A 288,358-nucleotide genomic window follows, 5' to 3' on the forward strand; every position below is an offset into this window, starting at 1 on the left:
TCCTTTTTCCTCTAGCTTACATTTCACTCTTAATTTTGCCTTTGATATATGAAATACATCTATTGCTGGCTTTCCTTGCTTGCAAGCAAATAGTGTGCTAACAATGTAGTGTCTTTGAGTTCCTCTCTAATGCATACAATGTTTCTGTGTTCAGTCTCCTAGCTAAGTCAGTGTGCTGCTCATCTGGACCATCTTCCATCGACAAATTGGGCCCTAACTTCCGGTGGGGGCTGTGTTGCCATCTTGGCTTATCTGACTTCAGCACATGCCGTGGGGGAGAGCAGCTTTCAGCATCTCCTGTTATAAAAACGCACCGAAATAATGGCATACCTACACAGGAATCGATATAGGATGATCAATGGACAGCTAAGTTCTGGAAAAACTTCACAAGGAACCTGAAAATAATTTTGACCCTTCAAGTCTTTACCCTCCTCCATGCACAAACACAGACTGGCAATTCACAAGTAAATGCAAGATTTTCAACATCCAACGGTTTGGAGTAATGAAAAAAAAAAGTCAGAAGTACAGCAGTCTATACAGTGCCTTTCCTTGTCCTTTCTTAAAACTCAAAAGAGGCTCAAGTTGAAACCAACAGGGCTGAGGCGGCCTGGGGACAGTGCTCCTTTCACGAATGTGAGTGAAGACTGGGTTTATTCATAGAACTTGCTGAGCAGTCAGACCACACCCTTTCTGGGCTGCGGCTTCAAGAACCGGAGGCTTAGGCTGGGCCTCCGCGGATCGCTGACCTCCAGAGGGCAATATGGGGTCTGCTTCCAAAGCAGCCTTCCTTAGCATTACAGAAGCACCTTGAGGTGAATGCTTTTATGTCAGGTATGATCTGTCACTCTTGATGGTCAGGCTTTCAACCTGCATTTCCTGAGCTGTTGCCTTGAGCCAGGCCTGGGAACAGGGCACCAATCCCATGAGGAGACAGACAGGTACACCCAGAATCAAGACCTTTTTTGGGCTGCTGGCTCATATAACAAACACCTACCGGCCAGCTAGTTGTGCCAGCTCCACAATTTCAACAGAAGGGCTTAGGGGAGCCTATTTGGTTGGAAGAGGGTAAGGCAGGGAACTGATAGAACAGTTCTTAGATTGTACACGGCACACTGGTAAATAAAGCAACGTTTTCCAAAGATGCTCTTATTCATGTACATATGACTGAGAAAACATCAGTTTTCTATATTACATATTTTGTCAGTTAAAATAATATTCTTATTATACGGGGAGGTACGGGGGGCACTGGTGGAGAATGTAGGAGGCAGCTAAAGCCCTCCCCACCCCAACACACACACACACACACATACACACACACACACACACACACACACACAACCAGGCCTGAGTTAGGCACAAAGCTCGGTATCCCACACTCCCCCACTGCAGAGCAGGTTACTGTGTCACGGGGAATCACTACGCAAATAAAATATGCACGATATTAGCCTCCCTTTATCCATGGTTTCAGTTACCCATGCATGGTCAACCATGGTCCGAAAGTATTACATGGAAAATTCCAGAAATAAACAATTCGTAAGTTTTAAGTTGTGCGCTGTTTTGAGTAGCATGATGAAATCTTGCCCCTCTCCATCCCACCCAGGACACGAATCCTCCTTTTGTCCAGCGTAACTACACGGTATTTGCTGCCTACCTCTTAGTCACTTAGTAGCTGTTCCGGTTATGAGAGAGAGAGAGGAAGAGTATATTGTCATAACTGTCTTATTTTGTTATTAGTTATTGTTGTTAATCTCTCACTGTGCCTAATTTGTGAATTAAACTTTATCATAGGTATGTATGTAAGGAAACAACATAATAGCTATAGGGCTAGGTACTCTCTGTGGTTTCAGGCATCCACTGGGGGGTCTTGGAATGTACCCCCTCGGATGGGGGGTGACTATACAAGGTAAGGAGTACTGCTCATTAATCCATTTACTGGATCAGTTTTTCCTGGTTTATCGAGCACCGACTGTGAGCTAGCCACACTGTTGGGCCCTGAGGGTACCCGAATCCTCTTTCCCTGAATTCACAGGGCAGGGAGACCCCAGGAGTGGGGCTGCCTGATAAAATACAGGATCACCAGTTCAACTGGAATTTCAGGTGAACAAAGCATAAGTTTTTAGTGTAAGTATGTCCCATGCGATATTTTGATTTGCTACGTCTGGCAGCCCTTCCCAGCAGAGACCATAAAGAATGCAAAGAGCTCAGGAAGGCGAGGGAGAAGGACTTCCCTACGGCCCCTGCTTAAGCGGCATCTCCTTGGCAAGGCCTCCACGGCCATCCCTGCGCCCTCGCCCCTAGGAGAATGTGAACTCCGCCCGGGCAGGGTCCCTCCCCAGTCTATTCACAGCCCTAATTCCCAGCAAATAGGTGTGTAGTCACTACTTGTTGAGACGATGAATGTTCCTGGGGAGACAGGAGGAGGGCAGGGATCAGGGGAGGTGTCACGGAGGAGGTGGCACTGGAGTAGGGTCTTAAAGCAGTATATGCACTGAGGGGTGACAGTATATGACCTGGTGGGGGGTGGGGGGCTTTCTGCACAATCAAGGCTAACTGACTGTGAAGGTCCTATCCCATAATTCTCACAGCTCATGGCCTGGCCCCAGCCACTGGGAGGAGTCCTGGATGTAGCGGGCGACAAGTTTTCCTATGTCCCCCAAAGGGACTCTGCATTGGCCATGACCTTGGAGAACAAATTCTCCCTTAGGTGGGGTGGCTCAGCTGTTTCTGAGTGGTAAGGTCTAAGGATGAAGAAACAGACACACAGGAATGGACAATGAGCAAACGGTGTTTTACAGGATAGTGGTAATTCCAAAGCCATGAGAACAGGAAGGTAGGAAATTAAGCTCCTGAATGCCTTCTCTGAGCTAGGCCTCATCCTAGTCCTTGAAAGCCTCTCCCACAGGCCCTTCCTAGTTGAGCTCAGAGGAGTGTGACCAGGGCCAGGAGGACGGGGCAGAGTGTTGTTCTGGGTTTTGGGGTTTTTTTTTGGCTTTTATTAAAAATACTTCAATTTGCATACAGTAAAAGCCACATTTTTTGGTGTCAGTCTATGCATTTTTATGTATGTATAGATTCGTGTGATCACCACCTCAGACAGGATACAGAACAATTCCTATACCCCACAGATTTCTATAATGCTGCCCCTTTTGTAGTCACACCTTTCTCCCTTCCCTAAACTCTGGCAACTGCTGCTCTGTTGTCTGTTCCTATATTTTCGTCTTTCCCAGAATGTCATATAAATGGAACGTAAATTTTTGAGGTTGGGTTTCCTCTCAATATGATGCATTTGAGATCCTCCCTCCCCCCGACCCCTGTGCTGCTGCGTGTATCAGAAGTCCGTTCTTTTTCATTGCTGAGTAGTATTCCATTGTAGGCTGTAACAGTTTATTCACTATAGAAAAACATTTGGGTTATTTCCAATTTTTGGCCATTGTGAGTATGCTGGTGTAAACATTCATATGCAGGTTTTGGGTGAAATAAGTTTTCATTTCTTTAGGATAAACACCTTAAAGTGAACTGTTGGGTCACGTGGTAGGTGAAGGTTTAACTTGTTAAGAAATTGCCTGTTTTCCAGAACGGCTTTACCATTTTGCATTTGAGAGGGCGGAGTCTTGTTGGTATTTCTTTCATTTGTCCATCCCTTCCTTTTTTCCTTCTTTGGTTTAAATTTGTATTGGACTACTTACATGCCATCTTAAGTGCAACATCTTAAGTGTAAAACCAGATAATCTTTTACACACACACACACACACACACACACACACACACACACACACCTGTAACTACCAGATCAAGACACACACCATTTGCAGCACCTCCTTCCAGTAAATACCCCACAATACCGGAAAGAAATTGCTACTCTGACTTCAATTACCATAGACTAGTGTTGCCTGTTTTAGAACCGCACTGAAGTGGGACCGTGCAGTCTGTAATCTCGTGTGTGCCTTCTCCTCACACAACACTACGTAAAATCCATCCAGGCTGACGTGTGCTGCAGCATGGCAGGCTTCTTTGTGTTGCTGAATGATGCTGCAATGTATGCATATGCCTCAAAATATTTATTCGCTCACTGTCCTGCGACATTGGGTTGGATCCAGCTTTGGACTATTAGGAATAAAGCGGCTCCGAATATTCTCGTCTATGTGTTTCTATGTTTTTGTGGACACAAGCACTCATTTCTGTTGGGTATGCACCCAGGACGAGAATGACTGCGTATGTTTAGCATCCATAGAAACTGCCTATTTTCCAAGAGGTGGACCATTTGACAGCCCCAGCAGCAACACAGAAGGTGGTTTTGCCTTCTGACTTGGCATTGTTAAGCCTTTCATTTCAGCCATCCTGGTGGATGCATGATGGTATCTCACTGTGGTTTTCACTCTTGTTTCCCTGATGACTAATGATGTTGAGCATCTATGATATGTTTATTGGCTGTTTGGATGCCTTTTGGGAAGCACCCATTTGAATCTTTTGTCCATTTTAAAAACTGGGTTATCTGTGTTGATCGGTGTCATTGCAGGAGAATGGAGACTGTATGAAATCTCTAAACTTAGGCAATGATCACCTCAGAGAGCAAGTGGACACCCAGGGACAAAGGGCGCTTTGTGGGGTGTGAGTGGGAAGGAGGAAGACGGGCTGTCCTCTCTGAAACACGGAGTGGCCCTGGGCGGTTTTGTGTAATCGGCCCACCCACTTCAAAGATCCTGAAAGCCCCTTTCCCACTCCTGGCTTCTCTCAAGCCCCTGTGGTCAATACTGGGAGGCTGGGGTCTTGGGAGGGCGCAGCTTTCCCTCCTGGATCACTGTTCCTCACAAGCAGTCAGGCCCTTTATTGAATGAGGACCTTTCTGGTGGGTCCAGTGACACGACTGCTCCTCTAATGCAGTGAGACACCCCTGAGGGAGCTGTAACACCTGGGTCCTCCAGCGTGTGTCCGAGGGGCCCAAAGGCAGCAGTGGACGTGAACAACTTGCCCAGTGTTGGGCGCACAGCAAGGCCATCCCTCACTGTTAGGTACTGGTGTGGTGGTTAGTGTTACAGCGGGTCACGTGGGCCAGGCTTTCCCTGTTTAAAGTTGTGGGACAGTAAGAGGGGTGTCGGAGTAAACTATCCTGGCTTAGGGACTCTCGGTGCGTACTGTTCCAGAAAGTTCTGGGCACGTTCGTTGTTTAGCAATACTATAACATTCCCGTCATTGGAATATACACGCTGCATGAAGTCAGGAATTTTGTTCATCTTGTTTACAGCTGTAGTCCCAATGCCTCTGACAGTGCTTGATACATACTGGGGGCTCAGTACATGTTTGCTGAAAGAATGAACATTGTTTAAAGGGCATCAGCCTGTCGTTGATCATAAGTTTGAAATCCACGGACCAGGATGTGGAGTGGAAAGAACGTGGCTTAGGGCTAGAGAAGCAGTAGCGAAGTCCTGGGAAGAATGGGAGCAAATCTGGACCAGAGACCTCTGGAGGGACCGGAAGAGAGACCAAGTAGCTGGTGAGGCAGACCTCATGCCCGCACTTGACAGATTCCAGACAAGTTAAGTCTCCAAGGTGAGGTTTACAGGGAATGCCCAGTCCTCCTTCTAGCCCCAGGCTCTCCTCTCTCTGCCTTGCTTATTTTGCTAAAGTCTGCTCTGCCCACCTACAATCAGGACCATAACCGGACAAGGTCTCGATGAGACTAAATTTCCCCGTAATGGGAAGATGGTATAGTCTGTTTCTTTAAGGTCTGCATCTGGCGGGCAGAAGGACAAGTACAAAGTCCCATGAGCAATGAAGACTTCCTGGAGACGACCAGATGTGCCTGAGGGTGACTTCCCACAGACAACAATCACGGGAAAATGTCCCTCTCTACCGAGGCTTCCATTTTCCTGAAGTTTGGGAGAACAAGGGGCTTCTTACATGCATATAAACAGTCCCCAAGATAACAATAACCACACAGAAGGTGAGTGAGCTCGTGAGCTCGATGAATCATTCTAGCTTGGGGGCAGAGCAAACATCAACACCGTTCCAAGCTCATTTATTTCGTTTGCTGATTTTTTTTCAAACATTGACTTAGCACCTACTTTGAGTTAAACACTGTGCTAGAGATTGTCATACAGAAATGAATAAGACATTGAGCCTGTCCTTAAAACTGTATGGCTTCGTGGAAGCCAGCTAGCTTCTGAACACGAGATCGTAAGTGTGTGCGTTTCGCCACTCCGGGTCAAAGATGTGCCTTCAGAGAACTCCGTTGACTTTCTTATTGTTTTAAACTTGCCACGATGTTGCCTACTTCCCCTCTGCTCGGCCTCTCCCGACTCTGGGCCCTTCCTGTCTTTTGTGAGTCTGTCTGTAGCTCCAGCCTCTGGTCCTGACTCTTAGGATAATGAGTCCTAGAAGCGTGCTCCCTGTCAGGAGAACTGGGTGAAGCCCTCTTCCCGTCTGCCCAAGCCTCTCTCTGTCACACACAGTAAAGAGGATCCTCTAGTGAACAGTCTCCGTGTGTGACTCACCACGTGTCCCTCACACTTGCTCGTCTTTCCATATTTCTCATGCATCTGAGTGGCATCGCCATGTACCCCTTTGTTCAAGCCAGACAACGGAGGTGACGCTCCTCTTCTGTCTCCCTCTGCTAACGGCCACCGTGAGACCTCAGGGCGCTAAAGCAGCTTTGGGACCAAGCAGGTGGAGTAGGAAAGGGAGTGGAGAATGGTTTATGAGCTGAGCTGATGCCCTGGCTCCTACAAAGATGGGACCTCTATAACCTCCAGCCCTAACTTACTCCTTTAGTGCAACTAGATGGGGCCCAGACATCTCACCATACCTTCCACTGCCCCATTCTCTCCTCTTCCTTTTTAGCACTCCCTCCTACCCCACTGCACACAACAAAAAACATCCCTTCCCTCTCCAAAAACCAAAACAAACAAAGAAACTCACTCTGCCTCTTTCATTTGGCCAACAAACACAAGCTTCTATTACAAACAGACAACAGGCCCAAAATGGAGTTGCTTATGCTGTGCCCCCCACGTCGCCACACCGAGACTTACATTAATTACAGTTTCAGTTCTCCCAGCCAGTCAGGAATCACCTAATGAGAACTAGTATGTGAGGTTCCATGGTGTAATGGTTAGCACTCTGGACTCTGAGTACTAGTGAGGAAGTCGACCTGCCCCTAAAGGAAAGGAATTTTGCAATAACCACCCCGCCTTCTTCGCCTAGTATAAGCCCTTGTCCCAGCTCCCTTCTCCTATTCAAAGCCTTTCAGAGCTGCTTTCTAGCTGCTAGATTGGATGCCGCCTGATTCGTGAATCGAATAAAATCAATAAGATGTTTAAAATGTACTCAGTTGAATTTTGTTTTTTAACACTTCCATTCACATAAGATCATGCAAGGATCAACGGTGATGGCTGCCTAGCAGTACAGATGCAATTAATACTACTGAACTGTGCGCTGAAACAAAAAGGGTGACAATGTTAAGTGAGCACTCACCACATTGGGGACACTAAGGATGAGTGAGAAACAGAACTCTCCTCCCTTCAGCCTGTCAAAGTCCTTTCTGCTTTTTGAGCTCAGGTCCCCCTAACCCTCCGTGGCAACTCCCTCACCCACGCTGAGCTCAGATCGTCCAGAAGCCACAGCCCAATAACAGCACGGAGTGGAGAGTGCTGATGGGGCCAGGTCACCAAAGGAGGACAGTCAGCAGGCCGCGTGGAGACCAGAGCTCCTGTGCTGTGAAAAGGGACAGATGTGGGCTGCTCAGGGAGGACCTGAAGAGGTCATTTAGCTGAGGTCACAGAGCCAGGGTACCACATGGGTGCCCGACACCACCTTTCCTCTCCTGGTGCTGCATCTCCACAAGTGGCCACACGGGGTCAGTGTCCTTTCATGCTTGGGTTAGCGCAGCGGGCCCCCACAGCACTCCGGGCAGTCTGTCCGCAGAGCTCTGGCTAATTGTGAAAAACCTTCCCTAAGGCTGGGAGCAATGGGGCGCATTAGGCCAGAAAGCCCCCCTGGTCCCGGGTGAGATAGAAGAGCAGCAGATTATTTCCACAGTCCCATTGTTTTATGACAGCAGCCACAGGGCCCTGCCCCCATGCCGTGCACCGGCTGGCTCTGCACTGACTAATTTAAAAGCAGTAAGCACTCACATAAACCGACACGGGTGGGCAGGAAGGTCTGCCAGAACGGGGAGGAAATCTGAAGTTTAGGAAGATGGGATGTCATGCCCCTCAGGAACATACGTTCTATTTTGTCAATTCCAACAATGACAAAAAAAAAAAAAAAAGGAGCGCTTATAATTGCATCTGCTGCTTTACTTATATTCCTGACAAGAGAAACTGACAAACTCCTGGCAGAAGAGAACTTGGACACCAGTGAGAACCGAATCCTGCCTTTGACAAATTTACGACTGCAAGAATTTTCCACAAACTAGCTTCTGATCCTGTCCATTTTGCACCTTGTTGCTCTTACACTTCCCACCTACTTCCGGGACCAGGAGACACTCATGTGACAGTTGGTCAGAGCAGAGGACAGTAGGATATTCCTAGAAGCCGGTCCTACACTGGGGAAAGGGCACTGTAAATCAGGCAACTCTCCCAGGGAGTGACAACAAATCGCACATATAAATGCACTCTCAGCTTCATTTCCCTTTAGCCAGACATTAAAACGCCCACAACCCCTGCAAGCACAACCCAACATGAAAGAAAATACGACAGACCAAGGGATATCAGAGAGGGAAAAGACTGCAGTCCTAACTGATTCTAGCTAATATGTCTCACATTTTCAAGGAACTTCTCCAGGAACTTGGAAACGGTCCTTGCAAGTGAGGGGTTCTGAAGCTTAAGTTTCATCCGCTTCATGCTAAACCCACCCCTGCGGGAACCCCTCACTCTTTACTCCCTTCTTCCCTTCCTCTTTCCTCCAGGAATTGGCTTCCTTCTTTGCTCTTCACTGCTCACCGTGTGTTGCTTTTGGTGAATTTCTTCCCCTTCCAGATGGAAGGTAGAGCCGGTCTCAGTCCTCAGACCCTCTGAGGCCTTGCCCTTGCTCCCAGCAGACATACAGCCCTTCTGAGCTTTCCACTGATTTGACAGCTAGAAGCACAGACTAGGGACTAAAACAGGTTCTTCTGACATACCTGTACCTTCTTGCCACTTGGGTGCCCCAGAGAGACAAAATCACGCAGATGGCAACGCTGTGCTTTTACCTGTGACCAGAGGGCTGAAGTGAATAATCTTACTTCTGAGGAAAACAGATTTGGGATCTTTTGGGGCTTTTATTCCTGGAGGTGGGGGTGAAGCTCTGAGTTGACCAAATGGGTAGAGCCTAGGGCAGCTGGTGGCTGAGACTGGGTTCACTGCCACCTCCCCCGTGGCCCGACCAGACCCTACCCTGAGCTGTTTCCTGGATAAGACCAGGTCTCCTGAGGGCAGCGGCTGTGACTTACTTATCTACATGTTCCCTGTACCTAGCATAGTTCTTGGTACCCAGTTGGTACTCAATGAATGCTGATTTTGAACAGCAGAATGGGGTTGGGGGATCCAACTGCTCCCAGGTGGCCCCTGGAGGGAGAATGAAGGCTGCATTTTGCCTGAGTGGCTATGGGTATGTGAGGGACCATAAGAGGTAGCAACCAGGCACCAGCGTGAAACCCACTGCCTTCTCTCCCTTCTCCCACGTTCGCATCTACAATCCTATTTTAACAACATCCTTCCTTCAGAAATCAGGAACAGACCAACTGCAGCCTAGTGTTTCTATGCAGGAATTTCTTATGGACCTTTCTCGGGAAACTAGTATGTTTTTAAACCCTGATTGCTGAGAGAAATCAATCAGGAGAACAGGAAAACAGTATTATTCTCCTGGGAGAATCGAAGCCTAACAATCAGCCTACAGCGTGACTGATTTGAAGAAGCCTACTGACATCAAGTGAAATCAGGAGCAGAAAGTGCTGACAACTCCGAGTTGCAGGTGAAGGTCGACCTTTTTGGGAACAGGGACAGAAACAAATGGGAGAGACGTGGTCACCATATAATCAGTCTGGCTTATAGCTGTTGCAGTATTATGAGTGTGTGTTTGTGGCCCTGTCTGGTGCTGAGTTATTGTTGCAAATAGAGTAAGTACTGATTGGGGTTATACATTTAATCTATCAGGTCAAATCTTATGAATGGTATTCCAAGAAACAGCAAGTTAAAGCAAAAATAAATCCCTACATTGGCAATTTCAACACATGATTCTGTGTAGTGCTGTTCACTTTGCTAAATGCTCTGAATGTAGTGTTATCTGAAGAGTACCCATCAATGTTTGCTGGTGTTTTCCGGTTCTGAGTATTTGCCATGGGCAGTGGTTCTTTGTAAATACCATGAAACTTAGTAGTTCTTACGTAGTCAACAAAAATTTCCAGATATACGTAATAATGAGTAAAGAGGATGAAGAATATTGAAAGTGTTTTAAAAATAACATGATTTGGGGAATTTCCGAGAATTCCCAGGAATTTTGATTTCTTGTTCCTCAATGGTGATGTTCAATATATGTGGAGAACTTGGAAACACTATGCCAGCGTCCGTGAAGATCAAATTTCGAGTTAGGGGACTGAGCAAATCCTGTATCATGGGACTCGGACACTGGGTGAGGGAAATCTAAGCTTTATTTCAGTATCTCCTGATAACCATTCTAGGTGGAAACCTCAGCCGTGGGCACACGTTATTTGTGGGCACACGTTTGGGTCTGTGGGTTGCACTAAATGAAGGAATTCAGAATCAGAAGGGATCTCAGAGGTGGTCCTGTGACCTTGCACTGGTGAGCACCCTTGACAGATGGCCCTATACCCTGTTTCCTTTCCTTTGAGCCCCAGGCTCCCCCGTGTCCCCAGCCCTGCAGAGGGGAGAGCTCACTTTTTCTCCCCGGGAGAAACAGGTTTCCATTCTCCTGCCCAGGCCAGTGCTTTGGAAGGCAGTACAGAGACTCCTTAGCTTATGATGGCGTTACGTCCCAATAAAACCACCATAAGTTGAAAATATCATTAACTTGAAAATGCATTTCACACACCTAACCTACCCATCATCATCGCTTCCTTAGCCTAGCCTACTGGAAAGGTGCTTGGAACAATGCATTAGCCTACAGTTGGGCAAAATCATCTCACATGATGGATACACTGTAGGGTGACGATCCTCACAATCGCCTGGCTGACTGGGAACCTCGGCTGGCTGCCGCTGCCCAGAGTCATGACACAGTATCCCACCGCGAATCACTAGCCGGGGTAAAGGTCAAAGTTCAAAATTGGAAGTACGCTTTTGTACCCTCATAAAGTAAAAAAATTGTAACTCGAGCCCTCCGAAGTTGGGGACGATTTGCACATGATTTTTTAACTTGGCTTCTTGTGTGCCAAGAGCTCTGAGTCTGACTCAAAAACCCAGGTCTGAATGTGGCATGTGTGAGTTACAAGCCTTATCATGCTGGCCTCTAACTTGTCTGATTACAGGAGTATTCCACCAGGCTGTGAGGCCAGGGTGGAGCACTAAAAATATACCAGCGATAGAAATAAACAGATAAGTGAGTAAATCAGTAGCTGGGATGGACTTGGGGAAGAAGCTGGCTCCTGACAGGCATAATCTCTGGTCGTCACAAAAGAAAAACGAGACCTCTTGGTTGAAGAAGATGGATGGCAAACCTATGTATATCTCTCCCTCCCCAAACTCCATTTAAGAAGTTTTATTAAAAAATAAAAGCAGTGTAAATTCACAAGGACAAAGATAAAAGATGTCAACAACTGTTTAGAAAATGGAGCGCAATAAATAGAACCGGCCTGTCCGGGCCCAGGAAGCTGTAGGAGATGCCAGCATCTTCAGGAGGTGGGAGAACAGCTGGGACAGAGAACGTAGGGCCAGTGGGAATCAGCCCTCCTCCCCTCATGCTTGTAGGAAACAGGAAGTCTCTTCTTTGCAGAAACAGACCAGACAGACCAGGAGTCCAGGTCACCAAGCCCACAGGATGTAAGAGAAAGACACACACTGAAATCAAGGCCACAAAGTGCAAGTCCTCCATTTGTGCCCTGAGATCCCAGGGCCCAGCTGTTACCTTCCAGGTGGGAGATTGGAAGATTCTTTTCTGGGAAAACTGAGCAGCCCAAGAGAAAAGACTTACAGCTACTGAACCTTGGGTCCTCTCAACAAAAGGTCACTGTGTCAAGAAGCCCAGCAGGCCCCACGTCCTGTCCCCTTACTCAGCGAGGCCCCACTTGGCCACCCACAAGCAGCCCGGGATCACCAGAATGGGAGAAAATCACTAGTACACAAACTAACTCAGACTGTGACTTGTGCTCACGTTTTGGGGAAAATGCTCAGAAAACACTAAAACAACCACTGCTCTACTGCAGCATAAGAGAATTAGTAGAATTATTCTTATCTGCTAGGAGTTAGTGCTAAGTTTTGAAGACTGTGCTTTTTATGAAAAAAGGCTTACATCAACTTCAAATCATTCATATTTTCACAAAGCTGTAGATTTATGATTAATTAATTTATGATCTAAATAGGGTTTCTCAAATCTGGTAACTAACTCAAGACTAGGGGGTGTTTTCACTATGCATTTCTTTTATTACAAACAAGTTTTAATGCAAATGAAGTTTCTTACTTTTTATTCCTTGAGTATCAAGAGTTTTTAAGAATCAAAAATACAGTGTATAATAAAATGCAATCTGATTTGGGATTTTAAATTTTATACTGATGAGTTTACCTAGCAGAGCATTTTACTGAAACAAAACAAAACAAAACAAAAAACAGCCAAAAAAACGAAAAACAAAAAATCCCCAAAACAAAAAACAAAAACCCAAACCCTGATTTTTTTCTTGAAGAAAGTGGTTTATATATTTTGATTAGATTTTATTTCTAAAGGGAAGCTTATTCAGATTTTGCCTTCGTGGCTGATGTATTTTTTTAATCCATACCAGTTACCCCCAACACTAAAGACGGAGACCAAAATAAGACAACAAAAATGAACAGAAAAAAAGGAATTCAGGAAACAAGGAAATTGTAAAGTGCTGGAGAAAACAAACAATTACAATGGTCAATGGTCATCAGAAAGATCGTGATCCATGAAAAAGAGGATGCTATCTATACACATAGTGAAAAAAAAAACACGAAACACCTAGAGAACAAGAAATAGCTCTTGGAAATTGAACATAGGATCGTCAAAATCAGTAGGGGGGATGGAATAATGAACTCGTGGAAATCCCCCAGAAAACAGAAGAAAAAGATAGAGAGATGGAAAAATCAGAAGTTCAAATATACTAAAGGAGTTTCAGTGGAAGAGACCAGTGAAAACGGAGAAGAGGGCATAATCAGTAAACTAATGCAAGAAACATTTTCAGCACTGAGGCCATAAATCAGCAGTTTGAAAGGACCCACAGAGTACCAGCGAGGAGAAGGACAACAGACCCACACCTGGGTGGTTAACCTTGAATTGTCAGACCGTCAAGAATAAAGAGGTGATCCTATCAGCTTGTGAGGCAGAGGAACAAAGTCACATACAAGGATCAGTAATGAGAGGGGACGACGTTTCTCACCAGTAGCGCGGGGAACTATACCTTCAAAATGATGGGAGAAATGCCTTCCAATCTCGAGTTCTGTTTCCAGCCAAATGCTTAATCTTGGGAGGACAGACCAAAGGCATTTTTGACATGCCTTTTAAACGATTTGAAATCTTTAAACGATTTAAAATCTTTTAAACGATTTATCTCCCAGGGACCTTTTTCTCAGGAAACTACTGGAGCAGGAGCTTCACCAAAATGAGGTGAAAGAGAAAGATGAGTTGTAAGCAACTCAGGAGAAGGAATCTCCAGAAGGTGAAGAAGGGCAGCGCCAGACAACAGCCCTGCTCTCTCAGGCCCGGATGGGAGCGGCAGGATAAGAGCTGGGGACAGATGTCTCAGAGCAAAAACACAAGTGGTCCATTACCTGGCGTCAGATCACATACAGAGAGAGGGCTTTGGGAGAAAAAATAATGATAGGTACCCAGAGAATAAATCAAATACAAAAGGCAGTTCTCAGTATGGGATGGGACAGAGGGGAGAAGCTGAAGAGGAAAGGAAATGGAATTCGGTGCCAGGAGACTCATCTGGGACCAGTATTTACGTAGTCAGAATACAAATACCAAATACTATAGATTTTTACATATTGCCACACAATTTACTGTGAGATGGGAGAGTGGATGTATGTGTGTTTGTGTGTGTGTGTTGGGGGGGTGGGTATAAGTGAGAGAAATCCTTAGCGTTCACAGTGGAAATCAATAAAGAATGTCTAAAATGAGAAAGAAATTAAGAAATAGCCTCTAAAATATGGAGGTAATTTAACAAAAATAGCTAAAGGAAATAGAGGTGGTTCCCTAGGGTTGAGGCTCAGAGGGGGACAGGAGTGAAGGAAGACTCTTGTTTTCTGTTATAAGCCTTGAAGTACTATTTAACTTTGTAAACCACATATCCTGTATTATTATGCTAAAAGCCAAAAATTAATGGCAATTTCCCAAAGCTCTGGCCCCTTGATTTTATACCGCATTCAGGCCCTCTGCACTCCAAAACCAGTCCGTCATGCATCTAAGGAGGGGTTCTCATATCCCCGAAGCCCACCAGAGTTATGGAAGCAGAAACAGCCCCTGTGCTTCTTTGTGAGACAGAGAAACCCCGCCAATAGCACAACAGCAATAGCAGGTCAAGTGCTGTGCTAATTCCCCCACCTTCCTTCTAACTGCTGGGCTCCTGCCAAGACTTGGTTCTTTACTCAAATCAAAGCAGCAAACACTAAATCTCCTGCTGCAACGCCCCCCCCCCCCCAGATCCAGTCAAACTGGAGGGGGGTTTGCAGGAAGGGTTATTAGACTGGAGAAACCAAACCTACAAAGGGGGAATATACGAATACACACACACACACACACACACACACACACACGCATACCACCAGGCATCTTCACCATTGCTATTGTCCTCTGGAGAGAGTAGAATGGATGGGCTGCCCTGGGAGACCTGGCAGATGGGAAAGTAATTACAGATGTGAGCTTCAGAGTCCGAGGGACACTTGGAGACCTGTACATTTCAGGAGTTCAGGGGTATTCATGTGTTGCCTAGAAACCAGAGACCAAATAGGAAACAGGAAGCCCTAGGAGAGAGAGGCTTAAATACTTCAGCATCATTTCCAGAGGTGAAGGCTGCTTGCCAAAGCCTAAGGGCAGCTCTGGCCCTTATTTCTCCTCAGCCTCAGATCATCAGAACTCTTTCCACCTCATCACCCCACCCCATCCTCGCCCCCCCAACCTTGCTTTGCACCTCTTAGAGGTAGAGGTAGGTTTCTTAAAGGGTCCATATTAGAGTCCATGCACGTGCACACACAAGAGATGTAAAGCCATTTTCTGGAAATGTAACAGAAGTGTCATGTCACACCTCCAGGTTTCCTGCAGCTGCAGTGGCTGCCCATGTAGGGCGTTGATTTACTGCTTCCATTTGTGTGACCCTGGGTGAGGCTGGGTCTGTCTGAGTTCGTCCCAGAATTCATAGCTGGAGCTGAGTGCGGCCAAACTTGGAGAGTTCCTGGAACACAAGGGAGCCTAGAGCGCAAAACACAAGTGGCCCCGAGCTGAACACACCATCTGTGTCTTTCTCTGCTGCAGACACAGGCCTGGCCACTGGGGTCCCCTTCAATGTGTTCTCATACTGTGTGTGTCTCTCTGTCACTGCAAACCCATATGGAACCGCCTCCCACCTGAAGACCTCTTTGGGGGTTCTACGTCTTGGAGCTCATTCCTTCCCCACGCCCTGTAGCTCTTCGACTGCAGTTTTCTTTGGCACTAGCATCTGTGCACTTGAACGTTTGGGACACGTGTGTGGTGTGAATTTCACGGTCAGGCAGACCTTGCTTTCCATCACCGACTAAATTTAGGGCAACCTAACCTCTTAGCTTCGGTTTCTTTGTCTATAAAATCATGGACAATCCTTTCCTCTTAGCGGTGTTGTGAGGATTGCGGAATATGAAATATCTGGGTCTTGAATAGACGTGCCTCCAAAAAAGATATACAAAGGGTCAACAAGCACATGAAAAGATGCCCACTATCATTAGTCACTAGGGAAACAAAAATTAAAGCCACAGTGAAATACCACGCCATACCTACCAGAATGGCAATAATAATAATGAAAATGAAAAATGAAAAAATAAGAGTGCTGGTAAGGATATGGAGAAATAGGAACCCTCAGACGTTGCTGGTGGAAATGTAAAGTAGTACAGCTGCTGTGGAGGACAGTTTGGCAGTTCATCAAAAAGTGAAACATAGAATTACCATAATGACCCAGCAATTCCACTCTTAGATATACACCCCAAAGAATCAAAACCAGATACTCAAACTAAAACTTGTACATGAATGTTCATAGCAGCATTACTCACTGTAGCTAAAATGTGGGGACAACCCAAATGCCCCGCAACTGATGAAAGGATCAACCACATGTGGTCTAACCACCATGGAATATTACTCAGCCATAAGAAGGAGTGGAGTTCTGATACATGAACCTACGTGAAGTGCAAGAAGCCAGAAACAAAAGGTCACATATTGGATGGTTCCATTTATACGAAATACCCTGATGAGGTAAATCCACAGAAACAGAAGGCAGAGCAGCGGTGGTCGGGGGGCTGAAGGAGTGACTGCTGAACAGGTACAGGTGTCCTTTGGAAGTGATATCAAGGTTTTCGAGCTAGATAGAGGTGGTGGCTATACAACATAGTGAATGCAGTACATGCCACTGTATTGCACACTTTAAAATGGTTAATTTTGTGTTACGCAAATTTTGCTGTAATTAAAAGAAAAGTATCTCCACTGCAGGCCCACGTTCGATGATGGATGAAGGTCCTGGATGAAGGTCTTTGGTTCTCACACTTGGCTGCTCATATAGGAATCACCAGTCGATACGGAGGCCTGGGTTCCACATGCAGAGATTCTGGTTTAATTGGCATGAGAAGTGACCTGAACAAAAAGATTTGTGCCGGCCTCCCAAGGGACCCCAGTGCCCAGGACCTTCCCCACTTCCATTTCCATCTGAATGAGCCCCCCTTCCTCCCAGCTTTCAGGCTTGCTGCGGGATCCAGGGCAGGTCGATGGACTGTCCTTGCCTGGCCTTGGTTATGCTTCACCATAACGTGTGTCGGTCACGTGTGACCTCGTACTAGAACGTGTGAATGTGGAAGGCAGGGGAAAGAGACACATGTGAAGAAGGCCTCGGGTGTGTGAGGTGGAGTCGGGCACGCTCTTAGTTGTCTGTGAGGGTGGCCAGCCACGGCCTTAGTCTTGAAGGAGGAGTTCCAGGTTTTTCCTACACAGGTCACCTGTGGAGCCAACCCCACACGGTTACATGAAGCCAAGGGAGGAGGGGCGTCTAAGTCGTCTGCAAACAGCGCTGGGGGAATTCTCAACATACTTTCCCCATGTTCTCTTCAGGGGGCAGCTGCTCTAGACTGAATGCTGACCATGCACGAGAAATTGGGAAGGAGGGATGGCAGATCTTCTGAGGAGCTGAGTGTGCTGTGTCAGAGTCCCTGCTGGCCAGCCAGGGAAGCACGAGGCGGTGAACTCCGTGCCCTGGTTGTCCACTGCTGCGCAGCAAACCAACCCAGAACGTAGATGCGTAAGACAGGAGCCACTTACAAACGTGAGGGGATACCTCACACCCAGTGCCTGGGATGCCTACTCTCGAAACAAAAACCCGAAACACAGAAAATAGTCAGTGATGGAGAGGATGTGGAGAAACTGGAACACTTGTCCACTGTTGGTGGGAATGTGAAATGGGGCAGCCACCATGGAAAACAGTATAGCAGCTCCTCAAAAAATTAACAATACAATTACTATATGATCCAGCAATTCCATTTCTGGGTTTATACCCCAAAGAATCGAAAACTTGAAGAGATACTTGCACACCCACGGTCGTGGCAATATCATTCACAACATCCAAAAGGTGGAAACAACCCAAGTGTCCATGAGTGGATGAATGGATACACAAAATGTGGTACATACACGCAATGGGATATTATTCTGCCTTAAAAAGGAAGGAAATCCTGACATGTGCTACAACACTGATGAGCCTGGAGGACATTATGCTGAGTGACATAAGCCAGTCACAAAGGACAAATGGTGGACAAATGGCTTGTTCTACTTATAGGAGGTCCTTACAGTACTCAAATTCACAGAGACGAAAAGTAGAATAGTGGATGCCAGGGGCCGGGGTGAAGAGGGGGATGGAGAAGTACTATTTAATGGTACAGAGCATCAGTTTGGGAAGATGAAAAGAGATCTGTGGATGGATGGCGGTGATGGTAGCACAACAATGTGGCATGGACTTAATCCCACTGAACTGTACACTTAAAAAGGGTTAAGATGGTAAATTTTATGTTGCGTGTATTTTACTACAATGAAAAACCATTTATATACATACCCCGCCCCCCAAACCAAGAGCCAAAGCCTGTTGGTTAAAGAGAGCTTCAGGCCCAGCCTGGATTCAGGGGCAGGGTGCCACGCAGGTTTTGAATCCTGGGACGTCTGTGTCACTGGGGGCCGTGTTTGCAGACCAGCTGTCATAGTCAGCATTTCCAGAGCTGGGGTTAATGGCCTCCTCCATTCCTCTTTACCCACGTGTCTGGCTGCCCAATCTGCCCATCTTCTTGGGTCCCCCACCTTGAGGAGTGGCATGACTGTCTAGTCCCGTAACACTGAACCCAGACTCTTCCCTGATGTCCCCCTCTCTCTTTCCTGTCCCTCCCCCTACCTACCCAGTTACCAAAGTGTCCCGCCTGTTCTGCTGCCTAATAACCTCCACTCTTCCCCATGCCACTGTTACGGTCTGTCTTTAAGCCACCACCATCCCATGCGTGGGCCACAAGCACCTTCTCTAACTGACTGGTCTCTGGACGGGCCCCTGCACCCTCCCCAAGAGGGAGCAAGTGACAAAGTAAGTGGGTCCCCTCCTCCGGGCCTGAAGTGTTCCCCAGCTCCCTGGGAACAGGCCAAACTCCTGCGAGGGGCGCACCAGTCACCTTCCTGGCCACCAATCTAAGCGCCTCCGGGAGCTCGCTGTGACACGGCTTGGCTTTCTTTTCTTCAGAGCACTTCTCCTCACTAGTCTTATTGTTTGTCCCCCTCAATCATGACTCCTCTTCTCCTTGTTTCTGTTTCTTGCTGTGCATTTCTCACACATGTAGTTATTTACAAGTCTTCTCTTGCCTTAGGTTGAACTGTGTGGGGAATTATTACTGATCTTGTCTTTTTTAGATCTTTTTCTAAAACAAGGCCATTTCTTATGGTGCCGGCCATAAGATTATGAGCTACTTGTGAGTGACTTTGTACCTTGGTGTCCTCAGCACCTGGTACAGCATCTTAACTAGTCAGTCACGTGTACCAGGCCTTAGGCAAGGATTCTGCAGGTCCCGAGGAGGCAGGCATGGCCCCAGTGATGTGAAAAAGAAATATGATGCTAGAAAATCCCCAAAGTGTAACCTCAGTGAAGATAACGGGATGGGGTGCTCTCCAAACAGCTCTTCATGTAACAGAACACACGTTATCAGCCCTGGGACGAGGAGCCAGAAATGAGGACAAACTTAAGAGAAAGGCAACAATACTTTCGGAAGAGAGTCAGGAAAGCTAAAGCTGAGCTTTGCAAAAACAAGTGTTTTTGTTTGATTGTTTATTGTTTATTATTATTATTGTTTGCTTGTATATTTGTTTCCCACGACTGTGTAACAAATTGCCACAAATTTAGTGGCTTCAAAGAACACAAAGCCATAACCTTGTGATCGTGGCGATCAGAAGTCTGATGTGGTTCTCACAGACTAAAGGCAAGGGGTTGCAGTACTGCACTCCGTCTGGAGGCACTAGGCGAGAAGCTGTTCCTTGCCCTTTCCACCTTCCTAGAGGCTTCCCACATTGCTTGGTTCGTGCCCTCTCCTTCCATCCTCAAAGCCAGCAATGGCTGGTGGAGTCCTTCTCCTGTCACACCTCTCTGGCCGCTTCTGCCTCCCTCTTTCCAGTTTAAGGACCCTAGTGATTACATTGGCCCATCCAGAAAATCCAGAATAATCTCCCTATTTCATGGGCAGCTGGTTAGCAACCTTAATTCCACCTACATCCTCACTGCCATGTAACGTACATTCACGGGTTCTGGGGATTAGGATGTGAACATCTTTGGGGGGGGGGCATTTTGTCTGTCACTGTTTCTTTTTTTTTTTTTTTAGTTTTGTTTGGATGATAAATAAGAAAGATGAATAAGAAAGGGGTAGATCCCATGCTTGGGGAAAGTGGCAAATGTTAGTGGAAGTCAGAGCTCACTCAGATGCTATCTGCTCCATAAAGGGGAAAACAAATAATTTCAAGAGGAAATTGCAACCTGACCTGGAGTGAGAGAGTAACAGATGAGAATCTTGGTTCCTGAATTCAGGTGGGCAAGAAAGGTCACATTTCTCTATTTTCTTCATTGACTTTAATCTGACTCCAAGGTCCTACCCTGCCAGCTTGGCAGGAAACTCAATTTATTACCAAGGCTCCTCCTTTCCCCAGAATCCAGGGGCTGCACCTCTGAACAACCAATCCTGTCATCATCATCACTATGCGCCAGGCACTGTTCGAAATATTTACATGTATGACCTCATTCAACCCTCATAACAATCCTGAGACGAGTGATGTGAATGCCCCCAATTTACAGATGAAGAAACTGAGACCCAGAGAGATTCAGGAATTTGTCCAAGATCTCACAGCTCTAGATCATTATGGTTGTGGCAGATACCCTCCTGGTTCCCTGAAGGTTCTCTCTGTTTCAATGCCATGTGTGGGGTGTGGAAACCGTTGCTGAGATGGGGCGCCCTGATATCTGTGCCCCCAGCCTCTCCAAGGGTCCTATGCTGCCATCGACCCAGGTCTGACCGCTTCCCCAGCACTGGCTAGTCCTGATCCCTCCCACTCTGACTGATGACTTTTTTTTGGCCTCGGGAGAATTCTGTCCGTTATTCTTCCAGTTGCTGTTACAAATATATATCATAATCTTTTCAACCAATGCCAGAAATAGACAAGCAAGTGGGTACTTCTATTTTTGGCCTCATTGTACAAAACTCCCACATGGGAGGGAAACACGTAAGGACTCAGCTACCGTCATCAATCTTGGGACCAAGACATTTAAAAAGGAGAAAACACCCACGTTAACATTTCGAGAAATTATCCTGTCATACAAGGAAGGGAGTGTCTGGCACCTTTAAACTATTTCAGATACATCGCAGAACATGGAGAGAATCTGCAGACATTCCCAAACTCTGCTTGGTCCTTTGACGAGTCTGGGGGAAGGCAGGAGGTGCCAGGAGACTGAGGAATTTGGAACCAATTTTTTAAATATGGAAAAAGAGGTAGGTTTCAAAACCGACAGACCCGAACCTTGACAAAACCTTTTGAAAGGATTATTAAACACACAATTTGTAAACTTTTAGCAGAGGAAATGGTCTCATTTCCTTTTATTATGGGGTCACCAGACTAGAGGATTAGTGGGATGTTATACTCTGGATTGAAACATGGACCTTAATGAAGACTCTCATTGTATCCTCAAGGTCAAGCTGAAATGTCACCTAGATGATAACCTGGTTAGACGGTGTTGTGGATCAATGTTTGTTTTCCCCCCAAATTCCTATGTGGAAGCCCTAAGTCCCAATATGATATTTGGAGATGGGGCTGTTGGGAGATCATTAGGCTTTGATGATGAGGTCAGGGGGGTAGGGCCCCCAGGATGGGATGAGACCCCAGAACTCTATCATGTGAGGACACAGTGAGAAGGTGGAAGAAGGATCTCACCAGAACCCACTAACCATGCTTGGTCTTCCAGTCTCCATAACAGTGAGAAAACAAAACCTCTTGCTTTAGTGACGCAGTCTTTGGTATTTTGTTATGGCAGCCTGAGCTGACAAATATAGCTGGGCTTGTAGCTGGTTCAACAGAAGTTCTTGAAAAGTGCGTAATCGTATCAAGTGGCGTTGCAGGGACCAGGCCGACCGAAACCCACACATACAGGGTGCCTCTAGCCTGGCCTTAACCTGCTCCAAATTTTAGTTAATGATTTGCATGATACACAAAAGGCAGTTAATGCAAGTGAAGCTGGCCCAGAGCTGGGGATGGGGACAAAGATAGCTTACAGCCCAGCTGGCTGAATCCTAGCACATGCCTGGCTCCCAGGACGAGCACAACACACCCCCTCCCGCCTCTGTCCTACTCTCCTGTCTTTCCTCTGCCGGGAATGGCCCTCTGCCTTTGCCTATTTGAGATGCCTACTCGTTCTTTCAGATTTCATTCATGCGCCATCTTTGTGCCGTCTTCACTGACCTGCAAGCTCCAGGTGGGGTGGAGCGCTCCTGAGTTTGTGCCCTTTCTGTGCTTTGTAGTGATCACCGTCATTTTCACGTGGCATGTGTTGCCACAGGGTCTCTCCTACTACCTACGAGGCTCCACAAGGTCAGGGGCTGCCCTGCTCATTTTTGTATCAGCACCTAGCATAGGGCCTGACGTGTAGTAGGGTGCTGAATAAACATTTGTGGGGGGAAGGAAGGGAGGGAGGGAGGGAAAGATGGATCAAGTTGACTGTTGCTCATCTCTTGCCATTTTGATGACCTATTTGCTACCCCAAACTACTCCAACACTTAATGGCTTAAATAGTAACTCTTTTTATTCGCCCATGATTCTGTGGAGCAGGAATCAAGGCTGGGCTCAGACGGGTGGCTCTGCTCCACGTGTTGGCTAGGGCTTGGCTGGCCTGGAAGGTCTCTCCATGCTTCACCCTGTAGCCTCTCTCCCGCTATGGGGCTTGGATGTCACAGCGGGGAGGTCATAGGTTAACTGGATTTCTTATATGACAGCAGGTTTTCAAGAGTGGCGCTTCCAGATGCTGAAGGCTTAGGCGAAGCTATGGCTCTCTTGAGGCCCAGCCTCAGAAGTTACACAGTGCAACTTCCCCAGGTGCCCCAGCTCAAAACAGTCCCGGGGCTGGCCCAGATTCAAGGGGAGGGCTCAACGGGAGGAGCAGCGCAGGGTACGTGGGGTTAGCGACCTCGGGATGCGACAAAACAATGGTAGGGCTTTGTTTGTTGTCAGGAAGCCGGGCTTCACACCTTGCCTCTCTCACACGTATGTCTTACATCTCTTAGTGTCCCTGGGCTGGGTCCTGTGTGTGCGAAATTGGCGTGGGGAAAAAAATGGCATTCCGTCTTTCACAGGGTTACTGTGAAACCCTTCCTTTCACAGTCAAGGGCGACTGTGTCATGGAAGTGCTCTGTGGAGGCCAGCTGCTACCCGTGGCAGAGCCAGGAGACACCAGGCCCGACGTGAAGCCCACAGCCCTTCCTACCACCCACACGGCCCTCAGGAAGACTCAGTGAATCCACATTCCTGAGGGCCAGGGGACCCAGGCCACCTGTCTGCTTCATGCCCCTTTCTCATCCGAAATAAGATGCAGTCATCACACTGCCATTATGTGACTAAGTCGTTAGGCCTTGTGCTCTGTGGCTGAGGTACAGTTGTCAGGAGAGAGTGGAGAATTTTTGCTTTCTTTTGTTGGGGGGTGGAGGTGGGCCGCCTAATTTAAATCCAGGTGGGACATAAGAGCAAGAAGAAATAGATACTTCTGTTCAAAATGCTTTAAACTAACAATACTCCCTACCCTGCCTCCCCCCACCCCGTGACCAGCACAGAGGAAACCCTGACCCCGCCGCCAGAGCCCAATGCCCGAGTCTGTGGTTACAGAGGCCCAGCTTGGAGAGATCCGCAGGGCTACTCACATGTCAGCCATTTCAGGGGCTGGCAAACAAATGTGCCCAGGAACAGTGGGTCATGTGCATTCTTATCACACAGGGTGGCTGAGCTGCCATTTTGCTCCTAACTGGTCTCCCAGCTTCCCACAGTCCCCTCTCCGTCAAGTCTTAAGTCAGAATTCTCCAGGAGCTCTCCATCCCGTCAGGGTGGATGCCAGAGCCCTCCCCTAGGAAGCCCTGCAGTGCCTGTCCCCACCCCAGGCTCTGCTCCACTCCACCCAGGCCCAGCCGGCCTTCTTGCTCCTCCAGAAACACACAAGGCTCTGGGTTTTGCACAGGCTGCCCCCTCCACCTGGAATATGTGTGTGGCTCACACCCTGACCTCCCTCCGGTCTTTGCTCAAAATGGCACCTTCTCACCAGCAGGCACTCAATAAATATTTGTTGAATAAACAAAAGAATTGCAGTGAATCCTTTTGTTGCCATCATAAAGCCCTGAGTTAAAGGGCTCCACTCCAGGTACTGACATACACAGTGTATATAATAACAACTACAGCTATTAGCTTTTGAGAGCCAAACCCTTGAAAGTTTGCAAGGCACAGATCTAAGCATTTTGCGTAGACTGAACCCCTGTAATTCTCCGTAATTAAATAGGAGATAAGTGTTGTTATCATTCCCATTTGTCAGATGAGGAAACTGCAACACAGAGAGGTACAAAGGCCAGACTCACTGCTCTCCGCTGGACTTTTAGGCAACGTTCGGGAGCTCCCAGTGGATGAGCCCAGGCAAGCAGCCCCTACAGAACACAGCCAAAGGGTGCCAGCTGGCAACGGGAATACCTGCAACCATCATTTCCCAACACAGTCTCTGGGGGTGAGCGAGGCAGGAACGTGTGTTCAGAAACAGGGAAGGGCATACATTTAACAAACCTGCCAAGCTGGGTGACAGGTCGCTCAGATGACTCCATGTCTGGTTAATATCTCAGGATGTTTTAAGCGGTTTGGCTGCCAGTAAAATTCCCCCAAATATACTTTGGGGGAAAAACACCCAATTATCCCAAAACAAAAAGACCCACGCCCACCCTTCCCTTTAATTTTTCAGTCCATGTGTACTCTTTGGGAAAACGCAATCCATATGTTTCTCAGCTTTTTACGCATTGAAATGTTTCCTAGGGAGTATCTGACTTCCCCAAACCTCAGAGCCCCTCCTCCCCCACTTTCTTCTGTCTTCTGCATTACCCCATCTCTCCCAACACTTGAGAAACAGGAATTCATGTTCCAGCAAAAGCCAACCTTGGGGAAAACTCAAAGGCTATACCCAAGAAGCCTGAGTGGCTCTGAGCCCAAGGTGCCTAAGGGGTATCCCCCAGAGCCTGTCACCTCCAAGCCTCACGACGTGCCAAACAGGCTGCCGTCATCCATCCCACATGTGTCCCGTGCCCAGAGCATTGCTTTTGGAGCAGCGGGGGGCAGCCTGTAGGACCTACACACTTGGATCAGGGTTGCCAGACAGTAAAAGACTTCTGTGAAGCCAGAGGGGGACTCGCAGGGAGCCCTGGCCATGAAAGTCTCACAATGGCTCTTCCCACACCTGATGGGGACAGACAAATGGAACGGAGAGTGTGCGGTGCCGCAGGGCTGAAGTGCAGGCTGCTCCGGGGCGTCGAGCCAAGCTCCACGTGGTGGAAGTGATAATATTCATTAATGCTGGACATTGTGTAACACTTCATAGTTTAAGGAATGCTGTCAGCAGCTTGATGGAGCCAGTTTTTCGGAGCCAAGGCAGTTAGACTGGGATTCTTTGTCCTAACTGTGCAACCCTGGGCAAATCACCTACCCTCTCTGAGCTTGACTCACTCATTTGTGAAATGAAGATGGTCCCAACTCCTGCCTCACAGGCTAGTTGTGAAGCTCCCGAGAAAACGGAGGTGAACACAGTTTTAAATCCCAAAGCACTAACAGCTGAAGGTGGCTGTTGTGGAGCTTACCAAGGATGACAAATGAATTTTCAGTTTTCCATGTTTTTTTTTTCTACAAAAGGAAGTAGACGTCACTCTCTAGCCTACCTTCCTGTCTGGGAGGCTCCCTGGTGCCACCTGCACGTGTGGGTCCCAGGATTCTGGAGGTCTGCTGGGGCCCATTTCTAGAAGGGCCCATGAAGCCTCTTGGGAAGGACTCGTCCTAAAGGAAGAAAGGATAAAGGCAGGGCTTAGGGTGGCCTCGGGCACCTCTGGGGAATCCTAGCAGGTAGGCCACCAGACTCAGGGACAGAGTGCTTTCCCTAAGTGCTCCATCAGACCCGGAGGGCAAGCCGCTCGGGCTGAGGCCCACGTGGGGGGGTACCGCTCAGAGACACCATCCACAGGGGCCCAGGGGCCTTTCCTGGGCTCTGGGGAGCACTTGGCAGTGGATACCGCCACAGGAGCTGGGAGAAAGGCCCAGCAGGAGTGGGGCAGGCATGCGGGGCCTACACGGGGACACCCCTGTGGACCCCCAGTATCATGAGGGGTCTCTGGTCCCGCTCCCCACATGAGAACGCAAGATATGGGGAAGCCAAAAAGGAACACCCACGGAGCCATGGTTAGGGGAGTCATACCACTATAGTCTCGCTGGCCGCTGTGTTGGAGACACAGGAAGCAGGAGCCACACTATCCGCAACCTGCTGCCTGCTTCTCTGCCTGACAACCAACCAACCAACCAACCAGCGCAGCCGCGGCAGTTACATCAGTGGCCAATTGGTTAACTGGTTACAGCTGACGGCCAACCAGTCACAGCCAATGGCCATCCACTACCCGAGCCAGCGCCTTTGCACGTGAGGCCGAGAGCCTGGAGACTGCTCTCTGGGACTCTGTCCCCACACCCAGAATTATGGTACCTCGAAGTGGGGTCCCGTGACAGCAGGTGGAGGCAGAGAGCAGCACGGCTCATCCTGTGACTGCAATGCTCATATGTGTGGCAGAGGGTCACCAGGATGAGGCCCAAGCTCCTTAGTGTCGCTCACGAGGGGAGACTGGGCCCTGCCTGCTCCCTCCCTGCACCCCCATCATCCCACCCTTTACAGCCCCGAGCTCCTGCCTGGTCTGCCCCTCTGCCTGAATGCCCCCCTCCTGTGCCCTTTCCACCTGGCCCTACACCAATTCATCTTCTCTTCAGGGCCCAGCAGAGGGCTTGATAAATGGTGGAAAACACGTATGAAGAAAATGAGTCAGTGGAGGGGGAAAGGAACTTATCCGGGATCCCCCAGTGTCCACACCGAGACCCAAACCCCAAGTCTCCAGCATTAGCTGCATTTGCTGCTCTTGCCCTTCTCTCTCCTGCGCGTCTGTGGGTGTTCCCGGAGGCGTAATGGCCAGGGGCGCATGGCCCGTCGCAGCCTGTGTCCAGCAGGCTCTCACCTTTCCTGGGGCCATCTGCCCATCCCAGGGACCTCAGCTTTGAAACTGCCCCGGGCATTGCTGGCCACTCCTGTCCCCGAGCGCACCAGGGCCCTTTCTGAGCAGGAATGAGTCCGACAAAGGCGCAGAAGCAGGGCTGGAGTAATGCAGACCTCCTGTCAGATGCTTCCAGGTGACGTGTGTTTTTGCTGTGCATTCGGATCACCTACAGAGCTCTGAAACCCACCGATGTCCAGACTTCAGCCCACAGCAACTGTTGAACTATGTCCGAGTCGCTGCGTGTGGGACACACGCCATCAGTAGTCTTTAAAATGCCCCAGGTGACTCCAAGGTGCAGCCAACTTGGGAAAAAGGTGATCTAGGGAACTTGAAAGCAATCCCCAGGCCCAAACCTCAAGCCAAACCAACGAACTTAGCCTTTCTGGGTGCCTGGGCCTCTTGTGGTTTGGTTCCGATAGGTCTCCTGGTGGTCCCACTGCGCATGGGTGTGAGAGCCTCTCATCAGGCCCAAAGCCCTCACTCTGCCCCTGAGGAATGTGCAGCTCAGGGGACAAGGTACTTGCCTGAGGACATGAAATACACGGTGGCAGCAGGATATGAATCCAGCTCCAGGGTCCTGAGTCCCAATCCAACACATGGCACGTGTGGAGACACCTCTAGCCGTTTCACAATTCAGGTCTTGGATTGGCACCTTTGTTGGTCAAGACAGGTGGCAATGTATCACTTTGACTTTGATCAGAGAGCTTGCACGGGGACACCACTCCCTTCCCCTGGCTTTTATCAAGCCCCACGGGCAAAGTCCTTCTGAGAGGCATTACCCAACTCTGAGGGGACAGATTCAGGGTTCTTGTGATACCGAGGTTGACACTGGTGATAAGACATGAACTAGTGCGGGGTGAAAATCCAGAGCCACACCCAGAGTGAGTTTTCTGGGCCACACACACCCTGCACTCTCCTGGGAGCTGCTGGGGTTTCTGTGCCTCTTGCCCTGATTCACGTGGTTCAGTGGGACATCATGGGCTTGGAGAGAGACAGCCTTGGGTTCCCCTGCAGCTCCAAAAACAACTGCTGAAAACCAGTATTTACTGAGTGCCAACCATATGCAGGCACCATGTCTTTGGCCTCTCAGCACTCAGGAGGATTCAGTGAGGTTGGGACTATTAATGCCCATTTCACAGATGAGGAAACTAAGGCATGGGGAGATTACTAGCTTGCTGCAGATCACCTGAGTAGTAAGTGATGGAGCTGGGATGTAAACTCAGGGTGCAAAGCCCATGCTTTCTCTCCTGGAGCACTCTGCCTCCCAGCATGGGCCGCACCCAAGTCACTCTGAGCTCTTCTTCCTGTGTCAAAATCTTTACTTCTCGAGACCTCAGTGACTCGCTTCCTGCCCTTGTAACCCATACCATAGACTGGATGGAGCCTGGTCTACCTGTCTCTGCCATGCCACCATCTCTCATTTTCCTCTTGAACTCTGGGTACCCGGCTCATGGGAGGAACCCAGAAGTGTGGTGGTCTCTTATGGCCCCCAGGGCCCCATAATTCTCCAGCCCTGTGAGGGGACATATCAGGTGTTAGGGGAGCAGAGAGCTGGCTCCACACTGCCCTTCTCAACGCCTCACCTCCTGGACTTGCCTCTTTGATTCAAGAGGTCTCCTTCCCAACAGACTTCTTTCAGCTCCAAATAATAACAAGGGGAAGGTAAAAACAAGCTATGATCAGTTTGACATGAACTTATACGGCATTTTAATTTTATATGACATTTTTATTACTAACATAATTTGAAGGGAAAAAAACCACTCCAGTGTGCAATCCTTCCTACTCTTCTTACACAATGATTTTCATTTGTCTGTGACTTTTTCCAATCTTTACTCAGAGAAATACACATTTTTTAACTTAGTTCTAATCAGTGTTTTATAAACAATTTTGTGTTCTGCTTATTTTGCTTAGAACTAGCTTATAAACATGTTTCCATACTCTCACATTGATCCATTCTAATGCCTGTAGTCTCCTATCAGTTTTTTTTTGGTGCCATAGTTAAATTGTTCCCCAATAAGTAAAGATTGAGGGTTCATTTTGTCGACAGTTGTGTGACCATCTTTGTCCATGTACTTCCTTTGCAGGGGCAGAGAAGCAAGGGCTGTTGTGTGTGGTAGTGGGACTCGAAGGGCTGGGTGGGGGGGTCGGAGGGAGGGAGGGAAAGTGGAGGGAGATCGACCAACTTTTGCCTCAGCTGTGTCTGCACCAGCTGAGCTCAAGACGGCCACCATGCTAGAGGCAGGCAGTCACGGGTGTCCCTAGCAATTCCTATACTGTCTCTGGCTCTGAAGACCTTGACCCTCTTCCCAGCTGACGTTTGTGAAACGAAACCATGAGGGACCCTCCTATTTTAGAGCTGATGGCTGCAGAACCTGTACCTTTGCGAGGGATGGAATGTACTAAACCTAGTAACGCTGGCTCGGATCTGCCACATAAGTACCATGTGCTGAATGCTAGCTGCTCCCCGTACATGACCTTATTGCATCCCCTCACAGAATGAGGTAGGTGTTTCGCAGAGGAGGGCCCGAGTCTCAGGAAGGATGTGCAGTCTTTCTGGGTGCTAGTGGGTCAGACTTACAGCGCTCCCCATCTCTCTTAACACAGCAAAAACCGTCCTTTCCAACAACCTCAGGAAGCAGCTGGAAACTTTGGCGCCAACTCTAGCCCATACCCCAACCCAGGCAGGAAGAGGGGGCTGGGGTGGCGGGGTGGAGGTACGGTGACAGTGGGGTAACAGGCAAAAGCTCCCGCGAGAAATAAAGTAAAAGGCTAAGTGTACTTGGGGTTTTCCTCTAAACACCCAGGAGGCTTTCTTACTCCTCCCAAATTGTATTTGTCATTTTTAAGGTACATGTTGTGCCTCCATCTGTGCAAGCTGTTGGGAAGCAGGGTCTGAGTCACACGCTACTTTGGTCTCGAGAGTTGCTGGGGTCCCCATCACTGTGGGCTGCAATGGAGGTCTAGCTCAGCCCCGAAGGATGGGGGAGACCCCAACTGGTATAAAGAAATGGGAAAAAAAGGGTGACACAGGCAGGGAGACGGGAATGGGTGTGTGGGCTGAGAGGGAGGGCTGTGTGAGGAGACAGAACTCGCTAGGCTGCGTTCGTGTTGGGGAAAGGTGAGAGGAGACTGAAAACAGGGCCCTGGACTAGCTGGTGGCCTGTGGAGTGAGCGATCCTTCTCCAGGTCTGACATTCTCTGGCTCAGACTGGAGAACAGTGATGAGGGTGAGGGGGTTGATTACATTTGGCAATTTCTTATAATCAGGAAAGGGGGCGGGAATAATCCAACACTAGATTAGGTAAACAACAGAGATCCAAGTTGCCGTGCCCGCCAGCCTGAGTGAAAACAGGCTGCCGAGCGCCGGTCTCGGTTCGAACACTCCCAGACGCGCGTGCCGTCCTGCAGTCGCGGGAAAGAAGGCGGTGTCCCCTGAGTGTGGGCCCAGCCACTGCTTTGGCCAAGGCCGAGTCCTGGGGGCAGGTTACGCTCAGGCCAGACACGCCCCACTGTAAGCACCACCAGCATGGCTGCTTGGGAGGTGGGAGAGGGTCCTTTCTCTGCAAAGCCCACCTCTATTCCTCCCCTGTGTGATTCCTCTGGAGGCTCCAGAATCTACCAAAAGAACCAGGGGAGGCAGACACCATCTTCTGGAATGGCCAGGGCTTGCTCTAAATCCTTTGTCATCTTGATTCTGGGCCCCCATCACCGTTACCTTGTCACCTAGGGTTCGCAATGGGGAAAAGTGATCAGCCCCTTCTCTGGTTCCCAAACCTCTTGGGCTATTTGCTAATTTTGGTTGGAGTACTGGTGTTAAGTAAAAACATCAGGGATTCCTGGCAAGGACTCAGACAAAATGAGAATTAGAAAAACAGAAGAGTCTCCAAGTCTTCCTGAGCAGTGTAAGCCAACAGCCTGGGCTGCTGACGGCCGCGGAGAACATCCCTTGGCAACAGACAGCCCCAAACCACCTGCCTGGAGCGTGGGAGGCTTTCTCTGCCTGTGGTTCCTGTTAGAAATTCTGACCCATGTGTCCAACTCACTGTTGGATGTTTCCATCTGGAAACACCTCAAACTCAACAGGCCAAAGCCACACTCTCCCCAGGCTACTCACAGGTCTCTATTTCCACTTCGTTTTCTCTCTCGCTTAGCGGCTGGTGCCACCATCCTCGCAGAGACAAGAACCAGACGTGGAATGCACTCCTCTCTCTTCTATCCAGACACTGAATAACCCCAAGTCCCCGTCGCTTCCTTGGTTTAAGGCTCTTGTTCTGAACTGTCCCAACCAACTCTTCAACGATCTTCCTACCTCTATCCTGTCCAGTCTCAAAACCATCCTCGACTAAGTTACCAGTGAACACACCTAGTAAAACACAACGCTGATCACGTCCCCCGCTCCCCTTCTCCTGGAAGTTACAATGGAGAACACAGTTGAAAACCAAATCACTTTGGGCAGCACACCCTTCTAAGGGTCAGGGGGTGGCACGATTCCCATCACTGGGGAAATAAATCTCTGTCGTGCTCCCTTCCTCTTGCAGGAAGGGGTGGGAAGGAAAGGTGAGAGCTGAATTTACGGCTCATTGTTCAGAAAGGCTTAGTGGACACTGAAGACTCATGCTGCGAGAAAACATGACAGAAACTACAAGGCACATTGCATTGAGCTGGAAAGAGGAATATGAACATATTACTTAACGATGTGTGTTTTTTTCTTGGTCTGTTCACCACCAAGGCGGCAGTCAGGTCCCCAATCCCCTCCTCTCCCCATGCTCACCTAGGTTGTCCTTTCCAGTATCATGCTCCACTAACAGGAATGAGGATTCCATGGAGGACAGCTGATTCCGTATCTTGAGGCAGGAAAAAAAACACAGGATGGGTCTGGAACATCTTGTTGTTGCCAGAAAGCAGGAATGCTTTCAAGAATCTCAGGGGCAGTGCTGCAAGGACAAGGGAGCCAAAACACGGGGCTCCCGGGCCAAGCCTTGACAATTTGGGGATTAATTAGGACAGGTTGAGCCAGAGAGAGAATGTGGATTCATTACAATACTCAAAAAACTTTAAAAGTGTACAGAGGAGTGGTTAGTAGATCAAAAGGAGGGTGAATATAATGGGATATGTTAATCTGTATTGACTTTAGTAAGTAGGGCATTTCGTATAAACAGCTCTTTTGTTTCTTCTATTAATTCTATATCTGTTCACGAAGGACAGAGATGTGCTTCTTTCTCTCTGTGAGAGCAGGAAAGAATAAATGCAGGGAACTCGGCGTCAGCCCATCTGGGAAAAAGCAGGCATTGTCCCAGGATAGGGCATCTCAGCCCTGGGGTCACCCAGGACAACTGAGTAGAGCAGGGTCCCGTGTCCCAGTGGTCCCAGGGAGAAGCAGTGACTGCATCCCCTAGGTGACGAAACTTCAAGATGGCCCCTAGAAGTTAGGGTACAACACCAGCAAGGAGATGCACATTTTTAATAATGCTGACAGATCGGGTCAATACATCACGATGACAACAGATTACGCAGGCCAAGCAAGATGTGAATTCATCTCATGTTAGGGGGAGAATTCAATGCTGTAAGACTGAAAACCTTCCCAAAGGACATGGACTGAAAAAGTCTTGTAGAAGTAACACAGAAAGTTTAATTATAAAAAGGAAGCTCCGTATTTGATTTCTTCTCCTTGGACTCTGCAACCCAGGCTCACGCCCTGACCCCGAATCAATTCTTCAGCCACCCGGAATTGGCACCCCCAGGGCTTCGAGGTATTTCCTTTTCTTCTTCTTTCGGTCTGGTAAGATTGTTAAAATCCCTAGTAAGGTAAAAATAGGATTTGGTGAAATCATTGAAATCCTAGGAAGGTGTCAAAATTGGCACCCCAAGAAAGTGTGGAATTCAGGATAAGAAACCAAGTGAAATTCACAGTATTAGCACCTTTATAACAGGTTTTGATGTGAGGCTATTAAAACAGCTTTGGAATCGTGGTATTTCGCATACTTAATATGTGTAGAGTTTTAAGAGAATCTGCTGTATTAAATTTGTGAATTGAGTGGAATGTCTGCAGGGTGTGTAAGTTCGCAATCCATGTCAAATGTTTGTGAAAATCCCAATTTGCTAAATTCATGAATTAAAAAAAATATTTTTTAGAACAGTTTTAGGTTCACAGCAAAACCGAGCGGAAAATAGAGCGTTCCCTTACTCCCCTGACCCCTCACCCCCCCACGCACAGCGTCCCCCACTTGTCACATCCCCACCAGAGGGTACATTTGCTACAATCGATGAACCTCCATCAGCGTCACCCAAAGTCCATAGCTTCCACTGGGGTCCACTCTGGGTGTTGTCCACTCTGTTCTGACAAAGGTGTAATGACACATACCCACTATTACAGTATTATACAGTAGTTTCACTGCCTCGCGAATCCTTTGTGCTCCATGTAATTATTCTTCCCTCTCCACTTAGCACCGAACAGCTATTGATCTTTTTACTGTCTCCATAGTTTTTTGCCTTTTCCAGAATATCAGATAGTTGGAATCATACGGTATCACATGAGCCTTTTCAGATTGGCTTCTTTCACTTAGCGATATGCAGTCAAGTTTCCTCCATGTCTTTTCATGGCTTGATAGCTCATTTCTTTTTTAGTGCTGAATAATATTTTATTGTCTGGATGGACCACAGTTTATTTATCCATCACCCACCGAACGACGTTTTGGTTGCTTCCAAGTTTTGGCAATCATGAATGAAGGTGCTATCAACATCCACGGGCAGGTTTTTGTGAGGACGTAAGTTTTCAGTTCCTTTGGGTAAATATCAAGGAGCATGACTGCTGGATCACACGGTAAAATTATGTTTAGGTTTGTAAGAAACCACCAAACCGTGGTGGAAAGTGGCTGCACCACTTAGCATTCCCACCAGCGATGAAAGAAAGTTCCTGTGCTCCACGTCTGCGCCGGCATCTCGTGCTGTCATTATTCTGAATCTTGGCCATTCTAATAGCTGTGTAGTGGCATGTCACTGTGATCTACAATGGATTTTTTGATTTATTGTCTATGCAGTGTGTGACTATTTAGAGGAAGGCTGATAGTTTAAGGAGTGGTGATTTTTATGAATTCGTAAGATTAATCAGTGGGCGTTAAATAGTAATTAGTATTCTTCTCCATGCCGAGGCCCTTCAGACTTGAAATAGCCATCAGCAACCCTGAATATACACTGACAATATGGGCCTGGGAGAGGGATGGCTAGAAAGGGCCAAACTGCTCTCTGTGATAGATAGAATGATTTAGAAGACAGTATCAAGGACAGAGGGAGTCAGTGAAGGTTGGAGAGGAGACAAAGCAATGTGGCAGGAGACCAAAGCCCAGGGTCGTGGAAATGGCTAAGGAAGAAATTTTTAATGGGGCAATTTAATATCTCATTTGATGCAATTAGAAGTGCTGTGACATAAACCTTCTCCATTTCCATATGTTGGCTATAGTACGGTGTTTCCCCGAAAATAAGACCTAGTCAGACAATCAGCTCTAATGTGTCTTTTGGAGCAAAAATTAATGTAAGACCTGGTCTTATTTTACTATAACATAGACCCGGTATAATATAATGTAATATAATATAATATAATACAATACAATACCAGGTCTTGTATTAATTTTTGCTCCATAAGACACATTAGAGCTGATTGTCCGGCTAGGTCTTATTTTCGGGGAAACACAGTATGTATCTGAGTGGTTTTGGGGGAATTTGAGGAAGTGACTGAACTCCACGCCTGTGTTGATCAAGGGTAGAACAAAGGAACAGCTGCGGGCAGGGAGAGGTGAGACTGACAGCCTTGTGGCAGTGGCCTGAAGTCACTTAATTAATGTGACCCTCCCCCCCAAAAAAACTGCATAGGAATTCTGTGACAGGAAATGGGGGAGGGAAAAGTAGGGGTTTTATATGACACGTGATGCAGTAGTGTGTTGAAGCCAGCCTTTACCAGTTTGCAAGCTGACTGTTAAATTTTCAGGAATTTTTGTTGAGTTCATTATTAAACTATTGGTAGATTAAAATCTGCTGCAGTGGGAGACTTTTGCACCATGGAAACTGGCCCAAACATTATACACGAGCAACTCGCCAGGCCTCCCCACAGCTACTGTTACCCATATGCGCCCACGCCATGCATGTGGGGCCATTTCTGACCCGGCTCCTGCCCTCTCTTCAGACTCAGTGCTTGTCCCTTCATGCTTTTCACACACCAGAAATGCCAAAGGATTCACAATTCTTGTCTCCTGCCCTTCCCATGCTATCCCCTTTCCCCTGGCGCCTTTCCATTTTTCAAAATTCAACTCCAACGTCATCTCCTATGGAGACTCCACTCCAGAGCTGCTGCCAGCATCTACAGCACCATGAATCCATGAGGAAAAGGTGTCTATCCTGTGGGGTCCTCCCCTCCATGCTCCTCTCCTATTCTCTCCCCTACAGCTTGAGGCCCTTGAGATGGGCCTGTGGATTCTCTCACTTCTGAGTCAGGAGAGCCTGGTGCGGGGCTGGGCCCTCTCTAAACTTCTGCAGACTGATCTCCCAGGGTAGGTTTAGTGCTTTAAGAACAGTCCTTGTGGGACCCAGTGGAAGGTGATGGCGTCTTTGAAATTAGAGGGAAAACTCTACAGAGCTTCCTTGCATGGTGAGGTGGGGTGGGGTGGGGTGAGGTGAGGTGAGGTGGGGGGGGGTGAGGTGAGGTGAGGTGGGGGGGTGAGGTGAGGGCAGCAAGGGCAGGGCCTGCTGCTGTCACAGGGAATGGAGAACCCCTCATGAGTGCTGGAGCTTCCTCTACGTGGCAGTAGTTTTGGCCTGCTGCCCCCTCAGTCGGTCAGGGTGGGAGAAACCAATCCCACAGCATGAATGGGTCCCTAGGCCTCTGGGACGGCTCCAAGGTGTCAGCAGCAGGCCCCAGGCTCGGCCGCCTGCTGACTGCTCCCAGCCAGAGCCACTCTGTGACCACACTGAGTTGTCAGCAGGTCTGGAAATGGTGACTTGAATGAGAAATCTAAACTGCGGGGAAAATGTTCAGGCCAGCAGAGAAGAGCTGCTCTCGGGGCTTTTAAAGGGTCCCTTAAGACCCAAAGGTGACACGGTCTCAGGGTGTTTAAAACTCGTTCATGCCTTCAGCGCCATCAATTCTTGTTGGGAAAAGAGGTGGTAGAAGATGAACAGAAAAGTGGGCAGAAGCAAGTGAGTTGGCCTCAGGAATCCGCATAAAAAAGAACCAGCCTCCCGGAGGCCTCTGCTCCCCTCTGGCCAGGGGAGCTGTGGGTCGCCAAGCACAGTGACAAGGGACCGGGCTGGCAGAGTGTCCCCAGCACTGTTTCTCATGCTCTCAAAGCAGCCCCGTCACAAACACTATTTACTTCAGAATACTAAACGTCACATAAAAATTCTTCTTGACAATTATTATAAAATAAAATACACAAGCCAGTCTTCCTGATGGTGGCAGGACATTGTCCTCCTCTCCAGCAGGGGACTGCTGAGAATGAAGTGGAAGGCTGAGAAGCAGGCACCGAGTCACGCCACGCCCCCGACAATCGGAAGTCCTGCCCAGGTGCCTGTTCCTGCCCTGGGCCTTCTGGCTGGCATGTGTGCGTCAGCTGCCTCACCTCTCTGGTTTTAGATTCTTCTCCAAGGGGCCAAGCGTTCCTTTCCTGGAAAGCCGAGCGTGTGTTTTTCCTGAAGCTCTGTGCCCATGCAAGCCTGCCATCGCCGGCATCACACCACTTTCCTGGGAACCACTCCAGGGTGGTTGACTAGGTAGCTTGCAGAAGCCCTTTTGCGCAAAAGAACCCACTACTGAGCCAGGTGTGTCTGCCAGCAGGGACCTGGGCATGTGAGATTTCTTCGCAGGTTTGCTTTGAGAGAAGAAAGCAACTAAATGTTTTTAGAGGATCATGTTGAGCCCTTGTGATTGTCAGTCAGGCTTAGGAAACCCAAGCATCACGTAACTCCTGAGTCTTCTTGCCCCCTCCTACTTGGGACTAACGTCAGTGCTGAAATAGGTCCCAGTCCTGTCACCTCCTCCTAAACAAGCCATGGACCTGAGGCAGAACGAGGGAATTCCCTTCATGACTAGACATGGTGCCCTACCTCAGTGCTTATTCTGCTTTGACATAGGTTACAACCCAGCAAACAGCTGCTGGCCACTTCTCGTGGGCCAGGGACTGTGTTCAGGGACTTGGAGGCACCATCGCATGTGACCGTCCCCACAATCATGTGAGGAAGGGAAATACTATTATCAACATTTTCCAGGTGAGAAAAGTGTGGCTCAGAAAGTGACCAAGCTGGTCACGTGGCTCCTAAGTGGGAGAGGCAGGATTTGAACTCAAATCTTTCAGGCTTGGGGATGCGATACTGCCTTCCTGTAACTGGTAAATTCAGTCTGATTCTAAAGTTCAACTTGGCCTAGTCTCTGGACAATAGACAAACCTTACAGTATCAGCCTCCTTTTGAGAAAATAGAAAAATGCCATCCCTAGAACATTTCTATCAACCCAACAGAATGTATAGATAAATTGATAAATTTGTCAGAAATTTACACTTATTGTAAAATTTACCAGCTACTAACAGATACAGAATTTGTTTTGCCTTAGTTTCTGTCTTCAATATGTGTTTTCCCACCTCTACTTATCTGGGAAGTATTATGTTGAACCCTTTGAAGTGGATGTTGTTGTAGGTGAAACCAGTAAAATATCAGCAATTTCACCATTAAAGCTAATGACAGATACTGCAACTTGAAAAACCTTCACCCTCTTTACTACTCCATCTCCCACCATCCCCAAGCAACAATCCTTCTTTTCCAAATTTTACCCTCACTTCAAGGTTAGACTTAAATAATGCCACTTCCTCCGAAAAGTCTTCACTGAATTTCCATCTGGAAATCATCTTTCCTCAAGTACAACTGCACCTTATTTTCATCTCTTGTCACCATTTTCCAGGCATTGTGGTTATTCGTCTATATGTATACGTGCTTTTTTTCCTGATGAAGAAACCATGTCTAATTTATCCCTCTGGCTGGCTCCCAGAATAACGTCTGCACATTGTAGGTGCCTGTTTATAGAGTTTGTTGAGCTCAGGCATGTGACTTCCTTCTCCTTGCAGGGACAGTGTCCATACTACCGCTTATAGGATAATCTAAGTAGGAAGCGGGGGGAGGGGGTACGGGGGAGGCAGTACTCCCCCCACCTGATTCTCATGACCTCTCCACCCTGCCCCACCTCTGCACTCTTCTGGGGTGTGGGTGTGAAGAGGACCTCTGGCCCTGCTTGAGTGGAGAGGGACCCAGGAGCCCTCTCTGGGTCAGACTGAAGGCAAGGATCACGCGAGGACGACTCTAGCTGTGCCGGAGACAGGCTCCCTTAGTGTCATTCTGCCTCAGAGAAACTTCTCCCAAACCTGGCTTGATTAGTGAAGCCATGAGCCACGATTCTGGTCATTGCCTTGTGTGCAGTCCCAGGACGTGGTCTGCTGGCCAGTGAGTCAGAAGACAGGTGGCTCGGCACTTCCCCCACTGATTACGTTCTGGAAAGGATCCCCTGGCAGCCCTTACCTCCTAAGCTCGTGAAAGTGGAAAGGATTAGTGAATTTGTATTTCCTCCAGAGAGGTGAAGTCCTCGCATACTGAACCTTCCTCTGTAGAAAACACTGAGTGCATACCCTTGAGGCCTCATCTTAAACCCACCAGAGCTGCCGTTTCCACTTCATATTTCTGGTTTCCCCTCCCCCACTGTCTGAAAGCATGACTTGGAAATGCAGGAGGCAGGATTTTAAATGGCTGACAAACTCCATTTCTTTGTGGGCCACTGCTCAGTGCAGACTCTACGGATCCAGGCCAGAAACATGGAGGGAGGAAGAACAGACGCCGAGTCTGGGCTCCGGGGTCTTCCATGGCTTTGTGTGCCAGCTGCGTGGCTTTGGGCAGCCGGGCTCCTCCTGATCACTCCACACCTCACTTTCACCACCAGCAAAGGAGGAGGGCTACACCCCTCCTCTCTCCCAACCTTGCCCAGAGGATGAATTAGAATGCAGATGGCACCAGTGATACTTGTGAAGACAATTTTGGGGCATAAAATACAACCCCAAACACTGACAAAAGTACTGTGAAAAATCATAAAAAGTTGTATAAATGTAAAGGATTATATTACCCATTAGTTCCTTAACTCATTAACTGAATGCCTGGGAAATGTTAGGCAATGTGAGTAGTACTGGGGCTCAAAATTAAGCGTTCCTAACCCTTAAGGAAGTCAGATAGCAGTGACAGGCAGACAAAGACAATAACCAGCGCTAGGCAGACACAGGCATACGGGAGCGTGAAAGAGACTGAGGTGCTGGTGAAGAGAAGACTCCCCCAGCAGAAACGTGACGGGCAGGAATTTACCACGGGACAAGTCAGGATGGGGAAGGAAGGGCTTTCCGAGCCCGGGAGCAGCACAAGCAGAGTCTCTGAGTCAGGAAGACAATGGCACCTTTGGGTCAGGCAGCTGCTGTACCCGGTGGGTGGGAAGGGTGCAGGGTGAAGAGCTATGGACGCAAGGCAGGTCACGAGGAAGCCATGCAAGGGCCCGGGAGGGCGCTGTGGAAATAAGAGGACGTTACTGAAAATTGCAATCAGAAGGGGTATGGGTGGATCCTGTGGCTGCAGTGTGCCCCCTGCCTGGAAGCAGCCTCTAGGGCAGGCAGAGCGGTGAGGGGCCAGCTCCATCAATATGGAAGCAAGGGTAGCAGAGGAGGGGCCTGTGTGGACAGGAAGGAGAGAAACTGAAAGAGGTATTGGGAAGCTGAATGGACAGGCTTGGTAAACAGTTGGATGACTGGATGTTAGGGAAAGTAGGAGGCTGGGATGGCTACGGGCTGAGGGCAGCCAGTGAGGACCCAGGGCCCTTTTCAGAACTGGCGACGTGGGAGGAAATCAGGGTAGCAAAGATGATGAGTTCTGTTTTGGGTATCCCAAGCTTATTTTAAGTAAGAAAGCTACCTTTATATCAGTAAATTGCTTCAGTGCAATTTGCTCTGTTGCAAAAAAAAAAAAAAAAGAAAGTTAGGACATGCAGAAAACTAAGGGAATAAAAATTCTCTTAATTCTCTACGCAGATAGTCAATTAACTTATTGGTTAATGTTCTTCCAAATATGTTTTCTGTGACATACGATTTTTAAAAACATAATTAGGAATAGAGGATAACGCTGCTCTAAAATCTTTCTGTGCTCAGCTGTGCCCCAAAACAATACAATCAGAACTGCTGGGGGCGGGGTGGGGCGGGCATCGTGTCTTTTAAAGCTTCCAGGAGAGTCCTAACTCACAGCCAGCCCAGTGTGGAGAAGGAACGCCCTGGAGACAAGATAGTACAAGACAGGAGAGCGGAGGCAGCCCCTTCTCCCCCCACTGTTGATTCCAGGCTGTTCCTGAAGAAAGAACCCAACATGTACGCAATAACAAGAGTCAGTGACCAGAAGGCATCTGAGATTTCTGCCTAATGCAGACCCAATCATGATTCAAATAGCTGAGGAAAGGACAGCATTTTTAGCTATTCTGCTGGAACCCAACTGCTGCTTCACCCAGGGGAACGATAGATGGTGAGGAGACCCTTGAGTAGTCAGAGCAACACACTAACACCTCGAGCGGGCTCCACACTGCTCCTGAGTACTGAGGAAGCTGGTGGCCACAGGGCAAGGTTAAGTTTAGGTACCAGCAAGAAAGGATTATAAACTCTGGGAACTGGCCTTCACCTCCTTAGAGAAAGGAGGTGAGCAGGGAAAAGGGCGCCTCCGATTCACGCTAGAGTCTGAGTCCAAGAATTGTAAACATGGAGAAGTTGCCAAATCTTACTCTAAATATATCCCAGTGATCTCATGTTTTCATATGCAGTGGAATAAAAAGAGGCATTTTAATTCATCTTGGATGACAGCATCTTGAGCTTTTATGGGCGTCTCATGAAGTATTAGTTCAACCAAGAGCTGCAGTCAATATTTCAACCATTTAAAGTCACCACAAAATGCACATTAAATGCACTGGATGACCATCATTTATCTTCTTGCAAGTTGGACCCTCAAATGTATTCCTGAGTATCAGCAGCAAACCCTGCCCACCAAGCCATGGGGAAAGTTCCAACCAAAGATCCTCTGAGGGGAGCCAGCCAGGCTTTGGAGGGAGCAGCACATATTCTGAGGTGATTAACAGTTTGGTTTTGGCCTCTTCATCTGCATGCGTCTCATCTGTTATTCGTTTCCTCTTTGGCCAAAGGGACCACATGCGATGTCCCAAAGGAGAGGCTGGAAACTTTTCTGAAAGCCCTTTTAGGTGAAGCCCAGTGAAAAGGCAAATGAACTTCACTCCTTTTATGGCCGTATCTCACCATGAGAGAGGGAGAGAGGGAGGGAGAGACAGTGGAGAGAGAGGAGAGAGAAGAGAGAGAGGAGAGAGAGGGGAGAGAGAGGAAAGAGAGAGAGGGAGAGGGGAGAGAAAGGGAGAGAATATCTGTTCTCCTGACATCTGTGGAGCCTGTGTGTTCCTTAGCCCTAGCTAAGAGGAACAAAGAGCTGATCCTAAAACTGGGGACCTTCTTAGTGACCCTTGGGGTGACAGGACCACCCAGTACCCCACCCCCACCCCCAGCTTGCCTTCACCCCCTCTAGAGTCTGTGCTCCTGCCCTGTCTGTGCATAAATCACGCAGCAGGGTAGCTCGGAAACATGACGAATACCTTGGCAGGCTTCTGCTTGAAGAGACAGGGGGAGGAGAGGGAATCTAAAGTAACCAGGCCTTGGCTGGAAGTGCAGCCAGAATTTAGTGTTCCTGGAGCTGGCCCTGCTGCTCAGACAGGAGCTGCCAGGGGTCTTCCCTGGGGGCAACCCCGGGGCTCCGCACTCCAGAGGAGAGAACTTTGGTGTCTGTCAAGAATATTACTCAGAAACTCTTGGACACTTCTGAGCCCCCACGGTGAGCAGGGGACGGGATGTGGGGGAAGTGTGGCCTCAGCTGGGATGGCCCTTGTAACAGCCACAGGTTCGAATGCTGCTGTGTTCACGGGGAGTTCTCCCCGAGGTGCTGTGAGGGGTGCCCGTGTGTGCACAGTGGGGGCTGGTGAAGCAAGACAGCCCACCCACCCCTTCTGAGGACCCAGCTCGCGGGCACCTGCAGACCTCAGGTTTGGAGCCTGCTCAGTTCTGGAGTTGCTAGTGTCTCCCTGTCTCTGTTTCCTAGTTTCTCCAGTCCCCTGGGTTCATTGGCAGCAGGTCGAGGCCCTGCTGCAATGACTGAGGAATGCCTGCTGGGCCCTCCCCACCAGGGACTGCCCCGTAGGCCATGCCAGGGGACCTAGGCCTCACCCTCCTGCCTGTTCCATCTGCTGGACTCTGAAGCCTGTCCCAGCCCCACTGCAGGAAGCTTCTTCCTGAGTGTCCAAGCTCTTCTGTCAGGTGCCACAGTCAGGACTGCACGTGACTCAGCTCAGGCTCTGGGGAGCATCAGTCTAGAGATTCTTTCTGTTTTGTGTTGTTCTTGAGAGTCATGAAGAGATTATTCCAGTAGCCAGATGAGGGACTCTAGGCACTTGCGTGCGGTGGTGGCCCCACAGAGGTGCTTCCTTTGAGAGGAGCTCTGGAAGGGGCCTGGCCTCAGCTGTACAGGCTCTGAGCACAGGCTGAGGGGCTGCCTCCCTAAAACCGTTAGTCATGTCAAAATATTCACTCCTCTCTCCAAAACTTCCTCAACACTTGAAAGCATTTTTTAATTAAAATCTTTTCTTTTAAAGGGAAGAAGCACTGTGAGACCCTCACTGCAAGAAGACAGCTACTGCCACCTACCCCCCACCCCCCAACACCCCCTCGTGACCTCCGTGTCATCCTCTCAGCTTCTGGTGGAGCAATCAGCTTTCCCTGGGACAGGGGCAGGGGCAGATCACCAAGTCAGGCCTCCTCCAGGGGTTTCCTGTCACCAAAGCCACACTAAGGCAAATCCATTTCTCATTAGGAGAAAATAAAACTCGCAAGTGACATCAACTGAAAAATGTTCTCTGCGAGCAAGTTATTTCCATTTAAAGCTAAGCCCATGACAGCTGGTGACTTCTAATGGAAAGTAAAATTTGCTGGGATGAATTACTATCAAACCACTTGAGATTTTGTGTTTTTAATTTTCCTTTTTGGAGAAAGGCAATGCTTTGGAATCCAAAAGAGCAGATGAGGAATGGAAAGGTCTGGTCTTGTCTCTAATTGTGGCCTTAAAAGACCCAGACCATCCTCAGCAAAACCATGCTCCAACATCTGGGTATATTAGTTTCCTTTACCCTTTACTTGAAACTCACTTAATAAGCTGCTTAGAAAACAAACCTTCTGTCCCATCGTTCATTTAGACTCCACAGCAAAACAGCTCACATGTACTGAGCACTTTCCACCATTTCCCACTTAATAGAAAATGTCTCGTAGGAAAGAACTCAGTGGGTATTTGTCCTGGACTAAGTGTGTCCTCCCCAACTTCATATTTTGAAACCCTAACTCCCAGCGTGATGGTACTTGGAGGAACAAACTGTGGGTGATGAATGAGGTTTAGCGAGGTCATGAGAGTGGGCCCATGTGATGAGATTAGTACCCTTTTAAGAAGAGGGAGAGACCAGATATCCCCACCCCCACCATGTGAACACATAGCAAGAAGACAACTGTCACTCTCAGCAATTTTTTTGGATATGTCTCCTTGGGCAAGGGAACCAAGAGAAAAAAAAAATAAACAAATGGGACCACATCAAACTAAAAAGTTTTTGCACAGTGAGGGAAACCATCCACAAAATGAAAAGACAACCCACTGAATGGGAGAAGATATTCACCAATGATACATTAGGTAACAGGTTAATACACATAATATGTAAGGAACTTATACAACTTAACACCCCAAAAACAAACAATCCAACTGAAAAAAACGGGCGGAGGACCTGAACAGACCTTTCTCCAAAGAGGACAGTTAAGAGTCATTGGCAATTCAACTCCAACCTACTTTTCCAACTTTATGTACTGCCATTTCTCAACCTGAACTCTTCCCAGCCTCAACTCCATCCATCCACTTCTTGCTTTCAGTTCCCCTCTGGCCCTAACTCCTGTCCACACATAAATCTCCCCTCTTCCAGCCAGCTTCCCCCGTCCTCTCTAGGCCTCAAGTGTAGTGCTTCTCCCTCTGACATGCAGACCTTTCCTGGCCCAGCAGGTGCATGTGGTGCTAATTGCTCTGGGTTTTGTATTTGGAGTGAGGCTGTAAAACTCCAGGGGCCAGATCCAGCACAGGGCAAGGCCCACAGGGAGGGTCTGGCCTGGCACAGCCACTGGGAAAAAATAATTACATGTGCATGTTGACAGCATGTAAATTTCTTCAGCTAGAAGCCGTCATTAGCAAGAATCATTAAAACAGGAAGCTGCTGGGTTGTTCTTTCTTTGAGTCACATAATAAATCACATCATTTGCCGAGCTTTTGTGCTGCTGGCGCTGGGCACCAAAACTGCACGTTGTAGCTGAAAGCTGGGGCCCCAAGGGTGGGGGCAGACCAGTCAGAGCTTGGATCCTGGCTCCACCCTTTGCTGAATGACTAGGCACATTTCTTAACCACTCTGACTTTTCCTGTTGTAATTTGGGAAGAATTATCCCTACACCTCCTAGGCTTGTTACAGGAATACATGTGATACTCTACACAATGAGTAAGGTTACAACCAAGGCATCGGTGATTATATGATGAATCAAATCGCTAAGTTTTTGTGAAATGCATTGGGAACGTAGAATAATAGTATCTGTGGGGACACAGAGAGGAGACACAGGGCAGGACTAGGAGGGCAGGCAGGAGGTCAGTTGCTTAGTCACCTCTGCCTCGGGTGGGTTTGGGCTCCAGGTGCAGGGACCCCGGTGATGGCAAGGCAGTTGTCCCCAGACAGGGAAATGTGTGTTTTCTTCCCAGCGACCTCCTTTGTCTGACCTCCACTGCTGGATGACACATTGCCTGCCTCGTGCAGGTGGTCACTCACCAGGTGCTTGGTGGTTCCCAGCTTCTTCGTGGCTTCTTCTCATGTTCCCACAAGGCTGTGAGAGCCCTCGGTCAGGACCTGGCACAGAGCAGGGGTTCAGCACACAGTGGTTTTTACGGGATGTCCCCAAGTACACACATTCCTAGACTGACTCGCTACCCATCAAATGGATAACCACGGTGTTGCAAGGAAGTCACTGGCAAAGGTTCAAGGGGCTGCTTTTCTTCAGCTCCGGAGACGTGCTGTGGGTTATATTTTTGACAGCAATTCCACAGCTCGGGGAAGAACAACAAGCACAAAAGAGAACTTGATTTGATTCGAGCAAGACTCTTGGCTTTGTTTGGCAGCTGTTTACTGGATACCATAGTAGCACGTTTCGCCCCAGGGTGGTGTGTGAGATGCCTCTGTGAGCCAGTAAGGGAGAATGGAAATGTCTGAGAGTAAAAGCCTAATTGTTTCAAGACACATCCAAACAAAAGCAAGGAGGAAAACAATCTAGTTGTGACTTCATGAGAATTCAGCATCGCTGAGGAAGCTGGTTCTGTTAACAAAGGGAGAACAGGGACCTGCTGGGGCAAAGGGCCTGCTGTGGACACTGAATGGACCCCAAGAGGTGGCCTGTGAGCCTCCCCAGTGATGCAGAAAGCAGCAGGAGCTGGTGTTCCGTCTACCCAAGTGAAGGAACAGAATTTCCCTTTCAAGCAGAAGTGCTGCTGAAGGGGCTCAGGGGCAGAGGCTGCCCTGGGCATTCTGGCCGTGGGCAAGGGCCCAGCCTGGCCAGGGCTCCATGACCTTGCCAGTGTACCCGTTTCTGGGTTGGGGGATGGTTACATCTTTATGGCTTGTGGATGTCGCGTTTCCTCCCTTTAATAATAATAAAAAAGATCACACCAGGAATCAGTATTTCTCTTGAGTCTGTTACTACCACCTGGTTGTACTTTTAGAAATTAATATATCGGGGGGCACAAGCAGAAATCTTGAAAGAAATTTCTCTATTAAAGTATTTTTTCTAGCTACATTATTCCTCACCAGTTGCACATAAGTCTTAGAGGTGGCCTGCTGGTTTTTCCATTCTTCTTCGTTTTTTCTATCCCTTTGTCTCTCTTCTCTCCCTTTTCTCGATTTTTCTCTTCTCTTCCTGTTTTTCTCTTAAAAAAAAACAAAAAGAGTACGATTAATATATTGAAGAAGTCTCCTAGGGCAGAACAAGGCAGTCATTAAGGACCAGCTCTTTTCATTGTTCCCTGCTGCTCTGCGAGGCACCGTTTGCTTTGGGCCAGTTTCCCTCTTGATCATAAAATGGGAGCCTCAGCTCCGGGCATCACATTTAACACCCAGGTTGGTAAAGAAAACGAGTGGAGCAAATTGGTCACAAGACTATAGGGAGTGGTGAGGACTACGGTGGAGTGAATGGCCCTACCTGTTATTCAAACCATTTTTTCCCTGTTACTTCAAAATATAAATGCATCGCTGCAAGCAGCGGCAACAGTTATTGCTCCCATCTTGCAGAAGTCAGCACTGAGCTGCAGGAAGGCTGGATGATCTGCCCGAGAACAAACGAGGGTGAAGGCTGACCCCGACCCTGACCCTGACCCTGACCCGGACCCCATCCCAGCCTCTGCTGCACCACAGCAGCTGGGGGACCTTGTTGCCTCCCAGGCCCGAGCTTGGCCTCCTCAGCAAGACCCCACTTCCTCAGAGTGGGGGTGATACCTTCTCCTTCCTTGGCCCCCCATCACCCAGCACATAGAATCTGGTTTCTGATGGCACCCGGTCACAGTCACAGGGATGAAGCTGCACACTCACAGCTCACGAGCTCCTCTGATGCTTCTTTCTGGTCCAGTTTCTAACGTCCAGGGGTTCTCAGTGTGGTCCACACACCAGAGCATCCAAATCACCTGGGACCTTATTAGAAATGGACATTTTTAGGCCCCACCTCAGACCCACTGAATCAGACACTCTGGGGGTGCAACCTGGCAAACTTCAGTTTTAACAAACCCTCCAGGGGATTCTGGTGCCCTCACAAGTTTGAAAACCACTGTCCAATAGTCTCTGTAAGTGCTGGTTTGCAATCCTGGCTACACATTCACCTCATCTGGGGAGCTTTAACATTTTTTCATGCCTGGATTCCACCCCGCCCCAATTCTTACATAATTGGCCTGGTGTGCACTCCGGGCATTGGGATTTTTAAGTTCCCAGGATGATTCAAAATTGCAATTAAGACTGAGAATCACTGATCTAAATAAACATGAAGACAATTATACTGCAAATGATTAAGTAGAAATCTAAAACTGAGACACACACACTGACCCCCCCCCCCAAAAAAAAAAGGCTACCATGAGAGCTTAGACAGTAAAAATAGAAGTGTAAGGGAAGAGGTGATTTGGTTTAGACATTATTGGAGATATCCTGCTCCCATGATTTAAATGAGGCTGGCAATTAAGCCTCCTCTGGGAAAAAGTACATATTAATGGTTTCTAAATTGCTGCAGGTTAGCGTTACTTGAAAAGTCCTCTTTACTGTTTCAAAACACACAGCCCACTGTTATGAAACACTCATTTTTCGATATGTTGCCTTCCCGTCCTTTCCCCCTTTCTGTGAGCTCAGAGGTAGTAGGTAAAATAAGCTTGAACTGTACCAGAGCCTCCAGTCATGGTCAGACATGAGGATGGGCATCTAGAAGTCCTTTTAACGCAGGCCTCCTGCCACCAGCTGGCTCAGAGAAAAAATGTGAAAAGAGAATGGAAACCTCTTCTTAAAGAAGAAAACACATGATACCCGAAATCAGTCTTCCTTTTGGAGGGGAACAGTTTTAATTTAGTAAAACTAAGGAAGCACACAGAATTTATGTTACCCAAGTGCCGCAAATTATGATTTGGAATGCAACATAGAACTTTCTTCGCTGTATCACAGAACTGAAAGTCTCAATTCAGGGCACCAGGCCGTACCCTGGACTTCTTCTTAGGTTGTCTATCTCAAAGACGCAGGGAGATAGGACCACACTCCAAAGTATAGTCATTTCTCTTTCAAAATAAAAATTCTAAGCCCATATTTGTATGGTTAAGATCTGTTAGTGTGATTTGGGCTGCATCGGGTCATAAGCATAGCTACTATAGAACTTACTGGTTGTCAGAGGTTCATCGATTGACTGTGTTTATTATTAATTGCTTAAGATGCAAGAAACTCAGTGAATCTTCAGGTTTTTCTTCCACACCTAATGGAAAAGGGTCCTGTTTTTACATTAAAAAAAAAAATCCATTTCTAGCAATAAAAACAGCAGCTTGCTTGTCTTGCTTTCAGAACAGCTTAATATAGATGCTAAATTTCTGAACCTAAACTGGATGAAAACTTGGCTTTGACAAAGAAGCAAGAACAAAGCAAATTCGGCAATTCTAGTTGAGCTTGGGCTTTGGACAAGTCAGCCCAAATCAAACTTAAATTTTAGTGTGTACCAGGCACCATCCTGAAATTCTGATTTAGCTACTCTGGGGTGGTGTTCAGAAGTCATCATTTCAAACCAGCACCCAGCTGGGTGAAATACTGGTCTTAATAATCAACAATAATAAGTGGGGGTTCTTTCATAGGTGGCTTTTCTTCATGTAGTTCTCAGTTCACTATGATTTAACTTTGCAAAGACCCCTTTCTTATTCTACTTAAAATCCCCCCGCCCCCTCTCCCCTCTCCCCATACCGGAGTCCGGGAGCAGAACTGGTAGGCTACAGAGTGTAAGTGACACGAACTCAAACACTGGCAATGCTCGCTGCGTGCTAGCCCTGCCCTTGGGGCCTCAGCTGTACGAGCGAAGTTTAGCCTCACAGCTCTGTGAGGTGGGTTCTGTCAGCGAGTACATTATAGAGATGAGGAACCTGAGAAGGAAGGTTAAGTCACCTGCTCATGGCCGTGCTGCTGGTAAGTGATCCGGTGTGGGAAGTCTTCATTCCTAAGTTCTACAGACACACGAGACGCACACGATTTCCCTAAGACTGCCCAGTCGCTCTCCGTGTGGCTTCCCCTCTTACAGCCTCACCCGCATGCCTGAGGATTCCCATTTCTCCTGGCCTTGCTGTAACCAGTATTATCCGGCTCTCTATTTTCTCACCAGTTTTACAGAAACAATGTGACAGCTCTCTGATGATTTACTTTGCATTTCTCTACTCGCAAAGATGAGTATCTTTTCACAGAGGAGCTGCATACGCTTTCTTCTATAAACTGTCCATTCATATCCTTTAGCACGTTTTTCTACTGAATAAATTTTCTTACTGTTTTGCAAAAATTCCTTGTAAACTCTTGACACGAATCCTACGTTTTATAAACACATATTTCCTCCCAATCTATCGCCTTATTTGCAGCTAATACGACAACAGAATCATACTGAACAGACTTAGAACTAGATAAGAAAGCTCAATAAGGTTGCTGGATATAAGTATTAACACATAAATCAATAGCATTCCTACACACAAGTAATAACCAATTGGGAAATGTAACAGAAATAAGTCATGTTCACAGAAACAAAAACTAGTTTACCTGAAATAAGTTAATAAAAGATGTGTGAAACCAGCAGAAAATTGTAAAACGTTATCGAGGAACATTAAAACCCTAAATAAATGGAGGGATAGTTCATGGCTCACAGATTAGAGGATAAACTTTTCAAAACTGTCAATTCTCAAATTGATCTATAAATCCAAAGCAATTCCAATAAAAATACTAATAGTTTTCACTGAATTTGACACACTGACCACAGGGAACATGGAAGAGCTAAGAACAGCTAAGGCAAACTTGAAGAACAAGGTAATTACCTCACTGGATACTAAGACTTATCCAGCTCCATAGTACTGAGGGCAATGTGGTACTGGTTCAGGGCCGAACGACGCACGAGACAGGAGAGGGGACCCGGAAGCGGAGCATGCACATGTGAAACACTGATGGAAGACTAAGGTGGCACTGTGTGAGGTAAAGAAAGACAGGTTGACCCTTTCAGAGAACTGTCACTCTCTTTTGGTTCCAGTACAGGGACAGTGAACAATTTTAAAGGCCACTCGAGAGGTGAGAAAATTGCTGAAAACGGAGTCATGGTGTGTCCCGACGCGGGGCATTCAGTCCTGTGTGGAGGTCTCCCAAGGTCCTGGAGACAAGTTCACGTGCACTTCTTAGGTAGCGTATAACCACCACCCCAGCCAATGACTTACAGGAGACCCCACACAGGTAGTTTTGTACTTCTTCCAATTTAAAGCTCCACAGGCTGGGAGAGAGATTCTGTTTTCAGAAATGGTCCAATGTGAAAAAAGTCATGTCTGAGAATCTATGGAATTCAGTATTAGCACAGAGAGCCCCTTTGGGGGCTGCTCATATATCATCCTCAGAGTGGGGAGATGTAGTTGGAAATAAACCCTTGACCCCTCTCCCCCATCCTTGTTCTGCGATAGAGAAGAGCAACTGAAGCTGATGCAGACAGAAGCTTCTCCTTCCCACCAGAAACCATGCCAACTACTTTAGAAAGGAAAAAAATCAAGTTAGAGGATTTATTTCCAAGTTCATGATAAAATGCACTTTCAAAGTTAAGGATAAAAATGTAAATATGGTAATAAATTATCCTCGCACAGCCTATATTTTTAAGCAATTTATTTCAGTAGAAATATCTCAGAAAACTGTTCTTAAATTCATTTTAAGTTAGCTTATGCAAACACACCAAAGATCTCACACTCACATTTGCATGTTAAACAGAAACAAAAAGTGAGAGAGGAACCAAGCTGCACATCACTCAGGGAAGTCACAGTGCAATCGAGTGCTTAGTCATTAGAGGACCTCAAGTTAATTGGGATAAACAATAAAAATGGCTTGTGTTTTCCTGTACATTGTCATCACTGGACATTTATTCTATAGTCACTTATCTCCTTTAGATTAATTCATGAACAAGTACCCTACCCCCTCCCCCTCCACACACACATTTCAACAGGATGTAAAACACTGAATTTTGTGTTTTACACAAAATTCAAGTACTCAAGGTGTAGAAACTCATGAGAGTCTAGAGACTTCTTATCAGCTACTCTGTCAGACCTAGGAAGTCAATAATTATTGGACTATATTTGTGAACAGTTCTACCAGGTGAAACCTTCAGGGGAAACTTAACATTTGTTACCTGATATCTAAAACACAGCTAATATTGATTAAATTTTCTGCTTGTCTATTAAAAACAAAGTTTAATCCCAAAGCACTCCAATTATGTGTTCCTTTAATCTCACCACTATTTTGCAGTCTAAATGACTAGAATCAAAATTTAAATTCTGCTAATAACTAACACTCAAGGACCAGTTAACCTGTCATGTGGCTATGTTTACCTGCCTGCTCTGGAACACACAAGCCCCTTCAAAAATTTTGAAACCAGCGTCTTCACTCAGTTGAGTAACAGTAGTTCCAGATCTTGCAACAATCCCCGAAAAGCAAAACGTTCCCAAGCTTTGCTTTTACTGGGAAAGCTAGGACAGTCTCTTACTTTCCCTTTAATTTATATGTTAGAGTTGTTTTCAGTTTCCTGCCATGGTATTTTCAAGTAAACAGTAACTGGTAGGTTAAGTGAGTGCCTGTTTGTTCTGAGTCTTATTTAAATATAAGAATGAACCAAACTAAATCTTATTTCTGGTCAGAGAGACTCTCATTACACGATTTCATCAGCTTTAATAAAACCCAAACATTCTTTTTGGCTGTATCATATTCTTTCAAAGATTTTGTGAAAGGCCTTATAACTAAGTCTATGCTTAAAAAAAATCAACAGCCCAAAATGAACTCAGCAGATGGCTGCTCTTCAGAGTTGTTCTTAGGAGTGCTCATCTACAGGTGGATTTGGGTGGATTTATTTTTAATCTCCTGCCCTGGAAGGAGGGAAAGAGCAGGGAGGGAGCCTGGCTAAAAGACTGAAAACCAAAGAGGACTGCAATGCTACAATTACCTGGAGGGGTCCGCACAGACTTTCCGAGCCCTGCTGTGAGAAGGAGTCAGCTGTGAGAGAGGGACAGCACACACTCCTGAAATACAGGAGCTAAGAGGGCAAATGGTTGTTGTCATACTCCATGCCCTCGAATTGGTCTACAAATTGGTAAGGCACTGACCAAGTTTTCCCCACACTACAACTTGAGATACCGGTGTAATGAAATTGTTTTCAATAAGCTTAAGAGTTTGCACGCACAGATACCTTTCATTAGGATCTTCTGAACAGAAAAAAACACACAGTCACTTTAGACACAAGCCATTTTTAGGGGAGCAAAAGCAAAAAGTACTTCAATCATTTTGAAAAGGATGACTTCCAATGGAGAATAATTATCCTCAATGTGATTAAATGTTTGTACCTCAAAACTTAGAAGAAAACAGAATACCACTCTGGCTGTAAAATCATACATTTACTATGTTTAAAAGGAATAATACAAAAGGAGAGAGAGAAAATAAAAGCAACCCCTAAAAGGTCACTGGGAAGTCAGCCGAACCTCACCACTGGCTTTATGTCGTCTATTCACGCGACAGCGGCATCACTGTCCCACGGAGCCACAGTCCAATTCATCTTTGTTTCCAAAAAGGGATCCAATTATTTCAAAAGCCTTTGAAGCAGAGGATTTCTTTTATTAAAGATTATCTTCTGTTAAGCAACACTGGTACCCCTTGTTTGCAGAAGAAGATAATATGGTGGTTTAAAAGCTGCTTGGCAAGGAATGTGCCTCAAAAAAAAAAAAAAGCAACAACAGGAGGAAACTCAACAGTGGATATATTCTTTTAAAAAGTTAATGGATTAAATCTATTATTATTATTGACTTCCAATTAATAAGATGCCCTATAGTTTTGTTTTCAGTAGTAAAGGCATATAGCTTACAGATAGATCTAAGCTAAAAAAAAAAAAAAAAAAGACTTCTGCTCAAGTCATTTGGCAAGGAAAGTTCTAGTAATCTGAAGAGATCAACAGGCTAGGCTAGGCTGCTCTGAGAGGGCCCCAGTTTCAACTAATACATAGTGTGTGCACACTAGAGACTGTAAACATTCTTCCTTCTAGAATAGCGCTCCTTGGTCTCCTTTACAAATCTCCTAGAAGAGGAATAAAGCCACTTATAAAAACTTTGCCTCTATAAACACCCCAATTCTTGACACACAGAAAGACCAAATGCCGAGACGGTCCCTAGAAGGTAGTGCAGCAGTCATGGGTTTTCCACAGGAAAAACGTGTCATTGAAGCACATGCCTAGGGAGGAAAAAATACTCCAACTCAAACTGTTTGGATCCCTTTTTGTAACGTTTACACAAACAATATTTACATAGTGAAGAAAACAAAATGGGAAGGTGTGTTTGATCAGTTCTCTTTCAATTCTCACAGTTTGGAGGTTACAGTAGAAAAAGAAGACCTCTGAAAAAATAAGCAGTGCCCAAACACAGAGGGGACATGAAACCAAAAACAGTGCTCCGGAAGGTCATTATGCAGTTATTTTTACAGTTATATTTTAAAAACTGGTATGTTACTTCCATATGAAAAATAAGCTTCCATGTTCAAATAAAATGTTAAATGACATGTATCTCAAATTGTATTTTGGCTAATATTATATGCTACTCACCAAGCCGTATAATATGACAGTCATTATGCTTATCATAAACCAGCTAAAATTTAAATTATCATTTCTATGAGTTCTTCTCGGCTAGGAGAGAAACAAATGAACTTAATAATGATGGAAATTTCAAGCTTTTGAGTCACCGATTTACTAATTTATAAAGGGTAGGTCTAATAAAAGGGAAATAAACTCATCAGCCCACTAATAAACTACCTAAATATTTAATATATTTTAGTGACATCTTTTCTTTGCTTGAATTGTTAGGTATCATTTGGTGTGCTGTAGATCAAAAATTCACCTACACTATTTTAATCCACTTCACTTACTGGTTTCCATTTGCTTCAATGCTAAAATAATCGTAAAAAGCAATGACTAATCTTTTGAATGAACAAATTTGAAGACAAAGAAACAATGGTGACTCCAGCACAGCTCAGTCAGAGGCCACAATTCTATATATGGACTATTTACCAAATTTGAACACTATTCTTACTCTGCAAGCTTCCATTAATGTTTAGAACTGAAAATATCAAACACATCTTCCAGTTTAGCTCCCTCTTTGGCAAAACTGTGTAACGTCAGGCTCTGACTTCCAGTTGCATATCTCCACAGATACGGTTAACCTATGACATACCTACTTTAGCTTATTTACGACAAACAAAATAACGATAATAAAAAATCCACAGGGGTCTCATCCACAACATTTTTAAAAAAGCACATACACTGTTAAAAACACTTATTTCTGAAGAGAAATGAACAAATTAAAGAATTTAAAAAATGCATAACAAAAGTAAGATGTGCAAGGTCTACACAGTAATACTGCTGGCTACGCGGATGGTGTCTTTCTATGCACCCAAAGTGGGCTAAGCTCAGGAGGTCATTCATGGGAAAATCATTCAGCACAAGCAACACGCTGCCCTCTTTAGCCCGTGTCATTTTCCACAAAACCAGAAATAATGGTATTTCTAACTGTGCTATATGAGAAAAATATCTGAACTCTTAATATCCTTTGAAACAGAAAACTAAATTTAAAAACTTAGCACTCTGAAAAAGCTCTTTTACTTCCCTTTGGATAGATTACTAGCTAATTATTCTGTGGGCAACACTTCCTATTTAAATTTTAAGGGTGAAATACTTATGAGAAAAAAAGTGTAACATTTTCTAACAACACAAATGTGAGAAATTTTATGTGAAGACCAAAGTAACAGAAGTCTATGAGAAGATATTAGTCACAAAGCAATTCTCACGCTGGGCCACTGCTGAAACTTATGTCTCATGAGTTTATAACATCCAACACATACCCTTTTTCAAATGCCCGTTTTTGTTAAAACTCTAAGGCATCTCACTTTCAAACTTTTTCCTTTTGGTAATTCACCATTTATCTTGGATATTAAATGCATTATTGCATAGAAGCGCTCTTACAAAACTGCTTGGTCAACTACTGACAAAATACGGTTTCAGAGTGGGGACCAGTATCTGTATGTATGCATGTAAGTTTTCAGAAAAATGTCTTGCAATAAAGGAAAGCTGGATAAGGAAAGATTCCCAGAATCTCAACCTTTCACCTTTTTCCCTTTTAAAATTATTTTGTATGCCTTCTAAGAAAATGCATACAAACATATGTGGAATCTTTTTAAAAATGTGATCCTTGGACCTCATATTGAACAAAATAATGAAAATGAATAATTAAAAAAACTGGCATTATGCACATTAAACACTGTAAAAGAAAAATACCCTGATGAGATATCAATAGATCACCTTGATGATAAAAATCACCCGTGGCTGGTAGAAGGGATAATCCAATTAACTTGTAAAATGTAATTACTGCAAAAGTCTCAGAACAGTTTAAGTTGGGCTTCCCGTTCCCTCCGAGGCAGATCTGTGGTACAGGATGAATCACTGTAGCAAGGCTACACGTCAACCTGGTTTAAAAAAACCGTGTTTTCCGGAGCCCACTTGAAAAAAGTGTCTGGCATGTGAACACTCAGCCTTTATACCTCCTGCAGGAAGTAATGTTCCCCATACAGTACTAAATTTCAGAAGTTTAGTGTTTAAAAATATCTTCCCTCATCCAAAACCAAACAAAAACCCTCCCGAAGTCCCAAACAAAGCCCAACAACTCCCATTATAACATTTCTAATTCCTACACTCTTTCTGTAAGAAAGCGAGTGAGGCTGCGGACTCACGGAGGCTGAGCAAACCTTTCAGGTAGGCTGCTGGTAGAATCCTGCTACTTAAGAGTATCTGTACACCTTGGTGCAAAACCAGCTCCTGACCTAACCCACTAGAAATATGTTTTTCCTTTTTACAGTGTATCTAAAAACGGCGATTCCCCCCTCCAAAATTAGTACCAAGTTAAAAGAAATGCAAATTAGCTACGATCTATTCCAAGCACAGCACCGCCAGAAGATTCACACACACTATTTGGTGTTTCATGTTGGTTTTCCTTTCATTCTTTTAAGGCAGTGGTTTCCACAGGTCAGTTCAGAGATAAGAAGCATGGTCCATGGCAGTTTGTTTTGCAACTCCGATTTGTTCTCTGGGAATGTCTCACTTCATTCCCTGACATTAGTGCTTTTTTGGTTCAGAACTCCAAAGGCTGAGACAGAACCTTGGGGCTCTTCCTGGCACAGGATTGGTATTTAGCTGGCGCTCTGTCATCAGGTCCTTGCTCTCACTTTGGAGCAACAGTTCCCCTCTCTTCTTTCTTAGGCCTTTACTCAAAAGTCATCAAGTTTGTAGGAACCTAAAAAAATATAAGCATTACAAACTGAGAGTATTTAAAAAGTTGTTTTTCAAAGTACTATTTCTTATCTTTCTTTAAGTAAGCCCAAATATTAAAATCTCTCTGACCTAAAAATATCTTTTTTAAAAAGGAATGTGATAGAAGGTACTGCAATCATTTATGAGTCATGAATAAAACAGGCTGGGGCATTTTTGGAGGAAAAATCACTGAGATGAGTTAATACTCTCTAATAAACTGAAATTGGAAGGGAGAAAGGGTGAAGACAGCATGTGTTCTGTCGACACAAGGCCTCAGTAGAGAGATACTCATTGAGTGAATAAATGAAGGAGAAAAGAAAAAGTGTGGCTATAGTAGGGTGAAATTCCAGACAAACGTGCTTGGCATCACTTATTTTCTCATTTACATGTATTAGAATGAATCTGTACAGGCAAATTTTCAAATCCAGCACAGATAATTTTATAGCAAATACTACTAAAAATTTCTTTGTGAAATCATGAAAATTAAATATGAAAAAATAAAACTCATTGTTAGACAAGTTCTGGAAAATAAATAGGTAATAGAAAAATTTGCTGCTTATAGACTGGATCAAATTTAATTTGATTTCTTTACAAGTCTGATATTCAACAATAAGTCTTTGAAATAGAATATTTTTATTTTTAAAAAGTAGTTGATGAGTCCTCTAGTCAAGGACTAAAAAAACGTTCTTAACCTTTGCTACCTGTTTTCCAAAGTTGTGCTGATAGAGCTATTCATACATCAGTGGTCATTTCTCTGTCCTTTAAAACAGCTTGACAGTTCTCTTTAGCAATCGTCTTTTGAAAACTTAACATACTAAAAAAAAAAAAACATCTCCTACACATGTCAGTTTCTGAATGAAAAATTATTTTACCTGAATTATAAATCAAATACAATGCAAATGCTCAAGTGCTTACCTTAAAGTATAAATTCTTAGGTCTGGTTATAAGAAACCCATATTTAAATAAAGTAAAAATTTTATTTCCTCTTAAGTTCCCTGCATGTGATTTAAGGTGTATTTGAGTCAATTAATTTTCTACTAGAAAATTTCAAATTTCATAGCTTCTATTTATAAATTTGCTACTACTCTGATTCTTGCAAAATATGGAAACAAATAAAAACCATTTATACACATTTGGTTGACTTCTTTAGCAGGAAGGTCCACTAATACAGTAAAAGAAATTGAGCCTCTCTGCTGGTGTATATGCAGTATCTAGACCAATCTTGAAATTGGCGATTTTTAAAAAATGACACTTAGTACTTTAAGCTACATTTAAAGAAAATATATAGCATGGACTTGAGTCCTAGACAGTGTAGTCTAGGCAAAAGAAGGTCTGTTTCTTTCATTCTGCCCCAGACACTAACTTGACAAGGGCAAGAGAGTAGTTTTTGCTCTATGGCATTTCATGTCCTTCATAGAGGTGCTAAAGGTGGTCCCAAATACTGCTATTAGTCTTTTATATATTTTTGAAATAAAAATAACAAGGCCCATTCCAATGATACTTAAAAAGAATGGAGCTAAAGGATGAAGAAAGTTTGTATCTCAGGTCCAGCACTTTTCACTTGTTTGACCCTGTCTAGGTCACTGGGCATCGCTGAGCCTTTGATGCCTCCTCTGTTATGAAAGGAGGAATACGAAAGGAGGTCTTGATACCACAGGGTGGAAAGTACTTTTATAAGCTTTATAAACTTAGATAGTACTTTATTCAAAATTAGCTAAAGATGTAGAGTTCCAGCTTCAGAGTCTTTGCCCTTTCTGTTCCTTCTACTGGATCTCTGTTGCCCTAATCTTCACATGGCCATTCCTTCTTCTCATCCATGTCAATGTCACCTCCTTGGGGAGATCTTCGCTGCTCGCTCCTACTTATTTAAAGTTGTCTCTACTTCTATCACTCTACATCACATAATTCTATTTTGCTTTCTTTATATAGCTTTCACTATTTGCAATTTTATTTGCTCACTTGTTTATTGCCCGTCTCCTCACTAAAATGTAGGTTTCATGTCTTGTTGACTACTGTCGACAAGAATAAAAACAAAACCACTTGCCTACTTCATTCAGAAAGTCAGTCTAGTTACTTACTTCTCTTTGGGCCTTTTTTAAATGTATGCTCGCGTTATGGACGATATGAGGGTTGAGAGGAATGCTCACCTGTTGTTTGTTACTTTGGCAGGCGGCACTCAGATGCTTAAACCACAGCGTTGCATTCATCCTACTGCCAGCTTGAAACTTGTATGAGTTTCCTAAAATTATCAAAAACAAGGGAAAAATAATTAAAATTTAAGGACTTTGACATACAGTAATTCTGCAGCTACCAAAGAGCAATATAAAACATGACTAGAGCTCCCAGTTTCAGAATTCTATTTCGCTAACACGTGATTTTCCAATACAGAGTTCTCTGTGCTACATTTATGTGACATCATTTATGTGACATTTGTGTGACAACAGAAAGCCACTGTTTTGCTGTTTATGAAGTGGAAGAGAAGTAATTTTGTCTCTTTAAATGTTCTTTAGAGGAAAGTACATCTAAATAAAATTATTTGGCTTCTCTAGATTTTATGTGTGGATGAGAGTGCAGAATATCGGTTATCAATACTACTTAGATGATCTAACTATTAGATGTTAATATGAAGAGTCTACAGGCCAAAATGCTTTAGATGTTTAACACTTAGACATTAGCTATTTAATGTGATTAAATATCAATCAGCCAACCTCAATACCAGCTATGTCTTTAGTTTTTAGTTACATCTGTCAAAATTATTAATTTCCAGGTTTTTTGAGTGCTTTTTGAGAAAATCTGACGAGGCACCTTTTTCTCTTTTAGATAATTAGAAAGTCATCTGTATTGTGTATTTAGTAGACCTTATATTGACCAATAATAAGGATTTTTATAAGTTACATATATATTGACCAATAATAAGGATTTTTATAAGTTATATATATTAAGGTAATAAACTGAGAAAAGGATTCACGTTCTATAGACTGCCCTAAGTTAAGCTTTATTCCCTTTTTTCATTAACCTACGTTCTTTTTTATTTCCCAATTTTTACCAACTTCTACTTTCCTTTATTAACTGCATTCAATGACCCAGAAGCCTGATCTATACCTGGGCATTACACAGCTTTCCTTTGAGATTTTAACAAAGAACTTTTTCACTTTTAGAAGCAATAGTTTTCCTTCCTTCCTTCCTTCCTTCCTTCCCTCCCTCCCTCCCTCCTTCCCTCCCTTTCTCCCTCCCTCCCTCCCTCCCTCCTTTCATTTATTGTGGTGACAATTGTTAATGAAATTACATAATTTCAGGTGTACAATTCTGTATTACATCATCTATAAATCCCATTGTGTGTTCACCACCCAATAGTTTTTCTTTATCAAATGTTTAATTATTCAAATAATACTGTTTTGCTGGCTGAACTCAGATGAAGATCAATCTAAACAGAAGGCATTTCTACAATTAAGCTGGCCACAAGTGATATTGTCTATATCCAACATATTTTGCTTAAGTTTTTACTTACACCATAATTTCCTAAAAGCAGAATATCTGTTGATATAAAATACATTCTGAATAGAGGTCAAAATGTAATTGTACAGTCAATAAAAGATAATATAATATTTCCATTGTGAGTTGCCGGAGTGGAAGATTCTGGGCAGATATGAAGGAATTTCCTTTCTGGCTTCCTCTGTGGTGTTTATCGACAGCTGGCAGTTGTTTTAAGGGAAGAACAGCAGTCACATTAGGCTCTATTCTGACGACCACTTGAGGTCTCCCTACAGGCCTGGGCAGGGGGTATGATGATTCCATACAGCCCACCCTCCAGTTTCTTTAATCCACTTAAAAAACTCCTATGGTCAATAGCCAATAATTTTATTCATAAATATTTTATAAGCAAAGTATTATAATTAAAATTATACTTCTTCGGAAAGTGCTTTGAGTCAAGTAAGCAATTTAATTAAAAGTAATGGAACAAAAATCATTTAAAGGACAACCTCCATCACATTCAGAACTGAAGAATAATAACTTAATTCAGGGTATGAACGAAGGGTACTGCATATATGGCAAATCTCTGAGATTTTAAAGTAACAGCAGCTTCCAGATTCTCAAATTCCCTTCTTCCCTCCTGCCCTTTCTGGTTATTAGTTCTCTAGGGATTACTTGGGCTTTTAATTTCAAGCTTATGCTCCTGCAGCAAAGAAAATAAGCTTGTTAAATAAGCTTATTAAATCAACAATAGATATTAACTGACATTTAAAATACTGGTATCATTACTATACATGATGTGACAGAAGGATTTCCCAAGAGATAAAACTACACAAACCTTCCCCAGGTCGAGTAATTCAGTTCAACTAGGTTTTGGCTTATCAAAAGTTATGTACACACAGCAGCACCTCAACCTCTAGTTACTCTAAAGGTTCACCTTTCTCAGAGTCCGTCAGCAGGAAGAGATCTGGATGATGTGGGTCATCAGCCATCATCACCATCCATCCTACCACAGATACATTCTTATTGGATGTTGATTTGAACTGAGAGATAAAAAGATAATTAATGGTTATCTTTATGGTTCATCTTAAGCAAAATTTAAGTGTCAAAGATCATATTTTCAGTTTCTCCTAGTGAGAGATGAGATTTGTGGCGTGACTCTGGTCAGGTCTACTCTGGGCCTTTTACCATAATTCCATCGAGGCACGCCCTCTTTAGATAGCCTCCTGCTTTCCAGATCTTTCTCAGCTTCAACTCTTCATCAACATCTAACTGTCCTGGTGTTCACTCCCAAAGAGCATGATTTGTTAGTGGATTGATAGATTCATCTATGTTGTTCTGTATTACTGTGCTATCCCTCATCCTTTCTTATAGGAAACACACTTGCACTTTAATAGAAGTATTATTTTTCCTCAGCTTTATCGACATATAACACTGTTTAAGTTTAAGGTGTACAATGTAACAGGAGTTTTATCTTAAACCTGATGGTTTAATAAACCAGCAGTATTATCAAACAAATCTTAATAATATATTCTTACTTGTATTTCTAAAAAAATTCTTAGCATGCTTGTTACTTTTCTGGTTTTTGTAAAGTTACACTTTAGTAATGAAAAAGTGGCTGCTATAAAAGAACAGAAAGTTAGGTTAATCTCATGCATGAACAAAATAAAAAAGATAGACATTAAATAAAATATTGGCAATCTGAGTCTAACAGTATGTAAAAAAGCTAATACATGATGACCAAACTGGATTTATCCTAGGAATGTGAGGCTGGTTTAATGTTAAAAGTCAATTAATGCAGCTAAATTGGGTTTATTTCAAGAAAGCATGGTTAGTTCAACTTCAGAAAAATTATTAAAGTAAATCATCATATTAACAGATTAAGAAAGAAAAATATATGATCAACTCAGGTGATGTAAAATAAAAGCATTTGCTAAAATACAATGCATAATTGTGATAGACTAGGAATAGAAGGGAACATCCTAATTCACTAACAGTACCTACGAAATAAACAAGAAAACTCACAAAAACCAAACCAAAGCAGGAAAGAGAAAAGAAAAACAAAAAAACCCTGCAACACAAATACTTAAGGGTAAAATGCTAAAAACATTTCAAAATCAGTATTAAGATAAGGATGCCCACCATTGCTACCTTCATTCAATTGAACTGGATGACCTAGTCAGTTCAATAAGGTAACAAAAAAGTAAAAAAAAAAGTGAGGAAGAAATAAAACTGCTATTACTCACTCGCAGATGGTATTATCTACCTGAAAATCCACCCAAATCTACCAAACTAATAAGGAACGTTAGCAAGGATGCTTGGAAAAGATCACTATGAAAGTCAACTGGAATTATATGCACTAGACATACAAAAGTCATTTATAAGCAAGGTATCTAGGAACAAATGTAACAAAAGACACACTGGAAATTATAACAGTTAAAAGACATTCAAGAAGACCTAAATCAATGGAGAAATACTATGAGATGAAGAAAAAGATTTGGTGTGGTAAGGATTTCAATTATCCTAAATTGAGCTATATAGATTCCAGTAGGGTTTTATGTGGAACTTGAGAAGCTGATTCTAAAATTTATATGCAAGAGCAAAGGACCAGAACTAGCCAGACTGCCCATCACAAAAACAATACTAATTTAAATTCCTGTGAACAGTGGATGCAGCCTATGTTTTCCTATACCATGGCCAATGCTATGTTACCAGTCTTTAAAATTTTTGCCTAATAGCCAAAAAAGGGCATCCTCTTTAATCTGTATTTTTAAGAACGAGCGAGGTTGATCATCTTTTCATGTTTATTAGCCACTTATATTTCATTTTCTGTATATCTCTCCCCTTTCCATTTCTCTATTGTTCTGTTTTATTCCTTCTGACTTATATATGCTACAGATTTTTCAGGTGCAGTCTTGGTTTTCAAAATTTAACTAATCAAACAATATTTATTCATTCCTTACCATATAGTGATAGGTTCAAACATATCTGTAAAAATTTTTTACAATGAATGCACAATACACTTTCATTAAAAATATTTTAGAATGTTTTCATTTTAAAACGTTCAAAAATACAGACATAACAAAATAATAATCCCTCTTCCCTTTCCCCAGTTCCTCTACCTTCCCAAGCCTACTCTGCTGCTCACAGGCAAAAAATGTATACTTTAGAACAAAAATATAGGTGTGTAGGCTTCCAGATTTCTTCCTTCTGCATTTACATACATATATGAAGTGTATTTTCATTAGTGATTTTTTTCTCCTCCAGTTTTTTATTTTGATGAGGCTGAAACTACACAGAAGCTAGAAAAAAATGCTACAATGATTACCACATATCTACATCTTGCATTTGCTCGATCTCTTTGAACATTTAAATGCAAGTTGCAGACATCACAACATTGAACCCATTCAACATAACATGAATCTCCTAAGAACATATTCCTGTACAACCACAATGTACTATCTTAAGAAATTTAATAGATACAATCATATAAAGTCCATATTAAAATTTCTTCAATTGTCCCAATTATGACTTTTATAGTTTTTTAAAGGAAATGAACTCCAGGATTTAACCAAGGTAACCTAGGTTGCATTTACTTGTCAAGACTCTTTAGTCTCTTTAATCTATAAAAGTCCTCCTCTCCCCAACCTACTCTCAAATTTTGGTCTTCAGAATCCAAGCTAGTTATCTTGTAGAATGTCCCACAATCTGGATTTGATTGCTTCCTCATGATTAGATTCAGGTTAAATTTTTGGAAATAATACTACATAGGTGGTGCTGTGTTTATATAGCAGATTTTAATCCTTTATCTGTTGCTTATGTATAGCCAATATTTTCTTCCAATTTGTATTTCAATTTTGTTTGAAAAGAATTAAAAATTTTTTTTCCTTCATTGCTTTTATTCTGCACCATTATCTCTTCTGACCTAAAATGATACTAAGTGTAAACATGGACCTTTCTCTATATCCTCAAAAAACATGAGGATTACAGTCTGTTTCCTTGGCACTCGATTTGATTTCCTCACGGCCCACTATGTTCTAATTTCTGAACATTTCATGTACATGATTTATCAGAAAACTTATATAATTAAAAAACCCAAACTATCATAGTATGTATGCTATTAGTAAAGTAGCAATGTCAAACACAAAAAGACATTTAACATGTGTAATAGATGACAAATTTAGTTACCTTATCAATTTTCTAATTTGGATTCTTCATAATCAAAGTTAGGGAAAAAAAAACATTTTATTTTGAATAACTACTTCTCTGCAATCATCAAGTAAGTGAAATCCAGCCAAGTATCTCAAAGTGGCTATGTGAACAGTTAACTATATCTGAAGACAAAGGATTTTTAACTGAGCTACAACTTTTTCTTTCCCCTTTGAGTACAGCAATACTAACCAGAGGCAATTACTCTACAAAAAACTTCAGTGAAACTAACGTGTGTAATATTCTTGGGTATGAGGTCAATATAGTCAATTTGACCAGAATTAAAAAACAAAACAGTCCTTTACCTCAATGCGAGGACTCCATTTAAAAAAACTGTAACTGGGCAAAAAGGCCCGTGCTTAAGAATTTATGTGATTCCACTCAGATACTGTTAAAAAATGAGGCAATGTGTCGTTTCAGTAAACATACACGGTAAACTCTAAAGAAAAGCCAGGCAATGATTAACACGAAACTCAGGACAGTGACTGGTTGTGGGTGTGGCTGATAAAGAAAGAGGTGATGGTATCAATGGCAGTTCCCATTCATTTAAACCAAACAATGTACTTACATACCTTTGGTGTGACTAAAGGGTTAAACTGGGAGAATAAAGCATTATGCAGTGTCATTGGGTAATTTAGAAGCATTAAAGGGACTTATTTTTTATTTTTATTTTTTAGTGGCTTATCTTTCCTCAGTATGGTAAACCACTTAATTCCCCCACAAAATACATGATTTAGAAATAAAATTCCTCTCAAAGAGGTTTTATTAATGCAACACAGAAAATTATTCTTTCAAACATATATCACTGGCACATAAAGTCAAAACAGCATGCAAGAAAGATTTATAGAAAGATTCTACATTTGGAGAAACAAGCAGAGAAGCTTAAGTAATATGAAGCCCAAGGAAGTGGACCATAATAACCTCGGTAACTATTATCCCTCTTCACTGCTGGGAAAATCCCTCAATCAGAGGTTGAGGTGGAAAGTTCTTTAGATGATGTTTGCAATTTTTCACATTTTACACATTAGGAACCAAGACTCCAAGGCAACAGTTCTCAACCATTTTCTGAATAAGACAGACAGGTTTGGGAAGGCTTTGATGCCAAGATAGATATTTCTAATGTGCAGTTTTGACATTTGCAATGGAAAAATAGCATTCAAAAAAGAAACTTCAAAATATGGAAGTTATTCCAAGACTTTCCTTGTAATGGTCGTACTAAACAAAAATAATTCCATTACAATGCTCAATAGAATATGGAAAAAAAATCCAAACTGTTACTTCCCATTAGGATTACTTTCTTTAAAGAGGTTGTGAAATTATGCTAACAATTTAGAGGAAGAATACTTACATGTTTTCTTTCTGTAGCCTTTAGAGATTTGGCAGCATAGTAAAAAAGTTGTGTCCCACACAAAGCTGCCCAATATTTTGTCCAGGATGCTACCTGCAGAGGACAAACACATGAGTATACTACTGAAACGCTACTGGCATCTCGGTTTCTTTACTTTCTTAGTGTCAATGATCTCTAGCTTTGCTCCACTCCAGCCATTTTAGCCTAACCTTAGAGGATATCACTTCTGAAATCTTTATCTCAAATACTCCTATCACTTCCACTGAATATACTCTACCAGTACTTTCATTTAGATAATTATGGATCTCATCAAGAATCCTACCACTTTTTAATATTATCTAGTATTGCCACGGCCTCCTGATACCATATCCTCCCCCTCTCCTTTCTTTGTATTTAGCCTATGTTGCATGGTCCGGCACTATACCCACTCTCTTCCAAACACTTTAATGTCACTGCCCTGCTCCCTGATATAACCCCAACCCCAGTTAAACCTAACCATCTTTTCTTCTCCAACTACACTTTCTCCATCGATCATGTATCTCATCCAGGCCCATATTTCAAATACTGTCTTTATGCTACTGACTCCCAAATCTCTATCTCTGGCCAACATCTCTCTGCTGACTTTCTGAACTGTATTTTAAAAAGCCAAACTGATACCTTCCCTTAAATATCTAATAAGCATATCAAACTGAACTTGGCCAAGACTTACCTGCTCCCTTTTCTCTATTTCAATAAATGTCCCCAACATTCACCCAGCTCAGTCCAAAACCCAGAAGTGATCTCCACTTCCACTCTTTCTCTTATACATCACATCTAACACATCATCAAGCAACCCTGGCCTCTGTGACTTCATTTCTCCCACCTCCTCCACTTTCAATGCTTCAACTACACAGGGCTTCTTGTCTCCTGAAGTCGAGTTCCTCCTATGGCCAGCTCACCTTTTTCATTCAGAGCTCGGCTCAGATGCCTTGCTATGGTAACATCTCTCCTCACCCCATCATTCTCCATCCCATTACCTTATTTTAAGAGCTTATTTTCTATTTCTCCTCATTGGAATGTCGTCTCCATGAGGCAGGCACATGTTCACTGCTCTATTTCTGGCATTTGGCACCAACAGGAGTGATAATGTCTCAATTGACATGCTATTCTTAGTTCACTAGCTGGTAATGTAAGCAGCAAAACCAGATCACTTAGATGGAAACGATTTTTACATTTTAGGAAGCCCTCATATCTTCAAAATGTTAAGTGTGGATATAATATCAAAGTTTTTATTCTAAGTTAGATAAATTAGACTATCATTTGAGAAAAGAAAATCTTTGTTTAGCTGTCAAACTACTGTACTGCTGTTGGGGAAAACAAACTTTTGTGTTACATATGAAAAGCTTTGTTCTGCCAAATTTCTTTTTTAATATAATTATGGTATGGAGGACATTTAATATCTGGGTTCTATTTCATGGAGAAAAACAAAACAGCATTACCGAGATAAATAACTTAGAACTGACAAAACAAAATTGGTTGAATTCCATTTTATAGGGTTGTTTCTTTCTGTTTTGCCTAAACTTATTACTCAAATACTTTTTAACAGTATATATTTCAAGGTTCTCTGAGAAATGATTTTGAATAAGAACTATATTAGGGGGCAAAGAGAAGTACCAGAGTACCTTAATTTAAGCACCATAAATATACCATTTAACTGAAATTTACATTTAAAAAATCTGGTGAGGCAAATGTGTATATCTTAAATTATTTTAAATATACTATATATCTAGTTTTATTTCAATTGTCTTCATATTTTTTAGGGCTTATATACACTTGCATATTTTTAGAAGTGTTAAAATATAATATAAAATCTTACTGTAGGCTTTTTGCCTTCTTTTAACAAAGTTTTTCTCCTGAGAACACCTTGGATAGTAACAGCTCCTGGATATAAATGTACTGCCAAATCTTCTGATTCTGCAGAACTATAATAATGAAATGAAGAAAAAACATATAAAAGCTTTAGAGTACAGTAGTTATCAAGTAGATACTTAAATGAAATGTAATTATTTTTGATTTTAAAACTGTTATTTTATTCAGAATGAGAGGACATTGACAATTATAAAGGTTTACTGATCTGAAATTTTTAAGCTGTCACAAAAGTTAATCAGGAAATTATTAAAGTCAGCAGATGATTAAAAAACACACACTTTATCACATATTTGAACAAGTGTAATTTAGAAAAAACAGGGCAATTTACTTTAATAAAGATTAAATGGAAGATTTAAGACTTTTCTTCTTCTTAACATGCCACACTGCATCAGTGCTGTGAACTTTTCCCCCAATAGAAACTTTATGTCCTGGTAGGAAAGACGAGGAGTCTATTTGTTAGAAGTATTTATGCATATAAACCTCAAAATAAAAGTAATACAAGCTCAAAAGAGAAAAAGATGAAAAAGAAAACCCACGCTTCATTAAATTCTAAAATAGGTGAAAGAATAAAAGCAATAACAACATATTATAAAATGGCTTTCTACAATAAATTTTAATGACATTTAAATGCTATCAATGCATGAAGTGTTTGACGATAGCCTAACAGCTCTCCAAGAAAGAATAACTCCAAAAACCAAGATTTCCTTTTCATGTATCTTAAGAAAACCATCACAGAATAACCAAACATTTAAATATCTTTCCCCAACTGATTTAAGGTCCTATATTTAAAACACAACTAATTTCTACATGAGTTAATGAAAACACACACACTAATGAAAATCTGTCCTTCTCTGATGACCTGGCTGAGCTGCAGAATTCCTACAACAGCGAAGAAAACGGAACTTTGCCATTTTATCCTTTTGTGATTGATTATTTAGGTGTCTTCAAAGTGACTTAATAGCCTAGAAACCACTAGAAATTTTAGGCCGGCTAGAGGAGACACCATCAAATGGACATCAAGTTCACATCTAAAGTTGATTATTTTGTTGTATCATGAATTGATTACCCATTACCACTAACCTCCAGCCCCCAAATCAATCCACCATCCTTATTTTCTTCTGCAGCTGATAACAGGGCAAAAAGAGACCATGTTTAACTAGATGAACAATTGAATGAACATGAGTTTAAATACACAAGTATCATGTAATGGAAACAGACTAGTCAGGGCCTGCAGTTTATCTAAAAAAATTCTTTTAAAAGACAAATCTAATGTAAACTTACTAGCAAAGTAAATGTTTTGATTGTAGCCTTTGAACAACAAGGGGATTTTTGTATTGCCCATCCAATAATGAGCAGCATTAGAAAGACCTGTGCAGTTAAAAAGCTACCAACTTGGAATTGTTTTTAAAATGTGACATAAAGATGCAAGTTTCAGCCATTAGCTCTGTGGATCAGAAAGAATAGTTCAAATTTATCTCTAGATTAAATCTTGGAAAGAAAGTTTTCCTGGGCATTTTTTTAAGTTTTTAAACCAATTAGTTGAGAAAGAACAGAAATAATGTGAGACCACACCCATGTAAGCCAATCACCAACACCAGAGGGGAGTTCTGTGACCCCTGAATGCAGGGGAATTGTACCTGCTGGCCTTCATGTGGCTTCGATAGCCATTTCGTGCCACTCGTGTCACCGGGCCGAGAGAATGGTATAATCTGTTCCTGTTGGATTCCATTATAAATTGTATATATTACATATACTTTTATTCACATAATTATCAATACCTAGAACAGTATAATTTCTTTGTGTAATACAGCTTTCCAAATCTTACAAAAGGTTTGTATGTGATTGTTTCTCTTTATTTTTTAAAGCATGCAGCACAAATTTCTAAAATTTTTCTTTTACTATTGATGCTAGAAATCGTTATGTGCTTAGTACATATCATACATTTATGTATACATTCACTGTAACAAATCTGCTAAAATAATTAAAGAGCTGTTTATAACCAGATACTATCAAAACCTGAAAAATACTTCAAAAATCCTTTGTGTCTATTTCAGTTCTTGGATTCTAGTTTAAATACGACACCTGGATTCATACAAGTAATTCATTTTTATTATATGTCCCTATGAAGACACCTAAAAGCAATGTGGCCTATAAACTTAAATTACAATGTGACTGAAACACAGTATTTTCTTCCCTATCCTTTATATTAAGTCCAAGAAAATTAATAAGCGACAAACTGAGTAAATAAAGGCATTATTTTTTTTCCACGTCAACTGAAATAAGTAAATGATAAAGCCAATAAATGGTAAAAATGGTATGGATTAATATTTATCCAAAATGGCATGTAATACTTAACAAAGGAAATAAATACACACACACAAACATTGATATTTCTTTGCCTGGGAAAAGCCAAAAGTAGCATGTTGATAAATGATATTTAAAACAAAAACCATTATTTTAGCAACGTAAGCAGCAACATATTTGATATATCTCTAGGAAATAAGAACAAAAAATGGCATGTTTAACATTCAGAGTACTATTTTCAAGTTCATTATCTATTTTAAATCCTAGTTCTTTCTTCGCTTATTATTATTATTATCATCATCATTATTTCTGAATCTTTCTGGGCAGCATTAATTTGCTCTCAGAATGATCCAAGAGCTACTGATTTAAACTTGGCACAAGTACAGTAGATTGTTTTTAGCTGCAAATGTCTCCAAAGCAAAACATTTGTCATAAAAGAAAACTATTGATTTGAGATGTGAAGGTAGCACTGTTAAGTATATCTTCAAAAGTAACCTGCTGGGATGAGAAGAGATTGTTTAATACACCACCATTCCGGTTACTCAGACCTCAAGCAATCTGAGAAAAAATTTTGTTCATTGAAATATCAAGATTGATATTTTCTACCTAAAGATTACAATACACTCTATAATCAACGTGGCATTCTCTTTTTAGAGGGAAAGAACTAGGATAATTCGTACAGTAGAGACAGCATGCCAGAGGCAACTCTTGTGTTTTTCCCATTTCAGGCAAACCCAAATAAAAGATCGAAAGTAAAAGTTGGAAGAAAAATAATATGCAAAATCAAACTGTTAAGAATCCCCCCCAAACAAAGAGAACAAAATTTGGGAACACTGATAATGTAAAAAGGCTTAAAAGTACTTTGAAGTATGGGGTTTATAAGTAAAATCTGAATTACTTAAAGGGTGAGCATTCTTTATGAAGTGTTATCAGGAATAAGGATATAATTTTCCAATTAAACAACATAAAATTAACCAATTCAAATATAGTTTAATTGTTTTTTTATTAAAAAGTCACCGATAGGGAGGTTAGGTCACTAAATATTTTCAATTCCATCAATTTTAATATGACCTTCAAAATTCAATCTAAATGACACTCTGGTTTAGAAACTTAGGTTGCTTGGTTTATATGCAAAAAAGAGCAATTATTTTGGTCAAGAATCAAGTATCTTATAAGTATAAAAATGGCAGAACTGAAATGGTCAAAGACAATACAAAAATTCTAATGAACATTTAGTAAAGAACAATTAATTGCACTACTCGGCTACCTTTTTAAGGACAGCTGATATTGGGAGACCAATATGGCATGACATGTGCTGCAGACCAATGATGGCTTTTATAGCTTAAAGCAGTAAGGAAAGGAGAAGGAAGTAATTCAGTATAAATCCGTGTGCTCTGTGCAACTTTGAGTTAAATTTAAATTCAAACTTTAAGCTGCTTTACTTACTGTATAATTTAAAATCTATTAAGTCTTTTGTCCTTTGACAAAGCAGCAGAGCATGAAGTTGACCATTCTATTAATGCTTTAAATTACTTAAATAAATCAGAATTCAAGGAAATAATTTTAGTTTTCAACACATAGTAGATAAGTTGACTATGATTATTGTTTTAAAATTACAATTTTAAGTGTACTAAAATTTATATACATATGTCAAGCCACCAAACAAAACATGCATTTGTTAGATAAGACTTAAAGATCAACTCCTAATTTCTGCCATCATCAGGAACCTTAATTAGTCCCTTAGAGACATGTAATAAATATTATCTTTTAAAATTCATATATTAATTCATGTGAATTATATTATTCACATACTTTAAGACAGATAGAAAAACAAAAAAAAAAAAACTAAAAGCAATTCAAATAGACAATTTTTCTTACCTTTCAAAGGCAGGCCATGAGGTCTCCTCACTTAGCTCAGAACCATCACTGCTCCCTAAAATCAAAAGTTAGTCTATTTTTTAAACAACAGAATTACAGTTTGAATTTTTTATTTAAGAAATTTCTCTATTTGTGCTTGTAAAATGATGACGGTGCCATTTGTTGTTGAACATATACATATTAATTCTTCCTTCTAACATTATTGCTGCTAGATTTATTTTGCAATATGTGGGAATATAGTTGACAAGCCTACCTAAAATAACAAATTAGCATAAAACATTTTTTGCATGTCTACTTATAGCTCAAATTCATTATGTTAATAAACAATTTTTGTACCATTAGAGAATGCACATAAGCACAAATTTTTTCCTTATTAGGTTTGCCATAATTTAAGACCATTATAATTATGAATTTCATGGCATACTTCTTTCCCTTTGTATTCCTCTCAATACCTATTACTACCCTAAGAATAAAAAGCTTAATGAAATTCAATTTTTGCCTTTAGATGCAAGGTAGAAGAGGATGGAATACTTAAAAAAAAAAAAAAGAAGCAGTAACAATAGTACCAGAGTATCTCTCTGGCCAGAATATCATTTAAAATAGAAAATTTTAAATTAGTTAAAGAAAAAACTGAGGGGAATCAATTTGGTGAGTCCAAAACAGCTTAGATGGATTTAAAAAGTTATTTTAAAGATAATTCTGGCTCTCAGTAAAAGCGATGATGAATATGTCCCTTATGTAGCAAATTGAATTATCTATCCGACTTTCACAACCAGTGCTCCATGAAACTCAGACTCTAGTGTTGTAAGGTATCCATTACATACGATAAACTAATACCTCTTCTACTATGTATTTAGAATGGCACTAGCTATGCACCACCCTTGAAAGAGTCGAATAAACAGCCACTGAAATAATTTTCTGGTTGCATGGTTCAGAAGAGAAACTGGAGGTAATCTGTTAGTGGTAGATGACCTTTTGATCTGTAGCATTATGTGATAAAGATGGAAAATTTAAGCATAATTAGTATTATTTGTTTGTAGAAAATGCAAACTTTTCAAGAAGTCTGGCGCTCACATTGGACATGCCTCCCACAGCTAAGCAAGACTACGCAGGTTTCAAGGACGTCTACACAACACTAGACAATGTTAGAGGCCATGGTTCTAGTGTTGGTCAATTTCTCCAAAGTACTTTCTCAAGCTTCTATGGTATAGATTAATACAGTATATAAAACTTACAACTAAGGAAAACACCCTTTTGCAATTATGAATTTGTGTGTGTATGTGTATTAACACCCACCATTTGTGGTTATAGACATACTTTCTTTTCAGAATGTTAAAGCTTTGAAACAAAAACCCTAGGAGGTAATGCCTATGTCTCATGTTCTTAATTTACAAATAAGGATGTAACAATCTTCATTGTTTATCTACATAAGAGTCATAAAATAATTAAAAAATAAAGACAAAGGCAAAAATTACTCTTTCTGTCCTAAAAGTCTCCAAACTGAGACACTAACTGTAACTGAATGAAATAACTAGATAACTTATCTTGTAACCAAAAGAACATTTATGAAAGTAAAAGCCACAAATAAATTAGAATGTAATGTATTATCATTACAATACTTACGGGAAAAAGTCAAATATTTTACACACACACACACACACACACACAAACCTGTAATTTTAAAAATTATTAATTTTTGCTTTAAGTGACATGCAGGATTGTGTAAGTGCAACAAGTTTTTAACTGAAAAAGTTCTTCCCTTTTCTTTTTTGTAAATTATTGGTGTATCATTTTTCTGATTGAGATTGTTATTTGCATATAGGCAACTTACAGCATTAAAAAAAAAGTATTTCAGGTGGCCAACTTGTTTCTATTTTGTATATTTTGTCATCATTTAATCATCTGCATTTATGAAAAGGGGAATGCAGGAATAAAAAAACTGCATTGGTGTCTTTTTAAACACCAATAAAAAAACTAAATGGTGTTAGAAAGCTCTAAAGCAATTTCATTTTCAGGGTTTGGAACTCTCAAGGGTTAATGAAGTCACTGCGTTCAAGAAAATGAACTCCTGCATTTCTTTCTATTGATGGTTCGTCAATATTGAGACAATCATTGCAACAAGAGGCTTAGCCCTTGAGCAACCTGGCACTTCATAACAGAGAACATTTTCCTCCTTTGTTGCTTTTTAAAAGTAAAAATAGCATTGCATGGAGATTTTCTAATTATCAAAAGAAATAATGGTCAACTAGAAGATTCATAAGATAAGTAAAAGTTAGGAAGTGAAAACCAGTTCCTCTCTTAATCTCACTTTCCTCTCCAGTCTGGTCCAGATTCCTGCTCCCCTTCACAGGAGTTATGTCTTTCTTCACCTTTCATTCTCCAATCTACTCCAATCAAGCTTTGTCCCCACTATTTTATGAAGCAACTCTAGTCAGGATCACCAGTGACTTTTATCTTGCAAAATCCTAATTAACTAATTCCCAACCTCATCTTCTCTTTTTTGCATTGGATATTGATACATTCAATACTTCCCTCCTCCTGGAGTCACTTCCTCTACTGGGCTTTTGTGATACCATGCTCTGATTTTTTCCCCTATTTCACTGGCCCATCCTTTTGTAAAAAAAAAAAAAAGAAAAAAAAGGAAAAAAAAGAAAAAAATGTAATCAGATCTCTAAACGTTAGAATGTCCTCTCTTATTTATTATTTATCCTCAACCAGTCCCATAGCTTGAAATACTATAAATATGCTAACTCTTATACTTCTATCTACAGACCTGACCTTATCCCACTGAGCTTCAAATTCACACATTCAGTTACCTACCTGACAACTCCACATGGCCCAAACGTGTCCAAAACAGAATTCCTAATTCCCCAAACCTAGTCATCCTTCACAAATACCTCACCATCTACAAATGACTGCTCTTCTGGTCCTCTCTACCATGGTAACAGCACCACCATCTAAACTAGCTACTTGGTCCAAAAAAATTGGGAGTCATACCTGACTCTGCCCTTTCCCTCATTCCCACATCCAAACTGCATGCAGTAACCAATTCACCCAGCCACCTTCTTTTCCCACCATTCCTCAAATGTCTTTCCTTTTGGAGTCAAAAACACCGAACATTTTTTAAACTATCATGAATTATTAACTTCAGTACTACTAGTAAGATGATCTAATTGCTACTTTGCTTTTTATCAAATTTTCTCTATTTGTATTAGTAGAGTTAAGGATGTTTTTCAAGCTGAGTTTTGTTAAAAATCTCATTTTACATAAGTTGGAAACTTCTCCGAGAAATATTTCTTACCTATTGATATTCCACTAGAAAGAGTAGAACTTTCAGCTTGGCCTCGAGATGGTGCGTGGGGCTCCATGACACTGTCATCTAACAGATGTCTTGGCCCTGCATTTGGGAACGTTGCACTCTTAAATTCTGCTGTGTTCATTTTATGAATGAAACTGGAAACAAAGAGAAAATTTTCATATCTTTTATTAGTTTATAACTCAGGATATAAAAGACACAGAAAGGTTCAGTATGTAGATTTATCTTCTATCCTGTACTTACTTCTGAACTCTCCTAGTAATGAACACATAGGCATTACCAAAAAACCCTCAAACTAACAGTTTAGGGAAAACTTTTTAGGAAACCAGGCCATATCTACCTATGTAACAGAGAATACTCTAACTTTATCTTGACTCTCAGGTCCACTAAAAAATTGTTTTCACATTCACTCTTGGAAAATAGCTATTAAATTTTCACAAAAATCACAGCAAAGGTGATCTATGGACCCCATTTTGAGAAAACAATCTTGCAAAATAAGTGACATTAAACAAAAAAATCATTTTCCCATTCTTTATGTTTAGGAATAAAGAGAACAATTTTTATAAAGCTTAATTTCTGGTGACTTATTTTAGTTAAGACAAGACTACCTTGACACAAAAGTTATATATAATTTAATAGTAAAATGGTATATTGTTTTCCTGATTGTATTTATAATGATGCTCTGTGATGTTCATTTATCTCCCCTAAATGTGAAGGTGCTTTTGGGAAAAATTCATTTCCAAATTAAGATAAAGGAAGAACTAAACGCTTTTAGCAAACAAGGTATTTTACTGAGTCAGGAAAAGACCATTGCAAGAAAAAAAAAAATGCAAGGACACTATTTTGTTCAATAAACTAAATAGAAAGTAAATACAGCTAGAAACAATTTAAAAATTTGGAAGATAAAATTAAAAATGCTGACTTATAGCCCAAGCTATGGCACTTCCTATGTCCATGTGGAATCAGGTTCCGAGGGGATGGCGGCGTTTGCGGTAGCATGGCTCCTTCTGCTGCCACACTTTTCCTTCCACTTTGTGGAGATGCTCCTACTTCAGGACCTAAGGGTTCAATTTAAAAAGAGAGCGAGGGAGAAAAATTTTCAAATATTTTCAAAATACTTTTATTTTTAATTTCTTTATGTAAAATATAAAATGTTTTTAAATGGTTTAAATTTTAAGATAGTATTAATATGTTAATTCCATTTAATTGACTGAACATTAGAAATATTTATTTTCGGAGTCTTAAAACACAAAATCCCAAAACATAAAATCCACTGATTTTTATCTATCTGACTTGCACTAATGAGGCAGTATAACTATTCCCCCCATTTACAGAGGAAGCAGCCGAAATTAGAAGAGATGGGCTCGGGGTCTCACACCACAGTTGAAACCTGGACTAAACACTCAGGTCTTCCAAGTCCTAGTTCAGAGCTCAGTTAGTTGTACACGTGGCTTCTTCACTCTTACTTTCAGCTTCCTCTTACATAAAAAATATATAGGGCAGGTCAAGCATTCAAGTTAGAATTCAAGTCTATACTGACACTCTTTAAGCTTATGGGAATTAAAAAAAAAACCCTCAAAAGTACAGATATGCAAAATATCACTATTTTAAAATTATTTTATAATTTTTCAATTACAGTTGACATTCAATATTATATTAGTTTCAGGTGTACATCATGGTGGTTAGACTATCCTCCCTGATAAGTCTAGTACCCACCTGGCACCATACATAGTTATTACAATATTATTGACTAGATATTCCCTGTGCTGTACTTTCCATCCCTGTGATTATTTTTATAACTGCCCATTTGTACTTTTTAATCCCTCACCCTTTTTCACCCAGCCTCCCAACTCCCCTCCCATCTGGTGACCCTCAGTTTGTTTTCTGTATCTGCAAGTCTTTTTCTGTTTTGTTTGTTCGTTTATTTTGCTTTTTAGATTCCACACATAAGTGAAATCTAAGTATGGTATCCGTCTTTCTCTGTCTGACTTAGCAAAGAAAAGCACTTTAAAGAAAAGCACTTTATCACTTTAAAGAAAAGCATTTTTAAGAGATTTAAACTGAAATGTTTTCCTTTGCTTGGAATAGTCTTCCCCTTGGATACTATCATGGCTTATTTCTTCACTTCCTTTATAACTTATATGAGTCTCCAAATATTTTTTAGAATATACAGTAATATGAAGCTTAGTACCAAGATCTGTATTTGAAATTAAAAAAACATACTAATCAACAATTTCTTAAATAATGAGTATATCTCTTCAGTTTTATATTTTTGATTATGTGTGGTATATACATAATATCCCTATTATAATGCAACAGGTAAATTCAGAAACCATGACTACTTTTTAATATTTTCAGTACCTGATGCAGTATTAAGTAAAATTTTAAAAAATTAACTCACTAAAATTGATTTCTGTAATTACTCAAATTGGCAGAATTTCCCACTAAGACCACAGAAATTTCTCATGTAATCAACCTTCATCGCCTAGGACACTGTGTTCTTACCAAAAAAAAAAAAAAAAAAAAAAAAAAAATATATATATATATATGTGTGTGTGTGTGTGTGTATATATATATGTACACATATATACATATATATTTATAAACACTTATCTGTTATTTTCTGTCTATTGTATCTATTTTCCTCCCTTAGTTGGAATACTTGTACATTACGGACAAACTACAAATAACAACTCTTTAATTAAAAATCGAAAAAACCCAAACAAAAAAACTGATACATTTTAGAACTAAAAATAAACTTTTGTATGCAGTATAAAATGCACTAAGTATTTACTTACTTTGGAGTACATCCTTCCTCATTAGGTTATCAGATTTAGTGTTTGATAACGAGAACAAACCATGCACTAACCTACTAAATCTTCCCTGGAAGCAGCAGAACGTGGTGCGCCTGTCCCTGGCTCTATCTTTAATGAAAGCCTAAATTTTAGAAAGAAACAAAACACATACAGTGATTAACAGTTGACAAAATAATATCAAAGCCATATATGTTCTTACAAAAAGCTAAAAACATTTTTATAAAATAATCTCCGCTATGTATATTTCTCCAAGAGCAATCTTCAATAGTTAAGTCTCCTATCTCTTTCATACAAAGCTGATCTTATGGTTATTCTAGAAAACATTAGGGAGGGGAAAAACATTAAAAAGTCATATTTAAAAACAGAAAAACCTCCCCAAATTACCCCAATATTGACTAACAATTCTAACACTTTTAAAGATATTTGATGAATGACTAAAAGGTGATTTAACTTGAACGAAGTTATATTGATAACTAACACTTAAATTGAGAAGCTTTTATATATATTATTAGATACGTCATGCAAATTCTTTTTAGAATCTTCACTGGATGGGCTAAAGCCTTCTGTAGCACTGGAAATTTAAAAAACACCTTATTTAAAACTAACCATCCAAAAAACCAACCAATCCAACTTACCAGAAGAAAGATCTATACAAATAAAAAGGTTGTTTGTAAGATTCCTGGTAAATCTCTGCCCTAAGTCAAAGTTTATTAGTCGGTACTTAAGTTCCATTTAGGATCGTACATTCAGTTTTGAGTTCCACAGCAAAAAGAGATGATGATTCCTATCAGTGGAAACTATTTCAGGAAACAGGATACTAAGGTGATTGTAGAGAATATTTTGGTGTAGTCTACAAAGCCTATTATTACTAAGCATTTGTCTCAAAATTAATAAAAGCATTTTACTTTTTAGCATTCTGCCAACTGGAATTTTTTTATGTGATTGCATAATACAAGTGACATTCATAATGATAAATCTATTATAGGTTCTAAACTTATTTCTTTGGTAACTTAAGAGGAAATTATATACAACCATATTCTAATGATTTGACAGTATAAAATGCATGTATCGAACAGATATATGATAAACTGGGACTCTGCTCTTTTTCTTTTTACAGAGCAGTTTAATTATTTGGGCTACAGACGATACTGAATCCATTCCTTTGATAGTTACTGAACACCTGTCTTGTGTTGGGCTCTGTGCTCTCAGCCCTGGAACACAACAGAGACCACAGCAGACGCGGTGTCCTGGCCCTTCTGAAACACATAGGCTGGTAGGTGGAAGACAAACAAAAAACCCTCATTCCTAACACAGCATCTAAGTAGAAGAAACAGAAAGGACTCTGGGGGTGAATCCCAGTGCATCAGTAGCAGCTGATAATTGACAGCAGTATAAACAGCAGAAGTATCTTAAAAAGCACAACAGTGGAGCCTAGCCAGAGGGTGAGCTACCTGTATCACCATCAAAACACCACATAATAATAGTGATGCTGATTCACTGAGGAGAGATACTATGTTCAGTATTAAAATGACTTCAGAAGAATTTTGTCTTGATAAAATCACATGCATATAATTTGTAATATCTATATTAGCTGCCTCTATAGATGAAGTTGCCAAAAACAGAGGCATTTAGATACATGAAATATCATTTTTATTTAAATCTCTTTCATTATGAAAACCATTTTTTTCTAACTAATCATTTTAATGGCTCCGATCTTAAAATGCTGGTTTTCAACACATTTAATTAGTAGGTTCATGCAATATAACGGCGTTTTAGAAAAACCATCTATCTTCTTCAGGCTCCCATCTGACGATGCCCCAACACCAGCAGCGACTTGTGGTCCCTAACAAACACATGGTTTCCCACCCTATTTCTCCGATCATCCAGCTCCTGGAACACCTTTCCTCACTCTTCATGTGGAGCTAATGCCCATTCCCCTCTAAAATTCAGCCTCAGGTGACCTCCTAAAGCTGTTTATGTTTCTTTTCTCCTCACTTTGCCCACTTAGGCTGAGTCCCCTTATCTCTGTTCCCGCAGCGTCCTGGGTATACCTCTATCACAGTACTGTTTCAATTGCTTTGTAATTATGTTTTGCATTAGACTCAGCTTCTTAAGGGCAAAAACAAGACCTTATTTTTGTAATCCCAGCAACTAGCACAATAATTCATTTATAACAAAAGCTTAATAAATATTTGCTAAATGAATATAATGGGAAGGCTGTTCTGGTTATAGCTACTCATGAAAATAAAAATCAATATAATGGCATAAGCTTTGCTATAAAAAAGGAAACATCTTATATGTCAGTTTATATAGAAAGTTGGAACTATTTAATGGCTTAAATGGCTAACTTTACCCTTTAAGAAAAATAAAGAACAGCTTTAAAATAAACACTTTATTATACTTTCACCGTAGTCAATAAAAATTTACCATCCTCTATAACTGTACAATAATTTTTAGATTTCACTTCTATTGAATAATTAAACTTTAACTTCTTTTAAGTCCAATAAGTTTCTTGAGTCAGATACAGAAATTTTTAATACCTACTTACTCATATTTTGAGTTTTAAGATAAATCTCTGTACCTCACTGGACAAAACATAAGTGTTTTGTGCTATTCAGTAATTAGAGAGATGGAAGAAATAGTGATAAATGTAAGATATAGACCATCTAACTCAAGATTGCAACCTACGGCAACAAGAGACTTGTGAAACAACTCAAGGCTTAAAAAGCTGATCAAATGACAATGTACATTTTCAAAAGAATTACTGTGTAAAATCTTTCCAGTAAAATAAAAATTGAAATAGAAATACAAAGTGGTAATGTGTGGGGAGGAGATGTCAATAGAGATGTTTACAAACATTAGTAAAATTTTAAATACTTTAAGGCATATATCCAGAGCTTCTTAATATATTTCATATTTGAAGAAAAGTCATTTCTAGGTGTTAACCAGAATTTCTAGTCTTTTATTCATATTGTGTTCTAAAGAATTCTTTAAAAAACTGTTGAAACTTAATGAAACAGGAAGTTGATAATCGCTATCACATAGGTTTTATATGCTGCATTAACATTGAAAAATAACCTAGTTTTTCGTTTTGATAAATTTTTAAAGTATGACCTTTGATTAGGAAAAAGTATTTACTGAAGACACAAAGTTAAACTTGAAAGCTTGGGAACAAATGGCATAATAAAACTAAACAACAAAAAATGATCTTTAAATTAACAAATAAAGCTAAAAGAAAAATGAGAAGCCTCAAGAGAAATGAGCTCTTTATCCTCTCTCTCATCTTTGGGGAAAAAACTTGGTAGTTATGATGTATAACGTATCACTGATAAATAAAAAGAGTTAATAATTCAAAATTCCCTCCCACCTTGGCCACTACAGTGGATAGTAACAAGAAGGAAATGAACATCAGCTATTTTAAAAATGATTTTTAAAATCCTTAATACAGGACTTTCTATAATAAATAAAAGGGCAAGTGTGGTCTTATACCAAACAAATTGTCTCTAACCCAAAGGCAGGAAGGTTAATATTCTTTCAAACCACAAAAACAATTCAAAACAAGTTCAAAGATCAAAACCAGTTCAAAGTTGTGTCAAAAATTATCATTAAAAAAGGAGCAATTTTTCTATTTGTAGACAGTTTCATTACTTTTCAGTCTATTAAAAGATAAATTTCCATAAAGATCAATGCTTGACTATAGAGAGAAAGGAAGACATTTAAACTAGAGCTATCAATCCCAGCTCTCAACAACTTGAGAAAGATGAAATACTTTTTAATTAAAGAACAGATGAGGTATTTGTATATTGACTCAATTATGTTATGTGATTAAAAAAAAGATACGTGTAAATACCGTTACCACTGTGAAGATCCCAAGGATGAAGCATTTATTTGCATGATATCATGTAGCATATAGATGTTTTAAACATATGGGGGAGAGAGGGTGGAGGACAGGCAAAGTTATACAAACCACTTTTGAAATTCCAACTTACTTGTAATTATCATCTTCCACAAACTTTTGTAGTTCTTCTATATACTGAACAGAGTTCAGATATTTTTGGACGTGAGGCAACATAGGGATATCTAGGCAAAATGTGATAAATAATTAATGATCTAATAAAGTATATCTTAACCAGAATTTTAAAAATTGAGCTGATAAAAATACATTTAAAGGTAAATTAAAGCCACACTGCACCAAAATTTAGAAGGACATTACTGAGGTAAATATAATTTAAACTGAAGGTAATTTAGAGAATTACAGTTGCATGCTATTTGTATAGACGATAAAAAAATAAACAACCAAAAAACCCAAATGGCTCCATTACAAAGTCCTACATATTTGAGTGAGGAATTTCATAGAAAAACTTCATTGTGATTTATACACACACACACACACACACACACACACATATACATACACACGTGTGTGTATATTTTATTTTATTTTTTTTAAAGAAGACTGGCTCCAATTTGTAAATGTAGTTTTTCCTACGCTACTTAGAAATTTCAAATAAGATTAATTTAACATTACAATTTGGTTTATGTTGAAAAATATTGTGAAAAGGACAAAATAGGAGATTATTTGATTTTAACATTCAGTGATTCCCTACCACCCCTCCCCCACGACTTTTCAGATGTTTTTGCGGTTTTTCTTGAAGTATAAATGCACATAAGTTAGCTTTAAGACCAATTTATTTTAAATAAATCAGATAATGTAAACTCACTATTTTTATTATAAAAATTATATATCAGTAGCCTATCTTTACTCCCTATCAAATTGAAAGCATCCAAACATTAAAAAAAACCCATTTATAATCATTTGGGCTTGGGTAAGCTCTTTATGTGTTTCCATTATGTATTTCCATTATGGACAAAAATTGGTTATTTACTCAATATTAGGCTCACGAAAGCTAGTCAATTGTTTCTAGGATCAAGGGTCTTAGCTCCTTCCCTATCTGAAAAAAATACAAAAACTATTTACATAATAGCTCAAGGAGATCAAATGCGATGAATAGAAAATAATTTTGTAAATTATATTAACAAAGTTGTTACAAAATAGCAGAAAAGCAAAAGATAAAACTTAAAATTTTAAATATGAAACACTTCAATTCCTTAAAAGCAAGATCTTAACAAGGATGCTAAATATTAAACCGTGAAATAAAACCACCGTTACTTTTCTTCCCAATAAGATGACCCCTACGGTGTGAAAAGTGGCCATCAACGGTGTAAGTAATCAGCACTCACAACACGACTGGCTTAGCATCATCTCCCAGAATCTTACCATATTCACAGGATTGCTGTAAATCAGAAATTATTCGAAGGATGTTATTCATCAAATTCGATCTTTGCTCATTTTCTAGAATGCTGCCAGTGGACGGGTATGCTGAATCAATGTATGTTAAATCTGACAAATAGATACCTGAAATGAAATTAGATAAATGAATGTTTTCCTACTTGTAGCTTGGAAGAGTATAATGGCGGGGGGTTGGGGGGGGGAGCTAGCTGATAGCTGTATTTCAATATATGCTACATTTAGAATGTACCATTGTTAATACATTGCAGCCTTGTAAAAACATGACCACCGAGTCCCAGATTTCCGTGGAGCTGGAGTCAGACGTGAATAATATATGCTTTTTGTAAATATCTTATGATAGCATTTTAAAGTAGGGATTGAGGCTTGAGACAGAAACCCTAGCCCCTACGGGACCTAATGGAAAGATGCTGAGCTCTTGAACTGCCTGTCTCTGCCTCTGCCTAGTTGTGTATCATGGAGACAGTTATTTTAATCTCTGAGCCTCAGTTTTTATGTCTATACCACTGGGACCCTATTTTCCAAGCTGTGTATGTATAGCCGGAAGAAGTTATGTAAGCTAGCCTAGGCAGTACCTGGCATGGGGCAGTTATTTAATGTTAGTTCTATCCCCCTTTGTCTGGAGTTGATAACTATCACTTGAGTCTTAATTCAAGACATTTGAAAATTGTCTCATTCTGATAGAAATGTCTTGTTTTAAAGATTAACAGTTGGCTTTCTGAAACAGTTCATGTGACTACAAATTGGTAGTCACAAAGAGTAATTAACTCTTCCGCCTTCCCGCCATTTCCAACAACAATAACATACCCCCCAAAATAATGTGGTTGCACTAGTTCTGGATATCAAGGTCATTTACTTTAAAATATTTCATGTAAAGTATATGAGACAACTATAGTTGGAGAGAAAAATATACTTTGCTACTTTTACCTCATTACTGAATGTTCATGAACTCTCAGGGTAAATGCAACCAAAATGATGGACTCACTGTGTTCCAGATAAGCCCTATGTTTTTTCCTCATACCATTTCTTCCATTGTGAATGTTTCTTAGACTCATCTCTGCCCATCTAAACTATCTCATATCCATGTCACTGGCGACAAGACAGTTCTTTAGTTTTCTCAGATTCCAAGAAAGGAAATTGGGAACTGTCTAGTTCAACCCCCTCTTTTTATAGATGAAGAATCTGAGGCACACAGATACTAAAGGAAGTGTCAAATGCCCTGGGAACCATTAGTGACACAGCTGGATCTCAGAGAATATATGTACTTATACCCCAGATTCTTTTCCTTTTTTATTACACTCTGTTGTAATCTCATGCAGTACATATACCATTCACTTGGTAATTTTTATGACTTTATAATCTTTTTATTTAAACTTTCTCATATTTATATCTTATCTGTTCAAAACTATAAACTCATTTAAGGAGGCTGCTCTCTATTTTGCATTCTAAGAATATGAAAATCCAGCACAATGTTTCGACAATGGGCGCTTAATACAATGTGAAAGGTTGGCATGGCAATCCTTTCACTCATCCTAGTATCATTTCTTTTCCATTTAGTAACTCTTAACAGCATTCTTAAGTCACATATTATAAACACTTTTTTCTTTAGAGACTCTCAACTTCGTTTGTTGTGACTGCAAATCACTCTACAGTGAGCGCCTTTCCTTTTCTTCCAATCTCAGAGGAAGAAGAATCCCCTTCTTTTCTCTAAATCTAAAGTGTGATTTTGAATGTAATTCTCTGCCTACTATAAAAACCCACTGTTGTTTCCACTATCACTCACCCTCCGGGTTCCTTTCTGAGCCCGTGCACACACATAAATTTCCTCTACTTAAGAAAACAAAAATCAAAGCAAGCCTTCCTTCAAATCTGATCCCCTCAAGATAAGATATTTGCCCTCTCCCTCCAACAAACACCTTCAAAGAAAAACACGGACTAGTACACTTACTTATGTAATCCTTCATTCTATTTTTAATGTAATATTTGATATCGGGGAAAAATTGCAACAGACTTTGAAAGAGGCCAAAAAAGTTACTAGGTATCCTGTCTCCAGTGCATCCTTTTGGACCTTTTTGGCTATTTTACAACTCTGTAAATTGTTTAAAACTGGCAATAATACAAATTCTGATCCACAAAAATGCCAGTGAATTATGTCCATCCAGCGGGTGTAACTGATCATTGCCCTGTGGATGCTGAAAAATTTTGCAACTATTTGTACATTCATGTCAGCATTCCTGATCACCTATATGTACATGTGGTACTTTGAATTCTCCTTTGAAATGGTGTCAGATCTTCCCGATTTCCTTATAAACATAATGATTTAAATAAGACCTTGACATGTATTCATTTTACATTTGTGCGAGAATCATTTTATCTGTTACAAATTAGATTTTAACACATTTAGTATCACCAAACAACATAACAAACGTTAGCTATGACCAATAAACTAAGAACTACCTCCCCAAGACCGTTAAATCATCTAGATTGTTCCCTCTCTGTCATCTCCCTGCCTCCTGTCCAGAGGTAACCACTATTCTGAATTTTAAGATTCCCTTGTTTTTTTCAAGACATATGTTTGTATACCTGTACAATACATCACTTTTACTTACTTTTGAGCTTCAATAAATCATAATTTATATGATTAAACAATAATATCAGTAAAGTTAGAACAGGTACACAATAAATTATTTATAAACATTGTTAAATACATTTTTTTAAATATGGTCTTCTGTGACTGCTTTGTCCCACTTACTATTTTGTTCCTAAGGTAAATCTTACCATGTTGGTAAATGCAGCTCTAATTCCTTAAACTGGGAATAAACTAATACATAACTATATCACAATTTACTCATTTTATTTGATAGAATTTTGAATTATTCCCCCCACCCCACTGCCATGTTGCTATAGACATTTTTGGACATGTCTCCTTGTATATATATGTACAAAGATTTCTCTGTGAGATACACATAGGATGGTATATTAACGCTCAACTTTACAAGACAGGGCTATGTTATTTTTTTTTACCACACTTGAGCTTAGCCAAAAGGCCAAGAAGCAATGCCATTGTTTTTTAAAGCCATATAAATTCATATTCCCACTGACAGTAACTCTACTGATCCTTACTTGTGTTAACATTTGATATTATCAGTCTCCTTAATTTTTGCCAATCTTGTGAGTATCAAATGATACCTCACTGTGTTTTAATTTTCATTTCCTTGACTAATAATTTTTTTGCAATTATTAGTCAAAAATGCAAAATGGCGTTAAGCATTTATATTTCTATGAACTGTCTTTTGTCTGTTTTTTCTCCAGTGTTGTCTTTTTCTTATTGATTTCTAAGTTCTTAATATACTGTAGAAACTAATCCCCCTGGCAATTAAATTTTATCCAGTCACTCTTCAACCCACTATATAATCTGAAATCAATATGTATGTCGCTGCTGCAACTGATTCCAGCAGAGGCATAAATGGCCTCCTTGTTGTTCAATTTGTAAGCTTCTCTCGTGGTCTCCTCCTTTGTCTTTCTGCAGTCTTTTCACCATTCCCTTCCTTCTTCGGTTTTTACTGGCTTGAACCTTCCAAGCTTCCTGCAATCTGGGTTTTTGTTTTTCCTTATGTTCCCCAGAAGTTGGTATTCCCTCCCCATGGTCTCTCATTAATCTTCCCACACTACATATACTTTTTCTGGATTATTTTACTTCTGTAGCTTCAACTATCACCAAATTGCTGATGACTTTCCAAATCTCTCTATACAACTGAGCTCCTGACTTTCATTTTCAATTTAACATTCCAAACTAACGATTATTTGTCCCTAAACATCTGCCATTCCAATTTCTTACTGCAGTTAGTAATATTACTAATTGCTGAAGTTTGAAAGCTCAAAATCACTCAAATGAAAAAGCTCAGTAGGATCTTACTATCTCATATTTCCCCCAGATTAAGCTATTAGTGAATACAACATGATCACTGAATGATCAAGTAATGTACTACATACTATAAACCAGAAACCAGAAGCTGGCTAGACAAAAGTCCATTTGTCCCAACGTTTTCAAAATCAGGAAATATCATAGCTAAATTCCTAAAAGACTCTTTTCCTAAAAAAACTGGGAGATCTGGCAACAATGAGGTACAGCTGAAAAAGGTGCAGATCCCATTATACTAACCATTAGGATGTCAGTTTGTCATAACCCTTATTTTCCTGTTACTTTAGTTCTGGTTTACTTCACTTATTACCCATTTTGTTCTTGCTGAGCATTTATCTTTACAGGTCCTTGAAGTTGCAACCCCTGGTGTATCTATGTATCTCATAGGGATTTAAAGAAACAATTAATTCTGTAAAAGAGGCAGAAACTAAGCTAACTTTAAATAAGGCTGTGGGTCAACAGTTGATGGTACAGCATACCAGACAGAGAAAAACAGCATAAACTAAGGCAACAAGGAGGGGAAAACAAGGGTCTGGACAGAAAGTAGAAGCCCAAATGTTTTATCTAGAAGCAGCAACTGGCAATTATATCAGCGAGAGAGAATGCGGCATACTGCTTTGGAGTTAGATGCTAATCCCCAGTTCCATTACTACTGAAGTACTAAGCTAAGTCACTTAAGACACCTAAATGTGTGTTTCCTCAGCTATTGAGTGAGTAATCACATTTCTTGATTTAATAAAGTATAATAGCATAGTTAGTACTCAACAATTAGTAATTCTTTCTCCAGCACCCTAATTTCATAGCAGAAGAACTGGGCCAGAGGTAGGTAAAAGTGACTTGTCTAAGTTCACACCGCCAGTGGGTCGGGGGTCAGAACTCTGCCCCCAGCACCCCACACCCAGGCCAGAGTTGTGTCTGCGTTTAAATCACAATATGTCAGTTGTAAGAAGAACCTTATTCAGATAAGAGGGGTCCTGTTGTAGAATGGGAGGAAGTGACATTATATAACATCAGAGTTTAAGTTTAAAAAGTGTTCAATTTCTGAAAGAATTTTATGCAGATTTCCATATATATGTGTATATATCTATCTATCTTAAGAAACATTATACGGTAAAATGTAACATATTATAACAACATCAATTTTCCTATTAAAACCTTCTGAAATTTAAAGCTGTTTCTAGGCTATATATAGAGCATTGTGTTTGCCTCCTGACAAAGTATAACCCGTTCTTTGGTTCTTTGTAACAAAAACAAACTCATCAGCCTGCAACTACTTCTAAGTGAAGTTGAGTACTATTTTTTCAGTATTCAACTTAAAAGATCTCTGGCCAGCAGACTGAAAGGTTTTATAATTGCCCGTTGAACTATGATAGTTTGTTTCCAGATGGTGCCCTTCCTTCAACCTGCACACAGTCTCTCCTTGTTCAGAGCTATTCAACCTCCTGCTGATCCCGCTCCCCCATCCCTGTTTAAGGCTACAGAGAGGAAATCCTAAGGAGGAGACTCCCCCCACCAGTCTCCAGCAATTTTTTTGGTGACGTAATATGTGGGCTGAACTTGAGTCTACTGAGAAAGAGGGAATCACTATTCAAGAGTACTGTATATACAATCTGGGTCAGCTGCAGCTGGTTACGCATTTCTCCATGTGGCAGACAGAGCAAAGCCACAATGCTTTCTCTGCTGGATTAAAGACAGCCCACAGACCAGAACTTCCACTCCACTACTTAAAATTACATAGGTGGCTTGTCAAATTCAATTGATTAGTGTTGTAAGAAGAAAAAGAAGTTCCTCATTACAGCTTGGATACAACGGTCCAAAACAAAAATGCAGTTGCCATTAAAGTCACAGACGAACAAACTTCTACACTGACTTTTAAAGGCAAGAATAAGAGCGGCAAGTTTCTGGGTTTGCTTAATCAACAGATGCAAAAAGGTATTTTAATACTTTTAATTTTTATTAAAAAATTCTAATGTAAGTCAAAATGCCTAGTTATTGTACGTTAGTAGAAATTTCAAAATCTCTTATACAAAGAATTTTGGAATATACTAAAATTTATTTCATCTGAAAAAAGGTTTTGCTTTGCAACTTTGTGTAAAAACTGGTCACTACATACTTTATAATGATTAATGCATTATTTAAGGTTCCATTTAATGATATTTAGTGTATATGCTTATAGAGTAATGCAAAAATGCTGGGTTTCAGAAAACAACTGTTTTAATGTCATGAGAGAAATTTTTAACTTTAAGTAAGATTCATGTATAAGGCTTATAGCAGTGATTAAAAACTAAGGGACACAAACTTAAATAGTTGTAAACATGATTAATAGTTGTAAACATGATTAGTCTCGCTTCACATAGCTACAATATGTGCTAAAGATTTATATATACTATTAAAGTATAGCTTAAAAAAACACAGCTAATACGCTATAAAATCAACTGAAAAGTGTTGCAACAATACCTCAGCTATAGTATAACCAAATATTAAATAGAAATCCTTGTAAAGAAATACAATTCTATTTATTTCTTGCTAAAACTCAAAATTTTAAATATTTTCCCAGGTTTATATGTTAACAGAAATGAAAACTACTGTTCAAGTGAAATTACTTGAAAAAGTTATTGATAAACAAAAAAACTTAAAACCTTACAGATTAGGATTGAGAAGAAAAAGAAAATGTGATAGAAGTATTATGTAAATCAGCATTAACAATAGAAAATAAAAACTCAGAAGACACAATTAGTTAAGTACCTGATTAAAAGACCAAAAATATATATTTTTTACATAGAAGTAATTTTGGTAACAATACACAAGAAGTTTCTTTCAATATTTTATCTGAAGGCTTTAAATGTATTATGAGAATTATTAAAAATAAAATTACTAGTTACTAATAGTAAGCTTTAATACCAAAGACACTTAAATTTGTTGTGATTTGAGGATCCTCTGTCCTTTTAAATATTAAAGATATTAACTGTAGAAATCTTCAACATACAAATAATAGTAAAGCTCAGATTTCTTCAACTTTAATTTCATGTTCTTTCCTTAAAGATTCTTGACTCTAAATACTGCGAGGATCTCTCTTACACATTTTTACAAGAAATTCTGATAAAATTTCCAAGCAATACCGGATCCTGAAATACTTGTCATGTCTTTTTTGCTGTCGTTTGCTATGAAAAATGCAGGACCTCATTAAACCTCAGTTCTTCCTGAGGCCTTAGGGAAGCATTTAATCTAAAACCCAAATCACATAGATAACCAGTCTCTTCCCAGAACGTAATTCTCAATCTAGAAGTTCTTTATCTAAGTCATCTTCAAGGCTTCATAAATTTAAGTTCATTGCCTCATGCTGTTTTCAGTGCGCGTCACAGCCAGTTCAGTGCCTCTGTGTATTTACCATCTGAAAGGAAGTAAATCCTGACTTATTTCTTCTCTGCTAGCTGGCAACGTAGCAACTATGAAAAGTATCAATAAAATTAACCCAAAGCATGGAAGACTTTTTTTCCCTAAAAACAACCAAGCAAAGACAGATTTAAACTTAAGTATACTGTAACGAATTTATAATATGCTCTTGGGATCTAGGAAAATTGTAACATATACAGAAAGGTTTTATGAGGTAACACAGATTTATGGATCTTTCACTTTTAAAACTGAACATATGTGGGAAAATATTAAATAAGAGAATGTTTTCAGAAAATGTAACAGTAAATGTATTTTTAAAACGAGTTCTTTATTCATGACGTAGCTAGTCTACTACTTAAGAAATGTGGCTCCTCACTCGGCTTTATGTGGACAACAAAGTCATTACTTGTATAAGGATACGGGCGGGAATTGTTATTTGTTCTCAAAAAATAAACTTTCAGTTGCCTCCTTTAAGTATTAATTTAGGTCAAATTCTCTTACGGTAGACAGTGATTTGTGTCATGATTTCATCGCATAGGAACCCACCAAGAGCCAAGGCAGAGGACCCCAAAAGGAAGCTGTTGCTGTTGTAATTTAGATTCATATTTTCACGTTTTTGTTCTTCCATGACAACACTGGTGCAGAGTCACAGTAACAGCCTTGGATTCTAGGCTCTTAGCTGTTTCAGAAAAATCTGTGTCTGAGAGGAATGCAAGCTTTTCAAACAGAATGTTTTCATAAAATTCTGCTTGTTTTGAAGTTTCACAATATTTTCTGAGTTTTCCTTGTTTTGATAGCTTATTTCGTAGTGCATTATTTATTAAAATGTTATGATCTAAGAGTTTCCATTCTATTATGAAAGTGAAATAAATGGATTTGAGCACAAGGTAAGTTAACTGTGTAGAAGAAATGCTGCACGTGAACAGAGGAGACTGATGGTTTCTAGTTTACTGCCCTCAGTTTTTAAATAAAACCATATCTAAATTCCATGAATCTGCAAATATCAGGAGAAATCTTTTGTTTTTTGTTTTTTTGTTTTTTTGGTGCAGTTAACTCTAGGTAGTTAAAGTCCTTCTTTAAATAAAATACATAGATGACTTTTAAGGTCTAAAATTTCTACTGACGTCACAAGGCAAAGCATGAAAACAAAAAACTAAAAGTACTCATCCAAGTGTGCTTCTGGCTATCAGCCATCAACAGAAAGCCTTTAACATAAACATGGAAATTATACTCATCCTTCCTGTCTTGATTATTTAGTAAAAGAACAGTAATTCTCCACACTCAATCCATTCTTTATTTTCATTACCACTCCATTTTGTGAAAAACAAGAAATACAAAGTTAAAGACTCCTGTAGTTATGACATGGCTAGGATAAAAATCACAGGTCTAGAAAAGTTACAAGTAGAAGATCTTAGTCCCCTTTGAGTATTTCAGCTTCTCCAGGACTTTATTCCTTTGCAAAATGGCATACATTTACTTCCCAGTGGTGTTGTTAATGCAAATAGTTAACTAAGCACACGTAAATATAAGGGATTGTTAGTGCTGGTGATAGAAAATGGGAGAGAGTATGTTGCCACATGATGTGGTGGTTAGTGGAAAATATGAACCCTGGAGTTTTCCACCTGGGTTCAAATTCAGGCTCCCTCTCTTAGAAGCTGTGTGACTCTGGACAAGGTACTTAACTTCTGGATGCCAGTTTCTTCGTCTGAAAATGAGGATCACAGTCTACCCCAGAAGGTTATAGTGAGAAGTGAAAGATTTAATACATGGAAAGGGCTTCAAACAATGCCATTTAACAAACATGCAGTCAGAGCTGCGCTTATTGACCATAGGCGTAACAACGGGGGACCTGGCTTCTCAAATGAGAAAACACGTACTCGGGTGGACAAGGGGATAGAAAAGCTCCATCTTAGTATATCCACTGCCATTCTTTAAAAAGAGCAGATAGGAGTCAAATTTATAAGTGTGGGGACAACAGCTTCCTAATGAACCTATGGAGTGACGCATCTTAGCCATTCTACTGCTACTACTCTTTTGGAGTTAACTTGAGAGAAAGGAAGCAGCTTTGGTTCTACTATTTCTGTAGAAATTGTGCTATAGAGGACAAGTATTTCTCATCCGCCACAGCGAAAACGAAGCATGCTAAGCACACATTTCAGCATCTGTGTCACTGCTATACATACTCTCCGAAGAGCCAGGGAACCTGAATTCTAGATCTAGTTCTAATAGTACTTCTTTGTGTGGCCCTGGCCTTCCACATGCACACGGGTTCACAGAGTTCACGAATGACATGGTCTCTAAGGCTTTTCAACAATCGTATTCAATTACAGATAGTTTCTTTCCTTGGTAATGATTATAGAAAATTATTAACATTTTACTAAAACAGTTCAGTAGAACCTATCAGAAGAATGAAACTGCCGAATCACATATAAGCTTAAAGCACATATAATATTATGGTTTAGGAAACACAATTACCCATAATAATGACTACAAGCATTCTATCACTCTTCAACTTGTCACCGATCCCAAAAGGACAGGCTACAAAAACAAAAATATGATGCTAAAACTTTCCCATTTTAGATTTGTCTTAAAGTGTTTAATGTGAGAGATTAAAAAAGGCATTTGAAAGGGCTAATTTAATTGAAAATGCACAACATAAATACAAACCACTGAACAGTAAAGTCACCTAGTAACTTTTAACACTAATCAGGGAATAATGTTTTAATTAATGCCTTACAAACACTGTCTACCATTTTAGAATTTTAAGATAGCAAGTGAGCTTCTTGAAGGTAAGCAGAGTGTCTTCTTAGGGTCTCACAAGCCCCCAGGGCACCTGACAGCGTGCCCTTGCACGGAGAGGCACTCACCCAAGTCTGCTCTCTGAGCCAGGGAACAACGAGCAGTAAGGTGGCAGCCAGAGAACTAGGCTCTGAAACCCACTTCTTAAACAGATGCGAAGGCACCACGTTACTGAGTTTAAGAAATCGGTAACGTTAACCCTGGCCCAACTTACTAACGTCAACAGGTACTGTTTTCCCCTTAGATCCTTTTTTATGTTACTGACTTTGAAAGTAGATTAATATTAATTCGCTTTACTTTTCCCCTTCATTGGTTTGTTTTTAAAAAGACGTCACACAACCTCATTTCACAATGAAGGCTTTTATCTGGACTCTCAGTGTGCTACTCTTCCTGCTGATGGGCACTGGACACTGCAGAGGAGGACAGTTCAAAATAAAAAAAGTAACCCAGAGGAGATACCCACGTGCCACAGACGGTAAAGAGGAAGTGAAGAAATGCGCCTACACATTCCTGGTGCCTGAACAGAAAATAACAGGGCCAATTTGTGTCAACACCAAAGGGCAAGACTCAGGTGCCATCAAAGACATGATCACCAGGATGGACCTGGAAAACCTGAAGGACGTGCTCTCCAAGCAGAAGCGGGAGATAGACGTCCTGCAGCTGGTGGTGGACGTGGATGGGAACATAGTCAATGAGGTGAAGCTGCTGAGGAAAGAGAGCCGGAACATGAACTCTCGCGTCACCCAACTCTACATGCAACTGTTACACGAGATTATCCGCAAGAGGGACAATTCACTGGAACTTTCCCAGCTGGAAAATAAAATCCTCAATGTCACCACAGAAATGCTGAAGATGGCAACGCGGTACCGGGACCTGGAGGTGAAATACGCTTCCTTGACCGATCTTGTCAATAACCAGTCCGTGATGATCACCTTGTTGGAAGAGCAGTGCATGAGACTGTTTTCTCGACAGGACCCCCACGTGTCCCCTCCTCTTGTCCAGGTCGTGCCACACCACATTCCTAACAGTCACCAGTACACCCCTGGTCTGCTGGGGGGCAACGAGATACAGAGGGATCCCAGTTATCCCAGAGATGTAATGCCACCACCTGATCTGGCGACTTCTCCCACTAAGAGCCCTTTCAAGATACCACCAGTAACTTTCATCAATGAAGGTGAGTTACCGTTTACTGTTAAAAATGGAAGGACGAGGTTCGTATGTTTTATGGTTTATGAAACAATGCTCATAACAAATGCTTATTCATTTCAGTGATCTAATTCTACATGAACATTAAAATTACTATTTTTGTTTTCTATTAAACAAGAATTGAACTTAAATACATCTTTCAACTTTAAGACTCTATAAAAACAGTATATTCTGTGAAAAAAAGTAGTCTTCCATCCAAATCCTTACAATCCAAGTTACTAGCGTTGTGACAGGAACGAGTCCATGAGCCACTCCTAACCTCTATCCAACCATCCAATCGGCCTCCAGCTAGGTCCTCACCACTGCTCAACAGTCCTTTATGTACCTCTCACTGCTCTTCCCATCATCCTCCTCAAAAGGAACACCTCAAAATTTGCTTCCACTCTCCTTAAGCCTGTAATTATACCTCCTTATTACCTCCCTCTCAGCAGATTCTCCATCGCCTGCTCTACTGAGATGAAGGCTTCTCAGGGCCCAGGTTCTGTGTTCTTTCTCATCTTGAAAACATCTGCACAAATCCTGTGCCTTCTGGCCCTCAGTCTCAAGACGAAAAGGTATCTCTCATCTTTTTCACGGCTACTCAAACTACAATTTGTTCCTTGTACCCACATAAGCATAAGTAAGTTTTCACTGCCATAAAAAACCCTAGAACTCATCCTAATATCTCTACCTCTATTGCTTAATTTCATTCCTTCCTCTCTTTATCCATTCAATATTGGTCACTGATCTAGGTGCCTAGAATAGATGAATAAAGCTCATCTTTGTTTCAGTCTAGAAAGCTCACTGCTAACTTTCTCAATATTTTACACTTGAATCCATTTTTTCATAAGCTATGAAACTCCTGAATTCTTTACAAGTTGACTTGTTTCCTTAGAGGAAAACACCCAAATGCCCCAAAGCTAAAAAACAAACCAAACAACCACCCCCCAAAAACGGTTTATATATATATATATATATATATATATATATATATATATATATATATATATATATATATATATATATAAAGACTATGACATAATTTTAGATAACAACAAAACGCAGAACAGAGCCTGGAAACACATACATCACAAAGTGGCTGTTTGTCTGCAGCAGTGGACACCACTGACCATGCACATCTCTGCTTTCTTGGGCCTCCACATCATAAGATTCTTACTCTTCCCACTTCTCTAGGTCCTTCATCGGCTTCTTCTTCCTTCTCTTATGTCTTAAAAAGCGTTTCTTCAAAATATTCTGCTTTCGATGTGTCATACAGCTTCAAGGCTACAGGTATCACCCTGCTTGGGTGATACCTCCTGCCTGGAGCTCTCCCTCCTGCTTCCAACCAAAGCAGAATGTTTGCACCTGGATATTCTACCATCACCTCACATGTTGCTGCTGCTCCCTCTACTGAAATGCCTTCTTCTCGCTTACCTGTCAACCTGGAAAATTTTAAGGCTTATCTAAAACAATATCTTAAATGTTACACCTTCACAGATTCAGACAAACATATCTAGAAGACTTTCCCCAAATTGCTGACTACGTCTTCAACATGTTTTCTGTGTCATATTACACTGGGATTATTTGTTTGCAGCCTAGCTTCCTTCTAGACTGAACACTCCTGAAAGAAAGTGAACTTCTTTTCATTCTTTTATGTCAAACATCTAATCAGGATCAGGTTTGGCGTATTGTGCTCAGCATGTTGTAAGCACTGAAATAAATACCTGAGGAGTGAATGAATGAATTAGTACCTAAACTCTAAAAAAATCTTTTCCCCAAAGTGGCATGCTCCTTTTAGAAATAAGTAAATTATTATTATAAAAGCAGTATGTTTACTGAAGAAAACCTAGAAAATACTAATAAACTTATAAATCATTAACATTTTGGTAATAATCTTTTTCTTTTTTCCCCCTCTCATAAACGTGGTAATCAGTATCTTGTAGCTTTAAAAAATAACTTTGTTCTGCCTTTTCTTTCTCTATGATTTTATCTTTGGGATACATTTCTGTAAGTAAAACTGATGGGTCAACTGATCTTGATTTCTGTATTTTGATTTATGTTACCACCCATTTCTGAATTCGCTCAGCTCATCTTTGATAACTCCCTCCTGCCCGCCCCAACAGTCAATCTGAGTTCTATTCATGCTGATTTTCAGTCTTTCGGGGTCGTGTGCGTCATTTCTATTCAGAGCCAGAATTCTAGTTAGATCCAAATTATCTATGACAGCAGCTAGAGAGAGAACTGCTCTGTGCCTCAGCTTCCTCATTTGTAACATGGGGGATAATAATAATGCTTCCCTCATAGAGTTTAACACTCGAGGAGTGCTTAGAACAGTGCCTGGCACTCCAATGTTAATTCTTGCTAAGAATTGTATGATAGCTTGCCAACTGGTCTCCCTCACTTCATTTTCTCTCTCCACCAAAATGTGTTCTACATTGCCAAAAGATCAGTATTCTGATTACATTACGACCACTCTGATTACATCACACTTAAGCTTAGCAATTCCCCCACTGCAAACAGAAAAAGTCCAATTTGCTTCGCCTAAGTAAGAATAGTATCCTCCTGAAAAGAATCAATCCACTTTAGCTTTCCTTCTATTAATTTCCTTCATAAAAACCATCTGCTTCAATAAAATGAATCAACTGTCTTCTAAATATCTTCCGTGGTTTCTGCCTATTCAAATCATCAGACTCAGACTAAAATAAAATAATACTAAAACAATAGCTACTCGTCCTTGAAGCCCTTGTTGATCCCACAGGCCTGAAGGGACTGCTTCTCTCCATGAATGTCTCCATTCTCTGTAACATACTTCTTATGTTCCCGCTTGACTTATGAGTTATCTTTACATGTACACACAGGACTTACGTACACATCTAAGTAAAACGCCTTCCGACTCTAAGTTCCTTCTTGGTAGATGGATATTGTCTCTTATTTGCAGATGCCAAATGGATGTTGATTGACTTGATTATTACATTTTTATACAGCCTCTTAAAGTTGTCATTCCGAAGACCTTCGTGAAAGTATTTTAATACGTTCTATTGTACTGGATTAATTTATTTTATACTGTTCTAACTCTCAGTAACAACAGGCTGGATTACCACTGAATTACGTAAATGATGATCATTGTTACTATCCCCAACACCCTTTTATTTCTAAAGGAAAGATGTGTATAAAATGATCCACTGGGTATAGAAGGAAAAAAATATATATTTATTTTTGATATCTTTTTAAAAATGTATATTTTGTGTAAACTTCTAATGCATATAATAACAGTGTAGTAGTTTATACACATAATTTATAAATAAACAGAACTGAAGTGTGTGGATTTTTTAAATAATTACGTAAATAAGGAGATGACTGTTGTGATTTTCCCTGGGTGCTGATTTTTAAGTGGATGGTGTCACCAATTCTAGAAGAAATTATTCACTTTTTCATGCAATGACCCACTAAAAAAATGCTTATACAAAATGAGATATATCAGTTCTATACAGTGAGCTGTAGTGCAAGAAAAATCTAATATTATAGAATTAAATCCCATGCTGGGGATTCAGTATTTCAAAAATCCCATGAAACAGACTTTTGCTTTAATGAAACAATGGTGTATATATCCCTAATTAACCAATCCCTAATGTAAAAATTAAGGACAGGCATAACTTTTCCTGTTATTCATTATTTGTTTGTTGTTTAATTTAACATTAGCTTTTTATTTATTTTATTCTATAAATGTTAGTCTTTACAATTCAAGGACATAATCAGCTATACCATAAGAATGTTCATTTCATATGAGGGAAGTACACAGAATTCAGAAAACTTGTTTTTTTTGTTATTGGTCTTCAGTAAATCACTTTGCCAGTCTGTCTCTGTTTTGTCATTTGTACAATGAGCATGGGTTGGACTGGATGATTCTAATATCTCTTTCTAGTCCTAATAGTCTGTGATTCTTATCAAATGTAAATTACTACAAGCAACAATAGACTTGCTATTTTCATATATATATGTATGTATATATGTATATATGTATATATAATGTGCTAAAATCTTTGCTCATATTATTGTGTCAGACTGGAAAATATGTCTCAGCTGCTTGGGTGCTTGCACAAAAAGGGCAAAGATGGATAGATATTGTATTTCCACAGGCTTCCGGCACCCAGAAGGGCATATTACTGTACTCTATATGTAGGAACATGACCATTCTAAAGTCTCCAAGTGCATAACTATTATTTAAAAAGTGTTTTAGCCCATCACAAAAAGAAAAATACCGTATGGATTCCACTTATATGAGGTACCTTGAGTAGTCAACTTCATAAAGACAGAAAGTAGAATGGTGGCTGCCAGGGGGTGGGGTGAGGTGGGGAAGGGGTATGCAGTTTCAGTTTTGCAAGATGAAAAAGTTCTGGAGATTGGTTGTACAATACTGAATATGCACTAATACCATTGAACTGCAACACTTAAGTTATGTATATCTTACCATTTTTTTTTAAAGGTGTTTTAATGAAAAGCAATTTTATATATGTTTTTAAAACAGTTATAATAAAAATACACCACAAAAGAATAAACTTGTTATGAACTTACAGCAAATGTGGCATAATTTTGTTAGCTTAAAATAAATAATCCAGAAGCATTACCTTCCCTTTACCTTAAAAACAAAATGTTTGGGAATGTCACTACACACCTGGAAAATTGCCTCAATAAAATTCTTAAGAATAACAAAATTCTTATGTTATTGAGTGGCTATATTTTAGGTTAATCTTTTATAAAAGAAAACATTCCTCTTTTACAAATGGTATATTTATAAAAACAAGTTCATTCCTTGTACACAAATGGAGTTGTGGAAGTTTTATCACAGTGTTTTAGAGCGTAGATCTGAATATCAGGAAACCTCGATTCTGGCAAGGATTTTCAGATGCCTTTTTTGTAAGAGACTGTGGTGATGATTAAATAAGGTGACGCACATGAAAATGTTCTGTGTATGGTATGACCATCACTGATTATTACATTTTTTTTTGTACACTTCTCTATATGTGCCTTGCCTTGCCATGTATGGAGACATAAAAGATTGAAAAATTAAACTTGAAAAGCAGTCATTAGAAATTAAAAATATGCTTTTTAGTGGGTAGTAAGCTAATTTTCAATTATGTAAAATGTTTCCTATTCATAAACTTTGAGATGTAATTGATTTCAGTGGAATACTTATATCAACACTTAAAAGAAGACTGGTTAATAAGCAAAGGAGCTACTGGAATATGATTCTATTAACCAGTTATAAAAATCAATAAATTATTTAATAATTTCAAAAATAAAAGCTTGGGTTGCTGCATTTTAAACTTAGATTAATAGACAAAGTAATTCATATTATTACATGAAAGAATCTATTATCACTTTAAAAGTATTTGCTTCAAATTTCCCATTCCAGAAATGCTGTTGAATATATTTATCTTATACTTAACCCACAATCCAATTAAAAAATTTACCTCTCAAAAGATTTTACTTGCTGACCAACTATTTGAAAGCTCTAACTTGCATATATATTGTACTTGTATAGATTTCTCCTGTTTCTCCTATCACAAAGAGCACAGGATTGGGGGGAAAAGTAAGAAAATAAATGAGGCATGAAACAACAAAAAGATTTTCCTTTTAACTTAATTGAACAATTTATAGAAAAAGGGCATGTATGTTAAAGATGGTTCCCAGTAAATGTGCTATTTGAAGTATGAATTTTTTTTAAACCAGCTGTTTTGTTCAAAATATGGCTTTTTTATGAAAACTACACATTGGGAAATAATGTGGCATGACTGCTCAATATTTTTCTTTCTATGAATCAGATCTACTAATTGGAATTTGTTAGTCCTATACAAACTTTAATCATCAAGTAAACTGAGGACTGGTTCTTCAAATTCAATGCACAGAAGCCCAATTTCCTGCCTTGAGAAGACTCCTACTATGTGTCACGGAAGATGAAGAGCACTGCAAGATTACCATTGCACGATTACTTCAAATAAAAAAGGTTAATAAAATCCCTATTTTAAAAGAAAGGTATTTTCAGTCCATACCCTTTGAACCATTATGAACAAATTCCTAAATCACGTCAATTAGTTTATTTCTGACAATATGCAAACAAACAAGTTAAATTTGATCTCTCAAAAATGAAACTGATACTTTCCTACGAGTCATTTAAGAATCCCTATTAAACAATGTTTTTTATGGTATAGAGAAAGTAGTAAAACATTTAATATAAGAACGATTTATAATCTAGCTCTAAAGCAGAAAGTAAGTAAGATATGCAAGTAATAATAAGAAAATATTTCTGCCAAGATAAACAGCGTATGCTGGGCTAACACAGGTTAATGGTTTATTTATAAAATAAATATCAACAAATACCAAATTCTGGTATTTACTATCTTTACTGAGGAGGAAAAAGGTAGTAATAAGCACCACTTTTATTAATTTTGTCCACATGTACTGGGGAAGGATTGCAATTAAATCTTCCTAAGCCGTTATATCAACTAAATCTAACAGGCATCCAAACTGTCAACATGAAGCCCACTACAAAAAAGTGGGCTGAAAATTAAAGTTGAAGATAACTTTAAATGTGTATAAATCGAAGTCTTACAAATCAAAGCTGGTTTTAGAAAACCCATAAACTCTCCAATTTGCATAATGAGTATCTGAGGGCCTATTATATAGCAGGAAAAGAACAAATGGCATTTTATAAATATTCTGTCAACATTCAAAACCTTGATGTTTCTGAATATTTTATAGCATTTCACATAACCTACTGAAAGTCCAACTCATGAATATATACTTAAATGTAAAATGTAAAGGGTCAAAACTACACTCAAATGAGTGCAGAGTAAATATTTACAAAGAGGACATTCATGGAATAAGCAATGCAAAGCTCACAGTTATAGAGTAAGCAAATTTCTGAAATGAGAGATATATTTATGCGTACTGCAACAAAACCACTCCATGAGTACATTAACTACAATACTAACAGGTTTTAAAATAAGAGCAACGTTCCTCAGATATCCTGACAGAATATTCTAAAAGAGACAACTTAGGAAAATCTGACTAACGTTGGAAATAACCACGATGACTATACTTTTAAACTGAAGGCATCAGCTTCAGCTCTGAGCTCTACGTGCCAGCCTCAGCCACTGACATTTCAGACACACTGAAGTGTAACTCCTGTAAACCAAGCGCTGCCCTGTCTGCCCCTCAGCACACATTACCCATGTGTGGCCTTCATCAGAGCCCCACCCACAAGCCCACCTCCTAATCAATCTTCAAAACTCAGCTCAAATATAGGCAGACTCTGATCTCTTCCCTGCAAACCTGGCTTAGCTATTTCTTAGTAAGTGTCCCAAGTGCAGAAGTTTGATGTCTAACTCCATGGAAGTATCTGTCACGTCGTAGTGACATTATCTCTTTACTCGCCACTTCCCCCTTCCCACTTGACCCTGTGGTTGTTTCCTTATCACTTGAACCTAAAACGGTTTCTAGCCTATAACAGAAGCAGCAAAGATGTTTCTGGAAAAAATAATGCAGAACTGAGGAAACTACTGTGGCTACCAGGAATTATTTGGTTCAACAAATATTTGAGTGCCTAAGTGGTCTTCAACTGTGGACACACAACCACAAGATACAGTTCTTGTCCATAGGTAGTTCTATGAGTAAACAAATGACTATTATTAGCATGCACTACACAAGCCAATCTAAAACTGGACTTGGAAACCATACTTTACTTTTCCTTTCATTTCATTCCCACATGAGATTATTAAAATTCTGTAAATTTCATCCTATCTGAAATACAACCTCTACCCTTCTCTGACTTGATGTAATGTGAAGTAGCTCATGTGTGACTGGCAAAAAAGAGAGAACAGTATCAGTAAAACAGAGAGGTCATATTGGTTCATATGGGATTTTTTCCAAGCATATCAATGTTTTGTGCCATAACTGCAAATGAATACAAAGTATGCTAACAGCTAACATCGGCTGTCGTTTCAGAATATGAGGTTTTTCAGGAATATGTTATTCTCTACAGTAGAAAGGACTGTATATTCATCTTCGATTAGCCACATTGAAATTATTAAACAAGCATATGCTTATTAAATAGGCTACTTAATTATTAAATAAGCCACAACTGAGTGTCAAGGTTAGCAAGGAAGCAGAAAAGAAGGGAACATTCACTGATGATTACTACTTTGTTAAGTATTGTGTTCAAGGCTCTGAATGCTTTATAATTTAAATTCAATAACTAGAAAGTTTTATATTGAAGATAATATAAAAATAATTTACATTGTATTGAAATGAAATGTGATCTAATTTATGGCCTGTCTGATAAGCTCAAAACATTATTTTTATCATAGTCCTCATGAATATAAAAGCGTAAATTCTTAACAAAATTTTAGCCAGTCCAATCCAGCAATACATAAAAACAATAATACACCACAACCAAATTGAGATTAATCCCAGGAAAACAAGCTAGGTTTAACATAAAAAATAAAATCAACAGGATTCCTTACAATAACAAATGAAAAAAGATAAACCATTTCATCACCTCAGTAGATAAATAAAAAATCTTTGACAAAATCCAAAACTCATTCATGATACAAACTCTCAGCAAATTAAGGATAGAAAAGATAAGAATTTTTAAAGTAGTTATTATAGCTTAAAGGAAAATATGTTCATAATGAATGCAGGATTGGTAATCTCCGAAGAGAAATAAAAACTATAAAGAATGAAACTGAAACTCTAGAACCAAAAAATTCAATAAAATAAATAAAACTCAAGAAAGACGGAATTCTTTCCAGTTTCTTAAATTTTTTACTAGTAATCTGTAGTGCTTATGGTCACTGTAGTATCAATTTTAAAAATCTGAAATATATATATCAATGAAACATAACAAAAATCTGGACTACATAAATTGATCATCTCTTGGTTTTTGTGTGTGGTTTTCAATTTCTTTATATTTAAAATGTGAAGGCAAGTTAACTGATTTGTTTACACAACAAAAAAATTACTGACAGGCTGCTACTAATAGTTAAAACACTGATGACATGAAGTCAGAAGAAAAACAAAAACAGTCTCTGTCCTCAAGGAGCAATGTAGAGGAAGAGTTCAGAGACTCTATGAATCCCTTCTAATGATCTAACTATATAATTATTTAATGAGATTAATTCTACCCCAAAAAGGCCCCACAGGGACCTGTATATACTTGTCACAGTATAGATGACACCTCTCAAAATTTCAACAATCCTATTAACTTTATAGTACAGATTTTCTTGTATGAACTTTACTTGACTAAACTCTCTATTTTCACATACTTTCTAAAAATTATGTCAAAATTTAAAAATTTCTAGTGAAATAAAAAGTTTGACAACTGACATTTCTAGCCTTTTTTGTTGTTCTAATAGATCTTAAGGGTAATTCTTATTTCTGAATCACTTAATATTTTTACATGCTTATTAAAAAAAAACAAACAAGGATCAAAACACTGCAAAAGGGTGAAACTAAAGAACGTTCAGTGAAACAGGTTTTCTTTAAGATCCAAAAATGCGTATCACAAGTTCAATAGTCAGAAGACACTCTACATATGATTTTACAAAATGTTTTGTCATTTTAAAAGATAAGAAGTACTTATTAGTGGTTAAAAAATAAGGAGAGAATCCATAAAATTATGAAATAACACAGTGGCAAATGTAACAGCAGGTCAGAGCATGGAGCCAGGATTCGAAAGAAATAGGCTGAAGTCTAGGGTTTATTCCCTTCTAGACACAGGACCTTGGACTGGTTCACTATTATCTAGAGAACATCTGTAAATTATCACAGGGTCACAGTGTAGATTAAATAAGAAAATTACTGTTAGTCACATAAATTGATACAACTCTTCAGAAAGGCAAATTGCCAACATTCCTGAAATGTATTCTCATGGACTGTTGTATGGGGGGAATGTTAGAAGATTCTATAAGTTTGGGAAAGTACGGTTTATTTCAGGGCTTTTGTCTTTAATATGTGAATGTACATTGTGAGTTTCCAAAAGGATTAACATAATATTTAGCAATTCTGAAACTTATTTGACCATGATATGCTGTTTTCAATGAGTATCTCAAAGGACTAATGTATTCCACCGAAATTAAATTTCAAAAACTGTAAATTGGGCATTATGAAGAGCTGTAAAAGTGTCACATTCTTTTGATCCAGTAGATCAACCCTACAGCATTTTTATAAGTATGAAAAAAAATGAAGCCAATAAGAAGATACTTTGTACAGTGTTATTTATAATAGCAAAAATCAGATGAAACCTCAATGTTCAAAGATAGCAGAATAAACAATGAAATGTCAACATCAAAGATTGTATAACTACACCTACTATAAGTGCTAGTCCCATGGAAATGTTTGTTAAAATAAAAAGACAGAATCCAATTTTCTATGTGTGTTAGAACTATAACAATATGAAAATGTATGTGTATGGACAAAGACTTGCAAGAACAGTGGAAAAGGAAACAAGTTAATGTTTTGGATGGTGGGGCTGGGGTAATCTTTTTATTTATTTTTTAACTTTGATAGTTTTGTATATACAACAGATAAAAAGGGGATCTGTAAAAAAATATACAAAGGTAAGACCCTTGAGAACTATTTTAATATGGCTTTTTTCCTATTAAGTTTCCTGGCAACCAATGATATTTTAATTACAGGACCATTCAAAGACTGTCAACATGCAAAAGAAGCTGGACATTCAATCAGTGGGATTTATATGATTAAACCTGAAAACAGCAATGGACCAATGCAGTTATGGTGTGAGAACAGTTTGGATCCTGGGGGTTGGACTGTTATTCAGAAAAGAACAGATGGCTCTGTCAACTTCTTCAGAAATTGGGACAATTATAAGGTAAATCAGTGACACAGACCTCGGGGAGAGGTAGAACAAAGCGTTCTTCTAACAGTAACCATTCTATGCAATAAAAAAGACACACAGTTAAAAAAGAACTATATGTTTTTCTTTATCTACATTTGTCAAACTGATGATTCTCATTTCCAGTTTTAAAGTCAAAATCAAAATGTAAAAAGGAAACTGAAGATGTACTTTAAAATGACCTCTTTTAGTCTGGATGACAGTGTGTGTGTGTGTGTGTGTGTGTGTATTCACATATATATATACATACATACACATATATACATGTATTTCTTAGACTACTCTAATTCCATCTTCTAAGATAACTGCTTTTTTGTTTATGAAGCAATAATATAAAGTACAGGACTTTATATTGATAATCGTGCCACCATATTTTAAGTTGATGACGCCAGACCCTGGGGCTTGTAGGGGAGTAATGCACAGCTAGGTTTTCACGTAAGACTGGTATTGCATGATTCCATGACACCAGTTTTGGAAAGGTGAACAGCTAGTCTTTGTTGATAATTCTGACGTTCATCATGCTAATTTTATGAGTGGTATATATCTTCAGTTTAAGGAAGGCAGATGGGAGAAACTGTATTTTCTAGGTGGTTAATTCTTCAATCAAAATTGTGAAGTAACATGTAATTACTCTTAGGTGCTATTTTACTGGCAGCTAAAAAATGAGACATTAATATATTCATATCAAAGTTGTACAAATTTCGAGACAAGTAACTAGGAAAAAGGAATCCTGCAGCACAACTTCCTCGAAAATACATTTTAGTGTTAAGATCAGGTTTACCAAACTTACATTCTGCTGCATACCTGCAAAGGCAAAGGCTTAGTGAAATAGGGCAGTTAATTGATTTTTTTCAAACATTATATACTAGTTTTCAAAGGGAGAGGATCTCTGAAGATCATTTTATCTTCTTATATTTACTAATTTTACTTGTAATAGAGCTAATGAAGATAATATGTTCTAAAACAGACACTATCATTTTTATTGAATGACCATAATAAGGTTAGGTATCTTTTTTGTTTGACCATGGTAGGGACAGTATCTACACTTTTAGAAAAAAAATGGGCTCTTTGTACGAGAGAGATCAGGAACCCCTTTCAAGGCTCTGAATAGTACACTAGTTAATGTTTTTAGTAGCTATGAATAATTTTCAGTCTCTTCTGCCTTTGTCTTATTTGTAGGGTTTGAAACTGGCTGTGCAAATAAATACTACTGACAAATTAAGAGAAAGCCAAACAAAACAAAGTGACTATGTGGGGCGTATAAAGATCAGACGATCTACTAAGATGGAAGGAAATTCATATTCCCACTTAAATGGCAAATATCTTTCTGCTCTCTAATGTTTAAATGTTGTCTATAAAAAAGTTGACCATATCCATACTGATTTCTGTACTCGTCATATTCTTTGTTCCCTGACAGAAAGGGTTTGGGAACATTGATGGAGAATATTGGCTTGGATTGGACAATATCTACATGCTTAGCAATCAAGATAACTACAAGCTGCTGATTGAGTTAGAAGACTGGAGTGATAAAAAAGTCTACGCAGAATATAGTAGCTTTCGTCTGGAACCTGAGAGTGAGTTCTATCGACTGCGTCTGGGCACTTACCAGGGAAATGCGGGGGACTCCATGATGTGGCATAATGGGAAACAGTTCACCACACTGGACAGAGATAAAGATATGTATGCAGGTGAGTCAAACACTGACGTGTACTCTTTGTAGAACCACCACCTACTAGGCATGAAATAGAACCCTGTGATTAAAGTGTGTACACCAAAAATCTTTCCAGAAAAGTCACTTTGGACTCAGTCAAAGGGAACAGAAGCTGCTAAATGGAATAGCTTTAGGATCTCTTCTAGAATCCCAAAGTGTGAACTCTATAAAGAACAGGGTTCTCTTGTTCCAACTTGGAGGGGTAAGGGTGGAAAGCAAAACAAAAACTCATTCATCTGGAAATAAAACTCTCAAGTGCCTAAAATTCATACCAAATACTAACTGGACATGTGCCATGCGCTACTACTGTAGGTGCTGAGGGCACAGCAGTAAACAAAGTTCCTGCCCTTTGGAGTTTACTGTCTAGGAGACAAAATGTTTGGTCTGGTGGTGACAAGTACTCTAAGAGTAAGGGAACAGAAAAGTGGTGGGCAGCAGGGAGTGGGGTGGGGGCTATTTTATGTGGAGTGGCCAAGAAAGGCTATTGTGCGAAGGTAACAAGGAGAAAGACACTTCTTAGTAAAAGGGAGCAAGGAGACCACTGCGACATGTGGCATAACAATAGCAAAAGAGCTCCATTCAAAGGGGAAATTAATGTTAGAAAGAATCAATCAGGCCAGCCACGTAACATAATTTTAAATTTAATTTTCATATACTTTTGCCTTTTTAATCCAGGTTTCTGGTTCTGATAAAGGGATACACCCCCCCCCCCCCAAAATGATTTATAGTTCTGTTCGGCTGTATTCTTGCAAGCAGCGCATAGGCCTCTATTTTAATCTATTTCACACAAGCAAAGACGAAAAAAGAGAGAGTGATATGACAATAACATATGCCTTATTCATAGAAACCCATTTAATTGCTAGTAGTTCCATTTCATTTTACATTATTTTTTGCTATTTTGAGAATTCAATTTCCCCCAAGCTTTATTCTCTTTAAACTCCCTATCTTTCCTTCCCACTCTGTCCAGTTTCTCCCTCTTTCTCTCTCACACACAAACAGTGCTTGCATTTTATTTACCCTACTACCTAGAAAATTAAATCACTTAAAAAGAAAAAGGAAAAAGAAAAGAAAAAGCAAGTCCTACGCAAGCAAAGGGCAAGATAAAAAGGGCAGTTTATGTTATCGCTCATGTGGTTGACACCACAAAGCAGCAGTAATAGAATAAATGAAGAAAGAAAACTATGAAGATGAAGGTAACGGAACTCAGTAAGAAAAGCTCAAATTAAATTGTTCCAAAGCTAGAGTAAGCTTTTGATGGTTGGCAGAGAACCACACTTAGAGAAGAAACTTACTCTGATATCTCTATTTTTCCCCTCAAAGGAAACTGCGCCCACTTTCATAAAGGAGGATGGTGGTACAATGCCTGTGCCCATTCTAACCTCAATGGAGTATGGTACAGAGGAGGCCATTACAGAAGCAAGTACCAAGATGGAATTTTTTGGGCCGAATACCGAGGCGGGTCATACTCCTTGAGAGCAGTTCAGATGATGATCAAGCCTATTGACTGAAGGGAGACAGTCTACAACCTAAAAGGAACTCCATATTTTCCAGTTCCTAAAAATGTAAATGTTACATGTATATTGTTTTGCACAATTCATTTCTACAGATACAGTTTTTAATGTTTTTTACCATAACTATAAAAGGGGATTTATGAATACAGCTTCATCTTCCTTTAGTATTCTGCAGAAGATCATTATTATCCATAACCTAGTTATTTTAAAAATTATATTTACTAAATACAGGCAAAGTTTGTTTTCTAAAATGTAAATATTTGCCACAATGTAAAACAAATCTTAGCTTTATTTTAAATCAAAATTGAATATGTGTTCAAGATCCTTAACAATTTATTTAAAAACTTTACATGAGATTGCTATTATTTCCAATGAAAAAATAGTTTTGAGATTTCAGCTAAGTAATATGTTTTATTTATAAAAATATAGACAGGAAATTAGAGAAAACTCTAGTTTTGCCAATAAAAAATACATTTTGCATTGAATAAAAGTTATTTTAAATTGAATTTGTACTTTCTACATGAAATGATTAAACATGAATTTTTGACAACTTATTTTATGCTAACTTCCCAAAAGAATTAAAGTGAGCCACAGTATTTCAATACATACTTTTAAAAACAAAAAATAGATGTATATAATATTTAAATAATCAATTTATAAAAAACAGACACATACAAATTAATTTTTAGTATTATCTTCATGATTTGCTGAACACCAAAATCTCCTGAAATGCATTTTATGTTGTTATATCAGCAAAATAGTGATATAAAAATGCAGATTATTTAGTAAACCAATGGTCTAACAGATCTGAATTATAATTCTAAGTTTATTTATAAATACTTCACTACCCCCCCCCACCCCCGCCACTTACTGATCCTTCTTAACTGGAAAAAACCAAGCCTGCTATTCAAGCAGAAAGCTTGGGCAGCTTTATAAGCATTACTGCACACTCATGGATGGGACTAAAACAACTTCAAAAAACTTTTAGATATTTTCCCAATACCGAGATTCAACAGCTTCAGAGCAGAATCCATAAGGGTTTATCCAGTCCAAACTGTTAATTCCATTTTATAGTGCGTGTATCTTGAACCCATTTTTGCAACTAACAACATTATTACCAACCTTCTGAAACCATTTGCTTATTTATAGGTGACCTTTACTTAACCCATTGTAAACTCAAAAATTTTAGAGAAATCTCATGAGAATTGTACTCAAATGAAAAGAAAATCCAATCAGAACTGAAGACATTTGAACAACTCAAATCTACCAACATGACCAATGCTTTTCCTCTGTCACATCTCAAAATAAAACTTCTGCTCAGAGAGGCTAAGAGAACATCTAAACCCTATAGTGGCATTATTCGTTGTTTCACCTAGGGTCATCTTAAAATGGTTTTCCAGTCCATTCCCACCACCCCCAAAACAAAACAAAACAAAACAAAACAAAACAAAACAACAAAAAATCTGCTATAAGATTTCTGGGAGGAATTAGGTACCCAATTGTCATACGAAATCTTAATTGAATAAAACTTTACTAAAGCATTTATTGACAGAACTGTAGCATTTCACTTAAACACCCAAAACTCTATCAAAGATAAGTCTTACAGAATTCTCATAGGAGTATTAGTAAAACTAGAATAATGTGAAAGCCAACATACAAATTAGAAAACTGGGCTGAATGCTAAATTGCCTTGGCCACTGGTCCCATTCCACCCTCCTTTACAGAGCTGACACAGCTCTGCTCTGGAGTTCTTGGACAGCTTAAGAATAACTTAGCCAAAGTGAGTTCCTTTAGAACAGGAAATAAGAAGCAGTACTACATGATGGTTGAGTGTAGGTTCTAAAGTCAGAACTGCTTGGGTTTGTGGCCCAACTCTACCATTTACTAGTTGAGTTACCTTGGGCAATTTATATACTCTCACCTCAGTTTTCTTATCTATAAAACAGGGATAACAACAGTAACTAGTTCACGTGGTTGTGAAAATCAAATGAGGTAATACACGTGGTAAAACACTTAGAATATACCTGACACAAATAAGGATCCAGCAGACTTCAGCTACCAGGTTATCATTCCTCATCGATGTACTTGCTGTAATACCTGTTATGGTGCCTTGACATAGTAGGTGTGATCAATAAATGTGTTAAAAGAAACAATATTCAAGTTTTCAGACATAAATTTACATTGATCCATGATCTTCATTTGCGAACCTAATAGAGCTATGTCAGCTTTTATAGCAGGTAGTTAAGAAACTGGACCATAAAAAAAGAAAAAGGAAAATTAAGACTAGCCATAGTAGGAATGTCAGCCTAATGAGGATCTTGCGAGAGATTTAATAGGTTGCCTGTGTGGTAGGAAAGGTCTGATAGCTAGCTACTTTGAAGGTTTCCTAGGAATAAAAACATGGTTGCCTTACCGTCCATAAGAATGAACTATAACCTTGAAGCTAGTTTACAAAAGGATTCTTTATATTCAGTTACTTTTAATAAATGAAATGAAGCTTATGTTAAAAATGATTTAGACTCTGCTGTACTCAATGGGAGGACATCAATGACAATGAAACTTGGAGTCTCTGAGGCAGACTTTTTAAAACTCGAGATTTTGGATAATGACAATATTAGACACCACCTTGAAATTTAGTATATATCTACAAATAAACTTATCCCCGGGCTCCAAGCCTGGTAGAGTACGAAGACCAAAATTTCAGTCTAATGTTCACTTGACTCCATGAGTCATGGTATGAGATTGCTAATTCTTCTAGCATTCTTCTTCTTAGGATTTCCACTGGTGATAATATAATAAGCCTGTAAAGACTTAGCAACATGAAAATGTTTTAAATTACTTGTAAATCTGTACTACTGTAATATTAGTTTTATATACTTAATAGTAAGTTAAAGATTATTACACCCTAACAAGTTTTACTCTTTTATTTTTAGGGTCTGTGAAAGATAACTAAGTAAGAAAAGACTGATTTCCACTTATAATGCTATGACTCCCTGCCCCCCAAAAGCCGTCTACAAATAAGCTCAGTTTTCAATGTTTTATCAGAGGGGTTAATAGTTATTAAGTAATAATTCTATAGATAAGTATAGGAAAGAATGAAGAATTTAAAATTGCAATCTAAATACAGATTCCCAAAATATTAATGTAAATACATAATGTTTCTGAACTATAAATGAAAGTTACAATGCATATGTTTATAGCAAGTCAGTTTAACCTCCCTCGTCTCAGTTTCTTCACTTATAAAATAAGTAATCACTTACTTAATAAAATTGTTAAGAATTAGATAATTCTTATATAAAGTACACCGTGTTGGGCATATAGTATTAAGTGCTAAATAAATGTTAATTATTGACATTTTTACTATTATTCTGCTGTTAAGGTTTAATAAAATATTACAAATTATTGAAACATCAACAGCTGGAAACACCACTGGCAAAGCTGATGGATCTGGGGGAATCTGATTCTGTTTATGATTAAAATGCAGATCTATATAGCTACTATACATTTTTTAAAGAGATAGGCTCTTAAAGAAAAACTAGGAACATGGGAAAGAAATTAATGCAATCCCATCCCCAGATCTTTTATACCACAAGTCTTAGAGTGATTTAAAATAAACTTCAGAAAATACGTATACCATTAAAGAATGTTAGAGGAATTTAAAATACATAAAAAAGAATGCGGGTAAAAAAAAAAAGATATAAATGAGGTAATGGAAAATGAGGATGTCGTTTTGGCCAAGGAAAAAAAACCTAGGCTAGCTGCCATTTGGTTAGAACTCTTTCTCAGGATTCAAAAGAAAATGACTGAACATGCTTTATTGCTATTTCAGAATATAACATATAATCTAATGAGGAGAATAAGGGAAAATAATCCGTGGTGTATATTATCTACAAATCAAACTAAAGAAAGCAAAATGGAAGAAAACTCTTAAAATATTAAAAGCCAATGACATTTTCTAAACATTAGGGATTTTTGACATCAGTGTCAGACCTTTTTATACATTTAACCATGTACAATTTTACCAAAGGGGAAGGGGAAAAAAATTTCATTAAAACCCATGGAGCTAAAGAAACCTTTGGATTCTTGTTGAAATTATCTGAATAGAAATGTGAATAAAAGGCTATTATTTTTTAAAATATTTGTATATGGGTTAGAAGTTTCTAAAACTAATGTAAAACTAAAGAACTGTATTCTACTAAGAGATCAAGATAGGTAAAAACTACTGGGAAAAAAACGGATCTGATAAAATCTCAAGTTTAGGCATGCTTCCCACATTTCATTAGCTGTGATGAGAACACTACTACAACAAGGTCTTCCATGGCATAGGAGGTGGAAGAAATTATTCACAAGGTAGTAAAATCAACCTGAGCCTTTGGTAGTGAAGAGATATGAAGTTCCATAAAGCAGCGACACAGTCCATTTCACTGCCTCCTATCCACCTAGCACCAAGCACACTGCTATGCAAATACTGGTTAGCCGGCTGACGCACCCGGAGTGGTAGAATTGATGTACACAAAAACACCACACAAATAAATGTGTTTAAAACAAAACTCCTGGAACAATGGGAAGAGCCAGAACGGGATCAGTTAATTAATTAATTCAACCAACAAAGATTACTAAGTGCTTACTTTTGTTCTAGATACTAAGAATAAAGCCTTGAACCAAGACAAGAAAGGGCTTACATACAGCTGAGGGGGAGACAGATGAATGCAAACAACATAATGAAAATAATATGGTGCTTTTCAGATAATGGGGGATTCAGGGAATGGGGGATTCATTATATTACAGAAATTATAAGGACAGCTTTTCTTTTGTCAAAAAAAGGTCTATTATGAAAATCTAACATATTACATTGAAAATTAAGTGTGTGTGGGAGCTCTCCCTACAAGAGTGAGGAGTCCTATCTAGATACATCAAAACAATGTATTCATGCCCTAGAGAAGACAAGCGAGTGCAAGAACTTCTCTGCTTCTAGTTAATAGAAAGCAACATAAAGAACTGCAACAATTCACTTATTTCTATAGTTTTAAAAATATGCGCTCTCCCAGAAAACATCCTAAACTGGTTGAGCTACTGCATAGTCCCAAAATTACATGAGTACTTAGAAATGAGGCTAGAAAATGCACATGAAAGAATATATTTCATGCAACTAAATTATTTTGCACAATGTCCTATTTTTCTTCTCTCCAGCAAAGCAAAATTTCCTATGCCAAAATTCTTCAATAAGCCCCTTAAGATTGTTCTCCAATGACAAGAACAAATGAGTGCTGTTAATGATTTTCAGATTTAAAGCAATAATTCTCATATAAAACTATTTTTTCCTTGATATTTGCCAAACTATTCCTCTCCAGAAAAACTGTATCCTTATTCTAAGAATTGTTCACTATATTGTCTATGTAGGCTGATTAATTTTTACCTTGAATGAGAATCAACAGAAGAGAGAATTTTTCAAGGGATGATGTGTTGAAAGCCAAGAAAACATTTTCTAGTTCTTAAAATTTAATCCACATTGAGTTATAGATAAATCTGGCAGGATCAAAATAAGTTTTGTCAGCCTATAAACACCCATCTTCTTTTTTAAGCTTCACAAAGAACGGGTGCTTTTGATTATAATTTGTAGGGGGTAAAAATAACATTATTTTGGATCAGATCGCTCATGTGAAGAAACAGATGATTAGCCTTTACCATGTCTCTAGGCACTACAGATTCTTCTGGTTGATATATTCTTTCCATAAGAGCCTTTGCAAACATAACGCATTAACGGGTAGCATTCATTATGCAAATTCTCTATGCTTGAAGAGAGATGGTTAAATAGAAGGTGCCAATTTACTAATGAGTATTATTTTTCAAATGTCTTCAGGGCAAATTCTGTCCTATCAAATGTACAGCAGCATCATGTAAATGCTGACATTTTTGGCAACTGCACTAGGCCTAGTTTCTTAGGAGTGGTAAAGAATTCTGAAATTAAGATAAGTTAAATTTAAAAACCACGATACTATTCATTTTAATTAGAACAAAATCTGAACAAAGTAAATATTAACAGGATATAAACTACTGTTATATCTTCATTCTTCAAAAGACTTTAATATTGAAAATCAGGAATAAAAAAACAAACCAGCTATCTATGATGTAAATAAATCAAGTAGTAAAAAAATTGTGTAAGTTGAAAATGCTTCACATTTTCTTAAGAAAAGCATGAATCTTTTGATAGATGAAATACATTTAACCTGAAGGTTTGCTACAAAACAGAACAAAACCGTCACTACAAGCTGAGTCACAATAACTTATATCTGACGAATGTTTCATTTTCCTTTCCCAAGTCTACCAAATGTTTATGCCAAATGTTCTACAATCATATCACAATCTCAGCTGCTTCATAAACTAGTGTGGGAATGAATAATTATACGAAGACTACCAATATGCAAAATTATGTAGATATTAAAGTGTATCTTCTCTAATTCAACTTAAGTTCTTTGTTATTTTCCCCCCTTTGGTTTCTAATTCTTGCATAACCCTCAGAAACATGCATCTCATTTCAACAGAGAATACAAGAAGTTGATGAGAAGAAGAAATCCAGTGAAAACCCCAGGTGACTAGTGTAGACAATACCACACTGTCATCACTGGTACACTGAGCTGGGATGGAGGAGACAAGATGGGGATCAGGTTCTGAGGAAGAGGAAGATGATGAATTTGCTTGTGGACAGGATGAACTAGTTACCTACAGAGATCTCATGCAATTAGTATGTGAGTAAGTGAAATATTACTAGTTCCCAGGAATTACACAGACAGCTGGATACACAGGCCTAGTCCAGATTTGGGAGTCATTAGGTGATATATGGAAAAAGTCTGAATGAGACCAGCCAAATTAAAGACTCCAAAAAAAAGTGGACTGAGACCTTGAGAAGAACAGATTTCAGAGAAAGGCAGAGAAAGAAAAGCCAATAAAACAAAAGTTAGAAATGTAGAAGAGAGACCGGTGGAAAAATTCAAGAAGCAGAAATAAGCAGTATCAAACTCACAATTTAAGATGAGGCTTGGGCAGCACTGGAGAGAATGTGGAGAAAAGGGAGCCCTCCTGCACTGTTGGTGGGATTGCAAACTGGTGCAGCCACTATGGAAAACACTTTGTAGGTTCCTCAAAAGATTAAAAATAGAACTACCTTATGACCCAGCAATTCCACTTGTGGGTATTTACCCGAAGAAATCCAAACACTAATTCGAAAAGATATATGCAGCCTTATGTTCACTGCAGCACTATTTCCAATAGCCAAGATACAGAAGCAACTCAAGTGCCTGTCAATAGATGACTGGATAAAGAAGAGGTGGTACGTATACACAATGAAATCTTACTCAGCCAGGAAAAAGAATGAGATCTTATCATCTGTGACAACATAGACAGACCTAGAGGGTATTATACTAAGTGAAATAAGTCGGACCGAAAAAGGCAAATACCATATTATCTCACGTATATGTAGAATCTAAAGAACAAAATAAACAAACAAAACAGAAACAGACTCATAGATACAAAGAATTGATGGTTGCTGGATGGGATGGGGGGTTGGGGAGCTGGGTGAAAAAGGTGACGGGATTAAGAAGTACAAATTGGGAGTCACAAAATAGTCACGGAGATGTAAAGTACAGCATAAATAATATGGTCAATCAATAATGGTGCAGCAAGTATGTACGGTGCCAGGGGTGGGTCACTGCATATACTATACATGTTTAAATACTATGCTGTACACCTGAAACTCATATAAAATAACACTGAATGTCAACTGTTAACTAAAAAAAAAAATTAAAATTAAAAAAAAATAAGATGAGGCTTGAGAAATATTGATAAATGTTTTAATTAGGAAGTAAGTGGTGACCTTATTGGGAAAATTTTTACAAGTGAAGAGGGAGATAACAGTCAGCTGAGTAAAAGAAAACAGCAAAACAAAGGAGAAAGGAGGAACTGGGTCCTTTTTTATTAGCTTAGGTATAAAATGAACTAGACTACATGGTGATAACGAGAAGAAAGATTCTGGGTCATGAGATATACAAAAGAAAACTGGAAAAAGAAGGAATCAATGGAGACCACACTAAAGATACACGGTTTTAGTACTTTCTTCAAATTCATTTCTGTACCTCAATATCTGTGTTGTTTGCTTTAACCCACAGAAATAATTATGGTGTTTGTTTCAGGTACCAGGACTGGGAGAAAACAGGTATGTTCTTTAATAGAAAATGTTTGCAGGTTCCACGAAAGTCCACCCACGCTCGTGCTTTCCTCTGCTTCTCTCTGTGTGCATGTAAGAGGGCACATATGTGCACAACACACACACAACTTCAAACCCTGAAGTCTCCACTAGACATCACAGCACAAGGATTTATATTATTTTGCCATTTTCTTATTTTCAACAGAAAATAATCTTCACTTCCTTTTTTAAAAGATATAAATTATGGAATTTGAGAAAAACATTTCAATGAGAAAAAAGACAATCATAGGATCAGTAAATTTTAGAATGAGAGCTCAGCAGGGTAACTGAGCAGGGGGAAAAATGCTAGATCAAGACTTCAGACTGAGAATGTGTCAGGAATGAGAAAATCTTAGGACCCTGGGCCAGGTGTCCCACTTTCTGGACCTCGGATTTCTCAATTGTAAACTAAGTGAATTAGAGAAGATCACTGTGGCCCCTCCAGCCTTAAGAAGAACATGATTCTGATCCTGTGTGCGCCATTTCTAGGTAAAGAGAACAAGGATCAAAGAAGACAATTCCATGATTTGAAAAGTTAGTATGGTGGAGCCATTTGGAATTGAGGGTTGCCAATTTTCAATCTAATGTTTTTTATGCTATAAAAAGTTTATGTTCTTATGAAGCATGAAGATATCAAAGATATTCTTTAAATCTTCTATTCCTCCTTTCCCCCAAACTACATTTTCAAAAATGGGCACAGCCAAGGGTACCATAAAGTGGGGTACATGCAGAATGTCTGTCCTCACTCAGCTTAGAGCCCCTTGAGGCAGTCATGCCTACTATGGCCCTGAACTGTTTACCAAAGCAACAGGACACAACATTCTGACACGTGGCGGCCATTATCTACACTGCCTTCAACATGGGGTGTGCATGCCCTGTGCCCACTGGAACCCTAGGTTTCCACAATGTTCTCATGAGCTCCACTCATCCCTGACAAACTAAGGCCGATGCTCTAGAGCAGCCGAGTGACAATGTGCTAACTGCCCAGTCCCTACTTTGTCTTCTAAGTCACTGGTACTGTAAAGACTTCTAAGATGACACCTTGCATCTCCTAAACAAATGGCAGGGTTTTCAATTACTTTCTAAAGTAGCTGTCGTAAAATCCATTACGGGTAGATATATAAAAGACAGAGTAGAGATGGGAGAAAAAGGAATACTAGAAAAAAATAACTATCATTTGATTATTTTCTACACAGGATCAAACCAATTTATTTTAATTTATGCTGCGTATCTATCATATAGAGTATTTTCTATATTTAAATTTACATACACATTTTAAAAGGGACAGTTTGAGACTTGTTTTCTTTCAAACACCTAACGAAACATTATATTTTGTTGAAAATAATCTTACAATGCTAGCTTAAACAATTCTTGGAATTGATAAACACTGTAAAGTATACAGTAAAGAGATAAATCCTTAGTCAAATGATACATGAAATACAAATTTGTTTCAGCACTAAGCTAAATTTCCAGTTAAATAACTCATTTCATCCAAGAAGACAACACCACCAATATTCATTGAGACTACTTATCATAATTCACCCTAAAATATCTGCCAACTATGAATTCATGATGTTAAAAATAAATTCAATAAATCTCTTGATCAATTTCTTTAGTTAATGTTAAATAATTTTACAGCATTAAACTTCATTGCAAACTCCAGTTTCAGTCTTTAAAAACCTTACTAAAATAGCTCCAGTGTATACTTTTATCATATGGTCCATCTCTAAAAAAAAAAAATGATAGTCTATGAAAAAACCTTAAGGGCAAAGGCTAATTTAATAAAAAAATACATTCCAGGTAATAAGGTAACATAGTCCTTTAGTCAATATTTTCAGCTTCACAATCGCAGTAACTTCTTTGAAGGACACATACACTTATAAAATATCCAGAATTCTGCATAGGTTACTGATGAAGGCGGAGAAACAATGAGCATAATGAACAGTGACATCACTCACCTAAGTAAGGAATGCAAGGGGTCATCTTTAAGCTACTGATATAGTCTCGGAGCCTTTTGTAGTTATCTTCTTTACTCATTACGTATTCTAATTTTTCAAAGGTTGTTTTGTCTTTTCGACTTAATAACTAAAAAACAAATAGAAAAGTCTAAGTTATTTCCAAATCCGATTTTATTACAGCGAAGACTTGAAGTTGTATTTACTGTAAATATGAATTTAGTTTTGAAGTTATACCTTCTTTAATTATATTTTGGTAATATATAAATTACCAAATCAGACATGTCTATTACGATAATAAACCCAAATCTATTAATTATAACATATAATATTGTTTATGTGTACATAAAATCATTAAGTTACTTAGTAAATTATAATCCATTATTTCTCATTTACTATTTTAAACAGTTAAGCAATTCTTGTTGACAAATTTTTCTTGACAAATCTAACCATGGCTACAATATTTGTAAACTGTGATTTACATTTTTGGATTTTTGACATTTTAATTTTGATTCCTTTGACCAGTGCTGTATCACACACATCTGAAGAATCAACTGATGTTTTAAAGTAGCTTGAGGGTAGATTTGTTGTGAGTGCTCTTTGAAAAACATGAAGATAATCAAAGGGAATAAAAAGAAAGCAAGGTCAGTCACCCAAATATTAACTAAACGTTTCAGAAAATATTCTGTTAAGTATTCCAAAGAATGTGAAAAATTTTTTTTCTTTAAACATATGAAGTTATTACTTCATTATGATGTACTAATTATTTATGTCATAAAAGATTAGTGTTATTTTATAGCACGCAAAACATTCCCACCTATAAAATTCTCATCTATTCTTCTATGAGGTTAACAGAAAAGTCTGAGGGTTACTTTAGAGATGAGGAGACTGAGATTCAAAGGTGATCACAGGGTTAGTATGTTCTGTTAGAAACAGAACATACTAACAGTCTCATTCTCCCACTTAAAAAGATGTAGGTAAAGCGTATTCACACACCTAATCCACTCCTCTTTTTAGTGTTACAAGTAGTAGAATTGGGATTGATGTTGGAATCTATTTTTCATAGGCTCCAACAACACAGAATATCTTCAGATAATCACTACCCAAAAACTGTCTGACTAGTATCCCTCCCTCTTTAAAACGCAAGATTTCAAAGAGTCTTTTGCTTTAATGTTTTAGATAGACATTCCATGATCTCAAACAGTGGTTTCACAATCTTTTCCCTGGCCCAGTTTCAACACACTCGATTAGCATTTTCAAGATCAGGTGCAACTCCCTGATGCTACCTGTGCATCCAACCATCCTTTTCTCTCTCCCACAATACAGTGTCTGGATATGTAAAACATAGTGATATGACACAGAAGGGATAACAGTAACCAAGTCTTGTTTTCCTAAGTCAATCATCCTGATACAATATCAGGAGAAACAAATTACTTGGAACTCATGACCCATCTTGCCACAGCTGAAACGCAAAACTGTGGTAAAGAGCTACATGGTCTAAAACATATAAAAATAACGTATTTTGGAATTTTCATAATAAACTAATAACCAGATCAAAAAATTCAATCTGGGGTAGGGTAGCAGAGGCTTGTTTCCAGAAGACTATTTAGAGGAAGAATATGGATAAAAGAATTAAGTAGATGTTAAATTAAAATAGGAATTTCCTAGTGATAGCTCAGAAACTCATCCACAGCTCATGTGCCAAAGCCATAACTAAGAAATTTTCATTTTCTTTTCCTCCTTTTCAAATCTTTTTCTGATGTTCCTAATGACCCTATAATGCCACTTCACTATATTCCTCCCTCCAAAAAAGGAGAAAAACAATAATTCACAAGGTTCTAACTCCACGTTTCGGGCGCCATGCTTTCCTCTGGTCAAGAGCACAACACATGGGGGCAAAGCTCTTCACGATTTCATTGGTGTGTGAATGTGGGAACTCCAAACATTCCTGGCCAGATCACCCCACTACCTTGCCGTGACAATCTGCTTTTGGAAAATTTGGATGAATCCCTGTCCAGGTGAGTCAATGTAAGAAATACAAGATTCCCAGATCACTCATCACTTTGACTGGCATCCCCATATGATATGTATAAATATGTGCATTTGCACAAATAAATTATTCATTCATCTTGGACCCTGGATGTAGACTAATTATAACTCTTTGTTCATGACACTCAATTATCATTAGTGCCTGATGTGACCTTCTTGCTAAATTGATATTTTTATTTTAATTTTTTAAAATTAATTTTTGTTGGGGAATATTGGGAAACAGTGTATTTTTTCCAGGGCCCATCAGCTCCAAGTCATCCTTCAATCTAGTTGTGGAGGGCGCAGCTCAGCTCCAAGTCCAGTCACTACTTTCAATCTTAGTTGCAGGGGGTGCAGCCCATCATCCCATGTGGGAACTGAACCGGCAACCTTGTTGTTAAGAGCTCGTGCTCTAACCAACTGAGCCATCCAGCTGCCCCTAAACTGATTTATTTTTAAATTTTATAACGAATACACACACATCTACCTTACCTAAGAACTATAGTACACACCAACAACACACATTTACCTATGTGCTCCTTCCACATGAATATTGTTTCAAATCCAATTACTATACTACCTTTTCACTGTGCATCACCTGTCTCATTTTACGTGGGTTAGATTCCTTATCTATCCTAAAACAACGTTTACATTCATGCACTTTATCTCTTGTGCTATACTTGACCCCTCTGTGGTACAAGCAATCCTAAAAAAATTCCAACTCTGGTTAAATGCAATTCTCAGCACTACTCCAGGTTAAGACCCAGCACCTGAACCTGGATGGAGGACACGTAACTTTGTTGCTCGGTTTCACTTTAAATTCATGACCAAAAATCTCAAGTGGATCCTTCATGAGGCCTACCAAACCTACTACGCTTCTCCAGTTAATTCACTCTCACACTTTCCTAGACGACTTTCACGCTTTCTTTCCTCTTTGTTCAAACCTCCTACCCTCGCCCCAACACTCAACTAATGAGCTTGTTTCTTATGTCTTAAGAGACAAAGCACCAGAACTTCTAATGAATACCACCACCAAGTCTACCAACTTAGCTGCGCCTGGAACCAAATGCACCCTCTTTTCTCCTGTTAAAATGCTCAACTGTTCCTGCTCCACTGGGTCGAATTCCTTCTTGCCTAACTGAGGATATCACAGGAGTAACCCCTTGTTCTCTTACATTTTTTCCATCTAATTAGATCACTGCCACCAGCATACACACACTGTCATGGAGCTCATCTCCAAAAACAAAACAAAATGCCACAAATCTTTGGTCTCACATTCCTCTCTAGCTACAGTCAGATTTCTCTGCAGCACCTCACCCTAACCCTTTATAGTGAAATTCCGCAAAAATATTCTCCGTATTTGCTGTCCCATTTTATCTCCACCATTTTCTCAATTCCAACCAGGATTTCACCCCACCACTGCACTGAAATCACCCTTGCCAAGGTCACCAAACCTCTCCAACCTCCAGATCCAACGGTCGTTTTAAAGTTCTCACCTTATTCAACTTAGCATTGGACACAGGGGATCACTCTTTCTTGAAGTACTTTCTTTCCCCAACTGTGGAAAACTTCTCCCACCCATGCTATTTCCTTTGTTGATTCCTCATTTTTTCCAGTATCTAAATCTTGGACGGTTCTCGGGTTTTTCATCTGTACCATGCCTTAGGTGATCCCATTCATCCTCATGTTTTAAGGTGATGATCACAAAATATACCTCTGTAGCCCCATTTGCTTTCTTAAATTTGTATACCTAACGCTAATCTTATAGGTCCACATGAATATCTATCAGCCAACTCAAACTTGAGATGTATAAAACAGAACTCCCCCCACATTCCTTTCTCTGTATCTCCCTGAATATCACTAACTAGCATCTCCATTATCTGACTGGATGCCACCTCTTTGGACTCATCTCCTACTATCAACCACTCCCGAGCTTGTTCAACTGTCAACACTGACCAGCCTGCAAGCTTTGAACGTTATTAGGGCCTTTGTACTGGCTTTTACCTCTGCTTGGAATTCTCTCAGATATCCACACGAATGGTTCTCTCAATTCCTCTAGCTTTCTACCCAACTGTCACTTATCAGAGATGCTCTTACCACATACTGTATGAAATAGTTCCCTTCTATCCCATTTACCCTGCTTTATTTTTCTTCAGGGCATTCATCACTATTTATGATATAGCATTTATTTATTTACAGTTTATCTTTTCCCAGTAGAATGTTAGCTCTATAAGAACGAGACTTTGTCTGTATCATGCACTGTTGTTTGTCAAGCAATTAGTGCCTGGCACAGTCTGGAATATTTTAAAATTTAATATAAACACCAAAAATTTTATTCAGATTAATGGAGCCGTTACTAAATAAAAAAAGTATTTTCCATGTAAATACATGAGGGAGAAAATAAAAATATTTTCAAGGAAAATAAAAATTAACTTGAGGGAAGTGTATCTCATTTTTAAACCACAATATAAATCAGAGTATACTTCTTTTCCCTAAAACTTCAAAGATGGAATTCGTAACTATGTATTTATAATCATTTCCATTTCCTCATGAAATTCAAATTTTAAGAGAAGAGAATAAGGCCATCATTATGAAAAATAAATTTTAAGGCAGGGAAATCCTTTACCCAGGTGTTTCTAAAATACAAATAAGATATAAAGAGGACTTAAGTTCTTCCAATATAGCAAGTTTTTCCAATATAGAAATCTACCCTGGTTTTCATGAGAAACATCTGTCTCTTCAAATACTCGGAAAAGTGAAAACACTAGGATAATTAAAAACAGTTATATTTTAGTAATAAAAAAAGAAGCTTTTTACAGTTCGCCATGTCTTTATCACAGGACCCTAAAAAACACACTAATCCTTTGCACAAAATGTGATAAAGAAAATCCTTCTTCAACATTAAAGAACAGTATTAAATATGAAGAAATTTAAATATAAAATTTTACTTATGAAAAATACCCTTGCCAGTATCACGTCACTCAAATATGAAAATACACAAATTTGCAGAAGTCAAGAATTCACACCCTGACCTTATTAAATAGAACCAAATACAATTCAAATAATATCAGACTGTGCAGCAACACTGCGTAACTCCATGTTAAACTATTAGCCTTTCCATTATTCCTAAGGAAAAACTCCAAGAGTTCACTGACTAAAAAAGAACGGAAATCTAAATCAGTATATATACACATTTTATTTTTGTTTTACAAATTTACAGTTTAAATTTAGATCATCCTCAAACTTTCCCAAAGCATAATCTTTACATGATTAAATGTAATTTTTCTGCATTTACATTTTCTCATCAGTAAACATGAAATGCTATATGAGTATTGTTAAAGATGCTTAAGGAGATTCTATAAAAATGATTTCCTAAAAAGCAGAAACTAATTACCAAGCTGTAACTTACCCCAAAATTACCTGACAAGCCTAATGAAACACTTGAGAGAAAAAAATGTAGGTTTCAAAGAACAGAGTACAAAGTGTCTTAAAAAAATCTTATCAATTATCATACTTTTAACTTTACTAAGAACTACAAAAGAAACGAATGCATCTTTACTTCCAACCGGAAGGCTAACCTTTCATTAACTAAGAAAGATTACTTACCGCCCATGTTTTAGTCAACCTGAAAATTGGGGCACTCTGTAAGCCAGAAACCACTGCCATAAGTGCATGAAGGTTATTCAGCTCGTACAGTTTCTGAAGATTTAAGGAAAGGGGGGATAAGAGGTAAAACTACATAGCACGAATACAAAAAAAAACTTTATATTAACAAGAACTGAAATCTAGGCAACTGGTAGTGTTCCAATACTTCACTGTTGAGATTTGTCATTAGCGTACCCACTATGTTTACAGCAAGTTGATTTTGGCACACAATAGAAATTCCACGTTATAACTTGGCACTGACCCTAAGCTCTGGGAACCAATCTACCTCTAGTTGGGTAATATATTAAGAAAACCAAAGTTATGGCTCAGTATCAAGTTTACCTGGTATGATCATGCACCCTGGTTTCCAGCAAGCAGTCCCCTTCCTTATACTGAAATATTACTAAGCCTCTGTCTTATGATCCAAGTTTTAAGAAAGGGTCTATGCCCAGGACCCTGATCTGCTTTCCTATTCAATAGACCCGTTATTCCAGGGCTAGGGTTCAAACCTACTTTCTACACTCCTCAATTTCCTACTTCCTCCTCCCTGAATCCCAGACCCTTTGTTCCTCCCTTGTTCATGCTGGGACATCCATCACTGGATTCCCAGTATCAGACCTTGCTTTTGTTTTCTTGCAGGAAACTTGTACCTAATAATAGGTTTTATCAGTTTGTCAAGAGATGTATTTGACATTTGTTGCTAATTTCCCAGATTTCTTCATACTATATATAAGATGCTTACATCCCAATGGCCCTATCTAGAAATCACTCCTTTAGAACTGTCCTCACCCACTATCAAGACACTTCAAGGCAAGAATGCCTGTTTTGAACATTAGAACTAAGAAAAGGGGAGGGGTTCTGTTTCTTTGAAGAACTCAGACTAGTATACCACCTTAACTCAGGTCTCAATGAATTCCCATAAAGTTTCAAGAAATGAACTCAAGTTAAAAAAAAAAAGAAAGAAAGAAAAGGAAAAATGAAAAAAACATAAGGAAACAGAAAATCCCAAATGGAGAACAACATCAGGTATTGGCCTCAAATAAAATGAAGTTAAATATGAAAACATCCAGAACGCAACATAAAAGCGAAAGAGTTTCTGTTTTAATGTGAAATAAGAGACATGAAAGGTATAGCAAAAAAGGCCAACGTTTATCTAATTTAAGTTGTAGAAGGAGATAATAAAAATGGGGTATAAACAATATTTGAGAGATAATGCCAGATTATTTCCCCAAATTACTGAAAGACACTAATTCTTTGGATCAGGAACTCAAGGAATCTTAAACAGAGAAAAAGAATAAAAAGCAACAAAAAACGCTCCCAAAACTGTAAGAGTGAGATAGCATTTTTCAAGAACAAGATAAAATAAAGAAAGCTTTAAAAAAGGATTTTAAAATATGCTGACAGAAGAATTATTCATGGAAAATTATGAACTGGAATCCGTAATCATACATGTTATATATAAAATTTATTCCAGATAGATTAAATACTCAAGTACCAAAATCAAAGCTATAAAACTTTTAACTGATAATGCTAAGAGAACATCTTTGATATTCTCAGAGATTGCAGTAAGCTTTCTTAAATGAGATATTCTTAAATAAGACAATAAAAATTAAAGATTAGTAAGTTTGACTACTCAGCTAAGAACATCTATATCAAAAGATAACATGGAGAGTGACAATAAAACAAGCCACAAATAGGAAAATGCATGTAAAGCATATTAACAGAGAACTAAAACTAGAGTTACATTAAAAAAAACTTCTACAAAAATCATTAAAAGACTAATACCATTAACAGAAAATTGTTCAAAGATCTTGACCAGACATTTTAGCAAAGAAAACTTAAATGGCCAAAATAGAAAAAATATTTGTTCTCATCTGATTCAATGAAAGCTATTGGTTTAACTGTCATTTCTTTGAAGGTATTTTTGTCTTTTCTCTCTTTACTTTTAGGGCTTCAACCCTCACATGAGCACCAAGAGAGTCACACAAGAATGCTTTATAGAAGCAATGTTTGTAACAGCAAAAACCTGGAAACTATCCAAGCTGGAATATACTGAATAATCTGTGGTATATACAAACAACAGAAAACAACAGAGATACACCCCAAACCAGTATAAAAGTATTATGGGATAAATCAACTTAAACAAAACTCAAAACATAAAAAACAGTATATTATTCAGGGATACATATATATATAATATGTATATTATATATATGTTAAAAATATAAAAGAAAAGCAAACAAAATTTAGGGTAGTAATTCCTTTTGTAAATGGGAAGATAAAGGATTACATATGAAGAGGCACATGGGAATTGAAAGCGGGCAGTGGGTACACGGGTATCCACTGTCATTCTTTTGATACCTTAAATATATTTTATAAATAATCTTTTGTGTCTGTGTGATAATTGGTTTCATGTGTTAGCTTGGCTAGGCTACAGTACCCAGTTATTTAATCAAACAGTAATCTAAGTGTTGCTCTGAAAATATTTTGTAGAGGTGGTTAACATCTACAATCAGCTTATTTTAATTAAAAAATTATACTTGATAATAAAGTGGGCTGCATCTAATCAGTTGCAATGTCTTAAGAGTAAAATCGAAGGTTTCCCAGAGAAGAAATTCTGCCTCAAGACTATAGCCTCAAATCCTGCCTAAGTTTCTAGGCCGTCCATCTGCCCTACAGATTTCAGATGTCCCAGCGCTCCTCCCCATCACATGAGCCAATTCCTTGAATCAATTTATACGTTATATATATATACATTTTTTTCGGTGTCCCCAGAGAACCCTAAGTGATAGAATCTACTAAAAGAAGAGTAAAGACCCGCCAGTTTCATAACAAACTGAATATAGAAGGCAGAGAGTCAGAATAGACGGATTTAATCAAAAAAGATAAGAAAAAGAAAAACTATGAATTTAAAGCTTGGGATAAAAGCAAGCATTGTCAAAAATAATTCAAAGTCTAAAAGTCTGAACTGGAATTAAATGACTATTTGATGATGAGGATAATGGCAGGTTTGATAGGCAAAATTTGGTGGTTTTGAGTAGGGACATACAAGTACATAAAAAATTAAAATACCAGAAAACAATAATGCAAATTCATAGTCTACTGAGGAAAGTTATGAATTTCTATTAGCTACAACCCAATATTTATTTAACATACCACAAAGAATGTTTGTAAAAATTTTATGATCCTTCTGCAGAACATCAAGTTTTGAGAAGGCCAGCTCTGCCACCTAGCGCCAGAGGAGGTTAAAATGCAAGCGTGCCACATGGTTGGCAGAGTGATCTATGTCAGAAGCAAAGAACTGACATGTATTCTCCGACTTAATCCTACAAGGCTTTCTCCATCACCTGCAGAACAGTCCAATATTTAACTATTATATTTCATCACCATAATCTGACTTGTGTCTACTTATCCAGTCAAATAAATCATATAATTCAGCTACTCTGAGTGAGGGAGGTAAGATATAAAACAAAGGGGAGGAAGATAGAAAAATAAAGGAAAAGGCAGAGAAAACAGGCATCCAATTTAAAAACCTGACTTATATTAATCAATAGGCCTTTGTTTCCCAGCATGAATAAAAAGTAAATAAAGTATCACAAGTAAATATTCACAAACATTGCTGAATAGTTGAACTCAAAAAAGGAAAACACAAGTTTTTCTTACCTTAGCAGTTTTGATATAGTGGCTCAAAACTTCTGCTCTAATTTTTAATGTTTGAGCATGAAGAATCTCTCTAACAACCCAAAAGCTTACCTGCAAACAAAAATTAAATAGAGTTGAACAGCAAGATTCTTTACTCCCTAGGATCAAAATAACGACCAGAATTACTTGAAGAACTACCAACAGCTGTTTAAAAACAATACGTTCTCTTTCCTTGGACTTGCCACCAGGACACACCCATACACTGCATATAGATATACAGACAGGCAGATATAGATATGCACATACGTATGTGTGTACACACACGTAAAAACATCACTACGGCTTTTAATTTGTAAAAACTAATATAAATTCTGAAGGAAAAGAGCTAAGAGGATGCAATAAAACCAGAGTGATGCCAACATGAGCACTATACCAGTGTTTTTCCCCGTATTTTGAGACACTTGGGCAGAACTGGACAAGCTCTAAGATCAGACATTGTAAAATATGCTACGTATAGCATGTTTTTCCACGGCTGTGTGATCTCACATTGCTATTTATTTACACTGAGCAGAATCATAAGTGTGAAGAATTCCAAGTATGGTTTTCTTACTATGAATAAAATGAAATAAAATACCATAAAGAAAAATACATAAAAGTTGTTGTAAGATTAAATTAAGATTTTATTTTTAAAATTATGCAGTGTTTTGTAGTTTAATGAAATCATTTTCGTGGTTTCTTTAAAAAGCATTGGAAATCATTCATCAGAAGGCGGACTAGATCTATAACATTACAAAATGTTCTGTGGTGGTGAAACGGTTTGCTTATCATATGATATAATACAATACGTACATAACAATTTATACAAATCTAAAAACAGGATATGGTTAGAAATCTTAGTGCAAAAGATGATGCCACTACCTCATATTTCTTCACCTATTTTTAGTAAAAAATACTTCAGATTTTACTTGCAACTTTCATCAATAAACTGTCAAAATGTATACTGAGGGTGCCAAAAAAATGTATACACATTGTGGCACCCTCTGTATATTTTACAAGTGTGTATGTAAATGTAAAATGTATATATTTTACAAAGCCACCAAACTGCAGGATCATTGAGTTAATTCAATTTAATGTCAGACAAGTTTTAAAATTAATACTAGGTGATTTTAAAACATGACCACAAATTCTTTGTCATCCCTCTCATTGAAAGCTGAGGTGTTATGTTGCCTCAGACTCATGAGTGCTTTGATGAAAAGAGGATTAAAGAAATTAATGCTGACTTCCAGGACAAGGTCACTCTGGAACATTCTCTCTGGATCCCTAAACTATCATCTAAGAAGTCATACTACATTGAGACCAGCCTGCTGGAAAGGCGAAGTGTAGGTGCTCCTTAGTCAACAGACCCAGCTAGAGCCAACCCCACCTGAGAAGACTGACCCAGAATGACCAACACCAAGATACAGTTCAATAAAAATACTGGACTTAAAAGAAAAACATCTTCTGGCCATTGGGACAAAAAGAGAAAGTGATCTTTCGGGAAGAGAAAACTTAATTATCGTCAGACTTTTTAACAACAACACATTCTGTCAGAAAAATGGAGTAATGTATCAAGTGTAATCAAAAAGAAAGTTTTATACAGAAGACATGCAAACTTGTCAATATGTAAGAACTGAGAAATTATTGTTCCAGGGAGTCTTTCCTGAGTAATCTACTAAAGAATGAGCTTCAGACAACCAAAAATGACTTGAGGAACTTCAACATAAAGATGGCAGTATTAAATATACACTTATTCATAGAACAAAGACTAAATAAGGGTTAAAAGAGAGTGCATTCATTAGACAATGCCTTTGTGCTCAGACAATATATAGTACTATTATAAAAAACAGCAAGAACATCTGCAAAACATGTATTTATTTACAGTAATGCTATTGACACTAGTATTATTCAGACTGTTACGCAGGATAAAACGAGTGAATTATAGGATACTGAACTACTTTTGCATCTTTTCAAAGTCTAAACTTAAAGGCAGTGATTATCACACTGAATTAAAAAAAGGACTCAACTATATACTGTCTGCAAAAGACTCATTTTACAAATAAACATGCAGATAGGTTCCCTCTAAAAGGCTCCTTCTCACTTCTTTCTAATTTGCTACTTCAGATCGCTGTGACCCTTCTGGATTAAACAGAGTAATGGAGTAACTAAGTAATGGCGCTCACTATAGGATCAATTGTGATCCAGAATAAGGATAAAAGCTTCTGATACATTGTGACATATTTGACTCTGACAATGTCTTGGCTTACTTAAGAATAACATGAGTGCTTAATGTAAAATCAAATTTGTAAGTATTATAGCATAATGTATTTGTAGGGCAAAGAAAAAACTTTTATTGTGATGATAAATTCTAACCATGTCAGAAAAATTTTAACAATTGCTATATATATAGCTCAGACGTGGAATTTAGTACATGTTTGCCCTATTCCCCTATTAATGGTTAAATCTAATTTTTAAAAACTTTAACTCACTTTCATTGTGGGGGATATAGTGAACCAAACAACCTAGGAAAAGATTTGGTGTAAATCCCTAGACATGGGGGTTAAAGATAAACTGTTTATTAAAACAATGCACAGCTAACTTGAAAGGAAAATAGGATTTCCCTACAGGCCAAAAACAAAGAAGGAAATAAAGGCAAAGTGGTTTAAAAGAAAAAAAAGGGAGGATTTCATCTCAGTGACACAGTTTAGGATGTAATATTCCTTCAAAGACATAATATAAGGCCTCACACCTCTACTTTCCCCGCTCTATTTGTATCTAAGGGATTCCCAAAGGCTCCAATCTTGATGAAAACGTGGACTAAAACAATTCACATATCAGAAGAGGGAGACAATACAGAAGAAGGAGAAAAATATGTCTTTCATAAGAATTTGTAACCTGCCCTTAGTTGGATTCTGAGTTTAAATTTTCACTACAGAGAAATAGGGATGTTCCCTAACCTACACATTTAACATAAAGAAATAAAAATAGTCCCAGGTCTGTGATAGCCCTTCGTACAGGCAAAAGCAAATAAGAAGCCCCTCAGAAGGGATATTACTCTCAATCTAGGGAGCAGCAAGATTCCCATAGATAAAGCTTAAATGGACATGTGAGCTCTGAATCCCAAATTACAAAATGCGTAAGGAAACAAACTATTGTGAATAAGATCAAAAGAAATAACAGAGATTCAGTACCCCAAGGACTTTAGATAATAATGCAGAAATTATAAAACGTTGAAAATGATTTAAGAAATTTTAAAAATAAGGAAAATATGACATTAGTGTAAAGGCACACAGATTTGAAACAGATATGGTACTTCTGAAGAGAATTAGTGAACTAAAATATTGATTTGAGAAAATCACACAGAATGAGCACAAAGCAATAGATATAAAATATAAAAGGTTGAGACAAGTAGAAAAGAATGCCAAATTCCAATAAATTTCCAATAGGAATCACAGAAGGAAAAAAACAGATATCAGACAGACAGACAATATTTGAGGAGATATTGGCTGAAAATGTTCCAGAATTGATGTAAAAAGTCAAACTATTTCTTAATGAAAAATTATATACTGAGGAAGTGAATTTCAGAAATTATCAAAATTTTATAAGCAACTCACATGGTTAAATCTTCTTGTGAAGGCAACTGCATTTGGTGCAGAACTGTATTTTTCTTTTTTATTCCATCCACAACTTGAAAGCTCCTGGAAAATTAAATATAAATTCAAGAAATAGTCCAGTTTTCTTGTTCTATTAAGGGTTTCAAAACATGTTGTGTCCCTTCCTAGAACTGTCTTATTCAACAGGAACATAGCTAATATTAATAACCATTCAGTTCAGTCACAAAAGCAAATTTTATTAACAGAACTTAAGAGGGCCAAATTACTTGTCTATGAGAATACTGGTAACTAGATTGCTAGGCCACAGGCAGACTCGTGGATTCCTCTCTGAAGAGATTTGAGTCACAAGAGGAAAGATCCATCGATAATGAAAACTGAGCATCCCACGACACGGAGTGAAGCCAACTAGTTGTCAATCACTCAGAGCTTCCAATCAGCTTTCCAGTGCCTCACTCTTTGAGTAAGGACCCCAGATATTTGAAGAAACCTCTTAATAAAGGGGTTCTTAATCTTCCACAGGGTCTGTCAATAGAATTTGAAGTGCTCAAGAAAATGGATATAAAAAAATTAAACTTGTATTTTACACTAACCTGTAACTTAAATGACATTCCATTTAATTATAAATATAGACTATAGACTACAGAAGAATTAGCAATACATGTAACTTTGTCACTAATAAAAACCCTGTATTTTCCTATCACATTACATTTGGTAGATATCTCAAAAATATTTACACTCGTCAGTACTTTAAAATTATCTCACCACCTCTAGATTTTAATATGTTAATAAAAGCACATATACTGCTATATAACAGTTTAAAATATTTTGATAAGTGTATTTTTAAAAATTGAATTCCTTTGATTTTAAAAAATGGTTCAGTTCCATAGGCTACAGTCTGCCAAAAGGGTCCAAGTTTCAAAATAAGAACCTTGCTGTAATACACCAACCACCAGAAAGAGACTGAATCTATAGGAAAAAAGAAAAAGAACTCAGGAAACTGAATTATATATGGCAGGGAACAAAAGAAAACAGAAAAACAGTAATTATTACCCTCAGATAGATGAGAATACATATTGCTCTCATTAGGCAAAAACAGGATATATAAAAAAGAAATATTCAGAGAAAAAATGAAAAATATCTTTTGGAAATGAAAAAATATAAGATACATTTTAAAATATACAGAATTGTGAGATAAAGGCGATAAAATCTTTTAAACAGTAAACTAAAAGTAGGAGCAAAAATATTATGTTAATTAGAAGACTCCGTAAGCATCAACCTCTGAATAATAAAAAGAATTGTAAGAGAGAACAGAGAAAAGGGAGAAAAGTAATTCATGAAAAAAAAATTCAAGAAAATGCACAGAACTTAAAGGACAAGAAAAGACCTGTCTAGTGCTTATTACAATATATTTAAAAAAAAGAAAAAAGATTCAAACCAAGGCCTAGCATCAAAAAATTGGAGCACTCTGGAGACAAACATCATAAAATCTGTCCAATTCAAAAAGAAAACAAAAATAGATCTCATGCAGAAAAATGGCTATCACACAGTATCATGTATCTCAATAGCAACAATGGAAATTAAAAGACAACTGAAACAATGCCTTCAAAATCCTAGAATTCTAAATCTAACAAAAATATCAGTTAAGGAGGACAGTATACTACAAATGTTTTCAAACATGAAAGTCTCAAGAGAACGTGCTTTCTACGCATCTATTCCCAGAGCTACAGTGTTTCCCTGAAAATAAGACCTAGCTGGACCATCAGCTCTAATGCATCTTTCGGAGCAAAAATTAATATAAGACTTATTTACTATAAAACCAGGTCTCATATAAGACCGATTATAATATAATATAATACAATATAATGTAATACCATCTCTTTATAATATATAATATGATATGATATAATATAATACCGGGTCTTATATTAATTTTTGCTCCAAAAGACACATTAAAGCTGATAGTCTGGCTAGGTCTTATTTTCGGGGAAACACGGTAGTAGGATGGGTTCCATCAAAACAAATTAGCAAATCAAGAAAAAGAAAGACATGGAATCCAGGAAACTGAGGAACCAACATAGAAATAAAGTGTTTGGAATTCCCAGATTAACAGTAAAGGGAGATCCTGGGACAAAGAACGCTATACGCAGACAGACCTTAAGAACAACAGTCTAGATCCTAAGTGCCAAGAGGCCAAAGATTCTAAGAGATGTCTCTGAAAGATGGAACAGAGTATCTGAAGTGTTTGAACACATGGAGAAGACAGACTCACTACATTCACTTCTGGCACAAAAATTAATGGCAAGTAAAGAGAAAGCTAAAGTAGGTTATTAGCTTAAGGAAAACAAAATTTAAGTAAGTAATCATGGCTCAATTGTAAAGAATAGTTGAGCCATGATTATTTATTCTTTAAGTTGAGCCATGATTAGTTATTCATGTCAAAACTGTGACATAACTACATGGAAAAAAGAGGAAGTGAATTGTGTGAATGTGATAGGGAAATAAAAGAGTGAAATCATCTTCTGTAGTAGTCAATAAATCCTATCCAAAATTGAAAAATCATAAACAACAGGCATTTAGAAACTAACAAAAAGTACTGGACGGAGTCAGGGGAAGACTGAGGAAATGGTTATGATGACACTACAATACTCCAAGAAAAAGGTAATGTTCCCTCAACTAGAGTGGTGTCAGTAGATATTGAAAACATGGTAGATTCAAGATATTTTGGAGGCAGGCAGGACTTAGTAAAAAATTGGATTTACACAGTGTAAGCTAAGAACGAGGTATCCAGAAGTACTAAGATTCCGGTTTCTGGCTTTAGCAACTGACATGAGGAAAGAGAAAACAATTATCACTTCAACATAGTAGGTAAGTAGTAAATGCTCAGAAGATATGAATTATTCACTTTTTTAAACATAAAATTAGATTACAACTTCCAAATTCAAAATTACTGAAGAAAAAATAAAACGATAGAAGCAACTCTACAGTAAAAAAAAAACAAACCACAAAAAACAAAAAACTGCCTTGTACTCAGCCTAGATATATGCTCATTTCACATTATCTACCTATATAGCCAGAAAATATTTAGTGGCAGATATTATATTAACATAAAACATTAAAAATATCAGACTGCTAGAAAACATTTTCATTCTTTCTGAAAAATCACAGTATGCTTATACAATTTAATGCTTTTGTGATTCCTCAAAAAAGAAATGTTAAGAGGTTTTAAAAAAATCCATTCAATTCTTGGAACATTTCAACATCATTAACTTAATGGAAAAATGCTTTGCTCCTTTAAGAAAATTCTGTTGGAAGTGGGGTGGGGGGAAATGAATGAATCTGTAGTCACATCACTTGGGAGCAAATGGATTGAAATTCCACTGGAGCCCTCCATTCAAGAGAAATTTTTAATTAGAAAATGTGAAGAAAAAAGCCCCTTAAGATGGTAATAGTTTCTGCTTCAGAAAATATTTCCCCTTTGAGACAATGTTACATCACTGGCCCATCTAATAAACAACCAGAACTAGAAAGATGGGGAACAGACTGGTGTTTGCCAGTAGGAAAGATGGTGGGAGTAGGGCCAGGAATGGGATGGAGGCGACTATAAAGGTATGGGGAACACGTGGGAGAGATCGTTCTGATGATGGAAGGATTCTGTATTGACTGAGGTGGTAGTTAGACAAATCCACATACATGATAAAATGTACAAATGCCCATTTCCTGGTTTTGATACTGAACTCTATTTCTGTAAGATGTAATGCCAGGGAAAACTGGGTGAACGGTAAATGGGACCTCTCTACATCATTTTTTCAACTGCCTATGAATTACCTCAAAATAAAAAGTAAAATAAAAGGAACCAAAAAAAATAAAATAAAAAAAAATGAAAAAAATAAATTAAATAAATAAATAAATAAATAAATAATACATAAAATAAAAATAACCAAAAAACCCCATTTTATGGATTATGAATCTGAAATTGCAGTGGTCTCCAGGAACTCATCCACCACTTTCTTCTTACATCCTGATATGCATTCATGGTTAGCTGGCCGTCAAGGAATTCTGCCCCATCCCACGTTTAACTCTCAAAAGCCATTAAATCTCTCTGTGAGAAAATAACTGCTTTTCCCTTTGTCTCTGTCTCTTTTCGTTTCAGACTCTAGGATCTTCCATCAAGTGACACTAGAATACAATCTAAGAAATAAATTCTTCTACCAACGTCATCTTGCATTTGACACTTATTGGCCAGGTCAAAAGTTATTCAATACTAAAACATCTCCCATGAACACCAAAAAGTTGAAGTAAACTTTGTAACTCCAAGAATTGTTTTTTAGTGTCTAACTTAAGAACAGGACTGATTTAAGTTGCGTACACTATGTAAATAAGGCTCCATTTTAGCAATGACTCAGTGAAATACAGTGGGCTTGATGCCTCTTAAAATTTGTTCAAATAGATTTAAGTTGTAGTTTTTAAATCAGACAGTGAAGGGAAATCCTCTAATAATAACTCAGGCAATTTTTTAATGAACATCAAAAGTGCATTTGAAACTATATTCATGGGCTCATTTTGAGCCATGAAACTCTGAAGCCGTTTTCCACTGAGTTTGATTTTAGAAGCATGTGGAAAGGCAAACACCACAGCTGAGGACCATCTACCCTATGAAAGAATTACTGAATTTCACAGGAGCCACAGTTTCTCTTATGTCTTGTAGGTTTGTTCTGTAAAGTCAAATTCTCTATCTAACTTTCATCGTGTAGATCACAACACTCTTAAAGGGACTGCTCTAAGGGTGACGTAAGGGTACCTGCAGACAGAAGGAAAGGCCAGTATAGACCAGCACGTAAACAGAGGCTGAGGGAAGAAACAAAAAGACTGTGGGGCTGGGGTCAGGGCAGAAGGATCGTCACAAGGAGAAGACGACTATTGCTGAGATATTCTTATGCTCAAAAGTGGGAAGCTTTAAGGATTACAGTATATCCACTAGCATTCAGCCTGTATGGCTATTTAGACACTTGATCTTAGCCAAAAGGCCGAGAAGCGATCTGTATGGCTATTTAGAAAGAAGTCTCAGCCACAGATGAAGTCCTCACCATGATTCCTGCATTTTTAATCAACAGAATAAGCTCTGAAACTATGTAACTCTAATGTAAACCTGTTTAAATAAAAAATATCGCTTCTTTTCTAAGGCTGTCACTCCCATTCTCTCCCCGTCCTCCCAGTATGTTAAAGCTGCCTCCCTAATGAGACCAGAGATAAGAGCAGGAGCTATCATCTGCTACCACGGAGGCCGTGCTACACCTATTCTCCTAATCGACTTTCCTCTTCACCTTCTCTAGTTCTGATCTGTGCCTGACCTTACTGTATACTAAGGAAGTTCACGGTGACGAACAGCAAAACCGTGAACTGATGAAACAGCAGCCTCTTGCTCTGACAGAACAGTTCATTCCTGTCCGCAAGAACAATGTCAAGTCTACACACCTTCTCTGCTTTCTTCAAACTTCTCACTATATTCGTGGTTGTTTACATTTTAACTCTAATGCAAATGATAATTTTCATTGGACAAGACATTCTTGAGGTTGGAGCTTGGATGTCACCAGGATCACAGTCTCTGCAAACACAAGCAAGTTTGCAGAGAGAAAGCTATACACACGGTCAGAAGTATCTCAGTTGCAAGTTTTTCAGAAAAGGTTTAGTAAGATTCAGAATTACCTATTATGTACTTCCCCGCTTTTAACCAGCATTCTTCCTCAATCTCTAATGTACCCCAGTTATCCAACTATTCATCTTCCTTTGTATCTAATGTCCGTTACTGATGTAATCTAGATGACTCATTGTACTGACCTGCTAGAACAAACAAGTGCGTGGACTTCCTTCTTCGAGTGTAATATGGAGGGCTTCTAGTCACACCTGCCACTTTGTGAGCACTTGAGAACCTCCCAGCAGAGGCCAGCATTAGCCAATGTAATGACTGCTGGACAGGGCCCCCCTTACTTAAGTCTTATGAAGACACCACAGAATTGCTCATGGAGAGGAAGCGTGTTCGCAGCAGCTTTCTGTCATAACCCATCCTGTGCTGAATAGCACGGTGCTCATTCTGGAGGAAGCCCGGTGTTGTAATCACGCATGTGGTGGCGATGCTTTCAGAAGAAACACAGGCTTTACAAAGCGAGAGAATTCGTAACAGACAAAGGAACTAAAAAACCCCCAAAACCTATGAATGTAATAAGCATGCAGAATAATTCTGAAGGGTAAGCCTTCGGAACACAGTCATTGCTGCCTCTACATGAAAGGACTCACACCTGAACGAAGCTCTAAAAATGAGTAAGCGCTTTCTAAAAGAAAACAAACTTTCATAGCAAAAGGGAAATCATACTGGGAAAGCCTATCCATGTAAGATGTGTGGGAGAACTTTAACAAGAGCTGAGCTTCGACTAAACACCAGAAAATTCACACCATAAATTAAGGACTATACAGAATCCTTAAGTTAAACTTCTGCCCTTACTTACTAAGCACTGCAGAATTCACACTAGGGAAGAAACCTCAAAATGTTCTGAATTGTGGGCAGGGGAAAAAAAACAACCCTTTTTCCACAGGAGGAATGTTATTTTATGAAAGTCACATTCTTGGACTGGGTTAACAGATTTTTGCAGAAATGACTCCCAACGTGATAAACAATGGGAGATGATATGCCTGTAGGCTATACAGTAGAAAGCTTTGAAATGGTCACTTATCAAACTCAAATATCGAAGAGCTATTACCAGTCCAGGCACCCGAGATCCATCAGGGGACAGGGCAGATAAAACTTCCGCTCTTGTTGAGCTTACATTCTAGTAAAAGGGTAACAGATCTCCAATCTGCAAGAGCTTGACTCATGGCCACCCACTAACCCCATCACCTCTTTAAGATTCCTGTAGTTTTGATCAAAACACTATTAAAAAAAAATTTACTACTGATCGAGAACTACCCTTAACTGCAGCTCTTACTTTGAAGTTACCACTAAAAATTACCCTACTTCCAGAAATTTCTGAAAAACATATTAGTACTCTAAAAATCAAGTAGTCCAAACTGCCTTATTTCACAGATTTAATAATAAAAGGCCAAAGATATGATATAGTTTGTAGTGGTGGTACAATCTATAAATGACAAAGCTGGAACAAGAATGCAAGTCACCCAGCTTCCTGCTTTTATGTTTTGCCACTAAAAATAATCTTTTGAAATTCAAAACGCTTTAAAATAAATTTTAAAATAAGTGAAATTAAGTAATTAAGACTTTTTGAGCACCCATTCAGAGATCTGTGAATGCTAGACATTGATTAAAAAAGAAAAAATGGGCAACAAAATATATGACATTTGCCCTCCCCAAACTGGTTTAAGTTAAAGGAGGGGAAAAAGAGTGAGCAATTCCGTGGAAGAAGAGTTGTGACGACGTATTAAGAGTGGTTGATTGTAGATGATGGAACTACTAACTTTCTTCCTTCTTTGCAATCACTGTAATTATAGTTTGGCAACCATATTATTGAATTTCCTCCCCATCACTGAGAGATGCTTACTTATTGGGAGGAGAGAAGAATAGTAAAAAGACAGTTTTGTGTGAGAGGGACGACTGTCCACAGAAGCTTCCAAATTTGGCCATGCTCCTTGGCCAGTGGGTGAGTAAAGATTCCTAGGATTTCTGCAGCAACAGCTATGGAAACAGCAGGGCAGAGCATTCAGAAGAAGAGGGGTCCATCGGTACACAGATGAATCACTGAGCTGTCTCAGGCTCAACAACATGCAGACACTGAGGGGTGCTCATATTTCTGGAGACAATGAGTTTCACTCTTGTAAAAACACTGAACTCTTAATAAGTACCCGTCAGAGTAAATGAGGAAGGGAAAGGGGGAAAAAGTTATTTAGGAGGTAAAATCACTGGAGATCAGGCAAAGAGGACAGAGGGAAAGAATGAATCCTAGATTTATGACTGGTATGAAAAATGAATAGATGGTACAATCACTCAAGGAACCTTAAACAATAAAACTGGAGCAATCGTTTTTTCCCTATGTAATTTCTACTAAACACTTTTTAAAATAACTGATGAACTTTCCCTTAACATAAAATTATTTTCATTGTTAAACATATTTTCCTATTCTTCTCTACCATAAAACAAAAAACTAAGAAGCCAAGTATCAAATATCTGTTCTTTTGTCTTCCTTTCAATCTGAGGTAATTTCAAGTGTGACACAGGGTTGGAGAGAAACCAGACTTAGTATTGTTTGATTCAGATCTACTTTTGAAGACATGATTTTGTTTGGCCAATATTCTATTGATAAGTACAGTCTCTAGATAATAAAAAAATAACTTTGACACCTCAAAGGTAAGGGAGATAGTTTCTTCTGTAAAGTAAAAGGTTAGGAATTTTTCATTTTTTTCCCTGAGTAATTTTGAAGTACAGAGTATAACAGACATTGTAGATGAGCAACTTTATTCTGAGAAAAGAACTGAACTTCTTATAGTTGCCTTTCTTCCCACAAGTCAAGAACAAATTTATGGAGAACAAGTTTAGCTAAATTCTACTTGACACGAAAGTCTTGGGACTATAGAATTCCACACACTGGTAGGAACTAGAGAGTCCTGTTCAGGGAACTGAATTAGCAATAGGAGATACATATTTTAACAAGTTCCAGATACTCAAAAATTGCCTCTAGTATAGAAAACTGAGTGAAACTTGCAGTTTCAATCACCAGTTTGCCAGTAAAATCACTAAACCATTTAGGTGGATTCAGAATCTATATTCTTCGAAGTTCAAATTTAGCACACATTTTATTTCAGAAAATGTGAATAAATCATCACCTGAAATAAAGTTACATATGGATATATACACATAATAATGAGCTTTGACTTAAAGATTTTTGGTGTAACTTAACTAAAGATCTTACAGTTTCATAAAATTTATAACTTTTTAAAAGTTATATATATATGTATACATAGAGAGAGAGAAAGAGAGAGAGAGCGAGAGAGACAGAGATTTGAACACTGGTATAATGGACAAAACATGAAGATAAATTTACTAAATTCAGTGATAACCACTATATTTTCATAGTATCTGAGGTTAAATTTTGATTTAACAAAAATATTTTTTTTTAAAGAATGCTCTCATTCTTTAGTGAATTTAATAGTCGCACTACATAATGAATTAGACACCACTTTATGCTAATAAGTCTAATCTAGTAGACTGGCTGCCATCATGGCTTAAACAATCTTGTTAAATTCATCAACAGAAAGATTCTGACCTAATAAAAATCAACATCCATTGAAAGTTTTGGAAACCAGCCTATAGATGTTCACGCTCTACGACTCAGTGACTAATGAACTAGACGCACACACACCAACATGAAGCTAGTCGATGATGCGGAACATCAGCATGATGCCAAAGAAGACGAACAAACAGGGGGCTCCCTGTACTCCCTGTACAATACACAGAACGTAAAACCTGCAATAGCACATATTGCTGTGGGATACATACACTCGTAGAAAAAATACACGAAGTACACAGGAATGACACAGACCAATACTGGCAGTGGTTGCCATGGTGGAGGAGGGAAGAAAGGAGGTGAATGTGGGAGGACGCAGAGCAGAGCTGGTTAGGCAGGTACAGAGGGGCTCATCGTACTGGCCTTTAAGCCTCGTAGGTCTTAAATATTTCATGATAAATTAGAAAACACTTTTCTGCCAGAGGACAAAGTCCTGTTTACGCTGTCAGATGTAAAGTAATCTTGATGACTACATGAGTAATGGCTTCCGGGGCCCCATCCCATCCAGCCCTCGCTCACCTCTCACCTCTGCTATACGCCCTCTGTAAACTCACTGGAGCTCACCGGCCTTTGCCCTGGGTTTCACAGCTCACTCCAGTGACCTCTTCCCTTATGCAAGCATAATAAATGGCTTTCGGTGGGTAGGTGCATAACAAATGTTAGTCTTTTTCTTTAAAACATAAAAACAAAAACGTCTTCCTGGATTTTCTCTCTGCTCTCCAAAATGTCAACATGTCATAATACTATAAAGTCATAAAATAAAGGTATAAGAGAAAAGTACTCAGGGCCATTGTAGACTTGTATGTACAAGATACAGACTATATTGTATTCCCAGAAGAACTAAAAAAGTATCTTATGGCACCGAGTATCAGTACTGTTCTCTGCCTGGAACACTCTTCCCCAAACACCCCTACGGCTGCTCTCTCACCTGCTCGGGGCTTTGTCAGATGCCACCTGCTCAGTGAAGGCTCCTTACCTTCCTATCTAATAACATCATGGTCCCCACTGTCCTCACTCCCTGTCCTTTCTGGCTGGCTGCAAGGTTTTCACCGCACATTATGTAGCTCACCTCACTCACATGTAAGATCTACACGGGCAGGGATTTTCGTCTGTCTTCGCTGTTGTATCTCCAGCAACTAAACCAGTGCCTGGTGTATAATAACTTAGTAAATGCTTGTTGAATCATAATGCATAAAATTGCAACTGCCGAGTCCAGTGAAGAAGAAGAGAGTGCTAGGAGAGCCTCTAGGAAAACAAGAAAGCTTACCTGAGAAAGTCAAATTTGAGGTGAGAACTTAAGGATGAGTACGAGTTAACTGTGATGGGCACAGGCTCGTGGTGAGAGGAACTGAAAGGCCAGTGTAGCTAGAACAGAAGAAGGTGGAAAAGGGGTATCCACAGTAGGTAGGAAGAGGCAAAACTGGGAAGAGCTCTGTATACCTACCTACTGTATTAGGACAGACTGTCTTCATCCTCAGAGCAACAGGAAGACACTCTGTTTTAAGCAGAGGGACCACATGAGCAGATTTACACGTGAAAAGATTATCATGGCTATTGGGTAAAGAAAAGTTTAGAAAGGTCACAGTGGATGTGGGTAGATCAGGTAAGAAGGTAATGATGCAGCTGAGTTAAGATGCAGCTTTGGATTGAGGTGTTGGGAGTCGAGGGAGAGAATGGACAGATATTTCGCAGGTTTTTTTAAAAAAAAAATCAATGGAATTGGTGTTAAATTAGATCAGGGAATTTTAAGGCTCACTTCTAAATCTCACAAAGTACTGTCAGATGTCTCAGCAAAATAAAAAATTCCCATTGACCTGAAGTCTATGACCAAGTACTAGTCATTTTCTACATCTTCAATGTCCAAGCCCTTAGCTACATGTGGCTACTGAGCACTTGAAATGTGGCTACTCCAAGTAAAGGTGTGCTGGAATTGTACAATACACACTGAATTTCCAAGCCTTACACAGGGAAAAAAAGGTAACAATTATGTCAAGAATTGTTATACTAATTACAAGTTGATGCGATTATATTTTGGATATAGTAGGTTAAATAAAATTAATTCCACCTATTTCTTTTAATTCGTAATGCGGCTACTAGAAAATGTAAAGTTATATATATGGCTCACGTTATATTTCTATTGGATAGCACTAATCTCATATAAAACAGCAATATAGTCACTGCAGTTTATTCAAAAGAAATATATGTGAGAAAATGGCTGAATTTCAGGGCAAAAATATATGACTTTTGTAAAGATTTAGTTTTTTTTCATTCAGGGATGTGAGGAAATGAATATTTCAGTTTTTGTCATTTAAATACAAAGGCCCTTTTCTGTTTATGCCTTATTTATGGAACAGATTGTTCCTCTTCCTCTGTTGCTAATAGAAAGGTTCTCTGCGAGAGCCCTCTGTGGAAATCACAGGGCCTCAGAGATCAGTTAGGCCCACCACTTCCTTTTGTAAGTGACAAACTTGAGACACTAAGACTAAGTAATTTACCTGAAAACCAAAGGACTAAAACTCTCTATACCATGTTGAGATACAGATATTTTCTCTAACTCGTTATAGTCATTACAGTAGACTTGTATATACTATAACAAATATACCATATTTTTTTCCAGAAAGAATTAAAAAAGTATCTTATGGCACCAAGTATCAGGATTATCAATGACTCAGTTTGGGAGTACAAGAGTCTGAAACCCAGTTCCAACAGTTAGCTGTGTATCAAGGACTACTGTCATTGGGTTGTCTCACCAGTAAAATACACACCACCATACTCAGGTTGTGATAACGATAGGAACGCTTCACACACACACACAGACACACACGCACACGCATGCACGCACGCACTGCGTGATCAATGCTTACAGTGGGTAGATGCATAATAAATGTTAGTTTCCTTTTTAATTAAAAAAATGCCTTCCTTCTTTCATTCTCTTCTCTTCAAATTGTCAACACACGGTCATATTGTAAAGTCATAAAAGAGAAAAGATTACTGGAGTAAATTGTGAAACCCAGTATATCTTATTCCCATTAAAACGCTTCAAAGCCTTGAATGAATCCTTCACCCTCTCTAAGTCTATTCCCCCCTCAGTAAGATGACGCAGCCAAATCAACCAAAATGATTCAAAAAGTCCTGTCTATATGACTCAGTGATGCATAACTATGAATCCCACGAGTTTTTGAGGCCTGAATAAGAGCTTTAAACATTTAAAATTTAAGAAGTATTATTTGACAATTCTAAAATTTAATTTGGGATACTATAATTGTCTATTTTTGTATATTTAAAAGGAAAGTTCTTAAAACTACTCACATCCGGTTGAATGGCTTTAAATACTGGAACATCCATTAGTGTTATCTGACCCTGAAATAAAAAGTAAAAAAATGAGAAATACTTCTTTGGAATTACATAATATGACATATATTTTAAATTAAAATTATATTAAGTAAATTAAAATATGTTAAGTAATCAAATCTTTACCAAAAAAGTCTCAATTTTATAAGGGTTTAAGAAAATGAAAATTTAGCCCTTGTACCATTAAATAATTATTTCTAATTATCTCATACCTATTTGTATTTTCTTGTGAGATGAACGAGGTCAAGTTACAACAAAAATAATTTTGAAAATGTGGACACACTCATACGTTAAACCAAAAATAAAAACCAGATCTACTGGTTCATGGAGCAGTATTATTGTGACTCTTAAATCATATCTCCTCAAATGGTAAAATATGATCTGATATTAAAAGTTTTCTTTCTAATTTATAAAAACTAGTGAGACTACACTAGTGCCAACTCACATCGAAGGACTTCACGCGGCAATGGACCTATCTCACTGTGGCTATAGAGATAAGACAAAATCCAACAATGTACCAAAGAATAAGATGCTGTGACCAAACACAATTTATTCTTGCATTGCAAAAGTAGTTGTGTCAGGAAATCAATATACTCTGTTAACAAGTTAAAGGAGAAAGATAACATAAACAAACATTAATGTCAGTTAAGAAATAAAAGTTTTTCTGAGTAACTTTCATGATATTGCAATAATGCCTTCCACTTTCATTCTTTAATTTTTTAATTTATAAAAACATAAAAAAACTTCCAACATGTCAATGAGAGTTGGCCTAGGGAGGTGGATTCGGTAGGTACTACGAAAGCATTTACCATAAAGGCAAGTATTTATTCTTACCAAGCTGAAAGTGTAATTTATGACGCTGCTTGCTCTACAAATACCTACATACAGCTCTTCTCACCTTCCCCGTTTTATCCCTCTCCGTGCTCCATCACTGTGCTCCTATCTCTATTAATTCAATTCCCACATTCAACTTTCTTTTCTAGTTTTTGTTTTAACCATCTCCTGTGCTGGACCTACAAATTCTAACTCAACAGTTATGTAATTACAGGCAACCAAAAATTAATCAACTCAACCAACATGTAATTACGGGCAAAAGCTGGGGGAAGGTGAGGAGGGGGCTTACCGCATACTCTTCTGGCGTAACCTTAAGAACATCAAACACCACGGCATCAAAGCTTTTCTTCAATTCAGAACCCTTGTCACTTAATGATTCAGAACTGCTACTTTTCTGTTAAATAGAAAGAAAATGTAGGCATTTTAATACTGTTTCACAGTCAGTGTCATAGAAACTAGATTGGCATTAAAAACTGAGGAAACTTCAGAACAGTGGATTAACAAATGCTGTAGAAAAGTTAGGCAGAACATGTTGCTTAGTTGGAAGAGCACTAAATATAAAGAGTCAGGAATTTAAAATTTAACCTTGACTTTAGATTTTTAGGTTCTTGTTTAAATAATTTTCCTGTCAGTTTCTTCATCCTGACATCCTATCACTTCCTATAGAAATAAAAGACTTTAACAAGTTCAGTGATTCTCAAATGGGGTAAAGGGAAGTTAGGAGAGAAGGACGCATCTATTTACAAATTTTTACACTATTAGTAACTTTTACTAGAAAAAAGATGATTTATTTTCATAATATAAGCCATGAGAAAACATTCAGAACTCCACTAATTATCCAGTCTTATTTGTTAAGTGAATGTTTGTTTGTGATAATACAATTGATATTGTTCTCCCTATTATGTTTACAAATTGAAGTGATTTCTGCTTTAAAGTTATTGTTTTAAGCTTGAATTTGCTGTTGCTATCTGGAGAACAAAACGTAGCTTTTGGCTCTGAAAATCTTATTTCTGTTCAATTTCCACTTCATCTGTAACATGATACAAAAACGTATTCTGCATCAGTTGGCTGAAATCAGAGCATCCGCACTGTAATAATACTTAGACCATGCTCTACTAAATGGTGGCAGGGCTTATAAGGCTACAATTAACAGCACAAAAAAATTAACCAGTTTCAATTATGAAGGTATTATATATGTTAACCTACAAGCTGTTGTAAATCAGTTTCGAGTACTTGTCATTATGTCTCATTTTCAGTTTTATCCTCCGTTTCAGTAACAGCTAAATATCAAAATCATTACAAAGGAAGGGATCCGTTCAATTTGGGATGATTCTCAACCATTATTATTTCAAATATTTCTTCTGCTTTCTCTTTCTCGCCTTCTGCGTAGTCCCACTATGCGTGTTACACCTTCTATCACTGCCCCACAGTTCTTGGCGATTCTATTCCATTTTTTTTCCATTCCATTTTCTCTTTGGATTTCAGTTTGGGAAGTTTCTGTTGACATATCTTCAGGCTCACCGATTCTTTCCTTGACTGTCTACTGGTCACCAGTTAACTGATCAAAGTCATTCTTCATTTCTGTCACAGTGTTTTTGATGTCTGGCATTTCCCTTTGATTCTTAGAGCTCCAATACCCCTGTTTACATTATCCACCTGTTCTTGCATATGGTCCACTTTCCCATTAGAGCCCTTAGCATGATTAATCATGGTTAATTCCCAGTCTGATCATTCCAAAGTTTCTGCCATATTTGAGTCTTGTTCTGTTGCTTGCTTTGTCTCTTCAAACTGTATTTTCTTCTTATCTTTTAGCATGCTTTATAATTTTTGAAAACCAGACATGATGCACTGGGGAATAGGAATGAAAGGAAACAAGCCCTTAGTGTACAGGTTTATGTTTATCTAGGTAGGAGTTATGCTGTGTTTATTGTTTGCTATTGCTAGAGGGATCTATCTGAGTGTTCAATTTCCTCTAGTGTCCTTGTTTCTGTCTCTCCTGTTGTCTCTGAGTTTGCCCAGAAACACCTTCCTAGCTAAAGTCTGTGCCTTGCAGCTCTTTCAGTAGCAATCCTTTACTATTCCGCAGGAGCCTTGTTGACACTGCGTGGGGGAGTGCGGGGAGGAGAAGAAGCCTTTTCAGCCCTGCAAGCAGGTCTTTGAGTGAGCCTGTGCCCTTGGGCTGTGACCTCCTCAAGTGCTTCTCAGTGCCCTTACTCCCCTTAGAAAGAGAGATGAGAATGGTAGAAGGGGCTGAAATTGGGTATTCTCCTACCAGCAAGTAGGTTAGGCTCTAGTACTTTCCCTTTTTATTTTTGTTGGGGGAGTGTGCAAGGGGGGGGCGGGGAAGAATAGAGGAATACTTCAAAATAAATACTTCCTCAGGCATAATGCAAAATGGTTACCTTCCCCCTTCCCCCTGCTGGAAGCAGGAGGGGATTTTTCTCTGATCTTCACTGTGAGAACATGGTGGGGCTCCTAGAGGTAAAAAAAAAAAAAAAAAAAAAGTGGGCTAGGGGCCTAAGGCTGGGCCCCCACAAGTTTCTAACTGTAAAGCTAGTCCACACACAGCCTCCAGTAGTTTGTCAACTACAACTTAAGTTTTCCTACCCTTTCCGGGCTCCAGTGACTTTCTGCTGTTGGTAAACTGTGAGTCGCTGTATTTGCCTCTCCTTCCAGTTTTCTGGGCATCATTGTCAGTTTGCGCTGACATCAGTTTTCTGACAGAGCTAAGAAGAGTTACTGATTTTCAGTTTGTTCAGTTTTTTCGTGTTGTGAGGACCGGAGTGGTGATTTCCAAGCTATTTACATGTCCAAGCAGAAATCCAAAGCCCCAAAAATGGATTTTATACATAGCATTTTATTTCATGTGTTTCATCTCTGTAACTATGACTAACTTACAGTATGTCAACAATATTATTTTATGTCCTAAGACTAATATAGAAGTTTATTCATAATGTTAAGCATTCGGACATCAGTTAGGCAGGATACGCCAAGCCAGTAATTGCCCAAGTAATTAATCACATCCTGTCAAGTAATAACTTGGCAATTAAACATAACTTGGTAATTTTCTCCAAGATTTTAACTCAATCAAGACAAGTTAGCACATCATAATGGCAATTTCATTGGTAATCAAAATAAATAATCCCTTTTCTGTGTCCTTCTTCCAAGCCATCAGCAGAGGCTTAGAAAATTACGAGTGATGTGCTTCCATCTGCTTCCCCAATACCAATAAATATGCTGGTAATAAGCTAAGCAGTACCTAATGTCCATTAAGAGGATAGTTAGGAATTCTTTATGTAAGACAAGACTAAATGTCACTTCTAACACTTCTAAATGACTAAAAACAGCTCACTACAACTCTGCTGACAACAGAACCTTCAAGCAGAGATGAAGAGTAAAGGTACTGAGACAGAAGAAGTCAATGGCCCAGATCAAGTGCTTTATTCATTCTGTAAGCTTATCACACTTAAGAGAAAATTGCATTTTAATATGATAATAGATCTATATTTTAAGAGAAGGTGGAAAACATGTATTTGTAATTTTATTTTCTTGCTACAGTAGGACAATTTAAAAGAGAGTCTTTCCTCCACTTACTACTCACATACTAAATTACACTACTCTGAGGCCTGATGTAATTCATTCACTTTTGTAAAGTCAACAGAATTGTTTATATAAGTGAAATAATCTATTTTAACAAATAATTGTGGTTATTTCCCTACCCCCAAGTAGATCAGGTTCTAGTAGTCTCCCTTGGTGGGGCAGGGGGCACGGGGCAGAAAAGGGCTCCCTACAGTTCTGTTTCCTATAACACTAGACCAAATGATTCAGGATATATAATTATGAATACTATACTTACACACATACATTTAAGGTATTCAAGTAGTATGGTTTTAAATATACCAAGTAAACTTATATATATAATAGAAACATGTAATATAATCCCTATCTCTAAAAGGAAGAAAAGCTATGAATAAATTTATGAAAAAATTATTTAAAAGGGTGTGTTTTTTTTTAAGTGATAGTTTTAAAAACAGAAAAGCTCCCATCTGCTCAAGGGATCAGGAAATGACTTTCCTGAAAGTGTAGTATCTGAAACAGGTTTTGAAAGACAGACAAAATGTCTTGTTTTGCAGTGAAATGGGAAGAGAAATTCCAGGTAGAAAAATGGATAGAGGCAGACCTAACAGAAGTAAAAGCTATACAAACATCAGCAAGATGTGGTATTCTTTCATGAGATAGTAAATTTCAAGTAGAGAACTAGTTAGTACCAGTTAAATCTATTAGAAAAAAAATTAGAGCCAGTTTGAGGAAAGTCTTGAATACAAGGCTGAAGATCATTTGTACTTAATTAGTAGACAATGAGGAACCACTGACAATTTGGAGATACAATAAAGTTCAACAGCTGTATTTTAAGAATATTAAAAGTGAATTATCATCAAATGGACCAAACACAGCAGAGAACAGAAGTGACAGATGACACTAAAAAGCAATCACAATAATCTAGATAAGAAATAATAAATGACCAAATGAGGCAGAAATAAGAAGAAAAGGGCTGGATCCTGGAGTTCAAGTGTGGCGGACAGGCTCTAAGGTGCCTGCCAGGAACGTCTGTCTCTTTGTAGTCACGGCCCACGGAATCGTCTCGAGTGTAGGCAGGATCTGTGACCTGTTTTGAACCACCGGAATAAGCAGAGATGGTGGGATGACCCTTCCGAGAACACATTACAGAAGACTGCAAACTTGTTTTGCAGGTGGAGTCTTCCTGCTGTGATGAGAAAATGGTTGTGGCGGGCAAAGGGGAGGCAAGTTAATGACAAATCCAAACTTAAACTTAGATGGAGAGGGGGATGGTGGTGCTGTCAACAGAAGTCAGGAAAGGAGCTGGACTGTTTTCAACACAGGCTGTGAGGCAAAATTGCAGTGAGTAACTTGCCTTTGTTCATATTATAAGTAAAATGTCTGGTCCATAAGAAATACTTAACAAAATTTATGAGGGAAGCCAGAGCTACAGATAAAAATATAGAAATCATCTGCATATGAAAAATAATCAAAACTACAGACTTAAGAGCAATTTCAGTGAAAGCAAGGCCTAAGTAATTGGCTGGGGCAAAATGGAGCTCAAGTTATTCAAGAAATTTGAGGCCAAGGTGTTAAAGGGTCATAAACATTATTCTCGTCCTATATAATAAAGGGAAAAATATAGGCGTTAGATGCTGAAGTTGTTAAGGAAAGCAGGCAAGTACCCAAGATGTACAGACAAAATAAGTGAGGAAAAGGTCGGGCAAAAATAAAGTCGTGATCCATTAACTAGAGAGGTGAGCATCTCCGTCAGTCTCCCCTCCATCTGTTGGAAGAGGAGCTCTCAACCCTGGGCTAATGGTTCTGTCATCTCCTTCAACAGGCTTGGAATCAAGAGACCGAGACAGTGTCCAAAGTTACATGATTCCAAAAAGAAGAATCTTTCTTTGCCTCACTTGTACTACTGCCCTCAAGGTACATGGAATGTAAAAAAAGCCACAAAAGAAATTCCATGTGTCCTTCAAAATTAAACCCAAGAAAGGATTTTAAGTAATCGTTATTTGCCAAGTATCTTAAGTGGGTAAGGAGTAACTGTTTCTAACATGCACAGTTAACATGTGAATGGTACCATTAAAGGAGGTTTATAAAAAACTGAAAAATTGATAGCCCCCTTTTCTCAAGTTCTGATTTAAATGTGTGGCCAACCATAGTGCTTGACGAGTTAGAATGCCAGGTAAGGAACTTGCCAAGTAAACTTCGTAAACGCCTTACCTCCGAGGCAGTAGCAGCAGTGGTAACACTGCCTGCCTGCCCGTTCATTACGTCCATGCTTTCCTCAACATCAGTCCCCGACGCCGTTAGCAGCACAGAAGACGGACTCCTTCACGTCCAAGGCCACAAATACATTATTATTCCTGAAAAAAATAAATGGAAATTTAAATGTATGTCTAATTATTATTCAAAGCTTAAAAACACAAGTGTCAGAAAATCATTTTTTCAACTTTACTAAACTCTTATTTCAGTTAAATCACTAGATCCAGTTTGAACACAATCCTGTATGTTATTTTCAAATGATCAGACCCACCAAATGGCCAGTGTCACCTTCATGCCTGTGAATCAGCAAAGCAAAATCATCATTTTCACTTATGATAAGAAAAACTCAAAACCTTTTCAAGTTTTAAGTAAACAGTGTAAAAAAACATGGCAAAGTAACACATGGCATAACAATAAATTTTTAGAGATCTAAAAGACATCCCTAAATCAACAACACTTAATAAGTTTACCATTACTGATAAACTACTTTACAAAGATACCACAAATATCACTATATGATATATTTATATGCATAGAGTTCTAAAGTTTATTGAATATCTTCAATCCATTATCTCACTGATCTTCACAAGTACCAATAAGATATTATACTCATATAACACAAAGAAACAGCCTCTGAGAACACAGCCTGGTAAATGAACAAAGAATGCCATCCATCCAAAATTCTAGTCAAATATTCTTTCCACAACACCATATTTCTTTCCACTTTATTGGAAGTCAGAATATTTACCTGAGGTTCTAATCACTTTCTACAAACAGACTCACCTATCTAGGATAAGATTTCTTTCTCTCTGTAAAATGACAGGAGTAAATGGACTTTTAAGGTCCCTTTCCAACTTTAAATTTCTATGATGTTTTTCTTAATAGAAATGATAGGTGTCTATAAGTTAGATATTTAAAAACTATACCCCCTTTAAAAACTGAGTTTAAAATATCAATAATAATTCTCTAGCTGCTAAGTTGTCTTCTCTCTGGAGAAGCATTATAGGATAGTGATTTAGAAGCACAAACCAGAACAAGACTTCCTAAGTTTAAACCCAGCACAATGCTTAACTTTTCTGTCTCATTTTCCTTATCTATAAAATAATAATTTTAAAAAGCACCTGCTTCAGAGTTGTGGTGAGGACAAATGAATTAATATATGCAAAGCACCTGAAACAGTGCTGACACATGGTCTGTATTATGATGCAGATTTTATCTAATTAATCCACACTACGCTTAAGTATCAATCGAGTCTTCTAATTAAAGACGACAAAAACCTTAGAAACACAACTCTGTCAAAATACATGTTGGTGGGAATCATCTAAATCCTAACTGCAAACACAATAAATGAGAATGCTTCAAATCTGTTTCCTAAATGAAACAAAACATATTTCTGGTTTTCAAATGCTTAAAAATTATTACTAATGATAGCAGCCTTCAGTCACATCTTAAATTTACATATCTTCATTTCTTCAGATATATCCTAAGTACCTACTAAGAACAAAACATTATGCTAGATTTTTTTTAATGAAAAACATATTAGAAATAATGGTTTTTTAAAACACATTTAGAAAATCAATGTGAAAATGAATAGAGCACAGAAATACTTTAACTTCCTCCAATCCATAGTATTTCATTTTATAAGCTTCACTATCCTTAGGACACTATTAAGATCAATTTGTATTTACACTGCTTCACAAAACCAGCTTGATAATCCAAATTCTCTCTGAAGGCAATATTCAGTTTGCAATGAAATCTTTTCAAATAATTTCATTCCATTCCACATTCTAAAGATTAATTTAGATATGAATTCATAAATCAAGAGTGCCCCCTAGTGTTAAGAAACATGACTTTAATAAAATTGTTAAAATGTGTGTTGAATCTACTTTATATATCAAATATAATTTTATATTATTTACTGAAAAAGTAATACCGTTTCCCCAAAAATAAGACCTACCCCAAAAATAAGCCCCAGTTAAGATCATCAGCCAGATGGATGTATTTAATACGTTATGACAATGTTCCAGAAGATTACATGACTGTATCTGAATAAATGTAGATTGTTGTACATGAAAAAATACGACATCCCCTGAAAATACGCCCTAACACATCTTCTGAAACAAAAATTAATGTAAGACCTGGTCTTATTTTCGGGGAAACATGGTACAAACCAGGAATAAACATTAATATATTTGTAAACTATAACACTAAAGAGTCAACTTTTCTCTGCCTGATTTGAATTCAAATAGTCCATGAAAATTAAGGTCATATTAAAATCCATTATGTTTTTAGTAAAAAGAAAAAAAGGTACAGCTAAGCATACCTTAAAAGAAAATCCCATTCATAACTATTTACAAATGTACTACATGTCAACAGTATTTAATACTGTTAAAGGACAACGAAGCCAGGAAAACACTGCAAGTCCGAAGTATACTTTTTAGTACACGCCTCAAGACCTTTCTGTGCTTTGCATACAGAAAAGTTCAAATTAAACAATACAAATCTATGCTTCAATATTATTTAATTTTCCTAGTGCTATGAATGGCACAATCTGTCATGACCCAATATCACAACAGCTCTTTTCTTAATTAAATTCATTAATCTCTACTTATTCTCTTCTGAAACTTTTAAAGACAGTTAATCTGACTCTTTTCGGTCTAAATCCTGAAATAGGCATATTGCTTCTTTCCAAGCAATACAATTCCCAAATAGGAAATCTGAAATGTGTAGATTTAGTTCCTTGCTTGAGGTCATAAAACCAGATAATTAAATCGCAGGCACACCCAGCCTCCTAACTCCCCACTTTCTCAATGTATTGTCGCCAAGAAACCAATGCTTTTAAAATAAGTGAACAAAGGGTTAAAGTGACAATTTCTCACTAATCTCATTTCAGAGTACCAGTTACATATTCTTTTATACAATAATTTATGCTATCATTAAGAATATTATGCTAAAGATATTTATAGTTTTGCGAAACATACTCTAGAAGAATTAAGCAACAATAAGGGTAATAGTAGTGAAATACAATTAATTAGTGGAATATCTTTGGGAACATTCAGAATTGCCATGCTCACACTTTGGCTTAAAAATCTGTCCTGGAAATTCATCTCATCAAAACTCTGGAGAAAAACAAAATACTATATAGATAAAGCTATTTAATTAAGCACTACTTACAATAGTGAAAACCAGAAGCAATTTTAATGCCTTTGTACATAACCATATTAAAAAATTTCCAATGGACAATTATAAACAAACATGAAAATAAAAATGACAGGCTGAACAGAAACTACAACTTGTTATACTATTCTTATAAGATTCATGAGAAAAAAAAAGTAATAGGGTAAGATTAAAACCCTGTTAATTGCAATTCAATATTTAAAAGTTATTACAGAATTTGCTTTCGTTTAAAATTTGTTTTTAAATAAACACCATCAAAGACACGTTTTATATGGCATTTACGGAAAGCCCAAAGATTTCAATGGCCTGTATATCACAGCATTAAGGCATGCTCACTTCAGCATGTACGACAGCTCAACTTGCACCGTGTCCTTAACATTGTTAATATAAGAAAACTGGACATTAGTCTCAAATTCCCTCCCTCTTTGTTTCAACAATTAAGTCATCAAAATGTTGTTGAGTAACAGAGAAGATTTTTTTCAACATAATTAATACAAAAGTTTATATTCTTTTCTGGCAAAAGTTTAGTAAAAAAATGTAGTTACCTCTTAAAAACATTTCTGGTATAGTACTAAACAAGAGTATCTTGGCTATTTGCCACCCTTAAAAAGTTCAAGTCATTACAAAAGGAAAAGAAAGGGTTCTGATGTACACGGAATTGTAAGAGTGCTCCAATGCCTCCCACAGAGGTCATTAGTCTGCCACCATTGTGCTTTCACTGCTCTTTTGTCAAAATTCTATTGCTAAATTTTTGCACTGATTTATTTATGTATCTCTCCTCAATGAACTTTGAGTTCCTTGATGTTAAAGACCCATATTTAAAACAAGACATAAAACCACTATTTTTCATTTTTGCATGCAGGCACATAAACACAATACTTGACCTCAAATTACTAATTTAACAAGTATCTGTTGAAAGAATGAGTGAATGCCTGAACAAAGCAGTCATTCTGTAAATGCCCGATTAACAATAAACGTTTAGGGAGAATAGCAATCAAATAATCAGTAGATAATACTACGCACATTTAAAAGAATATGACGAGAATTTCTATTTCCAGCAACACGGCTGACTAAACCATGTAAAAATTTTTGCATTACAAAAGAAATTAGAAATGGGCTTAAATTTTGATACCAGTTGGAGAAGAAAAAGCAACCAAAAGATGAGAATGAAATTGAGACCCATATACTCTTCTCCCTATGCCACCCACACACATTTTTATCTAAAATAAAGCCAAAGAGATTGATAGTCTACCCCCAACACTGGTAAGAGAGTCTATTAAAAATATATATACTGGTATAGGAGGATAAGGGAACTTGTCTGCCCTGGCCTGGAGGAGGGTGTCTACAAAATGAAAATTTGTAATGTACACATGCTCCAGCACAGGTATAGAATGTGAATTTATTTACCAGCATGGTCCAAGACCCTCAAGACAAGAAATTCACATTAAATATGTTCACAAGCCAGTGAAACTCCCAAACCCAAGGCAAATGAAGGGAACAAATACTTGGGGTAGGAACATTCCTCACCCAGGCAATGTGGATTCCCACAGATAAAGTCCCACTGGCAAGCTCAGAATAAAAATTTACAAACACTATTCAAAAAAACCCACTACAAGTAAAAGAGGAAACACAATAATTATTAGAATTACTGCTTGAGAACTTTAGATGAAAAATTATCAGATACAGGCTATCAAGCAGGAAAGATTAAAACCAGCAGCCTAAAAGGAAGAAACTGAAAACAAAAGGTATTATGAAAAAGCAAGACAAACATTTGTAAGAAAATCAAATAAAGTATTTTAAAAAGAATTAAACACAAGTGAAGAGAGAATTTTTTTTTTTTTAAAGATTTTATTGGGGAAGGGGAACAGGACTTTACTGGGGAACAGTGTGTACTTCCAGGACTTCTTTCCAAGTCAAGTTGTTGTCCTTTCAATCTTAGTTGTGGAGGGTGCCATTCAGCTTCAAGTTGTTGTCCTTTTTGTCTTAGTTGTGGAGGGCGCAGCTCAGCTCCAGGTCCAGTTGCCGTTGCTAGTTGCAGGGGGCACAGCCCACCATCCCTTGAGGGACTCAAGGAGTTGAACAGGCAACCTTGTGGGTGAGAGCCCACCGGCCCATGTGGGAATCGAATTGGCAGCCTTGGGAGTTAGGAGTATGGAGCTCTAACCGCCTGAGCCACTGGGCCGGCATGAAGAGAGAATTTATGAAGTAGAAAGAGAAAAATGAAAATATGCAAAAATTCTACACAGTTAATGAAATAGAAAATGTGAAGAGAGATTAAGAGAAATAAAAAAATAGAATAAGATCTAACACAGCCTAAGAGCAGTTCCAGAGGAAGAGAGATAATGAAAGGCACTATTTAAAGAGATAACAGCTGAGAAGTTTACAGAGCATGCAAAACACATATATGTTCATATTCAGGAATCACCAGTCTTGAGCAGGATAAATAAATAATTATATTCTATATATATCACATTAAAGTGTTTAAAAAGCCAGTGGGATAAGGCACTTTACTTATACAGAAATAAAATTAAACGAAAAACTTCTAAACAGTACCAACAGACACAAAAAAATGAAGTATTTTCACAGGGCCAACGGAAAATAATTGTTAACATAGAATTCCATACCCAGCTAAAGTCTCATTCAAGAGAAGATAAAATACACTTTTAGACAAAGAAAGAATTTACTACAAAATTAGTCCACAGGGAAGGAAGGGGGAAAAAAAGGAGGTCAGATGTACAGAAAAACAAAAGACAGGAAAGATGGATGAACTGATAAAAGGATAGATAAGAGAAAAAAACAGAAGGAGGTGGAATAAGGAAGGTAGAAGGGAAGGGGAAGGGGGAAGAGGATCGAGGGAGAGGAAGAAGAGAAAATGAAAAAAGGAGAGAAACTAAAAAGGGAGCCTAAAAGGTTGTTCCTACTCTGTTCAAGTTTGTAACACCAGTAGAGGGGGGGAAATGAAAGAACCAGAGAATACTACAACTTGTTACACTGAGATTCAGGTTCAAGAGTCACATGATTTCTACAGGAGTAAATGAGGTTTAAGTTTATAAAGAAAGAAAAGTTGAAGGGTAGGAAGAGTGTAAAAACACTATAAACAAGGGCACAAATTTGAAAGTAAAGATGGCCCAAAGGAGGTACAAAGGTGCATGCTTGCTAGGGAGAACCCTTCTGATGAGCTCTGGAAAGGTTCAAAGAAGTGACAGGACCAAACTGCAGAGGGGTCTCAACTGTCAAATGGTGGCATTTCGAAGGGAAGGGACTGGAACTAAAAAACATGAATGGTTTCTGAGTAGGAAAATGGCCTTAGGAAATTAAACCAGTATTTCAAGGTTTAACATGCCAGGGGCATGCCCACTGGGCTTTAGAGAAGATGAGTAATAAACAGCAAAGAATCTGAACTGATGTGCAGGCCCCTTTCCCACCCATGCTTCTCCAGTCTGTTTTCTGGCATCCTGTCCTAGTCTTCCGGTTCTACAAAACCTCCCATGGTCACAGTTTATCCCCTTAACTTCAATCACCTTCATCCTACCATCACCAGTTTGAATTCGGAATCCCTAATCCTACAGAAATGGCAAACTCAGACAACATTTAAATTGGAAAAAAAAAATTTGCATTAATTCATGGATAATCCCCACCATCCTACCCCCCACCCCCTCCTTTCTCCCCTTCCTTCACCCTCACCTTTGCCAGGGAGCAGAGAAAGCAGTTTGGAGGGAGAAGCATGAGATACAGAATACTAACTCTAGGACTTTAACCAGGTGAGCTATGCTGGGTAAATTATTTAATCTCTGAACTTTGGTATCTTCCTTCATAAATAAGGGATGATTAAATATACCTTGGAGATCGTTTGTAAGAATTAAATGAAATTACATATATATTTTATATATTATATATAGATAGATTATATATATATATGTAATATATAAAATCAATGCATCTAGAAATGGTATACTATAATGGAAAGAACACATATTTTGGAGTCAGACAGTCCTGAGTTGAAACCTTAGCTTAGGCACTACCAGCCAGCTGTAAGGCCTTAGGCAAGTTATCAGAAAATGAACTTTGCTAATATTCAAGCAGAGGCCCAAAGCCCACCTATCAGTGATGTGGCTTAAAAAAGAAAAAGCAAAAGGAGAGAAGGCAGACCTCTAAGAGCCCTTCTTCTATTTCTGAATTCCAGAAGCATGTGAAAAACTTCAATATAAATTAATGGATTAAAAAAGTGAGTAAACTAATCCTCTAAATGAAGCATTTTGAAAGCACATTTAAGACACAAGTAGACTGGAAAAGAAATTTACCAAGTGATCAAAAATAGTTTGCAATATTAAATCGTTGGATTTAACGATGAGAGGTTCCTTAAGAGAGATACCACTTTGCATGTTGATTAATTTCTAAGTGTAGATTAGACATAAATGTTATAAATTATTTTATCAGTTTATTCAAAATATTTAACTTGAAATTATTGCACTTATCCTTAGTAGTGGCAGTATAAATAAATAAAAACTTCTAAGCTACACTTAATTCTTAATCAAAGGATAGTAAGCTATGAATAAAAGCAATTCATACCCTGAAACTAAAAAGACAAGTTCTGGGGAAACTTCAATCATTGTAAGCCAACCGCAACGACAGGTTTAGCAATTTCACATACCGCCCAGGTAGAAAAATAAAAATAAAAATTGATGTCTAAATTAATCTACACATTTATAAGTCTCAAGTCAAAAGAACAAAATATGTAAACTGTTTCCCAGCAAGACTACAGATCACTTACCAAATTATAGTTTACTCTTAAACATCTATACAGTTTCTAGATATATATTTTATTTATAAATATTTTAGGTACATATTCAAGATGTATTAGAAAGATGATTTTCAAAACAAAGTAAGCTAAGATCTTAGAGGGAAAAAATAAGGACACCAGAAAATTTTCACTTACCACATTGCCACCCTAATACTCTACCTGAAGTAGAGTGCATATTATGAAGGGCAATAAAAAGAAACTGTCCCATTTAAAATGTTCTCACCACCTTAAAATAGCAGACATTATTTCTCAAAGTAAAGAAACACTTTAAAATAATGAAACTACTTCAAATAACTCACTTGGGTTAAAACTCTTTTCCCTTAAGTGAATACATAGAGACTCTACGTAAGTCTTTCAGATATAATGTTGTTGCATTTGTACTAAATTGTACAAGTAATGGGATGATCCATTTATAAACTGGCCCATATCTACACAGACAGCTTATATTTATATGTCCCTAAATAGTCTAAACCTAAATTCTTGTAGGGAAAGAGAGACTTTCGAATGACTAAATGTTAAAGGGGGGAAATCTGTTAGATAATGCTGTTAAAGGTTATACTCCAGGTCCAGCACAGAAGGTTTGCTGAAGAGAATCTGCCAAGTGATTCTAATACGTAAAAGCTCTGAGATCTACGTGACCTGGCCCAAAATATAAATGTAGGTTAACTAGAAATTCAGATAAGAGAAAGGAAATTCCAAGCAAAAAGATAAAGACTGCTCCAAATGTTTGTTTCGTTTTCTGTTTTTGTTTTTGGTGGGTGTGTGTGCCTTCCGACCAGCTGCTCCATTCAGAACACTAGCCTGTAAGAAGAGTCCATTTAACTCAGAATACTATATATTTGGAATAAACAGAAACACTGAACACACTGTACGGTATTAGCAATCAAAATAGGAAAACTATCCAATTAAATCAAAATATTTCAGAAAAACAGCACGTATATGTAAAAGAGACAGAGAGAGAAGTGACGATAAAGCAAATGGCACAAAACGTGAAAAACTGGTCAATTTGTGTAGAGGGTATACAGGAGTTCTCTTTACTCCTTATACCTTTCCTGTTAGTTTGAAATTATTTCAAAATAAAAAGCAGAGGGGGGAACCCTATAAATTCTCATCAACTTAAAAACCTTCAACTTGCAAATTTCATAGGAACTAAGAAAACTACACATCCAATAAAAGTGCACCTCTTCCCACCAACAGATGCTATTAGTGGTCACTTGTTGAGTGTCACTTGACTTCAGAGCCAAAACAGGCTCATGAACAGCCTTGGGGAATTAAGCTACTAGATCCACAAATATTTTTTCCCCACGATAATACAAAGAATATACTGATGAATATTATTTAAGAAGTGGAAGGTACTTTGGAGATCTCAACTTGGGGTACATTTCAAATCGCCAGGTCTTCCCTTATTTAATATTTGCCCCCCTCATCCCAGGGCATGCCTTACACCCAGACTCCCCACGGAGAATCATGGCTGTAGTAATTTACTATAAAGTGGTGGGAAAGTGTTGTATTCTTCAAATGTGCAAGAATGAAAGAAAAGGAGGGCAGAAAAAATGGAAGTAAATTAAAAGAAAGGAGGGTAGGGAGCAAGTCTGTTTACCCACTGATTTACTCCAATCCCCCGATTTTACATAAGACAACAATCCAGTAAGAGGTCATGTAATCTGGACACCCTCACGCAATCAGTTAATGGCAGAGGTCAGTCTTAAATGCAAGCCTTCTGTTTGCTAATCCTTAGCATTTTCTATAATGCCAAATTACCCTCTCCCTACCAACCCTTCACTAAATGTTTAAACGCTGTAGAACTCTGGAGGTGGCAGGGGGTGAAATGTCTAGTTTCTCTCCCTCTTCGCATCTAATAGAAGTTCATTAGGTGAACAAGATGACAAAGGAAATGGCATGTACAAAGGTAAAATCCTTGGTCGGAGGCATTCACGGAAGTGCAAATAGTTGAGTACACTATGCGGGCAAAATTTAAAAGAGACACGGAAACATCAGGAACTGAGTCTGGAGAAGCAGGTATAAAGAAAGGGCAGTGTTTGTCACAGCAAAAAGAAAAGCCTGGACTTTAACCTGTAGGCAATGAAAAGGCAGAGTCCTTATAAGTGGACTATGAAATTACATGGTTTTACAAGTTTCAGAAAGATACACACAAACACTCACACACCTGAGACCATGTTATTCATACCTGTTGAATTCAGAAGTCTCAACAAATGAATATCTATCTGATGATTTCAAGTACAACAGATGAAGGATTTATCCCAACACATCTTGAAAAATCCCCAAATTTGAGAAAACTAGTATGGCATATAATACATTGAAATAGAATATTTTTACTCCTACAGACCTTTTAATGATTCTAAAATTACTGAAATAATTTATGCTTATTTACATTATTACACAAATTGTGGGGTAGACTGATTTATATCATGAATTTAAGCCACCACAGGATCTTACATTTCACGCTTTAATTTATCCAAAATTCCTCTTCCTAGCCTTAGCTTTTTGCTTCTCTTTGGTCACCAGCACTAGGAGTTGGCTCCAGTAGCATAAACAGTGCTGGCAACAAAAGCTACTACACAAAAAAGTAGAGAAAAAATTACAAGGAGATGTGCCCACTGGGTGGTGAACTAGGATCAAATCTGTGCTCGGCAAAAGTACAAATCATCATGTGTCATACGCCCTCAAAGGTATAAATCATCATGTCATACGCCCTCCGAGTCATTCATAGAATAGTGAAAACCACAAGTGTTAATTTGTGAAAGACAGAGATCTCTTCTATCAGCAACTGACTAGCCAAAAAAAGTATCATGTACTCTAATAGTAAAGATTCCACTGGCCTTTTAAAAGTGACAATGCCTCTAGCAACATAAATATTTGCATAGCAACTTGTAGCTTACACAAAATAATTCCAGCACAAGGATTTCAAGACATCTTGTTTTAGTAAATCTATAACCTAGCTTTCCATTAGAACATTTTATTAAGAACCAAGAGTCCTGGGTCTCTGAAGATGTTTACTCCTGTGTAAGGTCCCGAGGCCACCCAATGGCCACAAGAGAATTTCCTGTATAAATAGTGAGGTGTTGTGGACATTGGAATACTGTTCTTCATTTATTTTAACAGCCCCCTAAAATAAATATTATTACACTCAACTCAGGCAACTGAGGCTCAGAGAGGTTAAAAAGAGGTAAGTTATTATCTCTTAAGAACAACGAAATCTTTCCTAGAAATATCCTCCTTTCTTCCTCCTCCCCAACCCAATCCTCCAAAAGGAAAGCTTCTGTACCTACATGTCTCATATGCTACAACTCCTTCCTATTTTTTTATGTCTGCCAAAGAGGAAATGTCAAGAAAGTCTTCACAGAGATCTGATATTTGAGATCAGTCTTAACAAGCAGAAATTGGGCAGATGGAGAGGAAATGGTAAGGACATTCCTGGCAAGAAGAAATAATACTTACAAAGACAGAAGAATGGAAGAAACTGGCATGACAGGAGAATGTTAGTTAACTCTTTGCAGAAGAAATGTGTTTGTGTGTTTGTGTGTGTGTGTGTGTGTGTGTGTGTGTGTGTGTGTGTGTGTGAGAGAGAGAGAGAGAGAGAGAACAAGAATGAACACAGAGATAAACTGCAAAGACAGACTGGAGCCAGATCATGAAGCATTTACAACAGCAAGAGAAGAAACATGCATGTTATTCTCTAATTCAAGATTTCTTAACTAAGAGACCATGAATTTAAACCCTAGGGTCATGAACTACCCAACTTCTGAAAAGTATGAAAATTGTGCAATGAACATACATAAACATTAATTTTCCTGGATCCATACCTATCAAATGATTTTCAAAGGGACTCAGGACTAAAAAGTGGTTAAGCACTGCTACTGTGGGTAACTGGGAGTCACGGCATAATTACGGGCAGGAATGTGTGCCATAATACTTTTATTTTAAGAAAGGTAATTGGCAACATGTATGGCAGTTGATGGACTAGAGAGAGAACCTTAAAAGCAAATAGAGCACTAAGAAGGTTATTGCCCTATACCAGCCAGGAGATTTTAAGTACATTTTTAAAAAACCAATTCCAGAGACTTTTCAAAGGTAAACTTGCTATAATTTACTGACCATTTGCACACGAATTGTGAGCAAGAAGGGAACTAAGCATGCCTTATCATTCTACTTCCCATTTAAAGTCCGTGTCATTCACTTATTCCATACCATCATCAGTAAAAGCCAATAATACAACAGAGCAGCTGCAAGTGAAAGGGTACCACTTTCTCCATTTGTAACCAGCCACCAGTGGGAAACTAACCAGAAAATGCCAAATGTCCCAAAGAGGAATGCTGATGGTCTAGAACAGGAGTTGGCAAACTATGGCTCACAAGCTGAATCCAGCCCTGTTTTTGTAAATTAAGTTTTACTGGAACAGTGCCACACATTCATATATGTGTTGCTTCTGGTTACTTTCACGCCACAGAGGGAGACCTGAATAGATGCAACAGAGGCTTCCTGGCTTGCAAAAAAAGCCCAACTTACTAACTGAGTCTTTCGAGAACGTTTGCCAACCAACCCCTGGTCTAGAACAAAAACAGGGACAGATTCTACTTCAGTTCTACTTCAGAAAGCACGCCTCTGGTTCAAGCAATGCAAGTAAGAGGAGGAAGGTTGTAGGTGGACCAAATGCAGCCATGGAACATCAATGCCTTCCCTCGAAGCAGCTAAGATATATTTGTAGTAGCAGCAAACTATTCCTAATCAAACTGAAGATACAAAATTTCAAGTTATCACTCCATTTGGAAAAATACCACTCCTCACGAGCAACATACTAAAAACCAATGTTCTCAACCTAATCCAAATCCTGTCCTTCCCTGTCATTCTTCCACTCAAACCTACGTTCCCTCTCTCCCAGCGTCTCTTTTAAAATGACAAAATAAGACAATACTAAGATCCAAGCATCACCATATAAAACCACTGAAGTATATGCTCTGAGAATAAGAGTCTTGGCCTATTTGTGGAACACTGGCAAAAGGCAGCGAGATAGGCATTTTAAATTAATGAAACTTAAATCTAAATTTCAGATTCCAAATAGCCACTAATTATTTCAAAAGCAAACAAAAACAAAATTTTAGCCCATCGATTAAGCTCCACTGATGGCCTCTATTAGAATCGGTTTGGAAATTATGTATATGGTGGTGGTGATGTTGTAACATCTTCTTTTCAAATGATATGAAAACAAATACTGCAACATATCCAACTAGATCAGCTCCAGGTGGCTGTACAAAAATAATTATTTCAAAAATGATAGTCTCATCAATACATCATCTACACATTCCCAAAGTCTAAGACGATTTTCTCCAAAGGTTTTTGTTTAGCAACTTGCTAATAATGGGTTCAACACAGGATTCAAATAATAAGCAGATAAAATGACTTCAGATACTGGGATTTCTCAGCCGTGGCACTATTGTCATCGGGACCAGATACTCCTTGGTTGAGCGGACCTGGCCTGCACTGTAAGCTGTCTGATAGTGTCTGTAGCCTTGATCCACTAGACGCCATTAACAGTTGTGGCAATCAAGTCTCCAAATACCGCCAAATGTGCCGGGGGGGGGGGGGGGGGGCGGGGGGGGGCGGGGAATAGCCCCTGGTGAAAACCACTGCTCCAAATGGATATCTTGATGATTTCTAAGAAAAAGATTTCAAGTGACTTTTTCTGCTTTGTGTATGTTTAAAGTAATTATGTGAAAGGTACAGCAATGATACATGTTACAGAAGCAGTTTTCCATAAATCTTTTGTCACTTTTTAAAAGCAGCCTTATTTATATGCGTCATGTAACCAACAGCACACATTCAATGTAGCACACACATCCGTGAAAAAAATCTCCACCACCAAGACAGTGAACATATACCCTGTCACTCCCAAAGCACCTGGCTTCCTTCATTCCGCACATTTATTCTGAGATTCATCTGTGTTGTTGTATCAACAACAGTTCATGCCTTTCTATTCCCAAGTAGTATGAATATATGAGTATTATAATTTGTTTATCCATTCCTCTATTGATAGGCATTTGGTTTAGTGGTTATTACAAATGAAGCAGCTATGAATAGTGGTATACAAGTCTTTTATCTTCAGTAAATACCCAGGTGTGGAACAGCTAGTGGGTCTATATTTAACGTTTTAAGAAACAAACAAACTGTTCCCTGAAGTGGTTGCGCTATTTTACAGTCCCAATAGCAAAATGCAGAATTCCAGTTCTTCCACTCGTAACAACAGTTGGTGAGGTCAGTCTTTGTTATTTTAGCCATTCTAATAGGTGTGTATTGGCTCACTGTGATTTTAACTTGCATATCTCTAATGACTAATATATTTAATAAGTTACATAAATAATACAAACAGTTTTGAGTTCTTTATATATCCTAGATATACAAGGTCAGACAATTAAGTCCATGAACTCATCCTGGAAAAAGTGCTCCATTCCTCATTGCTGAATATCACTACAGTCACCTTCGAAGTACTCCCCTTGGGAAGCTATGCACCGACACCAGCGCCTAGTCCACCCTTCAAAGCAATTTTGGAATTCTTTTTCTGGATTGGCCATCAGAGCTGTCATCCTATTACTACTGATGTCCTAAATGTCATCAAAATGTCTTCCTTTCAATATTTCCTTCCTCTTTGGGGGCCAGATCAGGTGAGTAGGAGGGTGTTCCAATACAGTTATTTGTTTACTGGTTAAAACCTCCCTCACAGACAGTGCCGTGTGAGCTGGTGCATTGTCGTGATGCAAGAGCCATGAATTGTTGGCGAAAAGTACAGGTCGTCTAACTTTTTCACTCAGCCTTTTCAGCACTTCCAAATAATAAACTTGGTTAACCGTTTGTCTAGTTGGTACAAATTCATAATGAATAATCCCTCTGATATCAAAAAATGGTTAGAAACATCATTGCAACAAGTTCGGGAACTTAATTGTCAGACCTCATAAATCCTTAATCAGGTATTTGATTTGCAAATATTTTCTCCTACTCTGCAGCCTGTCTTTTCATTCTCTTACTATCTTTCAAAGAGCATACATTTTAATTTAATGAATTTCATTTTATCAATGTGTTATTTTATGGATTGTGCTTTTGGTATCGTACCTTAAAAATACTTGCCTAATTTAAGATCACAAAGATTTTCTCCTGCTTTTATCTAAAAGTTTTATAATTTTAGGTTTTACATTTAGGCCTGATTCATTTTGAGTTAATTCTGTATATAGCACAAGATACAGACTGAAGCTCACTTGCTTAAATATGAATCTCCAATTGTGCCAGCATCGTTTGTTGAACAGAGTAAACTTTTTTCATTGAACTGCCTTTGCACTTTGTTAAAATTCAATTGTCAGTATATGTATTGGCTTATTTCTGGACTTTATTTTCCACTGATCTATTCATCTTTATACTAATTGTTTTGAATACTTTCTATTTTTTAAGGAATTGTGACATCAGGTAATATTAGCTCTCCAACTTTGTTCTTCTTTTTTAAGTTGTTTTTGTTATTCTAGGTCCTTTTCATTTTTACATGAATTATAGAATCAGCTTGTCAATCTCTACAAAAAAAAAAAAGCCTGTTGAAAGTCTGATTATGATTGTGCTGAATCAACAGATCAATTTGGGGAGAACTGTTCATCTCAGCAACAATGAGTCTTCTCATCCATGAATAAGAAATACCTCCCCACTTATCTAAGTGTTCTTTAATTTTGTTCAGCAATGCTGTATAGTGTTCAGTATTTCATACATATCGCTATTGTCAAGGGTATTAATTTTATTAAATTTCAATTTCTCACTGTTCGTTGCTAGTGTAAAGAAGTGCACTGATATCTGTACATTGGTCCTGTACCCACAACTCTACTAAACTCACTTAGTTCTAGGAGTTTCGTACATTCCATCAGATTTTCTACACAGTCATGTTGCCTGCAAAAAGAAGGCACTTTCACTTCCTCCTTCCCATTCTCGATGCGTTTCCTTTTTTCTTCTTGCTTGACTGCACTGGCTAGAACCTCTAGTACAGTCTGGAACAGAAGTGGTGAGAAGAGATGACCTGTCTTATTCCTGATTTTAGGAAGAAGGCATTTGGCCATCCACTATTAAAACTACATTATCTGTAATTTTTTCAGAGACGTCCTTCTATGGGTTGAAGAAGTTCCTTTCCAATCCTAATTTGCTCAGAGATATTATCTGGAATGGAGGTAAGACTGTCAAATGCTTTTTTCTTTTTGCATTTATTGAAATGACCAGATGATCATCTCAACAAATAACTATTCTTTTTAAGTTGGTTAACAGAGTGAATTACATTGATTGCTTTTTAAATGTTAAACTAACCTTGCATTCCTGAGATAAACTTCACTTGGTCATGATGTATTATTTTTTAAATAAATTGCTACATTCGATTTGCTATAATTTGTGCAGAATTTTTGGATGTATGTTCATATGGGACATTTCTGTGTAGTCTTCTTTTCTCATGTCTTTGTCTAGTTTGAATATAGGGGTAATGCTGGCCTCACAAAGTAAGTATTACCACCTCTGCAATTTTCTGAAAGTGTTTGTGTAGAACTGGTATAATTTATTCCTGAAATATTTAGGAATATTCACTTGTAAAGTCAACTGGACCTGGAGGTGGGAATATTTTAATCACAAATTCAATTTCTTTAATAGATACAGGGATATTCAGGTTGTCTGTTTCTTCTTGAGTGAAGTTTGGTAGTGTGTATCTTTTGGAGAATTTGCCCATTTCAGCTCTGTTGTAAAATGTATAGGCATAAAGTTGTTCATGATAATCTAGTGTTATGCTTTTGTTATCTGTAGAATCTGTAATGTTGTCATCTCTGTCATTCATGATACTAATCAGTCTGCTTAGAACTTTATCAATTTTATTGATCTTCCCAAAGAACCAGTTTTTGATTCCACTGATTTTGTCTATTGTCTTTGTTTTCTATACATTGTTTTCCACATTGATCTTTACATTTCCTTTCTAATTACTTTGGTTTAATTCACTGTTCTTCTAATTCCTTAAGGTGGAAGTAGAGGACATTAATATGAGATCTTTTTTCTTTTCTAATATAGGCATCAGTGCTATAAATTCCCCTCTAAATACTGCTTTAGTTATAGTATGTCACAAATTCTGATATGTTGTATTTTCATTCAGTACAAAATACTTGCTAATTTCCTTTGGATTTCTTCTTTGACCCATAGGTTAGACTTACATTACGTAGTTTCCAATTATTAGGAAATTTTCCAATTTTCTGGTAATGATTTGTAATTTAATTCCACTATAATCAAAGGGATTCTCAATCATTTTAAATTACTGAGATTTGTTGTATGGCCCAAATTACGGTTCATCATGGAAACTATTCTGTGTGCACTTAAGAAGAACAGAGAATATTCTGCTGTTGTTATGTGGAATGTTCTATAAACATTAATTAGGTCAAATTGGTTGACAGTTATTGTTCAAATCCACTATCTTTGTGATTTTCAATATTCAGAGAAGGGAACTGAAATCTCCAACTAAAACAGAGGATCTGTTTTTCCTTGGAATTCTATCAGTTTTTCTTGTACGTATTTTTGAAATTACGTTATTAGGGGCACAAATATTTAGAAGTGTTTTGTCCTCTTGATTAACTGACCTCTTTATCCTTATGTAATGACATACTTAATCCTTGGAAATATTCTTTGCTCTGAAGTCCACTTTGATATAGCCACCCCACCTTTCTTTTGACTATTGCAAGTATGGTATTTCTTTTTCCGTCCTTTATTTTTAACTTATTTGTACCTTTATATTTAAAGTATGATTCTTGCAAGTAAGGATATAGCTGGGTCTTGCTTTTTTAAAATACAATCTGACAATCTCTGCCTTTTAACTGGTCTGTTTAGACCATTTATATTTGCTGTGATTATTGATATGGTTAGGTTATTATCTTGCTATTTGTTTCTATTTGTCCCATGTTTTCCCCTCTTCTTTCTATGCCTTCTTTGGAAATAGATGAGTATATTTTTCGGATTCCATTTTATCTCTTTTGTTGCCTTATTACTTGTAATCTTTTAAAAATGGGATTACTTTAGGAATTAGTGTATACATCTTTTTACTAACCATGCTCTTCCTTCAAGTAATATCACACTACTAACATACAGTATAAGAATCTTACAATAGTATACTACCTCATATCATATCTTACCCACCTAAGTCTCTGTACCTGAGGTATACCACCTCTTTGTTAAAATGGGAGAGAAGCATTAGAAAAGTGTAAAAGGAATAACAGCAACAAACTGAGACTTTCTCCTTGACTTCATTTAGAAAGGAAAATTAGAACTGAAAAGGAAATAGATGTGTAAAGATTAAACCTCTACAACTATGCCACCTAGGTTCAAATCCTAGCTTTGCCACTTACATATTGTATAACCTTTAGCAAGATGGTTAGCGTCCCTGTTTCTCAGTTTTCACCTTTTTAAGATGAAGATAACAATAGTACCTTCGTCACCAGGTTATCGTGACCACCCAATGAGTTAATATAAGTAAAATGATTCGAAGAGCAGCAAGCTTCATTAAATGCTTAATAAACAGCAAGTTCTATTATTCACAGTGAATAAGAGTATACTTAAATTCCTACACCCTACCCAAAATAATCTTGCTTACCTAGCCCACACACTGGTTGCACTGCTCTAAGTGAATCTGCAAGCAAATGAACTCCATAGGCTCTTTTAGTTGCAAGAAATTCATTCAAATTGCCCCCAATAGCATATATGTAGAGTAAGAGAGTGTGTGTGTGTGTGTGTGTGTGTGTGTGTCTATTTATTGAACATTTGTTATGTGCTTATTAGCATTGTTCTAAAAGCTTTGCATGTGTCATCTCATTTAATCCTTACATCAACCCAATGAAGAAAGGTATTATTTATGATGCTCATAAATGAGGAATGAGACAGAGACGTTAAACAACCTGCCCAAGATCACACAGCTAGTAAAAGATAAAGCCAGAATTCTACTGATAGAAGTCCGACACCACAGGCTGCCCTCTTTCCTGGGAAAAAACTGGATATGGTCTCAAGAAGGGCAGAAGCCACAGAAGTACTAGAGTAATGGAAAAAGAATATCTACAGACAGAAACCAGAATCTTCTATCGCATGCTCTGTGCCTGTCTCTCTCTGACACATAGTTTCTCTCTTAGAATTTTGTGCTTCTCTTGGCACAGACGCCCTACTCTTTTCTAATGGAATACTTTTCTAGTCACCAACTGGCTTCCTCATCCCCTTTATCATTTCTGTAACTTATAGCTTCTCCTAATACAGTACTTACTTTCCATTCTCTTAAACTAGTTTTACAGGCTGCTACACTAATGCATTCTTCCAGCTTCAGCTCCCATGGCTCAATGGCAAATTAACTCCTTGCTTCCTATAAATGGCTACAATTGTCCCCACTAGACAATCCTAGGTTGTTAGTTGGCTTACAAATTAGCAGCCCTTAGGTCAAATGCCCACTCCTGGACCGATCAGTTGCAACACAGTTCTACAAGGTAAAAAAAAAAACAAAAATGAAAAAACACCTAGCTATTGAGAGTTCCTCTGCAATATACTGTAAAACAAAAGTAGATTTCCTTCCAAGGAACAGTGGGCCGACCAGAATTATAATACACATGTCTGAAACACTGAGTCAGCTGTCACCACTAATCTGGGGCTCAAAAGTCTTGCCAGTATTTCTAATCTATTTAGTTATAATAAGTAAGCAGTTACAAATACAAATTCTGGTTGTTACAAAGGAAATCACGTAATTTACAGTGTCACACAAATAAGACATGGCTCACAGGTCCAGCTATTGTTAAAACAAAGGCTACCACTACCACACCACCGTACGTCAACAGCATTACCACGAGGGAAGGAAAACCTGCTCTCACCTATCATTGCCAGTTCTGCTCAGAGACAGAGGCAGTAAACTCAGTAACCCTGTCCATTCCTGCAGCTGCAGCCACTGGGCCACACTGGACTAAAGCAGATGAGAGGGCTACATGTGCTGACCTATCTACAGCCAATTCACAGCTGCCCGCACTGTTTAGATAAACACGTGCAGCATAGATGGCTTCAATAGTATATAGAACTAGTTCCCTTAAGTTTAAACTTCTAAAGTGACATCTTTAAATCCTTTTTGCAGATGAGTTCTATTCTATACCTTCTGGCTTCATTAATGGCAGAGAAAGGATATGAATTTAAACCTCTGCTACATAATTAGCTAAGACCAAGTAATAGGGATAGAGACGAAACGTTGAACATAAAACTTATTAATGCTCCTTTCCTATCAATGTTGTTTTAAGCCTTTTTGGGGGGAAGATCACCAAATACACATATAACGAGAAGCCTTTTTTTAGAAGACAGAACCTACATAACTAGAAGCCTTTAAAAAAAAAAAAAAGACAGAACCTGTTTGAATTTTTCTTCCAGTCTTCCTTTACAAATTTTAAATCTACATCCTCAGAAGAAAGGAAATAGTGCGAGGCTAAAAGTTAGCAACAGTATATGTGCTATCATTTTAATTCTAATCTGCTTTATTTTTAGGGGCTGAATAATCTAGTTCCACCTTATCAAATGTAACTGTATTTTCCGCCCATCCCAAATAAACCCTTCAATACAGAGCATGCCAGAAAGACTAATTCTTGTTGCTATATTTTCAGTCACGCTATTCTCCAATACTTTCCACCTGAATGAAACACATTCCTTAAGGACCACTCCTGCCCTCACTGAGCCTCCTCCCCTGTGAACTAACTGTTCTTCAATCTGACATATAACTGCCTATTGTCTTATGTTATTTACTTTGGTTTCAGGTCTAAGATTTTGTATCTCACCAAGAAGATGTAAAAGGCTAAGACTTCTATACCATTCACAAGCACTGTGCTCACAGAAAACTGCTCAAAAATACTGCTGACAAAAAGAAGCAAGTCAAAAGCAATTTCTTATCATAAATCACCCTCAAAACGTTTCTCTGTTAAGTAGACTTACCCTGTCACACCAGCTTTAAGAGACAGGATCTAAACCACACAAGCCCATAAAAAATATATCAGCAAATCAAAACTGTAATAGAAAAGCAACAGAGATTATCCTAACTACTTACAGAATAAAAGCTATGCCGATCAAACCTAAAACACATTCTAACCCCCACCTCCAAACCCCTAAAATCTATGAAGATCTACAAAGATTTCAGCACATTCAGAGAAGAGCAGCTTTAAGAGCAGCAACAGAAAATATACAGATTACTCACGCAAGCTACTTCCAGAAGGCCAGGAACGATCTAGTCAAATCTTGGGAATCTAAATCAGGGTTGGAAGTGGTCTAAAGAATAATTTACTCCAGTAACCCCAGAGATCTAGAGTAACCCCAGATACAAGAAAAGCTAAGCTGTCATTACTTGCCTGTCTTCAGGATCCTGAAAGAGGAAGAGGGAAGAGCTAAGCACTTAGCTTCTACTTTCCTACACTTTCTCATTTACTCCTTACAATGACCCTACTCTTAATGCCCGGTTTACAAATAAGGGCAGGTGAATAGTAAAGAAATTAAGTAACTTGCCTAGAGTCATACAAAAATTAAGCACAGGATTAAAGCACTGTCTATGTCACAAAAAAACTTATTTGAACTTTAAGGTAGTAAATTATTTGATTCCAAGAACACGCAGGTGAATTATTAGAAATTTAAGGCAACGTGACATCGTAGTTTTGGTATTCAGAGTCCTTTCAATGTAAATTAAACTATAAGTTTATACATTTAAAGAAAATGCAACTGATAATTTTTAGACTAGACTCAACCAAAATTAATGTTCTCAAGCAAGCATGTTTGAGTGTATCATTCTTTGTTCAAAACACCATTAGTGGCATTTAACTTTATGACAGTTGGCTAACCATTTGGATGCAAAGACAAAAATTACATCTTATTAAATAAAATGAATTAAAGATGAAAAACATTTAAGCCATAAAAATACAAGAAGTAAACATAGGTAAATGGCTGTTCCTTTCACCCAATTGTATTTTTTTTAAATATATATATATTTTTATATACTATGGATGCAAGTTCTGTGTCAGATTTAAGGACTGCAGGCACTTTTTCTAGAATGTCACTTGCCTTTTCACTCTGTTAATAGTATCCTTTGATGTACAGAAGTTGTTTAATGAAGAACAATTTATCAATCTTTTCTGATTAGTACTTTTTGAGTCCTATTGAAAAAAAAAATCTTTGCCTACCATAGTGTCTATGTTTTCTTCTAGGAACTTTCTTTTTCACCTTTCATGTTACATCTACAGGTCCTTCAAGGAGCACATAATCCCTATGATACAAAACTATTTCAGAAAGTAAGGGAAAAAGGGAAAGCTTCACAGCTCATTTTATGAAGCCAGCGTAACTTTGAAGCCAAAACACATACATATAAACCTCTGACAAATTAATCTATTGATAAACGTAGATTTAAAAAAACTGTAAGACAACTGCAAGTCAAGTTCAGCAGTGTGGAAGGGAAAAAACTAATGCAACACCGCTAAGTAGGGCTGGACCCTATAATGCAAACAGGAGATAACCTATTAATGTAATACATCCTATTGGCAGGTTAATGGGGAAAACACACATATTCATCTCTACCAATATAGAAAAAGCATTTAATAAAATTCAATATTTATGATATTAAAAAATACCCTTATAAAACTAATACTACAAAGTATTTCTTAATCTTTTCAGTTATCAAAAACATATAGTACGGTTGGGGAAATAAGGAGAGGTTGGTAAAAAAAGTACAAATTTTCAGTTTTAAGATGAACAGGGCCTGAGGATCTAATGTATAACATGGTGATTATAGTTGATAACACTGTACTGCGTAAGTGAAATTTGCTAAGAAAGTAAAACTTAAATGTTCTCACACTAAAAAGGTAAATATGTAAGGTGATAGGTGTGTGAATTGTGTGCTAATTAACTTGATGGGGGAACCCTTTCACTAGGTAGATGTTTATCAAATCACACATTTTAAATATTTAAATATGTACATTTAAATATGTATTTTAAATATGTACATTTTAAATATTTTAAAATTTTGTCAATTATACCTCAATAAAGCTGAAAAATTAATAATTTTATATTAATAATTATTATATTTACTCTTTGATGCACAATGTTCCTTTCTTATTAATGTCTCTGTGTATATAATTTATGTTAGTTAAAATATAAACATAGATAAAGGCAAATATTTTTTCTCTTTTTGTTTATTGCTATATCCCCAACACCAAGAGCTGTTCCTGGCACACAGAAAATGCTCTAACTTTGTTTCTCAATGAATGATTTCTAAATCAAAATTTGCATTTGGGAAAAAATTATAGTACTTTCGACATTTCTGTAGAAAAAAGCAGTTATGTACGCTAAATTTATATATATATATAAATATACATACACATATGTATATGTTACATATGAAAATATTTCTCAGATTAGTAAAATAACCCTACTTGATTGAAATAAAAAATCAGTAAGATACATGATGAGATTTTAGAGGTATTCCTATTAAAATCAGGAACATGAAATTCAGAATCATTAATCTCAAGCGAGCCCTTAATGTTTCCTGGCAATCACACTGTATTTCCCTATGCTATGCTATGCTCTTCTACTCACTTTTCCACTCTTGGATAGATGATTATGTCATATATTTTTCCCTCTTCTCAAACCTCCAATACACACTCCCAGTCTTCCCTACTCTCAGCTAATTCACTAAGGTAAACAGAAAGCCTCAGATGGGAACTTCTCAAGCCACCACCATCATGTCTGTCAACATATTGTCTTCTGTCCCCTTTCTACAGATAAACTCTCCCTACTCCTAGTAAAGCAAAGGCTAATCCTTCCACCTGTGCATAGATTAGGGGAAGCAAGCCATCGCCCACGCTGGCTATGGCTGCTTTCATGCTACAAAAGCAAAGCTGAGTAGCAGTAACAGAGACTGTATTGCCCACAAAACCTAAATACTACTATCTGACCCTTTAAAGACAAAAGTGTGCCGACCCCTGCACTAGATCACCTCTCTTTTCTGTTAATATGGACACTGCTAGTTGAAGAGCCTATGAAGTTCCATGCACAAGAAATGAAGTAAGATCCACACAAGACATGTACAACATCAGGGGCATATCAGGTATACTAAGGACTAAGAAAAAAATCTTCACAGGGACAGGTCACACATAAAAGATGAAGACTGAAGGGCATAGGACTTTTCAACAACCACTTGAAGCTAGAAAACTATAGCGTAATCGCTTAAATTTTGAGGGAAAATTATTTCACGTTGGAATTCTATACCCAGACCAGCGAAATTATCAACCAGGTGTCAGGGTAAGAGATATTTTCAGCAATACAAGCAAATATTTCACCTCCTCAGACACTCTTTTTCTTGACAGTTACTGAGCGATGCATTTCACCAAAACAAAGGTGTAAATCAAGAAAGTGGAAGACATGGATCCAGAGACCACAGGCTCTATCTAACACAGGGAAAAGGCAGGGAGAATTCGCAGAATCTCGATGGCGGGAAATCACAAGCATACGCTGTGCAGCAGAAGTAAAGAGCTACAGAGCTGATTTGAGCAAAAGGATACAGAGCCTTGATTCTTCCAAATTTTTTTTTTAAATCATCAATTACATGATGTGTTTGAATATATTGGGATATCTTCTAGAAAAAAAGTAGAGACAATTAGGAAACTAACCAAAAAACAAAAACGAAGAAAAAAAATTTAACTCCAAGAAATATAATCATACTACACTGTAAGGTTCGACAGTGAACAGATTAGGTTGGTACAAAAGTAATCGCCGTTTAAAAGGTTAAAAATAACTGCAAAAACCAGACTGGTGCAGCCGCTATGGAAGGCAGTGTGGAGGTTCCTCAAGAAATTACGAATAGAATTACCATATGACCCAGCAATCGCTCTCCTGGGTATCTACCCCAAAAATATAAAAGCATTTCTCTATAGAGACACGTGTACGCCAATGTTCATTGCAGCTTTGTTTACGGTGGCCAAGACATGGAAACAACCAAAATGTCCTTCGATAGATGAATGGATAAAGAAGTTGTGGTACATATACACAATGGAATACTATTCGGCGTTAAGGAAAGATGATATAGGAGCATTTGTGACAACATGGATGGATCTCGAGAGAATAATGCTAAGTGAAATAAGTCAGACAGAAAAAGCAGAGAACCCTATGATTTCACTGATATGTGGTATATAAACCAAAAAGAACAAGACAAACAAATGAGAAACAAAAACTCATAGACACAGACAATAATTTAGTGGTTACCAGAGGGTAAGGGGGTGGGGGGTGGGTGATGAGGGTAAAGGGGATCAAATATATGATGATGGAAGGAGAACTGACTGGGTGGTGAACACACAATGGGATTTATAGATGATGTAATACAGAATTGTACACCTTAAATCTATGTAAATTTACTAACAATTGTCACCCCAATAAAAATTTAAAAAAAAAAGTATACATGGAAATGAAAAATAAAGACAATTGAAAGAGTTCCAAAATTAAAAAAATAAATAAAAAAATAACTGCAAAAACCGCAATTACTTCTGCACCAACCTAGTATTTACAAAGTCATAACAATGTAAACAATGAACACGGACTTAACCAAAAGTATGATATAACTACATGGAAGACAAAGGGAGAGAAAGTTCAAGGTGGCATAAGAATCCTAAAGCACAGACTCATCTTCCACAATAGGAGGCCAACAGATAATGCCTAAAATTGAAAAACTATATATTTTAAAACATGAAAGTAAACATCAGGAGAATCAGCTAAAAGTATTGAAAACGGCTGCTCTGAGTACAGGACCTGGGAGGGAAAACTATACAATGATGAGGCAGGGAGCTAATATTTTTCACTGTAAGTCTTGTAATTTTCCTTTTAACAGCACAATTGTATTATTTCAAGTCAAAAACGAATGTGATTTCTTAAAAAAAAAAAAAAATCGAGTGGTTTTCGTATCATTTAATACCAATTAACTCATTCACCCCCACAAATATCATCTGGGCATTGACTATGTGCCAGGTACTTTTCTAGGTGCTAGGAATACTATAGTGAACAAAACTACATTCTTGCCCTTATGAAGCTTACATCCAGAAGGAAACAGATAATAAATTAATCTACACTGTAACATCAGATAAATTAATGTTGTGAAGGAAAAACAAAGGTAAAGGTAAAGTGTGATGGGGATGCTATTTAGGTAGGGTTTTCATAAACAGCTCTCCAAGAATAAGCAAAAAAGGAAATCGACCTAAAAAGGAGAATCTGTTTTGAAAAAAGGTCATGTAAGTCAAGTGATAGAAGGGTATCAATTAAGTTCAAGGTGAGAGCTTCATTTTAAGACTCTCATACTTCAAAGTAATGTATCATTTAAGAGTTAGTACCAGAAGTTCTCTGTAGTGGCATACATAAATTGCCAGCACCCTCAACCTCTTCCTGTATCCCTAACTAGCTATTACTTATTAAAGTGGCTGAGTAAATTTATACTCAAACTTTTTTCTTCCCATAGATGTCACACATTTCAAATTCTAGTGTTTTATTTCTATTATGTAGTTAAAAGTTTTCTTAAATCAAAAGCTCTAGACATTAATTAAGAAAGATTCCAGACTAATTCCAAATTACTGAAATTTACCACATCTAATCTTCATTCTCTCACTAAAGAGGAACCCTAAACCAATGGGAATAACATACATTTAAAGAAACCATCCATAGGGTAATGCAATACATTTACTTTACTCTCCAAAGAACCTCACTCAGGCTGAGGTAGAGTTTCAAGATGTCTGAACTCTTTTCATTGAAAACTGAGTAACTTAAAAAATGCATCATTCAGATTGAAGTAACAATTGTATTCCAAACTCAGCTGTTATACAAGAAAAACCTCATATTCAAAAAGTAGGACTGATTTTTAACACATCTTATTCTCAAAACACTTCTACCATTAAAAGTAAATTCAGGGGCAGCCGATGGCTCAGTTGGTTAGAGCCCCGGCTCTCAACAACAAGGTTGCCGGTTCAATTCCCGCATGGGATGGTGGGCTGCGCCCCCTGCAGCTAAAGACTGAAAACAGTGACTGGACTTGGAGCTGAGCTGAGCTGAGCTGAGCTGCGCCCTCCACAACTAGATTGAAGGACGACGACTTGGAGCTGATGGGCTCTGGAGAAACACACTGTTCCCCAATAAAATCAAAAACAACAAAAAAAGTAAATTCAAAGTAACCTTTTATATAGCAAAAAAAAGAGCAATATTTTTGCATTTAAATAGGTTTGAAAGTTTGAAAGATTAACTCACAAAACGAAAACAAATTCAATTAATTAAATGTCAATTAATAGTTGAGTTTAAAGTTTAAAAGTTTAGAAATTTCTGGAAAAGCAGAGTGTATGCTGAATGGAGCACTGGCTGTTGACGCTGCCCCTACCAGGCTGTCCACTCCGAAGTGGAACATCGCATCATGTACAGTCGGAGCTATTAGTACAACTTGGGTTTCCATTCACTGCTTGCTTCCTGGCCACCGGTGTGCTTAACATCTCCAAACCTGGTTCCTCATCGAAAATGAAGGCAATGATGTCTATCAGAGTCAATGTTAATTATTGGCAGTCCTGCCGATGAAAAGTACCAAAATACTTAAGTACGAATAATCTATTTTTTAAAAAAAGCTTTGTAATCTGTAAAGAACGACACCAGTGTCATATTTAACAAAAAGGAAAACACTTTCAAACTTTTCTGATTTTAGCAATTAAATGTTATCAGATTCTATGGAAAAATAATAGGACTTTGGTCCACTCACACACACAGCCAGAAGAAAAAGATGACTTTTTAAAAATTTACTTAAAAACATTAGACTCCCTTATAAACAAATATGTAACAAGAGAGAATATTTTTGGCAAACATTTCATTTAACTATATAAACCAAAAGAATAAAGCTGTTTATCCACATGTAAATTGTGCATCATCTGACTTCAGGTAGAATGTTTATTTTTGGTATGTTTAGGAACCAGATACCCAATGTATATAAACATCAGCATATTTTTAAAGCAACTGTGTTACTGCTTCAGTTCACTCAAAAATAATTCCCACTATTCTTAGAAAGAAAAACACAAACCATATCCTTAACCAAAAAAACTCATCAGATGAGTTTACTTCCTAAACTAACATTAAACAGTGCTATCTGACCTTAAGTCATAGACTATTTGCCCACTTACCCTGTAAACTTCATCAGGGCACTGACCTGTCTTTTTCTTTGTTGTAACTCCAACATGTAGGCAACTAACTGGCACCAAGTAAATAATAAATATGTACTGAATGAAATGAATGAATGAACGAACAAAGCAATGAACAAAACGAACTAGCCTCGAAACAAAAGCTTAAGTGTTTTAAGTTGCAACAGAACAATTTCATCTATATATCCATTATTCATTACAAACAACTACTCCGTCAACTGTGATGATACAATAAACTGAAAAAGACATGTACTTGGTACTTAAATACACACATCAATATATTACTCACATGTGTAATAGAAGTGCACAGAGTAAAACATCCACAGAGCAATTTTTTAGTTAGATTTCTCAGGAAATTTTGGTGTGCTCTTTCTAAAATTAAATATGTATCTCAGAAAAGCATGCTTCAATCTTGATAATAATGCAAGCACTATCTTTAAAAGTTCGGCTGCAATCTGGAATAATTTAGCCAAGTGAACAATATTTCCCAGTCCCACCCAGAGTGTTTCAAAAAGTCAAATTCCTTAATTCAGTAAAAGATGGAATAAAGTGGAAAAATGTAGATCTTAGCATTTCAAAATTTATTACATTGAATTTTAAAGAAAATAATCTGATTAAAATAAATTTCTTACATTGAAATTATTTATCCAAAAAGCATCTAATGTCCTTACATTTGATCGTTAAGCTAATAAGACAAGTTATTTTCCAAATCTTTTGAAGTTAGATGATAAAATTTATGCCTACAAAGTTTGAGTGAGAGGTTACATTTATCAAAACAATACTGTTTGGACAACTTTCTTCACAATTCTAAAGTCTACCGTAAGATACTCAGCAGTAACAGTAATAAACATTGTATGTATGATTCTACAGCACTTGTATAATGATCTGGGTGGAACAGGCTTTTATGGCCAGCAAGCTATGATCTGTGACTGCAATACTCTGCGTGCACGGATCGAGAAGTTTCCCAAAACTCTGTCATCTTCAAAGAGACTTGAACAAGTTAATCTGAGAATGAGTAGAGAAAAACACCAAAATCAACTCATTCACACTTGTATGAAAATAAGGGTTCTCTCTATAACAACTTCAGCGTTGATTTAAAATCCAGGGCACATAAAAGATAAAGCTTAATGAACTCCTGCCTGGGTTTCCTACATCATGGTCTTACACACGGGGCATATTTCTTTGTAGCGCTTTCTTAAACAGAAATTTTAGTGTTTCCATTGCCCCTCCTCCACAGCTAACATCAGTGCCCTCGTCTTCCTCCTCCCTCACCCCTCCCAGTTCAAACAAATTAACATTTGTACTAAGGTACCTCCTATCAGGTCGCAGCTTCTTCCCAAACACGCCCACGTACACTGAAACTGGCCAGCGTCTACACAACACGCAGCTACAGGAAAAAAGCTTCAAGGGGAGCAGCTAGGGGGGTAATTTAGCCCCGGGCGGGTTTAGGGCTCTTTTCCAGATAGGAGCTCCACAGTCGGGGCTCGGGTTGCTCCCAAATCAGCTCCCGAGCGGGGTGTTTATGAGCCTACCTAATCCGATACTGCAATGGAATGCCGGATATTTGCAGACAGATAGCCCGGCTTTGCAAGTGTTTGATCAGAGCCGTCCGAATCTCCTTTCAATCCGCCGGCTCCTACTTGTCCAGCAACCTGACCTCAGGAGCGCCCCCGGCCCCGCCGTGCGCCCGCTCGAGGCCAGCGCAGGACCCGCCGCTCTGGGTCCGAGACGGGCGGGCGACTGGGGCTGCGGGCCGCTCCGCAACAGGTCACCCTGACCGCCAGTGCGCGCTTCGCAGGCGGCCGGCTCCGCGGCCCGGCTCCGGGGGCGCAGCGGCCAGGGCCGAGGAGGGGGTGTGGCCCGCTCCGCGGTGCTCGCGCCGGCTCACCTGGAGCGAGGCTGAGACACGGCCGGGGCAGTGCGGGGGGCGGCTGGGGGCTTCCGCCACCAGGAGGGAGAGACGGGCACGCGGGCTCGGGGGTGGGGGTGGGGGGCGCCGCACCCCCGGGACTGGGACCCGAGGCGGCGGTCGCCTCCGGACTCCGAAAGCGAGTCGCTAGGAGGCGCGGTTCCGGGCCCCCGGCGCCCTCCTCCTGGAGCCCGAGCCACGCTGCCCCCTCCCCGCGCCGAGGGCCAGCAGCCCGGGGCCCGCGACCGGGAGTTCAATCCGCTGCAGCGCCGGAGCCGCCGCCATTCCCCGCGCCGCCGCCGCCGCGGCTCCGCTCCGCCCGGGGGGCGCCGCGCACCCACCTTCCCTCCCCCGCACCGCCCGCCGACGCTCGGCTCCGGGCCCGCGGCCGGAGCACCGACCTGTGTAGCCCCGGCCGTCGCCTCCGAGGATGGAAAGACGCCACTGGCCTCACGCTCCGCCGCCGCCGCCTAGGACGGCGCTCCGCGACCTGAGTAGTCGGCGTCTCTCATTCAGCACCCGCCGCCGCGGCCGCGGCCGTTCGGGGGAGGGGAGGGAGCTGGATCCACCCCGTCCGCCCCGGGCTGGGGGAGGAGAGCCGAGCGGGCGGGAGCGCGCGCCGAGCGGGCGGGGCGCAGCCGGGCGCGCGCACCAACCGAGCGCGCTCGCGCGGGCCCCGAGCGCCGGCCGGCGGGGTCTTCCCAGCGCGCGCCCCGCCAGCCGCTCTTCTGCCCAGTTGAGCCCAACTGTCGCCTGGCGCTGGTGGCCGCGCACCGCAGCCCTTCAGCCCCGCGACTGGCCGAGAGATGGGGCGGGGAGGGCTAGGCGGGCCGACAGGTGGGTCACCCCCTCTCCACACGGGGCCCTCCACGGTGAAATACAGTGCTGTCTGTCGGCTGCAGCAACAGCAGCGCTCCTTAAGGCCAGCGAATGAAGTCTGAAAACACTTGGCCCCCAGAGCGAGTAACTGTCCTGCCTGCGGCAGGGGTGTTTTTAGAAGTCGCTGCGGACCAGGGAGGGGGCTTCAAAAGTGAAGAGCCACTCCACTGCCGTAGGATCGTAAATTATGGTGATCAATACTCTCACACATTAAGATTCGGAAAGTGTTAGAAGCAGGCCTTTGTCAGTGTTATGCAGGCTACTGCCCTTGGCTTAATGAGCAAATGACAGAAATTTGGCAACCCCTGGGTCTCAGATTGATGAGCTGCAGGTGAACAGCATTTTCACATCATGCTCGAACAAGATTCTGAAATATTAAATATTTCCTGTGAATGAAAGAGGACTGGATTGGGTATAAATGGTGGAAGGGTGTTGTTTTGGAGGGTGCACTGTGGTATGGCCTACTTAAAATCAGCACCATTTGATGCCGTATGACTAGAAACGGAAGGTTTTAAGTGAGCCACTTTTGCATTATGCTGTCATTAGACCATTTGCAAGTAGATGATTATTTGATGACTCTTTCCCTAGGCATTATGCAGTAGCATGTGGAAGGAATACTGTGTACTAGCATTAGGTATAAAACATGAAAGGGAAAAAATTATTCCCATTTGGTTTCTTTTCTCTCTTTAGTAACCACTTCACAGAACTGATTAATCTTGTATAGGGAAGAACGCTAATTATTTCCTCCTTTGACTGCCTTGTGTCATAGCATTTTATTTCAGTTAGGGAACTTGGCATGCCTTTCAACCCCCTTCTCTTAAATAGGGTTACTTCTCTAAAGCCCTCCCCACCATTCAAAGGTTAAGTTGAAAAACAAAAATGAAAAAAACAAGGATAGGCAAAGTTCATGGCTTTTCATTTTTATTCCAATTTATTTTCAAAATCTTGACAAGAATCATGATGAAATCACTGGGAGAAGTAGAAAAACAAAAAGAAGGAGGAGAAGGAGAAGAAGAAGAAGGTCAAACAATTTTCAAATACTAATTGACAAAACAAAGGAAACACTACTGGTAAAAAGAGGGGAAATGTATTATATATACAGGAATTTCCCTATAGATGGTAATTGCTTCAAGTCCCAAAGAAACAACAGGCAACAGAATTAGCACTTGGAGGAAAAAAAACCTACTTATCAAGTTGGGTAAATGTTTAGTTCTTTTTTAAGTATAAGAGATTAAGGAAAAGGTGGTTGGCTGTGTGCCAAAAATAATACATACAATAATTATATTTATATATTATAATTATGTGCTATTTCTTTACTATATTATCGCTGCTCTTAATTAGGAAAACTGAGGAACAACAGGGAATTCTATTTTGTATAAATGTCTTGCAATTACTTTAAACTTGAATTAGGGTTTCATAAAAGCAAATGAGCCTGTGTTCCTACATCTGCCAATAATTTTCACAGTTTGCTGTAAGAGCAGTGAAGTTTCATTTGGACTTCGAAGAGAAAAAACCATGCGACTCACGAAGCTAAGCCAGGGGTATAGTAAATTCTTATACTGTTGAATTTCTGAGTTTGGAATAATTACTCAAAATTTGTTTCTCATGTTGATAACCCATAAAATAATACTTTTATTAACCTTTAGAATTGTGTTAAGTTCAAATTTCTGAACTTGGTAAAATTAAGAATTTGTGTATTAAAAATACAGGAAAAAGTTCAGTCTCAGTCTTTTTTTTTTTGGTCATAGCTTGGGAATTATTTTAGAAAGTCAATGTCCCTTTTCATTCTCTGATGTGCAAATAAAAACAATGGCTTATTACATTTCAAGAGGGACCAACAGCAAAATTTCCTTATCAGAGAATCCTTTATCACAGTTACATTCTGTAAATTACTTTATGTATTCCATTTGCTTTTGCCAAAATAAAAAAATATGCAAAATCTTAGTATAACAAAAAGTACTAATGTATGAAATAGAAATGCCATTATATAAAATATAAATCAATAAGAATTCAATATGCTTAAAAGTTGTTTCAGAGGAATCACCATTATGTAGCAGTTTTATTACTATTCATCAGAATTATTTCCAAGGGGTAAGCCAAGGAACTAATTTAGATATAGAACAAGCAGTTTATAAGACAAGAGACCACCACTGCAAAAACAACAACTCATTACAGCTGTCAAAACAAAAACTGGCAAGGTAAGAAAGTGCATTATTTCAGTAACACCTAATTCTATTACAACCAACAGAATTTCAGTAATAACATATTACACCTCTATTATTTCTCTAACCTTTAATCTATTTCTTCACATATAAAAATTATATATATATGTGTGTGTGTGTGTGTGTGTGTGTGTGTGTGTATATATATATATATATATATCTTGGCTGGACATTTCAAAATTTCTTTCTGATATGTTTGCAACCTTCTGATTTAAAATATAGGCAAAGTAGCATATCTGAAATCCACTTTGAGGGGAACAATGCACAGGGGGACTTTGAAGAGATAGAGAATGGTGTGACACCAAGTTATAAGGAGAGCCTGCCACGATTCCCAATCAAGAGAGACATGCCACATATATTAAGACACCAAGGACAAAGATAATCACCAGTCCATTCAAATATGAGTATCAACTTTCAAAAGGCACAAGGCTTCAACATACGATCGAGCTGTTTTCTCACAATGGCAACTCTATGTAGGGCAGGGATCAGCAAGGATGTATTTACTTAGTGGTGATTAATGTTTCTCTGAAACAACTAGACCAGCTAGTGTACAAATAAATGTTGGCGTGAATGAATAATTTTCCATATTAACTTTAAAGACAATTTCAGTAATGTCTCATTTACCTGACAGGATAAGGAAAAGGGGCAGTGAGGGACTGAACATAATCAGATGATCTAGATAACTGAGGTTTGCATCTTAAAACACTAGAAACAGTTTATTTAAACCACTTGTATTGATTTTTTTTTTCTGAAACATCACCACTTTCTCTGCCTTAAATTAACAGAACGCAGCAGAGCTGAACCTATTCCTAATGACCCAGAGGTGTCTTAAAATCAAAAACTATAATACCAAGATGTCCCCAGGAGCTTAGAAGTACTTAGTACCTTCCCCCATTAATAAATAACCATGGCTTGATAAGTTCCAGCATGCCTTTGAGTCTGATTCCTCTGGATGGGACTCATTACTGATCTACCTGCCATCGCTTCTTGTTGCTGCATCTCTGTTGCAGCACTGCCATATTTTAAATATATGTATAAAATAAGAGTAAAGAACCTCAGAAAATGCTAAACTAACTGATATTTTGGGGCATTTACTTTGTTTAAAGGCCATTTACCTACATTCATATTTTCCTCCATGGTTTAGATACTTGAGTTTACCAGATAAGTGAATTCTTTTGGAATTCTATTTCCCTTAAAAATTTTAGGCATTGCTCTTCGTACTTACTGAAAGGTGAGAATCTTTGTCAATAATGTTCCTCACTGTAGTTTCTTTATATAGTTTGCATTCAAAATAAGGTTAGAATTTAAAAAACACAGGAATTCATAAATCCATAACAGTGATAAACAGATTAAAATGAATAGAGAAGAAGGGAGTACTCTTGCATGGTAGCATGTTGAATGCCAGCGTAAATATGAACGGAGTGCTGGAGTTGGACAATCATCATTTTGCAACCATTGTGGCAGAGATTGGGTAAGACAAGACCATAAATGGATGCCAAATGTAGGGAGAAATTTTGATGAGGAACAGTATATTTGCATCATCTTAGACTTCATCTCATAGACTACCTATTAGTTGAAAGGAAGGAAAAAATGTGTTTACACACTGGAGAAACGGGATAAAAATGTGACCAAGTAATCAAATTAACATCGCCAGTAGAGGACAGATGGACACTGTTTGCTTCAAGAGGTGATTCCCAAAAGATACCACATTTCATGAGGACATGAGAAAACCAAATGAGGAATTTAATGAAGAAATATCAGATAAATTCCAAATGAAGAATGTTCTGCTGGTGTTTTTTTTGGGGGGGTGGGGTGGGAGGAGGGAAGGTATATTCTTCAAAGATATCTATGACAGAAAAGACAAAGGCTGTGAAAATATTCCAGCTAAAGAGCCATGGCAACTAAGGGCAATATGAGATACTAGACTGGATCCTTGATTGGAGGGGAAACAAATTCTATAAAGCACATTATCGGGTTAATTGGAAAACAGATGGTAGATTAATTAGATAAAAGTAGCTAAAATCAATGAAATTGGTAACTGTGGTGTGGTTATGCCCCTAAATACTGTAGTATTTAGGAGTAAAGAACTAGGATGTATGTATGGTTGAGAAAAAAGAAAAAAAATAGGGTGGGAGGGAAAAGTAATAAAATAAGTACAATGTTAACAATAGGTGACTCTAGGTAAAGGGTTTTTGGTAACTTTCCTATAAATTTGAAATTATTCCCAAATAAAAAGCTTTTTTTAAAAAAAAAAAAAAGTTAGAATTTAAAAAAAGCAGCAGCAGAAGTAAGCAGTCCATAGATAATAACATAATTATTTTAAATGACCACCCTACTGCAAAATCCCACATGCTTTCTAACATTGTTGACTACTCTCATGAAATTGTCTCATATCTTGGGTTAAAATTATAGAAACGATGAATTTTATAAGTGAAGACTCATCTTTTCTAAACTTTCATTTTTTAAACGAAGAAACAGGCTCAGAGATTCAAGATTTACCCCAAATCCCTTGACCAGTTAGCGTAACAGAGCGCAATCTTGATTCTACTTCTGTCTCTACAACTACTGAGCTTCTATCATTTTCCTTTTTCTCTGTCTGAACTCTGAGTTTCCCAAGGGACTTGTTTTCTCTTTTTCTTATTCTTATATGGGGAACTTATATGACCTTATATTTTCTTTTTTAAAAAAATGTTCAGTTACAGTTGACATTAAATATTATTTTGTATTAGCTTCAGGTGTACAGCATAGTAGTTAGACATTTATATAAGTTATACAGTGATTCCTCGATAAGCCTAGTACCCACCTGGAACCATCCATAGTTATTAAAGTATTATTGACTATATTCCCTATGCTGTACTTTACATCCCCCTGACTATTTAGTAACTACCAATTGGTATTTCTTAATCTTGGCCTTATATTTCTCACTGCTCCATTGGTAATTCTTACCTAGGCTTTTGTACTACATGTGGTTTCGTACCACATCTGATTGCCTCCATGACATCTGTATGAGGACATTCCATCATCCGTTAAACCTTTACAAGTTCAAAACTGAAATAACCCGTGAGTGAGGAAACACAATTATAATATTTCCTTATAGAGAGTTCCATTGTTTGCTTGTTTTTTGTTTTACTAGAAGCATGTGTATTATTTATAAAAGCAATGACAACAACAACAAAAGTCTTGCTTTCTTTTTAACCTGAAAACTTTTAATTCCTTAATCAACATTGCTGTTCCCATCATTTCTACTCTCTCCCAAGCTTTAGAGTCACCATTCACTCTTTCTTTTTCTCTCCTTTATCATTTATTCATTTAGTCCTGATCCTTAAATTTTTTTTGCACTTTAGTTTTTGCAATTATGAGCCCAAATTATGTATGTAGAAAGCTCCTCCTAATTGATCTCTTAGATTTTGCTACTCACCACACACTGTTTTCACACATCACTGTTTTTCTTGTCACACATCTTCCCCATCCCCTCTCACCTCCCAGCTCAGAAATTGCCAGTTGTTCCTTGTGGTTTACCAAGGTGGCATCCAGGGACCTCTATACCCTCAGTCTAACCCGCCTGATGCATCTCCTCACCTCACCACACCACTAGCCAGCCCATGCTTTGATTTATTCATTCAATAAACAATAAATTATTTCTCCTCATAGACATGGACCTACTCCTATCATTCCACCTCAGTGCACCGTTCCCTGTCCCTATGGCCTGTCTGTCCCCAAAATTTTCTTTAGGGTCTTACAACCCACCTCTGCTTCTTCCATGAGGATATGCAAATTCGTACACCCAATTCACACGAACATTTCCCTTCTCAAAACCCCTGACGAGGTTATTGGCATGACTCTCTTACTCTGCCAATTCATTATACAATGACTTAGAGTGTTTTCAATGTGTGCATTTCTTGTATCCACCAATAGACTGTAAGCTCTTGGACAGTGCAATACAATCGCTCTCCGTCTGTCTCTTGATTCATGTTCATGGAGCATTTACAATAGACAGACAACACATTAAATACCTAGCCTATGTCGCCTCATTTTTTTTTCTCACAACAACATTGAAAGGTAGCTATTTTGACCACATTTAGAAAATGAAGCTTAGAGAGGTTCAATGACTGGCCCAAAGTCATGCTGCTAGGCAACAGCAAAGCTAGGGTCAAAGCCAGGAGTCTGACCCATAGTTTCCATGTTATACAGACTCCCTATAAAACTGTGCTTCTTATAGATTCTTGTCAATTTACAGCACAGTGTCATGTACATCAATGAAGCTTGGAAAATACTTATTGACTAGAATGTACTTCATGCTAACAATGAACAATTAGACACGTGATACCCAACACAAGTTTAATTTAAAAATAGTATTTTCTCTATTTTGTACACTTGAAAATAATATAATATTGTACGTCAACTATAATGAAATATAAATTAAAAATAGTGTTTTCTAAAATTTAGTTTGGTTACAGAAGCTTATTTAAGAGTTCCAGAGTAAAATGGCTTTCAAAAGTCTAAATACTTTTAGAATAATGGGAAAAGTTAAATGGAAAAAATGGCATTAAGTCCAATTCCTCATTTTTTCCACCCAAGTGAATTAAAAATATATTGCAGGAGATAATTTTCTACCATAGTAGTGCAGTAATAAAGTTGGTTATCACATTACAGATGGGAAAAGCTTACTGCATAACCACTGCGTCCATTTACCTGGAGAGATGCAATTCTATCTGTGGTTTCACATTCCAGAAAGAAATATTCTTACTCCTTCTGGAAATTAGTGACATAAGCATTTTAAAGTACTTCTGTTAAATCAACCAATATATTTTATGTAGTTTTTACTGCATTTAATTGAGACTTCAATTAGCAAGAGAGACTTCTTTACTTATGACTTAAGCCTCCATACACACATTTGAAACTCACTGCTGAATACTGGCAATTATATTTGTCTTTAAAAGCCACGATATCTGTAACATAGCAGTTATTATTTAAGAGGTTTCAACTTAAGAAAGTATAAGTGGTGACAAAATTAGTTACAGATTGACTTTCAAATTGTGACCCCAGTTAGAAAACATGACTTCAAAAAGAAAAAGTCTGATATGTTAGTCGCTTTTCAAAACATTGTTTTAAATTTGCTGATCTGTATTATAATAAACATTACCAGCATACACACTGAAACTCAGATAAAACCACCATTTTAAAACCAATGGATCTTGGGGCTGAGTTATATCTAAACATAAATACCTGCAAAAATTTACTTATGTCTCAGTACTTTTCTTTCCTATCAACATTATTAATTTTGAAATATAACCACAAGAGGAACCATAAGAGGGCTTCTGACAGATTAAAAACAAATTTATTGACCACCTTCTAAACTTGGTGAATTGAATATGAATGTTTATATCTCCTAATGACCCAAACTTTCCTTAAATTACAATAAAGGACGAAAAGAATGGGAAAGGAGAGGACAACAAAAAATTTTAGGAGATTAAAAAAAGGGACAAATAAATTTAACTAAGCAGAGAACAAAGAAATTAAATGGCTGTAGAGGGGAAAGGCAAAAAAAGAAGCCACCTGATTTGCACAGAACTCTGGAAAGTTCAGGAATCAGAGACACCAGGTTCAGAGGTGCCTATTCAATTAACCATACACAATTTGTTACGTACTCAGCAAACAGAAGTCAAATCTAAAACTGGTATTCAAGACTTAGAACAAGAGATGGAGACAAAAAGTCAGGAAGAAGATGAAATCTTCAGGTAAAGAAAAATTCAACTACTACGAATATGTTAGTATTTGTTTTCTACAGAAAGCCTTCCCGTGTAACCCATACTACAATGGGATTTAGAACATACTGAATTTCCTCCCTCAATGTCATTAGGAAGAAACTTCAAAAACATAGCCAATGTAAAATGAGCTATTTACTTGGAAATTGTAAAAATGTAAAAATTTCTGTTCAAATGAAACAGGAATATGTTATAATAGGAAAAAAAACAAAACAAAAAACAACAATGTAGAGTCTAGAAAAGTGATTGTCCAGATGCAAAAGTGTAGTTAAAACAGTAATATTCTATGAGTGGAAAATATCAACCTGACTCCCACAAATCATTCTCATGATCTATAATTTATTCCCCAAACGAATCTCTCTGCCAGAAGAAATAGGGGTGGAGAGGTGGGGTAGAGAAAGAAGAATCGGAGGCCTGTTGTCTAGCTAGGAGATTTAATAAATCCTCATTCTGATTCATCTCTGGCCCATTTAGTGGGGTCTCCTCAGCCTCTAGATAGCCTGATTAAATTTCTCATCCTGCAAAGCCCAAGGAAGACTAGTCCCAATGGTACCCCAGGAAGCTTTTTCCAAAAAGAAAGAGATCTCACTCATGTTAATTAGACATTTGGGCTCCTTTGTGCACCAAAGACTAACCCATTTTGTGTGTGTGATTAATAGAATTTCTAGAAACCACGGTGTTGCCAACTAGCGATGACTTTTCCATGGCACTTTTTACCTTAATTCTTATAACAGACTTTAAGCTCCTTGAGGATAAGTGCTCCTGAAACTTACTGTATAGTCCTGCATTACCACTATCCTGGTGTCTAGCACACAGAAGGTTTTCATTAAATATATAATGAATAAAGATTAACAATACCGATAATGGACAAGTCACTTTTCCAAAGTCCTTGAATTAAAATGTTTCTAGTGGTTAAACCAGCAATCCTTCCAAATCCAGGCCATAGCTCACTTCCTCTTTTCTTTCCTTAATTCTTGCTTAATTTTTATTAATGATTCATCGGTGTATACCTTGATGGAAGGAGATGTGTTTACGTGCACCTGTTCCTACGACACATATCCTAAGCAGATGTTTTTTTTCTTTCCAGCCAGTTTCTAAGTTCCCTGGAAGTCGGGAGCGATACCTTCAATCTCATCACACCGTTCATACGCTATTCTGCATGCAGTATTGACTGATATTGACCAAGTGCTTCCCATGGGCCAGGTGCTTTCTAAGCATTTCACATGTATTTCATCATTTAATGCAATCATGGCAGCCCCACAGAGTAGGTACCAAACATAAGTAGCTAGTTCAAGGTCACACAGCTAGGAAGTAGCTGCACCAGGATTTGATCTGAGGCAGTCTTGCTCCAGGCTCATGGTCTTAATCACTCTACTTACTGCCTCCTAAACAGAAAGCATTATAGTGGCTTCTTGAACAACTGGTTGAATCTAAAATGTTTATTAAAGGCATGATTTTTGGTTGACAACAGTTCTTAAAATCGGGCAGTGTAGAATAATAGAATCGTGGATTTGGAGGAGACTTGAGGATCTTCCCATTTTCCTCCCCTCTTCCACCTTCTCCTATCTGATAGTTAGATTCCTCTACAAATAATGGCAGGTGGTCGTCCAGCCGCTGCTGGAAATGTAGAGACCTGGGGACGTGGGCTCTAGTTCCAACTGTATTACTAGTCCAGACAACGCAACCACTGTCAGCTCCAGTTTCTTCTATTGTGAAACACTGGCCCTCTATCTGACCTGCCCAGCTGCAGCCACCCCCACCCCGCCACCACCCACCCCAGGAAACAGGCAGGCCCCAACTTACAAATGGATCCTGTTCCAAAAGATCACTGAAGCCTGTTATTTGGAACTCAGAAAATATTTCCTGTTGCAACATTATAAATGATGGTTGGAATCTCAGGTTTGTCCACAGCGCTCTCTTCCATTCATGATGTAGTTAAATGATGATACTAGTCCAAAAGTAAGAGGGAGCAGAAAGAATGTCTTCCCCCTTTTCTGGATGTAAGTCAACACTAGACAAGGCTTTGAAATGTGTGTTATTTATTTTGGCACCCTCTCACTTCCTCTCCTTTTCCTCTCTTCCATCTTCTAATATCCTTTATTCTAGGAGTCCAACAACTCCAAGTGTAGGGTCCTGTCCAGGCTGACTTCACTCTGCAGGGTCCTTAATGTTACCCTCTCCATTGCCACCCCTCTCGTTCCCAACTCCTCTCCCACCCCCAGTCCCTATCCGCAACTCCTCTGGTCCCCAAGTCCCCACCCCATCCTCCCATCAAACTTCCGCTCCCTCGGTGAAGCAGTTCTCAGCTAGACTAGGGAGAAGGAAATCTGATTTAAATGATGCAGGAACACCTATGCATAAGAAGAGCTGACACATGACGCTTTGCCGTGTGCCTGACGCTATGGTAAGCATGCCTCAACCCTTCAGATCCTCAGTGATCCTGGGAGGGAGGTGCTGTAATGATTTGTATTCCACCAGTGATGGAGCTGAGGCTCAGAGAGGTTCAGTAACTTGTCCCAAATCACTGTGTTGTTATTATTGTAGTGAGTGATGGAGTTGGGCTTTGAATCCAGCCAGTCTGACACTGAAGCCTATGCCCTCACACTGACCTTCCCAGAGGGATTTGTATCATGAGTACGGAGTACTTCTTAACCTAAATGACTCTCCACATTCCAGGAAGCATAACAGATAAGTGGAAATATTCAAGTAGCGTTGGAAGAAGACATTCTGGGACGGGCAGCTACCAAGCCTGCGTGTCAAAGTGAATGAAATGGTGGACTCACGATGGCGGCTCAGATTGCATTTTTTTCCTCACAAGCACAACCTGTAGGAATGCTCTTCCCAGCCCCAGGGGGAAAGGATCGCTCCTGTTTTTTCTTGGTTCTCCCATTCTATCTTTCTCTCCCTAGTGTTGGCACAGAGAAACAAGAAATGGTTGACATTTCTCCTAATGCACTTCTAAGAAAGATGACAGTGTCCATGTGATGACAAATGGGAAGCAGCCGTGGTCCGTGGTGACGGAGACCCTCTCTGTCCCTGTGGAGGGGCAGCCCTTCCCAGCCCCAGGTGATATTTCATCTGCAGGCAAGCAGACAGTTTGACTCCAGAGCCTAAGCTCTCAACTGCTTTGTTCTACTGCCTGGATGGCGCTTTGCGTGTATTGCACCCTAATATATTCACTGTCGTGGGGAACGGCTGCATCTACAAATAAATTAGCAAGATGTCTGTACTGATCGGGATTCCTTCAGGTGCTAATGCCATAAACTCAACTCAAATTACCTTTAAAACACCCCCCCTCCACGTGTGGGGATGTGAGGACGCAATGTTAGACCTGAACTAAATCTAGGGGACCAAGAATGAATCAGTCTCCCCCTTTCCATCTCCGAGGTCTTCTTCTATTGGTGTGTGGGCCTCATAGCAGTCCAAATGCACCTCCGTCCAGCCTCACAGGTCTAGAAATGAGAACAAGTGTGCACTCTACTTCTGGCTCAAAAGTCCCAGGGAAGGACTTTGATTGGTTCATCTTTGATTGTGTGTCCACCCCTGACCAACCACTTTACTGGGGAGCTGGGTTACTTTGATTAGCCAGGTCTAGTTTATTTACTTGTCACCATGATTGGGAAAGAGCAGATGGCAGAGAACTGTGATTGGCAACCCCACCAAGCTCTGATAACGTGCAAAGGGACAGTTTTCCAAATAAAGAATGGCTCTGGGCAATCAGAAACTATAGCTGTCCACTATAATGTCCAGCTTAAAAAAAATGTCTAACTTAAAAACAAAAGCTTACACTGGATAACTCAAAGAAACAGACCTAGCTTTAGCATATGTCTCCTTAGTGTATGTTTTCAAGATTATGATACATGTCTCACTAAAAAGTGAAAAATTCAGTCAATCCTATAGGCATTTCTAAATATTTAATTATTTTGGTGTTTTATGAAAAATATGGATAATTGACTTTATTTTTTTAAATCTGGATGCTTTCACGCTATAAAAACCCAGATAAAGCCATTTAGAACCTAGAACATGTAACCTTGGTCATGTTCCATGATAAAAAAAATTAGAATTTAATAGGCGATTCAGTGTCTTTTCATAACATGTTTACTCTCAATAAGTTAGAGCTAAAACAGAAAATATAAGACAAAATAGAGAGATTGTGTTATCATTACATTTCCATAGTAGAACTGAACAGAGAACTAAAATCACAATATGCTCTATTTAAAAATTAGAAAATCATTTAAGTCTTCATCTACCTTCACTCTTGTTTCCCACTATGTTAAATCTGTGATTAGTGCAATGAAATACAAGGATGTCCAGGGAATTTTCTCTTCAAAATTTCTCTTAATGCCTAGCCTTGCCTTTTCTCGCATTTTCACTATCAGTACAGTGTATTAACCCTCCAAATTCCCAGCTGTAATATGGTGTGTGAAAGAAAATAAGCATTTAATTTTGTATTGTTAAGACAGATTTATTTCTTTACTTGCTAAATAAGACACATTTGTTGAAGTCATCCAATGAGGGAAGCCCTGTACCCATATAATTCAATGAATCCCCACAACTACCCTGTAAGAAAAAGGCCGTTTCACAGGTGAGGAAACTGGAGCATTCATTTCATCCTCAAAATAATCATCTGAGGTAAATAATATTTTGATCCTCTACTTCTGATGAGGAAACTGAGATGTAGAGGCGTTCTGAAAATGACCCAAGTTCACACAGCTAATTAGGGATAAAACTTAGAATTTCATGTGTGTGAAGACTGAAGGAATTTTCTATGGATTTTTCTTCTGAATGTATATTTCAAACTTTCTTTTTCTTCCAATCTCCCCTTACTTTTGATGTGACAGGACATGTTCAGATTGTAATATGACTTCGGCCCAGCACCTCCCAATGTCTCATTGGTGGGTGAGCTGGCTCAGAAGGCTGTAGAAACATTCCCAGAAGTCATTCTGATACAGGGAAGCCGCAATGACTTAATTATTTACAGAAGTGATTGCGAACCACTAAACCCAAATAAAATATAGCCCTTAGTCAACTCCTCCTTTGCCAGACTCCAAAAATGCCTGTGACAACTCCAATGCCACCCAACTCAAGAAGAAGCACCGTGTTTCCCTGAAAATAAAACCTAGCCGGACAATCAGCTCTGATGCATCTTTCGGAGCAAATATTAATATAAGACCCGGTCTTATATAATGTAATGTAATGTAATGCAATACAATATAATACTGGATGGTACATTAATTTTTGCTCCAAAAGACGCATTAGAGCTGATTGTCTGGCTAGGTCTTATTTTTGAGGAAACACGGTATGTCTGAGGAGACTTACTAGTGCCAAGAGATGAGTCTTAACTGATTACATTTAAAATACCTATTTTTGCAAGTTTTACAAAAGCATCTGCATGTGTGAATCTATTATGAGGGCCCCTCCCAAAGTCTTGAGAGGAATCAGGAAACTTAAGTTTTAATAGATTTAGTAAATCTGCTGGTGGGCCAGATAAATGTTTGCTGAATGAATAAATGAACCATATCTGAGACAGAATATTCCAGGAATCTCTCTTGTGAAGTAGGAACTGTCCATCTTATCCTAGCTATCAGGGCGAGCATATGTCATCTTTTTTAATTCCATACTGATCAAATGTTCCGATAAAAAGTGTTTTCCTGAGCACCTTGATTCAGGGGAGGTGGTGCCTATACAGTAGACCTGAGTTTTCTGGTCATGGAGAAAGTACATGTTTCACTGCAAATAGATAAGTTGTCGATTTGGTTATAATATCAGTTTCTTGGGAATTTGATTTGTGTAGCGGGGTGCTGAGAACCTAACACCTCCGAGTACCCTGACAAAACTGAGTTTCCGAACACAGAAAGGTTGCCCCCCATTGCACTGCCGCTTGCACGGTCTGGTTGCAGCAGCTGGGTTGCCCTTTCCTGGGGAGATGCATCTAACTCATCCAGCATATCTCAAAACTGCCACTCTGATCACTCTGAGGACTCAAAATAACATTCAAATTGGGTGAGAATTATCGATTAACTGGATATATACAGGTGAAGTTTCAAAGGGGTTGGGGGATAGCCCTTTTTCTACTACTTTTTTATACTTGATGCTGTTTTTGTAATAAATGATTAAAAATATTACTTGTCAGTATGTGGAATTAGGAAATCACTTTTTGCAGCCAGGAGACAAGCAGTTCTTAAATTCGCTAGGGCAAAGGCAGCAAAGGGCAGTTGCTCTAGAACTGCCCAGGGACACCTTGGGTATTGCTTCCAGATGATGGTCAGACTCTTCACCCCTTCAAGTTTCAGGTGCGTTGGGGGGAAGAGCAAGGGACTGGAATGACAGTCACCATTTCACAACAGACACCAGTCTTCATATGGAATTTTTAGGGCTGTAAGCAGAGAGGTCATGGCACTGAGTCTCCTCATTATACAAATGGAAACCCAGGACCCAGGGCAAGTTACTCCTGCAAGGTCACATGGCTAGTAATGGATGTGGGGACTCTGGTATGGGTTTAGGGTATTATTTTTAGGCCTAAGAAATTCAGAATCGAGTGTCACAGAGGCTGGGAAGGAAGATATATAGTGAGCCAGCTGATTCCCAGATTGTTTGCTGAAGAGGAGGCAGCTCCTCACCACCGCAGCCAAACTAACAGCTGGTAACAGTTGGAGGCAACTGTCAGTTCTTAGAATTTGGAGCTCGCAAAAATTTTGCAATTAATGATATTAGGGGACGGTCGCTCCTGTTGGTCTCATCCATCATTTACTGGAAGGTGACTGGGACGACCAGCTGTCACCTGCAAAGTTATCCCCAGCTAGAGCAGAAACTGGCGTTGCAAAGAGGTAAACCCAGTATCAACCAAAGGCATGCTGGCCTTTGGAAGGAAGTCCTCAGGGGACGTCGACCTTGTCTTCTTTAAGAAGTGATAGGAAAGAGGAAAGCATGGAAAAGCAAGATAAAAAGTCTCAAAGACACATCTCCAGGGAATCAACTATGACACTGAAAACATGATAATAGAATATCTCTGGAAGGATAAATAAAGAAGGGATAATTGCCTCCCAGGAGGGGGACCAAGTGTTGGGGTTTCAGGCGTAGGAGAGACTGTTCACTGTGTAATCTTTTCTACATTTAGGCTTTGGAATTATGTGAATGTTCATCTACTTTTTAAAGAAACATTAGATTTTTTTTTTTTAAAGAAAACAAGGGACTCTTCCTTAAAATTAGAGCAGTTTCAAAACAGTCCTTGGGAAAGAAGCATTTGATCAGCTGGGAATATTCCAGCCCTACTGGGGACCTTTGTGGAGATCCAGGCAGCGGGGCTGAGGCCGTGCTGCCTGAAGCTTCATGGGGGAGCAGCAGCCACTGATGGTAGCTTCACTTTCTAACGTGAGGCCAATACACGGCCCTCATTCTTTCCTAACGTTTCTTGCTGTAGCTACTAAACTCCGCCCTGAAACTAAATAGTTCCTTTTTTGGAGAAGGATTAAGTATATAGGCTGAATCCTATTTTAACAGCTATCAACATGCTATCTAGTTCAGTATGACGAAGTTCCTGTCTGACTAAGAGCCCATATGAGCAGGTTTTGCTCCTACGTGTTGGTGTATACGGAGGAACAGTAAGGATTTTACACACACACACACACACACACACATAGGTTTATATACTATTTTTCTTTAAAAATTATATACTGGGGCTGCCAAAAAATGTGTAAACATTTTAGGAAAGGAAAATACTTCTGTGTTTTTACTCCATCCTCCATCATGACAACGCTCAGTGTCATACATCGCTTCTGTTACGGCAATTTCTGTCAAATAAAAACATTATGGTGTGTCCTCTTCCACTTTATTCACTGGATTTGGCACCGGGCGACTTCTGGCTCTTCCCCAAAGTCAAAATGAACATGAAAGGTAAATGATTTGAATTGATTCAGGACATCAAGGCAGCCACAACAATGCAACTAAAGACACTCACGAAAGAGGACTTGCAGAATTGCTTCAGAAAGTGGCAAGAACGATGTGATAAATGTGTTCGAAGCGACGGGGAGTATTTTGAGGGGGATTAATCGCAATGTGTCTCTTACGGTAATACATCTTTTTATTTAAACATTCACTGAATTTTTTGATCACACCTCGTATATACACTGTTTGTGTGTGTGTGTGTGTTTTTTAAGGAGGGCACAGCTCACAATGGCCCATGCGGGGATCGAACCGGCAACCTTGGTGTTATCAGCACCACGCTCTAACCAACTGAGCTAACTGGCCACCCCAATATACACTGTTTAAGAAAAAGATTTCAGAAACAGAGCATTCTGAGGAATCAGATCTTTAGGGGATGGTGTCAAATAGGATGTGAAGTAATCAGCGTACGTAGCATGTTAGGATGTAGTAAGAGGGATGGGTGTGCAGCACAGAAAGACAGCATCCAAGAGGCAGTAAGGCACAGCAATGTACAGCATGGACTCCGGAGCCAGGCAACTTAGGAATCGGACTCTGCTACCTAAGGGGCAATGAAGCTTTGAGAGGGTGCTTAGAATCCTAATGCAGTTTCAGGTTCAGACGTCGCAACCCTGCATCCCAGCTTTTGAGAGGCCCTCTGTGGCCTGCACTGGCCCGTCTCCATCTAGAATAGTAGGTTTTGTTCTGGGAACTTGGGAAGAGGGTCACCAGTAAACTGGAGTTTGTCCAAAGGAAGGCAACCACAGGACAGAGCCATCTCACACGTATCAGGATATTTTTAGTTACAAGTAACAAAACACTAGACTCAAACTGGGCTAAGCAAAAAGGAGAATTTTACTGACTCATGTAATGGAAATCACATCATTCTAAAGTAGAATTGCCTTCAGATAAGGCTTTTCGAGGGGCTCACAGGAGGCACCCAGTACTTAGATTTTCTCTCCATCTCTCTACCTGCTTTTCAGATATTGGCACCATTTTCAGGTAGGCTCCTCTCTTCATGGTCCAAGATGTAGGCCAACAATTCCCAAAGCTCCATATATCCTCATCCCCACCCCACACCTTAGAACCAGTGTGCTAAAGTCCTGGATTTACTTTGATTGGACTGACTTGTGTCAAGCGCCCATCCCAGATGCCAACATCGAGACCAGGAGAATGACATGTTAGCCCTGGTTATGGACTCCATCCTGGGAGCGGGAGTGTGTGTGTGTGGGGGTGGTGGTGCAGTCAGCTTCTCTGGAACCATGTGGAACCCCACTTGGAAATTGGGGTTACTGGGATAAAAGATCAAATGGATACTGCCAAGGTAACTAACAAAGGGACACACTTCATCATATGAGGAATATTTGAAGGAATAGGTCTCCTTCGCTTGAAGAAGAGCAGACATACAAAGAACAAGGTAGTTGTCTCTGAAGATTTGAAAGTGACTTGCAGTTGAGATTCTGGGTTGGAGAGGGTCCTTGGAATCTCCAACTTACAGTCAGTCAGTCAGAAGCAGAGGTAAGAGTAAGACCCTGGGCTTGTGGCTGGTGTCTGAAGAGTGTGCGTGTGTGTGCGTGCACGTGCTCCTGTGCGAGCAGGGACAGACTGGTGGGACCGAACTCTTAACTTGTGGAATCTGATGCTACGCCAGGTAGATAGTGTTAGAATTGAGTTGAATTCTTGGACAGCCTGCCAGTGTCTGAGAATTGTTTGTTGATGTGGGGGGAACCTCACCGACACATCGGAGTTGGGTCCAGGAACCCCATTTAGTTACTCACAGAAACAAACAAATCCATCCAGGGGAAAAGAGCACTGCAAAGAAATAAACATGCCTATTGGGTTTTCAGAGGAGCCTTTACGTTCTTTGGTGCTCAGGTATGTGAAGTGCAAAAACACCCTTATTTTTCCCCCTTTTGTTGTGGATTTGTTTTTGAATGAGTTGTATAGCAATGACACGTCTGATTGCTATTTCTTAGTCTTGTTTTGAAATGTGTACTGAAGCCTTGTGAACTTTGTGGTTCCTATGGTCACACATTTTTTCTTAATGACTGTTAAATGATGTGTTTTTTTCCAAAACTCCTAAGGGTATATGACCTCCTGTAACCAGCAGGTCTCAATTTTCAAAGAATTTCCTTTATTTTCACACTAAGCTAGACATTCCATTTCCTAGTTTCCCTGTCAATTTAGCAAATCTTCAGGGGCTCAGCCTCTACGCTAAGGCCTGTGAGGGATTTCTAAAGGGGACAGAAGAGGTTGGGTAATTTTTCTGTTATCCGAGGTGCCAGACTTGAGCGTCCTCGGCAGACACCTTTCCCAATGCCTACCCTCATTATCCTCTTCTTATGGCACCCTCTTCAATTCTTCTCAGAACCTACTATTGCTTCATTTATTTACCTGTGTTTCGACTGTTGTGTGTGTAGGGCGTAAGAGAGCAGAGACCTCTGTCTTCCTCACTATTGTGTCCCCAGCCTGGCATAGGGGGTTCTGAATAAACATTTGTTGACTGACTGAATGGCTAAGGCTAGAACCTAGCAATGCCTACCTACCCATGACAGGTGCTCCATGAATCGTTCTTCAAAATGAATGAATGAGACCCGAAGTGGTTAAGGAAGGAGGCAGGGTTTGATCTGGTCCTCTAGTGGGGCATTCGATATTTTGTCTGTTCAGAACAGACATTATTTGGGGAAACGATATGGGGGCTACTTCTAATCGTGACTCGCTTCAGAGGAAAGGTACGTGCCCCTCCCCCCGCCCGAGTCAGTCACTGCTCTCCATTCCCCTGGGCACCCTGATCAGTCCCTGGATAGGCACATGGCCCCGGCCAAGTCAATCAGTGTCTTTACTAACATTTTTCAAGCTTGAGCTGAAGAGAGATATTCCCTTTTCTTTGATCAGAGAGCTGCAAGGGTGTGCACCCAGGGCAGCTATGTCTTCTACGCTCACGGAGGAAGCTGGTCTGAGAGGATGATGCCAACAGGAAGAGATTCAAAGGCAGGAGACGGTGAGAGAGCCCCACTGACCGGGGTCCAGCTGATACATCCTTTCCGAGGCTTAACTATTCATCTTCAAATCTGTGAGCCGATATAGGGTTCTCTCATAAATAACCCCCCTCAAAAACAACACTCTTGAGCAGCTAGGTTGAGTCTGACACTACCAAATCATACAAATCTGAGTAGGTCAACGGGAATAGCAGGAGTTTCTAGACAAAAGCACAAGGGGTAGATTAAACAGGATTTTTAGGAAAGCTCACAACTAAATACATGAAAGACATTTATGCCCTTCAGCCAACACATATTATTGCTGTCTCTAGTATGATCCCCATCTATACAGTTAGCTTTCGCCATTAAAACAGGAAATGAAATGCGGTAACGTGAGGAAATACTTAGGATATAAAGCTAAGTGGTAAGAGATGGATATGAATAAATATACAGCAAGAGTACAATTATAAAGCACAGTGATGCAGTGAAATTGCACAGACTTTAGAGTCACACACTTTGATCTGAATCCAGTTTCAATTTACTAGGAGTGACCTTGGGCACATCGCTTAACACTTTGAGCCTTTGGTTTTCTCATCTGTAAATCAACGATAATGTCTCTCAGAGTCGTTGACAGATTAAACGATGAAAAGGATGTAACCTCCTCAGCACAGTGTGTGGCATTTAGTCTGGCTATGTTTTTCCCTTTATGTTAAAAATAATAAGGCTCACTGCATTAAAATTTAAAAACACGAGAAGAAACACATCTAAATGTTAACAGTACTTGTGTTTGGATCTGTTGATTTATTCAACAAGTATTTATTGAATGCTCACAATGGACATACTAGACATACAGCAGTGAACAAAATTAAAAAGTTCTCAGCCTCATGGAGCTCAAATTTCACTGGAGGGATAGAGATAGTAAAGAAACAAATTCATTAAGTAATGGGTCATGTCCTGAAACGCTACGGATAAGGAGTACCCGGTGTTTGAGTGTGAGGAGGTGGGGGTGCAACTTTTTCACCCCCAGTGTCCTAAAAGCCTCACTGAGAAAGTGGGATTTGAGCAAAGACTTGAAGGTGAAGAAGGATGGTGGTAGGACTATGGATGATGTTTCTTTTTTTTCCTCATATCGACTTTTGTGTTTTTTTTTAAACTGAGTATTTGGAAATTGATTTTTAAAATAAAAAATGTAAATGGAAACTAAAATCAGAATCTTGCGAAAAGCATTTTATCATTATACTGAACTTATCTATGGTGTTTAGCTTTGAAAGTGTTATCGATTATTCTCAAAACACCACACCACTATTACAAGGCAAGTAATACTTTTATCCCTGTTTTGCAAATTGAAAGTGAATTTCCTAAAGGGCATACAATTAGTATGAGTTAGAATGAATTTTTGAAATTCAGATTGTCATGCTCCAGAGTGCATGTTCTCTGATAAGTTCCTATTTCTTAGGGTCCCATATATAGAGCACCATCTGTCTGTCTTCTCCTGAAATTTATCTGTTCTCTGTACCTTCAGAAGCACTGTTCAATAACCTTTAACAATTCAACAGTTATTTACTATGGTCACTGGATTGGGAACTGCAATAATATAATAGTTACTAAGCATGTATTATTGAATAATATGTGTGTTATTTAGTGTGATGATTTTTAAATGTTACCCTTATTCTAATTTTTTTTGTTTGTTTGCTAAATTGTTTTGCCTAGAATGAAAAGTGTCAATAATATACTGCTAATATCATCAAGGTTATGTTCTGGAATAATTTGCATATAGCCATTGTGCTCATTGACACTTTTTACCAAAAATGAGAGTTGGAAAAGATACCTTGAGCTTGTTAGGACTGAGGGGGCGAGTGGAATAGTCCGTTCTTCTAAGAACCTGACCCTCCGTTGACAGTTCCCATCCTGACTTCCTTTGCAAACTTTCTGCCCACTTTTGTGACAATTTTAGCTCAAACACAACATTTTTATTGCAATTCAGAATCAAAACACACAATTAAACTAAATACAGTAGTGACATTCTAACTAAAATGTATAGTTATAATAAAATATAGTTATTAAAAATGTTGGCTTAGAGTTTGATATAATTAACCTTCTAGTCTATCAACAAAAGCATGGACTTTCTGTTTGTTAAAATGCTGAAAAATGTGTCTTAGAAGCAATAACATTAAAATAAAGTAAGAATGGCCTCTTATTCCTAAATTCAACACAAGAAAAGAAAAATAGAGAGTGAAGGAGAGAGAGAAAATTACGTAGCTAAGAACCAAATCACTTCTCTCAAGAAGAGTGCCATACGAAACTGGGCATCCCAGTTTCGGGGACCCCCTCTTGAAAGAGAGCTGTACTTTCGCTTTAATAAAAAATTTTGCTCCTCTACAAAAAAACAAAAAAGAGTACCATAATTTTCTAATCTATGTGGATAGATGTCGATATGGCTGTAAGTTACACGAGATAAAATGTGTAAAAACACTTCAAATAGTATAAAGTAGGTGCCAAATATCTGTTCGTTACATCTTCATCTGAATCTACATTTGCACGAATGGTTGCCAGAAAATTTGTGAATGATGGCAGTCATCATTTCTGCCTTTTACAAAATCTCTTTTGTCACTACTTCCTCGGTTATGTTAGCTCACTGACTTCGGTGTTAAATTCAATGGAATATTTTTAAGTTGAGCACCCAATGTATTCCTTGCATTGTAGATATTTTGAAAGTCTTGTATAATGAGCATCCTTTTAAGTCTCTCTTTTCCTCGCAAACCTCAGAGAAGAGTCAGGGTTGGGGTGGAACCTTTTCCAGGTCAGGGTCTAGTCATCAAGGGCATGGTGTATTTAAACTTGTGTCATTGTCACAACTTGTACGAAAGTGTTTAAATATTTAAAAAGCAAACTACATAGTTTGAAGGGCACATAAAAATTGCTTTGATTCGTAATGATTTTACCAGGAGCCATCTGTATTTTCTGCTTTGCATCTATCAGTACATTTATGTGTACAGCATAAAGCATTTTGCAAACAGGAAATGCTTTAGCAAGCAGAAAACCCCCAGCGTAGATGATTCATGTAGATCCATCTCCCCCAGTACAGAACTTCCCTGAGCTGTAATTCTGGCTTCTTTGTCCTTTAGACTTTACTGCTGGCAAGAATGGACTCTTCACTGCTGGGGGAGGAGGGTCTGAGAACAGAAGTGAATGCAATGCTATTCAAAGGGACAGATATTAAGTTCCCTATTGCCACCACACTCAAGTAAGTACTCAAACGAAGACAGCTGACCAGGAATACTGGCAGAAAATGCAAAGTAATATTTTTTCCCTGTGGGAAGTGTGGACAACAAAGTTATCCTATCATTAATTTTAGAGTTTGAGAACTCCACTCTTCAAATCTCTAGTGGGAGTGAGAATAAGGGCACAGGGGGAGGAAGCATGGTGGGAAAGATTACAGCCAAAAGGGGCTGCTGTTCTTCACCATGCCCTGACCCCCAGAAAAACTAGAAATTTAAACAAAACCTGAGTCTAGGAGCTTTGAATCTGAATGACCCTCCATCGGTTCTTGGGATGAGAAACTGGGCTGCTTCCTTAGTAGAGAAGATCTACTGCGATCATTTCAAATAGAGCAGCAACCCAGGACTGCCCATGTCAGTTGACTTCTTTTAACTTTTTTTTTGTTTTTTGAGTGGCAAAATATACGTAACATAAAGTGTACTGTTTTAACCAATTTTAGGCATACAAGTCAGTGGCGCTGGAAGTGTTTTTGTTGTTGTTGTTGTTGTTGTTTTTAAATCTAGCAGAGAGAGGCAGAAAACAAACAGTTCACATAATAAACAAACAGACTATGTGACATGTTAAACCATGAGAAGGGCTATGGTTAGATTCCGGGTCACCATGCTCCCAGCATCTGAAGGCTTCTCTGTCCATAAAATAGCTCAGAGAACTTTGCTCCTTTCCCTCTTCCCCCCAAAGCCCCGCCTCCGATGACTGCTGGTGATTTGGGAGAGTTCATTGGTTACCCAATTGGGGAATTAATAAAGATGTGCTCATTTGAACTGACCATTTACTAAATATACAACAAGCTCTGATGGAAGTTCGAGCTGTCAATAATACAAGGGTAAAGGCCTCTGCTACACACAAGAAGTGCGATTCTCCCCACAAAACACTCCCCACTTTGAGAATAAGAATCAAGGCACAGAACTGAAATAGAAAGACATACTTTCGTCACCAGTAATGGGATGATTTTTTTTAAAAGAGGGGGATGTATTGAAATATTTGCATTTTGAAAATCCTTTTGCTCAAAAACCTTACGTGGCCAACGAGGCAAGGGGTGAGGTATAAAGTGGTTTGTTGTGCTTTCTCATGACGATAGAAATGGGATCCCGAAATGCTTTCTTTGGTCAAGTGCAAGAATGCCATCGGATGTGTCCTAGAAAGGGTTTCCCTTCTGCTTAGGTTCTTAGGTTGCACTTACATGCTGTAACAGAAGTTTACTTTAAGGGTATATGGGGAGGAAAGGAATAAGTACAAGATTGTAAAACTGGACCACACCTTGACCATGGTCAAAATTAACACACCAATGCAGGGCAAAGGGACCACTGCAATCCTCTAAAAGGATGCAACATTAGTAATGGGGATTCCAGCCAGAAATGCCTATCCCGGGGAAACATCAGGTAAAATCAAATTGAGAGGCTTTCTATGAAATAACTGATTTCGTTAAAAATGGCAACGAAAGAAGAAAGGCTGGGAAACTGTTACAGACCCAAGGAGACTAAAGAAGAGGGTAACCAACATCCCTATTTGCCTAAGACTGAGTGGCTTCCCAGGACACAGCACTTTGTGTAAAAACAGGAAAAGTCCAAGTGAGCAGGAATGCGTTGGTCCTTATGTCCCCCATAAGGAGACATAACTAAATACAGTATGTGAAATGCGTGATCATGGACTGGAGGGAAAAATGCTATCAAAGACATTATTGGCATAATTCACAGAATTTGAGCATGGGCTTTAAAAAAACTGTGGTAAGGGGTGGCCGGTTATCTCAGTTGGTTAGAGCGCGGTGCTCATGGGTGCTCATGACACCAAGGCTGCTGATTCGATCCTCACGTGGGCCACTGTCAGCTGCACCCTCCACAACTAGATAGGAAAAAAGTCTAATGAGTTGGAGCTGATGGGTCATGAAAAAACACGTTAAAAAATATAAGAATATTTGTAAAAACAAGAAAAACTGGTAAAATATATATAACATTGACCATTTTAACTATTTTTAGGTACATAGTTCAGTGGCCTTAAGTACCCTCAAAAAATTGTGCAACCACCATCACTGTCCATTTCCAGAGTATTTTCATCTTTTCAAATAGAAACTCTGTACCCATCAAACACTAGCTTTCCATTTCCCCCTTCCCCCAGCCTCTGGGAACCACCACTCACTTTCTGTGCCTATGAATTTGCCCATTCCAGGTACCTCCTATACGTGGATTCATACAGTATTTGTCCTTTTTTGACTGGCTTATTTCATTTAACATGTCCTCAAGTTTCATCAATATTGTAGCATAAGTCAGAATTTCATTCGTTTCTAAGGCTGAATAATACTCCATTGTATGCATATACCACATTTTGTTTGTCTATTCATCTATTGATGGATATTTGGGTTGTTTCTACCTTTTGGCTATTGTGAATAATGTTGTTATGAACATTGGGGTAGAGGTGTGGACTTTTAGATTAAATTGAAGTATTATGTCAATGTAAAATTTCCTGAGTTTGATATCTGTATTGTGGTTGTGTAAGAAAATACCCTTGTCTAAGGCAATACACACTGAAATATTAAGAGGCAAAGGGGTATGATATATGCATTCTATTTTCAAATGTTTTAGAAAAGAAAATGAGAGAGGGAGAAAGAGACACACACAAAGGAAATGTGATAAAATGTTAAAAGTTGATGACTGTGTAAAGAGTAGGTGAATTCTCTACAGTATTGTGGTAACTCTTCCATAACTTAAGAATTTAAAAAATACATAGGAAAGGAAGGAAGAGTGCAATTTCATTTATGACAACCCAGGCTTGTGGAGAAAGAAGAATCTTTGAAAAGCTGGCCCTCACAGCCTGAAATGTAACAGGGGGAGTGGAGGTAACTCAGGATTCATGACGGCCTAATGAGGAATCGTGACCCTCTGGGCAGAAGCTGGCTGCTGTCCCCTTTTCTGGTGCTCTGTTGTTATGGTTTTTCAACTACCCTCTGCTCCTTCCTTCTGCAACTGCTCCTATTCCTGCCAACTAATTTCTCCATCCGTCCTCTCTTCCTCTTATCTTCAGCTCGCTCATAGCTTCTGTTTCCTCCTGTCTTCTACTTCCTCTTCTCTGTGTGTATGTTGGCTTGTTGCTGCCATCTTTCTCTGGCCCAGGCAGCTCTGTGTGTGTGTGGGGGGGTGTGTGTGAGGGGTCACGAGGTATAGAGCATGACCATCTTTACATAGAAAGAGCTGCAGCTGTGACATTGCACGTTGCTCCGTCAGTCTAGTCCAGCTTAAAAGTCTATGCCTGGAATGCTCCTTGTCATTTAGAAGTTGGTATTGGGGGTAAGGTGGGGAGAAAAAGCTAATCATCAAACTCACCCCAGGCATTATGATTCATGCTTGATTCGTCTTGGAAATGTGTGAAAAATGAGAAATTATGTGTAAAAGTTCAAGAGAATTGGAGGAGACAAGACGTCACTGTAGTCTTGGAGAAAATTAAGGATGAGTATCAGAAAGCCTTCTTTCCTTCCTTCCATCCTTCTTTCCTTCCTTCCTTCGACAAAAATTTATGATGTAAAAGGCATTATAACTGACGCTAACGGAGAATCTAAATTGTGTAAGATGTGGTCCCTGCTACAAGAAGCTTACAGTCTAGGACAACACATTTAAACTAAAGTTTCCAACCTGTCAGTGTGCATCTGACGTGCATTAAGAAATAAAATACTGAAATCTATGTAATTTTACTAACAATTGTCACCCCAATAAATTAAAAAAATAAAAGAAATAAAATAAAAGGGGAAATGATTAAATTCCATCACACTTAGTAATGATAAATACCAGTTAGTGATTTTTTTCATATGCATATGTATGTGTACAAAGGATTGTGATGTAAAATGAATTTCTACTGTGGGTAATAGAAAAACTGCCTGCGAGCCACTGCCCTAGTAGAACTTAAACCTGTAAAGTCGGTGATCACCCACGCGGTGACTCATATCTCCAGCCTAGAGCTTGTTCCTGAGCTCTGGACATGGTTATCTAACTGCTAGCCGGACATCTCAGACTCAACATATCCAAAATTGCCCATTTAATCTTCCTCCCCCAAATGTGCCCGCTTCCTACATTGTCTGTGGGTTAATGATAACGTCCACCTGGTAAGGTAAGCCAGAAGCCTGGGAGTTCCCTAAGCGTCTCCTTGTCCACTCATTCGTCACCTCCAGTAGGCGGCTGTACCTCCCCTCTCCATCCTCCCTGATGCTCCTTGGCTTGGGCCCTGTGTTTCTTGTCCCCCCACCCATGGTGATGCTGGGGTGTGTGACACAGTACAGGCACAATAGAGGGATTTGTTTTCAAGGGCGATAAACGGCCTAGTCACAAGCTTGCAAATAAAGTAAATGCCGAAGCATTCTTTAGAGCAGGGGTGTCCAAACTTTTTTCAACGTTTTTTACCAAGGGCCATGTGCGGTAAAATGCACAAACACCCAGGCCACTCACTCGAGGTGAAGTACGTATTGCCTCACCTGATTTATTTAAGTAAACTAAATATATTTTTGGAATTTGCTGCGGGCCAATAAAAAATGGATTGCGGGCCGCAGTTGGCCTCTGGGCCGCAGTTGGCCTCTGGGCTGCAGTTGGTCTCCGGGCCGTAGTTTGGACACCCCTGCTCTAAAGAGTTGCTTTGGTGCAACATAATGTGCCTTTCTCATCTTTGAGGGGAGGTGGAAGTCAGGGAACTGTAACAGGTTTTACCATCTAATTAGACACTTGATCTTAATAGAAAAACGACTGGGTCCTTTGGGTTTTGCTGTACTCATCTAGCTCATTTCCAGCTTTTTCTCACAGTCAGTCAATTCTCCACCACTGTTACAATTAGCAACATCTGGAATACATATGATTTCTCAAAAGGTCAGTGTGGAAATCTTTAGAGCAAGGCCACAAAGTATTACTTTGAATCATAACAAATGATGTTTATAGCAAAATTAGGGAGGGATTCACTTGTAATGCTGTTGTGGTCATTAAAAAAACCTGACATTTCTCAACAATATCTCCAGTGTGTATTCAGGAAGCCCCGATTCCCATGCTTTCACACAAGATCCGAATACTTCCTGGATTCTCTAGCAACGATGAGTTATGTAAGGTCCTGCTGGCTGAGCCCATTCTCAGATTCTGCTGTGACCTCAAGTTTCGGAGACATATCCCAAGAGTAAAGAGGCTTCTTTCTGGGACAGTTTGTTACTCAAGCTACGGGGGGGAATCTGGTTGTAGACCCCTTTATCTTTTCCCAAGGCTTTGCCTGAGTTGGACTGGTGGCGGAACTCTCTCTCCTTTATTCCCAGTTCCAATCACTACATCATGACAAGGTTGCACTTATCATCGACACCCGGCCAACCCCTCGGAAGAAGTCACATCCCCATCAACTAACTCCTTTATGTGACACAGTCAACATTTGTTCTGACTTTTTCCTACCTATTTAACCTCAATCTTTTTTTTTTTTTTTTTTCATCAGTCATTTGTTCTCTGCCCCTATCAGGCCGTTTTCTTTTTATTGCCCCACAAATACTGTGGCCATGTCTGGGCTTGGCTGCTGCTAGTCCCCTTCCTGCCCTTCTTTTTCCCACCTATTCAAATCCTGCCAGTCCTTCAAGGCCCAAATCGAATCTGTTGTTGTTTTTCAAGTGTTCTAATACTCATTTTTCTTCTGATTCCCCAAACTCCCTTATTAATAATAGTTGACATTCATTCATCCATTCATTCTTGCAACAAATATTTACTAAGAAGCCACTAGGAGTTATTACCTTTGTAGAACTCAGTATGCCACAGTGAATAAAGACAAAGTCTTTACCCTTCAGGACCTTTTATTCTAGTGTGGAAGACAGATATTAAGCAAGTAAATAAACAAGTAAGTAGTGTGGCTTCAGGCTGAGACAAATGCTAAGAGAAAGTGCTATGAAAAGGCAGGGAAAGGGCTAGACTGTGACCGTGGGAGTGGAGGCTGTTGTCTGTACAGTGATCAAGGATGGCCTCTTTGAAGAGACACTTGATATTTGAGCAGACATTTGAATTATGAGAGGAAATCAGCCATGAGCCAACCCAACAGAAGAGTGCTCCAGATAAAGGCAGCAGGAAGTAAACTCCCAGAGGCAGGAATGTTCTAGAAAGATGAGGGGTGCTAGAAGGCTCGCATGGGGCAGAGCATAGTAAGAGATGAGGATGGAGAGGCTGCAGAGGTGAGAAGTTGTAGGGCTTTGAGGGAGAGAAGAACCAAGGGTGACCTCTTAATTCAAAGTCTGAGTACCTGGTAGGGAAAGCTTGGGGGAGGAAATGAATGCAGATTCGTGTGAGTAGAGGAGCTGTTGGATTTGGAAACAAGAGTTCACTTTTAAACATGTTCGGTTTGAGACCTCTTAAAGACGAGACCTCCACATCCAAGTGCATATGCTGAGGAGACAGATGGATATATACACGTCTGAAACCCAACAAAGGTCAGGAGGGAGATACAAAAAGTCAAAGGCCAAGATAAGAGAGCGTAGACTGAGAAAAGGCCAGAGCCCTGGGGCCCACCAGCGTGTAGAAGTGATGAAGGAGGAGCCAGAAAGGAGACTCTGAACTTGTGGCCATTGAGGTTTCCTCCATATCCAAACACATCCATGGTGTTGTGAGTGAGCTCATAGTTTCATGTATGTCAGACTTGTCATGGCAACCAAGATGGCAAACTTCTTGTGACCACTCACGTCTCTGCACAAGAATGGGGGTAAAGGTCCAATGTGTTGTACCGGGGCCTACAGTCATGGCAGCGTCCTTATTTACCATGTATCTCTTACTGCTCCAAACTTTCTCACAGAGCAGAGTGAGCACCACCAGGTTGCTGGGTGAAATGTAGCTACTTCCTTGCACAAGGACTGGATCTGTGAGTTAGCTAAGCATTCTCAGGCTTATTTTACCGGCAGTAAACTGATGCACAGGGAGATTAACTGATTTATGCATAGCCCAAAGTGTGTCAATAGCTAGCCTGAGGCCACACTACAGAGTTCAGTAAAGTGTGTGCTGAGGGCTGCCAGAACCACAGTCACCTGGAGTGCTGGCTTTTTCCAAAAAAAAAATTGTTAACATATATGGGTCCTTTGCTAAGTGCTTTACAGATAGTAACTGTTAATCCTCGTGACTCCACACGATAGGCAATACTGTCCCCATTCTACAGATGAAGAAACTGAGACCTCCTCGGAAGTAAAGTGGCAGATTAGTCAGGCTCCTGAATCCATACTCTGAACCACAGTGCTACAAAGCCTGCTGAAACAGAATCTCTGCGAATGGGACACAAGAGTAGTCTGCATTTAGAAAAATGTCTGGGACATTTTTATGTATATGAAAGTTTGAGAACCCAAGGTTCATGGGATGTCAAGTTTGTTCGTTGAAGCTGATGGACATTTAACATCTGTTCTACTAAATTATGTTTAACATCTCTACGTATCCATGTTTCAGTTAATTTATTAGAGTCTCACAGGCTCTCTTGAGTAGTATTTTGTTAAACACAGGTAACAGCTGACTGCACAGTTTGTCATTTCCAGGGAGGTAAAGCACATAATTGTACATTGAACCAGGCTGCATTGTCTAATAGCTTGACAATATTACCTAACAACATCAAGCCTCATGCCACGGACGTTGATGCAGCCTACTTTCAACATGAGTAATGTGTCTTCTTGCCTTGTATTTACGATTCTTACTCAGACCCATAAAGAACAATGCAATAAATCAATCATATAGCCAGCACTATAGCATGAGTGACCCATGATGCCAGGAGGATGGCGTCACGTGACACATCTCAGCTCTACATTCCTGAGGCGAGTAAAGATAAAGCCTTTTGAGGTATGGAATGACCCAGGCCCTCAGAAAAGTCGTTTCCTAGAATATTCTCTGATGGCCTTATGGGATGGTCTGAAGAACTCATGGGGTGAAAGGGAAATGGAATTGTAGAGGTACTAAAGGAAATGAGTCCAGGTCTCAGGGGAAAGAAAGAAACATGTTGAATATACCAGGCCTGTAGATCACAGGACATAACATTCAATAAACTCATTTCTGTTGACAGGGAATTGTGTTTTACTATCACAGAGTCATTTGCACAATGAGACTGGTTTCACCTGTTTGCAACTGTTAAACTATTAGTCATCAGTTCACAGGTTGCTTAAGCCAATTTCCCCAGCAGTTTATCCTATACACACTTTTTTTTATTCCACAATAGAAAGCAACAAAGGCTACACACCTGTTGTATATTGTCAAAAGAGGAAAAAGTAAAAATAATTTGAAATAGAAATGAGGCCATTACACTAGGGAGAACTTAAATCTGAGTCTTTTATCTGAAAAGAAAGAAAGAAAAACATAAATGGGATGGAGGGTGGAGAAGAGATAGGTTAGTAGTGAAGGGTGGAAATGGGGACAAACTTCTAAGGCTACGCTATGTTGTCAGGAGGGAGGGAGGGATGGAGGGAGGGAGAGAGAGAGAAGAAGAAGAAAAAGGAGAAGGAGAAGGAGAGAAGGAGTAGGAAGAGGAGAAAAAGAAAGAAAAATATAAGATGCTAAAATAAATTCAACTTTCAGATAAACAGTGGATAAGTTTTGGTATAAATCTGTCCCATGTAATATCTGAGACAAGCCAATACTAAAAAATCATCTGCTGTTTTTCTGAAATTCAAATTGAGCGCAGTGTCCTGTATTTTATCTGGCAACCTTACTTGAGTAGAGCCTTTTAATCTCAGTTTGGAAAAAAAAAATCCTTTTAGAAAACAGATGTCTTCAGGAAACTGGGTCATGGATTCAACAGCATAAATACTTGCTAATTATGCTGTACAGTGTGATGGGATTATATATTCATTTAATATAAATAAATGAGCAATAGTAAGGACTGAAACTTAGCTGTTTTGATTAGAAAACCTGTGCATTTCATTTATCTGTTGGCATGAGTAGGAACAAACTAAAAACTGACAACTCCAATTCTAAGACTTGTGGACAAGAGAAAATCCATTCATTCACTCGTTCGCTCCTTCTCTGCTTACTTTTCACCTGTGCAAGGTTTTGCTGGTAGATATGTGTTATTAAATTTATTTCAGTGATCAAAATAATTACCATATATGGGACACCCTGAGCCAGTTTCTTAAATAACTCTACATGGTAATAATTAAAGTGTAAAGAGATAACAGACCCAGCCCAAGACAAAACAAAGCCCTCACAAAAGAGCCAAGGCCACCTCTTTGCTATGACTGCAATCTGTCCAATTCCAATTTGTGCAGGATGGCAATAAAGGAACACAAAACAATAAAAACATTGAGGTTGAAACAACATAGGCTTAGAGATGGGTGCTGGCTAATGTAGCAGTGGGAGACATAGCACGAAGAAGAAATAACGGCTAAGTCAAAGAAGTCCAAATATTCCAGACTCTGAGGCTGAGAGAGGTTAAGGCAAGGATGGCAGAGAGGTGCGGGGTGAGCAGGAGGGAGGATGAAGAGTTGGTAGATTGACCAATATTTGAAGGGCCGTCCGATGAAAGGAAGTTTATATTGTCTAGCTCCAGAGAACAAAACCAAGGCCAATAGCTAGACAGAGCAGGAAACAGACTTTGATGCCATTTAGGCAAGAGCATTCTGAATACTGGGGCTGAATGCTGATGGAACAAGCCGTCACTGCAAATGTGAAGTGGAGGCTGGCTGACTGCTGCTCGGGGGCGGGGGGTGTACAGAGGACTCTGCCTTGGATGAGGGGCTCACTGGATCCCACTTGTGCTGCATGTCCCAGCCAGCAGGGCCTTGTGTCTTTTATTAATTGCCATGTCCTCAGTGCCTAGAACAGGGCTTGACACACAGTAGGGTGTCAGTAAACCTGGGGCATAGGGGAAGTGCTTTTTGGAGGCAGGGGTGCTGTTTTGGGCCTTGGTCTTGATGTGATGGGGAAAGAGAAATTAGCTTAAAATCAAATCAACACGCAATGAGCATATGAGTTTGGAGGGAGCCAGGCTCCAGGGCTCCATTTTGTGAGAGCTGCAAAATCACATTCCATATTTCCCCATTCCTCCCAGTCTGAAGACAAAAAGGAGAAGAAAATGATAGTCAAACACAACGTTTCTTTCCATCACCATATATTGGATCCCCTTTACCCTCATCTACCTCCCCCAACCCCCTTACCCTCAGGTAACCACTAAACTATTGTCTGTCTATGAATTTTTGTTTCTCCATTTGTTTGTCTTGTTCTGTTGTTTTCATTTTTATATCCCACATGTCTGAAATCATATGGTTCTCTGCTTTTTCTTGTCTGACTTATTTCGCTTAGCATAATAATCTCAAGATCCATCCATGTTGTCGCAAAGGGTACTATTTCATCTTTTCTTATGTCAGACTAGCATTCCATTATATAGATGATGTATTACAGAATTGTACACCTGAAATCTATGTAACTTTACTACCAATTGTCACCCCGATAAACTTTAAAAAAATAATAATGAAAAAGAAAGCAATGTTTCTCTGGTTCCCCAATTCCACTTATTTCACTTACTTAGCAAGCCCTCACAGTCCGACCCATGCAGAACCCAGGGGAGGGTATATTCAAGTTGGCCAAAGAAAACAATGCCAAGAAAGGGAAGACAGCAAATTGCCCCTGGCTAGTGGCCATGCTGATTTCCTGTGGTGGCCTTTTCCTTGGCGGGTTCACTGCCGTGCTTTGGAGCTAGGGAATCAGAGATGGTTGCAGACTCAGGCGCTGTATAATGTCAGACTGGGGCTCACTTACAGCAGAAGCGGTAAATTGTAACGAAGGCGCCCTGCGCCCAGCCTGGCTCATTCTGCCAGTTCTGTGGCCCCTGCTGTGTCTTCTGCCCACAGGATGAGGGAGCTGCACATACACAGGCCAGAACCCAAGCACCGTGAGAAATGGTGGCACCAGCATTGCCTTTCCAGAGATTGGTGAAGGGGGGTCACACTGGATATCAGAGCCAAATGGAGGCTCCAGAGCACAGCCCTCGGTACGCTCTGGGGGCTGCTGAGGCACGCCTGGAAAGTTTATTCAAAGGTGGCAACCCATGTGCCACCCCAAAGAATCAGACTCATGCCCAAAGAGCTAGAGCTGGCCCTGCACGTTCTGGGAGGCAAGGAGTCAAGCCAAACCAGTTCTCATGGTGTCACTTAGACCACTTCTGGTGGTGCTTTGCAGTCAACCGTATAAGATACTTTGGGTTTTAACATGACTATTTTGTAAGGAATCATTTCTATGATACACAGCACTTTTGCTTAAGTAGGTTCATCTTTTCCTCAGGATGAATCTGAAGGTGTGACTTTCACAGAACTTGATGTCGCCCAGGAGTGACAAGTTGCCAACATACAGGAATGGGTAGAATCTCGTTACGGTGTGTACTTTCTATAGCGAAGTAACTTGTGGGGGTGGCTATGGAGGTCTTAGAACTGCTATAAACATAGATAGGGTCATTTTGGAATAAAAATGTTGAACACTTGAGCTCAGCATTGAACAATTGGGACTGTTAAATCCAACCATACATCACTGAGATAAAATTATGTTGAATAACATAAATATACGTTAAATCCAAATACATCACTGGGACAGAATGTGTGATCCCCTCCCCCATTCCAAATGTAAATCTTAACTGAAGTTGTAACACACTTTCCTTTAGGAAAGAGGGGAAAGTAGGCCGGGCAGCTTTAGCATAACATTTATAACAGCTACTGTATATATCGTGGGGGTTAGCATCTTAAAATTGTTTTGCCCTCACAGAGAACAGCACCAAAGAGAGATGCTGAAAGATAAAGCGGGGAGGGTGAGTTATACATGCTCATTGTAAATATTTCTAAGAACATAGACATATAATCCCATCCTCTATAGACAAGCAGGATTAATGGCTGAAATATTCTTGAAATTTTAGCGACACAATCACATGGATGGTCAAGAAACTACTTCCCATAAAAGGCAGGAGAACCTACAAATCCCTGAGAAAACACATTCCCCGTGGGAGGGAAGAGATAAACGCTTGTCGTGGGATGTATTAGCCATTCTCACAGACAAGATGCAAACAGTGAAAAGCAACCGTGAACTGGGGCCCGGCTGCCGTGCATAGCTAGACTCCATCCTCGCATGCAGACCAGAAGCCAAGGGATTTACCAAGCTCAACATGCTGGCCACCTGTCCCTTCTTTAAGTCCGATTTTCTTACCATCTGTTCCTTTACTCCAGCCTTGGCTGTAAACAAAGTCTACGCTTGACGGTGCACTGCGTTGCCAGGCAGCTCTCCTTGCCCCTCGAAAACAAAGTCAGTTCTGGCCTGAAACACTGTGGGTCCCATTATCATCCAGGGTCCCTAACAATATAAATTGTGAGAGCTTTGAGAGTAATTTCAGAAATGGGATTTTTAACTTCATTTGGTAAACCTGGTGTGACATAACTTCCTGGTGTTGAAAATTCCGTAAGGAGATATCAAAATGCGTCGGGATGATTTTGCTGGCAGGACCGGGTTTCCCCCTGCCCTCCAGAACAGTAAGGACATTGTGTGTGGGGGGGCAGTCCCCACCCCACAGTAAATGGGTCAGGGAGAAACTGACACAGCAGCTGCACTGAGAGTGCTCACTGCCTCCACGGTTACAATTTGCCATGGAGGAGGGGGTGGAGAGGCGGGGGGAGTGGGAGATGACTTAAAGATGTGTATCTAGGACATGAGGCTGTGGCTCTGAGAATATACTAGAAGAGCCAACCATCTGGCAGCTGTGTGGAGGGATCAGCTGACCTCTGCCCTCCAGCTCTGGTCTTTAAAAATATATAATATTTATAATGCATTCTTCCTGGGAGAAGCGCTCTGCATCTTTGAATGGATTCAGTCCATCCTTTTACTGTCCCATGAGTAATTAGAGAAGCAGAGAGGAGCAAACAGGAAAAAAAAAATTCTTCACTGCAGGAGGTCACTGCCATGGCAAAGAAGAAAATAACACTCACTCTGCTAAGCCACAACAGGAAAAGTAAACCTCATGATTCTTCTCCACTGATTCTGAGTCTAGGCAGTAGAAGAGGTGGGCAGAATTCACTCAAAGAATGTTAATTTTGATCATGCCAGTCATTGTGGATTCAAAATTTCCTTATAGCAGGGGAAGGGATTTGCCTGATTCAGGAGCCCCTGGTGAGGGGACGAGCTTTTGGCCAGTGCAGCTGGGGGAAGGGTGACACACAGGGATGATTGAGAAAATGAATGCATTGAAGATTTCTTGCTGTCAGAAGGGAATTACAAATATGGAAAGGGGAAAGTCTAGAATAAATCCTGTGGTGTTTGATTGGAAGTGGAGGAATCAATGTGAACAATTAGATTCCTGGCTTTATGTAGACATAGACATAGGAATAGAAATAGGCATCAATGTGTGTGCAGATGTTTGCACGTATATACACACAGACGTACAAGTTCTGACAATTAAGTTTGCAAACTCGTTGGAACGATGTTGCTAACCTTTTTTGCTATCAGAGGGATTATTCATCATGGATTTGTACCAACTGGACAAACTGTTAACCAAGTTTACTATTTGGAAGTGCAGAAAAGGCTGCGTGAAAAAGTTAAATGAAAACGACCTGAACTTTTCACCAACAATTCATGGCTCTTGCATCACGACAATGCACCAGCTCCCACAGCACTGTCTGCGAGGGAGTTTTTTGCAGTAAATAAATAACTATTGGAACACCCTCCCCACTCATCTGATCTGGCCCCCAATGACTTCTTTCTTTACCCGGAGATAAAGGAAATATTGAAAGGAAGACATTTTGATGACATTCAGGAATACGATGACAGCTCTGATGGCCATTCCAGAAAAAGAGTTCCAAAACTGCTTTGAAGGGTGAACTAGGTGCTGATGTCAGTGCATAGCTTCCCAAGGGGAGTCCTTAGAAGGTGACAGTAGTGATATTCAGCAATGAGGTATGGAGCGTTTTTTCTAGCATGAGTTCACGAACTTAATTGTCCAACTGTGTGTATATTGAAGGATTAAGGAGTAAGGGATCATCATGTCTGCAACTTTTTCTCAAATGGTTCAGGGAAAAAACGTGTGTGTGTGTGTGTGTGTGTGTGTGTGTGTGTGTGCGCGTGCGCGTGTGTAAAGAATAAGGCAGATGTGGTAAAGTGGTAACAACTGGTAAACTGAGTGAAAGGTAGAGTGGAGTTTCAGGTACTACTTTTACTATTTTTACAACTTTTCCATAAAATTTAAATTTCAAAACAAAAACATTTAAAAAATGCCTACTCTGGGTCTCGGTGTACACAGACCACAGTGAATCAAACTGAGCAGGTCAATTGCAATGGAATAACAATGAAGGTTGAGGCACTACGTTCCCTACACAGACACAATCCCCGCCCTCAGGCTGCTGCCCAAGGAGATTAGGGGGTGCAGTGAAATGGGTGGGGTGGGAAGGAGGATGGGCGTACAAGATACGGGGCACCACCAGCAGCCAACCCGCTACAGGAATATAAAGGAGCCAGGAGACTTCACAGAGGAGGGAGGTGCTGTGTGAGGAGCGCTAGAGGACACCGGGCAGGACGCTGGTGGGCCTGCTGGGCCTACAGTCACAGGACTTCGGCATTTCGGAGAATTGTTTTCTTTTTGATCACCACGCAGGCTGGTCTGTTTCTTATCTCCACCCTCATGCTCTCAAAGCGGATCCTGCCTGGAATGTGGGCAGTTTAGGAGCTTGTAGGAGCCATCACACTGATTTTTCAAGACTTAACTCACACCCCTTTCTTTGACTTGTCTTGACAAGCTTGCTCCCCTCTAGACAGAAAAGTCCTTTTCTCTTTCATGCCTCTACTTGTTTTTGGTACATGTATCGTGGCGCATGGGGTTCCTTATGGCACCTGTCAGTTCGCCTGCCCATCCCTCCCAGGCAGTCTCCTTGAGGGCTTTGTATCTTTGTATCTGCAGGGTCTGGCCGTAGTGGGGGCTCAATAATTGTTAAAATAATCAAATTAACCTACGATTTCTCCACACTGTATTTCTTTCCCTCCTTTCCATCTTAACTCCTAGGCTCACTCAAGGCTCTTTATTCAGCGAGAACATTTCCTGGGCATTTCGATTTCAAGTAGTATGAATCCACATTTGAGGAAAAAGATTTTCTTCTCTATCCCGAGACTATCAGCGAAGGTGGAGGGAGACGTGGACCAGCAAGTTGGAAGTAGCAACAAGAGCTGTCATACCAGTGGTTTACATTCTTCACCCGTGACTCAGTGACTAACCCACAGAGAAATATGTGAACTACCCCTTGGGGTTCTATTAGGGGAGGCACCATAATGACCACAGCTGACTGTAAAAGCCGACCGAAATTATGGTAACCACTGATGCTTAGGAGCTTCTTACATCAAAGTAGATTAGTTCCATAAACTGCTATCTGCTAAAGGCCAACAGACCTTCTGTTCACAGTATTAGGATAACAATGATTAGTGATCACCAACATTCCTATAAGCACTCTTCATCCAGGCACCAGAGCACCCACTAAATGTCACAAACTCTGTACACACGCGTCACTGGACCCATCTGCAGATTGAGGCAGCAGTGCGGAGCAGCAGGGGGAGCGGCAGGGGAAGCAGCAGGCAGCTGCTCCCGCTGAGACAGCCATACTTGGGCCCCAGACTCAAGTTATGTTATTGAGGTTCCAGTTGCAAAGCCAAACACCTCCTTCCCTTCTTCTCCATAGTAATTACAGTTCAAGGCTTGAAAGAGTCTCTTTTATGAGTCGATTTACGTCCACCTCTTAACTATCTACCGTATATGAGATGGCTGTCTTCTTAGAGGCAGTAAGTCAGGATCGGCTGTAAGAGGCCGAGGGATTTCGGACTGGGAAAAGGTTTCTCCTTGCTATCGTTAACATGTAAGTGCCAAAGCTCTCCTTTGTCTGCTCGTCTTCACCACTTTTAAACATTTGTTCACAGGAGTGTGGTTTCACCCTTGAGGGAGCAGCCTCTCCACCTCAGAGGCAAGCTGGCAGCTGTTGGAGGAGTTTTCAACACCAGATTATTTTAAGGCATCTGTAAAGTTGTAAAGTGGGTGAAAACTGACTCTAGTGAACAATTCTTTAAAACACCCAAAAACTTCTAGAAGTAAAATCAGAATAACAGCTGAGTCCTGCAGAATAGCTGGCTCCTCAAACACATAGACTGGCTCTTAGTGCCCAGAAATGTTTGCAAGATTCTATCCTGAAAACTGAGCCACGGGCCATCCTTAAGAAAGAATACTATGAATCTCCCATTTTCACATGCTATTCAGGAGAGTGACATCTGACCAGTAGCAGAACGGCCGAAAATGGCTGTATTTATAGTTTCTGGTTTCAGTGACTGCACACTGAAATGGTAAAACAAGAAAGCTCTTTGGCATATGTTACATAAGTTTGAAATGTGTATGCTGCAGTAACTATCAGCTCGATCTCATAGTTTGTTGATATGGCCTTAAAGCAAATTAAAAAACCAAACAGTTTTTGTCCCTACACAGAAATAACCGCGCACAGCACATTTCTCTGTTTTATGGTACTATACCCCAGCACTGCTTAATATGATGGAGCCAGAGTTAATGGAGACGCTTGCAACTATTACCACAAAATCTGCACGGTAGTTGCCAATCAGCCCCGACTCACAAAGCGCATAGGAGGAGGGCAGGGCTATTACCCTCCATTTACAGAGGAGGAAATGAAGGCTAAAAAGATGCATGGCAGCCGGTTCTGCAGCGTGGTTCTCATGGTCCTAAATTTAGTCCATCAAGTCATGACATTGCTCCGGGTTGGGGATTAGGGTTTTAAAAATGAATGCTCCTGCAGCAATTCATTATTACAAATACTCTCATAATTCATGATGAAGGAACTAGAAAACCAGGGCGAGCAACAAGTGTGTGACAGCTTGAGTTTTCACCAGCTGGATTCATTGGCCCCAGGCCAGGATGCCATCTGACCTTCAAGCTGGCCACGCACGTGGGTATTTCTTACCACACTCAGAAACAAAAAAAAAAACCCTGTGATATTTTAGATAAACTGAATTCCATTAGGGCAGGAAAAGGGTGAAAACAAGAAAGATGCCGCATGTTTTAAAACAGACTTATATTTCTCCTTGGATATGGCTATGAGGGTGAGAAGTATCAATGGTATTAACCAAGGATTTGTTTGAGCACTTATTTAGGAGTCTAGTCCTGCACAAAGGTTCTGCTGAGAATAAGAAAAAGTTAAGATATAATTTTAAGCTCAATGGTTTTCTATCTAGTCGTGTAGACTATGAACACATAAGATGTTGTCCAGGTGGCGTTGGCAAACGTTGGCCCATGGGTCACCTCCAGCCAGCCCTGTTTCCGAATGGAGCATGAGCTACGAATGGGTTTTATCTTTTTAAATGGTTGAAAAATAAACATAGTATTTTGTGACATGAACATTATATGAAACTCAAATTTCAATGTCCGTCAGTCAGATTTTCCTGGGACACTGCCACACTCACTCACGTACAACTTGTCTGTGACTGCTTTTGTGCTACGGTGGGCAGCAGAGTTGAACAGTAGTGACAGAGGCCATATGGGCCACAAAACCTAAAACGGGTATCATCTTGTCGTTTACAGAAAAAGTTTGCTGACCTCAAGGGGGACAATACTCGAATGGTGCTAAGTGGGGTAGTTTGGAGCCAGCTGAAGGACCAGAGGACTTCCATGAAGGGAGAAATGTCTTTGGGTGGAAATAAAGCTTCAAGGAGGAAGTGCCTTCAAGTGGAGCTTGAAGGATAAAGAAACTGAGCGTGGTGGCTCGGGGACGAAGGCCGGGCAAACATGGCTCTCAGCTGGGCTCCACCATGGACAACCATGTGACCTTAGTGAGTTCTTGAACTTCTATATCTCAGTTTCCTCAGCTGTGAAAAAGAAGTAATAACACGCAATCTCCCAGGACTGTTGTAAAGCCCTCAGTAGGATCTCATCCTCAGAGCGAGCTGCTCAGTACAGAGCTGGCGTCTCAGCTCACTGTTTGTAGTTGTGATTGCCATTAGTTCTCAGACTTGGGCGTCTACTAGTAAAAATAAGTTAACGTTTCACCTAAAAATTAAGCCTTTCAGAGGTTATTAGTGAATAAGCTTTTAACATCTCTCTGAGAGGATGGATGCAAGCAATAAAATCCTGTGAAGTTGCTAAAAATGGTGTCATAAAAGAATTCTAGCGTGAGAAAATATTCCCAATGGGTTCTATGAAAATAAGTTTTATAAACCCAGAAATTATGTTTTGCCAGTGCATCCAGATTTGAAACTCCATACGAAAATCTGGTGAAAGCTCTCAACCCCTCTCCTCAATAAATGCACACTGCACACATACACACGCTTTTACACAGTCTTAGGGCTTAATGGATCCCTGAAAGCCCATCCTTGGTTTTCAGGTTTAGAACTCCTGTTCTAGTTGCTCACTCATACTTATAAAACCCACAAGATATTGATATGTGAACCAGAATGCCAAATGATTAATTTATGAAGAAGAAATAATGTCAAGTGGGCTAAATTCCTTGCATTAGCTGATCAGCTCATTATCTTCCTATACAAAAGCTACAGGAACAGCCAAGGCATAATTAAAAGTGAGTATGGAATCATAGTAAAGGGAATTCGAGAATGGTCTTAATGGCTCTTGTCGCCAAGCTCCGTAGTCTGATGCATCTGTTTCCACGGCAGAGTACCCCTGCCAAGGCTGCAAGAACAGCCAGGCCAGGCCCTGTTCTCTGGACAATTCTTAAGGTTTGTACTCTCTGCTTACAGACACAGTGAAGGCTGAACTCCTCCTGTTACCACTCTTACCAAAGAAAAGCGTAGCACAAGCAGGTAAACCCCACATTTAGACATGATAGTTTTCTTACACTACACCTGGTCCTTCTATATATACACATATATCTCCATATATCCCCATACATAGATTCCAGTTTAGGGTAGGTATGTTGTGTTGATTTTTTTCATAATCTCCTGTTCAGAAAAGATACTTATCTTCAAATTTAGGAGGTACCTTACCGTCCCCGACCTCTTCCATACCTCTCGTCCGTGCTTATTACAGAAGAGAAAAAGGGATCCTGCCTTCCTTTTTGCCCTTCTTTCCTTCCTTCCTTCCTTCCTTCCTTCCTTCCTTCCTTCCTTCCTTCCTTCCTTCCTTCCTTCCTTCCTTCCTTTCTTTTTTCCTTCCTTCCTTAAATAGCCTTTTATTTTGAAATAGTTTAAGATTTACTAGAAGTTTCATAAGTAGTACAGAGTTACCATGTACCTTTTACCCAGCTTCCCCCAATAAAATACCTTACATAAAATACCTGACATAAAAAAAGTACAGGTCAAACCCTGGGAATTACACTGGTATAATATTATTAACACAGATACAGACCTTACTCAGATTTCACTAGGTTTTACATGCACTCTGTGTGTGTGTGTGTGTGTATGTGTGTGTGTGTGTGTGTGTGTGTGTGTGTGTGTAGTTCTATGATATTTTAGCACATACATAGACTGAGAAACCAATACCACAATCAGGATAACACAAAGAAACTCTCCCACATTACTTCTTAACAATCAGTGACTTTTTAAAATAAATACAGTTGGCCCTGGAACAACATGGGTTGAACTGCATCCACTTATACAAGGGTTTTTTTTCATCTTGTAAACATGCAACGTAAATTTGCGGTTATTGATAAATTCAGTACAGTGATGTAAATGTATTTTTCTCTTCCTCATGGTTTTCTTAACATTTTCTTTTCTCTAGCTTGCTTTATTGTAAGAATACAGTATCTCATACATTTTTATTAAAAATATAGATGTCTGGACTGTACTTCAGACTTACTAAATCTCTTTATTTGATAATCTTAGGATATTCTTAGCATATACTTTTCATATTGTTGATATGTTATGTGTATTACGTCTCAGAATTATTAGTTATATGTCAAAATTATTTCCTCTGTAAAAGTATGTTCATCTAATTGTATAAATCTGATGTAACATTCACTGACTTCTTTGAAAATTGGCTTAATCATGGTCCTTAAAGACATTTTACTGAAGTGTTCTGAAGTGGTTTTCCTATCTTCATTTTCATGCCATATATACAACTGAATTTGCTTGTCAGTTGCATGATTTTTGTTAGGAACTCTCATCAGACCTTTCACATTTGAAAGTTTTCAGTAATAAATTATTCACAACTATTTGAAAGAAAAAAAAAGAATACAGTATCTGATATATATAACATACACAATATATGTTAATCAACTGTTTATATTATCAGTAAGGCTTCGGTTAGCAGTAGGCTGTTAGTAGCTAAGTTTGGGGGAGTCAAAAGTTGTACACAGGTGTTTGACTGTGCAGGGGGTAGGGAGTTGTAGATTGTAGGCAGGTGGGGTTGTCGGTGTCCCAACCCCCACACCCCCACCAGTTGTTCAAGGATCAACTGTACTTCATTTTCAGTGTTTGAAATCTTACTTAGTCCAGCTGATTTCACTATTCAGGCTCCTGAATTTCTTATGCAAATGACCTTGAAGGATAACAGTTGTGAGCTCATCAACCCCTTTCCCTGAGTGGGTAAATGCATTCATTCAGTATTCCCAAGGCCTCAATGGCAATTTGTAGACTCTAATTGTCTTGAGTTTTATTTCTAAATTTCTGAATATTTTCTGTCATTAAGCAGTTTTTGAATAAATATTCTTGCTATTGTATATAAAAAGCCTAGTAGATATTTTGAAAAAGGTAGGATTTCTGACCAAAATTTTCTATGGCTATAGGTGAATGCTAAAAATTTACTTAAAATAAAATCTGTGAGATGTGTTGGTGCAGAGCTTCACACAACCCTAAACTTGTTTTGTTTCTCACTAAACTTGTTTCCTCTGGGCTCTGAGTTTTCCTATACATAAGTCCTTCATATTGACTTTTCACCTTAGTGAGTTTCAGGTGGATAAATTTAGGGCAATGTACTCTACCAGAAGATATCACCTGAGTTTACAGTCTTCCGAAATCTACTTTCGGGGAGTTCAGCTTCCCAGTGAATCTTCTAAGCAGTGTGCTGTTGTTGGCCTCAGAGTTTGCCTAAGTACTTTTGCATGACTATCCCCTGAGATAGTCGGAAACTAAATGGTTACTGGAGCCAGCCCAATGAGCTAAGTGTTTTAAATCAATAAATAATGGTACATGTACATATTGAGTGTAACCATCATAAATGTCCATTTAAGGTCACTACAGAAAACGAAGTATAATTCAATCCGGAGAGCATTGATGAAACATTCTCAAGGACCTAACTAATTCTTAGAATAAAGAAACTGGGAGTTGATTAAAATTTAGAAGAGGCTAATCCCATGACTTGGGAAGGAACCCATGATTGCTGGTGGGAATGGAAAACAGGAAAGCCACTTCGGAACACAGTTTGACAGTTTACAGTTAAAAGTTAAAACAGAGAATGACCTGGAAATTCCACTCCTATCTAGCTACCTAAGAGACATGAAAATATATGTCGACACAAAGATTTGCATGCAAATGTTCATAGCAGCATTATTCATAACAGCCAACAGGTAGAAACTACCTAAATGTCCATCAAGTGGTGAGGGATACATAAAATATGGCACATCTGTACAATGGACTACTACTCAGAAATAAAAAAGGAGTAAACGACAGACACATGTTACATCACATATGAACTTCAAAAACATTATGCTCACTGGGCGGCCAAGTGGCTCAGGTGGTTGGAGCTCTGTGCTCCTAACACTGAGGTCGCTGGTTTGATTCCCACGTGGGCCAGTGAGCTGTGCCCTCTACAGCTAAGATTAAGAACAATGGCGCTCCCTGGAGCTGGGCTGCTTGAACGGCTGTGAGCAGCCAGCAACTGACTAGCTCAGAGAGCAATGTCCATAATACCAATATGGACCAGTGAGCTGTGTCCTGCACATCTAGACTGAGAACAACAGCTTGACTCAGAGTTGGCGGTTAAGGGTGAGGAGGGAAAGGGAAAAAAAAACCCAAAACATCATACTCAGTGAAATCAGCTAGACATGAGACTACGTATTATGATTCCATTTGCATGAAATGTCTAGAAAAAGCAAAGTTAGGAGACAGAAAGTAGATTACTGATTGCCCGGGTCTAGGGATGGCAACAGGATGAGGGCATAAGGGCTCATGTTGGGGGGTGGAATGTTCTAAGCTGATGTCTAGTGATGACTCAGTCATCACTCCACTCAGTCAAGTTCCTAAAAATGATTGAGTAGTACACTTGGAATGGGTAAACTTTCTCACATGTAAAATATAATTTGATAAAGTTGGTTTTTTTTTAAAAGGAATGTAACCCACATTTTCTGGAAGGCTCAGTCTTGGGCACATGTCCTAGGAAACCCTTGGGCAAGTGTCCTAGGAAACCCTGCCCGTGATAAAGAATTTTTCAAATCTTAACTGGGGCCGTAGCATTTGTAAGTTGCCACTCCCTCTCCAGGCCCCAGCTATCCTCACTGCATTTCTCTCTTGAGAATCTGTTCTTCCCCTTTAGTTTCTAGTTTGGGATGAGTTAGAAAACATTTATAATCTGGCTGGTACTTGAGTGGAAGGTACTTGTTGACTTTTGTGCCCTCTGTTTCCCTAAAATGGAAGGGCCAGTTTTGCAGACTCCTTACGGAAAATCTTAGTGGGAACAAGAAAAGTTTATTTGTCAGTCCAGCGTTGGGTACTTCTGGCCTAAGGAAATGGGGAGGACATTGGGCAGAGACCTGGGGAGAGAGTGCTCCAGAGACATAGGGGAGGGAAGGGGCTGGTTCAGCCTACCCGATTCCCCTGGGGAGGAACCCGGGGGGTGCGGTGGGGCACCCAGGGCTGGAGAGAACCCATGGCCCTGGAGAATCTCACACTGATGAGAAGCTGCCCACCTTACCCAAAGACTTTTGCTGCTCTCAATGGTCCTGTATCACCAGGACATGCTCAAGACAACAGGGTCAGTGGAAGCCAATTTGATGGGGAAGGAGGTGCAGTATAGTGGTATAGATCAGGAGAGGAGCCAGAGAAGGGGGAACACAGTCATGATGCCCACCTATCATAATGTCTAGCACTTTGTAAGGAATCAAGGATTATCTGCTTTTATCATCATCACTAGCATTGCTGTTGTTATTACTACTACCATATTTTCCTTCAGATTTATTAGCGTATAGGAAGATGTGAGAGTGAAAAGCCAGGAAGGCCTAATCTAGGAAGTCAGGAAAGACTGTTTTTGAGAAACTGATGTTTCAGCTGAGGTCTGGTAGACGAACTAAAAGTTTACTAGGCTAAAGTGGTCAGTGGGAAGAGCATTCCAGGAGAGGGAATAACACGTGCAAGAGCCCTGAGGTTGCGGGGAGTATGTGGTAACTACCACAGCCACGAAAACAGATGATTGATTACACGTTAGCATCGCAAACCTAGAGATATTCCCCAGGTGTTAAACACAGGCCTACCCTTAACATTTGCATGGCAAGGGTACAAACACAGGCCCATAGGCTAGATGTCTAAATATTTAACATTATAGACCTCGCTAACAAACTAGCAACGCAATAGGTGCTCTCCTCCTACCTTATCAGATATACCCCTGGCTCATGCCCTTCGGCCTCCTAACCCCAGTTTCATCCTGCAGCATGAGGCTCGGGTGCATACGCATGTGGACCCCCCAGATTGCATATCCACGCTTCTCCCTAGCAGCAAATAGTCATCACCCAGCCACCTCTCAGCAACTCTTGGGGTGTGTTCACCAGCTGTGTGGTCCACTTTCAGGGTGGATGTAGGGAGGAGGGCTGTAGGCCATTCAAGGAAGGCTGTCTGGGGTCTTGGGTACCTAAAGCAGAGTCCAGAAGGGAGGGCCCAGGAGGTGAGTGGGCACAGGCCCTTGGTCCATGGGTTATTTGTCCTGTAGGGAGGGCCCAGTCAAAAGGAGGGTCAGAGAGAAGCCCCTAAAACACAAGGCCCAAGGCAGGGCCCCTCACACCCAGAATAGTGGTCATAGGAACATAGGGAAAATCACAAAGGCCAGAGAAGGGGAAGCAGGGCCAGGGAAGGCTTCCTGGAGGAGGAAACGCCTGAGCCCAATATTTTCCTGCAGAGGAAGCATCTGCTGCAAAATTGAAGTACATGATATAATAAATCTAATGTTCCTTGGTCAAATACGAAATGTTAAAATCAGGTGTCAGATGTTTCAGCTTTGGTTAAGAAGGCATTTCTCTTTAACCCCTTTATTTGGCAAGATTACAAGTGTTCTGATCAACTGCAAGTTCAGTTGTGAAGTCTTTCTCTACTAGGCTCAAATATGGCTTCGGAGAAAGCACTGAGAGGTCCATGCACTCGTTCCTAGGTAGTTCTCATGGGGATGAGAAAGATTTTCTTAATTTAAGGGCTTAACCATGAAAACTTTTTAAAGGGCTCATACGACTGGATTTAAATGCAGTCCTTGATGTGGAATTTGCCAGAAGTTGGGGGAGGGTGAAAATATGGTTGTGTGAATACAGACAGGAATGCAGAACTGTGGGCATCCACGCCGTCCTTTCCCCTCTAACGAAATGCTGATCCAGGCCAGCGAGGCACGCATCCATTCACATCTCTCCTCTCAACCCCAGAATCAAGACGGCTGTCCTTTATATTTAAGCACTAGAATGCTTGACAGGTGGAAGGATTTGTTCTAATATTTATGTATGTGAGTATTTATTGTGAACGTGGGAATTGTGCATTTGTTTGTGGAAGTCCACCGGTGGGAAAAGTTAAGCTATGATGGCAAATTAAATGCACTAAATAGAGCCAAGAAACCTTGTATTTTAAAATGTTACAATCTCAGTCATTTGACCCAGGGGTAAATAAGAATGCCAGGAATGAACTACGAAATACCAGCAAGGTCCCAGAAGAGCGCCGGGGAAAGTCCATGTGGGGAGGGGTGTGGGGGCCAAGGCGTGTGACCCATCAGCGGAGTCTCCTCAGCGGCCTTGGCCAATAGCCTTTGCAAGAAAAGGACAGACTCCCAGGGAAGTTCTTTCTAAAGCCAGTTTCCCCATTCAAATCCAATCCAGAAAGGAATAATATCAAGCTAGATAAGCCGAAATACATATCTGGAATGGAAAAGAAGGAGAAATAGGAGAAAATGAATTCCAGAGTTGCCAATTTGGAAGCCTGGGGGGGTGAGGGGGAAGGCAAAACTGTACTCAGTTATTTAGCTTAAGGAGAGCTGTATTCTTCTTCTTCTCCTTTTCCTTTTCCACCTCCTTCTCTTCATCCTCCTCCTCCTCCTCCTCCTTCTCCTCCTCCTATTACAGGGTTATCAATAGGGAATTTTTACTGAGTGCTTACTATGTGCCCAGTGGTGCTAAAGTTTACAAATATTGGCTACACAGGAATATTCACATACACACCCTACGAGGAAAGCATTTTACAGATGAAGACAAAGAGCCTTAAAAATGTTGGGTTCAGGGTGGTAGGAAGATGATGGATTCGTTTGGACAGAGAGAATTTCAGGTGACATCAGTTCTAAAGGACTGTCTAAAGGACAGTCCTTAGGACTGTCAAAAATCAGAAACTGAACCTGGAGGACACAGGTGGGACAGTTGGGGAAGACGGGAGGTGGGTATGTAGGTTTCCACAGAGTACCTTTTTGTATCATTTGAGTTTTGAAGCACATAAGGGTGTTATGTGTTCAACAAATAAAGAAAAATTTAAAAACAAAAAAAATTCAGAAATTGAAATTGAGGAAAGGTCAGGACTGAAAAAGTAGCTTTGAGAGTCAGGTGGCATTGACAACAAGGGAGTGGATGAGTGGGCAACCTCCAGTGACAGGAACAATCAGTAAACCAAGGTTTTGCTTGTTGGTTGCTCTAATCAGCCGATCAGAAGCAAATGTAATACTCCCTTGGCTCACAGCTTAGGCTTTATGGGCTTGTGGAAGTATTTAGAAGGCGCTGGAAGAGCTTCTTACCACCTGAGTAATCCAAGAAACATTTATCCTGAAGAGATGGCTAAAGCAAACTTTTCTATAGCTACTAATAGAAACTCGCAGGAATGATTTACAGGCCCCTTCCTTCTAGAAGCAACTGGCTCCAGCATTTTAGTAAGAGGCCAAGGCAGATAAACCTCTGTGTGGAACTTAATTATGCATCACTTGGTTTCTGTAATGTTTCCTCAGCTAAGTAGGATTATTAAATGCTTTGTGTTTAATCTGTACCTATTACAAGCAGAGGTTGGGTCTGAATGCCCAGGAGAACTACTTCTACAAATTTCCAGCACTTCCAGCTCTCTCCCAGGCCCGTTGTCAGCATCAAAGAAATAAGGAATGAATTGGGAGAGGGGAGGTGTCTTTTTGAGGAAGGGATGTCCTCAGTAGGAGAGGCACATGAGAACCACAGAATGTTAAAGCTAACAGAGGCCTTGGAGATCGACCAAGCCAGAGGTTCTCAAGTCTTAACTTGCATCAGGATCTACAGGCGCCTTGTTAATTCACAGTCTCCACCCGTAGTTTCTTATTCAGGTCGGGATGGGGCCTGAGAATATGCATTTCTAACAATTTCCCAGATGATGCTATTTTAGGGACCACGCTCTGAGGATCACTGACCTAGTGCAAACTCTTCATCTCACAAATAGGAAACCAAGGCCCAGAGGGTTTAAATAAGTTTTCCTAGCTCCCCTAACTAATGGCAGAGCTGGGACTAGACTCCAATCTCTCTCTCTTTCCCTCATCTCTGAATATTTCAGCACATATTTCCTAAAAGTAAGAAAAGGCTCTTTCATAACCACGGTAGAGTTATAATATCAGGAAATTAACATTAAAACAATACTGTAAGCGAACCTAAAGACCTTAATCATAGTTCATAAAGTGTCCCAACAGTGTCTTTTATCTGGGTCAGGGTCCAATCCAGAGTCACACAAATTCAGTTGTGACGTCTCTTCAGTTGCCTTGAATCTGGAACAATTTCTCAGCCTTTCTTTGTTTTCAGGACCTCGACACTTTTAAAGACGACCGGTAGTTATTTTGAAGGATGTCCCTAGATTTGGATTTGTCTGATGTTTTTTCATAATTCAATTCAAGTTCTACCTTGAAATAGTGTCCTTCTCAGGGCATCACATCAGGAAGCACTTGAGGTCCATTTGTGCCATTGCTGGTGACATAAACGTCAATCATTTAGTTTAGGTGGTGTCTGTCAGTTCTCTCCATTATAAAGTTACCATTTTTCTCCTTTGTAATGAAGAAGTATTTTGTGAGGAAATACCTTAAGATTATGAAGGTATATTGGTCATAGTTCACCCACGAATTTTTATAGTAAATGAATGATTATAAAGCAGCTATTAATGCCAAGTGGTGATCCTGTAATTCTATCCCTTCTCCACATTAATTAGTTGGACTTCTACTGTAAGAAAAAGTTTCCCTTTATTTATTTATTTATTTATTTATTTATTCATTTATTCATTCATTCACTCATTCATTCATTCATTAATATCAGTATGGACTCGTTCATGGATTCTTTTTTTATTCTACAATCCATATCTCTTGCCACCAAAGTCAGCTCTCTTTCTACGATATGGCCCTGCTGCTTATAATAGCATTAGTTTGGAGATGCTTTATTTATCACATTGGTTCAAAAACCAAATTGAAATTTTTTTCAGGCCATAAACTTGGTGACAGTTCTCCCCTTTTTTGCCAGTGCAGGTTCAAAGCTAGCGCCAAAGGATACTAGAGGTTTTCGTGCTAGTAGCTCTCTGAGTCATATTTTCTAAGGTTATAATAACAACTTAAACATTTTTGCCTTAAAGCCAATGCCTTCATCATTTCCCACCCACCTTCATTCTTCCTAGGCCATGTGTGTAATGAGTCTAACCGTGTTCGGATTATGGTTTTTGAACTACAGGAGAAACCCATCCTCAAGCTCAGATAATGGGAGAAGGGCAGGCAGAGCTGGCAATGGCTGAACCTAGGTTTCTATGAAGAAAAAACCCACCTAAGTTGGTAAGCTCTGTCGTTGATTGTTCACTCACTCTCTTGTCCCTGGGGTACTGTAAAGAGGGACATGCGGCTTCCATTGGTGCTTGCTTGTTTGAGTCCATGACAGAATGCCAACTCACAAGTAAATATTTGCCATTTTAGAGTACTAATTACCTCACATGATTAAAGAAGCAAACCTTTACCACATCCTTGGTTTCACCACCATGGCTTTGTGCAAGAAAAATAAATCAGCTATTTAGTGGAAGCAAGAAGTGGCTTTAGAGAAAACTTGAAACACATTTTGTTTTTAGAAACAAATAGAGCTGACTCAGAATCATACAGAAATTAAAATGTCATTTTAGGTTCCACATACCTTTTACCTCCAAGATGTATTGCAAGGGAAATGTCTGTCTAGATTTAGCCATGTATTACCACTATTAGAATTCTCTAGAAATAAGACACCAAACTGAACCAGGTTGAGTTTGAATGTCTAAGGCTGCGGTTCTCAAACTGTGGTGATACTCCCTCTCAAGGAGCTTGTGGTAGAGGGTGGACACAATCAGTAGGTTTTCGTGGTTGTCACAATCAGTAGGGTGGGCTGCTACTTGCATTTAATGTGCAGAGGTCACATGTTAAATGTCCTGTCATGCATGGGACAGCTCCATACAGCATGAATTGCCCCGCCCTCAATGCCAATAACATCCCATGGAGAAACAAAGAATTTGCCCAGGAATTTGGAATTAGACTACGATTCCAACCCACTCTAACTGCTCTCTTGAAGAGTTGTAACATTAGGAGCTGTTGGCCACAGCCATTATTTACTTTGTGCATCAGGGAATAGAGAGCTAGTTTGCAGTGAGAGAGGGCTGACACAGATACAACAGAAAGAAACCAGGAAGAGTAACAGAGTGAGACTCTTGCCCACACTCTTATTCAAGCCCTTGGCTGTTATTACACTTCAAGCCCATTTACAATCCTGATGTTGGTTTTTGTGACACCCTGTTGCTCGCAAATGAGTCTTACCTTGAGAGGCGCTAACTGCCATCTTCTGCCAGATGGACCGAGCAACTGAGAAAGCTAATGTGGAGAGGGAAGGAGGGAAGCAGGAGCAGAGAGAAGCAGAGGTGCCACTGGACGCTGCCCGAAGTCCCTAAAGATCCTGGCCAGTTTCTGAGGCCCAACTGCTTCTGGACCCATCAAATGTGTCCTGAGAGGTGGATCCTAGGAGATGTGTCTCTCCAGAAACTGCCTAGTGGATGAAGGAGGCAGGGCAGTTCCAGAAGAAAAGAAAATGGTGCGCAGCTCATTGTACAAGGGTCCATTGCACCTGCATAGGAGGTCAGCCCAGACTTAAGGCTGGAACTGGAGACACCGGTATAAGTTTGAATCCGGAGAAGCTGTTCAGTATAACCTTGACTACCGGGGGTCGTATCCATGGACTAGGAGTCAGTTAAGAAAATACCCATGAGTTGAAACTATGAAAGTCACTTTCTTTAAAAGGAAAAAAAACAAAATCAAAACCCCTCAGACTCAAGGGAAAACATCTTTTAAAATGCTAGCCTTGCTTCCTTCATTAGATTTTTATCTGCTCGAGTAGGATACTCAAGTTTGTGTTGAAGATGGGAGGTGTCATTTGTTACTACAGTGAGGAAAGCAATGGTTTCGTGGTGTGTTTCTGTGGACTGGTGCTTCATTGCATGGTTGTCACTTCACTGACTAAAAAGGGGGATTAGAGAGGAACACCATAACTGCAAGAACTTTTGGTTTTGCTGGCCAGCAAATCATTTAACACTGATGAAGGCATGACTTCAGAACGAGGCGTTTTCATTTTCACCTGCCATTTATAGACAGTGAGCATAAACAGATGAAGGAAATGTGGTAGATGATTAGTGTTCCGTGGCATGGAGCGGAGTGTGAGATCTGAGTTGTTCCTTGCAAGGCTTCCATCCCAATCTTGCTTTTCTTGGATTTCAAAGATGATGCTGGGATCCCTATGACTGATCACCAGCACTTTTCACCAGCGATCAGATTCTTGGTACTTCCTTGCTCATTATTCCCTACATAGAGTCCTCTCATTCCTACAGTTCTCAACATACCGTGTTTCCCTGAACATAAGACCTAACCGGAAAATAAGCTCTAGCATGACTTCTCAGGACTTCTCATGACATCCCCTGAACATAAGCCCTAATGCGTCTTTTGAAGCAAAAATTGATATAAGACCCGGTCTTATTTTCGGGGAAACACGATAGGATTCAGAAGTTGTTGCTTTAAGATGTGAATTCTTCTAAAAATGTATCTCAATTTCAGGAATGGAAACGTTTCTTAAAACAAGGCAAAAATCAAGTCTTGTGAAATCCTCATCTGATTAACCCCCCACAGCTATCTAAAGGAAGTTGTTTCTTATCTTCACATGTCACCAAGCAGCAGAATGTCACCAATTCTGTCATTCTTGTTACTTAACCCTAGCAAGTCTGCAAAGCTCGGCACTGACAGGCAGGAAATAGTTATCGAGCACAGGGTGGACAATCAGTAGATACTGGTTGAACTGAATTGAAGCCAAGCCTAAGTTCTAGTCCTGTTTGTGCCACCATTACTAGAGTGAGCTGGGGCTTATTTCATGCATTTGTTAGAGGAGAAAACTGAAGGGCTACCTTGGCTCTTGGGTCTCTTGCAACTCTAAAATCGATGAGAAATAAAATGGTAATGCAGTTAGGCTTCTGAGCCATTTCTCAGGCTCACATCTAACTTTTTGAGACCTCATTGCATTCCTATCCTCATCCAGTCTGCAGTTCGCTTATTACAGGCCATAGTGGCCTTCTCGCTGATGCTCGAATAGGCCACACGGTCCTGCCTCTGAGCAATGATGGCTCTTCCTGTTCCCTCTGTCTGGGATGTTTTCCTCCCACACTCTGCTTCTTATTACTTGGGCTTCAGCTGAAATTTCATTCTTACGAGGTCTTCTGTGACGACTTACCTAGAGGAAGCATCTCCCCCAGCCCAATACTCTCCATTACATCATCCTATTTATTTCTATGCAGTGCTTATTGCAAATACAATTATCTCATACATGCCCTGGCTTATTATCACCCTCTCCCTCTAGACAACAAGTTCCACAAGGGCAAGGCATTATCTATATTCTTTTTCACTGTATCTTCAGAACAAGTCTGCCAGAGAACCATATACATATAAAGCCTTTTCCAAAACAGAAACGTCTGCCAACTTCTTCCGAGAAGACTGAGCCCTGTGCTGGGCATCTGGATTAATGAGCCAAGCACGGAGTTCAGCCCCCTCTGGCCCCTTGGCCAGGTACCCTTGTTCAGTGAACAACCCACACAACTGCATGCACTCCCCCCACCCAGCACCATGCAAGGTGCCTGTATGGTAGCACATAATATTGTTATATTATACATATATTATACATATATACATATATATGTTTCTGTATGGTAGAAACATAATATTGGTTGGATGAATAAACCAACTTTATTGAGGTTTAATTTACTTACAATAAAATGCACCATTTTAAGTGTTCAGTTCAATGAATTTTGACAAATGCATGTACCCAGGTAACCTCTACCACAATCAAGATATAGAAATTCCATTACCCCCCAAATTTCCCTCATGTCCTTTTGCAGTTGTTTCTCCTCCCCCGCACCCTCCCAGCCTCGAGCAGTCATTGACTCTTTTAATTTCATTTAGTTATATCTCATTCGCCTCTTTGCAAAATTATTAAAAATGGCCTAAAAAGGGAATAAAATATCAAAATCAATAAAAGAGGGGGAATAAAGAAGAGAAAGCAAGATTAAGAGGAGGAAGGCAGCTATCCTCACCATGAGGGTCGATAGCATGATTGAGCTTGAAGGCTGAGGCTTGGCTGCAGCCTTCTGAAAACCAAGGCAAAGAGGGAAAAGAGGTTCTTCAATTATCATCTGAGAGGAAAGAGAATTTCATTTCTCAGGGGAGATGAGGCTTCCCTAGCACGAAGGTCGGAGTTAGTCCTCACGTGAGTCAACAGACAGAAGTTTTTAGAGGATGCTCTGAATGGTTGCTGCCTTTCACGAGAGTTTCATAGTAAATGTAGCAGGAATATTAACCTGTCTATTTCATCTCGACCATCTTCCGTAAACATTCCTATAGCAAATATGAGAATCTCTTCCCTAAATAAGATGATCTCACTGGGTTTCTCAGAAAAGTGGAGTAGTAAACAATTCAGAATTATCTTCTCTAGCAAGGGCCGGGACTCAGGAATCCTCTTCTGTCCTTCTAGGTAGAAGAGAGACATTTGTTTGGAAATCCTGGTGGGCAGGGGGCAGGGTTAACGCTCAGCTAGGAAACTTGAAAGAGCCTGGCAAAGATCCCTGTCTAGATCAAAGGCTTCCCCATCACTGCCTGGAGCTGGGCTGTGGAAGGGGGCGGGTCTCAGGAAAGCAATCAGTTTTGGAGCTGGGCCTATAGCAGCCAGGGCTCTGTTGAGATGCCAAACAAACTTGCAAACAGTAGAACATTCAACGTAACACTGGAACATGAAAGGTACTGTGGGCAAGTGTCGACAGCTTCTCACCACAGCCATAGAAATTTCTTAGTAATGACCCTGAAGACTGAGTTCTAAGGCGCCTCTAAGCTGAGTTCTTGCCTGTTGCTGGGGTAGTGAGGTCCTGAAACTAATACCCTCCTCCCTGCTGGTTTCTGGATCAACTGAGAAATAAGACAAAGGGGGAAGGCAAAAATACATCTGTTGTTGGGAGATGTGACTGGTGTCTGTGGGCAAGTGATTTTCTGAGGTCTGAGCCCCAGAACTAGACGGCCTTTCCCACCCATCATGGGCAATACGTAGCCAGCACAGGCTTCTGTAACAAGTAGGACAGGGCCTGAGAACTTCTGGGACCCAATGGGAACTTGCTCAAATGGGGAGGGGAGAAGGGAGAAGGGAAGGGGCTGGGCAACCACACCGTTTCGCCCTCTACACTCACCAGTCAGGCAGCCTCTGGGCTATCGGAGCAATCTATTCTGTGTGTGTCTGCTGGATGCCTGAGCCACAGAAGCGCCCCTGATGGGCTTGAAGACACGCAGTGCTGTTTGACATCAATCATTTAAATGTTGGTGGCTGCCTGCTCCACACAGTAATTTTTGTGTAACATCTCTGGTGGCTAAGGTTTGGAAATGGGTAGATATGGGCACTATTTTCTTCTATTTTTCAATAAGAAGACTACATCTGCTTGTAATTTTGGCAGAGGGCATGTCTATGTTATGTAAAAGTGGTATCAGCCTTTAAGATCTATATTAAAAGAAAGAGGAAGAGGGTGGGTCCTAATGCATCCTCGTGTTCACTTGATTCTTTCAAGGTCATTCTTGCCACTCCTTGATTCAGGGGCTGCTATTATAAACAAGATTTTGCAAAAGCATTAAGAACAGTGACCTTGAATTGGTTCTGCTCAGTGGTGTGCTGGTAAATGCATAAAAAAGGGCTCTCTGGAATAAAGAAGTCCTCATTTATAGCATTTTCTATTTTCCAGTGTTTATAGGGTAAACACTCCCTCCATGGCTGATTTTGAGCTACCAATGTGACGTCACCAAACACGAAGTTGGGAAGAGGAGCTCAATAGCACACCAGTTTGTGGTATTTCCACCAAACAGATACAATAGAACTAAATCATCTCAAGAGAATATATATTATATGTTGGTAAAATATTAGTAAATAAAATATCAGTGACATAGTTAGGAAGTGACAAACTGAGTATTTATTACATTTGTTTTTTATATATAAAATTTAATATATAAATTAAAAATATAACTTCATTAATTGTAAGTTTATATGTTAATTTGTAGAAATGGTTGCTTTTAACAATTGGCTTGCAAAATTCCTGAAATTTAAGGATCAGCTCTTGTGAGCCAGTACATCACTGGTTCTGATCAACATAATTAAAAGCCAAGGAAAGGTTAATATTGCCATGAGGAGGAAAGGCATCAATCCGTGGTCAACACCACAAAGTGGACAGAGCCTGAACCCTACCTACTATTTGTGAGGAAAAGAGCTTAGTGTTTTGATGGACTATCCATCAAATGTAATAGTTCTACAATTTTGAGTGAATAGAGAGGATCTGCCCTTTGAAAAAAACAGGATACATTCCATTTTCAATCAATCTAGAAGGAGGAACAATTCCACAAGGGTCAGAGCGCATCAGCAACTGACGTCAGCTTGAGTCTTGAGCTGTGTGTCCTTGGCAGTGTTTCAGGAGTGTTGTGGCTTAAAGGGGCCAGAGAGGACCTGTGACGCCCAGGTGGGAGGTGATAAGGGCTGAGAAAGGGAGGTGAGCAGGATACCAGAGTGGAAAGGCTGAGGAAGAGTCGGAATGGCCTCTCACCTACTTTCATCAGGCCCGAGGCCAAAGGCCTCAGTAACCTTCCTATAAACAAAAACCTGAAGTGCTATCAGCTCATTTTAAAGGAGACTTTTGCTTTTACAAAAAGATTTTTAAAAAATAGTTTTTTCTTGTGTTTTTAAACATCCTCCTGGCCAGAGTGTACTGGACTATGGAACAAGAAACTTGCCTTGCGGTCCCTCCTGTGTCAGCTCGCTGCTGGCCCCCACTGGGAACAGCCGTCTCTCTGAGGAGCAGCTTCCTTACCCGAACAGGGAAGGTGGACCAGATGGCCTCCCCTAACGTTCTCAAATCGCCTTCAAAAGACAGCTCACTGAACGGGAGAAGATGATCACCAATGCTACATCTGATAGGGGGTTAACATACAAAATATGTAAGGAACTCATACAACTTAACACCAAAAAACCAAACAATCCAATTAAAAAATGGGTAGAGGACCTGAATAGACGTTTCTCCAAAGAGGACATTCAGATGGCCAACAGCCATAGGAAAAGATGCTCAATGTCACGAATCATCAGGGAAATGCAAATTAAAACCACAATGTGATATCACCTCTCAGCTGTCAGAATGGCCATCATCAACAAGGGCAAAAACAACAAACAAGTGCTGAAGAGGATGTGGAGAAAAGGGAACCCTCGTTCACTGTTGGTGGGATTGTAAATTGGTTCAACCATAATGGAAAACAGTACGGAGGTTCCGCACAAAACTAAAAATATTGCTACCATACAATCCAGCAATTCCACTGCTTCAGGTATTTATCTGAAGAAAACAAAAACACTAACTCAAAAAGACAGACGCAGCTCTCTGTTCATTCTAGCACTACTAGTGATACGTAACGAAGATATGAAGCTATGACGGCAACCTAGGTGTACATCAATAGATGAATGGATAAAGCAGATGCTATATATATATAACATATAATAATAATATATATTAGATATACACACACATATATATTATTCATCAACAAAAAAAAGGATGAAATCTTGCCATTTGCAACAACATAGATGGATCTAGAGGGTATTATGCTCAGTGAAACAAGTCAGAGAAAGACAAATACCATAAAATTTCACTTATATGTGGAATCTTAAAAAACCGAAATAAGTGAATAAACAAAATAGACCCACAGATATAGAGAACAAGCTGATGGTTGCCAAAGGGAAGGGGGGTGGAGGGATAGGAATTAAACAAATAATAATTAGTAAATTGATTTAAAAAAAATACATATATATCATATATATCAAATATATATATATCAAACTGCCCTCCTTTTATATATATATCTGATATATATATATATGTCAAACTGCCCTCTTTCTACACATATTCCCTATTTCCTTTATGCCAGTATACTTTTTAAATTTTTCCATAATAATGTTCACCATCTAACATGAAAAATGATTTATTTACTTATAAAAAGAAAGAAAAAAACATCCTCTTTATGCCTGTCTTTCAGCTTCTCTTCCTAAAAGCTTTATCTATGCTGTGACTTAAGAACTAACTGAATTCTGTACACATTTGTTAAGCAGCATTTCTTACAAGAGGGCATCTTCACCAGAGTGACATTTCCATCTTTGTAGTCAGACCTTGACAGGTGGACAAAGGGGATGATTCTCTTTTCTCCCGCAGTTTCTGAGTCAAACCAAAACTGAACAAACGTAGAAGATCCCAAATCATAGCAGGTTGTGTATCCCTCAATGTGGTAAAGACCTTGAAAAGTGACCTGGGGTTCTTCATCAGTTTCAAGGTCATTTCACTTCAAGGTCATTTGAGAGTTCAAGGTCATTTTGGATTCAGCAGAATGTCACGCTGTTTTTCCAGCCCTCAGCCAGCAAGTGAACGCAAAGCACATTTTGTAGTTAGGTCTTATACACATAGAGTTCCAAGATAAATTCAATACATATGCTTTGATTCATTCACATTTCACTCACTAAATAACTATTTGATATCTAAGGCACCTTCAGAGTTTTAATGAAAAATCTCTTCAAAGTGTTCTTTCCTTTGAACCCAGCAGTTATGTTTCCCTAAGAATACAAATTAATAATAGCTAGTTGAGTTGTGGGTGTTTGAAACGTTGCCAAAATTCCTTTTCTCAACCTCAGGCTACCTTCAAAACATCTAATGGACACAATCATAATTTTTTAAAAAATGCATGTGCACGATATGTGTGTGAACCATGTGGGTTTGTGCCAGGAATTGAGCCAGCCACTTTATATACATTGTCACTAACATTTACAACAATGTCTGAAGGTGGGTATTACTTCTCACATTTATAGGTGAGAAAGCTCAGAAAGTTGTATGATTCGCCCAAGGCCAGGTCTGACAAGTCACAATGCCAAGATTTTATTGAACTCTCTGAATCTTCTTAGTTAATTTTGTTCAATTCAGCCAATATTTATTAAGTGCCTTTATGTGCCAGGTGCTGTCAGAAGCCTGAGGAGAAAAATAAGGAAAGACTTTGAGATGCTCTCAGTGAAGGGCTTATTTTATCCTTCAGCATGTGATTGGAGATGGCAGGCAAATGGGAGGTTTATGAGGTTGTACCAATTAGGATGTGTGTGATTATAATTAACAAGAAACCCAACTCAAACTGCCTTTAAACAATGAAGACACACTGTGGTGGAGAAGGCTAGTTATCCCCTAATATCCATTTCCCCCTCTACCAAGGGGTAGAACCCCCAATTTTTAGCTAGGCATATGGCCTACCAGAATAAAGACATTTCTCTGCCTCACCTGAAGCTAGATGTGGTATATAACTAAGTTCTGGCATGTAAACAGAAGTGCTATGTGCATCTGCTGGGAAGTGTTTTTCTCTTTTCTCCTTCTTACTGACTGGATTCAGGTGTGATGGCAGTACTTGCAGCAACCATCTTGGACCACGAGGGCATAAATTATGTGTTAGGATGGCAGAGCTACAGAAGTAAGGTATGCTATCCTTGGACTATCTGCCTGGACTTTATTATTTTTTTAACTTGAGAAAGAAAGAAACATTCCCCTTGTGTTAGCCTGTTATTTGGGGTTTTCAGTTATCCACCTCTGAACAGAACCCTAACTTGTATTCACATAGCTGGAAGTCCAGAGGCAGGGTAGGCTTCAGGGTTAGTTTGATTCAGTAGCTCAATGATAGTATCAAGGAATCGGTTTGGTTCCAGATCTTTGTTTTGCCTTTGGAGTCAGTTTCATCCTAAGGTTGGTTCTCTTTCATGGGGCAAGATGACTGCTAACAAAAAGATGGATTCATGCTTCCTTATCAATTTTCAGACAGAGAAAGAGAGACTGACATCCAGAAGTGCTCTCATAAAAACAATGAAGTTCCTTTCCCAGAAACCCTCTGACGTCTTGCTTTCATTGCCCTGAATTAGGTCAAATGCAGCCCAAGGAATCCAAAGAACTGATTGGCTGAGTTCTGACAGAACCAATCACTGTGGCAAGGGAGATGGGCTGACACTGATTGACTTGAACTACTCAGGGTCCACCGATGGAAATGGGGTATTTTTCCTTTGTTAATTTGGGATAACAAACTAATTTAGGGTCAGTATAGTCAATTCTTGGCATCAATGAATTTAACCTTCACAGACTGTCCTGTGCTTGGAGGGCCCCAGAGGTCCACTGTGTAAGGGGCAGCAGAGTAACACCTTCCTTGTGTGGCTGCTAAGAGGAGTCAATGAAATTTGTGGCCCCTCTATTTCAGGAAATAAGAAGAGGCTGGTGGCGTGGAGGGAGTCATTTTACTGGTGAGTCCAAACAATGGATCCAGAAGTCCCCAGACAAATCCCTTGGACACGTGCAGAGCTGTCAGTACCACCTCCTCCCAGGGCGGTTGTGACTCAGAGAGTGCTGTTGTCAGAGCAGTTCTCTTCCAGCCACCCCAGCCCTCTTGTCCAAGGCTGCCTGAGATGCCTAGAATTCCTGGAATTCATATTCTTTGGGATTAAAACATCTTTCCAGAAATATGGGAGAAGTGACACTAAACCTCAGGACAAATGTGTTGATTAATTAGAAACGTTCCCCCCCCCCACCTCTTCCAATGTCAGGGACACGGAGCCAGTGGGCAGATAGGGTGTGGAAAAGAAAATTTCCCAGGTTGTGGCTAATTGGAGAGGGCAGGGATATCAAAATGGGGGGCCTGAGTCCCTGACCAGGAGAAGAGAGGGCGTTGATCAGAATGATCAGCAGTGTACAAGCGTCCCGTTTTTCGTGTCCTCTCCAGCACTGGTTATTTCTTATCTTTTTGATGAAGCCATTCTAACAGGTGTGACTTGATAGCTCATTGTGGTTGTGATTTGCATTTCCCTGAGGATCAATTCTCATTCAAATCATCACTCAATTTCCCTGAGTGATGTTGAGCAACTTTTCATGTGCCTGTTGGCCATCTGTATGTCTTTTGGAAAAATGTCTATTGAAATCCTCTGCCCATTTTTTTCATCTGGTTGTTTGTATTTACGTTGTTGAGATTTATAAGTTTTTTAAAATATATTTTGGATATTAACCTCTTATCAGATATATGGCTTGCAAATAACTTTTCCCAGTATGTTGTCTTTTCTTTTCTTTTCTATCATTTTCTTTTCACTTTGTTGATGGTTTCCTTCACTGTACAGAGGATTTTTAGTTTGATACTAGAGAGGATACAGAGAAAAGCGAACACTTGTACATTGCTGATGGGACTGAAAATTGGAGCAGCCACTATGGAAAACAGTACGTAGATTCCTCAAAAAAATAAGAATAAAACTACTATATGATCCAACTAGTCCACTTCTGGGTCTTTAGCCAAAGAATACAAAAAACACTAATTCGAAAAGACATATACACCCCTATTATCATTGTAGCATTATTTATAATAGGCAAGATATGGAAACAACCTAAGTGTCCATTGACAGATGAATGGATAAAAAGGATGTGATATATACCATTTAGCCATAAAAAAAGGTGAAATCCTGTCATTTGGGACAACATGGGTAGACACTGAGGGTACTATGCTAAGTAAAATAAATCAGACAGAAAAAGACAAATACCATATGATTTCACTCATATGTGGATTCAAAAGACAAAAACAAACGTATAGAGGCAGACAACAGATTGGTGGTTACCAGAGGGGAAGGGGGATGGAGGGAAGGTGAAATGGGTAAAATGACTCAACTGCATGGTGATGGATGGAAACTAGACTTTTGGTAGTGAGCATGATATAATACCTACTGAAGTCAATTTATAACGTTGCACACCTGAAACTTATATGATGTTATAAACCAACGTTACCTCCATTTTTTTTTTTTAAGCAAGCAAAGATAAAGACCCAGCAAACATCACTATTAATAGGGAAATGGCAGCATCTCATTTAAAATCAAGAACAACCCAAGGATGTTCAGCATTGTCAATGTTATATTCGGACGTCCAAGCTAGCACTGATCAACTGTCATTATTCACAGGTGATTATTATCTACACAGAAAACCCCCAAAAGCCTGTAAACAAATTATTAGAAATAAGAGTCTAGCAAGTTTAAAAAACATGATCAGGAATGTAGAGATGGTAGGGGCACATCAAAGTTAAGTTCAGTGACTTAATAATTTAGCCCAGGGCTAGCCCTGTACAACCTACTCTGATTGACAAAATAGTGGTTATCTTTGATTCTGTGGCTGTTGAGAGAGAACAGCTCTATTACTTCCCATTTGGATGCGCCAGTGGTTGCCAGAATTTTTGAAACTTTATTTCTTACTCATCCATCTGGCCTGTGGCATGCCCACACGGCTCAGAACACAGTCTTGTTAAAAATGACAGGACTCCATAAGTCTCCCCAAAGTGGAAAGAAACAACCAGAAGGAGGATGTTTGTTCAGTACAGAAATCACGTCAGAGATGGAGTGAAGCCAGAAACACTGGCCTACAATAGGATTACAGGAGCTAAGGTACGTTGGAAAGCAAAAGGTCTTTTCTGTTATTTTCAACCAACTCTAAGAGCAATTCTACAATAAATATCTTTCTTTGTCTATAGTAAATTCATTTGGGCCATCAGTTCATTAGCTTATTTAATTTTATCAGTAAAGCAATTAGATATGTGATACTTAATCCAAAACTGTGGGGACCTAATTTATTCTTCTGAAGAGTCATTTCTGAAGATCTTCTGAAGTGTTTTATTTCTCTTTTACCTCAGTATTTCTCCAAGTGTCCTTCCAGAGCCATTCATATACAAATCACAGGGCAGGGGAAGGGTGGTGGTGGTGGTGGTGGTGGTGTGATAAAAATGCCGATCTCTGAGCTGCACCCAGAATCTACTGAGCTAGATTCAGGGAGTAGGGCCTAGAAGTGAGCATTTTAAACCAGCAAGTCACATGATTTTAATATACTCTAGGGTTTAAGCACACGGATTCCTAGAGAGTGCTAGTAATAATACCATACAGTTTGTGAGGGCTCTATGCTTTACAAAGATTTTCATATAATAGCTCATTTGAGCCTTACCACGAGCCTCAGGGAAGAATGTCAGAGCAAGTGTTATCATTTCCATTCTGTGAAGGGGAGTCCACAGCTCTGTGCCTTCAAGTCACTTCCATGAGGTCACATGCTCATAAACGGGGTTGCCTTGTAACTCAGGTCTTACAGCACAAGTTCAGTGCCCCGTGAGTGGTGACAACATTTGAATTGACAAAACGTGGAACCCCATCTTGGGCCACTAAAGGGAAGGAAAACAGACCTAGTCTGAGAAGCCACAGGAAGAAACAACCTTTGTGGAAAGGGAAAATAAAACTATAAACACTTGGAAAATCTAAATAACCAGCATATATAAGGTCATTAATAGTTTAATCAAAATGTTTAATTTGTTCAAACTACAAGTGTAACAAAGAATTATTTTTACTACATAGTTAGATTTGACCTGGTTGACTCACTGACTTGGTCATGAATGATCAAGTTTTTACAATTGTGAGCCACGTGATCAGAAATGCAATTAAATGACTGCCAGCTACATTCACTTACTTCTAATGATAATGATGTTGAATGAAAATTCATGTGACTCAAACTTGAGTCAGGGACATACGAGGAATTATTCATACCTACTTTCCTTTTCTTAGCAATCCAGGATGTCCCAGTTTTATTCTGAAATTTAGTGGAATTAATCTGAGGAACTAAAAAATTAATATCATTAATTACAATTTGGTTCAGTTACAATGATTAGCCAACAATCCAAGTCTGCTAATGAGACACACGTTGGCAATTACTTTCACTACCATAATGTTAGGCGGATGAGTAATTCCTGCTGAACTCCTACATACATGTGTGATGGTTAATTTTATTTGTCAAATTGACTGGGCCAACGAATGTCCAGATATCTGTGTGTGTCTGTGGGAGTGTTTCTGAAAGAGATTAGCATGTAAATTAGTAGACTGACTAAAGCAGATTGCTATCCCGAACTTGGGTGGGCATTCTAATCTGTTGAGGAATTGAATAAAACAAAAAGGTGGAGGAAGGGCAAATTCACTCTCTGACATTATCAGCTGGGACCTCAATCTTCTCCTGCACTAGAACTGGGGCTTACATCATTGGCTTCCCTGGTTCTCAGGCCTTTAGGTTTGCATTGGAACTACACTGGCTTTCCTGGGCTTCCAACTGGCAGGTAACAGATAGTGGGATTTGTCAGCCTCTATAGTCATATTAAATGGACCGGTGCACAAGAAAGTTAAAAGAGTGGATTATTTCAAGCCAGGTCACTCTTCCTTAGGGAAAAGCAAAGGGTCGTATCAGGCAGATAACCTCACCAGAGCTGACCAGGAAATGCCAGAGTGGTTTAAAATTTCACTCCTGCGGGAAGGGGAAACTATAGTTAGGTTAAGTATCAAGTCTTGGTGGGGCTTAGCACAACTGACTCCATTTTGGGTTTGTTCTTTCTTTTTCACTGTATATCTCCTATTGGTTTTAGTTCTCTGGAGAATCCTAACTAATACACTAATACACCATGTAAACCCCCCCCCCTTTTTTTTTTTAACCTCAAAGTCTCAGTGGCCAAATTGTGGGGTCAGATGGGTCACATTTAGCCTTGACCCGTTGCCAAGTAGATTAATGACAGAGGAGACCTGGGTCCTATGTTGGGCCCCATTGGAAATTCCATGGCTTTAGGCTTAGCTCTGCTTCACGGGCAGCCATCTTGTGGCGTGAGACAGCAGAAATGGCTGCTTCATAAGAGCAAGAAAGGCCAGACCCTATCCAGCATCACTTCAGAAAGCAACCCCTGGTAAGACACTGCATAAGCTGAATAAGTCCTTTGTTAACTTGCATTCTGCATGAATTTTTATGTCACATTTAGTGTGAAATGCATATTATTACCCTGCTGGGCTTACACCACTGTAATGGAAACGTCCTGCTAAGAGTCACTTATGGATTAATTATAGTCAATCCTGAGTTGGACTAAATCCAGGCCATTCTGGGGCAATGGGGGTACTACAAGTGATTGCATTTCTCTAAGTGCCGGTCAGGCTACATTTTTTTCCATGACCCCTTTGTCTAATCATCTCTGTGTTTTAATTTTTGATAACCAGAAATGTATCTGTTCTCCACCCCTGGGATAAATATACTAGCTTGTTGTCTTGTTTACAAAATAGTTTGTGGTGGTTGTTTAATAATTGTTTGAAGCATATGGATTTATCACAATGGACAATGTAATGCATATGAATTTGCACAATGTAATGCATATGAATTTTTCCATTGCACTTGAGGTGCAAAAAAAAATCCCTTTATTTTTCTAGCTCAGAATGGACACTGAGAGTCCTAGTAAATATTCAGGGAGGGGTCCTCGCTCCCCCTCTTCCTTCCCTGGGGTGTGCCAGGCCCTCCAGGCTCACTCAGTGTAGGAGGTAGGGAAGCGAGGCCTCCACCATTAATCCATGTGGTTACCACGTTAGGTGCTGCTTGCCCAAGCCTCCCAAAGGCTGGTAGGCCCCACCACTGTACTTCCTTCTCTCTAGGCAGACAGCGTGGCAGCTACTCCCAAACTGAGGAGCTCAGTGTCTGGCCTTGACAACATGCCTGCACACGTGTCCCACTCCAGGTCCCATCACCTCCTGGGCACTGTGTGTTCCCTTCTCCTTAGGGAATCCTCAAACCAGAGAACCAACCACTCTCTGCCTGGCATCAAGCCTCTCCACAACTCTAGACAGCTCATGTCCCCCACCCCCATCGTTCCCCCACCCCAGTTTCTTCCTGCCTGGGAACCAGTGATCCCAAAACAAAGGTTTGTTTCCTTGGGAACCAGGAACACAGGTTGCTGGCTGCCCTTTCTGAGAGGGGTAAAGGGAAAATTCCCCTCAGTCTTTGCTGATGAATCCACAGCAGGAAAAAAAAGGTCTTCACAGAAGCATGTAAAAAGGCAAGCAAGACACTGGATACTTTCTCAAAAAGTCCCTCTTAAAGTATGACATATATGTATATAATTATTCCTCTGTTTTTCCTATAGGTTTGTTTAAATAATGTTTCTTTTTTTCCATTGTTACACTGCTTGTGTTCCCCTCCCTCCCCCAAATATTTTGTTCCTAAAGCTGTTGAATCTATTTCTAGAATATTCATTTTATTCAATTAGTGATTTTCCCCCCTCTCCCTCTTTTGATAATACTATACAATTTTCATAAAGATTTAGTTGTTATGTTTCAAAATCTAATAGGATGCATCAATAAGTTTTTAAAAAAGATTTTGTTATTCTTGATTGCTCTTTCTTTTTGGATTAATTTTACATTATGTGTCAAGTTGTATAAATTATCTCAGGGGAATTTTAATTGCATTAAATTCACATACTAATTCCAAATACAGTATCTTTGCTGCATTCTCCTCTTGACCAGAAGCAAGGCAGATTTTACCATTTTTATCTCCATTTATTTTTTTCCTATTATGGTGTTTTACATTTCTTTCAAAAAGATAATTTTTTTTTACTCCAAGTTGAGTCATTACTCAAGAATATTTTGTTATTTTTATAGAATGGAATCTCTTTTACTATGTGTACCACTAGTATAAAGAATAACACCAAATTTTGTGGATTTTTTTTATATTCCATAGCTCTTTGTCACCCCTCACCTCTTGGGTTTTGTAAGTATATAATAATATCATCTCCCAAAGATACTTTAATTATTCCTTTCCTGTATAGATGCTTCTTTTGCCTGCCCTTTTCAGAAAGTTGTCAGGACTTCAACACCATGCTGAGTGTAATGGTGACAGAGGGCACACTAGCTTTGTTTCTGCTTGGAAGGGATTCTCCATTTTATATAATATTGACACGTAGTTTTAGTTTCTTTAATAAAGAAACTTTAATACAGAAACCCTTCTTGTTAAAATATTAACAATTTGAAAAAGGAACAAATGTTGATTTGATGTGAATTATTTCTTGGCATTTATTGAGATGATGAAGTCATTTTACAAAATTTTCCTATTAGCATGATGATTTGAAACCTGTCCCTTGAATGGATATGTGGGCATGGCAGTATTGTCTGGATTCAGCTCATAACTCAAAGCTAAAACACCAAGAAGCAAGCAAGCAAGTAAACAAATCAACCAACCCAGTAGCTCAGAAAGACCTGAAGTTCTTTAAGAAAGAAGCTCAGTTTATTTGGGGGTGTTTATTTCCAGGAGGCCCAGCTCCGCAGTCCTTTGAAACTTGCTCAGCTGATGACCCAGACCACTTCTCGGCCCCTCCTGCTCACGCCTGTACCTGATTGTCCTGTGGATTGTGGTCAAGCTTCTGCCAAGCCCTGAGAATGCCCTTCTCTGACAATTTTCCTTGTTTTCCACTGAGTTTTGCAACCATGGTGCTTCCTTTTTGGTCATTCAATCACAGGGATGAAAATTTTCGTTACCGCTTTGCACTATGAACCATAGCAATTTTGTGTCATAAGATGACTTTTATGTCTTACTATAAGTAGGACTGGGCTTTCATTACTAGTCGTTTTTTTTTGGTTAAGTGGATACTGGGGCGGGGGAATATTACAACCCTGAATTACACAATCTTGGTTAAAAAAATTATATTTGATATATTTTAGACTGTGACCAATACACTCTGCATTAGTAGTGATGAAAATTTCTTCCTTGTAAGTATTTTGTAAAAGAATCCTTTTTTGTCTTGTTTTTTAGACATATAAAGCTGGCACAGACTGAAAAACAACGTAACCTATAGTAAGTGAAGGTGAGAGCAATTTGGCACTATCTATCAAAATTGTAAAAGCACATGACCTTTTGCCCAGTGATTCCACCTCCTAGGTAATTACTGTTCATATACAATAAAAGGTGTGTGCAATGTATAAGGATATAAACATAGTGTATTTATAATTTATAATATTGAGAAAACTTGGAAACATCTTAAACATGTCTGAAGAATGCATTGGTTAAATAAGTTATGATAGATCTATTCAGTGGAATCCTATGCCACTGCTAAAGAATGAGGTCGACCCACAGATCCTCATATGAAAATATGACCAACACATATTAAGTGAAAAAAAACAAGATAGAGAACAGTATGTATAGTATACCCTTATTTGTGTTGCTGAAAAATGGAATTGGCTTCTATATGTACAGAAAAATTCTGGAAGAATACTATTTGACGGTTTTACCATGAGAATATATAAATTTTTATAACAAAAAGTTACTGCTCTCACTTAAAAACAGTGCAATTTCATTGTAGAAATGTTAGAAGTCATAGGAGGTCATAATGATACAAATAAGAATTATCCAGATAAAAATAAGAATCACCCAAAAACAATTGGATGTTTTCCCATTTGATATTCTTTCACTGCAGATTTACACTTTTAAAAAGGTTAGCACCACAACGATCATGTAATTATATAGTCAGCCTTTTCTCTACCAGTCAGTATCATATCATGATAGTTTTTCTACATCATTCATTCAAGAAAAACTATTTTTCTTGAATTATCCTTTCTGTATCTCATAATTCAAGGCAGTTTTAGTTTGACCTTTCCATTGCTGTGTATTCTGGTACAGGAGACTGAGGACAAACTTTAGAGTCAGAGAAGACCTTTGTTCAAATCACGCTTCTGCTGGTTAGTTGTGTAATTGCCGGTAAGTTCTATTCAACTGCATTGAACCACATTTTCCTCTTCAGTAATGTGGGTAAAAGAAAAGCCAGGCTTACCTACATTACGGTGACACTGTGAGGATTAGCCAAAGAGGACCCGAGTGGGACAAAGGTTATAGGAATGGACAGGAGAGTGAACCCCTATTTAGCAGATCAAATAGTCTGGGTTTTAAGACTTAGTGATTGGAGAGGAAGGGAAGGTGGTCAGGATTGCACTGAGGCCCTTGCTTGGGTCACTGGAAATGCCTCAGACAGGCAGACAGGAGGAAAGGGTTTGAGGCTGAGTTCCGCTTTGGACATGAGAAATGTGAGGAAGTATCTGGATGTCCAGGTAGAGATGGGGCAGCTGGAGAAAACCGTCGAATACTTTGGGGCTATACCAGGTAGAAATAAACTGCAGTTTGATTGAGGGCTGATTTTTATTCTTACCATTTCTTGAAAGTAGCCTCCCAAAAAGTCACTTTTCTAGCTTACGAAGGTGTTAGGGTGTTAAAAGCCAGGGGCGGGCCCCCAGATCACCTCCTGAGAAGGTGTGGTATGTATCTCCAGAGTGCCTTGAAGTCAGGTGGCTTCTCAGAGGGTTCTAAAATTAGCGGAACAGCTGTGCTCAGTGGGTGGCCATGCCCCAGCTCACTCAGCCAGCCCAGCACCAGGCCTGTCTGTGTGAGTAGGTCGGGGATCAAGCAAGGATCTGTTTCTTTGAAGAATTCCCCCAGGAGCTGTGTGTCATGCCAGTGTGCGCTAAGAGCACAGGGAAGGTCTTCTGTTGCCAGGTGGAGAAGAGTGGGGAAGGAATACAGGAAAGGAGTCTCCCGAAAGGGTGATTTTTCAAGAAAGTTCACTGTAATTATGGAAAAAAAAAAGAAAAAAGAAAAAGAAAGTTCACTGTAGAGATGTTACCCTGAAAGAGTGAGGAGGTGGTTCGCACTGGAGGAGTCAGGGTCCCAAACTGCAAACCCGTTGTAGGGCTCTGTGTTCTGTGCAGGAGAGGCAGATGCTGTGTAAATGCTTCCTGGTTGTGGTTTTGACACTCTGTGGTGGTTCAAATCAGGGCCCTACTGCCAACTTTACCAGCCAGAGGGATTGGGAGGGGCCAGGGAGGTAGGTGGAAGAAGGAGAAGGAATCTTTTCAGTGCGTATTTTTACTTAAAAAAATTATATATATATAAACACACACACACACCAAATTTCAAAACAAATAAATGGCTTGGGAGGAGATTGGGAAGGGAAGGGTAAATGATAAAATATTTCATCGTGGTTCCTCCGTGTTGGATTTTTCCCTCCTTGAGTTTTTCTCTGCAGGTTATTACACATGCAGAGGAAGGAGGGCTGAAAAAACTAAAAGTGGCCAGGTATAGACTCACTACGTAACTAAAAAACTAGCCATTGACAGCTGGAGGAGCCTTATAAACCCAGGAGTACCAATTTATGTAGCATTGCTCTGGAGATGCTTACTACCACAATCCCAGGTAACACCAGAAGATATTTAGCAGCAAGATTAAAAAAGGCATCTGATGTGTCCTTTGGGTGAATGTCCTTGATTTACACAAGAAGTCCCCCGGATTCTCTGTCCAGAGAGGTGCCCCCAGCCATCTCTATAACTACTGCGAGTACGACGACACCTGGAGTGGCAGTGAAAAGGATAAGGCAGGTGGGATGTGACTAGAGCAACAAATGAGGATTGTTTGGCTGGCTCTCCTGGATTAGTGTAGATTGGAGAAAAGCAACTGCCCAAGAAGCTGTGTCAGTTTGGCCAGCGGGTGCCCAGATGTGCGGTATTCGGGGCCAAGCTGTATCCACACTCTGAAACACTTCCCCTGCTTGGAACACTCTCTTTTGTGATCTTAGTTATGTTTCCTCCCAGACTGGAGAAGAAAACCGCAGGTGGAGGTGAACCCAAGGGTGAGGACTGTGGAAGGAGAACGGCGGAGGCGGTGGGGTTAATGATGGCACCAACCCCTCCTTTTTCTTTATACTGTCCATCTTTCTTTTTCTTAATTGTATTGCATATGCAACATGCAGCCCATTTACTTTACTTTTTATAGCTGGCAACAGCCTTTACAATCCTTCTCCAGCGGCAAAGGAGGGCCACTGGGCTTGACACACTGAGTTTCTCCCTCACATCTAATGAAATGGGCCAGGGCACCCGAACACAGGCCCCAGGCCAGAGAGCCAGGTACCTCCCCTGCTTCTGAGTATCTCCTCCTTTGGCCCCTGACTCAGGATCCTGGGCACTACTCTTTGTTTTTCTTCAGTCCCTTTCCTTTATTGCCAGGCTTCAGGGTGTAGCACATGTCCAGTGCCTGCTTACACTTCTGGATGGCTTGAGCCAATCCCAGGCTACTTTCTAGGCAAGAAGAGGAATTTCCAAATGGGCAGCTGACTTGGTGAATTATCTAAGGGAGCTATTTATTGGGAGGAGGCCTCCACAGAGAACCTATTGCCCGCCTTTAGATGTGCTCACTTTTCATGCATGCAGATGCAGAGGCTAAAACACAAAATCCAACACAAGTTCAGAAAGGGGGGCGTATCAGTTTCTGCCTGCATTACCCACAACATTCCTTTTACCAGGACAAGCTGAGAGCAAATCCTCCCTTATTTGAGGGAGCAGGCATGGCTTAGGTAGTGCGTCTCCTTTATGGCGTTTCAGGCTCAGTTTACAAAGCTTCCTAAAGTGGTGAAGCAGGGTATTTTGGCGATCACGTGCTAAGGGGGTGTGTGACATGACTACAGTGAAGGCTGATGGTCTAGGCTCAGGGATTCCATTCCTTTCTTGCTCCTCTCTGGTTGAACACTTGGAGACACTCTCAGGATCTTCCTTTGTTTATCTATAAACGTTAAAGGAAACCAGCATTTATTGAGTAACTAGTTCCATGCACTGTGCTAAACACTTACCATCACTATATTTAGGGTTTCTGGTGGGGGGACTTTCAGCCCGTTCTCGTGAATTTTTTCACTTCCCATTCGCGAATCCCGAGAAAAGTTGGTCGGGAAATCGGGAAAATCGGCTCCTTGAACCCAGCTGGTTGGTAGTATCAGCCGTCACTTTGTGGAAACGATTCATGGTGTAAAACAGAAAACAGTTTATATCTTGGGATTCGGGAAAGGGAAAGTGAAAACAATTCCTGAGACCGGGCGGGAATAAACCCTAGCTATATCTGTGTGGTTTAATCCTTGAGACAATTCTGAGATAGTGTCTGTGATCCCACTTTACAGATGAGAACTCTTTAAGAGTCATTGTGCAGAGAAGCAACTTGCCAAAAACAAGTCTGAGTACTACTGGGTGGTGGGTAGGTCAGGTGTTCTAACCCAGCTCGACTAATGTCACAGTGCATGTACTTTCTTTATGCCATGTTACCTCCCGGAAAGAACAAAATCCCTCTTTGTATCATGCTGGAGAGAATGAATGAGGAACTACATGAAGAAGCTTTGACAGCTGTAAATCCAAATATTGGTAAGTCTTAGATTCCTAAGTATGATGACAAGAAAATCAAAAGGGGTCGGTTAAAATCTCACAGATTCAAAACGGATTGCGCAGGAATCCTCAAAATGAGAATTGAACGTAGGAACACAGATCTCTGCCTTTTCACTCTGCTTCTTACTCTGGGTAAGAGGCTACTGAGACTCAGTTTGGCTGCAGATTCTAAACTGGTTAATATGTACAGACGTGCACATTGACAGAATGGCTTCCCAAAGAGAAGAGTCTTCAGAGTCGCTAAAACATGAAGGGTTATGGTGAGCACGATTTTAAAGAGGGCTATTACTAAAGAAAATATGGGCTTCTGATTGACTCAAACAGATTGCAAAATGGAATCCACGGCTGCTCTACAAAGTATTTGTGTGATACACAGACAACATCAGTTTCTGTTTTCTTCAAGCGGCGCTGTATCTCATTTAATTCAAGTCAACCAACAGTCCTCAGGTTTTGGAGCCCTAGCTCATTCTCCCCATTTGAGCCAGGCCAATGTATCATGCTGCAGGCTTTGGAGGGCTTAAGGAAGCCACAACATTCCACAGGAAATGCGAGCCTCACAGAGGCTGCGGATAATCCATGAGTCTGATTGCTTTGTAAAGCAAGAGAGTCACAGGAATGGTCTTTGAACTGTGATCACCCTGCCAGCACTGCTGGAACTTTCTCGCAGCAACCCAAGGTCTCTGGGTGGGTTGGCGCCAGTGCTTCTGGTTGTGCAGTAATCTAAACAGACACATGTTTTCCCTGTCTACTCTAAAAAGACATTCGTCTACTGGCAGAGTCCTCTGATGGTAGGTGACAAAGAAATAGAGAAAATGCCATCGAGAATGTCTTCTTTCCATAGTCTAACTCTTTTGGATAAGATGATTTTCCTATTTTTTTTCATGTTGGTTAACTCCAGGTGGAGACTATGTCAGAGCCATTCAGGCACTTGGCTGAGAGGCTTGGGGGTTGGCTAGTGAACAGAGTGTGTAGCCTCCTTCTGGGGTAGAGAGATAATGTGTGGTGGGCAGCCTCTAAAATATCTCCCAGTGGCCCCTGCCTCCTGGCTATTCTTGACCTTAATGTACTCCCCTCCCTTGGGTGTGGACTGGATTTAGGTCACTTCTAAGGGACAGAATACAGCAAAAGTGATGGGCTGTCACAAAGACTTGGACTATCGTCTTGCCTGCCCTCTCTTGCTCATGCTAAAGAAAGCCCACTGCTATGTTGTGAGATGCCCTAGGAGAGCCCCACATCTCTCCCATGTGAGGGATGCCTCCAGCCAACAACCAGTGAGGAACCCAGGCTTTGTGCTACCCGAGACTCTTATTCTGGGATTCAAAGAGGGACTGACCCCTAACAACAACCACTTGAGTGAGCTGGAGAGCAGGTCCTCCCCATGTTGAACCCTAAGATGATTGCAGCCCCAGCTGACACCTTAACAGCAGCCTCTGACAGACCCTGAGTCAGAGGACATGGCTACATACTGCCTGGACACCTGACCCACAGAATCTGTGAGATAATAAGTTTGTGCTGTAAGCTGCTAAGGTTTGGGTTAATTTGTCACATCACTTTAGTTAACTAATACTTCATCCAATCCAAGCTCTGTAATCTCAGAGATCTGGAGAGGTTGGTGCTCTGCCTGAGCTCCAGAGAACCAGGAGCCACGCCTCTGAATTCCCAGGCTGGGCTATTGCAGCAAGTTACAATCCTCTTCTGCATTGGCATTATAAAAATGTGCCTAACGTGGCCTCATTCAAATGCCCCTTTAAATGGAAACAAATACTTTTTCCTAATAGGATATCTTCAGTTCCAGCTGGCAGGAAAGAGGACAGGGCAGAGTCTGGAGGGCTCATCTTGAAGCCAATCTATCCCTCCCATGGACCCGGGCAGGGCTCTCCCATCCCAGCTAAACCCCATTCCAGGCACTGGCCTTTCTCTTCTACTCAGAAACCTTGAAATTCCCGAATCTCCCTGGATAATAGATTCGCGTATTTTACAGCCTTTCTCTCCTTCTACAATTCAGAGGTAACTTGTCCTGTTAATTTTTAGTGGAAACGAGCAGCAGTCTATCCCATCCCCATCCTCCTCAAATTGTAGATTTACGTTGTGTGCTGCTGTCAACCCCAGGCCTTCTGAGGAGAGGAAAGGAAGTGGGTCTGAGTGGCAGGGAAGTCCTAGAAGCCAGGACAAAGGATGGAGAGGATGGGGTAGGGTGAGCCTGGGTGAAGCTGGACCAGGGGAGTCTGGGCCAAGGTGGAGGTGAAAACAAATGGAGTGTTTGTGGGTAAGAGAGCAGCCAGAGTTGTGCACTGCAGTGGGAGCGATGGTGTAAGGGTCAAAGCCACACTGAGGGGCCGGAGGAGCTCGGAGCTTGGGAGGCAGGACACCTACTGGCATGAAGAGGGCAAGGCTAGGCAGGGGGTCAGGAACTCAGGCCGTGAACCCAGCTACCAGCACCCAGGGGACCTTGCTGATACTCGATACTAGGCCTTGACTCTAAGCCAGCAGTCTGGCCAGGATTCCTGTGTGCTCCCAGTCACAGCAGGAACCAACCCCATGCATGGACCTCCTTCATTCTCAGCAACTTCCCCCCTCATACCAAGTGCCTTCACACTCAGAGAAAGGAGGAAGCAGGGTCGGGTTGTTTGCCTTTCATGCTCCACAGATTGGCTCCCCAGAGTCCCTTGGGGTAAGGGTGGGACGCCAGGCAGGGCGGTGGTGGGTTGTGGTGTGGTGGACTGTGTGCTTCCCTTGTATCCTGGGATATCTGTGTCTAATAACGACAGAGAAAGAGGGAGCAGGTCTCCTCGGTGTCCAGCTGCATTAAGATTTAGGGAGCAGTGGTGAGTAGGACCAAGAGGGCAGCTGCTCTTTATGATTCCAGACAAATCCACAGAAATCTTAGACTCTGAAGAGGTCAGCAAGCAGGTGAGACCATCAACAACTCTCCGCCACCAGGTGGGTGCTCCAGCCAATGTACAGGCCACTTCTAAGCCTCTTATTGAAATGATCTTTGGACGGAATGCAGCAGGGGTCACAAAATGGCAGCCAGCTGGATCCTGCCCTCCTATAAATTTTATTTGATCAGCTCAATATTTAAAATTAAAAAACAAAATTTAGAGCCACTTAAAACTCAGGATACTTTACTCAAGGCCAAATTTTTCTGGCTTCTCCAGCCATTTGGAGCCTCATTCCCTTACGGTATCATGGCGTGGGGGCAGACAGCCTCCTTCAGATGGAGCCAGCGCCCTCTGGCTCCAGGCCTTCAAGGTCCTCACTCACATGACATGGGCACAAGCACTTGAACCCTGTCTGTTTTACTCATTTACCTTATCTTCCTGGCCCCTGTAGGCATCTGAGATTCTACTTGGCTCACAAGAGGATACAGGTATCATTATACAAAGATCTAAATTCCTATACTTCAAATAGAGTTTTGATACCTAAGAAAGGATTTTCATGATCTCCCTAATTACATGCCTGCTCCATTTTATTCTTTTTTTCTGTGTTGTGCTTTCAAGAGCTCTCATAATAGAAATTGTCTGAAAGAGCCAACTGCACTTATATAATTAGCATAATGATATTGGTCAAGATTAATTAGCTTCGCACAAACATAAAATGAATAGAGAGAAGCATTTCTCATTAACTGAAAGAGGTCATACAGTGTAGATTATATCCAGAGATGCTAGTTTGGTCAAAAGTAATCTGCCCTATTTAAAATAGAAATAAAGTAGCTGAATTATAATAACAGAGCAGCTGCTAAACGCACTGTAGATATCATCAGGAGACATGGAGTGGGGGCTACTGAGGATGATTTCTGAGTCTCATCCAAAAAGAGGCACAGTAATTTTTCTATCAAGTGTCAAATTATTAGCTATTCAAACGAATATTCCTAGTTAAACTCGATAGATAAATTGGATTACTTGCTTCTGGTCTACACTGAGTTTTTTAATGGGCGCCTTATTTGATTGCACTTAACCTGCACTACACAGAACAAATCCCCACACATGGCTGTTTGGTATATTCTAATGTAATTTGAAAATGGGCTTCTTACGAAGATGGCTCAGAACCACAGAATTCTAGTTTCTACTTTGGCTTTATTGCTATATGTCTCTGTAATACTGAACAGGTGATCTCCTTCCTGGGCCCTTGTTTTCCACGTTTGTCCTTCTCTGGGAATCACGGATGCAGTGCTTGAGCTCTAGGTCTGTAACAAAGCCCCTTTTGGTTATGGCTGAAGCATTGGAAGAGAGGCTATGAGAGGGGTGGCCTGGAAGGCCTTTAACAGAGCTGTCGTAGTCATGTCTGTCACCAGAGTGTTCTCCTGGCTGTCACAAGGGGTTGTGGTTTTGGGAGGATCACATGAGGAAAGGCAATTAACTTTCAAAAGTAGATGATTTTTTAAAATAACCATATGTACTGAAGTATAAAGAAAGAACGTTAATCAATACAGTATTTTTAATTAGCATGAGGAACTGGATTCAAAAAGGATTTAACTGTGAAACTGTAATTTATTTTATTACTCAAACATATCCCCTATGGCAGTCTCTGTGGGTAGCGAACTGGTTATATGGCATGATTTAGGGGCACCAGCAAAATGACTGTCCCCAAGGAAAGAAATCCAATCTACTCCCACTTGCTGTTACGGTGCCCGGCTTTAATTTAACCAACAGACACGTAAGGAGCCTACTGCAATGCGGGGACTCTGCCTAATAAATATTGATAACTCAACAGTGCCCCACTCTCAAGTTGAAGTTTCATCCATTTCACGTCTCTCCTACTCGCCTACCATAAGGACTGAAATCTTATTAAAGATGCACTTCAAGCCGCACGTGTGTGTGAGATGGACAGCACACTGAAGACGTCCAAGACAACGAAACAGCCACGTGGTTACGCGACATCACACTCACTTGGCAGGTGTGCAAATTTTCCTCTCTAACCTCACCCCAAACATCTGTTTTTTTATTTTGTTTTGTTTTCAATGTGATGCGAACTGAAGGTATTTTCCTTCTTTTTCAGAAGACATGATATATGCACCATGGAAAGTGGGGGGGAAATCCTCCTGTTTTTCCCTGCGTTTCTTGGTATTTGCTCCCATATCAAGCATCCATGTTACCTCCACCTGAGCCAAAGTTGAAATGCTGAGTTTATTGTTTTCTTTTAAATGATTCATACTTGTTGAGATGTGCAGTTTTGGGGGGGGAAATCACGGTAAACAAGGGGAAGACTTATTTTGTATAGACTTGCTCGTGTGGGACTTGCAGCCGGGAGCGCAGGTGACGCTGAGGACACTCCAGGGATCACTAAGTGTGTTAGCCTGCCTTGCCCAAGGCAGCCGAGTGCAAACGCCAATCCTAGCCGCAGCAAAAGGGGACGTTCTTCTTCTTCCTCCTTTCTTTCTTAAAACAGCCTTTTCCTGACAAAGGACTCAGAGAGGGTGGAACGTGATTTCTCTCCTCGAGTTAAAAAAAACAAACACACACTCTGCAGCTCCAGCTGCTCCTTCCTGGCTCATCACAGCGTCCCTTATCAGCCTCGCCCAGGGAAGAGAAGCTCTTGATTATCCAAGTCTCACATCCCAGCCTGGTTCCGTTTCTAGGATACCCAGCCCCCACCCCCAGGCCTTAGTGAGGGGAACCCCTCCCCCATTTAAAGCGTGGAATGTTGCTGAGCCCCCAGGACTAGCTCTCTGTCACTCTGGGGACATTTTCTTTGAATGCAATCCAGTCTCACAAATTCCCACGTCCCAAGAAGCTGCTCTCTGTCCAATGGAACATTCTGTTGCTGTTCACTGTGAGCCAGGCTTATTTTGTTCCTTTCATTAGGAAATGTTTCCATCAGGGGCCTATGTGTTGAAAAGGCTCCATGCTCAGAAAGAGGGTGGCTTTGTCTCTTCCCCTTCTGTGACCTCTGCCAGCAGTTCTTTCGAGACTCCAGACAACACATAACGGGGAGAAATGCTTAGAGCCGCACTGATCAAATGTTGGGATGTGCAAGGAAACTACTAGCCAGGCTGTCTAGATATATTAAAATGTCATCTCTATAGTTTGGACATGACTAGCTTGTTCAGTTAATGCTAGAGGGAAAAATGGAGCTTGTTCTCAAGGGAGAGAAGCCGCAGAAGAAAACAAGCATATGGACAGCTGACAACATTCCACTTGGTCACAAATCCACCATTATTAGATTTAAAGATCATCGGCCAATTCAAGTCCCCTTGGAATAAGGGTGGGCTCTAGCAGAGGTGGTCAAAGCCCCCTCAATATGGAGGTGGAACGCTAAATTCTATTTTATTAACTCGGTTCTTAGGAAGGGAAGCAGAGCTTCTTAACATTTGTTATTAATTATGCATCAGGCATCGGGCTTGGTGATTTTATATTTAATTTAATCATCACAGCAACTTTGAAAATAGGTGTTATTACCACTGTGAGTCTATGGATTTATTTCGTTTATTTTTATTTACCTTCACATCACTCACATCCTTACTTGATCAGGTCACTGCTTAAATGTCTTGTCTGATGAGGCTTTTCTCAGCCCCCTCCCCATAACCACAGTCCCATTCATTTTCCACCTTATTTTTATGACTCCTTTGAAGCTGTTACCTTATGGGTGAATTCCTCCCAATTCCAATTCATTAATTCTCTCTTCAACTACATTTAATTTGGACTCTATCTTACTGAGCTTTTTTTTTAAATGGTTACATTTTCTTCATAATTTCTAATTTTATATCCACTTGTGCTTATTTCATTTCTGTCTGTTTTAATGGCATCAGAGTCATATATCTTTTTTAAGGATGTAATGCCATCATTTATCTCTTCAAGGGTTCTAAATGTATGTATTTTCAAGTCTTTTTCAGAATTTTTTATTACTTGGGTTGTTTTCTTCCTGGAAAAACTCACATTCTAATTATTGACTTTACTGGCTATCTTTCTTGGTATAAGATTTCTTTGTGCATTTTAGAGTTGGGTTTATAGGATCATCATATATGAGAGGGTTTTCGCTGCCTTTCTTTTTCTCTCTCTATACATCCCTTTCTCGGGTTTGGCACTAAGACAAACCCCCCGCAGGAGTGGGCAGCAGATCTTCTAGCCCTGCCCTGGCCTCTGGTTGTGAGCCTCCCATAGAGTATTTCCTCCTGTGGTGTACTTTATCTGCAGAAGCCAAACTCACAGCTCCTACCAGTTACTTCCAGATCCAGGCCCTCAGAGCAGCCTCTACTCATCATTTCACATTTTGATTCTATTCTAGGACAATGGACCTATGTATCTCCTTTTTGAGTGTGGCTGTGACTTTTAAAATTCTCTTTGATATGTTAGATATCATTGCTATGTGTTGGAGCAGAGGGGGCTTCAAAGAATTTACTTATAATGCCTTTGAATCTGGTGAACAGGATTAGGAACTGGGGGAAATACTTATAGTGCGATAGAACCGGAAGGTGGAGAATGGGCAATGAGGTATAGGTGGGAAGAGTAAAGAAGCTGAAGAAATGAGTTCAAGTATCACTGCTGAGCTGAAGGGCAGAAACCCCAGTTATTGAAATAGAAAGAAAAGCCATAAAATGTAGAGTTGGGTTGAATGGTCATGACTTCTCAGGTCCTCCCCCCTCGCCTGCCTTCCTTCCTTTCTAACCTCCTCTCCCTCACCCGCTTCAATGTTGGTGATATCCCCTGGAGTGACCAATCATGTTGGTTTACCTAGGACTGTCCTGGTTTTAGCACTGAAAGTCCCACTTCCTAGGAAAGCCTCAGTTCCTAGGCAATCTGGGAGCTCGGTCACCTTAACTTCCTTTCACATTGTGAACCCTAATAGAAGATCTCTTATACTAAAATTAACTGTACTAAGGGATGAGCTTGAGAGACAGTAATGAGATGGGGAGAAAGACGAGTAAGCAATGGGCCTCTGCAGCCTGGGCTCAGGTGGAGGAAACCACAACCCAAGAATAACTTTCACTTCGAATTGAGCAGAAATGTAGACTAGAAAGGGCTCTCTGAAGTATGTGATTCTCAGAATTTACTTGCTTGGAGAAATTTGAACAAGCAATGCAAATGGTGTCTATAATTCCTCATATATTGGATTCAGGCATTATTTGCTTTTGGAGAGGAATGTCATAAAAATCTAATTTGATTTGATTTCTCTGTAGTTTTCTCACGTTCAATCAGCCAGGCTGTCATTATTTAAGCATGTTGTATTAGGTAATATTCACTTCCATTGATTCCATATCATTATCGGTGATCAAAACCATACGTCATTTCATTATAGAAGTACTCAAAGTACCTTTTTCTTAGGAAAGCACTGGTCATTCTAGAGCTACCATCACCACAGCTAAAAATAATGCCACCAAGGTTGTCCTTGGCAGGCATCAGTCATTGCTAACACAATACTAATTTTGTTTGGATGGTGGTGGAGGTCTATGGTGGTAGCAGCAATGTACCTTGACTCTGAAAATGAATTAAGATTGATAAATTCAGTGCAGTCATGGTTATACTATTCCCCTCTGTAAAATTTCCCATCCTCCTTGCTGCTAGAAGTGAAATGTTACCAGCTGGGACCAATGAGACATAAAATGAAAGTTGGCTGGAAGTTTTCCAGGAAATGTTTTGCTTTTCTGATAGAAAGGGCAAACTTGAAGGAAAGCTTGCTGCCATCCCTTCCCCCCTTCTTCTTATCTGGAATATAGATGTAATGCCTGGAACTGAGGTAGTTACATTAAGTTAGTTCATGAAGCAATAAACATGGTGATGAAAAGCAATATGTCTAGTAACTCAGAGTGAGAAAGAGAGAAAGAGCCTGAGCCCTTATCACACAGTTGAGCTGTCAGACTATCCCTGACACCATACCTCTGGACTTCTTGCTTAATAAAAACAAATGTCCTTATCATTTCAGCCACTGTTGATGCATATCCCTTTACTTGCAACCAACAAAACAAAACAAAAACAATTTCATACTGAAAAGTAAGATAAATAATGCATCATAATTGTACATAGCCATGGAAATGGGAATACATGTTGCCAGACTTGTCACGGTTTTTGGTGGATTTTTCATTCCAGAGCTCTTTTTATTAAATAGAAAAGGAAAGACACTCTTTTTGCTCCCCTCAGTGCTTAATGATTATTATGTATTAGTGTAAAGAAAACACACTACAATGTGCTCTCAATGCAGTGGCTCTTAAGGGATGAGACATGTAACTACAGGCAAATGATGCCATCCTAAAATCCTTTTGTGCATCTTAGAAACATAATTTCATCTATGCTATATTGTTTGGGGGGAAAATAGGCTAAGGACAAGCAGATCTGCCAGGGCAATGTGTTTAATGGGAGGCTGGATTAAATCCATTGCAAGAACAAGATAATTTTGGGACTGAAGCCCTACAACTAAGCACATACAGAAGAAGCAACCTCAAGACTGGTAGGAAGGGCAGAAACGTGGAAAAGGCTGGCCCCACACCCACATGTGACCATTAAAAATTGGGAATGAGATCTCAGTGAAGGGTCCCAGACCCACACCAGGCTCCCCAGCTCAGGGTTCCGGTGCTGGGAAGAAAGTCCCCATAACTTCAGCTGTGAAAACCACAGGGAGGAGGGGGGATGGTAGAAGAGGGTAAAGGGGGTCAAATACATGGTGATGGAAGGAGAACTGACTCTGGGTGGTGAGCACACAATGTGAGATATAGATGATGTAGCATAGAAATGCATACTTGAAACCTATGTAATTTTACTAACATTGTCGCCCCGATAAATTTAATTTTAAAAAATTAAAGAAAATCAGCAGAGATTGTAGCTGAGTGAGACAAGAGTGGTTGCACTCCTAGGTGTTCCTTTTAAAGAGCCCATGCATGAACTTATTTCCTGATGGACTCACATGCTCTGAGCTCCAGCACTGGGACAGCAGCTCAAAAGGTGCCAGGGACATATAGGGAGTTATCTGGCATCAGAGTGAGAGCTGGAGGGGCAGCTTTCTCACAGACATAGGAGTTAGCAGAAGCCATTGTTTCTTTGTTGAGCCCTCCCCACTCCTGGTGTGCAGACGCAGGTCACTGTCATATCTGAGTTTCCATCAACATGGCTAACACCCTTCATTCACCCCACCCCTGGTATTTCCCGGAGACCCTGCCCCACCCAACTTTCTGGCACACCCAAGCCACTTCCAATGGCTTTTCTGTACAAACAGCCTATCTTGGCTCATGTTGTTGACTTTCCTAAAATCTCTCAAAGGTTCACAAAACCAAAACAAGCAGCACCTGTCTTCAGAGTGTCCTGTACTTCTTACTGAGCAGCCCTAAGCCTGGCACTAGCCAAGTAGATGTTTGTTCATGGCTGGGCCTCTTGCAGCACCTCCAAGCCCAGTGCAGGTTGTGACCATCTGTGAATTGCTTTGTGGCTCATGCCACATGGCCCCAGGCAGGGTACAGGCTGTGACTTAACTTAGCCAGAGGCAGGGCCTGTCCCAGGAGGCCCTGGGAACTGACATGCCCAGAGACCAGCTTTGGACCAAGCTGGAGCACCACCCAGCTGCCTCCAATGATGACACTACCAAAGAGTTGACTGAGTAGGCACCAGAGCCCTGCTAAAGCAAATCCTGCTCTGTAGGGTCAGCCCCTGCACTACAGCTCCTCCATTGTAGTCACAGCCAGTCCTCACAATGAATCAGCCTGACGGTCAGTCTCTCCCACTCTCCCACGACATGCAAAGAGCAACCAAAGCTCAACTACAATAGGAGGGCACATACAACCCACACAAGGGACAAACCTGGCTCAGGAGATCAGGAAGACTGTGCCACGGAACCCCACAGCACACCTACTACACAGGCCATTCTACTAAGACCAGGAGGCAAAGCAGCCTGCCTAATATATAGAAACAAAACAGAGAGACAGCCAAAATGGGGAGACAAAGAAACATGTCACAAATAAAAGAACAGAACAAAGCTCCAGAAAAAGAACTAAACAGAACGGAGACAAGCAATCTAGCAGACTCAGAGTTCAAAACACTAGTTTTAAAAATGCTCAGTGATCTCAGGGAGAACTTCAACAAAAAGATAAGAAACATAAAAATGAAGATAGAAAACTTAAAAAAGAACCACTCAGAAATAAAGAATACAATAACTAAACTTAAGAATACTTTAGAGGGAATCAACAGTAGATTAGATAAAGTAAAGGATCAAATCAGCGATTTAGAAGATAAGCTAGCAGAAAACACCCAACAGAACAGCAAACAGAAAATAGAATCCCCCCGCCCCCCAAAATGAGGCTAGTTTAAGAGGCCTGTAGGACATCGAGTGTACCAACATTCTCATCATAAGGGTACTAGAAGGAGAACAAAGAGAGCAAGGAATTACAAACCTATTTGAAGAAATAATGACAGAAAACTTCCCTAAACTGGTGAAGAAAATAAATATACAAGCCCAGAAGTGCAGAGTCCCAAACAAGATGAACCCAAAGAGGCCCACACCAAGACACCTCATAATTAAAATGGCAAAGGTTAAAGAAAACGAATCTTAAAAGCATCAAGAAAAAAGCAGTTAGTTACCTATAAGGGGGCTCCCGTAAGACTATCAGCTGATTTCTCAACAGAAACTTTGCAGGCCAGCAGGAACTGGCAGGAAATATTCAAAGTGCTGAAAAGCAAGGATCTACATCCAAGATTAACCATCAAAGATATCATTTAGACTTGAAGGAGAGATAAAGAGTTTCCCAGACAAGAAAAGCTGAAGGAGTTCACCAACACCAAACTGGTATTACAAGGAATCTTAGAGGGACTAAAGATGAAAAAGCAAGACAAAAAAATATGAATAATAAAATGTTAATAACTACATATCTATCAACAATTACTCTAAATGTAAATGGATTAAATGTTCCAATTAAAAGACAGTGTGGCTCAATGGGTAAGAAAACAAGACCCTTATATATGCTGCCTACAAGAGACTCACTTCAGACTGAAAGACATACACAAACTGAAAGTAAAGTGATTGGAAAAGATATTTCATGAAAATGGAGGGGAAAAACCTGAAGTAGCAGTACTTATATCAGACAAAACAGACTTTAAAACAAAGGCTATGACAAGAGACAAAGAAGGACCCAGTAATCCCATTTCTGGGTATTTATCCAAAGAAACCCAAAACACTACTTGAGGGGACCTGTTCATATGTTCACTGCAGCATTGTTTACAATGGCCAAGATGTGAAGGCAGCCTCAGTGTCTGGCAATGGATGAATGGACAAAGAGGAGGTGGTACATATATACAATGGAATATTACTTGGCCATGAAAGGGAATGGGTTCTTGCCACGTGCAACAACATGGATGGACCTGGAGGGAATTGTACTGAGTGTAATATGTTAAACAGAGAAAAGCAGAAGCAATGTGATTTTGCTGACGTGTGGAATCTAAACAATAAAATAAACAAAACAGAAACACTCAGAGATACAGAGAACATTTTGATGGTTGCCAGATGAGAGGGGGATTGTGGGGGTGGATAAAAATAGGGAAAGGATTAAGAAGTACAAATTGGTTATTACACAGTAGTCATGGGGATGTAGGGTATAGCATAATGAATATAGTCAATAATATTGTAATAACTATGTATGGTGTCAGATGGGTACTAGATTTATTGAGGTGATAGATAGGAGGGGTTGGGGGCAGGTTAAAAAAAGTGAAGGCATTAAGAAGTACAAATGGGTCCTTACAAAATAGCCATAGGGATGTAAAGTAAAGCACAGGGAATACAGTCAATAATATGGTAACAACAGTGTATAGTACCAGGTGGGTAATAGACTAGTCAATGGGGTCGCTTCTTAAATTATATAAATGTCTAACCACTATGATATACACCTGAAATTAATATACTATTGAATGTCAACTGTAATTCAAAAATTTAAAAAGGGGGAAAATTGAAGGAGAATAAGAGGTTTAAATTTCCGGGTATAAAACAAATACATCATGGGGATGTACTATACACTATATACTATATACTATACTATACTATACTATATACTGTACACTATATACTGTAGGAAATATATCAATAATATTGTGATAGTCTGGTATTGTGTCAAATGGTTGCTAGACCTATCATGGTGATCACTTTTTAAGGCATATAAATGTTGAATAACTATGCTGTACCCCTAAAACTAAAACTCATATAATATTGTATGTTAGCTATATTTTAATAAAAATCTCAAAAAAGAAAAAAGGAAAAGAACAGGACAGTTGCCTACAGTGGGCTGGGAGTGGTACCCATGAACAAACTCCCAACTATAGAACTAAGAAGAGGATTTAGCCAGTTCTCAAGTGGACAATGAGCCCGACCCACGGCAGCCCAAAAAACTTCTCTTTTGGTCAGACGATAGATCTTACCTTGGTCAAGGATGAGTAAAGAGGGGAAAAAATGAATTATGTGGGGAAATGCTATAGAATAATATAAAGGGAATATGATCCCAAACACTCAGAGAAAGAACATGCCACTGAAATAATTTATTGCAGAAACCGGAAGATTTGGGGAAAGGTCTGGGATCCTTAATATAAAAAAGGTAGGGAGGAAGAAAAAAGCAATAATACTAACAGAAACCCAAAAAAACAAATATGTTAAGAATGAACCATAAGACTGAGGGCAGTAGACCCCCTTATCCACAGTTTTGCTTTCCATGGTTTCCGTTACTGTGGTCAACTGCGGTCTGAAAATATTAATTGGAATATTCTAGAAACAAATAATTCATAAGTTTTAAATCATGCACCATTCTGAATAGTCTAATGAAATCTCGCACTATCTGGTCCATCTTGCCTGGGATACGAACCACCCCTTTGTTCATCGTCTCCATGCTGCCTGCGCTACCTGCCCGTTAGTCACTTAGTAGCTGTCTTGGTTATCAGATTCACTCTCATGGTATCACAGCACTGGTGTTCAAGTCACCCTTATTTTACTTAATAATGGCTCAAAGCTATTCACATAACTTGGTATATTATTAGAATTGTCCTATTTTTAGTTGTTGTTGTTAATCTCTTACTGTGTCTAATATATAAATTAAACTTCATCACAGGTGTGTATGTATAGGAAAAAGCATAGTACATGTAGGGTTCAGTACAATCACAGTTTCAGGCATTTACTGGGGGTCTTGGAACGTATCCCCCATGATAAGGGGGTACTACTGTACCCTAACCTCTGAGTACCTACCACGGACCAGCAGTACTGCACTAGGAGTTGGGGCGCAGAGATGGCTAAGGTACAGTTTTTGACCATCAGGGGCTCACAGTGCAGCGATCCCACTCCAACATAACTATTCCACATTGAATTGTAACAGTGAGCTATGAAATCATGAGGCCCGATTGTATTTAAAAGTGTGCATTTTTCTAGACATAATCAGTCTATTTTGGAAAGAAATTAAGGGACCATCCCCTAAGTAAGTAAAGGAAGCAGGAAGTGCGCAGAGAGAAACCACTGAATGTTTTCTTGGGTGCTGCTTGTTTTGTACAAGACACTCTAAGATAATCCATCGTATTCGATAATAATTCTTTAGAAGACCTATTGCTCCTTGCTTACATGGAAGTGATAGGAGGTGCCCAGGAAGAGACGTAAGGTAAAGATGACAACAAAAGCTTCTACTCTGTGCAACCGGCATCAAGTCCTTGGGTTGAGCCATATGTTCTCTGAGGACTGAGGGGAATCTTTGCACCAGCACAGGGCCATGTCAGGGCAGCTCACGCACTGCTGCCGATACTGACAACTGTCAAGACAGTCCTGGCCATCCCTCTACCTCCAGCCTTCCTCTGCCCGCCTCTGAAAACAGGATTAAGCCAGCACACTCAGAATTTCCTATCCTCTCTTTCCCACCTCCGAGGAAATAATCAGTTCACAGCAGAAGAGCGCAGGAGAAGGGGGCAACCATTTCTCAACCCATTAATTAAGCTCTTCTTACAGGACCCTGCCTCCTGGGCCACACTGATGGTCCTAAGGGCGAGACTGCACCACTAGCTGAGCCAGTTACAAGCCCCGCCACACGCTGGGCACAGCAGCTGGTAAGGAATAGGCATCTGACCAATGGGGCCGATCGCAACATACCTTTGGGATTTATGACCTAGGGACCACAGAGCACGGTGTTCACTCTCTCTCTGTGGTGGAGACTAGCAGGTCAGAACTCATCATGGTGGTGTTTCCTGCCATATAGGAAGCCAGCCTGCCTTAGAAGGAATGATACCAACACCCAGGGATGCCGTATGCTGGATCCATTTCCAGCTGTTCCCCGGGCACAGTCACGCCTTCCTGCAGTCCTATTAGCCTTCCAAATACATTTTCCTTTGAGTCTAAATGAATTTAAAGTGACTTTTGGCATTTACATCCCCCCAAAAAAACAAAACAAAAAACTAACAACAAACCACTGATTGCTATACTATATAACAATATAGTGTTTTGTTAAAAAGACAAAAAATTTTCCTGATTATGAGAAGATACTCATAAAAACATTCACACAGTATTGAAAAGTATAATATATAAAATAAAAGTTACTATGATTCTACCATCCAGACATAAACCATTATCTTTTAATATTCTTCCAAGCATTTCTTTCATTTGAAAGAGAGATAATTTTAAAAGAGCGCAATTTTATAACACACCATTTCACCTAAAAATATGTTTGGAGGGCCGGCCCGGTGGCTCAGGCAGTTATAGCTCCGTGCTCCTAACTCCAAAGGCTGCTGGTTCAATTCCCACATGGGCCAGTGGGCTCTCAACCACAAGGTTGCCTGTTCAACTCCTCGAGTCCCGCAAGGGATGGTGGGTAGCGCCCCCTGCAACTAGCAATGGCAACTGGACCTGGAGCTGAGCTGCGCCCTCCACAACTAAGACTGAAAAGACAACAACTTGAAGCTGAACGGGATCCTCCACAACTAAGATGGAAAGGACAATGACTTGGAAAAAAGGCCTGGAAGTACACACTGTTCCCCAATAAAGTCCTGTTTCCCTTCCCCAATAAAAAGTAAAAAAAAATAATGTTTGGAGTATTTTTATAAAACAGTAATTCTAAATTTACGTTTTAAAAATGGGTACATAGTATTGTATTACATAAAATCACTGTTAATGTACCCAGGCCCCTTTTTGGGCATTTAGGTTATTTCAAAAGTTTCACTGTTATAAACAGCACAATAAACATCTCGGTACGTACTTTTTGGAGTAGTTATTACCTCTCTAGGATACACTTCTCACTTCTCGAATTCTCATACTGTTATCTGTCTTATGGGACTCAACAAGTTTTGGCAACTCTTCCTGTAGCCTGTCCCATCAGTTTCATGGATGCATTCTTGATTCACTTCTTATTCATTTACACTGTCAACAAACATTTACTGAGTATATTATGTGCCAGCCACTGGACTAGATTATGGGAAACAAATATAGGTAAGTTGGGTTCTTAATTCTTAAGGACGAAGGAGAAACTAGCATCCATGGAAATGTAAGTCTGTGTCAAGCACTGGATAGGATTCTTTATCTCCCTGATTCTTCATTAAAAAACAGCAACAAAACCCCCAATTCTGTACCGTGACTAGTCTTATGAGGAGAAGGAAGATCAGAAAGGTTGAGTAGCTTGTCCAAGATCATACAGTTAGGAAGTGTGAAGCTGGAATTCGAACCCAGGTCTGCCTGGTTTCTGTGTCACGCACAGTTTCAGGAGAGAGGTGTGAAAACAAATGACAACACCAAGCTGTAGGTGTTTCATAAAATCTGAACGAAAGGATGTACATATTTAGGCGCATCATCAACCACAGTGATCAACAGAGAGCTTTTTAATAGTCCAGGTTAAAGGGTCAAAACCCAACTCAAAAGGATCTGCTGTACTCCACACAGCTTCAGGAGGCTCTGGCTAAGCCAGAATGTGTGCCAGCTGGGTCCCTGGGGAGCACAGGAAGCTGTTTCTACACAGTCCCTGTTTAGAGAAGCTGAAACCAGCAGGTGTAATGCAGGGTCCTAGAAAGATCGGAACTGCAGTCGGAGAGCAGACAGAGCTATCTGAAAGAAGAGCTCGGAGGGAAGGGACAAACTGATGGGAGGCCTCAGGGCTCAGGCCAGTGGAGAAGACAACCTGAGTGGCCTCATGCCCCAGCATCAGCCGACCCTTGGGGAGCACACACTTCCCTGGAGGCTGGGCCTGGAGGACCCTGGAAGCATTACTTACCAGGCATTGGGCTGCACCAGCTGACTAAGCTGGGAAGTTTGCCACTCAGTCTGCTGAGGGCTTTAGATTTGTCTGGATAAGAGCCACAAAGCTGACCAGGCAGTACCCCATGATGTCAAGGCCAGAGGTACTTCCCCAGATTGACAGGCCTCTGCTCTTTCTTTCCCTCCCTAATAGAAGACCTGATATGCAAAACATGCGTGTGCTGGGATTTTGTCTATGATGCTGGTACGTCTACCCCTCCTTTCCTTGCACGTGTTCCAAGTGGCTGCACCCCACCCCAGAAGGGATCGTGGCAGAGTGCAGTGACCTCCCAACCTATGTTACCCCTCCCCCTTCTTTTGCAAATGGAATCTTGAATGGAACACCAATAGATAAGGCAAATGAAACTGGAGCTGCTCCAAACTGAGTGGGAGTTGGGGAATGAGGGAGATCCTCTTGCTCTCTGGGATGTTTTGTTCGGACACAGTTTAAAAACCACTGCCATAGCTGGAAGAGCCCGGAATTGAAAGTTAGAACCGCTGGGTCCTAATCCCGGCTCTGCTGCTTAGAACGACTACGGCTTCTGATAAGTCATTTAACCTCTCTCAGACTCCGTGTCTTTCATCTGTGAAGTGAAGATAATAATCCTTGTCTACTTCAGAGGTGGTTGTGGGTAAAAGCAGCTGTAGGAGGCCACACAAAGGAGAATGCTCGTTTTCTTGGCTTCTCCACACTTGCATAGCCCCATGACTGCTATGCATTGCTGGGCTAGATGACAAAGCCACGCACACCACTTGAGACCCAAACAGTGTGATCTACTTACTTGTATGCTTTCCAAAGAGAAACAGTCATTTTGAAGGTAGAATTCTTTGGGTTCTCCCCCTCTCCATGTTGTTATTCGTGGATCGTCCTTTGCACTTTCTTCTGACAGACAGACAGACCCACTTCTGTGTCTCCATCCCCCACACCAGGAGACCCAAACGTGTTGTCCTCAGGTACACCACCCGGGTCACAGTGTCTTCTATAGCAGGTGCTCTATATGTGCCAGCTGATTTTGTCACTTAGATTTATCACTGTCTGGGAAAGCCACTTTAGCCGAGAATGATAAGGTCATTTCCTCTCCTTCTCTAAGAGTTATAGCAGAGAAACCATTATTTCTGGTGGTTCTCCTGTCCTCAGTCTGTTAGCTGCAGCACCACACATGCTGGAAGTAGTCTGAGGCAGTGACCACACATCGGCCCAGGCCTCGCACCCAGAGATCTTCAGAATGCCGGTGGTGGTGCTGATGGGAACAGTGGTTTATCAGTGGGATTCATCAGAGGGGACCACGTCACGTCCTCAAAGTCATGGGCTGACGTAAATAGTGGGCTTGATTTGGAGGGCAGTTTAGTAAGCTATGGTGCCAACACTAGTCTCAGCTGCCCACACTGCTAAGGCATTCTGTCTATTGTGTGACGCTCAGGGTGGGTTTTGCAACTGACTTGGGTGGTGTGAGCTGTCGCTCTACATTCCCAGAGAGTCACCAACTGTATACCAAAGTATATGGGTGTGGGTATTATATTAAATTGGATAGGATTTGTTTTCTGAGTAGGAACTCATCCAGTATTAGTGTGATTTGTACAAATAGAGCGGTTTTGAGGCCATGATATCAATGGTCACCCCTTAAGAGAGAGCGAGTTGGCTCTCCCAAAGGGCCAGTGGTTTGGATGACCCATTACGGGCAGGATAGAAACTGGGTTTCAAATGGGGGCAATAATTCTGTCTCACATCCTACTGACTAACAGAGCTTAACTTAGCAGCTGCTTACTCAGAGGACATTTTCTTATGCCCCCGTTTTGACGTTTCCTACAGGTTCATAACCAACTTGAATTTGGTGGACCAGAGAGACTCTTTCTGAAATTGCACAGCCCACCTTTGCATTTTCTTTTGAGTGACATAGTCCAGTGGAGAACAAGAATAAATAAGGCGAAAGGAGAGAGGCCACCAGCAGAGAACTCTAGCCCTGAGATTCTTGGCAGCAAGATCAATTGTTCTGGCCAGAGGGGCACTTGAGGCTTTCACTGTTTGGCCTCTTCCCACGGCTTGCATCTGTTCTTTGATGTTCCTGTAAAACGTGGTCATCCTGGGGGCCAGCCCTCAGGACACTGGTGTTCCCCCGGAGCTTGATGTAGGAAGAGACGCTTGGTCTTTTCCACTCTCTCCACTCCCACGACCCGTCCCTGTGTCTTTCCACAGTGGCAAGAACACATCGCACATGCTCCCTGTAGCTCCTACCTCACGGTCTTCACAGGCAGGGCGCCCTGTCCACTGGCCTGCGGGCAGGTGCGTGGTGTCACCTGACGGGAGGGTCCCAGAGGAGCATCCTGACCCCTGGGCACCAGCGTTTAAGCTGAAGACCAGAGAATTCATAGACAAATGGGTGTAAAATGTGTTCTGTGCCTACACCCAGCATTTAATTCTGAGCCCTGGCTCTGCACCAGGAAGGGGCTGGAGAATGGATGGGAAAATTGAAATCTCAGTTGGTGGATTGGTTTTAACTTCCCCACCAGATCTTTTACCAGAGCTATTAATTTCCTCATTTTTCTCCTTTCGTTTTCTTTGTCCAACCTCTGTTTAGTGAACTAACTGACCATGACAAGTACAAATGGCTGCAGCCACGGGAAGGTGAAATAGAAGCCTGGATCGTCTGCAAACTAGACCGTGGGCTCCAGAATTGATTGCACGATCATTTCCCAGCTCACAGGAGCGAGTCAGCACTCACTGTCCTTCACCCCTCTTATAACTCATAACACAACTGTCCTCCATGAGGCCTCTTCTCTCCATGGGGCCTACCCACCAGAGTAGAAGTGCAGAAAGTGCAGCTTGCTTCTGGGGTGAGAGGGGAGGAAGGAGCTGACCGCTGCCAAGGGAAGAAGGAGTCCTGTGTGAATCTAGGATGGTCTTAGCCTCAGAACTGGCCAGTAAGCTCTGAGAAATGCAAATTCCCGCAGGTGCAGAGCATAAAACGGAAGTGGCGCTGGGTGAGGCTGACTGGGCAGCTGGCTCCCCACTTTGCATATTCTCATCGGAAGCTAAAGTTAGGTCCTGGCTCACAGCAGGTGGAGGGACCATATTTAGCTACTCCCCACCTCGGAGCTGGGGCTTGCCGATGCTTTGGTCAGGATGGAGTCTGGCTTGCCTTTCAGAGTCAGAGATTGGGCCCCAGGTCATCACTGCGTTGGGGTAAAGTCAGGGGAAAATCACAACTACTCCTTCCTTTCCCCTGAACCAAGTCTGAACATCATAGATTTAAAACCTGGCCAAAATGGATCTGAAGTATTGTGGAGTCTTGCCTATTCCAGTCATCACGATGCTATCACGCCCTTCTCCCTCTTTCCTCCGCCCTAGACCTAAAATATCACCAGGTCCCTTAAAAGAGGCCCTGCCTGGTATTGCTCATGGATTGGGCCAGAACCGTTCCCACTAACCTGTGTCCTACAACCTTACTTGCTGTGTTCCCTGTGATCTCTGACCCCATGACGGGCTTTCCTTTCTGTGGTCGGGCCTCACTCCTTACACCCAGTGCTCAGCTCCTCTGGCCTTCAGCGTGACTTTCTTCCTCAGCCGCCATTTGCATCCTTTTGCAGGGAGCTGCCTTGAGCCATGCAGGCCCCCAGGTGTGCAGGACCCAGGCACCCGGAGCAGGGTCGCTACCTCAAAGGCCAAAGGAGGAGGAGGCGTGTCAACCACAGAACCCAAACAGAGAGGAAGTTTATGGGCTGCGTGTGCTGAACGGAGATGCCTGCACACCTTCGTCTTGTCAGCACCCCAGCAGCGCCAGCTTCCTCTCAGCTGTGAGATCTAAGCAGAGCCCTCAAGTACAGGAAACAGGGCCCTATTTGCCATATACCAGGGGCACCCGTGTGGTGCCAAAGGCATGGTGCCCCCTCTGTGTCTTTGAAAGACTGCACATTAGACAGAGGGTGAGGGAGGAAAGGGGGGTGGTTTGAGGCAGGGTTTAAGGCATCCAGTCAGCTGCCTTGTATCAGTGGTAGTCAGGGATGGTCTCCGTGACCCTGTGTGAGTGTGGTGGAGGGGCGGCTAGGTGGGGTGGAAATTGAGGGGTGCTCGGAACCCCACCCCATCTCTTACTCACGCAGTCTGACATGTCAGTGAGAGCACACTCCCTTTGTTGGTTCTGGAGATTAAGGGCTGTTCTCTTGTTAAGAGAAAGCTATAGATTCCATTGTTTCCAAAGCCCAGAGGCTGGTTGTGACTGGATTATGGTCATTAGAATAACAGGTGAGCAAGAGGGAGTGGCTGAGAGGATGGTGGGAATCTTTAGGAAACTGTTACCCATAATCCCACCTGGCCTCTTTTGCACATGGTGTTTTTTTCACAGCCTGCAGACAGCACTGACTGCCCATGGAGCAGGTCACTGTGCTGAGCACGCTGGGCCATGTACCAGGGACAACAAAAGACATGGAAGGATCTATTCACAAGGAGGGAAATCTGATGAGGGAGATGACATACGAACCAGGAGCATACAACAGGATCTATGTGAACAAATACAGAATTATGTGGGGACAGATAGCGAGGGAACAGACATTCCTCAGCAGCCGTTATGGGCATGTCAACAAACACAATTACGTGGGCCCTTCAGTCAACCTTGGAGATGGATTCGGACTCCCCAGATGTCTGAAGCCACTCTAATCTGAAGCTATCACTAACATTTCTGTTCAGATATTCTGGGAGAGATCTTGACTCCTCTGGGAATCTTTTTGGAGCACATTCCCTCCAGGGATGAGCTACAATCATCAGGCATCAGGTGCCTGCAAAGCAAAGGCATTCTGTGTGGATGGCGGAACAGCACCTGATAGAGGAGGACCAAAAAGAAGATTGGCTCAAAAATGGCGGAAACAGCTGACCCTTCCAAACCTCCACGCCTAAATCAAGCCAGGCATGCACCTGACCTCACACCTGAGGGATGGCTTTTGCTTGCTTGTCTGTCTCTGCTGTGTGGAAGGAAACAGGTGCCAAGAAAGGTAAATTATAAAAGAAAACTCCTGCCTGACCCTGATTAACTGGGAACAGACCCAGAGAAGATTTTCCTCTTATGGAAGTTAACGCTCTAGAGAGAACCAGGTCTCTCAGCCCGGGCTCTACTGGCTTTATGGCCTGGATAGTCCTTTGTTGAGGGAACCTGTGAGAATTGTAGGCTGTTAGCAGCGTCCTTGGCCTCTCCTGACCAGCCCCTACCTCTAGTCATGACAAGAGAACATGTCTCCTAACACAATCAAGTGTCCCCTAGAGGCAAAATCACCTGCAGCTGAGAGTCACTGCTACAGACAAAAGAGTGTGGAGTCCAGGCAGCACCAAGCATACCTGCTGCCACTTGCTTTGGAAGTTGCTTGACTTCCAAAATGGTAGTAGAATCACGGGAGGGTCACAGGAGGTCATGGGTTCAATGTGGATCAAATTAGAATGACGTGTAGTGCCTTCCCAAGAAAAAATTTTTGAGGATTTCCAATGTTGATGTAAATTACTTTTATACGATTGTTAACTGAATATGTACAAACATGAAACTGGGCACACATCCCACAGGCTTGCATGATTTTGACAGACCAAATATAAAACCAGTAAAACTGAAGAACACTAACTGAATGAGACAAATAGTGTGATTTTTGTGGAGTAAATCACCCTCACTTTGTCACTTGGATGCCTAGTCACTTCTTTGAGCCATGACTCAAATCTCCCACGACATTGTCTCTTCAAACTCCTGTGAAAACTCTGGCTGGGAACCTTCCAGGAGGCCACCTGGCAAACAGACTTGACTCATTAAGGTCACCTGTGTTTTCTTCTCACTGGCGTGAGACAAGGAAAATTGCACAAGTGGCCCCAACCTGATCATAAACACACAGCGACGCTGGTACTGTGAGCTCTAAGGGGGACATATAGCTGCTCAGATTCTTGAAATTCATCAAAATTGAAAGAATGTCTTATGAAAAAATTGTTCAAAGTTCCCACAGAGAACTCCCAAAATATTCTAGGAGACTCTCAGAGGAGTTCTGATCTGGTCTGATCCTCTTTACAGACGAGGAACGAGGCCCAGAGAACCACCCCGGTTGGGGCTGGCTGCACCAGGGCCTCGGCCCAGGTAGCCATCACTCTTTCCTCTCTTCTCCTCTGGGCTGTCTTTCCAGCATAATGTGATAGACTTCTGATGTGGAACTGTGTGTAGACTTGGCTTATTGTTCTAAATGTTCATTCAACCGAACTGCACACTTACAGTTCATTTTTTAAAGGTACTAAATTGAACTGGGGAGTTTCTTTTTTAAAGAGACTTTTAGTAGTGAATAGAACGGTTAGAATGCATTCTACTCATGCTCATATAAAATATAACATACATACATCAACGTGCATTAAACATCAACGTCCAGTTTAGTGAATAATTATAAAGTGAAAACACATGAAACCACAGCCAGATCAAGAAATACATTTCCAGCACACAAAAGTATCAGAGTATTCTTCTTATTCACAACCCTTCCTTTCCTCTAAGAGGAGTAGACACCATCCTGACGTTTCTTATAATGATTTCCTTGCTCTTCTTTACGTCTCACCATCTCTAAACAACAGGGTTCAGTGTTGCCCGTTTATGAGCTTTCTATGAATGGACCCTTCCTCTGACTTTGTGTCTTGCTCCTTTGACTCAGCACCATGTTTGTGAAATTGATCCTTCTGCTGTTGCAAGTGGCTCTACGTCTTACGTAGCCTTTCTATGCTGTGTGGACATCTGGGCTGTTTCCACACTGGGCTCTTAGGAACATGCTTCTATAAGAACGATACAAGTTCTTCTGTAGATCCTGGCCCGCAGGATATAGCTCTCTACCGACCTCTAGGGAACATCCCCCCCCCCACACCCACCCGTGGCAATTCTTCTACTGTGAATAGGGTATGTGAATCTTCAACCTTCATACATAGGTAACGGCAACTATTTTCCAAAATCGTTGCTTCAATTGAAACTCCCACCTGCAGGCCAGCCCGGTGGCTCAGGTGGTTGGAGCGCCGTGCTCCTAACACCGAGGTCACTGGTTCAATTCCCACATGGGCCAGTGAGCTGCACCCTCTACAGCTAAGACTGTGAACAACGGCTCTCCCTGGAACTGGGCTGCCGTGAACAGTCGGAGATCGGCGTGAGCTGCAGTGGGCTGCCATGGGCTGCAGTGGGCTGTCGTGGGCTACCGTGTGCTGGCAGGAGTGGCCGGTGGCCAGTGTGAGTGACCAGCAGCCATTATGAGTGGCTGGCAGTCGGCAAGAGCTGCTGTGAGCTGCTGTGAGCGGCCGACAACTGCCTCAGCCAGGGGGGACCTCAAGGCTCATAATAGCAGCATAAGCCAGGGAGCTGGGTCCTACACAACTAGACTGAGAAACAAAGGCTTGAACCGGAGTGGACGGGCGGGGGGAATGGGGGGCATTGGCAGAATAAAGGGGGGGAAGAAACTCCCACCCACAGTAGTTCTCATTATTCTCCATCCACATTAGCGCTTGTTATTGTCAAATTTTAAAATGCTAACTGGTCAGGTGGGCACGTAGTGATATCTCATTAGGGGTAATTTGTATTTCCCTGATTACTAATAAAATGAAGCCCCTGTTACCAATTATTGGCCACATGAATTTCTTATATCATGTGCCTGTTCAGGTCTTTTGCCATGTTTCTACTGTCACATTTCAATTTTCTTTTAAAATAAATTTTACCTCAATCAAAATTGCATTTGACAGAAAATTAGGTACCTCTGCTCACCTGAGAACTGTATACAGTTACAGGCAAGCCATCTAAGATCTGTAAACTTAGAAGTGATTGTTTTCCCACTCCAAATCATTGAAAAGATAACAGAGGTTCAGAAAAAAATACCCATCCAAATCTTCTTTATTCCTTTTCTCCATTTTTCAAACCTAACACTGTTTTATTGAATTTTGCTCCCTGTCGCTTCCTTATATTTCCACAGAAAACAAACATATCTCTACATATATCACCACTGTTTGTTAAAATCACCCAGTGTAGACAAGGTCATTTATTATTCCATTCTGTATTTCTCGGTGCTGTGTGTTGAATGCATTGTTATGAATTAGCTAACTGTCAATAATAAAGCAACGCCTCTATTGTATATGTGACCTTTGCAGCCGAGAGAATATTAAGTAAAATAGGTATATATGGCTATAATAGTTATACATATCTAATAAAAAAGTAAACAGTTGACTTCTGGTTTTTACTTACCTTATCTCCTTTAGACATTTGCGTATGCACTCACTGGCAAAGACTAAAGCCCATATAATCTCCCATTAAATAAATTATTCAGTAATCTGTGATGTCCTTGCAACATGAGAATCCCCTATTAAAAAAATAAATAGCTGCACTGCTTACGGAGGCATGTGCCTACTATTTATAGTCTTTATAGAAGTTGCTTTGCTAGAGAATCCAATTAGGACTCCCTGGTAATCTATAGGGCTGATGTTTGTTGCAGGGTTTTTACACTAAGCCATTCATTACATGCACATGCGTGGGTGTGCAGAGAAAGCCCAAGCAGGTATGAGTTATTTGTTAGAGCTGTCTCATTTTTCCCTTAATGCATTAGACACTCAAAAGGGGACAGTGACTACAGGTCACCTGCAGATTTGACGATATGTATTCCTGACGGTATCCAGGCCACAGGGTCCCTACTTTTTCAAAGTAAACATTTTGGTTTTCTGCTAAATATGTCAGATTTCCCTTCCAGACAAATAGTAGCCTGGGAGACTGAGCCTCCCCTCTTACCTTGCTCTCTCCTTATGTCCAAGTATGATGGTCTGAAAGCTGGGGCGGGACCTGAGTTGCACAGAGTGGAGGAATCAAGGCGGCAGCTTAAATGAATTCTCATTCTGAAAGGGCTGGAAAAGAAAGAGCAAGGTGTCTATTTTTCATAGTTTAATTTTTTATTAGAAAAATATTTTATGAATATAGAAACATATTTGGTATGGGACGAAGCAGTTCCCTTTATAATAGCCCATGACAGCCAGAATAGCCATTTAACTACGTTATTCATAAAGTGTATGTCATGTTAACTTTTGAGTTGACAATTACTGAAAAGGTTTCAATATTGTACATTAAGTCAGGTCTCAAAAGTGGCACTGACAGAATTCTCAGCATATTGAAAAAAGTGCAGACTGATGAGTGAGATGGAACTATGTGAAATCATATTTAAATTTTTCCAACACTTCACACAATTGTTCTGTGTTAACTAAGCTTCTGAAAAATAAAAATACACAAAAGCTGCACAAATAATCAGTAACAATTGAAAGCTGAGGTATAAAAATAGATTTCAAAAAAAATTAAATTACCACATTGAGATTTCACTACACACCTATCAGAATGGCTAAAATTTTTTAAAATAGTGACAATATTAATTGCTCACAAGGATGCAGAGAAAATGGATCACAAACTGGAAACAACCCAGGTGTCCTTTAGTAGGTAAAGGGTTAAATCAACTGTGGTACATCCGTAACTTGGAATACTACTCAGCAATGCAAAGGAGCCAACCACTGATATGTGAAAAAGCTTGGATGGATCTTAGGGGAATTAGGCTGAGTGAAAAAAGCCAATCCGAAAGGTTACACCCTATGCTTACATAAAATTCTTGTAACAAAATTATAGAAATAGAAAACAGATTAGAGGTTGCCAGGAGTAAGAGGGAGATGGGTGGGGTTATACGAAGGTAACATAAGAGATGGTGACTGATACACAAACCTCCACATGTGATAAAATACGCAGCATGGAACTAAAGAAATACATACACACACATAAATGAGTACAAATAAGACAGGGGAAATCTGAATAAGATCTGGAGATTGCACTACTGTCAATATCCTGGCTGAGATTTGTGCTTTAGTTTTCTAAGGTGTTCGTGGAAACTGGGTAAAGAGCACAAGGTATGTCCCTGTATTATTTGTGACCACTACATGTGAATTGCTGACTGTCTCAAAATAAAGTGTTTAATTAAATTTTGAAAATTAAATGAAACCTGGTATTCTCATGATCGACATCTGTTAACCTTCTGGGAAGACTGAGAAAGAAAAGTTAAGTTCCAAGTGAAGGACAAAGGCAGAAGCTGGAGCTATTCCTTCGTGTGTGTGTGTGTGTGTGTGTGTGTGTGTGTGTGTCTGCCTGCACTGCACGTTGTGTGGAGGTATCAGCAGAGGTTATTCTGGGGGTACCAGGTCAGGGTGGGGGGGAGCTTTAAGCGGTGGGGCTCTGCTCTGAACTAATGATGAGGTTTCTAGAGGCAAAGGAGGGGACATGTGGCAGCTCCCTGTGGGGCTCAAGGTCCAATCAGGAGAATTTAACTTTATAGCCCAACATATGCCATTATATAGAGCTAGAATTACTCTACCTGCTGAAACCAAATCTTTTTTTTTTCCATTTATTTATTTATTTATTTTGTTATGTAACGGATTCAAACTATGAAGAACAGTGGATTATCTTTGGGTGACTGAGAATGAGGCCACATTAGTCATCACAGCTTCAATTGTGCTTCTGTTTGGTTATCAAACGCAATTCCACTGATACCCCCTTGGTGAGTGTATCCTCTGTGAGCACCATGAAAAGGAGCTCTGGTTGGATTAAAAACCTGTCCTGAATTTGTAATTACAATACAACTTTACTTAGTCAGTTCTAGATGAACTCATTTTTAGGATAATCCAAGTTGAAGAAAAATAAGAGTTGACAAAGAAATTAAAAAAAACACGTGAGTCAAGGCAGGCACTGGGGTCTGTTTCCTTAGCCCTGGGTGGGCTCTACGGACCCTCACCCTACCCCAGAGCCATATGTGAGTGGAAGGGACTAATAAAAACCTCCTGAATGGGTGGAGGGGGCTGGGAGTCCAGAAGATTAGTGAAGGAAGATTAGGAAAACAAAACAAAATGCATTTAGCGTGCTGTTCAAGACTGCGACTTTCAATACTGATTTCTTATAGCAATTCACAACCTGTACCTTACTGGTTCCTTAATTCCAATTCAGAAAGCAATCAAGTTCCACTGTGTCTGTTTCTCAATAGTTCTATGTCTAAATAATCTATCATCTTGGTTCATTTGCTGTCCTGTGTTTGAAGGACACTTGATGTGCTTTATTTAGGTATTGTAATGGACCTCTACCAGGTATTTTCAGCTTGAACAGTAAGATCTGCTTTTTGTCACTATTCCTAGTGGCCCACCAGAGTAAGATAGATGGTTTGGGGTAAATAATAGAAAAAGGATGATCTTTGGGGTCAGACAGATCTGCACTTGCCAACTATGTGACCTCATCGAGTTATTTAATTTCTCTGAATATGAACAGCAAAGTCGTTAAAAGTACAGGCTTCAGGGTCAGACCACCTGATTGGAATCCTAGCAGTGCTACAGAGTGCCTGGGTGCCTACTTGTTTCAGGTAAAATCCTGAACGTCTCTAAACTTCAGTTTCTTCACCTGTCAAATGCATGTGGCACACAGCTAGTTTCCCTCCTTCCTTAGTGATAAACCCTTGGTTTTCAGCTGCACATATGACCTCCTACATAAACACCATAATTTTCAACCTCCTGTGTGGTTATGCAACTAGGTTTTGGATTATCAAGTGCAATTTTGGGGACCGGTCCTTGAAGGAAGGGTGTGTGCTTTTCTTCACCTATTCCTCCACCTGTTTCCTGGAATGCAGAGATGATAGCCGGAGCCCTAGCAGTTATCTTAGACCATGAAAGAGGAGGGGCACGCTCTAGGGATGACAGAGTTGAAACCTAAAAGAAGCTGCTGTCTCTGAACATTCTGAAACCTAAAAGAAGCTGCTGTCTCTGAACATTCTGAAATTTTTTGTAACTTAAAATTTTTAATGTTAGAGAATACAACTAGTGTATTTAAGCCTTCAGGTTTTTTGTCACCTGTAGATGAACCTAATCCTAAGTGACATAACAGGGAGAGAATTGCTACCAACTGACATGAGTGAAACAGGCAGAGTGAGGACCTCCAAAAACTCTTTCTTCCATAAAAGCAATGAGAAAACTGGCAAAAATGGTCAGAGTTAACTTTTTCTAAACTCTGGAAATTAATAAAAGCCTTTTTAGTTAGCCTGTTTATTCAACCTGTAGACATTTATTCAAGAAAAACAACTGAATCTCAGGAAGAACAGCAAACATTGTGGCATTTTAACATATCCTCTCTCCAGCTGTGTGGTGGCCTTATAAACCAACAGTCCTCAATCTCAGTAAAAACTAGAAACCTGCCAGACACTGGAGGGGGCAAAACAGGACTGGAGCACCTTCAAAACCTCACTCCCAGAGAACTGTCATTATTTGACCTGTCTGGTGACTTCCTGAAAGAACCCATTGGCAAGACTATCTTTTTTTGGACCTCTCTTAGAGGCATGAAGAGCATTTTACCCTGGTATGTTTGTCAACAACAATTAAAGGCAATTATTTAACTTTATAACCACTGGGGCAAGCAACAAGCTCACCAAAAGGTTTAAAAGGAAAAGCTGTGGAATAAAATGTTTATAGGAACTTTGAAAAATTCTGACACATTCCTAGGAATCTACAAGGTCACAGGCACATATAGGGCTTTTCTCATGACGAGCAGAGTTGTGTGCTTGTCAGGAAAGACCTGAGAAGACCCCAACCTTCACCTCTAACTTACCTTCAAGCTCAAAAAGGAGGAAATAAAGGCTAAGACAGAGTTGTCAACTGCCTGGCTTAGTGTTGAAGGTATGTTTCAATATGCACACAGAGTCCTTGGCAAAGACTGGGGGATTTATTGGTTCTGGGCATTTAAAGAATTATCTGTGCAATCATTAGCTGTCCACTAAGCTAATTACGCAGAGACTTCAGTGGCCACACACAACAAAGAAAACAGACTTAGTTTGGAAAAGCCACTAAACAAACAAACAATTGTTATGAACAATTCTGTTCATTGTTATGAACAGAAACAGCAAAACAAAACAGGAAGAGTAGAAAATTTGATTTCCAGAGTTGCCACATTATATTATTTAAAATGTCTAGTTCTCAACAAAAGATTACCAGGCAAGTAAATAAAAGTACGGCTCACATACATAGGAAAATAGCAATTAATAGGAACTGTCCCTGGTGAAACCCAGTCATTGGATATATTACACTTACTAGACAAAGACTTTAAATCAGCCATTTTAAATATTTAGCTCAAAGAACTAAAGGAAAGTATGAGAATTATATATCACCAGATAGAGGTTATGAATAAAAAGATAAAAATTATTTTTAAAAGAACCAAATAGAAATTCTGGTGTTGAAATGAAAAAGTCACTAGGAGAGTGCAACCAAAGATGTGAGCAGGCAGAAGAAAGAATTAGCAAACTTGAAGTAGGTCAATTTAAATTTATCAAGTCTGAGGAACAGAAAGAAAACAGAATAAAGAAAATTAAAGAGAGCCTCAAAGACTTGTACGAAATACCATTAAGTATACTAAAATATACATAATTAGAGTTCTAAAAGAACAAAAGAAAGAGAAAGGGCAAAAAAATATTTGAAGAAATAATAACTGAAAAATTTCCAAATTTGATGAAAAACATAAAGCTACAAGAAGCTCAACAAACTCCCAAGTAGTATACACCCAAAATATTCACATCTAGACATATCAAACTGCCAAAAGCCAAAAGCAAAGAGAATATTGAAAACAGTGAGAGAGAAGCAACTCCTTACCTATAAAGTCTCTTCAATAAGAGTAACACTTAAACATTCCAAACAAAAGGAAGATATTGGCAGAATGATAAAAATAAACCAACATGATACAACTATATGATGCTGTCTGTCTATAAGGGATACATTTTAGATCTAAAGACACAGATTGGATATAAAACAATAAACAAAGATATACCATATATACAGTAGACAAAAAAAAACCGCAGTAACTATACTGATATCAGAAAAAACATTACACTAAGTAATTGTACTATATTACACTAAGACAATGACAAAATTGTTGCTAGAGAAAAAGAAGGAAATTTTACAATGATAAAAATGTAAATCCATCAAAAAAGGTAAAATAATCACAAACATGTGTGCATCTGTCAACAGATTCCCAAAATACATGAAGAAAATAATAGAATTGAGGGCCGGCCTCGTGGCTCAGGCGGTTGGAGCTCCATGCTCCTAACTCCGAAGGCTGCGGGTTCGATTCCCACATGGGCCAGCGGGCTCTCAACCACAAGGTTGCCAGTTCGATTTCCCGCAAGGGATAGTGGGCAGCAGCCCCTGCAACTAATGATTGAACAGGCACCTTGAGCTGAGCTGCCACTGAGCTCCTGGATGGCTCAGTTGGTTGGAGTGCGTCCTCTCAACCATAAGGTTGTCAGTTCGACCCCCGCAAGGGATGGTTGTGCCCCCCTGCAACTAGCAACGGCAACTGGACCTGGAGCTGAGCTGCGCCCTCCACAACTAAGACTGAAAGGACAACAACTTGAAGCTGAACGACACCCTCCACAACTAAGATTGAAAGAATAACAACTTGGAAAAAATCCTGGAAAAATAACACACTGTTCCCCACTAAAGTCCTGTTCCCCTTCCCCAATTAAAAAAAAAAAAAAGAGAATTGAAAGGAGAGATAAATAATTCAGTAACAGTAGTTGGAGACTTCAATATCTCACTTTCAATAAAGAATATAAAAATTAAACAGAGGATCAACAAGGAAATGGAAGATTTGAACAACACTGTTAATCACCAACACCTAACAGCTATCTATAGAATACTCCACCCAATGACAGCAAAATATACATTCTTTTAAAATGAACATGGATCTTTCTTCAGAATAGACCATATGTTTGGCCATAAAATAAGTCTCAATAATATTAAAAGGATGAAAATCATACAAAGTACATTGTCCAACCAACCACAATGGAATGAAATTATAAACCAGTAACAAGGAAATTTTGGAAATTCACAAATAAATAGAAATTATACAACATATTCCTAAATAATAAGTAAAAAAAAAAAAAAAAAAAAAAACCAAGTAACAAGGGACATTAAATAAAGACTTTGATATGAATGAAAATGAAAACACAACATACCAGATCTTATGGAGCACAGCAAAAAGAGTGTTTAGAGGGAAATTTATAACTATAAATGTTTATATTAAAAAAGAAAAAAGATCTCAAATAAATTTCCACCTTAAAATATTAGAAAAAGAGCCAAGTAAATATAAAGCAAACAGAAGGAAAAAAGCAATAAACAGTAGAGTGAAAACAAATAAAACAGAGGAGATAAAAGTTTATAAAATCGACAAAATTAAAAGTTGATTCTTTAAAAGATTTTTTTTAAATGACAAATCTTTAGCTATGTTGACCAAGAAAAGAGAAAGCTCAAATTATTAAAATCAGGATGATAGAGGGATTACACTGATCGTACAGAAATAAAAAAGATAAGAGAATACTATGAACAAATGTATTTCAATAAATTAGATAACCATCTAGATGAAATGAACAAATTCCTAGAAAGACAGAAACTACCAAAAATAACTTAGGAAGAAAAAAATTCTGACGAGACCTATGACAAGAGATTGAATTAGCAATAAAAAAAAAAATTCTCCCTCCGAGAAAAGCCCTGAATCAAATGGCTTCACTGGTAAATTCAGCCAAAAGTTTATAGAAAAATTAACACCAATCCTTCACAAACTCTTTCAAAAATATTGAAGAGGAGGAAACACTTCCTACCTCATTCTATGAAGATAGTAATACTCTGATGCCAAAACTAAAAATGTCATAAGAAAAAATTCTCAACAAAATACTAGCAAATTGAACCCAGCAACATATAAAAGAGATTAAAATATATTATATATGATAATATATATTGTATGTATTATATATTATAGTATATATATTAAATTATATAGGAAGTTCATAAGGCCAACACACGGTAAGTACTTCGTAAGTGTTCATTTCTTTCCTGTTTTCCCATGAATGAGTGTGACAGAAATTACTACTATTCACCAATCTGATTTCTCTCTTCTATATACAGTCAATCCTCATTATTTGTGGATTCTGTATTTGCAAATTTGCCTACTTGCTAAAATTTATTTGTAACCACCCAAATCAGTTCTCACGCTGCTTTCATGGTCATTCATGGACATGGGCAGAGTGATGAAAATTTTGAGTTGTGTGACATACACGTTCCCAGCTGAGGTAAAACAAAGTATTGTTTTGCCTCCTTGTTTCAGCTCTTATACTATAAACACGTCCTTTTCAGGGTCTAATTAGTGACATTCTTTTCATATTTTTGTACTTTTTGTTGGCAATTTCACTGTTTAAATGGTTCCCAAGTGCAATGCCAAAGTGCTGTCTAAAGTTTCTAAGCACGAGAAGGCCTGATGGAGAAAACCCATGTTAGATAATAAGCTTTATTTAGGTATGAGTCAGACTGCTGTTGGCCTTGAGTTCAATGTGAATGAGTCAACAATATATACTAAATATGGTGTCAGTAAACAGAGACACACATACAAGCAGGTTATGCATTGATCAGTTGATGAAAATGTTGTGTCCAGAGGCTCATAGGAACCTAACCCTGTATTTCTCCTAGGAGCCATGGTTCAGTATTCTCTCACTCAGTGTCGGCAACAACTTCATATAACATAACTACAAGTAGGAATCGACTGTACATGTGCCCTGCTGTGATAGATTAAAACACATGGCTACAGTATCTACAATTCTTTCCATCAAGAGACTGTTTCCCCATCCTTTGAATCTGGGTTCATCTGAGACTGGCCTGAACTAACAGAATGACAGCAGAAGTGCAAGGTCTAGCATCTGGGCTCAAGAGACCTTGAAGCTTTTGCCTTTGTCTCCTTAGAACACTGTCCTGAGACTATCACGGAAGGAAGACAGCTGAGCCTCCTAGAGGATGACAAGTGAAAAGGAGAAGGACAGAAGTCCCCCAGCCAGAAGCAATAGCCAGAAGCAACTTTCAGACACGTGAATCTAGGACTTTTCAGCCCAGCTGATCCTCTACCCAGACAGCCATAGAGGTCAACCCAGGCCAAACCAGCAAAGGAGTTGCACAGCCTACTCAAAAAATCACAGGAAATAACTAAATTCTGTTGTCGAAAGCATAAGTGTGAAGTGGTTTGTTTTACAGGAACCAATAACTGATACACCTGCCTACTTGAAGTTCAGTGTGGCCACAGGACTTGCTTTTGAAAATGAAATCTGACGTCACTTCCAGGTGGGAGCGTTCTTTGCTCTCTCTCCTGTGGCAATCAGGGAGGTGTGAGCGGATCAGGAAGCGCCATAAGAAAGGAAAGCTGGGTCAACGTGGGAGGACAATCACCCATGATAAT

At 39.9% G+C, this 288,358-nt stretch overlaps 2 protein-coding genes across 3 annotated transcripts; one reads left to right on the forward strand and one right to left on the reverse strand.

Moving 5' to 3' along the window:
* Positions 1-50,800: 50,800 nt before the first annotated feature.
* Positions 50,801-181,851, reverse strand: RALGPS2 (Ral GEF with PH domain and SH3 binding motif 2). Of its 2 annotated transcripts, XM_081026132.1 has the most exons (20): positions 181,519-181,666; positions 150,937-151,079; positions 145,436-145,540; positions 144,271-144,321; positions 131,678-131,761; positions 128,049-128,138; positions 124,347-124,439; positions 118,716-118,842; positions 83,056-83,193; positions 81,767-81,857; positions 77,831-77,898; positions 75,884-76,019; positions 74,947-75,098; positions 71,646-71,700; positions 69,101-69,178; positions 67,411-67,516; positions 65,556-65,648; positions 60,936-61,041; positions 58,675-58,766; positions 50,801-56,510 (listed from the first exon to the last, which is right to left on the reverse strand). In XM_081026132.1, the coding sequence occupies exons 2-20, from the start codon at positions 150,991-150,993 to the stop codon at positions 56,481-56,483; spliced, it is 1,752 nt and encodes a 583-aa protein (XP_080882258.1). In that variant the 5' UTR covers positions 150,994-151,079; positions 181,519-181,666; the 3' UTR covers positions 50,801-56,480. The 2 variants fall into 2 exon arrangements, with proteins under 2 accessions (XP_080882258.1, XP_080882259.1); XM_081026133.1 differs by lacking the exon at positions 69,101-69,178 and having other exon boundaries at positions 181,519-181,851.
* On the forward strand, positions 88,384-109,936 carry ANGPTL1 (angiopoietin like 1). Its single transcript, XM_081026134.1, has 5 exons — positions 88,384-88,939; positions 93,528-94,373; positions 105,079-105,272; positions 106,714-106,984; positions 108,328-109,936. Exons 1-5 carry the CDS (start codon positions 88,930-88,932, stop codon positions 108,513-108,515), a joined length of 1,509 nt encoding a protein of 502 aa, XP_080882260.1. The 5' UTR covers positions 88,384-88,929; the 3' UTR covers positions 108,516-109,936.
* Positions 181,852-288,358: the final 106,507 nt, after the last annotated feature.

This window comes from Rhinolophus hipposideros (assembly GCF_964194185.1).
Source record: "Rhinolophus hipposideros genome assembly, chromosome: 19".
In the NCBI taxonomy this organism is placed as follows: domain Eukaryota; kingdom Metazoa; phylum Chordata; class Mammalia; order Chiroptera; family Rhinolophidae; genus Rhinolophus; species Rhinolophus hipposideros.

What these genes read in the sequence shown, in the direction of transcription:
- ANGPTL1 (XM_081026134.1), top strand. An exon ending in AGTAACTTTCATCAATGAAG is followed by an intron (nt 94,374 to 105,078) that starts GTGAGTTACCGT and finishes TTTTAATTACAG; the next exon opens with GACCATTCAAAGACTGTCAA. An exon ending in AGATAAAGATATGTATGCAG is followed by an intron (nt 106,985 to 108,327) that starts GTGAGTCAAACA and finishes TTCCCCTCAAAG; the next exon opens with GAAACTGCGCCCACTTTCAT.
- RALGPS2 (XM_081026132.1), bottom strand. Translation starts at nt 150,993, where the DNA reads ATGGACGTAATGAACGGGCAGGCAGGCAGTGTTACCACTGCTGCTACT. An exon ending in TCACAAGAAGATTTAACCAT is followed by an intron (nt 128,139 to 131,677) that starts GTGAGTTGCTTA and finishes TTTTGTTTGCAG; the next exon opens with GTAAGCTTTTGGGTTGTTAG. An exon ending in GGTTGACTAAAACATGGGCG is followed by an intron (nt 118,843 to 124,346) that starts GTAAGTAATCTT and finishes TTTGTTTTTTAG; the next exon opens with TTATTAAGTCGAAAAGACAA.